General features: G+C 37.7%; 4 protein-coding genes and 1 long non-coding RNA gene across 15 annotated transcripts; 1 reads left to right on the top strand and 4 right to left on the bottom strand.

Moving 5' to 3' along the window:
- Positions 1-57206: 57206 nt before the first annotated feature.
- TMEM174 (transmembrane protein 174) lies at positions 57207-59453 on the bottom strand. Its single transcript, XM_053932029.1, has 2 exons — positions 58701-59453; positions 57207-57343 (listed from the first exon to the last, which is right to left on the bottom strand). Exons 1-2 carry the CDS (start codon positions 59330-59332, stop codon positions 57241-57243), a joined length of 735 nt encoding a protein of 244 aa, XP_053788004.1. The 5' UTR covers positions 59333-59453; the 3' UTR covers positions 57207-57240.
- A 6403-nt stretch (positions 59454-65856) lies between these two features.
- On the bottom strand, positions 65857-80759 carry TMEM171 (transmembrane protein 171). 6 transcript variants are annotated; one of them, XM_053931826.1, is made up of 6 exons: positions 80183-80314; positions 74734-74824; positions 74159-74261; positions 73568-73663; positions 72378-72519; positions 65857-66187 (listed from the first exon to the last, which is right to left on the bottom strand). In XM_053931826.1, the coding sequence occupies exons 3-6, from the start codon at positions 74196-74198 to the stop codon at positions 65959-65961; spliced, it is 507 nt and encodes a 168-aa protein (XP_053787801.1). In that variant the 5' UTR covers positions 74199-74261; positions 74734-74824; positions 80183-80314; the 3' UTR covers positions 65857-65958. The 6 variants fall into 6 exon arrangements, with proteins under 6 accessions (XP_053787801.1, XP_053787798.1, XP_053787795.1 ...); XM_053931823.1 differs by lacking the exon at positions 80183-80314 and adding an exon at positions 80559-80759 and having other exon boundaries at positions 73568-74261; XM_053931820.1 differs by having other exon boundaries at positions 73568-74261.
- Positions 80760-94993: 14234 nt separating this feature from the next.
- Positions 94994-178902, bottom strand: FCHO2 (FCH and mu domain containing endocytic adaptor 2). 3 transcript variants are annotated; one of them, XM_053968804.1, is made up of 26 exons: positions 178781-178902; positions 169828-169919; positions 163893-163967; positions 162488-162629; positions 162244-162396; positions 157603-157707; positions 155617-155715; positions 154440-154536; positions 138361-138405; positions 136134-136206; positions 133116-133140; positions 125594-125648; positions 122900-123078; positions 122302-122316; positions 121867-121891; positions 121133-121175; positions 120112-120206; positions 115634-115737; positions 112645-112774; positions 107372-107483; positions 106664-106819; positions 105640-105772; positions 102685-102884; positions 100557-100621; positions 98008-98172; positions 94994-97779 (listed from the first exon to the last, which is right to left on the bottom strand). In XM_053968804.1, the coding sequence occupies exons 1-26, from the start codon at positions 178805-178807 to the stop codon at positions 97757-97759; spliced, it is 2433 nt and encodes an 810-aa protein (XP_053824779.1). In that variant the 5' UTR covers positions 178808-178902; the 3' UTR covers positions 94994-97756. The 3 variants fall into 3 exon arrangements, with proteins under 3 accessions (XP_053824779.1, XP_053824780.1, XP_053824782.1); XM_053968805.1 differs by having other exon boundaries at positions 122302-122313; XM_053968807.1 differs by lacking the exon at positions 122302-122316.
- A 13976-nt stretch (positions 178903-192878) lies between these two features.
- Positions 192879-262421, bottom strand: TNPO1 (transportin 1). 4 transcript variants are annotated; one of them, XM_053969022.1, is made up of 27 exons: positions 262336-262421; positions 244660-244842; positions 244371-244484; positions 241828-241903; positions 233225-233323; positions 224910-225059; positions 221435-221541; positions 220196-220329; positions 217857-217938; positions 217053-217175; positions 216459-216577; positions 214658-214718; positions 213852-214020; positions 212150-212302; positions 210741-210966; positions 207978-208149; positions 206644-206730; positions 205745-205852; positions 205411-205569; positions 205232-205319; positions 204183-204281; positions 203879-203974; positions 201044-201119; positions 200151-200250; positions 198723-198797; positions 195938-196080; positions 192879-194470 (listed from the first exon to the last, which is right to left on the bottom strand). In XM_053969022.1, exons 3-26 carry the CDS (start codon positions 244473-244475, stop codon positions 195973-195975), a joined length of 2772 nt encoding a protein of 923 aa, XP_053824997.1. In that variant the 5' UTR covers positions 244476-244484; positions 244660-244842; positions 262336-262421; the 3' UTR covers positions 192879-194470; positions 195938-195972. The 4 variants fall into 4 exon arrangements, with proteins under 4 accessions (XP_053824997.1, XP_053824998.1, XP_053824999.1 ...); XM_053969023.1 differs by lacking the exon at positions 233225-233323; XM_053969024.1 differs by lacking the exons at positions 244660-244842; positions 262336-262421 and having other exon boundaries at positions 244371-244623.
- Positions 262422-269840: 7419 nt separating this feature from the next.
- On the top strand, positions 269841-278673 carry LOC128782057 (uncharacterized). The gene is made up of 3 exons (XR_008428635.1): positions 269841-270027; positions 270403-270462; positions 277385-278673. It is a non-coding gene; the product is annotated as an uncharacterized LOC128782057 (long non-coding RNA).
- The last annotated feature ends 9685 nt before the right edge of the window (positions 278674-288358 follow it).

Genomic DNA, 288358 nt, shown 5'->3' with positions numbered 1-288358 from the left:
GATAATCAACAAAAATAGTCATGCCGTGACTTATCAAACACACATGCAAGAACAAGCATGAAGTACTTCAGGCTTGACAGTGGAGTGGATGCTGTTTGAAATGTAGGCGCTTGGCTAAGGAAACACATGGGCACAAAGGGGCAATACCGACTGCTGACTAATTACACTGTAAGAACCACATGCAGGGGAAAAGGCAGAATAGCTGCTCAGTCTGAAGCAATGATTTGCTTTCTCTGTTTTGCAATTCACAAGCCATAAAGGCTGCAAGCATCATTCAAAATATGGTGATAACTATCACCACAGGAAAGCTGCAAACGTTCTTGCCACATGAGAAGCTGTTGGTGATGATGGCATGAGTCAAACCAAGGATGACATCAGAGTTACTGTAGGGCTCACCATCCTTCCTCCAATGCTCCCAACCAACAGTGAAGACACTGACTAAAATTCATGGAAAGGAGCAGGTGAGGAAATGGCATGCACTGTTGACAAACAAATAGCTTTTTTTTTATTTCTGCACCTGGCAGTGACATGATTTCTTAACAGAGGAGCATAATATTTTTGTTCCTTATTCAAACAACTGTGGAGCCATTCCCAGTGACTTGTAACAGCTGAATTTAGGCATGGTCAAATAATTTGCCTATCAGAGACATTAACTTTTCTACTTATTGAGTACAATCCTGTTATGGACTGCATTACAGCAGGCTTTTTTTGGATCCTAGCATCCAGGAACTTGAGAGTGCAAAAATTTTTTTTCTGTTTCTTTCAGACAAAGACTGTATCAGAATTTAGCATATTGTGCCTTTCATTTATTTCAGTTTTACTCTAAGGAATATTCCTGATGAGAGCAAACTTCAGATATCAGGAATTGTTCTACCAGGGGTTACTTTGTAAAGTGGGGGCAGCAGCACTGTTTCACCTTTCTAGCTATTAACAGCAACTGCACTGTCTAGTCCCGTGCTGAGCAGCATATCAGGGGGTGTCTCATGGGCAGCACAGGTTAGGACAAGCCTTTTCAACAAAAAGAAAAACCCACTCAAAAGAAACAAATCATGTAAAAGCCAATGTGTTCTCGCTTCCTTGCTCACTCCCCCTCCCTTCAGCTTTCATGTCGTTGGCTCAGTTAATTAAAATTGCAGTAATAGGGAGACTGGATGGTTTAGCAGATTGGTAATGGGATATACAGCCTTTCACCTCTAGGTCAGTGGTTCGATGGCGGCCCAAGTTGGTAGTGACCAAAAGTTATTAGCATCGAATGGCTGCTCGGTGACCTCTCTTAGATGCGTGGGTGATTTCACTGTTCTCCCTCCCAGGCAGGTGTCCATCTGGCAGGAGCTGCTTCCATGGCTGGCACTAATTGGCACCCTTGCAGGCAACCCCAGCAGTGCTGGAGATGGCCTGGGCACAGAAGTGGCATCTGCCCTTTCCATAGTGGTCCTGTTCCCTGGGCTGCTGTGGAGCTGCTTGCCTTGCTCATGCCTTGCTGTGTGGATAGAGACACAGTGTTGTTGCCCAGGCTGCCTAGGGATTACCTCTGTTCAGAAGAGTGAGTGTGAGTCTGACTAATATGATATTTGAAACAAGCTGATTGTGGGGAATGGTTGCCATTTGCTACTCAGTTCTTACTAAGGGCAAGCAATTTGGGGCAGTGCACCTTGTTTTCTACATAGTAGAAAAGGCGCATATGTAGGCACAAGGCAGAAGATAGGGTAGCATAGGTGACATGAATGTCAGGTGAAAATAAGACAGCTGCAAGCCAGCAGGACCTGCCAGCATCCAAAATGGCCATCATGATGCTTGAGTTGCTTTGAGGAGGGCACAAATCTCTACAAAGACACGGTTGGCCTGGGCAGCCCACACTGAAGAGCAGACACAAAGATTTACAAGCTATTGCCATTCAGGGTTCCACAATCCCTTGGGAGGAAGGGAGAACAGAGATGGGGTGGTCGCCCATGTCAAATTCAGATTTCTCAGTTTTCTGACCAAATTGTTATTATCTAATTAGTCTCTCATTTAAAATATTAGTATGGCCAAGGCTTCTGTGGGTGTGAGTCACCAGAGCTTCAGGATGATTACACCAGCTGGCACTTTTCCTCTCAATATTGGTGACTCTCACAGTAGTCAGGAAAAATGCAATCCATGTTTCTATTTTTCATAGCTGTGGCATGACACTCGAGAGAGGGAGGAGAGGAGCAATGCTTTTTCCAGCTTCCCTCAGCACAGTATTTGAGTTCCTTATTTTCTGGCCATTTCAATCCCCACAACTACACTTAAAAAAGACTTCTTTAACAGATATGACATGCAAAATTACACAGGAAATACAGTCTGGCATGAGTCTTCTGAGTCTTCTTGCCCCTCAGTTGTCTGGGAAAAGCCTTTTCCAGTGTCATCAGGAGTCTTGTGAAGCAGTTGTTTCAATACACAACCACAAATCTTTGGTAGTTTGATTGTAATTTAGTTGTAGCAGTGCCTGCAGTATCATTTCTGGTCGTGCTCAGAAGTGGCCTTACACAGCAGTATCTACTAAGCAGTTTACTGAGGAGGCAATACTTTTGGCCTTCTGTGTCCAGGAGGCCCTGCCAAAGCCCTGCCAAGGCAACAAATTTACTTAGGAATTTGGCTCTCTCCCCCAGCACACATGTTGTTGCTTGCAAAAAAGTGGAAATATTTCCTTTTAATGTTCTTGCTCAGCTCCTTGAGGTCAGTGCAGAGTCTGTGTCTGTCTCTTCCTTCCCCACAGTTTTTAGGGCCTCAGCTCAGACTGCTGGTTCTTTGATTCTACAAACAATGCCATCTGCTGTCACATTTTATAGTTCCTCCACTGGTCTGTTTTCTCTTCAAAAGATGATCCAACATAGTGGGTTGCCTGACAGACTCTGTCTTCTTCCACCACCTCACCAGAGAGTCTGTGTCCTAAAGCAATCCCGTTCTTGTGAGCTTGCTTGACAACTGGTAGCCACCAGGCCACCAGTGTAGCTGCTTTAACAGCAATGAGAGGTGGCATGTTCCTGCAAGCTCTCATTCCAACTGGTGATTGTTCCAGTTTGTGCTCCTGGAAGTGTGGGATTTGAGCCTTGCCAGGGACAAATAGTTTCACCTTGAACTCATTGCCACCTTTCCATTGTAGAAATGCAGTTCCTTCATTTGCATCCCTGAGTGTTTTTCAAAGTATTTTTTTAACCATTGGTATTTTTCTTTTGCAGTTTCATCCTTTACCATGTGGTTTCAAAACCAGTTTTTCTTCACCGCTTGGAAATCTGAACTCTGAGTGCAATCCACGCCTTTCCTTTGCTGGTACATCTCAGTGGAAGGTTTGCAAATAAATGGACGTTTCACATTCCTAAATCAGATGCCATATCAGTGACATTGTTCCTTGGTTTGCATCAGTTTTCTTTTCCGTGTTCAATTTCTGTAAAATGTTTTCTTCTGTGTTTAGCTGTGGAGTTTATGGTCATCTGTTGCAATTAGTCTGTTCCTACTCCTTGGCATGAAATCATTGCCTCTGAATCTTGGGTTGATGTCTCTGAAAAGTCTTTCAAGACCTATCTATTGCTGAACTCCAAAACTATTTGCTTCGTCACAACTGACTCATATTTCAGATTCACAAAAAGAGCTTTTTGATTTTAGGCCAAGGAAACACTGACTCCATTTCTTTTTGGTCTTGAGACCTTACTTGAAAAAAAATCCATTCCAGTTTTCAGTGTGATTTACAGCTGTATTGTAGTAATTTACAGGTCTGAAGAATCTTTAAACACTTCAAATACACAGGCTTAAATACACACACAGAAGGAGGATAGTATTTTCTGCTTAAAAAAGTTAAATTTGAGCTATTATTTATTATTTGACAATGCAGAGCTTCAGCTATCCACAAGGACTGCCTGGCAGTACACAGTTTTCTCTGTAGCAAGCATGTTAGTGCTTTACTGATGACACATCCAATATTACCATATCGAGATCCTTTTTTCTTCCCTTCAGAGATCAGTCATGCTACTAAGCTTCAATTTTGTTATTAATACTTCAGCCTATATATGACCTACATTGCTGAAGAACAACCTATAAATGGTATGCATTGCTAAAAAGAACCTACCTACATATGAGGTGTGTAAAACTAAGGAGTGTATTGCCAAAATTAGGCAGAATACACAAACTCGTAGGGTAAGAAATATTTCTTTTACCTTTCAAAAGTGGAAATCAAAATTTACAAAAGGTGGTGTATTGCTCTTCAGTGTTAATAGGCTAAAAAAACATTAAACAACTGAAAACCATAAAGGTTTCCAAACTTTTTAGCCCAACAGGTCATTATAACTCTTCAGTGATAAGGGACCACTCTGCCTGCTTGTCATCAAACTTTTACTTGAATATTTCTTGCTCCAAAACATTGTAGAGTATTGTATTTCCAAAGACTATATACCATGGACTGACTGTTCATTGGTGATCCATAAATGTCAATATGGGAATCACTGCTATGTGCATAAAGTTCAGCCATATAACTACAGGGAACTAGAAGAATCCTGTGTCCTTCCTAGATCTCTGTCCAATAGAGATACAACTCAGATGTAATTAGTCACTTTTCATTCATTCTGTTTAAATTCATCTTATTTAGTAGTCACTTTGTCTAGCCTTCAGGTTCTATTACAAGCCTTTCAGTCAAGAGCTTTTCTGGCACTGTACAACACTGAGCACAATGTGATGTTGATTGATGAGCACATCAGTAAGAGGGAATGCTGGCAAATTTATGCTGTCTGTGTTACAGCCCCATGAGTCTATTATATTTATGTCAAAAAAAAAAAAAAAAAAAAAGAAAAAAAGAATAAATAAAATACTTTGCTTCATGATATTTAAGAACATCATTCCACCAAGCCGCAATATAGGTATTTCAACCTGTACAATCATATTTAGGGAGTACAAATATTTTAAACATGGCACACTCCTTCAAAACCAGGCAAATTGCAGTACTCTATATTTTTGTAGTCTGCAAGAGAACTGGACAAAAAGCCCAGAAAATGCAAGTATGATTTTTAGCATCCCTTTTGAAGAAAATATATTTTGTTAAAGTATCATGATTCAGAGCAAACTCAGTGTAAATCACCAAAAACTTACATAATGAATGTAGGGATGATCAAACTTGATATTACTGATATTGCAAAGGTAATGAATATACAGAAATGATATTTCAAAGGGTTTCACCATAATGAAATAAAATAGGATTGGGCAATTTTTAAAACATATTTTTTTAAATTGCCTTCAACCCAAAACTTTAATAGCTTCTAAATTGCCCAGCTACTCCAAATTCATTTGAATCCTGAAGCATGTGATTCCCTGGTCCTGGTTCTGTCTCTGTGACATACTGGCAACTGGTTTGTTCTCCCTCTATGTTGCATAGTGAACTGAAAGACAGGCAGAAATTCCACTTTTGCAAAGACAGAGAAAAATAAATAAGAAATATTTTCTAAATCCAAATTTATTTAAATTAATTCATAGAAGTGGAATCCTGGTAACCACTAATAGTTGGAAGAGAAAGGGTCAGCTAATGTTAAGTATAAGCAGTATACAATTAATTGAGTTTTCTATAAAGAAAAACATTATTTTGAGTATGTTTTCTGCCAACTGGTGGTCACATACAACAGAAGTGGTCACTTAGCTGAGTCGTCTGTTCTGCCTGAGCTACTCCTCTGTGTCTCTGACCTACTTACTCTTTCATCCAGGGCTTGAAACAAAAATTAGCTGCAAACATTTTCTGTAGGCACATCCAGCAAAACATTTTGTCATTTCCTACAGGCTGTTCCTTGCGTTCCTGTGGGAAAACTGGAAAAATCCTCTTGCACCCAGAGTTGTGTTGACGTTAACCAAAGGTTAATTTGTGCCACAGTTGGAATCCATTGGATAGCTCAGTGCCTGCTCCCTCCTACAGCTCCCCTTCTCAGCAGCATCAATGCAGCTCTGCTAATCAGTAAAAACATACCATCCTCCTTTGATTGCACAGGGAGTCATGGTGCCAAAATACACTTTCATGTACCCCAGAATTCCAGTAACTCCATTGGCATAGTGAAATTGCACTGTGGAAAATGAGAGCAGAGCCTGGCCCCTGGCTGAGGTCTCATATTGGGGTGGACAACAGCTGTGGGGCTTGGAGCATCAGGTTACTCAGAGGCCGAGCTGAAAGCTGAGACAGACTAAGTACTGACTGCAATTTCTACATTTCAGTTTTTCATAATAAACATAGACACCTGCAAAACAACACACAGTCTACAATACGGCTAATAACCTCTCAGCAAGTTACATTACTAAGATTGTAGATATGTCTTTAGAGGAAAGATGGAATAATGATCATGATCTTATGCAGGAAACAGAGTATATAACAGGATGGATACCTTACTCCCCAAAAGGGGAGCCATTCATCTTTTTCACTCTTTTTTTCCCCTTTATTTTCAAAATTGGATGCAAACTGAGTAGTAAAAGCCCGAGATCAAACAATAGAATTTTTACACAAAAAAAAAAAAAACTAAAACCAAAACCAAACCAAACCAAAACAAACCTCTTTGTATGCATTGTTCCTTAATGTGGTGGATGGAATTTGTGACACTTGAGAGAAAGAAATAATGCTCAGTTCATGACACTTTTGAATCTGGCTACCTGATGAAAGGCAACATGTATGAACATTTGATATTTTACTTTTATTTCTTAAAGTATTTAGTTAGCTGTGCTAACTTCAAATACTAAGCCAGCATTTACAAAGAAATATTTGGGAGTGTAAAAAATCACTATTAATATAAAAATAAATGCTGTAATATAAACATTGTAACATTTGTACAATGGGATGAAAAACATTGCAAGATGTGGTTCTTGGGAATTCATTAACTTAGTCTGTTTTGTAGTTTGCATTACTTATGATTTGCTGTGAGTAAATAGATTTTTCGTTTTAAGAAAGTTGAGTTAAATTAATTGAGTCCAGATCACCTGGACTTTCAGCAAATTAAAATCCAGCACATATGCAGATATAATTCTTATAATCCAGTCCTGACTGAATTCAAGCACAGATTAGCATACTCCAGGCTTTAAAGCAACAGCTATTGTGGACCAGATATATATCTCCTATTTTAAAATACAGTAATCCCACACTTGTGTCATATTCTCAAATAATCTTCCTACATCAGTAATGTATATCTCATAAATTATTTTTTGAGTCTGAACAGTATCACATAATTGCAAAATCAGGATTGTTTATGCTGTTGCTTATTAAAAGTATAGTTAAGATCTCAGACAAATATACCTGTCTATTGGGTCTCCTTGTTTATTTCTTACAACTGTCCTTTTAGTATGTATCTGTTTTTATGCAAGCCACTTTACGGAAGGTTAGCTATCATAACAGGTTTTCTGTTTTAAAATGTGAGCAATCTGCTTCATCCTTGTGCTAATCTTCCATTGCAATGGGTTCTTCCAAGCCTGGTGGGAATGCTGCAGAAGGGAAAAAGGAGGATCCGAGTTACATGCCACTATTTTCCTGTCCAAGAAACTACTACACAAAAATCAAATATAGGAGTGGGAGACAAGTAGAAGCAAAGGACAAAGAAGCTCATATGAAGAACAGATGATGGGTGCTAATGCAGTTTCAAAGTGAAACTGAAGCCCAAAGCAGAAGATTTTTCAGCCTGTATAACAAAAATGACTGTTAAGACCTTGCAGAGCTTTGTTTCCAAATCTTTTAAATACCTGACACTTGAGATAAACCAGTTTATATCAAAGACAATGGTGTTTGGCGGGGGCGGGGGGGGGGTTGGAAAAAATTTCTTTTACAGAAGTAGTTTTATGTATCCCTATATAATTTCTGGCTGAGTTGGTTTAGCACAGTTATGAGAGAAGGCAAATGGCACTAGAAATCATCTGAATCTGAGGTTATTTTAATAGCAGGACAGTAATAAAAGACAACCATGAGACACTGAAGCACATGAATGTAGATTTAGTCTAATTTTTAACTCCTTTTTACGCTTCTTAAAATTGAGCAGTTATAGAAAATGTTGCCAGATAATGAGAGATCCACCTCCAACTGGATATCTGGTTTGATTTAAAGAGTTAAATAATGATCCTCTGCCATATGTTGATTATAACTTGAGGTTTTTAGCAAAATATGTCTTAGATTAAGCCTACAGTATATGCCACAGCACCCTTGAGTTGCTTCTCTGAAGAGAAACAGCATTGCTTCTGCTCACCAGTTGAGAAGACTTTCCCTTCAGGCTAAATGAGACAGCAAATTAGGGGTGGGCCCTTCAGTGTGGTCTATTGTAAATGGAAGGTACTGCACTGTCTAATCAGGGAGGTTTCTGACTAGGGAGGTGTAATAAGATTAGACAAAAACCAGTTGAAAGAACTGAAATCAGTCATACAGATGCAGCTGCAGACTATTCCAGTCCTGTGGGAAAGGGGAGTCTGGGCATATCCTGAAATGGGCATATCAAAGAAGAGGAACTGCTAACATCTAGGTACATATGTACATCACACATGGCAAAATACCTATGAAAATAATACTTCTGTAATAATTATGCTGAGTACTGCTTGGGATTTGAAATTTTTATGCAACAATTAACATTTAATAATTGTTAACATGTAACAATTGTTTCAAATAGTAGAAAACCCCAATAAATTACTTCAGTTTCTTAAGCAGGCATTATATAGACAATTTTGAAAAAGCACGTGAATTCCTCTTTCAGTTGTAATGTCTCCAAAGGAAAGATTACTTGCATGTTTTATGTTATTTTCTGTATTTTGAAAACCAGCTAACAATTTCTATTGCTCCAAATAGCATTATATATATTTACTATACATGTCTGGAACTCATCTTGCTGTTGCTTATTTCTAATGTCATGCCAAGGTACAATTACCTAAAAATGTTTGTTTTAATTAATTCAAACACGTCTTCTGAGAGTATCAGCTAGCTGGATCATGTATCTCTAGTGATTTCAGGTGGATTAATTGAAACCCACTGGCAAGAGTAGGGCAGATCCAGTGTGATCTTCATGCCTCTGTCATCCAAAAAAGGCTCCTCTCATGACTTTGGTTTGTTTTAATGAGAAATTTATGGATCATTCCTTTCCTCCTTTCTGCATACATACATGAGCATTGCTGCGGTCTGGAGCCATCTCATTATACCAGCAGAAAGTAACAGTGTTATCAAGGACACTTTGAGCAGAAGAGTGATGGGTCTAGAAAACTACAAGCTAGATGCATTAGTGTGTCTAAACATCAAGCAACACTGAAGGTCACTGGGAGGGTGCTGAAATGGATTCATGGCATCCTGAGCAGTACAGCCTCACTCTCAGAATAGCTGTGACAGCACAGATATTTGAAATGTGTCTGTGTCAATTAAAAAAGATAAGTATGTGTTATATGTGGCACTGGAGGTGGAGGTGGAGTGAAGATATTTTTTCATGCATATGCATTACTGTACAAAAAACTACCTCCAAAATGTCTATACACTCCTGTCGTGGTTTGACATGGAAGTGAATTTTTTTTTCCGGAAGTTGGGTCAAACCAATCAGTGGTCAGGTTTGGATATTGGCACTTGGAGTGACTACTGAAAGTATGGACACGCCTCTGAGAGCACAAGGGGTTAAAAGCAAGAACTTTCAGGAGAACTGTCTTTTTGGTTCTGGTCTTTAGAGAGTGCAGACTCTCCCCCGCCCAGCCATAGGCTGGGTGGGGGAGGGGAAGTCATGCAGCCTTGTTTAGGTAGGCTAAGGGGGCTGAGAGTCTGGAACTGAACTAGCTCTTGCGGACTGAAGGGTGGAGAGAAGTTGTCACCATGACAACTCCTCATTTAGCTTTGTAACATGCAAGGACAGCAGATTCTTGCAGCTGTAAATTTTGATGGCGAAGTCATGGGGGACACAAAAGATAAGCAAAAAAGCACTTTAAAACATCACACTTCCACTGAATTTGTCAGCTTAAAATCTACTCAGTAACCAGAAGAAAAAGGTTTCAAGTCTTTTTGTGATTATCAGAGGACTACTGGCACATTAGACATGAAATACCATCTGCAATTCTGTTTCTAAGAGCATCTTGGTGCTTCAGGTTATCCAAGGATAGCAAACAGCTCAGCATGTGATGCTACATAAAGTGACACAAGATGCCCTCATCACACTGCACAAAAAGCACAAAGAAACCAGGTTTTATTGCTTGACTGTTTGTTTTTAAAGTGAGTGAAAAAATGATAGGTTCTAAAGATGACTCAGAAAACTCATATCCTTGTATGAACCCTTCCTTTCCTTTTTCTTGCCCTCCTGCTCCTAACTATTTCTCTACAATGAACAGAAACAGATAGCCTGTTTTAGGTGGCATAAATATCTGATAGAGTGAAGATTAGAAAGGATTTTCACAACTTAAAGCTGAAATATGTTTTAAAAAAAAAGAAGGTAAAATACTATATTAGCTATTATTCATTAGCTATTATTCCCAATTCAGAGGAAGGCAATACTTTATTAAAATGGACACTAATTGCTTGAGATAGCATTAATAATCATCATCACACCAATGCCACTATTACTAAGACATCATAGGGCACCACATTTGCTGTGTATCACAACTGTGCATTCTGTTTTAGAGGTAAGTCAAAGACAACATCCATATCTTGAAGAACTTAAAATCCTTTGGACGATGGGAAAGATCCTGCTAACCATTGTTTCCAGATGAAGTCCTTACAGAGTCATGTATCAAGTACTCTGTATAGATCCTAGGAGATACTTGGATGTGAAATGATGTTAGATAGAAAAATCATTTGTTTTGTTAAGCCTTCACAGTGAGACCTTCCTTCCTTCTTTGCTTTTTTTTTTTTTTTTTTTAAGTTTCTTTATCCAAAGATGAGAATAGAGAATTATTTATCAGTTTGCTTGATGAATTGCATGTTTACAGGGAGGCTTAGAGGAAACTCTGGAGGAAGAGAGCAGATGGAAGATATGGACTGATGGGAAATGTGACTAGGAGAGAGATGAGGAGGGTGCAGTGGAATGTGCAGAGTCCAGAGACCAACTGGCATGGGACATGAAATGCAATAAGAAAAAAAGCAGGCAGAAGTGATTAAGCATGGAACATGCATAAGACATGAAATTAGAATTTGATGCAAAAAGCCAAAGAAGCACACTAACAGAAGATTGAGAGGGCTGGCCAGAGATGAAGCATGTGGTCCCAGGTGATACAGATGAAAAGACTGGAGAGTTATTAAGCAAGAGGCCTGGTAACTGTGGACTGTCAAAGAATGAAGCAATAAGGCTTTGAGGCTGAGGGAATAAAAATTATAATGAATATGGAAGAGGTCCCAGGGGATATGTGTAAAGTGAGGGCAACAGGGCCACCAGGATCATAACAACAGCAATAGGCAGCAGGATGAAGGCAAAATATGAAGCGAGAAAAGGGACAGGGGTGGGCCTCAGAATGAAAGGGAAAAGAGCTGAAAGACATGGGTGTGGCCCTCAAGTCTGTCAGTGTGGTTTGAAATGAAGGCTGCAGTCAGCAAGAAGATAGTGGCTTCCTGTCACCTGAAGTAAACCACAGACCCACACAGGCACACAGACTGTTTGAGGGATGAAGGTTAGACAAATGTAGACATGAGATTCACGAAAGAGAATAGACTTAATAACAGATCCTCTAACCATCTGTGGCAGAAGACCTGAACACATCTCACCACTCCTGCTTTGATTTCTTGGGGAGGACAATCACACCTTTAGGGGCAAACAGATGGAAGTGAAGAGCGAAGTGGTCTCTTTTTTTTGGCTGTATCCTCAGCCCAGCAGATGGAAACTTTCAGGAATAAAGGAGATAGAGAGGATTCCACATAATATCCTGTATCTCTGATATATGTTGAAATATCTGTGAAATGTGTTGATGAAAGACATCAGCAGTGAAAAAACATGTCGCTGTGTAAGAAGGTGAAAACATTTTCCTACTAGCATACAGAAGGACACATTTGAGAGTACTTGAGGTGATAGCCACACATACTGCAGGCCACAATTTGATTTTAGGTTATCTCCTGTTGCACAAAGACATATGATAAAAGTTCATAAAGACATTCTACTACAGTCCATCAAAACCAATACCACCTAAGAATATCAGTGCTGATAACAAGAATATAAATTCACCATCAGCTTGTTGTAATAATTTTGTCATAAAGAAACAATTGTGATGCTGATCAGCTCCTTCACTTTTTTATGCCTATTGCATTATGAAATCTCTTTCTTTATAAGTAGTACAAAGTGAGGGTTTTGTAGTAGTACTGTGAGATTTTATCCTACAAAGGAGAGCAGATATGTAAGTGCCATGTACTGTTATAATACTGTTCAAAAATGGACCACTGCCTTTCTTTCCTTGAGAGATAAATCATTCCGGAAGAGGATGGTCCTATCTTTTTTTTAAGGACATGTAAATGTTTAGTCATATTAGTTTTAACACTTTTCTGTAAGGAAGGTGAATGGGGGCACTTTACAAAACTTAAGACAGTCAGACATAAATAAATTTATGAACAGGATCCCTTTACAGTTCATAAACCTCTGGTTTGCTCCCCCTTTTATGTAAAGGGTCAAGCATAGTATAATTAATATTCCATGCCATAAATCTCACTAGACCACAAGAGGGAGCAGCTTTCAGCAGTGCAGGCAGACAGGCATAGAGGAAAAAACTCCAATTAACAAAAATAACCATAGAGGAGACGCTCTGTCTCAGAAAAGAAAAAACAAGTAGTGGCACTCTCCCAACCAGCTGGTTGGTATTTAAAATTTTGTAGCACATAAGCAGCAGACTCATCCTTCAGGCTGAAGTAGACAATAGGTAGATATTTGCTCTTCACAAATGACTCAGTTTAACAGATGTGTGCATTTTCAAACCTTTTCCTGGACTGATCTAAATACTTTCTCCCAGTGGAAGACAGAAGTTGCAGCCTTAACATCTCAAGCTGGGTAAGTGTAGGGTCACATCTCTGAAAAAGAAATACTCCTTTGGAGAATAATGCCAAGTTGAAACAATGCTATAAGAAATATCTGACATACAAAATTTCTGTCCATATTTCCAATTCATCTGCTTTATTTTAGCACTTTCTGTAGAACCTGTACTTCAGCATTGGTTTTCCTCTTTTTTTTTTTTTTTTTTTAAGGAAAAGCACCAGAAGCAAATAGAACACGCCTCACTGGCTTTCTCTAATCTTGGTGAATCAATCTATTCACTTAAGCAAATTGCTGTGAATTCAAGCCTATTGCAATGGATCTCATCTCTTGCAGGAGCCATTAACACAGAAAGCTGGATTTTCTGCATCAGGTGAATCTGTGTGCCCAGGCAGGCCACTGCCCCCTTCACTCTGCTGCACAGTCACATGATGAAGCAACATTTCTGGGTCAGAGAGGTAAAGGCATTATGTTGTGCAGTACCTTGAGAGCCACAGACTTAACAAATGGAAGCACATATTTGTCTCCCCTCAAATCTTTACTGGCTTAGACAGTTCTAATGGGATGGAGTTGTGACACTGTTTAGTCCTAATTTAGTTAATAATGTGGTTTCAGGTAGAATTTCTGAACTTTCTGAACTTCAGATTTCTTTATAAAACATGATAGTGTCAACATAAATGATTTTTTTCCCCTTGATTACCCATAAAGCACAGGAAAAATTCTGTAGGACATTGTTTTCTTAATAAATATCATATCATTGCATTTGTAAACAGTGTGATCACATGTGTCTTGGTTTGAAAAGACAGGTGTTTGCTAAGGAAAGCAGAAGCCTTTCTTGAAATGTAAATGTAAACCGCCTCCCTCTGAATTATTATGATTTTGAAATTAAGGGGCTCTCAGGCAAAGATATGGGAGCAGGAATAACAGTTCTTTATTAGGATTTTTTTTTTTTTAATTTCAGTAATACAAAATAGCACTGACAGAATCAGAATACTTCCAGGGTGTTGGTAGCAGTCCCATTAAATGGTGGCTGCAGTCCTCCTGGAGTGACAGATGTGGTTCTGCTGAAGCAGCAATCCTATAGAAGGGTGCTGTTTTCCTCTGACAGTCCAGTGGTGGTGTAGCTGGGCCAGGTCTTCCTCTGGGAATTCAGTGGAAAAAAAAGCTGCACCTCTGGAAATCCAGTGAGAAAAGGCTGCTGTGGTGTTCCAAGTCTCAGATTATATCCAGGTAGGAATGCTTGGCTCCTCCCCCTGGGTGGAGCATCTCACAATGGGATGATGTAGCTTTTATCAGTCATGCAGTGAGACTCAATGGCCCATTAACAGAAGATATTTCCCAGAGGGAGGATTGGTTGTGGAAGAGATAAAGAAAACTGCCCCACCTGGTTTTAACAGGTGGCCCAATTAACAGAAGATAACTGCCCCACCTCTAACAGATGGCAACAGAACACACACTCCCAGCCACATCCTGCATTTGCAGCCTAAGACAATAGGGTTGTCTTATTTATGCAAATAGACAATAGGGTTGTCTTATTTATGCAAATAGACATGTCAGACTGGTGTCCCTGTCTCCTGCATGGCTTAATGCCTGATTTCACACCAGACCACACCCTGCCAGTCTGCACAGGGGATCTCTGTTTGCCTGTGATCCCTGACTCCTAGGAAGAAAGGCACCAAGTGGCAGAAGTACCCAATGCACACTGGCATCCCACCCTTATTTGCAGTTTTTACTGCAACATCTGAAAGAAATGCAAGAGCCTGGGCAGTACAGATGCAGCCAAAGGACACTGATTCAGGAGAAGGATTCAAGCTCACATCAGACATTAAATGTAATGGTAACATCTAAAGACTCAGTTACAATTTTCCGGAACTCCTGTAGTCAATTTATAGAATAAGAACAAGGATAGACATGATAAAGGTATAACACTAAGGCTTGTGGTCCCTTGGGGACCCTTCTCACTTTCTATACACACCATAGGAAAGTTTTATTATATAAGAGAAACACTATCCTGGTGGGAAATGCTGGGGACAGCAATGTCTAAGGTATGAAATTGCATGACTCCCAGCTACATGCAGCCAGGATTCTCAACTACTGGCCCTTTTTTTGGAGAGGCTTCATTGCTACAGTGTTTCGTGGAGGAAGGTCTTTCCCTGTGCCCTGTTGCATGCACAACCTGACTTAACTCAATGGTCACAAGAGCAAAAGCTTACCGGAAGACAGAGACTGACTTTCAAATTCTCTATTGGCTTGATTCAGAGCAAGGAGTTTGACTCAGGTGTCCCATTCCCCAGGCTACCCCCAAATAAACCTTTCTTCTCTTTAAGCTTCATAAATCCCTTAATGTAAATATTTAAGTGTTCAGTGAGCTGCACAGGGGAATGGGAAATGTAAGGGAGTGATTCTCCAGCCTGCTAGTTGGCATGTTCATCTGGGAAGTGGGTAAATCAGGTTCAAACCACTGCTGCAATGACTAGGTAATTATTCATACAGAACAGCTTCAATGGGAGTGAGGCACCACAATTATCCAACAGATTGGCAGTGGATCTACTCCCCTGGGATGTGGGAGAGCTTAGTTCAATCCCCACTCGAAATCAAGGTGAGGGGATGGTTTCGGGAATGGCCTGCTACTTTGGAATTGTCCCTGGGAGTACTCAGTTGATTAGAGCATGATGTTAATAACACCAAGGTTGTGGGCTTAATCCCTGCATGGACCATTGACTTGAGAGTAGGATTGATTTTTGTAAGTTTTCTTACAAAATATTCCAAGTTTTCTAACTTGGAATATTCTGTGATCTGGAAATAAAGCTAGTGCTAACAGTTTGGCTGTTAGGTGAATCACATGCATGCAGGTAATTCTGGTAAACTCCAATTCTCCTCCCTTTAGTGCACATGCTGTCCTAACATGAAAACACAACTGTTGAGGGTAAGATTCATTTGTTGTATAAAAATGCTTTGTACATCAAATACAATAATATGTATTTCCTTTACATATGTGGTGAAAAAGAAGATCAAGGACATTTTCTGCATGGAATTAATATCACTACCTAAAAGCAGTGAAATAATGTCTTCTCCAGAAGCTTTTGGAGATGCTTTTTGTCCAGTTTGGATGCAGACCTCTGTCAGGGAGGCATTGAAAGTCAGCTGAGAGTAGACCCACTCAGGTTCCCGTGATGCACCTTGCATCACGATGCAGCCAGCCAGGCATCAGCACTAAAGCAGCGGCAGAACCTCCCCTGGGGCCATGAGAGCCCCAGGCCTTGCTAAGTGGCACATGCTCTCCTTGCAGAGCTCTCTCCATTAGTCATCTAAAATTGCCCCTTCCTCTTTGCGGCCTTATTTACTTTGGTTGAAATACACATGAAAAGACATGCCACTTTTCCTAGGGCTTAAACACAGAACTCTAAAACATTTGTTATCCTGCAAGGAGGCGGTATAACTTAGCAGCATGGTTTTAATCAGTTTACAAATTCTAAACACTGAGATACCCTAATTCATATGGGAATGTCAGTTAATGGAAGGGCATAGTTCCCCCTTGTTGCTGTACTAAAAATGCCAGTGGAATCAATGAGTGATAGTGTGCACATCCCACTGACACAGGCAGGGATCTGATCCATCCAGTATGCTTGTCAGAGCCCTCTCTGAGACTAGCTCAATGCCCTCCAGATGGGGAAGCCACAAGTGAGTGGAATGGAATATTTTTTTAGTTTTTTTTTTCATATTAAACAAGTAATAAAGTTACATGACTCTAGCCTGCATCATGCCTTTAAATGTGAAATTAGAATGTCATTGTCACCTCCCAGCAGATGGGGCAAGGGATTCTATTCACAGTAAAATTTCCTAAGGAAGCACGCTAGGGAGAACATTTTGGCAGGAAAGCCCATGTAGAATAGTGTAATCTAAATGTGGAGGGCGTTTCTGGTTGAGAAAGAGTGTGAGTCTCATAGGTGAGATTTTGGGCATAGTACCTAGATCAGAAAACATAATGGGTTTTGGGTTGTTGCTCTGGCTGACCTCCAAGAGACAGTCCACATGGGGCTGGAAGCACTGATGGGAAGGAATTAGAAAGGTTGCTTTGACATGTAAAAACACTCTTAGGAAGTACTCAAATTCAAGAAAATAATCCAGAAAAGGTCCACTCCATTAGCTACGAAGTTTTACTGCACTTTGAGTAATTATGTACCAACTTATACAGAAAAAACTTGTCCATATCCAGTAGCCAGTCTGCATAGAATCTCATGCACGTAGGCTATAGGAGGGCTGCACAGTGGCTATGCAGGCTGTATTCTTCTGCAGCAAAGGTTATGACACTTCTCTGCACCAAAGTCTAAGAGATGTGCTTCTCTCTTCACAGGCAGTATGTGAGTATCTCATTCTATATTTTGATTAACAGATTTGAAGGCTACCAAAGACAGCAGGCAGTAGCTTTGGTGGTTGTGTTTTAAAGAGAAGGACCCTGGCTCAGATTGGAAGCCAAAGATTAAATCCCAAATAATGAAAGTGCTGTGCTCCAGCAAGGAACAGCTTAGACACAGCTTTGCTCTACACTTGATGCTGGTGACCTCTCTATAAGGACCTCCTCAGCATGTGTATGTCATTGTGGCTCAGCTCCCTGTGATGCCTCACTCTTTACAGGCACTGGGCCTAGAATTTCACTGTGTGTCTCTGATTCACACTGCTGAGGAAACGGATGCCTTAGGATTTTAGCTTTTACATTTTTCATATATTTGTAATCCTGCAGTTCTTTAGCGTATAACTCTAAACTCCATATAGAGTGTTAGCTACTGATTTCCCATTTTGGTCAGACAAAACAACTCCTCTCCAGGCCAGGGAATCAAGGACAGCTCACTGTCTCAGGCCCTGAGAAATGTAAACAAAAGTGAGTTGTGGGGAGCAAATTTGGGGTAAATTACTTCATTACCTGAAACTGTAATTGGAGGATTAACCCCTAAAATGCAAGTGAACCAAACTTATAAAAGTGTGAAAACCTGTGACCTGTCGTCCATTTTTTGGGTGTAACCCCTGGAGAGGCTTTGTCTGCCCTAAATGTACCTGAGGGCCCTTCAGTAAAGATGACTGCTTTTTATTCCCTTTTTTTATTATCATTTTGTCTGGTCTCTGTTTTTAGGTAGCTAAAAAGAGCATCAAAAACAAGCTTCAGGAACCATGAAAAAAATGCCTTGCCTTGCCTTGCCTTCCCTTGCCTTGCCTTTGGTGATTTCTTTTCATCCATACCATACAAAAAATCATGGAGCACATCCATGTCTCTGATGCCCATTAGGATCCCACAGAGAAGTGCACACTCCTTCAACTAATATCATACAAATGGATGCTATGGCAACTTCACTTACTTTTTTTGTACATATTTCTCCTCTAAAAATGGTACACTATAGAAAGGCACAATACATACTTTTTTCTTTCTTTTTTTTTTTTTTCCCTTTGGAGCTGGATAACATAAGCTGTGCAGCAGATGTGCTCAGGAAAAAGTTTGCAACTTTGCTTATATGCAACTAAAATTTATGAACATGGCTGCACAATTTTAGTGATAATACATAGTTAACATGAAAATGAACTAACAAATGCAGGAATATGTGTACTTGAGTTACAAAACTAGTACACATCTCTTTTTCTCTTTCAAGCTGAACACATTCAATTATCAGTGTAATTACAGGGCAATTCTCTCTCTTCCGCATCATGCAATTTTATTTTAGATTTGAACAATACACATGTATAGTTTGTCTGGTCTTTAATAGCTACCATATTGCTCATCCATTCTGTTAGTTGTATAACTTAATTTAAAATTCCCCATCTCTGCATGGCTCTCAGGTTTGGGTTTTTTTAAAGTTTCCTCTTGAAGAGATTTGCTACTTATTGGTAGCAATTGTATTTGTTTAAACTCAGAGCTGTTTTCCAGCTGTTGCTCTTCAAGCAGGTAGGAATTACCTCCAAAAGCATCTTTATATAAATGAAGTATCTCTTCTTGTATTCAGTGCAAGAAGATGTGCCTGGTATCACCTTACCATTATGTTACATTGTTCACACTGTTTTATTCCATTCACACAATTTCTTGCCTTCAAAAAGCAGGGAAGGGGGTCTCTGTTCTTCCCAGCTGTGCTGTGAAGATATCATCTCTGATACCCACTTTTTGCTAGATATCATCCCAAAACACCCATCCCATTAAATAATGTTTGTCCAGAGCATCTTACCAGGTTGTCGTGCAAATTCTTCCTGCTTTTACTTTTAAATAAAGCTTGCTGCACAATGGTTCTGAGCAACTTCCCTTAGTCATGGTTAAAATTGTGTATAATATTCAATTTTCATAATGCTGTGAATCTCCTAGCAAGTGTTAGTGAATGCAAACCCACAAAAAAGATTGTCACTTTCACCATCCACTTAGATGAGAATGGTTCTAGTATTATCTGTATGTTTTTGCCCAGTGATTTCTTTTCTGGACACGAGATCTTGAAAGAAGAGACCATCAAACGCTCTCCCATAGCTTCTATATTGCTTATCCTTTTGTGCACAAAAGCTGCTCTGGTTTGTTTCAGTCTGTGTTTATGTCTTTACTTGATCTCATGTGAATCATCTGTTATTTCATCTAGTTCTGTCCTAGGTTTATTTGTCTATTTGCTGTTCAACAGCACTGATGCAACTGAGCCCAGTGCCAATGCCATGACAGTATCAGCTTGGTAGCTGTGTGGCTACTGATTCTTAGGACTTCACAGTATATAAGAAGAATAGAATAGTTAATAGAAAGGTAATACTTCTGTCTTATTTCAATTGTATTGCCAGTGGATGTAATAAGAATCATGGCATTTTTCTTAGGTACTTATTATTTTTCCAAACTATGTAAGATTTTTTGAAATCTTTCATTAATTTAGCTCTAAAGACAGATGTCAAAAAGTCTCCTTTGCCGTATGTTCTATGTTCAATGTGGCACCCTGATAACTGTCCTTCCTTCATCTATTTTGCACTGTTTTCCATGCTTCCCTGGAAAAAGTTAATTTTTCACAAATAAGCCATATATACATATTGCACCAGAGAATGAAGTATTGCTCACAGCCATGCTTGAAGTCATTCAGTCAGCCACAGCAAAGAAGTTGAGCAGTGAAATTTATTTCACTTCTGGCGCCTCACTAAGGGACATGCTTAAAGTAGATTTGCATGAAATAACATCAGCTTTAACAAAACTACTAAATTATGAGCAATTCTGCATATGCTAGTAGACATTGCCATTTACGACAATAAATAATAATGCACACACAGAGCTTATGCCAATGCATATATCTGGAACTCAGAAGACTACTGTTTCTTCCTTGGTTATGAGGAGAGGTTTTCAGTTGCTTGCTCAAATTATTTAAAAATATAGAGGTCAAAGAGAAAAACAGTGCAAAGTGGCAAGATAAATAACTGCGCCCCCTCAGAAGACAGTAAATTATTGCAAGATTTATGATTTGCTAAAAATAGTGCTATTTTAAAGCAAATATTAATCTTGAGATGATAATATCTACCTTACAATGCCAAGTGGCTTTGAAGCCAACTTCTCCATCTGTCCACTACTGCTTACCCACTGGTCTTTTTGAGCAGTTTGAGGCCATTCAACTAGTTTCTCTGGGAAAACCTCATGTGCACACCAAGTATTTAAACATTCTCCAGGATATGCTCTCCTACAGGATATGCTCTCCTTGGAAAGAGTCTGCCCAGCTGTATTACCTCCATGTGCCCATCTACCACTGAGATATTGTCATGACCTGGGACAGCAAAAAGTCACTTGTTGAGTGGGCCACAGGAAGAGGAGCCTGCACTTACACTGTGCTTATGCTGTCTTCCAGAACATTATGAGGACACAGCAGGATTTAGAAATGTTTCATGGTTTTTCCAGGCTCAGGCAAATTCAGGCACAGACAAAAAACAACTTGCTTTCAGGACTTGCCTCCTCCTCATATTCACCAAGAAAAATCCCCTACAGTTATGTTGGATTACAATTAATAAAATAATATTCCCTGCTCTGTGGAGGATTTTGGAACCAATGCATCATTGTTTCCTGTTTTAGAGAGTATTAGTAGCAAGCCAAGATGGAGGTTCCTGGCACATGCCTGGAGCTCTGTTTAATTGGTAATAATTTCATGAGTCCACTTGCACACACACACACTCCCCAGACACCATCTAAACTCAGTCTGGTGGTAAACAGTAACAAGGGATACATCTACTCCATAAATACAGTTGCATCTTTCAATGCAAAATACATTAGCAGTTATAAACTTCAAACACACAAGTCATGAGGTGACTTTTCCCAAGCGTAAATGTGACTGAGCCATAGGAAACAGCCCACAGTGCTATGACTGACAAAAGAGCACAATTAATCTTCAAAGTAATTGTATTATTCTCTTAGGGTTTAAGTTATATGAAAATAATTTCAGAAAAATAAAACATTTAAAAATTACCAAATTTAGGATTATTATGATTATTTCTTTCAATTCAGTATTGATTCCATGACTGACACTTTTTTTCCAGTCATTCTTGATCCTGAGGAATATTTTGATAAAGGGAAAGGAAGTTCTGACTGTGGTGTCCAAGGTCTACATCTAAGAAAGATAATGAAAAAATAAGAATATTATTCACTTTATGCTAGCTTACCAATCTATCATTGCAGTATTACTCACCTATTATTATCTTATTACTAAAAATGTTGAAGCTTCATGCCAAAGTTGCTCAGGAGGCAATTGAAAACAGAAATCACTTTGGTTAATATTTTATATCATCTCTGTTCAGCATGGGCAGGCCTGAATTTTTTTTCACTGAACCTTTTCTCTTCAGAAATTCCTTCAGGTATTACAATGACACACTGAAAGTTTGAGCAGAGAATTTAGCGATCCTTTTATGTACAAGGAAATAGAAAGTTTTATATATCCTGTGCAGCCAGTTGTTACAATTAACATTTGTGATTAACAGGAAGTAATCTTCTGCAGATATTAAAAATCAGAGCTCCGCTGTCAACACTGGTTGAACATATGGACAACTAGGATTGGAAGTTTGATTCAGCATCAGGCCAGAAAAATACCTAGAGTGCCAAGGAGATGAGAAGTGATCTGAAGCAGTCATGACGAGGCAGAACAAATTGTCTTAATTATAGATGTCTTTAAAACTAGAAGTCACAAAGAAAAATACAGAATCAAGAAGTGGGCCTTGCATGGGCAAAACTCTCACTTGTTTCAGCAACTGCTTCTTAATATAAACCATTTCCACACATGGACCTCTCTTCATCTGTGTTTTTAATACCTTGCCATTTGCACTCATGTTCCTTAAGGCAAAGCTCTGTTTTTGGTTACACAAGTAGAAATGCATTAGCTTTCCTCTGTATTAATATTAGCATAGTGAAGAGCAAAAATTTAACCTAAAATTCTGAAACAGTTTTTATATGTATTTTTACAGGTATGTCAGTAAAGTATAACAAATACCCTGCCAGCAGTTTCAAAATTCCCATGGAAAGAACAAGAATACAAAGCCTGTGATGAAAGGGATTGTTTCCAGCACTGTAACCAATTTCACAGCTGATAACACACACATCTACCAGCAGATAAGCAAAGAAAATATGTTTGTATGATTAACTACGTCTCTGATGTACTGCACAGAGCATAAGTTGTAATTTTCTTCTCTTAACTTTAAAGCTACTTAGATGCTTAACAATGTTGTTCCTGCATTATTCAACAAATTTCTACTGTCTCACTGTGAGCATGTCTTATATGCAACTAAGAATTTCAGATTGAGGAATGTCAGAAGTGATGTCTGAAAATCCAGGTGGAGACTATACAAGCCTTTTGTATTAAATGTATTTCTCCTATATTCCTAGCCTGGAGTCTTCCCTAAGTGAAGTGGTGCCATCATAAGGAAGGTTTTGGTCACCCAGCTCAAAATAAGCAACTTTCCAACACCATAAAGATCTGAATGGTTAATACTGACACAGTGCAGTAGTGGAAAGGCTAGAAGAATTGGGATTGTTCAGGCCTTGGAGTGACCTAACTGCAGCCATCCATCCACTGCTTGAAGCGACTCTGTAAGAAACACAGAGACTTTTTAAAAGGGTATGTAATGACAGGACAAGAGACAATGGATTCAAACTCAAACGAAGCAGGTTTAGATTAGATATTAGGAAAAATTTCTTTACTGTGAGGGTGGTGAGGTGCTGAACAAGTTGCTCAGACAAGCTGTGGATGCTCAGACAACCTGTGGATGTCCCATTGAGGATGTGTTCAAGGTCATGTTGGATGGGGCTTTGAACAAACTTGTCTAATGAAAAGTGTTTCTGCACACAGCAGGGAGGTTGGAACTAGATGATCCTTGAGGTTCCTTCTGCAAAACCATTCTATGATTCTATGACATTCCCAATAATAAAGTTTTCTTTTGAATTTCAGAAACATCACATATAACTCTTAATTTTAATTTAAACTTTTAATTTAACTTCAAGTAGCAAATTTTGTATGAAGGTATATAAGGTTTTCATAATAAAGAAAAGTAGCTAAAGAAAATCTCTATGTATTCCATTCTGTTAGTTTGCATATATCTCCATCAGATAATATAAAACAAAACTTTCAGTCAAAATAAGGAAAGGACAATAAAAAGAAGGTAAACATCTTTATGAATCTAATCTAAGAACGTCTTGCAGAGAAAGGGAGAACATGTAGCTGAACATACTGCTCTGATCTAAGACTAATTCTAATAACAATGACTTTGGAAATGTTCTGATTTTATATGATCTCCAAATGAGCATTTTCAATGAAGCTGAAATTATTCATACTGAAAAGAAGCCCAAAGAACAAAGGATCAGAAATTTTGTGCTACATACCATGGCTTATATTCTTTTGGCCAAGGATAGTGGTAAATGATATGAAAAGAGCTGTCAAATGTATTTCTCACAAATAATGTAATTCTCTGAATATACTATCTGGACTCTGTAGGACAGCTTCCAATAAGAAAAACTAACAATGTTAGCACTAATTTCTGCTGGATTAAACTATGTTTAGGGTTTGTTGTCTTTTCAACATTGCATTTTGGAAAATATTCAAACAATGTTTTGGTAACTAAGGCAAATTATTTCTAGTGTGGAGTAAGGTATGCCAGTCAACCAGAATCTTCCTGATAAAGCCTATTTTGGTCATGGAGGTTAATATGTACAATAACAGTTAAAGTGTCTGTTAGTGGTTTAAGTTGCATCCAATATCCCATTGTCAGTGATTCAGCTTCCCCACTACTTTTCTGTGCTCACTTGTGGCCACTCCAGGTTTTCAGCAATGCTTTCCCTAGCACAGACTGCTGTTCACCAGCAGTGTCCCTCTCCAGGAAAATCACTTGCACATTTCAGGAGCACTTTCCTCTTGCAATGCAGTGAGCTCCTTGTTGCTGTGGTCTGCTGTGGTCTGCTAAACAAGAAGAGAAAATATTAAATAGGCCTATATTGGTGTTCCAATAGAAGGTACTTTATTAATAATCTCATAACCAACATTCTTAACTGTATATCATGCAAGAAGTATGCTAGAAATCTGACTTTATGATTAAGCAGGACATGGGAGTGGTTAGCACAAAGTCCTGAGAAGGCCTAGATTTTCCTGAATTTAGGCCAAGTCAGATTTTCTGTCCATGACAGGCAATGCAATATATGCAAAAAATAACTTGTCTTTTTTTGAATCATCCCTATTCACTCTCCCTGTTCTAAACAATTTTACAAAGTTTAGGGAAAAAAAAAAAAAAAAAAGGTGGAAGGACCATTATCCCTGTCTTCAGGGTGAAGTAAAGTTCACTGTCCAGGACTCCTGCAAATGTTTCCAGTTAATGCAATCAATGATACAGAGACTGAGGTATAGTTGATTCTGGAAATGAAAGAGTGAAACATATAATTAGCTGCCTCAGATAACAGTTTCAGCAGATGGGTAGAAAAGCAATGCTTCTAATGAACCTTTTTTTGAACCAAGGGAGATTGTCAATTGCTTTTGCTAACTGCATGCAAAATTGAGGACATCTAGGAGATGAGTCCTTAACAAATGTGTTTATACATTTGGTCAAACAAGCACATTTGTGAGCAACATTACTTTTGTGATTATTCCCAGAATAGAATCAAAAAGTTCACTAATTGCTGTAAGTCACCACTCTTAATCTGCCAAAGACATACAGGTGTATGAAATCTTCCTTTAATTCTCAAATAAATGCTGTACACATCTTCTGCAACAACATACAGACCTTTAGATGTCACCTACTCCCTCCCTATTCTCTGTACTCTTTCCTCTCCTCTCTTTGTTCAGTAATGCTACTGTTACTCATAGGATCCCTTGTCATTTCGCAGATGCATTTTGAAAGTTCCTTAATTTTCTCTGTCTTGCATCTTATTTTTAATACTTGTCTTCAAGTTTTCCCAGGGTCCAAGCAACATTTTATGCCTGCCAGCACTCTGAATTCTCTTTCACCTTACAGATTGTAGTAAAACTTTGAATTTTGTTCCCATGGAATTAGGAAAAAAATGCATACTTTTAATTCCCTGAGAATCCAAAATGTAAAACTACTTAAATTAAAATTGTTTCTGAAAATGCGTTTTCTATTTAATTTCAAAATAATTTATTGATTCAAAATTATTTTGTGAGTGTCCTATCACTTACTTTATTTCACTTTAATTCATGCTTATCATATTTTTTTTTAATTTTGTTTTAAAATATACTAAGGGCAGCTGCTTCATAATATTGACTGAACCATCTTATCTCTAGATCAAAGTCTCTCCAGTTCATGCAGTAATAGTAAATTTTGACACTGATATTTTGATATATAGAGCAAGAAGATAAGCATTTGATGCATTAACAGGAAAACCAGCTGTTTTCAATATCTTTGAATACTTTTTTTCCAGGACACCAAAAACTAACACAGCAACATCTGTAGGCTGAGCGTGCCTGTAATACTCTGTTTTCTAGGTTATAATATCCAGCACATCATCACTGCAGCTGATCATAAACTACTTCAGGTTCATCAATTATTTCAGAATATGGCTCCAACTGCATTTAAGATGCTGACCTCTGCTAAAGTAAATCCAATAGGATTGAGATAAAAGAGCAAAATTTATCATATTTATTACTTTTTAAAAATATTAATGCAGTCAGCTATATATCACTGTACCTTTGTCATGCTTCTACAAAGTCATTTGTTGGAAACTAAAGTTGAAGACAGAAAGATTTTAATGAAAGTAAGACAATTGTGTGAATCACCTCTTATTGTCTACCAAGACAAATTTTGCTTTACTGCTCCTCTAGGTTAATCCACACTGATTTTGAAGTCTTAAAACCTCATTATACATGCACTTGAGCATTTCTTTTTTGAAACAAAAAAAGTGTTCTCTCACCTCAAGGTAAATGAAATGCAACTGTGGGGAGTTGATCCTGGCTGGGCACCAGTCCCCACCAAAGCCTCCCTATCACTTCTCTCCTCAGCTGGACAGAGTATAACAGAGCATACTGAGGAGGCAGAGGAGACAGAGTATAACACAAGGCTCATGAATTGAGATAAGGACACTCACCAGTTACTGTAATGGGCAAAAGAGACTTGACTAGGGGAAATAAATTTATTACCAATTAAACAGGAATAGGATAATGAGAAATAGAATCAAACCTTAAAATGCCTTCCCCCACCCCTCCCTACTTCCTGTGCTCAACTTGAGTCCCAAATTATCTCCTTCCTCCTCACCAGGAGTGAAGAGGAATGGGGGCTGGGGGTTGTGGTCAGTTCAACACACATTGTATCTGCCTCTCCTTCCTTTGTAGGAGGACCCTCACACTCTTCCACTGCTCCAGTATGGGTCCCTTCCATGGAGTGCAGACCTTCAGGATCTGAGTGCTCTAGCAAGGGTACTGCATGAGGTCACAAGTTCTGCCAACAAACTTACTATGTAGTCTGGTCTCTCTCCAGTGGGCACAGGTCCTTCTGTCCCACAGCACAGGCTTCCCATGGGGTCACAGCCTTCTTTGAGAGCATCCATCTCCTCTGGTGTGGGGTCCTGCACAGGCTGCAGGTGGATCTCTGCTCCACTGTGGTCCTCCAGGGGCTTCAGGGGCATGGCTGCCTCACCATGATCTGCACCATGGGCTACAGAAGACAGAATCTCAACTCTGGCACATGAAGCACCTCCTTCCTGTCCTTCTACGCTGACCATGGTTTTCCTTTACATAATTTCACTCCTTTCTTCTCTGGCTGAAATTTGATCCTGCACAGTAACTTCCCCCACTTTTTAAATACATTATCCCATAGGTTCTACCACCATCACTGATGGTCTCAGCCTTGGCAGCGGCAGGTTCATCTTGGAGCCAGCTGGCATGGGTTTGGTTGAGGCAATTACACAGGAGAAGCTTCTGATAGCTTCTCACAGAAGCTGCCCCTGTAACCATAACCCCCACACTACCATAAACTTGCCATACAAGCCCAAAGAAACGACACACAAAAAAGACAGATATGCATCGTAGTTAAAATTTAAGTATAGAAGTATTTCTTTTTAATTATGCCTTTATTATTGAGACGTGTATTCAGTGTTTCAACTGAAAGTATCTCATCTATACAATTTATTGAAAATATTTGACCAAACTCAACAGAAGAAAAGCTTCAGCTAGCAGTTTGCAAAGGGAATATAAGGTATTTTCCCTCTAGCACGTGCTGCAGCATATTTATTCTAATTAGGAGGGTTGTCTATTCTAAGACTAGTTACAAAGAGAGGCTGGAGAAAAGTCTGGACTGGCACTCTTAAAGCAGCACAGAGAATATCCTTTTCCTTTTTTTCTGCTCGGTGTTAGATTTTGACTATATGCCACCATTTCAGATTCAGAGGGAACCATTAGGGTAATTTTTCAGGGATATTACCTATCCCTTGCTTTTCTGCAGGGACCTCAGACTGCCATGTTTATGTCAAAGTCCCCCAAGCTCTGAACCTGAGGCCAGGCATGAGCACCACTTCATATAACACAAACTGTATGCCAGAATCTTTAGGGACTGAGAAATGAAAGACATGTATCACACAGTTCTGAAAAGAGGGAAACAGAGAGCACCTGAGATACGACAAAGGTCAGCTGAGGTCCCACTACTCCACTAGGAGACATGTCTGGGCAGCATTTGAAACTATGTCTCAAGATAAATCTGGTGTCTTTAGGATCTCCAGCATTTATTGTATTGTATTTCATAGGGAATTTGGCCACCACCAGCCACAAACCATCAGGCAGAAGAGCTGCACTTGCTGCTTAGACTATACCGTTTGTGACACACATACTGATCACTCTGCTATATCATCTCTTCCAAGGTCTCTTGGTGTTTTCTCAAGAACCATTATAATCAGAGAGAGTTTGATGTCAGTGATTTCCTCCTGTGTTTCTAAATTCTCATTTCTATGGGTATGGAAGCCCTCATACAGACATTGTCCTGATTTCAAAGTTGCACCAGGATATTTGCATGCATTTATTTGTCTAACTCAGCTACATTAGACTGTGAATTTCAACAACACTTGCTGTCACTCAGCCCTTGCTGCCACTCCTTTCTCAAGTCACTAATGCTTGGAGGCCCCTTACATCCCATTCTGCTCTCACTTGTGTCCAGGGAAATTTGCACAGGTGTGTTTTGAGGATGTGTTGTGAGAGGCGAGAAAGGTGTGCTATTAAAACAAAAGAACAGGAAAAAAAGGCAGAATTCAGACAAACACTACAACAGATATGACACCCATTCAAACAAATCTCAAACAAAAGCAACCAAACAAGCAAACAAAACCAAAACCAACCTAAGACCACAACAACCAGAAAAAAACAACCAAACAAAAACAGAGGAAAAAATGTCTCATATAATCCTGGTGTTTAATCTGAAAATGCTTGTTATCTACCCAAGCTTTAAAAAGGAAAAGGCTCTTTTTCCCTGTGAGTCACTGAATAGGTGAGAATGAACCTCTAAATAAGCTGAAGCCCTCAAGGTGACAAACTATTCAAAACTTTAAATAAATCTTTTAAATTGTGTCTCTGATCATATCTATATCCATTTGTGTATGGCCAGTAGAGACACTACCTTTGCAGCTGAAATGAAGGCAGTGAGTGGATATGAATTGTGCAGCTCAACACACAGGATTGTCTGGGGAATCTGTGCAGGCAAGCTAAGGTATTGCATTTGGGGTAAAAGGCAGGCTTTGGCCAAGATCTATAGATTTGTACTGGGAAATGACCCGTAGTGTTCTTTAGAATGTGCAAAAATTTTATTTTTATGAAATATGTATTTAGTTATAACATTACCCGTAATGTTCTTTAGAATGTGCAAAAATTTTATTTTTATGAAATATGTATTTAGTTACTTTTTTAAATGTACTATTTCAAACATAGCAACAGTGGAAAAATAAGTGAAACATTTGGTAAACATAATAATTTAAATAATATAATGGATTTACTAACCTATATGTAAGGGACATTGAGCAAAATATTCTGTACTAAGATTCCCTTCTGATATGATTGTAGAAAGCACAGTAGCAAAAGTGAGTTAATACAAGATTTTTCATCTATGAAGAATACCAGATTTTTTACGTATTACTCTGCATCTTAGATATGTATCTTGTGGACAGTGTGCCAGAATGAACATGCCAGAACAATATCGTGTCAGCAAAGCATCTCTTAACAACTGAGTAATGTCCGAGCCCATTGTTGTGTGTTTTATCTTACCTTTCTATTGTTTTTATTTCATGAAATTTTACTGGCTAGCATTTCTTTCCCTTGATATATTTGCATATAATTCTTCTTTGTAGATTCCTCTCTGTGGTTTGTGGCACCTGCTACAGCTAGAATATTTTTTTCTTTTGGATCTCATAACCCATAAAGACTGGTTCTTCTTTTAAGTGTTTGCAGATTCCCTTGAGCTATTTTTTTTTCAAAATCCTGCTACATTATATGAAGATATACAGAAATACAATTATCTTACCTAGGCAAATTTTTGCTTCATAAGGATAACATTTATCTTTTACTTTTAAAAAAAACCACCCTTATTATTATAAAACAAGTGGAAGTTGAAAATTAGGATTCACTTTGATCTAAAAATTATTTAATGCTTGGCAACTAGATTTCAGATACAAACATTGGTCTCTCTCTCTGTAATACCGTATATTACGTACTTGGCACAGGATGTGTGGTAGCTATTCCCACTGTTTTTTGTCCTTCAGTGATAATAAATGTTTAAAACAATTGCAGACACCAATAGAAATATTCACAAGAAAGTAGCATGTAGAAAGAATAAGGACAGTGATATTTGGCCTACACAGTACTTTCACATAAGATCTCCCCTTTGTTCCTGCTGAGCAACAACTGAAGTTTAATTCTAAATGGTCTAGCTATTGCTTTGAAGAATGGAGCGTTTATTGAGCTATGGCCAAGAGAAATGTGGTGGAGGGGACTGTACTGTGTAGCTATTTGTATGTGATTAGATGGCAAATCTCTATGAGTAGAGCAAATAGTTATAGGAACACTCTCTCTAGGTTGGTTAACCAGTCTTATGTGACCAGCAGTGGTCCTGCAACATGTGGAGTTTGTCCATGAAATATCTCAATAGAAGATACTAATAGGGCCTCCTTGCTCTAGGGAACAAGGACTCTTTTGCTAAGTCAAGAGACTGACAGCTGAGACACTGGAAGTCCTGGCATGGATGGGATGGAGAACTACAAATGGTAAAGTTACTTATTTTTATATCAAGAATTTGGTCAGAGGCTGTTAGAGCCAAAACTGTTTCAATATATCAAGTCCATGGAAACTACCAACCCAAAATACCTTCCAGATCCCAAGAACCTCAGAGGCTCTTACTGATTTATGTGGTGCCAGTCTTTCTCCTTTAAGAGAACTGCATCTGTCTGGGATATTGGTCTGTGAACTGGTGTGCTGTAGCTGCTAATAAGGGTGTTGTTGTTAAACCCATTACTAACATCTCCTTGTTGGATCCAAGTGCTGCTTCTCACTGAGTATAAAAATTTTAAAGTCTTTGGGGCTGAACCCAAATCTTTAACTTTACAAGATATTTTAAGTGGCAAACTTTTTAACTATTTGGGACTTGCAGGCATTTCTGAAGTAGTAGTGAAACAGTCTTAGCCTTAGATTTCTCTTCAGAATTGCCAAATATTTACACAGCTACTCTATCTATTTTACTAGAGGCTTGTCTTCTATTCTATTACAGGTTCCTTTCATCCTATGGTTGCTGTAAAATCCACATTGTATTTGCTTGCTTCTATGAGGAGTATAAACTCTGCAAGTACATTCTTCCCAATAAGCTTTGCAATGGTTTAGTGATGATCTAGGCACTTCACCAAAGAAGAAGAAACCCTTTGCAATGTATACCTTCCCTAAGATCCTGCACAGCCTATGAACTCTGTAGGATGCCTTGGCATAACACTCCAACAACCAAAACAAGTAAAGATATTTTATTATTCTTCACATAATCTCCACAAAAATCCACAAAAAGATATTTTATTATTCTTCACATAATCTCCACAAAAATCTCCACACAGTAAGAAGTGAATAAGCCAAAATTTTCATTCTGTAATTCCAGTTGTTGTTAAGATGTTGTTTGACAAAAGCAAATAAACAAGCAAATAAACCCTACAAATTTTCAACTTAAAAGCCTATTTTGCAATTGCTATCAAGACTCTCACTGAACTGCTGGCAAGAAATTTCCATGATAAAATACAAGCTGAAGAGAACCCAAACAACTTGGATTTTTGTGGCAATTTAATGCCAAGTCAACAGCAAAGGTTACTGGTCTGGCATTTGTACTGCCTATGCACAGGTAATTGCAGTTTAGTTATATTGTTTGACTATTATGGCTTAAGCTTCTAAATGAAGGAAAAAAAAAATATTGCATATTTGTGTTCTGGCAAACACCAAGCATTATAAAGGGCTGATCTCAAGGTCATTTCAGTAAATTTCTGTGGCTAGAACTTGGATCAGGATCTGGGAAGACAAGACCCAAATATGTTCCCTCACAAATAAATATTTTAAATATCGAGCTCTAAATATATGGGGAGTTATTAGAGAGAAAAAGCAAATGCCATAAACAGTAAATTTTAAAAACTGGTGGTCTGGGTCGTATGACTACCAGCCTGCAGCACACACTTTGAATAGCTTGGAACCTAGGCCTCCTCCTTTGGCTGGAGCATCAGCTGGGGCAGCTGGCTCTAATACCTCCATAGGTTGTTGTTTGGGTTTACAACACACTCCAGCTTCTGCCTGTGCTGATCTCCCCTCCCTGAGACAGTTTCCAGATATCTTATCCATCAAGCTATTTGTCTATCTCCATATTGCCACTGCTTCCACTGCCTCCTCATTACCACTACAGGACAACATAGTGGAGAAGGCAATATTTTACTGTCAGTACCACTCCTAAAATTCTTTTATTTATTTGGTTTTTTGTTTGTTTATATGTTTCTGGTCTTGGATATCAATGCTTTATTTTTCTCATCAACCAATCAGCACATCAATGCAATAACCCTGTCCCATGGCCCTGCATAATAAGTAAACAAGATTTGGTCCATCCAAACATCTCTCCTTGCCTGCCAGCAGGTTTTTTCCTCCAGCTCAAAACTTTTCTGCAGTCAGTGCCTTTTTGGTATTTATCTTGAAGTGGACTGTCTTTCTGAAGGAAAATAATTATCTCCTCCTCTATTTCCTGGAAGATTTTCTTCTGTTAGACCTTAGTCTTCCACTGTTAAAATAAGAATCACCATTACCCTGAAACTGCCTCTGAACAAACACACATTCATTTACAAAATCTAGGGTGCATCAAAGAAAGATTCCCTAAGTCATAAGAGTGGTGGAAGCAAACAACTTTCAGTTTTGCATGCAAGTTTTTTCAAAGTTCCCATTCAGTGGAAGGAAGAGTATTCAACAAAGTATGATCCAGATTTCGTAAATATGGTAATTTTTTACCAATATGTGTTATTCCAGAGTCCAGGACACTCACTTTGTACAGGTGAGGAAGAAGCAAACTTGAAGAATAAAAGGACTCATCATGATTTTTCCTTTTCTTAAGTATTACCTAGGTTTTCTTACACCCACAGATATGTGTGGCTGAAAGATCTTCATATCTTCTAGCTTTTTTGGGGCTTTCCTATTTCTTTTCTTTTCTCTACATACACGTTAAGAGGATGAATTATTGAGGAAATAACATGGAAGCATGATTCCTTGGAATGTGATTGCAACCTTATAAAATGATGGGGAAGAGCTATGAGAGGAGACTGCAGCAGAAAAGGATCAGTCTTGCACTGGCCTGTTTATAGAATTATCCTCCATGGAATTAAGAATTTTTCTTCTGTCTTCCTCATAGTTCTCTGCCTGATGTTGCTCATCACCTTTGTGCGCATGTGTGTGTACCTCCGAAGGGATTTTCTGTTTTCCTTCTCCCACCCCTGCTAGTAATTACCAACACACAGTACCGGGGAATGAAGAAGGAGGTAGAGCTCTAAGGGGCCTATCAACAATTCAATAGGGCTTTGATTTAACAGCTCCAAGTCCTTTGAAAACATTTTGCCAAGAAAAGCTTGCCATCAACACGTATAATCTCTTATCAGGGGCCATTGAAAGCCTGGGCTCCGAGGTTAATTCTTCCATCGCAATGAGTTTCAATCAGTTCAAAACTCACATCGAGATGAAAGCTACGAAGCCTTCTCGCCCGGTTTGTCCCGCAAAACCCACTGAGATCAACGGACTGGGGAGGATTAGGGCATGCTCATCTGCTGGCTCTCCAGCAGGATGGGCAGGCTCAAAAGAAAAACAATAATTAGGGATAATTGCTTGTGTCCAAACACAGGCATTAAAGTCCCTTTCCCCTTTGGTACTTTGTGAGCTGGAATGAAAAAGACACCCCCTGTTTTGACAGCTGGGCAGGCGAACAGAGCTGGTGACAGATGAAGCGAGACGTCCCCGGGCACCCGCGGCGCGGCGCGGCGGGGCCGGAGGGGCCGGGCGGCCCCGCCTCAGGCCCTGCCCCGGCGGGCGGGGTGGTGGCGGCCGCGCCCCGGGACGGCTCCGCCCGCGGGGGCTGCCGGGGCCCGGATGGCCGCGGGCGTCGGCCGCGGGCGGCCCGCAGGAGGCACGGCGGGAGACGGCGCGGCGAGCCCCGCTACGGGCGGCCCCAGCCCCGCCGGGGCAGGCCCCGAGCGGCGGCGGGGGCGGGCGGGTGCCCGGGTGCCGCGGGGAGCCCGTATCGGAACTCCTATCTACAAGTGTTACGTTCCTTGTACGCTTAATCGGCAAATGCGGATCGGATGGGAACAGTAACGCGCTTCAAAACAACTGACTAAAATTACACTCTTGAGCTGTAATGTATACAACGGCATGAGTGATTAATTAGGGAAACCCACATCCGACTAGAATGATTTCTGAAAGGAATCTTGGAAAACACTGCAGATACAGCTGGGACCCAGATTAGTACATTTATCTAATAAAGCTATTCCCAGTCGCCTTCTGTCTCTTGCCTGGTCCTGTCTACTTCTTCTGACTCATATCAGGACCGGCTCAGCCAGCACTCTGCTGGCCTAATCGTACCAGATGAACTTCTGAACAGATTATATTTGTGCGTTAATGGTCTATACAATAGATTAAGGCGTTGAACAATAAGAGAACAGGCGAATGCGTTGCTTTTCCATGCTTTTGGGGAAAAGCAAAGTTACGATCTCTCGTCTGTGAAACAGAAATGAAAATAGAGCTATATTCCTCCAGAAGAAAAATGAGGCACCGCAGTAGTGTTTTGTAAACTAGATCTTAGGCAGCAGCACCACTGCTGTGGCAGAGCCGCTTGCAAACATAAATCAAGATACATTTTTTAGAACTATCGTAGATTAGGTGGTGTGGTACTACTTCAAGCTGAATTGGAACACGGATTATCGTACAAAACTAGTCTAAAGAGTGACAGGAAAAAAAGGCGAGGATGGAAAACGGTAACATATTTCATTCCAGCAGAGCAGACTCCAATGCTAGAATGCTAGAGGTCACCTCCGTAAAAAAAAAAAAAAAAAAAAAAAAGAGAGAGAGAAAAGAAAGTATATATTTTGCTACTTCCTTGCAAAATCCCACCTGGGTGACTTCAGAATACACCGAGAAATGACGTGAATAAGAGGGATTTTAACTACTGATCTTATTTTACAGTGTTAAACTTACAAACAATAGCAGTTTTTCTTTCCATTTATCCCGGATTTTATGCATTCTTAGGAGCCAATCTAAATCTGTCTTCATAGAGAGACAATCTATACTTGACAAAAAAAAATCATATATAAAAGTGTTAATGATATATAAAATGACAGTCTGTTTCCAGAGCTCCAAAACAAGTAAGCATGTAAATTGCCCACATCCGTGCTCCCATTTCCCCCAAGCCGAGGCAGGCGCAGCACCACGCTGGGCAGGCTGCCTCTGCCGTGCCTTCGCCTACGCTGTCCACACCGGCAACACCGCACCCCCACGCAAGAGTCAGGATAGCAAACTCTGGAGGGAAATATGCTTTATCACATACGGGCAATGCTAGCGAGAGCATCCTCCGTTTTTTTTTTAATTGTTGCTCTCTTTCTTCAGCTGCGCTAAAATAATGAGCGGAAGTTCGAATGCAGAAACATTAAAATAAGTACATTTCAACACAAAATGCAAGCCCGGTCTCACGGGGAGAGATGCAGCACGTCTCCGTAGTTTTTGACATCGGCTGCAGTTATCTATGGATGGGAAAATGAAACAATTATTAAAACTAACAATATTAAATTTTAAAGTATCTCTAAATTGTTTCAAGTGTACGAGACACCTCTTCGAGAGCCCTGGATCACATAACAGATCGCTATTTATATGCGGTAGTGTGTGGGTGTGTGGCGTGTGGTTTCTTCTTTCCCCAGGGGTAAAATCTTGACAGCTGTTTCTCGCAAGAATATTTTGGTGATTTCAACGGAGAAAAATTAACAACTTACCGGTGTTACTTCCTGCAATCTCACAGGCGTGATTCGATCCCTAACCCGTCTCCCATCTCCAAAGTTACATAGCGAAATCCCAACTTTTTTCTTCCTCACTTTCACTTCCTTTGATTAGACAAGCTTTGACAAGCTGAACAGCCCTGATAGAGACCCTATTCTGACTCCCGGGAGTCAGAGAAGTCTACCCAAAAATTCTATTATGCTGGCGTAATACTGTGTTCTCTGCTGCTGGATCGATACATTTTATTGGTAGTGGGTGCAATATTCGTGGTTGTGATTATAATGGTAACAATAATCAGTGTCTTGCTAGATGCCATAGTTCGTTCTCAAAAACAACTGGAAATCATAACCATAGGTATGAAAACACTGACAGCAAATAATGCACTAAGCTACCCTTCTCCAGATATTCCTGAGCAACCTTCCTACCTAGTGCACGGTCAAACCCCTAACGAGAAACACTGAACTTCGATGTAGATGATACTCTGAATTTTAGGGGAGGAAAAAACAGTCATCTCAATCTACTGCAAATCAGTATCCGAGCACAAATGAGAGGACACCACGGGTTTGTTCCTTCAGCTTCTCTGTTCCTAAGAAGCTCTAGAATAAATCAGTAAGAATTAAAAGCAAGGAGGATATAAGACTGGCATGGCATTTGTCTTGTGCGGGCATACTTTCGATCTTGTTGTGCTTATTGCAAGGATAGAGAGGGAGGAAAGTGGCCTTAAAAAAAACGAAATTTGAATGGCTACTTTTACATTTTCTTTTAAAACGAGGTCACTTATTCTTTGACTACCACTGCGTGACAGTGTGTCACGGTCAGGTTCCTGCACACATCTGATTACAAATATGCAGATCAGAACCGTAGGCTGTATCAGTACCTAGGATTTTTATTCTAAACCTTACACTGCAAGGTTTACTTCTTAACTTCCTTTAACTTTTTCTCTGTTTGTCTAATGTAATTTATGCCAGGTAGTATTATTTCAAATTAAGCAAGACGCACAGATAACTGTAAGAATTAGCTTATGTCAAGTTTTAGGTGGAAAAGGGATTTTGACAATGTCACAGTCAAATATTTCAGCCATTCACCACCAAAAAGTTCAGCTTCCAGAGTTATATACCTTGTACTACAGTTCATAAACTTGATTTATGATGAAACAGAATTGCTGGATTTTACTGCTCTGGCCCTCCCAGCTGGTAAGAATTTGACTGCAACATGTGGGATTTACAGTGAGCGAAAGCAGCATTATATCGAAAGCTTCCCCTATGTGCACGATCCCAGTCAACAGGTAACGGAAAACTCAAAACCAAATTTTCGCCGTCAGATGTCACAGAGGAAGCTTGCCTGCCCCGCTGCTCTCCAGTCTGCCCGGTGCCGCACGTTCAGCAGAAGCGCCCCCGAGGTGCCTTTTAGGAAGCGGAGAAGGCTCACACCGAGGACGCGGCTCTCTGGCTCTGAGGCTGCCGGCGGGGAGCCGATGGAGTCGCAGCAGTGCCGGAGGGAGGCGGGGAGCCGAGGTGGCGGTGCCGCGTTCTCTGCTCTCGGTGCTCACAAGCGGCCGGCAGAGGTCGAGGGGGAAGTGAGGGCGATGAATTTTCAGGAATAAACATTTTCCCGAGCATCTGCCATTGTCCCAGTGCTATAGCATGGACGCAGGTCAGAGAAGGGGATGGACTTTGTGACAGCTTGACATCCCAATATTTGTGCCTGAAACGAGTTGTCGATGTAGCCATGAAACTTGGCGTGGTTTAATACATCAGACTGGACAATAAGAACTAGTCAGTGTAAATCCCCGTATCGCGGTTCAGTCCCTCATAAAATAAACCCGGCGCAAGATACCATGAAGGACGAGTGTGCTATAACCAAAGCATTAAAGCATTATTCTTAACAAAACGGCTGAGAAGACAGAACGCCTCCCCTCCGCAGCCCCCCACCCTCCCGAGGGGAGCACGGAACACTCTTTGCTGTCACTCCCCCCGCGGAGCCGCTCGCATCCTCAACGCATCGTTACCGGCGGCTTCGCCAGCCCCTCGGGAGAATACCGGTGCCGGTGGCTCCGGGAAAGAGACCATCAGACCCGCGCTCTCCGCCTCCACCGGGACTCTGCGGCGGCGGATGCTGGAGGGGACCTCGCCTCTGCGGGGCTTCACTATGTCCGCTCTGGGGTCAGCGGACTTGTGAGGGTATGCTCAGGGGTCCCAATGGGCACACCCCTGCTTTTTGTCCTTCTCCGACCCTCTCCTTTCTCCCCGCGGACCGCTCTGCGTCTCTGTCCTAAAATGTGCGGCGTCTTACCGAGGAGCCTGGCAGAGGACTGCCTATCAACAGGAAAAAAAAGGTGTTTCGAGCCTGTGTGGAGGACATGGGGTGGCCCAGAAAGAGCGGCTTTTGCTGTCTGTGCCACGGAGAAGCCGTGGCCGAGCGGCGGGAGCGGATATCTCTGGTACAGCCCCCTTCGCCCGCTGGCTCCGAGCACCGCGAAGCGACACCCGGGGACATTTTTGTGGGTGATTTGTACAAATCCATGGAAAGGTCGGAGAGGAAAGGAGGGAGAAAGGGAGGGAGGGAGGGAGGAAAGTAGGCAGGGAGCGAGAGAGGAAGGGACGGAAGTAGAGAACATTTGTGAGAGTGTAAAACCCGTGCTGTTGAGGGAGAACTTGGCTTTAGAAGCACAGAACAGCATCTTGCCAAGGTGATAATTAGAAAAATATCCCTGCAAGCCGGAGTTTCTATAGGTTTAGGATTTTTTGGTTTTGGTTTTTGTTTTTGGTTTTCACTTCCCTTTTCGCCCTGCTCTCCCCCTCAGCGTCCCCATACAGTACTAGTTCACGTAAGATTTCGATAGCTGAACTCGCCAGAGTTTCCATCCCTCATCCAGAAAACCCACTAATCCGAGCTGCTTTTGCAGAGGCTATTAACAAGCAATTATAGGATAGGCATATGTTACCAAAAAGCAGGAATGAACGTAGTCTTTAGTCTTCTTTCATGCTTTTAATTAAATGCTTCTCTCCGTGCACATTTAAACACTTTTTTTTCTTTTACTTGCCTCCAAAGCCCTTCACTTAAAAAATGCTGCCAAACCATAAATTTTAAATATCTTGCATTTCTTTTGCTGCAGTCCTCTCAGGGCTCAGTGAAAGGTGATGGTTTCACTTCAGACCATTCATATGCTGATAAAAAAGAGCCAAATAATGATTAATGACCATATTTCACTGCAGGGGTTCACAGAGAATGGGTGAATATTCTGTGTGGCCAGCCACAGGCTGTGCTCTAACTCCACGCCCTGGCTCCCTGGGTGAGTGTTTGTAGACCATGGGAGTGTCACAAGGGGCAGAAGGTGCTGTGAAAACAGAATGTGAATTCTTCTTCTTCTTCTTCTTCTTCTTCTTCTTCTTCTTCTTCTTCTTCTTCTTCTTCTTCTTCTTCTCTTCTTCTTCTTCTTCTTCTTCTTCTTCTTCTTCTTCTTCTTCTTCTTCTTCTTCTTCTTCTTCTTCTTCTTCTCTTCTTCTTCTTCTTCTTCTTCTTCTTCTTCTTCTTCTTCTTCTTCTTCTTCTTCTTCTTCTTCTTCTTCTTCTTCTTCTTCTTCTTCTTCTTCTTCTTCTTTCTTCTTCTTCTTCTTCTTCTTCTTCTTCTTCTTCTTCTTTCTTCTTCTTTCTTCTTCTTCTTCTTCTTCTTCTTCTTCTTCTTCTTCTTCTTCTTCTATATAAACAGGCATCTGGAGATTGAAGTGAGCAACTTCAGTGGTTTTGCAGGATTTATGGCTTCTCATGGACTCACTGTAGAGATGTGATTATAACTGAGTAAAGTCAAGAAGTCAGTGAGAGACAATCACAGGCAGGACTGTCTCTTTCAGTGGGAAATAATAAAGGAAAACATTGCAAAACTCTTGCTCACCTGTGTTTTTACCACACAGATACTATTTGTAAAAACTTCTCTTATTAAAATGGTTATTATTCATCTGAGGTTTCTATATATGGTATTTCATGATTTTCTGCTGTGTACATTCTTTGTTTGGGGTTCATAAAGTTTACAAAACTGGATTTAAAAATAGTCCCTTGCTGAGAATAAGTGTTATGTTCTCAGAATAAAATCTGCTATTAAATAACATCATCTCTCCTCCAGATGCACTGTTCAGAAACATAATATAAGGCAACTACTCTTTTGCAGCAACATGGGCAAGAGGAGAATACCCCCTCCTGATAACTCTACTGCAAGTGATTGGGACATTGAGAAATCTTAATTCTGCAAATGTATTCTAGTAGTTGGTTGGGGTGTTTTTGTTTTTTGTTTTGTTTTGTTTGTTTTGTTTTTGCTTTTGGTTTTTTTTTTTTTTTTGTTGTTTTTGTATGTTTTTTGTTTGGTTTTTTGTTTGTTTTTTTAATACAAATCTCAGTAATGGTGTCCTTCCATCCCATTTTGCCACACCTCAGTTTTTATTCTATTTCTCAGCTCAACCTAGATGAAAATGTTTCTTTTCTCTTAAGCTCTTCAAAGCACACCTTTCTTCTTTCTACACACCTTTAGGACCCTCTCTGTCATTCCTGAGACCCACTTGCTATTAGAAGACTTTCCTTTCCTTTCAGGGCTGTGCCTTCAGCCTTGGCCACAGCCTGTATGTCTCCAGTCTGACATACTGAGGATTCAAGGGGCACACTGTATGAAGGTCTAGACCAGGAGAAGTCAATCTAAATGACACTGAAGTTTGAATTCTATCATTTCCTTATTTCTAAAATATTTATTGAAGGCAACATTTCATTAACTGGAGTAAGATAAGGTAACTCAATTAATGCAAGTGGTATTCCACAATTTGCAGCAATTACAGACCAGTGTCATAGTCAAATGTCAACTTAACAGAGACAGACATTTCAGCAAATAAGAAAGTCTGTTATAGAGCTGGAGAGGAAGGGAAAAGAGCTAGAATTAGGGAGTTTTTAGAAATCTAAAATAAGAGGCAGATCTGATTGCATTTGAGATTTTGCCATTTCTTATTTTATCCTTGTGGTTTCCCAATTCCTTGCTAAACAACAATAGACATTCCTCCATAGTTTGATATTTAGCTCTTAAAACAATGCAACATGTTCTAGATATAAGTTAATTAAGGCCCCACCTTAAATCAAATGCTCATTTGTAACAAGCCCAAATCCAGTGTGGGACAATTTCTCTGCTGCTTTGAAACGCTGGTGTGGTGTGTTTGCCTGCATAACATGGGGCAATTCCTGGGCTCTTTGTAGACAGTCCCTGCAGATCTGGGCCTTTCCCTTTGTTAGGCACTTGCCATGTGATCCTTGTGGAGGACTGGAAAGGGCAGCCTTGTAACAACATTATTTCAGGAGGATAATAAGTAGCCATCATAAATTCCTTTTTTAATAGTTTATTGCCGGTTGTAGTCTATTGACAATGCCTGCTTTATAGCATGAAGGAAAACAGTTTCTTGTTGGCACTAGTCACTAAAACTGTTTGATAGCTCTGGCCCTTTTTAGTGCCTTTAGAGAAAACCTAGTGGCTCATGAAATGAATCATAAATAGCTGAGCTGAAGTTGAACAAAAGACAGAAAGAGGAGGAAAAAACAGTCTTGCACTTACTGAAATATGTTTATTTTGGACAATAATCTATTAACTAATCTAACAAAGATACTTTAAGGCTCAATCCTGCTGTCTTAGCTGGAAGAAAAAAAATAAGTTCTATGATGATTGTATCTTGGGTCTTTATAAGGAGACTGTTTAGCAAGGATTGCTTTTCTTTTAGCTCAGAAATAGTAGATACAAGACTCTTATGTCCTAGACTTCACCTTTTTGAAAGAAGAAGCAACACATACTAATGCTTAGAATTGTCTTACCATCACTGTCCTGTTGTGTAACATTGGACAATTTATGCAATCTTTTGGGGTAGTATACAATACTATTTAGAAAGGGCTGAGAAAGAACCATGCCCACTGGGTCTCCCAAAATTCTGACTGGACTGCTGTGTAACATCCGTAGAAATTTACATGCCTACTATAAATTGTTTTACTCTAAGCCCTAAGACCATCACTCTTACATAATTTTGTTGAAAATACGGAAACCCAAGAGTCCAGGTCAATACCAGACTTCATTGGATGTGTGGGAGGACTTGCCATCTTTAAGGGTGCCACTGTATAATTTTGATTAAGGTTACTATCCAGTCTTTCTCTTTCTTCTTTCCCTCCCAAAGGGCTGATGAATGCAATCCTGAGACTTCAGTTTCACACTGAAATATTAATATAAATTCTTGTTAGTTTTATCCCTAACTAGCACTTTCCTATGTGACCTATGAGGACAGGGGAATTCTAAGCTCATCTAGGAGACACCAGGAAAATCTGATTTTGGACCTATTTATTTTGGATTAAGTATGTTGCCAGATGCCAGCTTGAAATACAGGACTGAGTGATGGAGCTCATTATATATGTAACAGTGTGACAGAAGTGAGACGCCTGAGTTCAATGTCCTTAGTCTCAGAGGCTGAACATTTTAAAATTAAATCTATGTTTCCCATTTGTCATAAGAATATCTAAGCCATTGCGCTTCTTAATGATCTGCACTGCCAGTGCAAGGGGAGTACAGCTCTGGATCCTTTATTTTCAGGCATTCAGTTATGCTTCCGGTACCTGCTTCCGTTCTGTTCTGCTAGTATGTCTAATGTAATTATTTTAGTTTTGATATCTTAGAAGAGGACTCAAAGGCCCAGAACTCCTATGCCTTCCAAGTGATGCTATTCATGAGGGTTGAGCAGTGCTTACTCACTGTGTTAACCTACATTCTTCACTCCACATAGCTAGAATAAGGATGGTTGGTGCTTTTATGGATAAGGCAGACACAGGTTAGAGCCAACAGTCACTGTGCTAAGGAAATGAAGCCATCCTTCCTACTTCCAGAGAAAATGCTGTAATCCATTTCTTTAGATTTTTTTTTTTAAACTATATAGCTAATGATAATTTTCTTCACCTGAGGTAACTTCATACTCTGTGTATGTACAATATGATCCATAGGAGGTATTAGGCCATATTGTCTCTGCAGGTGAAGACAGTTTCCTACAAATATACCCATCAGGTGCTTAAACAGCAAAAGGCTGGACAGGTGCTCCCCTTAGCATTCTTTGTGAGCCCCTTCAGTGGTTTCATCTTGTAACTGCTTAGGCCCTCTTCTTATTCCTCGTATTAGGTGTACATACACTGTAAAGGAAACCTGGACAATTTAGGTTGAATTTTGGATTTCAGTCCAGACAGACTGGTGTTTCCCTTGTTTCTGTCAGCTTCCATTCTTTATTTTGATGCAGTCTCAAGATTTTATTGGGTGAGAATCTCTGATTTTTATTTACCCCAAGTAGGCTGCACATTGCTGTATATATCCCTGCACATTGTTCACTTCAGGATTAGATTGCTCTTGAATCCTCTTCCTGGACACTTGTCCTGAACATCATACATTTCGATCTACTTCTCCACCAAAAAACTTTGTGCCTATGATTTATGATTGACAGTGTTTGCAGTTTTGTCCTAGGGCCAACACGTAGCATTGACCTTATCTGATGACTTGAAGTCTTGTCCCAGATTCTTGTGTCACCTCTTGAATGTTGGCATTGGCTGAGGAAGAAGACCCAACATCTTTACATTTGGTGCAAGGAGAGAGAGGTACCGTTCTTTTAAAATTCTTAGTGAAGAATCATGATGGCAGAAATTGCCCTTGGGGTGTGTAGTAGGTGGACTTCTCTGAGAAGTGTATGGAGCCTGATCTATTATAGAATGTGTTGGAAACTTGAAGAGTGGCTAGGGAAATCCAAGCAGAAGTCGATAATGAATATCAGATCACTCCTTCATGTCTGGCACTCATTTTTTTTTTATTCCCTGTGTACTTTTAAGACCTAAGGGCATTAATAAATTCAGTAAATATTGCAATAATTCTGTTTGTTATTTGCCAGCAATCTGAAACTGCAGATGAAAGATATGATGGATGCCAAAATGAGCATGCAATGCATATTTGGCCTGGTTTTGCTATGCCAAGAACAAGGCTTATATGAATGAATGAATCACTGCAGCCACACACAGCACCAGCAAAACCAACAGGGCAGCTGCTTGCATGCAACAGACGAGAGGGTGATGGCCACAAGTCTTGATTTGCACACAGTAACACACAAGTAACTTTGCACTGGTGAATGGTTTCCTTTATTTTTATTACCTCTGCAGCTGACAGAATTGTCTTCCTTATTTCATATATGTTGTAAATGCAAAGTTGCTTGTTATCTTTCAGCACTGGCAGGATCCTGCCCCCCAGCAATAAATTAAACAAATAATTTATTGTATGTCACTGTTTCTTTTTAAGAATTCCAGTCACCTGTGAGCATCTGGTGTAACAGCCCATGTTTTATTAGTGTGTTCTACCTTTCTTTCACTTGTGTTTCAAAGTCCACTTGCTAGACAGAGTCAGCAAATCCCTTTTATTCCATGGCCATCAATTGTAGGATCCCTACAATTTTTATAGCTCCACAGAAATGCCTGTACATGGAGAATGAGTACAATTTTGTTTGTTTGTTGTTTTTGTTGTTTGATATAAAGTCTTATTCATTCTCTGTCCAGCTTTTCCTCCTTTCACTGGGACACAATAGGGCAAGGAAATGTTGTGCAATACTGACACCTGCCAATATCTCTCTGAAGAGCACTAATCAACTTACCAGTGCTTCCTCATGACCTAATCTTTCTGTAGGGACAAAACTCCTCTTAGTCAATAGTTTAAAAAGACAGGCAGAAATGTTAGGGTCTTCTACTCTTTTCTCCTTTTTTCTCCCCTTCAGCTGGGGTAAATAAGTTCAAGGAAGTCTTCCAAACCAAAGAGAAATTTAGAATCATAGAAGCTGAATACATATGCACCCAGTCATTTTAGTGATATATTACTTTGCCTAATCATTAACTTAAAATGCCGTATAAGAATTTGTAATCCACAGTAAATCATTTGGTAAGAATTATTTAAATGTACTTCTGGCTAATGTAAAACAGTCTAGTTTCCACACTCGGTTCTCTGCCAAACATTGTTTAAGAAAGAGGGGGGTGTGTGATTCAAGTTGACATAAGTTATAGCAGATATAATGCTCCAATATAGTGGTGGTTTGCACTTTATTGGGTTTAAGAGATAGGAAGTTGACATATTAAGTACTATAAAGATGGCCAGGCCTATTTTGTGCCTTAATTAGGATGCTTTGCAACTCTATGTTTAATTCTTCTCAAAGCTTGCTTGAAAATGCCTTTATGACTATCTTATATGCAATGGCATTGGAAAAGTGAAATGCTGGTTGATTTACTAGCATAGCAGAAAAATAAAGAGACTACTATTATGGTAGATACTCAAAGTTGCTCTCTTCTGTGTGATGGTAGAGGAGTTAATGTTTAAAAAACAGTTGAACCAAGCATGCTCTATGCTGGAGTTCAGAGGAAACAGGGAGCAGCAAAAGGTGATGTGTGAAGTGGATGTGTGGTTGAGTTGGGAGATGGGAAATGGCTAGTAGTATGTGACACACAGTAATTAGTAGTAAACAGAGAGGGGGAGGAAGACATCTTCTACATGCACAAGTCTTTTAGTTCAGATTGTTATTTGAAAATAAAGAAAAAAACAGGGACATGTAAGTACTAATTTTAATATAGAGAACAGTCCCTTCTGTGAAGTGCTGTTATTCACTATCTTGTGACAGATATATTATTTCTTCTGTTGCAATAATAATCTTCTGGAAAATGAGACACTTTGGATTGACCAGCATTTTCTATCTTGTATCTTTTTGTAGACTAAGATTGTATTTGCACCATATTGGTGCAAAAGGCCAGGGGAGATGTGTTTAATAACCACTGCAACATGATGCAGCACAGCCAAAAATTTCTGTGACACTCTTCATAGTTCAGCTGTAGCACCATGGGTGAACTGTTTGAATATTTACTTAGCTTTTTGAATAGTTTGTTCATCCCTCCATGCTGCCCCCTCTACATGATTTCAATACCTGAGGCAATTAGCTCTAGCCTTGCTGGAACTTCTCCCTCTTATAATGCAGTCACAGAGATGAGCAACCTGGACAGGATACTATGATCTCAGATCACTCTCATGCATTGGAAAATGCCTACCTCATGGTGCCTGTCTGCAAATCACCCTGTAGCCACTTTCCTTTTGTAAGGTTTGAGAGCACGTTCTCAGCAGGGGATTGATATGGAAACCTGCACAGTCACTATGCAGTTCCTGCAGACACTCCCCCTCCAATGCTCTTTTTAAAAGTATATCACAGTCAAATGAGTATAAACACTGGGCAGGGAATAGCCTTTGCAAACTCAAGTGTTAATACAACAGAATGGTGGGTTTACAGAAAAGTAGATTTTAACAACATTGAGAACACTGCATATGAGGGTATTGAAAAGCAAGATTATTCCTTAGGAAGTTAAAAATATCCATTTAATTAATATGTTATATAGCTCAAATGGTCACAAGTGACTAATGGCTTTTAAATTAATATTTTTGGAGTACCCAGCTGTAAGACCTTAAAACTATGTATTTTTAGAGTGTTATTGAACATTTTCTGACAGTTTTTCTGCTTGTAGCAAGGATACTAAAAAAGCAGATGCATCTAAAATTCGCGTCAGGAGGCAGACAGCAAAAAGGGGAGGAGACTTGTTAGTATGTGTTCGAGGGTGGGTGATGTTGCAGGAGGTAGGAAGGTTTTGTGTAGCAGGAAACAAGACAGCCAGGCAATTAAAATGAAACTAAGATAAACAGTTTTGAGAGAACTATTTGACGTGTTTGGACCTACTTTCTCCTGCCATTATCATTGACCAGCATCTGTACACCTAGTGGTAACTTACCTTCTGCATGGTGCAGCATCTATTTATGTGGAGCTTTATCCACCTGCTTATGGTTCATAAACCTCCAGCCAGCCTTACTTGATGCAAGGTTGTTTGTGGTCATGGCTGGAGTAGCAGAGCAGAACCCTGGGGAAGAAGACACAGACATGAGTCTAGCTGCAAACATCAAGAGTTCTACCTGGACACTGGTATAAACTATTAGTGCAGATCCAAAGGAGAGGACGGCAGAGGACAGACAACCCTGCCTTTGTGGCATTTATGTGTCAGGTCAGACACACTGGTGGATGTGGCCACTACTCTTATGGAGTGGGGAGACTCAGCAGTGACATTGCTGGGCAGTCAGTCATCTTTGGGGAGGAGTAAGTCACCTTCTCCTCTGCTCTGGGCACGGCATAGGCATCTGACCAGGTCACTTGCAAAACTCCTGGCTCACATACATCTTGGAGTGTGAAGTTGGTGAGTTCTCTTCTACCCTCCACATGTGATGATGCAGTAGAGCTCTCATCTTGGCTTAGCTAAAACTGAACAATGACATCTAATAGGACCTTGAAGGTCAGGAGCTGGGCATTGTTTCTGTGACTGTAGACAGATGGTGTCTGCAAGGCATGCCAGATTTACCTGCAGCAGAAGAGCAGAAATTGTTTTCTGCTCTGGTGCTTCATTTTCCCCTAGGAGGATTCAGGGATTCAGGAGCTCTCTGTTAGGAGTCAGGGTCTGAAGCCATCTTCCTCACCATTCCCTCAACATTTTTTTTCAACAGTTCCTGGCTCAAAAGAAAGCCATCTACACAAGGCATCTTCAAGATCCCTCTGCCTGAAATTCTTGCTGGTCCTTTTCTATCGTTTCTTTTCATCCTGTGTCTGATCTGTAAGATCTAGCAGCAGAGGATTGTCTTTCCATCCCAGTGCATCCAGAGCCTGTCATGCTCCTAACTGCTTGGCCTGTCCCTATGGTTTGCACACCCCCTGGCTGCAGGCAGGAAACCCTGCAAAAAGGCATTCTGGGCCATAGCTTTCCTTTGGCTGCCTCCGAATATCTTTCCTGCTCAGCTGCTAACCTTGTTAGCTGTGAAGAAATTAACGTGTAAAAGGAGTCATATCTGTATGTATGTACACAACACTATTTCGTCTAAACAGCGACACCTCCTGATACCCGGGCTGCAGCTGTGTTAGTGGGTTACTGCTCCAATAAGTTGTTGTTGTTGTTACACACAGTAAATGACCTCCCGAGGGCCACCCTTAACAAGAACCATGTCTGCTCCTGCGTTTCATTCAGTGCCAAGCATGCTGTCAGCACTTAACAGATATTAATAATAACAGAAGGAATTACAAAGCTTCATGGGATAGAATGAAGCCTGCTTAAAGGCAATTCTTTGAGGGCTGTCCTACATTGCTTGTATTCATACATCCAAACTGGATCTATTTAAGATGACAAAGTTAAAATTACCAGTGTAATGTAATTCTAAGTTTGAAGCCTTGCCAACTATTAACTGCTAAGACTATTTCTATAAACAAAGAACACTTTCTAAAGGAACATTCACTTCAGATTTTAACTGTTATTTCCTGGGGGAAACAGTTGTATTGGTGAAAATTCAAATATGCAGTTTATGCATATGTTAATTTAAAAGTGTTTATAAAAGCAGTGAAGATTTCTGTTTTGGGCATTTTCTGGCAGCTATTTGATGAAAACTGTCTTGAAGCATTCATCCTATTCTTCAGGTCGTATAGCTGGCTGGCAAATGACAACAAATACCTGATATGAAGGTAATTATTTTTCAGATTGCATCAGCCTGGTGTAATGTCACTGTGGGAAAATTACATTATTTCAATTGGTTGCACTTATGGAACCATGGCTGAATTTATTCCCATTTTGCTGATCATGTGCATCTTAGAAGTTTCTACAGAGGGCTGAAAAAACATATTCATGTATGAAGCATGAAAAGCAGTGTGTAATTTGTTGCTTTTGAAAAAGGTAGATTTTTCTCAGTTTTCAGTGACAGGTCAGGCAAAGTTTACTCTCACGATAGTGAGAGGAAAGAGAGCTGGGTAACGTAATATTCTGTCATTGAAACGTGTTCAATTAGGATTAGGTGGTTCTTTAGTAAGTGAAAGATGGGAAATTCAGCTGCAAGGTACAAGTTATTAAATATTTTTACACATATTATTATAAAATGTATTGTGACACCAATTAAATGAACAATGAAAATAATTTATCCTCTGATAACAAAAAATGAACAATAACATCACCTTCTGAAAAACACCAATGGATACTTTTCCCTAATATTTCCGCTCTTGCTTTTCAGTCTTCAGTGACTTAATACAGGCCTGTGTCAATAGGTTAAATCAAGAGGTGAGCATTTTAGGCACGTCTGCATGTGATTATCAATTACATACAATCATACAACCCAATATGTTCTAAATGGGCTCATGACAGGACTCTGCAATCATACACTTTCTTCTGACCTCATTGTTTGTGTATTTAACTTGACTAAAATATGTGTCCAGTGCAGCAGACAAAAATACAAGCAGAGATCCTGTGCTATGTTCAGGAACCTGCTATCACTTCTATGCCTCTAACAGTGAGTTCTTCAGGCTAGCCTACTTATATTTTCACATAGATTTTCATACACTATTGAAAAAAGAGCAAAATAGTAGCCAGAGAGAAAGGTTTTAATCAGTTCTGTTTGCTGGATGTATAAAAGCACACGGTGAATCTGGCAACCATAACATTTTTGTTAGTTGTTTTATGGGGTCTAAGGAAAATCTCTGATTTATATTGTTCTGTGACAGTTTAATGGTGTTGCTCATTATGAAAAATTGGGGGACCTAATGCTCCCAACACCAATATAAGCAACTAAGTGGCAGATAAAATGAGCCTGAATTCATTAAGTTACACCTGCACCAACAATACTTATGCTGATGTTCATTCTGAGCTGATGATATTACAAGTGAATTATTATCCAGTTAGATCACAAACATGGCTTTGATTATGATGGCATGTTTGTTCACATTAAAGTTTCACTACTTGTTGGGAAGCAGGGACATAGTTTTGCAGCTCATTTGGATTTTTTTTTTCCTAAACAGATGGAGGAGAGGCTGTTTTTTGTGAAAATAACAGGAAGGTAACATAAAATACTTGAACATGTAATGTAAAAAAACTATCTCAGTAATGCTACCCAAGGTGGTGGGTCACAACCTTGGTCTCTATGGCTGAGTAAACATAAAAGATTAACACATTTGTTGCTTGATTTTGATTAACTGTCAAGAGCAACATACAGAGCATGGACTGAGAAGGCAAAGGCATTAAAACAGGTATCATAATATGTAAAAGGAGTTTGTTTTTTTTTTCCTAACCATTACCTGCCTTTCTCTTCTCTGTCATGTTGAGTCTTTCTTTCTCTTTTTGACTTTCTCACACCTTCCATTAAAAGCAGGGCCAAATATGAACTAACTCTAAAATGGAGCTTGAACAATTTATGAAAGGGCTTGTGCAGTTGCCTACCACAGCAGGAGTCGTACAAATCTTTTCCACTTTGATGCTCCCAGTGCTGCACTCTCTCATCAACTGGCACATTAGTCCAGTTCCCACTGACACAGCCCTACAAAAGTTGATTTTAAACAAGTCATTCTAGTCTTTGCATGTGTGTGCTGGGTTCATGTATATCTCTGTTTGCTCTTTTGACAATATAGTGCCAGTTGTCTGCAGGTGTCCTGATCAGTCCCTGTCCAGTCAGTGTGGAGGACAAAAGGACAAAGCACCTGTCAGTCAGCAAAAGACCAAAACAACACAGAAAGATATACAATAGTGCAGTGTTGGCACATTGCAAAACACTCAAGTACCTCTAGTTTGAGAGCAAAATCTGGGAAAGGGGAATAGAATAAGAATAATGCCTTATTTGAACTGATACAGGAAAAATAATATTTGTCTTCTCTTAATATTATATCAAAATAAGTAAGATCACATATTGATGGATTATACATGTATATTTCCAATAATTTTTCTCTTTCCTTACATTTTCATGAAAGATTTTGCAGGGAACTGCTGTTTTGTGGCAAAAAAAAGAATTCTACAGCACCTCTAGAGTTCAGAAGAGATTAATGTTTGCTGAAGTCTTAGTTTATTTTCTTCTCTCCCTTGATAGGGTTTAAGCAGAGTGAGGCCAAATGGTTATCTAATGCATGTGGTTTTTGAAAAAGATAATGAAACAGTTTTCATGATGTGTGTACTGTGGCAACTGTGGTCCTGCTCTACATAAATCCAGAAGGTGGCATGTTAAATGGTGAAAAACAAATGGTGACAAACAAAAATAGCAAAGAGGTGCAAATCACAGCCTTTTCTAACTGCCAGCTTTTGCCAGGCCTCTGTGTGAGGCAAAGCTCTATCAGCTGACCACAGAGATATGTGGCAGGTACCTAGGGACAAAAGGCAATGTGACAAGTCAATGCTGCCTTGAACACCAGTGTTGACTGTTTCTGGCTAGGTTTGCGTTGCAGAGCAGCAGAGAAATAAAAAGGGTACCCCAAGCAGTGCCCATTAACATGGAAGCTACAGCCAGTTTCATGGCGAGAAATTTAAAATGCACACCTCTTTGTTTTGGGTTTGATTGTTTGTCAGTTTGTTTTGAAAGTCGTGACCTTGGACTGCATTATTGTTCTGTATTTCTTTAGGTATGTCTTCATTTGACAGAGCATGAAGCTTTACCTTAGAGCTAAGCTCTTGAGCAAACTCACTGAACTGTAAGTAAAGAGGACGCTGCAGCTATGCAAAACATGAGATTATTGGGTCATCTACCCAGGGCTGTTAAATAGCATGCCCTGTTCCCTAAGAAGCAAGCACAGCATCTTACATATACAGTGATGATTCATCTGCAAAAATAAACAAATTTAAAAAAATCTGACATGATATAACCCAAACAGGAGAGCATTAATCTCATTCTAGAATTTTATAAGAGAAGTACAGCAGCTACTCTGCTAGAACATATCCCATGGTGTTTGCTAAATAGCGTGTGTAGATATAATCAATTGCTCATTAAAGATGCCACACACGACACAGATACAATCATGTCACTACTGATTTACCCTTGACCCTGTGCTGTTATCACATAAGGAATGAGGTACAAGACTACAAGAGCTAGGGAGTAGTTTTTCCTGTTCCCCATGGGAAAATTTCTTCATAATTTTGCAATTATTGTTCAGGAAGGCACAAGCCTGATACATCTCAAAATTAGACTATATGTACCTTTGGAGGTGTCAGGAGTACACTGTAAGATCTCTCAAAGTAACCTCTGTCAGTACTGGGAAAGGTTCTTCCACGAGCTCTCTGCTTTCAGGAAGCTGAGAGAAGCCTCTCTGCTCTACAACATGCAACTCCTGCAGTTGCTGCAAGTCATCCCAGTCTGCAGGGCAACAAGTGCCTCTAAATCAGATGCTATTTAAGAGACTTCCTACACTCCTCATCTGCTCTGTGAAGCTTTTCATCATATATCACATCACATCACATCACATCACATGACAGGTGTGAGATGAATAATTTCTGTTGGATGAATCAGTACCAGAAAAATACACCATAGGAGAACAATGTGTATTTCAACTGCTAATCAGCATCAAGTCCACAGGAGTAAGTCTGATATAAACCTCTTCAACATGCAGTGCATGTGGTTACCGGGTTCTCTGCACCTGCTGTTTCCCTTTCAGACCCTCTCCCGCTGAGCAGTGCTGCTCAGCTAATGCAGGCACAGCCCATGGGATCCCACCTGGCTCTGTTGTCTGTTTGTGACAGACACACGGATTCACACTGGGGATGGGGCAGCAACAGCGACGTTCAGTATGTCCTGTTGACGTCTATTCACCCTGACAGCTAAAGTGGAGCCAGTAATGATACTAGAAGCAGGCAGAGGTTATCGTATGTGCTGTATACAAACAGCATGCCCTAGTTCTTTGCAAATGACCTTTGGACTCCCCCCCGCTCCTTCATGAAGACAGAAGCCTGTCCCATTAGGTCACAGCAGAGAGGAGAAGGAGACGGGGGTGCATGTGAGTGCACTGTGCAGCGTCTAGCCCCAAGCCGCAGTCCTTCCAGATGTCTCCATCCCTGCGTCTCACACAGGGGTGTGAGAGCGGGGATGGGTACCCTGTTCTTCGGCGATTTCACTGGGTCTTTCACCACGAGTATTTTGTTCTTGAATAAGCCAACTCTCGTTTGTGAGATAGCACAGGATACTTTTCAACGGCATCTTGAGTATTCTAAGCTTCGGCTCCCCGAGTTGAAATGCCGTCTGTCTCACAACGAGGGACCGCTTACAAACTGCCAGCTCTGCCCCTCTGACACCCGTCGGGTCAGTGTGGGAACAAATCTCCTTAAATCCGCACAGTTTTAACTTGGGCGGGTGAGCAGAGGAGGGGACCGCGGCGCCTGCGGAGCCGCCGAGCCGGCACAGCATCTCCGCGGCCGCGGCCGCGCCCGGGCGGCCCCGGCGCCCTCTGGCGCTGCTGGCGCGGCGGGACAGCCGGGCAAACACCGCTCCGGCCTGGGGGGAGCCCCTCGGCCGCGGTCCAGCTGGGACACGGCCCCGAGGGAGCGGGGGCTCGGGCTCCATGTGGGATGGAGGCTGCAGCACCCTACCCGCGGGGAAGGGCCGCCATGCTGAGGGCCTGCCGTGTGCGTCACTAGGGCTCTCTGGAGAGGAACGAGCCCTACTTACAGGTTTATTTTTTTTCCCAAGACCCAGATTTCCTAAATCCCGATTCAGTTAAAAATAGCTCTTTGAAGGATTTCAGCGCCCTCGCCCGTGCGTGGTCTGCGCTGGGCAGCATCCCTCGCGCGGAGCACCGGCGTCAGGAATGGCAGCAGCTGGTGAAATTCGGATGCTGGGGTAAAGTGCTGCTAAAGCACAGCGCACCAAACCCTTCCTGGTGGACTCCCGTACTGACCGCAGATACGGCAGCACCGGTGTGAAAAAGCAGACTTTGGATTTAATCTGAGAAGAAATTGGCACACTGCACCATGTGGCATCAATGTCTGGAAACAGCTCCTTGATCTTAGAGAAGCTCTGTGCAGAGTTTTTATTGAAATTAATAGATCATGTTCAGTTTCATATCAATAGACATGTCTCTACTGATTTCATATGTTAATTAGTTTATGATCAAAATCTTCTAAATATAGTTATATTAGGAAAAATCCCAAGAACCCACGGAGGGTTACATAGCTGAAAATACATACAACATTCTGTCTAGACTGCAAGGCACCTTAAACTATTAAATCCCCAATATTCTGCAGGTCTGCAATGTGGGAGAATGCAATTTTGCTTGAAGAGCACCATCTTAAATTAAAAATTGAGAAAAATCTCAAATACAGTCTTCCAGGTGCTTTGTGAAGTTACATCAGTATAATCTAGAAGGGCTGTGACAGTTCACCTTGGTTGAATGCCAAAAGGGTTTGTTCTTTCACTCATCACAGGGCAGAAAGAATTCTTAATGCTAAGAAGTGAGTTCATCTGATGGTTATATATCACAATAAAAACAAACATACAACCAAAATCTCCAAAATCCAAACAAAGAAAACACACAAACACAGAGCAACCCCCCCCAAACCCTGAAGTTAAAAGACTTAAAACAGAAAAAAAGGATGAAAGTAGAAGGTGGAAGGAAGGAAGAAAAAGCCTTTACAGAACACATCTCTGTTCTTAAAACCGATGATCAGCACTCAGTACAGTAAGGAACTGTCACCACCCTGGGGTTTCTCAAAAGACTCCCACAGAATTCAGCCAGAATTCATCTGATGGGTCAAGGTAATTTCAATATAGCTATTTAAACTTAATATTCAATCTTCTTTTTAAAGAGAAACCCAGGAATCTTCCAATTCTTTACAATGAATATAGTGCAGCTAGAAGTAAACTTTAAAATCAATGTGGAGTCCACAGTACACCCTTCTGAGTTTTCTTCCATTTACTCTGTCAGTATTGTTTTTATGCTGGTGGTGGTGGGAGGCAGGATGGAGGAGGGAAGAGGAGCAGGAAAAAAAATCTGTGGTGTCTGACTGAAGGAATTTATTTTTTTGTGGTGGGGGAGGGTGACTGGGCAGAAATTGGATCCATCAAGCCTGGCCTCTGTGCTACTGCAGCGCTTGCTGGATTCAGCACAACTATGTGCTAAGTTCAGGGCTCTGTACATGTGGAACTAACTGGGGATTTGGGAGCATCCAGTTTCCTACTGTAGAGGGAGGATGAATTCACCTCTGTAAATTCCAGAAAAGGACCAAGACACTTCCATAAGAGAAATTTGCATTTATTTTTAGATCCTGTGTTCTCTCACTCAGTCTCACAGAGATCATGCTGAACACAGCATACCTGCCCTTCTCCAACTACACGTGCCTCCTCTTCTCCAAATACAAGTGCCTCCCCTTCTCCAACTACTTGCTAACACCAGGCCATTACTGCTGAAAAACAGTGTTCCATATTTCTCTAATGAGAAAAACCTCACACAAAGTTTGCAGTCACTGTTCAGTAGCTGCTGCTGCAGTTGCTAATCCAGCTTTGAGTCTGTTTAAATGCTGCATCCCAAATATGACCTCTGTCAATGTTTTGTCCATCACTGTGGAGCACAGTGGTTGTTTTGTGTCCCCCCCCCCCCCCCCAATGCTTTATTTCTTGGCAACCTCTAAGTGTACAGGACAGTGAGGTGTGCACCTGCAGGTCCATGCAGCTGGACAATGTTCTGAATGCACATCTCCATCCAGAGGCATGTCTCCTGATTGCTAGAGGAGTTGCACAGAAACTCTGAGCTGTCAGGTACATCAGGTTGGTGTGCAACTGTCTGTGCTCAAATGCCAAGCTTCTTCAGCTCCCAGGAATGCGATCAATCACAGGTGAATGAAATCTGGCAAGAGCTAAGACAGCTGCATCGACAAGTAAGAGAAAATTAATGCATTCCATAATGGATGCATGGTTTTAGCTGTGCTGTGCCAGGCCAGGAGACTGACCAACAGGCACACCAACAGCACCATTCGGACAGTGACCATTGCCCTCCAGGGTGTTTTGTGTGGTGCCCACTCCAGCAGGTGAGAACTGAGATCAGCTTTTGCCTTGAGGGAGATGAGCAAACCTAATGGGATCATCATAAGGAAATACTGGCTTGTTGCACTTCTAGGCACATTCAAAAGCAGACCTGAAATATATGTGGAAAAACAAAATAAAAATGTAGGGACTCGAAGCACTGTCATTACTCTGGGGTTTAAAAAGCACCTGAGCAAAGCCTCTTTGGAACTTCATTCTGGATTACAAAATTTCAGAGCTAATACACTTTATCTTTTGTTAAATACAGCTGTAAATATATTTCATAGAATCACAAAATATTGTTAATTGGAAGGGACCTATAAGGATCATCAAGTCCAAATCTTAAGTGAATGGCCCATATGGGGATCAAACCCACAGTCTTGCTATTCAGCAACACCATTCTCTAATCAAATGAGCTTATATCAAATTGCTATGGATTCCATGCATGGAACCAAGCTGAACTTGAGCAAGAAAGTTTACTACAGCCCACAGTTGCTTAGATACTGGGGGCAACCTGCAGCTTGGGCTGTGTGCTTAAGACCCACATTCAAGTAAGAAGGGATCTCAGAGGTGTTTCACCACAGCCCTCCCACAGCAGCAGCTGTGATTGTCGAAGTCCTTAATGGTGGCAGGATAGCACATCTCTGTCTTGAGGCTTCACAAAGATGCCATTTTCTTTAGTGACATTAACTTCATAGTTATTAGGACTCTTGGTGGGAGACCATGCTTTGCTTCCCATCAGGCAGAGAAGGGAACAGAATTTGATGCATGCAGGGTATTAGAGATCTATGTAAAAGTTGTCAGAAATTACTATTTGTTTTCTCTGTTCTGAGATGCTGTGATTCAAGCAGGATGCTCCAAAAAATGCCTACAGGAATAAGTTGTGCAACAGGACTGGTTGTGCAGGTAAAGCAAGCTGAGAAAGTCTAATCTGTAGACTGGACTTATTAATGGGTAAGCTCTTCTAAAGAATCTGACAAAATTAAGACATAAGATGCACTTTCATGGATCAGACACTTGAGCACTTCTAAAGTTTCCCAAGCAATCAAGAATGAAAACACCTCACAAAAAAAATCAAGTATTTTCTAAAGATGCTGAATGTCCAGGAGCAATCATGATCTTCCACAAACACCTTGTGTATTCACAGTTCACCCTGGTTTCAGCAAGTCTGATAATCAAGCTTCTTGTTGGGAATTCTAATATGGATTTAGATCCTTGAGTTTAACAGCTTTGGTATTAATAGTTTAACCACTGAATAATTAATAGCTCTGCTATTAAGCTGCATTGCAAAGGGCTAATGAATTTTAACAGAGAAAAAGGAAGGGGACAGCTAAATATCTTCAGAAATACTGTGTATGAATATCAAGATCTTGCTCACACTGTCTTATCACACAAGTGTTTAAAGAAAAGATCTTTTTGGGATTCTTGCCAGCATCTCTTAGGATTGTTATCTGTTGTCCAAGATGATTTTATGAAGAAAAAGGGTATATTTCCTCATAACGTGGAGGTGACAAGTTATTACTGGCATAGTCTTCCAGCAGTCCTTCTGGTTCATCAGAACTGTCTTCTGACCTGAAAAGAAGAAGAGGAGCCGATACAAAAAGAATTTACCAAACACAGAGCATTCACATAACTTCAGTGTTTCATTTTCCCAGCCTTAGCTGGGAAAATTACTCCCCGGCTTCTTGAGAAAATGCTATGAGATGAAGTTTTATTGAGATTCAGCTGTTTGCTGTGTTTTTTCATGAAGTTTAGAAGTCTCAGGAGGTGACTTTTGTCTTCACCCTGCCTATGCCTGTCACCCATATTGCTGAGGACAATGGGTCAGCAGTTTTTCAAAAAGACCTTAATAAATGAACTAATAGTGACTTGTGTTGTAGAAAGGATATAATTATGAGTAATTCCTATAATTAGAATATTTTTCCTTGGAGGAAAGAACTATATAAAATTATTTTGTGTACAATCTGAGCAGCTCCATACTGCTGTGCAACATGAGTGATACTGTTTATGCCTCAAAACTAGGAAAAGAGAAAGAGCTGGAAGGTTGTTACAGTAAGAGAGCAGCATGTTGTGACCAGGTATATTCAGGAGGGAGAGCATCTGGTACCAGACTGGTTCTTGCATTGTTGCAGAAATGCTGTTTGTGTGCTGACTCATGTGTTGTGATTGTGTTTGAGTGGAAGTCTCTGGCTGTACATGATGCCTTTTCTTAGTCTTAAAAACCTGAGAGCCAGACATAGTTAAGGGATAAAAAGGGTTTTACCTCAGCATTTAATAAGGATCCTTATGGTGGAATGCACCGCAATGCACCCCAATTTATAGACCTCACAGATTAGCTTATCTAACAGGGGTGCCCCAATGGGAGGCCTGGATGAATGGCATGATATTCCCCCATCCATAGAATTCCCCTCTGGATGGGCTGAATCTCTAGTCTATAGGATACGTTCTAGAGAGGACCTTGGTTTCCCAAGACAATGTAGGGTTTTCTGGCCTCCTACCACGAGGCCTTTAGGATGTTTGGTCTCCTGGCCTAACAGAATAGTAGGACTATGCTAAGTTATCAGACTTAAGGAATTACAAGCATGCATGCTAAGAATACTGAGACTATATAGAAGTTATATAAAAGGTATATTAAAAAATAAAGACAAAAAATCATCTTGGTAGCATACACATAAAGGGTGGCAAGATAAATGTAAGAAAACCTCCACAAACAGGAGCATGTATATTTTAAAAAGTAACAAGAGGTTTACTTGACTGAACACTTCCCAGGAAAAGTATGTTTCCTCACTCAAGAAAAATTCCTAACAAAGGCAAAAAAATGTCTGAGAAGGATATACGACTAGCCATAGTTTCTTATGAAACAACACATAGTACTTAAAATATTCAGAAGCCTGTGTCCAAACACACTAAGGCATTTCAGAAGACGTACCTCTGATTCCTGGAATTCTCTGCAGGATAAGCAGTGTAGTTTTCATCTCCTGTAAAAGCCAGGTTATCCAGGGTGTAGGCAGGGCAGAAGTGAGGAGAACCTGAGGTGAGCAGCGGCGAGGTGCTTGGAGGAGCAGCACCGCAGCAGCTGAGCACTGGGTGAAGGTAGCCGGGACTCACAGCAGCGCCTTCCTGGGATGGGTATGGTGGAGGGATGTACTGTACCACTGTGGCACCATGGAAAGTTATAGGCTGGTTAATGCCGGTGAAGACAAAAGACTGTCCGCTTGCAGCCTGGTCAAGTTCCGATGTATTTTCCTCTCTTTCTTTACAGGGCTTGCATGTAAGCATGTTAAATTTACAAACAGCAATCAGAACAAAAGTCACCCCAACAGACAGCAGAATAGGCCCTAGTAACTGAGTCCACTCCAGGTGAGTAATGCCATCATATTTTATCCATCCCATCACGGTGAAAGTGATCCCCACCAGTCCCAAAAACACACCTGAAAAGAGTAGAGTGGTGCCAGCTTTATCCCCATCTGACACCAGGGCATCCGACCTGTTTGGCTGACAAGGAGTGACAGAAAAGACATTCAAGGAGAAATCTTCTACATTGTTGTTGTTTTGCTCCATTACTGAGTATAATGTATCTTCTTCTTCAAGAGAAAGAGGGCTTGTAAATGACTTGGCAGAGCATTTAAAGTCGAAGGTTCAGGTTAGTTATACAAGAACTTTGTGTGTGTATGGTTAACAGAGTCCATCATGTGAAAGAATAAACTTTGCTTGAAAGAACAAAGGTCTGGGAAGTGAAGCCTGAAGCCATCACTAAAGATTTCTTGAATTACCACTATCACTTCCGAAATGGATTCACCCCAGCATGACTGCCTGTCTTCTTGTGTTTCTTCTTTAATTTAGCACCCATGATACTGTGCTCATTCTGGATAGCAGAAAAAGCAAGCTCGCTATTGCAGCTTTTCCTTGGCCCCAGCTAGCTGATGCATCCAACATATGGACAGCATATGTTTAGTCAACAGCAGTGAAGAGACCCTTGCTCTCCACTTCCTGCTCAATTTTCTGCAGGAAAATTCCACATGGCCACTGCTAGGAATGCTTTTCCGTGCTCTGATGCATTACATTTATAGTCATGCCTGGACCTCTGCTGCAGCTCATTTTGCAGTTCATGGCTTAAAAAAATATTAAAATCCACTTTCTGATATTTTTCTGGGGCAACAACTAGGTGAGGAGGAGGGTAAGTAGCAACAGGATGGTGAGCACTGAGAAGCCTGGGAGAACTGCTGGCTGTGGAAGAAACCTTATTTCAAGACAGCCAAAGCTTTCCAGCTGGTTGAAGTAGTAAAATTACCCTATACTTTCCCCTTAATTCTGGACATTTTTTGTTGTGGATTTTAAGGTTTATAGAGAATAATGCCCAAATACCCTGAATAGCACATCATTGCAGGAATGAGAAAGCATCTCCTGTAATGCTAAACTTGACAGAGTGAGGAATCTTATCCTGTACTCACAGGTACCTAGGATACTTCTTCATATCACAATGAATTGTTCTGCTGAACTCATATCTCATGTATTAAACAGACAGATTATCGAATTTTGAAATTTTCTGTTTCCTAACAGTTTCAGACTAAAGTAATTGCTGTTGGAGGGTTCTGGTAGAATGTCTTTGTGTAATTCCTTAAGGAGGAAAAATCTCCAACTACTCTGCCTGTTTTGATTAGCATGGCAGGGTACTACACACAGGACATTGATTACTGCTCAGGCAGTAGAACACATTATGCTATTTCCTGCTACCAGTAGCTCTCAGGAAGCAAGCTTATCCTGAGATTTGTAAGATTAAAAATAGCTCTAGAACTAGAAAATTTACCTTTTAGACTGCTTCTTCAAAGACAGTAAAAGTGCCTTTAGTCTACTGTGCATTCACATCACACTGTGTGACAACAGCTCTTTCTTGGAAAGGGCTATTCACCAAAGTTGGCACCTTTAGAACTGATGGTGAATGCAATTGCAGATGTCTTTCTCATTTTTTAAGCACACAGACTTTGAGGAATATTAATGCTGGTTTCCTTAAAAAAAACCAAAAGCTGTGAAGCTTCCAAAGGCAGCATTATTAAGTCACCCCTGTTAATCAGGGTGCCAACAAATTTTCTGACAAATACACTCAATAACAGCCTTTCCCACAACACTAAGTCTGGTCAGGATTCTCTGCACCTCTTGAGTAAAGAGATCAGTCTTGCAATGCAGTGGTTTTGTATGATGACAACTAAATTTTAAAGTGCTGAATTATGTCCTTGCACTGGTAATTATAGCCAAGGTCTAAGTCACCTTTAACCTTACATTTGTTAAACTTAATGGAATGAACTGTTACTGCTCTTTACAAGTCAGGTTTTTCCATACCATGAATCATCCTTGTCACTGCTGAATCTTTCAGGCTTTCCAACATCCTTTAAAAAGCAACGCTATATTATAAAAGCTGTCCAGCTAATAGTTTATACAGATGTAGTGTCACCTTGCTCCTTTCATTCATTCAAGAACTCTGCAACTGCTATTTGCAATGGGATCGTGCTGGAACACTTCCTCAATCCCACAGAATGGTTCTTAAATCTTGTCTGGAATCAGAATTTTCCAAGTTGGGTGTTGTGTGTCATCCCACAGCCATCTCTTTTCCTCTGGTCTAGGACATGACTTCATGATTGTTGAGCAAGTGCACAGTAGAGCTGGAGAACACAGGATTCTTTTTTTCTTTCCAAACTTACATGCCACTTGAACTTTTAAAATAGGATGGAAAACATTCTCCATTTGGTGTGCTAGGATCTACATTAAAATTACTCCTTTCCCTGTAAACTGTCCCTTCCCTGTAAGACAGTTTCCTCTATGCATCCCCATATTTCTCCAATTATTTGTCCAGAGAGTGGTAATGCTGCAGTCAGGCAGCTGTCAAGGTCTTAAGACATTATGGGATCACACTGATTTTTTTAAGACCAGTGCTTTTCTTTGCGAATAAGTGTGTGTTCTGGGGACTCATTTAAAAAAAAGTCAATTCACTAAATGCATCCCTTTTACCTGGTATAACTCCTAAGCAAAAGAGTTTTGTGAAACCAAGGAAAAATTGGTCAGAGTGAGGTTTTTCAGAATGAGTGCTGTTTTCAGATCTCAGTACAGTTTTGTTCTCATCTGCTTCAGACCTTACCCTTGAACATAAGCACTGCTTTGCTTTCTGTTCCTCCACCTAATTTTCTATTACCGGTGCAGACTTCCCCTGCAGCGCTTGCTGTTGGAAGCAGGTGCTCTGCACCCCCTAAATTCTCTAACCTGTTTGAAGAGTCATCCTAGTGAACACTGACGGGCTATCACTTAACCCTTTTTTCTTCTCCTTATGTCACCTATTCTTACACAGTTGTTCACATTATCAGCCCCTTGTAGGAAGGTTTTATTTTCTTACATGCCAATTATATAAGCAGGGACTTAGTCAAAGAACATGCAAAAAAAGCTGCACAACACACAGTATTGCACATTGATTAGCTTTAAAATGAGTAAGTACAAATTATCACTCTCATTTAGGGAGATTAAGGAGCCAGTGGTTTGAGCTAGTGGGACCTTTTCCAAGAGAAAGGTAACTGCACATCGTGTCTTTAGTGGAAAATATGAATTACATGTGTAAGAGCAGTACATGAAGAACCACTGTGAGTGGGCCTTTCACCCCTGAACTACTGCACTGCCAGCCTCAAAGCACAAATAAATTGTGAGGAGCAGGTTCAGATAGCTGCCCACAATTGCATTTACCAGCAAGGTGGCTTTATTTCCTCTGGGATAATGCTGTCTTGTGAGCAGGCACACCAAAATTAAAGTTTTTCCATGCCTAATTGTTGAGATGCATGCATAGGTGATAGAGGGAGGAGCACTGAAGTTTGGCATGTTCACTGCAGAAATGTGGAGATATTGGCACTACAAGTCATGATTCTGAAGAGACAGGATGGAAATGGGATAAATGAATACAGCAACACAAACCGCAAAGGGGAAAGATGGTGTGGGTGCAATCACCCCCTTGTGATAGCAAGCACTGCTATCACAAAAACATAGCAACATTGCAAAGACCTGTGCAATCTAAGTTTTTCAGATGAGTTAACTGTTTATTTTTTTTAGCTGCTGTTGATGTAGGAAGAAAGACTTTTCATAGAGAAAAGGCATTAATTTATATTTTTGTGAATCTCTCTCATATGCAAAGGATTGCAGTGTTGCAGTTAGAAGCAGAGCAATGTCAGTGCAGGCAGCAAGGAAGGAAGACCTTAACTTCACTTAGAGAGGGCAAGCAACCCTTACCTCCCATTTTGCCTGTTTAAGTAAGTGTGAATCAGTAACCAACTTGATTTGCTCACTAGCATTTGTATGTCAAACAGTTAAGCTAACCTTAGGGTAGAAAGAGGGTTATAGCACCATTAGTGGGACAGTAAAGTATCTCACTTCCTCAATAAAAATGCTATTTCGTATTATTTTAAGCTATTTTTATAGTTTTACAAGGTGTTGCTTCCTTTCTAATACAGACATTTCACTCCTACTCCCCACATCAAAAATTCCACCCTCTACTGCCATGCACCCAGTGGTAGCCTTCAGAGGTGGGGGCAGACTTGCTAGCCTCTTACTCACATTTTCTGACCTTGCTGCAACAGATTTCAACAACGCAGTTGGCAAATACTGTTGCACTGGCTATGTTAACTACTTCAGTGCTGAGCACTCTATGGAAAGGCACCAGCACATCCATTGAGTTTTCAAGAAATTATTTTCTAAGTCAAAAATAGAAGATGCTAATACAGCTGTAAACTGATCTATTTCCTAAGCATCTTCTCCAAATCATAGAGAGATAAATTCTGTTTTCAATCCTTGTTTTCAGTGGTAACACCCATCCTTCTCAGGAAACTCAGATGCTCAGTCTGAAGTCAGGTCAGCAGCTTTCTGAACCATAGTTTCTGTGAAGACTGCTTTTTTAAAAATAAAGTGATCCATACTGAAGACTCTGCAGTAGATGATCAAAATACAGTAACCTTGAAGGAAAACAAGATTATGTGTCTGTTACAGAGAACTCAGGTAAGTCAACATATTCTGCTTGATTTGTCTGGTCTTTTGGGTACATCTTAGGAACAACCGACTGAGCAAATTGAAGGCAGCAGAAAAGGTTGATACTTTTTTCAGTTTATCACCAGATGTAACTGATTTTTTTTTTTAAGATGGTGAAATATTTCCAGATTTGTTAAAATATGTTTTGATATTTAGCCTTTACAGAAAATGAGTATTCTGAACAACAAGATAAAGCTAATATGGGCCTTGTTGCATGGGATCTTTCCAGTAAAATATGCCAGCTTTTGCTCTTGTTATATGATAGAAGCATAAATTGAGAGAGAAAAAGGCTCCTTAGACATGTGCAAAGCTTTATACACACAAATCATGCACAGCAGTGGGTCCCCCTGTTTAAACAGAAGGAGAAAAAAGTTAAAAATATAATCACAAAGATGGCAAACTATAGCTTGTATTGTAGATTGTGTATAAGGAGAAACATCATTGAAAAACTCACTCTAAAAATGTTTGAGAAAATAGGACAAAATCCCTACTGGCTTTTGTGGATTCCCTTTCTTCATACAGACACTTCCAATGGTTGAGTCATGCCAGTTTAATCAGCTTCTACATACTAAATCCCCCTCTGTGCTGTGTTTGCTCATTACTCTGGATGCATAAGCCCCTCAGCTCTATTGCTGGCTAAATATACTTCCCTCACTGGCTGGTTTGTTTTTGTGTGGCTGCACAAAGAGCTGTCCTAGAATAACTGAGGGAATGATGCAGAATTGGAAATAAATGGCAAATGCAGGAGCGCCTGAACATCTCTCTAAAGCAGTCAGCAGGTGAGAGGCATGTTCATAGCAAGATGACACAAGGCAATCACCTTTCCCTAGGCGCAGGAGGGAATTTAAGGTCTTAATTCATAGACTGGCATCCTGTTAGTCAAGTTCTTTGAAATTCAGCATGGCAGATGACAAGTGGAAGTGTAACTGAGGTCCCAAAGCACGTAGTTCAGAGACTCAGCTGAACAATTCAGAGATCACTCTTCCAAAAAGTTTTAATGCTGGCAAATTCACCAAGCCCAAAGCATAGCCCTGCCACTTTTCTGGGCAGAGAATCCAATCTGTTTTTCTCAAACTACATTCAGAGCAAGTTGTAAGATGTCAAAGATAGCAGCAACTCAATTCCTCCTAATCATCTTTACCTAGTACAACCTAATCCTTCAGTTTGGGAACAGCTACAAACACAAAATAGAATTGGAACCTCTACCCTGAAGGTAGGCAACTACCACTACCCTGGGGTTGCAGCAGGATGGAAGAGCTAAAAGGGTTGTATTTCTGAAGGGTCTGTCAAGTGTTATGTCAGTTAAAAACATTTGCTGCATCTGTTTCCATGAAACTGCCTCTCCTGCATCTGCTGATATGTAATGCTTGCACCTCAAAAATACTACTGCTTTGTGGTGCTCACTCTCACACAATAAGCACTCCTTGTATAATCCATGAATAATGATATAAAACAGCAGAATAATGCCCCTGAAACCAGTCATTACCACAGTTAAACTGTTAGCTTATTATCTATCCTCAGGGCTGCCACTGGGCTCTTAACTGCAGCTGAAACTGATTTTCCTAGGGATTATACTTACATAAGGACCAGAGATAGCCTAAATATGGAGTGTTTGTTACCAGGCAGACCAAAAGGTAACCACTGAAGCTCTTCATAGCATCTTTGGCATCTTCATAGCAATCTTAACATCTCTATATGTGAATGCTCCTTGAGTATTTGTAAAGGCCATAACTTTGCAAACAAGTATTTTCCACAAAAGTCATGCAAAAATAGAAATAAAAACACTTCCTAATTATTTCTTTCTTTGAAGCTCCAAACAGATCTAATTGAAATAATCAAAAAAGTTGGTTTCTACTTAGTAGTAGCTTCATTATAAAAAGAACAGCTATAAATAGAAACTGAAGCTGTAGCAGAACAAGATGAGTGTTTAATGTTCTTGCAGTGAACTCCCTTCAGACTACTTTAGCAGAGGCCCAGCCTTCTCTAGTATTTCTTGAAATCCAAGTTCATTGTTTACTCTTCCTGATGAAAAATTAGACACAGCCAACATTACTTTTATTACAAAATGTAAATAAATTCAAAAATTGTAAATCTCTGTGTACATTTTATTAAAAATTAAGTGAACTGTCAGTCCTTTATGAGCTGGTGTCAGATGTGGCTAAGGAAATAGATAAAAAAGATAAGGAAGAAGATGGCAAATATTCATTATTTGTTATTGACACTTTTTCTTCATATTTTGGCGGTGATTCAGAAGAAAGGTATAGCATTGGTAAAATATCTGAAGGTGAGCTGCTTCCAGAAATTGTATGCATGGATTCACAGTCTCTAACAGCAACTGTTCTTTCATCATCAGCAAGCTGTGCTCTATAAAACACAAAACTATATATTAGCATAATTAATTTATCTACAGTGAGTGAAATTTGACTTGATTTATATAAACATACATGTATGCACACACTTCTTAAAAATCCCTGAAGCAAAGAACTTGCACAAGCATTAAGATTTCATTCTGTGGGCTACATTATGACTCTTTATATGAAAAGTCTTTAATTTCAGAGGGGAAGGGCAAAACAAGCTCCCTTCTAACCTTTTAGATCACCAGTCACAGCCTGGCTTATGGGTATTAGCTGCTTCTGGCTGTGCTGTTTCACAATCTTACTAAATCTTCTGATCCTTAGCTCCTAATGTATCATCCCTTTTGTAGTGTATCACATACACAGTCCCCTTCTTCTATAAAAGACAGTTACTAGACTTAGAACTGCATCCAAAAAAAAATCGTAATTCCTAGCCTTTTGAGATTTTTCATGAAAGGCAATCAAATGTCTACTAGGCACTCCAGCAATCCATGGCAGACATAAGGAGTCATATTCCCACTCATAGCTGGAGAAACAGAAGCGACTAGACATGACCAGATTGCAAAGTTCCCAGTGACATTCAAGGTGAGCAGCCAAGTATTTCCTGTCCTCCTCTAACCAGCATAACTGGATCAAAATTGGTTGAACCCACATTGTTCTGGTACTTTGCTCATCTCACCCTGAAGCTGGCCCTCAGCATATTGCTTCAGCTGTTTCCCAAAGAAAGGGAAGACCTGCTTGCTCCTCATGATTCACTCCCAGAGCTGACTCATACATCTATATCCACATAAATACTGAGTGAGGAGCACAAATACAGAGCACAGTCACCTCATCTTCAATGCTGTTACTGGTCTATGAGGGTTTTCAAAGGAGAGAGAAATACTACAAGACAAATGCTAAGGTGCTATGTAACAGATTGCAGGAAGAATGCAAGCAATTCTGGGATGAGACCATGACTCATCTTACTAACAGCTCTCTCATCCAGCACAGGCTGCAGCACAGTGTTTGCTGACAGAACACTGAGCAATGGATTGAAGAGGCAAATCACTTTTGTCCAGTAACTACCAACACATGTGTATCCTCTGCCATATTTGGGATCTTCAACCACAGCACTTATGAAGAATGAGGCTATTGCTTCTCTTCCATTAAAGTGCTCGAGAAGCAACTTGCACTAGTCAAGATGCCCTTACTGCCAACAAGTGCTGAGCCATGAGAGAGCATGTCAAGCCTCCTTTTCTTCAGACTGAAAAACTCCAGCTCCCTCAGCAACTCCTCACGTGACTTATGCTTCAGATCCTTCACCAGCTGTTCTGATCATCTTTTGTCATACTCCAGAACATCAGTGTCTTTCTCAAGAAGGACCCACAACTGAATCACAGAATAGCCTATAGGTTAGAAGGGATGTTGAAGATCATCTATTTCCAACCTCCCATGCCTTGGATCTTTCACTAGACCAGGTTGCTCAGAACCCCTTCTAACCTGGCATTAAACACTTCCTACAGATGGGACATCCAGAGTTTCTCTGAGCAACCTGTTCCAGTGTCTCACCACTCTTACAGTAATGAAATTCTTCCTAATATCCAATCTAAAATTTCTTTCAGTTTAAAACCAATCCCCCTTGTCCCGTCACTACATGGTCTCACAAAAAGTCCTTCTCATTCTTGTAGGCTCCCTTCAGGTATTGGAAGGCTGCAATTAATTCACTCTGAAGTCTTCTCTTTTATAGGCTGAACAAACCTAAATCTCCGAGCCTTTCCTCACAGGAGAGGTACTGCAGACCTCTGTCATCTTGGTGGCCTCTTCTGCACTCACCGCAACAGTTCCATGTCATTCCTGTGCTGGGACCCCAGAGCTGATGCAGCACTGCAGGTGGGGTCTCAGCAGAGCAGAGCAGAGGGGCAGAATCCCCTCCCTGGCCCTGCTGCCCACACTGCTCTGGATGCAGCCCAGGACACGTGTGGCTTTCTGGGCTGTGAGTGCCATGGCTGGGTCAGGTTCAGCCTCTCATCCCCCAGCACCCCCAAGTCCTTCTGGGCAGGGCTGCTGTGATCTGCCCATCCCCAGCCTGTGCTGGTACCAGGGTTGCTCTGACCCAGGTGCAGTACCTTGTACTTGGTCTTGTTAAAACACATGAGATTACCATAGACCCAGCCCTTCATCTTGTCCAGGTCCCTCTGGATGGCATCCCATACTTCAAATCTGACAACTACACCACTCAGCTTGGTGTCATCTGCAAATCCATCCATATAAGTCACTAATAAGATATTTAATAACACTGGTCTGAATATGGACCCGAGGGACACGACTTGTCAATGAAGTCTACTGGGACTCTGAGCCATTGACCACCACCCTCTGGATGTGACTGTCAAACCAATTCCTCATCCACTGAACAGTCCACCCACTGAGTCCATCTTCCTCCGGTCAAGAAAGAAGGATGTTGTGGGGGACTGTGCCAAAGCTTTACAGTAAAATGACAGATAATGACATCTGTAACCCTTCCCTTGTCCCCTGATGCCATCACCCCATTGTAGAAGGCCATTGGCTTGATCAGGCAGGATCTGCCCTTGGTGCATTGTGTTGTCTGTCCTGAATCACCTCCCTGTCCCACATGTGCACAGCTCTAGGGGCATCTGTTCCATGATCTTTCCAGGCAGAGGTGAGGCTGATGAGTCAGTAGTTCTCAGTATCCTCCCTTCTACCCTTCTTAAAGGTGGGTACAATGTTCTTCCATTTTTCCAGTCACCTGGGACTTGCTCTGACTGCAGTGACTTTTCAAATATCAGAAAGAGTAGCTTGGCAACTACAGATGACTGACATCTACTGACAATTACATCAGGACTCTGGGATGCAGATCATGGGTCCCACAGACTTATGTACATTCCAGTTCCTCAGATAGCCATAGCTTCTCTTATAGTGGGAGGGATTTTGCTCCCTCAGTTCCCCATCCTGCTATCCATCCACCCCTGAATGGGAGGAAAGGTTGCCATTCAAGACAGAGGTAAAAAAGCTGTTGAGAACCTCAGCCTTCTCATCCACTGTCACCACTTTTCCAGTATTGTTTATCAGGGGTATCCTTTCTTTGACCTTCCATTTCTGGTTAATGTACTGTACCTGTAGAAGCCCTTCCTGTTATTCTTTGTGTCCCTTGCCAGGTTCAGTTCCAGTTTTACTTTGGTCTGCCTCACAACCTCCCTACAGAACTGTACTTCATCGCTAAATTCTTCCTAGGTCACCTGTCCTGGTTTCTTTCCCTTAATTTTGACCAGCAAGTTCCTACTCAGTCATGCCAGCCTCTTGCCCTCCTTGTCTGATTTCTTGCTCCTGGGGATTGCCAGCTCTCATGTTCTGTGGAAGAGTTGCTTAAAGATCTACCAGCTCTCTGGCAGAGCCAAAGAAGCCAGATATTCTACTCGCTTGTCCCTAAGGGCAGTCTGTCAGGGGATCCCACTGACTAGGTTCCCAAAGGACTGGAAGTCTGCTTTCCTAAAGTTCAAGAGCTGAACTTTTACTCCTTACCCAAGCCCTATCCCTCATGCACACTCCACCAGTGCATGATTCCTGCAGCCCAGGCTGCCTCCAGTCCTGGTGTCCCAGTTAGCTCGCTTGCATTGGTGACCAACAGATCCTGTAACACATTCCCTCTGGCAGGGCTGTCTGTCACCTGGCTCAGGAAGTTATCTTCCACGCATTCCAGGAGTCTCCTGGATTGCCACAGCTCTCCCAACAGCTGCTGGGGAGGCTGAGATCCCCCTGCAGGACATGACCCTCGGGCACAATGCCTCCTTTGCTGGAGCAGGAAGGTTTGGTCAATGGGCTCCCCTTGGTCAGGCGGCTGTAGCAGACCCCAGCCAAAGGTTCCCTTTGCTGCCTCAGTCTCTGACTCCTACCCACAGGCTTTCCACCTGCTCATGGGTATTCTTCAGGGACAGCTCTTCACATTCAATCCACCTCTTGCTGTAAAGAGCAATCCCTCTGCCTCTACTTCTTTTCCTGTCTCTTCTGAACAGCCAACAGCTATTAAATATCACACTCCAGAAACAGGATTCATCCCACAAAATTTCAGGAATGGCAACAAAAGTCATAGCCTTCCAGCAGCACAGTGGCTTACACTTGCTTCGGTTTGTTGCCCATGCTGTGTGCATTGGTGTAAAGGCACCCTAGCTGAGATACTGGCTTCCTAGAGGAACATCCCTTAGTTCCTTTGAGATAGCTCTCCAGTGTTTTCCTCCTGGCTTCTGTTATCTTAGAAGCCCTTGGCTCAACTGCATAAGACTGCAAGTGTGTTCCAGTGTGGCCAGCACACTCCAGATTCAGAAGCAGAGGATCCTGCAAGCATCTTGTTCTTGTAATCTTTGCCTCCCACTCCATAGTTTGCCAGGAACAAGCCACTTATTGTCCCCACCCCTCCTGAACAGAGGATTTAGATGCCCTGGTCCCACCAGCCACACTACTGTTGATACAAGCCTGGATGCAACTGGCTGCCTTGGCCTCCTGGGCACACTGATGGCTCAAGTTTAGGTGGTGTTGACAACCATTCCCAAGTCCTTTCCTGCCAGACAACTTTCCACACACTCATCATCAACAGCAGTGATGGTGCTTCCAACTGTTACCAAACAGGTTATATTTCTGTAAGAGGTCTTATGCAGCAGTAGGGGAACATGTTGGAAAATTCTTTTAACTTTAGTGTAATAAGTGTACTATCCCTGTATTCATGGTTAATGCTTAGTTTTGTCCCATACAGTGCTTAGTACAAAGCCAAAGACTATTGTTAATTCCCTACATCTCTGACTAGTAAGTCTTGTTCTAGTTAATGCTTCCTTATATCAGTGATTAATATGTAGTAGCTGATAACTTAGTTTTGAGAAAAAGGATTGTATGTCAGAAAAAAGAATAGTAAGAGAAGTACATTATGACCTGATGACTGATTTGAGATACTCTCAAGGAAAAAAGATTCATCAGAAGATCTGGAACCATATCCAAACAAGCCCATGGAAATAAATAGCATATATATACGTATCCAGGAAATGTGATGAATATGTATTAGTTTCAAGACAATAACCAGGTCTATTAGGTTACTGAGCATACATGCTGTGTGGAAAATTACCCATTCCTCCAGCACTGCTAATAAACTGATGCTGGCTTTGTAACCTAACGAATTGGTTAGAGCGCTTACTTCCCAGTTTCCAGTGACACAATGTTGCACGCACAGTCTTGTGAATTAAAGACATTTAATGATAGTGCCACATAACTTTACTGACTCACAGCTGAAACCCAGGCTGATGTAGGACCATTCTAAAGATATTATATCAAGTAATTTCTGAATCATTAAGGGCCTGAAAATAAGTTAAGGACTCCAGACGTGTGACACCTAGCTCTGACTTCTAGTATGTGGCCCTTGCAGTGACCTCCTTTACCATCAAGTTAGCAGCCTACTGGTGGTAACTCACAGGGGATAAATAACCCTGCAAATTCTTGTGGCACAGGCAAGTCTTTGGTAAGTTGGCAGCTCCTGCTCCCTGAGTCTGGTGGTGTCAATATCGGGCAATTCTGTTATAATCCATGTATGTAAGGAATGGCTGCCAGGGTAAGGTACAACATCTTGAAAGGAAACTGGCTTTGCAGTCTCCCTTATCAGCATGCTGGAGCCTTCTGGGTTATCATGGAATCCTTTCATCTCAACACATGGCCACAGCAGGAACAAGGTAGATCAGCACAGCAGGTCTCACTTCCCCAAGGCAGAGATAAGGGACACAGGAGAACTGAACACACTGGCAGATAAAGTAACATCCTCAGTGTCTGTGGGTAGATGTCACAAAATACTTGCAGCTCTGTTTCTACAGAGGCTCCTAAAATCTGGCAATATGGATATCGCGTCACTACCACGCTGCTGTCAGTGGCACCTTCTCTTGGACAATCTGTGGGAGAAATCTACTATGGGGCATTGATTTAAGAACTTCAGAAGTTCTTTCCAGTCATAATAAAAATTCAATCCTCATAAGGACACTCTGCAGTTTGTAGTTCTCCTAGTATACAACAGTATTTTAATGCCAATTCAAGTAAATTATCTGAAATAAGTTGAGTTATGCACTAGAAAACTTTGTCATGCTTAGTAGTTAATTCACAGCAATTATATAAGAACAGGGTCTTGGATACCTAAAGAAACACCTCAGATTTCTAAAATCAGAAATGAACAATCTTACCCATCACTGAAGACAGAGTGGTATGGTGGTGGATTTTCACTTGTAGGCAGAACATTTGACATAAGACAATGAGTCACAGTTGGTGACATAGGGTCAGCAAAATAAGGAGGTGGTGGGGGTGGGAATACCATCACAGCATCACCTAGGGGAAAGAACACCAATTACTACCTCTGAAGAACTGAGCACCTCTGGTTATACTAACAGCATCCTATAACTTCTACTTGCCTAGCTTTTAAGATAAATGATCCTACATACAGAATTGATACATTCCAGGCTGTTGGAGTAGGTTGGAGGTAGACTCAAAACCTCAATAATCCCAAAATAAAGATGCAGCATATTTATAAATTAAGGATTTAATTTAGACAATACAGCTGACAAGGGGGAGTGTTTATCTAGCTAAGAGACACAAATATGGTTGGCTGTCTACAAGAAGCCGAAGTGCAAAGCACACTGTTACTGCTGGAACACTTCAAGGATAGGAAAGTATTTAGCTTCCCTCCCAAAAATAAAGTAAGTCATTCTAAGGTTTCTCCATAAGTACTGCAGTGCTATAACAGAAGTCATTAATGGCTCTGAGAATTGATTTTGTGCACTGTGACAGTTTCCCTACTAAGTTACCTGTAGTTCAAGGCACACTAACCACAACTATTGATACACAGTTCACTACTTGAATATATTGTACAGCAAAAAATCTACCAATTTCCACTCTGTAATTGAAGAGTTTAAAACTCGTAATTATATCTCTTACAATTGAGAATGTGGCCACAATTTAAAAAATTTTAAAAATACAGTACATTGGTTACAAATCAGAATCTTCTGTTTAAAGATAAAATAGATCTTAAATATAGTCATAGAAGTCTCTGATCTGTGGTGTCAATTACACAGTTTGAGAACAGAATTGGGGTTAGACTCATTTGTGCCAGGTTATGATGCTTTACACAGTCAGACCTTACTTTTTATGCCAAAGAGAGATTCTGCCTTTTTGAGAAAAGTAACTGAACTGACCATACAGAAAGCATATGAGACAAAGTAACATTATTCTATTTCAGCTGTCCTGACATGGCAGAACTGACATGCTTAGAGCTCATACTAAGTAATAATAATAATTAAGTAATACCCAGACATAAATTATTAGTGGAAAAAAAAACCCCACTAATTCCCAGTGTAAAGTTCCAATGTTTTTTACTCACCTACTGTAAACTGAAAAGATTCAGGGCTCTGAGGATGTTCTTCACTTTCACAGGATTCTAGGTTGGTATTTATGTTTTGCTTCTTTTTAACATGAGCTATCACGAAGAAACACAACCCAGTGAGCACAATCAAAGGTCCCAAGATTTGAAGTGACAGGAATCCACAGCCCTGGAGGTCTATGTCAGAAGTGCCAGTGTGGTTGAGCTGTACTGTATGCCAGCCAGGGCTGCAACCAGGAACCCAAATGCCCAGGATGCTAATTAACATTCCACTAGTTAAAAACAGGAATCCAAATATGAGAAACTGGGCAAACTGACAGTTCCCACGACAAAAAACAAGGCTGTACACCTGCTCATTTTGCAATTGTCTTTGTCTTATATACACCCTGGCCCTTGATCGTGCCAGTAAAACACAAACCAGTCCGGTTACAGCCAGCACTGGCCCAGCAGCCTTAAGGACCTCATTACAGTCACTGAAGCTTCCAGATGGACATGACTGGAGAATAAAGACTGAAAGAAGGAATCCAGCACAGAGCAACACAGCTCCAAAAACAAAAAGGAAAAAAATAAGTTTCCCATGTTGTCCATTACCTCCTTCACCTCCTGGTGCAGGAACAACCACTGGATACATTACAACAGATTCTCCTCAAGCAGATGAGTTGTTAGAATTAAATGGCAGCAAACTACAGTAGATCTGTGAAAATGAAAATACAAAAACTAAAAGAACAACCCAGCAAGATTAGCTACATTATATTCCTTACTTTCAAATTTGTTACTCAGCCTTTATTGTGTATGCTCCTGTATTTTCTGTTTTGCAGTACCTCCACTATGGATTACAAGGCCTACTCAAGTTTGCTGATGTTAAATGCCAATGGAAAGACAGAACTTGTTTTACAGTTTGACTTAAACATACTGTAACTGCTGTTGCACAGCTAAATTAATTGTTTCTTTAGAGAAACAGTCTTATGATTAATGGAATCTTATTTTGAAAGGATGTATTTGGAACAAGGACAGGTTAGCTTTCCCCATGAAAAGAGAAAGCTACAGGAAATTTCTGTGTTGAACTGCAGGAAATGACAGCTTGTGAGAGAATGAGAGAGAGCATGTTAATGCAAATGAGCAATGACTATTGGACTTCTTAACCAAGTAAATCTTCTATTACATACCTTCTCAAAGCATATAAATCTTGCTTCTCTTTCCAAATGTAGTAAAGACCTCTCTGCTTCTCTCTTTCAATGAGCTTCCTGTCCTGTGCTGCTGCAAAAGCAAATATTGAGATTATTTCTGGTTCCATTCTGAAATAACAAAACAAAAAAAGAAAATTAAAAAAAAAAAACATTCCAAAGACCAGTTCAAGTCTGATTTCATAGTGAGAGTTGGTAAGCATAGTGCTCCTACATTTCCTTTCAACTCCCCCTACTTCTGAGAACTTTGTCTTTGTTTGAAAGATCTTTAAAAATAAATTAATGAAGGTGACTCCCAGAAGGCTTCTGAGCCCACAGGACTCTAGATTCAGAAGTAAAATAGAAGAAAACAAAACAGTTTTGAGGTCAATAACAGCCCCTCTGGTAATACAGATAACAAATCAGCCAGATGTGGATTTACTGGGGCAAGGGAAGCCTGACTGAAAGTTAGGACAGAGTTCCAGTCAGTGAGCTCTAGTACAAAAGAAATAAACTCTGCTCTGTTACCTACAAGGAAGTTTCTGCTACTTTGACACTCTGGCTTACAGAGCCAGATGGACACCAGCCACCAGATGGTGACTAGCAACCATGGAAATCTTGGCTAATATCCATCAAAAGCCAACCTGAAATGCAGGGAAAGTTCAGACTATGGAAAATAAGTCTCATGGATAGACCAAGAGAAAGCTGTTCCCTACCAAGTGTAGGAAGTACATAGGCATGCTTGTGCTGCATGCCTATGCATGCATGTTCTGACACCGCCCTCTTCCCCTAATCAGAAGTCTCTCATGACAGACAATTTCACCTATGTCTTGGCCACATGAAAACCAGTATGTAGGGACTGGTGGAGTTTGTCATGGATGGAAGCATGGAATCTGCTTAGTTATTGCTGTTTGTTACTTAACCTTCAGCATTTTCTCTACCAGCTTCTATTGTCCTGCTTCTAATTCAGATGAAGATAAAACATCAAATTAGATTGGATCCTCCTTACATATGCCTCCAGTACACTTACTCCACAAGAAAAACGAGGTATTTTGTGATTTCTGTAAGCAAGTTGTTGAACACGTGTCAGCCACAACGAGGTTTGTGTCACTCCCCAATAACTGCAGTGCCCACCAGGATGAAAACAAAACACAATCATAGAACCCACTAGTGACTCAAACACATAATTACTTACCTGCAATGCAAGACAATCTATTGAGTCACTACTCAGCCACTTTTAAGAGTAGAACCCAATTAAAGAACTGGCTGAGCAGATACATGAATGATGAAACTATTACACATTCTACTGCTGAACATCAAACCAGGACCCCCAAGAGCACAGGAGAAAGCAGACTACATCATGCAGGTGAAAGGCTCAATAAGCACAAGATCTGAGAGGCAAGGAAACACAGCAAGGTGGCCACTGTAAGAGGCAACCAAGTCTTGTAGCTGGTCATCTTCAACAGCAAAACTGAGGGACCATCCCTTAATGCATCCCATTACTGTGTGCAGTTAACTTGTAAACTATGACTGCTAAGTGCTCCTTCAGTGTTTTGAATTCAGTCTACTGAGAACCCTCTACTAAGATCCATTTGAAAAACTGCTAACTGAGGGTCCCTTAGTAGAAGTGTCAGATTCACTCTTGAGGGAAAAAAAAGTTATAAAGAGCACGAAAGATAGGACAGCAAGTCACAGAAAAAAAAACCAAAAACAACAACAAACAAGAAAAAACCCTAAAAAAATAACCTCTCCTGATTTATTTCAAACGAAGGACCTTTAGCCCAGCACACTTTCAATACTACATGAGCTGAAGTCCATCTGAAGGCTCTACTGCTGGGCAGAAAAGCACAGACAGGGATGATCACCTCTTTGATTTCAGTTGTCTTTGCTAAGTTAATAAAATTCATTCTGATAACTGCACATGCCCCATTCTCATAAATTATCTGAACTTCTCAGGTTTCCTGACTTACTAAACGCACATAGCTGAGTAAAACACCTCTGTAACACACACACATATAAATAAATCCCAGCAAAGCCTGGTTTCAGACACAACCATCTTGAGATACTTTTCTGCTGAGGCACATTAAACATTAGAACACCAACACTGTACAGAGAACTCTGAATCCTTTCTCTGCAGTTCCTCTAGGGAAGAAAACACAGTCTTAAATACAAGCAAATTAAAACAAAATAAGATAATGGAAAGGCAAAAAAAAGTAAACTCAAATATATATCCATTACAAAGAAAGGTCTAGAGACTTGTACTCCTTATTCCAATACAATGCCTGTTTCTCTTCCACCAATCTTGTTGTTATGAGATTAAGCTAAAACACACATCAGAAATTAAGCATGTACACATTTTCTTCATTCTTTCAGGCCACAAAGAAGAAATATTCAGAACAGTCTGTCATGGCTTTGAAGATGAAAGCTATAGATTTTATGCTGGAAAATCCAAGGCAGGACTAATTTCCATTTACACTACCATGATTTTTTATCAGAAAACTCAATGAAAGATTAAATATATTTCCTGTGTTTCAAGAAGAAGTATTTTAACAAAGAGGCAAGTATTTTATTGTCTATGTGCTTGAAATACTGCCACTAGATCTCATATCTCCACAGGCATATTGATGCAAAGGAATTTTCCCTTCATATTAAACTCAAGTCTGAAAGCAGACATGGAAATATCATCTCAGAATCCATTAGAACATAATCCAGTAGTGTAGAGGCCCTTAAGTATGACAGGAAGAGGGAATTGGAAACATAGCTTATAAAGAAGTCTGGTTATAAACTTAAATAACATAGTGATTTACCTTTCTATCTAAGTCAGGCCTATGCCAGGTATATAAAACAGAAAATAACTTCACAATTTCTTGTCATTTTTCTGTGTAACACTTGTATTACAACTTTCGTATTATGGACAACTCCTGGAATTTAAAAATACTTCCACTACAATTCTTGAGCCTTCAGAGTTCATATTTTCGAAGATTTCCACTGCGAACACCAGGGCTATGAATTTATTTGCTCTTATTATTATGAAATTTGATAGCTTAATGCAAACATTATGAATTTAGGAACAGAATTAGAAGAAAAGCACTGGAAGAATTAAAACACTGCTGCCACTCTGTTTTATCCTTCCCAGAATAGGTCCCATTCCCCCTCTTGTTGCTTACAAAAGCACACAATTTAATGCAGAAGTTTCAGGTCTAGTCTGTGTTATTTCAAAAACTAAAATTCTCTGCCAGTTGTAGTCCACATTGGAAATCCCATTAGAATTTATAAGCCATCCTTTTCAAGGACTTGAATTTTTCTATTTTTTCACCTATGCTTCCAAGTTTTGAGCCACTAGGGGGAAGTTGCCACTGTGATTATTTTTGTGATATTTTATTTTTTTCCCCAGGTTTCAAATTAAACCATGACTCCTTATTGGTCAAGCTACTTGTATGGAAAAATGCTCTCAACTGCAGTCAGTTTAACTTCCATATCAAAATATGAATGGCTCCCTGTGTCTGAATTTCCTTCTTTGTTCATATCTGCTCCTATACCCACAGCATTTTCTTCATTAAATCCCAGTTTCCACCTGAACTCTTAACGTGGCATTCAGAGACACTCATCCATGAGTAGAGCTTGTGGTTAAACTAAATTGTAATGTGCAACCTTCATTCTAACACTCTTCCCTCTCCACAGTGTTTTTAACCACTTATTTGAAGAGCTAGTGGGAAATGCCCAACAGGATGAACTTTCAGTTTTCTACTTTTAAGAAACAAAAGTACAAGCACTAACAAGTTCTGAGATGCCAAATACATGCAATTTGGTCTCTTATGTATGTAGTCACTAATTAGTACCTGATAGTGCTCTTATCTCGCAGAATGTGAGACTCAGATATCATAAAAGATTTCAAGATTTAAACAGTGTGTATAAAGATTCCTAAGCTGGGAGTAGATGCCACAAGAACTCTGCCCATAAGGGTCAACAAAATTATTATTTCAGCTTACAGTATAGGAAGAGTAATGCTGTGCTGGTATTTATGATCATTGCAGGTGGGGCAGGGGCCACTTGGAGAAGTACTGAAAAGCAGCTGCAGTAGGAAATTCCAGAGAGTGGGATGAACCCTGCCACTCTCCAGAGATATGTGCACCAGGGATCTTTTTTACCACACATCAGCATAAATCAGGAATTCTGACTGTGCCAGACAGAACTGCATTCTGCAAAGCTGCCAATTCCTGTCCCTGCAGGCTACAAGTGAAAGATGGTCTACAAATGTCCCTTACTCACTTCACCAGGAAGAATACTGACACCACAGTTGGACAGGAGGACCCCAAAAGTCTCTCTAAACAGTGAGGAGCTTGCAAAGCAAAGCTTAGTAACCCATTGACTAGATGCCATGCAGGCAACTAGGACAGCACATAGATTCAAAAATGAGCTCTGAAGGGTCACAGGCTTGTTGGTGGGATGCTTTTTACATGACACTCTAGTGGCACACAAGAGCTGTGGCAAAGCAGGTCCTGTATTCTGGAGAACCTGCAGGGAGACTAGGGATAAAGTGAACAGTCACTGTTAACACCAGAGCTGATGTTTTTCAAACAGGTAACACATGACAGAGCAGTTTCTGGAATTTCACAGGAAGGTCTGGGGCTGATATATCTCAAAGCAGCAAAAGGCACAAGACAAAAAGACTTACAGATCTTTGATCATAGGACAGGCCATGGTGACCATCAGGGAGATGCAGGGTTCCAAAAGCTACCTAAAGCCATCCTGTTCCAGTTTCCTGAGGCTAGCCTGGGGCCAGACAATTAAGCCAGACAATTTAACGGACAAGCAATTAAGCTCTACGCCATTTAGGAAAAGCAGCATTCCATGGCATACCCCTCCTCATGCACCAGCCCATCAGGCAGAGTCTATTCTAAGTCACTTAGTTTTCTTAGTCACAGTAACATCTTCAGGAAGATGAACCATGCCCCAAAAGCTGACACGCATCATGTTGGAGCAAGAAGCGATGCAGGGCAACCTCTCCACCACCTCTCTCATGACGGAGCAGCAGCTGAACCTCCTCACCGGTGCCGTCCCAGCTGTACGCCAGCATCAGCCACGAGAGTATTGCACGCCAGAATAACTGCAGAAGCCCCTTCAGAGATATTCCATGCTCACTCAGGGATGGCCTAGAGGTAGCAGTGGGGAAGCAGTGCGGGGAGCGGTGGGCTCCCTAGGGAGAAGACAGAACACTTACACCCCGGATAATTCTCACACACACTGGACAAGAGTGAAAACACGGGAATGGCGGCGGCAGCGGGGAGACGCGACGCGACGCCGCCCGCCCGCGGCGGCCCCTCGCGGAGGCAGCCGGAGGACGACCCGCCTGCCCCGGCCGCTCCCGACCCCCGCGGGACCGGCCGGCGGCCCCGCGGCCGACCGAGCGAGAAAGCGCGGTCGGCGAAAAGCTCCGGGCGCCCCCTCTTACCTAGCGGCGGCACGAAGGACGCAGCAGCGTGGCAGGGGCCGCTATTTAAGCACCTGCGGCCAGCGGCGCGGGACAGGGCCGGGCCAGGCCCAGCCGAGCCGCCCCGGGGAAGAGCGAGCGCGGCGGCACCGCCCCCCGCGTGCCCAGCGCCCCGCCCGGCCGAGGCTCCGGCCCGGCCTGCCCGCCGCTCCCGGCGCCCGGCCGGTGTCGGTGCAGCTCGCACGCAGCTCTGGAGTCGGATTTACGTGGCCAAAGTCAAGGGTTCCCCTGAAATACTCGCGGTTTCGAGATGAGGCAGGCGAGCAGCCCCCCTCAGGATGCTGGTGCCACATTTCCCATTTCACAGAATCACGGAATATTCTGAGTTGAAAGGAACCTTTAAGAATCATCAGGTGCACCTCTCCAGTGAATGGCCCATACACGGATTAAATCCACAGCCTTGGCATTACTAAAACCAGGCTCTGTTGCAGGAGCCTGGAGTAGTCCCTTAACAACACTTGCCATACTCCACACACTTCGGAACTTTTTGTAATGAACAGCTTCCACGTGTTCCCTAGAGATGCGGGCAGGGGCTTCTTAGTTCCCATGGCAACACACACACACACAAAAAACCACCAAAACAAACAAACAAACAAAAACAAACAAACAAACAAAAACAAAAACAAAAAAATACTAACTCTAGCTAAGTACTGATATTGAAATGTTAATTAGCTAATTGGTGTTTGTTTTTTCCTGAACTACCGGGAGATAACTGGTCTCCCACCCATCCGCGCTGCCATTCTGGGACTAACATGCAAATAAAAACCCCTTAGGATCATGGGAGTATTTTTAGGAGATAAAAAGGACTATAAATCAAAAACTAAACACAATAAAGGAGTCTAGACAAATGCCCTAGCTGAGGAAGAGAGAAACACATCCCCTGCTTGACTTTTCCCCATCGCCATCACCTAAGAAAGAATAGACTAGGTTAGGCTGTGAGAAACCGGGAGAAGGAGTGGGGACAGCTGTTGTTCTGGACTTCAGCAACAGACTCCGTCACGCCACGCCTCCTGAAGGGATGACTGCTGGTGCTCTGACTTCAGTGACAGACTCTGCACGCCTCCTTCCTTTTGGCCACCTGGGAAAGCTACAACAGTGGGGGTGAGCTCTGCATCGAGCCCCCTGTCCAGCTGATCTTTTTAATAAAGAGCTGAACATTAATAAAGGCATTAGCCCTGTTCATTTCACTTTCTAGGCAAGCTAAAGACAGGCTGAGCCTAGATGTGACAGATATGCTTCAGTGGTGAGCCACTTTAGCTGGTGGAAATGGAAGAAGATGCTTTCTTGCCAGGTACAGGCAGTGGAAGAAGGAAGAAGCTGGCTTTGATAGCTGAGATGAGAGAGTTGTGATGTGCAAGAAGCAGCTGCATGAGTAGGCAAGGAGCCAGGGAAGGAAGATCAAGATGCGCCATTTGTAAATGCTGTAGCAGTGGTAGGACCAAGACAATGTGACTGAAGTTTGCCCAGGTGGTTAGCAGCAACCTGGTAGCCAGTGAGATGTAGGTGAATCCTTTTGGGTTTATGTGAGTCAAAACAAGATGAGCCAGAATAGGGGTGGAGTGATGCTGGGAAAATAGATGGCAGGAGGAAAAGAGTGTCATTAAAGTCTTGCTTGACAGAGAGATACTTTGATTAGACAGTATGATTGGGTGAAAAGCCTATATAGCTCTTCATAGGCAATCTGCATTTGGGTAGAGAGCAAGGAAAATTTGGAACTGAATTGATAACCAAAGAGTGTATGAAAATATATGTTGGGTGTAGGAAGGAGCTTGTCATGGGGCTTTGAGGTTTCCAGACTTGTAAGCTCCAGAGTATTAGTGACCCTTTGCTGTCTCAACTGTTTTACGTCCCAACTCCGTTGACTGGAAGGGCTTCAGTTGTATAACACTCACAGTACTACTGTGAAGGGTTTCATTGTAAGGAGATTGTGAAGTAACAATTCCTATGTTCTATGATGAGGGAAATATTCCAGTAAAGAATTTTCTAGAAGTCTGAAGACAACCAAAGAAAATGAGCTGTGCTTGTTTAAAAACAGAAGCTGAAGATTAATTCTTGCCAAGAGTGAGAGAGCATCAAAGGTAGAATCAGACTATTTTATGAAGTCTGACAACAGTGACATAAGGAGATTTAGTTATGTTTATATGTCAGTTTTCTAATACCTGATTCTGGTTCCATTGTTTTGTCAAAATAGAGCTTAAATAATTTATAAAAACACTTATGTGGAGCACATTTCTGAATAAAGTATTTTGTTAGGCTAAGCTTTCTTCAGTTCTCTGATACTAGTAAATTATTGGGCCACTGCTGTGATATATGTTCTCTTTTCCTGTTACATAAATAGTTTTTTTATTTTATGTAAACACTCCTTGTACCAAACCTAACATGTTGAGAATTTCACTAAAAAAAAAAAAAAAAAAAAAAAAGAAGGCAATCATAACAGTTAACAAGCTTGTTTGCTAGGATCCACCTAAAAAAGATTTCTATCTACAAAGCCTGTCATCAGCTTTTCCCCTCCATCCACCACTTGGGTTTCTCGTAGTTTTGAGCTTAAGGACTTGACCTCCATAATGAAAGAAGGGATTGAAAGAATAACATTCTTCAGTTCTTAAGATTCTGACTCAACCTGGTACGAGTTTTCAGTGCATTAAGTGTCTGTTGATTCCTGCCGTGGGACTGCAGTCATAAAGCTGTAATCTTGAGCCATATACTGTGATTTAAGATAAGAATTTTTTTTTTAACTTATTTTTTTAACTTATAAAGTAGTAACTGTTGAACTACAAGTAATGCGTATTTTAAGTCCACACCATAAGTGCTAGTATTTGGCAAAAACAGAGCCATATTGGTTTTCACCATACGAAAAGGTACTGAGAGAGTTTTTTATGCTAAGACTGGGTGTATTGTACTGTATATGTATGACAGTAGTTTTTGGATGTTAGTGCTAGAAGAGGAAGTATTTTTGACTGGCATGGAAAGCATTGCTAGAGCTATGAAAAAATGCAGTACATTAACAGCTGGAGTATGACAGGGAACCCAGAGCTACCAGAAAGTTACTACTTTTGACATTATTTCTGGGGTTACAGTCAGTAACACTCATGAAGACACTGACAAGAAGATTACCATTTGGTATGGTGAGAAAAGAAATATAACTGCTCATGATTTATTGATTGGGAATTAGATGAGGCTATTTTGATGAAAGTCACAACTTACAGCAATAATCTGATGAAATATAAATGAAATTACTAACTTTGCATTCCTCTTTTATTTTTTAATTTAGCAAACATGTTTATAAATGTCAAAGACAGCTGTTTTGAATTGTTTGCCTGAAGATGATGGTCTCTAGAAACAAGGGCACAAATGCAGCAAGACTAAATGCTGGTCACTTCTAGATTAAAACTCCACTGCACGGAAGAGATGTTAATATGTTGCGTGCAATATAAGATGGGTCAATAAAACGACAGCTGTTGCAATTACACGTGAAATACTGGATGTGCTGAGACTGTGCTTCAGCTCGAGACAATAACTGTGATCTGCAGAATGTTTTCAGATGTTTGAACACCCAAAGAGAGAGAATCCAGACTGTCCTAAACTTGTGAAAATGTAACCCTCTTAGAAATATCTAGTGTTTATAATTCACAGCACACTTTGAAGCTTTGTAGAAGATACTTGAATCAGCAAGGCTGATGCTACTCACTTTGTTTCAATGACAGCTGACCTTTTGTTGGTATACTTTGAAGCAGGAGCTACTGAAGAGTGCATGGAGGAAATGCATAGTAAATTTCACTTTATAATTGCTATTTGCTTGCTGTGATGGTATAGTACAGTCTGGTAGACTCAAAAGATCTACACTTAGAAATACAAGTCTATAGAACATTTATTTTATTAAAATTGACCATGTATAGGCTTAGAAATGACAAAAGCATTGCTGCCAACATTCAGTAATCTTTGGAACCAAACTTAATAAATCCTGAAATAGTTATTATGTGTTCTTCAGCATATAGCTACAAAAGAACCACAGGAAAGAGTATGTTGCTGCCTATACTATAAGGGAGGATAAATGGGGGACTGACACCCTCCTCACAAATCAGCAGCAGCCTGGGTCTGTGGCATTTGTAGACTCAGGCAGTGCATCCTTGTGACCTGTGATGATCCTTTCTCAGGAGCAACAGAGAAAGACCCAATTGGCTCCTCTTTTCAGAGACTGGGCATGCCAGGAGTGTCCATGACTTGGCTGATGGTCACCATCTTCTCTTAATAAATCATCTTTCCAAACCTCTCTGCTCCATCCATCTAAAAGGTGTGTGAATGCAACAGACTTGTTCAGTATTTCTGTTAGTAAATCACAGAATCAGAATGGTTTGGGTTGGAAGGGACCTTTAAAGGTCAGCTATTCTAGCCTCCCTACAATGAGCAGGGGCATCTCCAACTAGATCAGGTTGCTCAGAGCCTTGTCACATCTGACTGTGAATGGTTCCAGGTATCGGGCAGCTACCACTGCTCTGGGTGACCCGTTTCAGTGCTGCATCACCATCATAATAAAATATCTCTTCCTAATACCTACTCTACATCTACCCTTAGTTCAATTTAAAACCATTACCCTTCATCCTATTGCAACAGGCCCTGCTGAAAGGTCTATACCCATTTTTCTTATAAGCCCCCTGTAAGTGTTGAAAGGAAGTGAGAGAGAAGTGATTAAAAATTAATGAAATTCAGAGAGGTTATGCCTTAACCCTCATAAAAATCAAATAGCTTTGTTTTGGCCAGGAAAGGTAGATCCATATTTCAAATCTGTATCTTAAGTTGTTGGGTTTGCTTGTTCTGCTTACATTTGATTTTTAAGAGAAAGGCATGACAGCTATTTCAGTTGGTGGCACCGGAAATCCATCTTGCACTGTGCTATGATGACGCTAGAATGAGGAAGTGAGCCTAAGACAATGTGCTGCACCCTTCAGAACAGGGGTCTGGGGAAGACAGCATTCCCTGGCTGTAGGCTATAGGCTATGCTGCTTCTCGCAGTCAGGAATTGAATCCTGCAGAAGGGCAGCTTGGTCATGCGGAGGAAGGAAGGAAAGAAGAATGCAGAAGTCTTCTATTACTTCTCATCCAGTGTAGGTAGAGACCTAGTCTGGACTTGAGAAAATCTTTCCACGTGTTAGAAAAGCATTTTTGAAATCTTAAAATACATGTAATTTTCTGTTTGAGATTTTATCATAGGTGCCCTTATTTAAAAGGAATACAAGACTGGTAGGTTGGATATACACTTCACCAGGAAAAAAATGCACATTGATTGTGTGACATTGACTGAGTTTCCTTACCTTTTAAATATAAATGAGTAAGTGGCACCAGGTTAGGAGAAAGTACAAGAAAGACATTGAGGTATTGGAGCACATACAAAGAAAGACACCAAAGATGATGAAGGGTCTGGACCACAACTCCTATGAGGAGCAGCTGAGGGTGCTGGGTTTTTTTAGCCTGGAGAGAAGGAGTCTCAGAAGAGACTTTATCACTCTCTACAGCTGCCAGAAGGGAGCAAGGACGTGGGGGTTGGTCTCCTCTCCCAAGTGATAAGCAACAGGACAAGAGGAAAAGGACTTAAATTGTTACAGGGGAAATTTAGATTAGATATCAAGAAATATTTTTTCACCAAAACGGTTGCCAAGCATTGGAATGATCTGCTCAGAGAAATGGTGGAAAAACTATTCCTGCAGGAAATTTAAAGATATGCAGACATGGCACTTGGAACATGGTTTAATGGTGGACTTGCCAGTGCTGGGTTAGTGGTTGGACTCAATGACTTTAAGTCTTTTCCAGTCTAAACAATTCTGTGATTCTGTGACTCCAGGGAGTTATTGCTCATTTCTAGGCTACAAGGTCACACTGCTTACCTTGTGTCACCCGGGACATTTGTATTTTGGTTCGCTACATATCTGCATGCAGATGTTTTAATGCTCCCACCCAAATCTGTTTTACAGAGCTGTAGATGCTGGTTTTATTCTTGACCAAATTACAGCATAGTTTAAATAAAAGCAAGATCTTGAATTCTTAGACTAAGAACAGGTCCCAGCTGTGAGGGAGATGAGGATTTGTTTGGAAGTATACAATGAGATCTATCATTTTGACATTTGCACTGCCAAAAATGATTAAGTGGTCAAAATGTGCTGGTTTACATCTATCTTAGTGAAAGGATCAATGTTTATACAAGAGACATAGTCACCCTCTACCATCAGTGCGCTATAACAGAGCTAAGGATTCTGTACTTGGCCCTCTTGGATTGACACATTGAATAGAAAATAATATCTCTATTAAAGTATAGGGCAGAACTTTACAAGGTTGTGTGACAAACATTATTGGCTTGACAAATATTTTGTTTGCTTCCGGGCTGGAAGCCATGCACCCACCAAAGCTGCTCTGTAATTCTCCTCCTCAGCTGGACAGGGAAGACAGGATATAACATGTCTCATGGATTGAGATAAAGACAGGGAGAGATCATTAATTTATTAATGTTATGGGCAAAACACATTTGACTTGGGGAAATTAACTGAATTTGTTATCACTCAAAGTCAGAGCAGAGTAATGAGAAGTAAATCTTAAAACCACTTCCCCCTTGGGCTCTACCTCCTCCTCACAGCAGTGCAGAGACATGGGGGATGGAGGTTGCAGTCATACTTTGTTCCTGTGCTTCAGGCAAAGGAGTCCTTCTCCCATTCCAACATGGGGTGCCTTCCACAGGAGACAGTTCTCCATGAACTTATCCACTATGAGTCCATCCCACAGGCAGCAGCTCTCCAGGACTGGTGCAATATGGATCCCTCTTCCACAGGGTGCAGTTCTTCAAGGACAGGTTGCTCCAGTGTGATTTCTCCGCAGGGTCACAAGTCCTTCTAGGACTATGGATCTCAAGAGCCTCCATTCTTCCGTGACTGCAACTGTATCTGTGCAATAACTTTTTTTTTGCTTCTTAAATATGTTACCCTAGAGGTTCTGCCGCAGTCACTGATGGCCTTGGCCTTGTCCAGTAGCAGGTCCATCTTGGAGCTGGCTGGCATTGGCTCTATATGACATGGGGAAAGCTTCTGACAACTTTTTTTCTGACAACAGTACTTTTGCCATACATGGAATACTATTTTGCTACCTAGGTTCATATCAGCTGAAATTAAGTAACTCCTTAGGCTTTGATAGTATAAAATACTCAAATCACTGGTGTTCTATTTTACTGGTTTTGCAAGTCCCACAGTTTTTTTTTCAGTAGATTCCAAATTGATTTTAAAGGAAGGTAAATGAATGATATTAAGATTAATGTGTCTAGCTCTGCATTTAACATGTTAGTGCATTTTGTTTAAAAATTGAAAAAAAGAAAAAAAAGAAACAAGGATTTTTATCTTATTCATGACCAGTACATGCAGTAGAAGTTATTTTGGTTGGGGTTGTTTTCTTAGTGGTGTTTTTTTTTTTTTTTTTTTTTTTAGGGTGGCCTTGTCTAAGATGATTTTTTTTTTGCTGATATTTTGCTTAATTTATCTATTTATTTTGCTGTTATAGATGATGATAATTAATTTCCATGCAATCTCAAAGTTTGTTTTCCCATACTGAGTAATTCATCATCACAGAAGTAAGACAGATTATTGTTTCTTTGGAGTGTTGCAGGTGCACATCTGTGCATGGATGTATCCAGGCACTGGAGTTCAAAGCCTTTTTTTAACTAATGGTAGCTATGGAATGCTACTGCAACACACCTAAGCTACTTGCTTCCCAATGTTAAAAGATATTAAACGTCTGTGTGGCACTACAGGTTGCTGAATTTTCTCAAACTCGGATTTTTCTTACTTATTCAGGAAACTTGTAGCCAGAAGTAATTTCTGAAAGCTTTGAGACAAAGGGAGGGGGTTGGTCTATGTGCCATGAAGAATTTCTGAATATTGATCATATATTTTTTTCTGACAAATGGCCCATTTCCCTTTTTATACTATACTCCAAACAAGGAATCACTGATACATCTTGCATTATCTGAGGAAAGATTTCAGAAACATAAGAAAAAGGTGCCTAGGAGACTGCTCCACCAAGTTTCATGTCTTCTTTGCACAGTGCAGAACTATATTATAGTGTAGAGAATTCAGCTTTATGGTAGAGCTCTTATTGGAGGGATAAGAACATTTGACTTCATCCATAATATGTTGATATGCCTGAATCATATCAGACATCTTATTTCTCTTTAAGGTCCCATATGATCTGTCATGGATGTAGGAAAACATGGGTGGAGATTGCAGGAAGTTTGGTAAAACTTTCGGTCTTTGTCCCTGCTTTGAGCTTGGGAAGTGACTAGGTGATGTTCAGAGTTTCCTCTAGTCTCAGATCTTCTGGGATCCCATGAAGATCTGCAGACTTTTCACAAGATCTAGCGCTGGATGACTTTTTAAGAATAGTTCAGGAAAGTCCTTAGTTATCCCAAAGGGAAGTTATTTTGTCCCTGCTTATAATATACTATATAATATTCTTGTACTATATAATCCTTATTTATATAAATCCTATATTTATATACTTATAAAGATACTTATACTATATAATCCTCCTGCCATTTTGGATGATAGTGAAATGGTTAAAAACTGCACTTGAACCTAGCTTACTTTTTTTGTCCTCCAGCCTTTTGTCATCTGCAAAGCTACAGGTTTTTTAACATCAGTAATTGGAAAAATATTAGATATTATGAAGTCTGCAGGAGTCCACCAGTTTAAAGTTGATTCCCTCTTCAGTTACCTCTTAAGACTAATTTTTAAATTATGTTCTTGCATTGCTCTAGTTATAAACCCAATGTTGTGTACTTCTAAATCAGGCATCTTACATAAACCCTTATTTCCTTTGACCCTATTATTCTTATGATCCAGATTTTCAACCTAATCATAAATTAGTTTAAGACCTTTATTTGGCACATCCATGATTGACACTAATTATCTTAAATGCTTTTTTAATTTTCTCACCAAGTTCTATATTACAGTTATTTGGATTGACAGCTTTTCATTTTTTTTTCTTTTATTTTTTTTCCTTTTTTTTTTTTCTGTAATGGCGTTATCTTTCATTTAATCTTCTAATCCTTTCCAGTGTTTGAGAATCACTGAAATAAAAATTAATGATCCATAGTATGGCTTACTCAACCTCCTAAATTCTTGGATGTTGTTTATCAGATATGCTGGTTTAAAAATATTTAGTTTTAGTAGATGATGTATTAATATCTCTCTTTAGATACTCTTGGATTGCAAAGTTTTTTCACTATGTGACTGACCACATGATCTAGATAGCTTTTAAGAGATATGGCAAAATATTACTGAATCCTTTTCTTTCTCACTCTTTTTGTTTTTACCAATTCTGGTATTTCCAGCTAGTATGGATCCCATAACACAATGGAAGTTAAACATTTTTGTTGTTTTCTGGAGCAAACGCCTATTTTTCACCCTCAGTCAAACTATCACCATGGACTTTCCTATCCCTGTGTTTAATTTGCTTTTCTTATCAATCTGGTATAGTTTTTAATTTCAGCAGTTAAAGCCACTATTAAGAGAGGTCTTCCCTTATGTCATTGGAGCCAGTTGCTTTTAGTTCCTGTCTCTGACTATGATTTAGTAGGCCTGGGCTGGTGATGTGTTGTTGTCCTTACTGGGAGATCTCAATCCCTATTCCATCTCTACTCCTAGGTCAGGAATCCCTATTTGCCAGATCCTCCTGCAAGATGGTTGAGTTGGCTTAACTTAGAACAGAATTTTCTTGTTTTCTGGCTTTGTCTTATGTTTGGTTGGTAAGTTGAATCACAAGCAGATATGTACAGAGGTGGTACAGAGCTGATACAAGGGGTGTTGAGTGAAGATAGACAGCTTGGCTCATGCCTTTTGACAATATTGAACTATTAAGGAAACTGGCTCATCATGAAGCTGTAGTGGAAACCAGTTGTGTTGTGTTCAATTACGGTACGCATCTCAATCAAAGGATTATTGCGTTATGAGCATATCCAAAAATATAAAAGTAGTAGCACCTGGCCATACTACTTGAACCTGATTATTAACAACAAATGCAATCAAGTAATTCTGACTTGGTTGTCACTAATGTTTGGTTGTGCAGTTCATGTAGGCAACTTAAGATGAGGTGTTATTTATGATTCTTGGTCAACTGTATCAGAGAGAGTTTCATTTATGTTTATTTCTTTCCACAAATGCTATGCTCCCACCCCCACTTTTGAGCTCATTCTGGCACTACAAATGAATTGCCCATAATCCGCTGACAGCCAGCAAGTTTGGCAGCTTCTGCAGAGTTTAGGACCTTCCTAGAAGAAAACAGCTTGCTGTACAAGAGCACTGAATTTCTTAACTCGGGCAACTGCTCCAGAGGAGTTCTCCAAGATCAGACATGGATGAAAGAAGACCACTTTAAAGCTAACAGTATCTCTGTAAATCAAGGTGTAAGCAGACTGTAAGTAGTTCCAACATGATCCTTACCAGCAGCTGTGTGTTTTTCTGATTAAAAAGTAAATACTGACTATAGCAAGGAGGTCTGATGCAGGCTTACATCAGTTTCTTCACCATAGAAATAATCCCACACTATTTTTAACATGTTCCTTACCTTGATACGATTGCTACTACTACCATAGTTGGGTTATAGAGATGACAGTGGAGTATATGCTAACACTATTCTCTGTAGAGCCAGTTACACCTATGGAGAACAATAAAAGACATACCTGATGTGATCTAATACTCATTTGAATCATTACTTACAAACATCTGGTTAGATCTGATTGTCTATCTATTGTAAGCATACAATTCACATATCTTTACATATAGATAATGGCAGCAATAACCATTAAAAAACCTACCTTGCTGGGAGAGAGGCAAAGAAGAGGTTCCTAAACTTTAATGGAGATACAGAGCAAGTATAGAATACTTTTAAATGTTGAAGAGAATAAAGATCCTTTAACTAAAGGCAAGTGTCCAAAAGAGACTTAACAAGAATTTTAAAACAATTGTATAACCAATCTTTGTCTGAACAGATGAGTAAGATATTGCTCCTTACAAACACCAGCCAAGGTCTTAACAATATTCTATTGCTTGTACAATTCCAGAAAAAACCAACTGAAAAGTTCACTGAATGGAGTAGCAGGAGATAGCAAGTTACCACTTAGCTTTCACAGGGTTGATGCAGAAATCTGTCTTGTGTTCAGACTCTGTTGTGTATGGCACCATATGCTGTGAATACTTTACAGGTTCTGTGAAGAGGACATAGCAGGACACTGGTGCTGCTTGTCATACAAACAAGGCCTTTTTGCTCAACACACTAAAATAATGGCAACAGTAGACTGTTGCCAGTAATTGAAATAGTGAATATATCTTCTGGATACTACTGCCTCTGCCGTACAAACACCTTTACTGATGACCTAGACAGAAGGTATAGCTGAATCTATGTTCCTGGGCTCAGAAGGACTCTGACCTGATAAAACTCAGAACATTTTTTTGCTTATAAACTTATGCTGAGGTAACAGTTACCACTTCAAGAACAGTGTAACACTTTTTTGAAAGCTTCTTTTACAACTTATGACAACAGCTGTTTTTTCCTAACCGTCAATAGCATGAAAAGCCATAGACTGCACTATTGCTGCAGGGATGAACTCCTTCCTGAAACATAGATTATTTGAAAGTTTCACACTTCTTTATCAAAACCATGCTACTGTAGGACTGTTTTGAGCTGGAGAATCACTTGGAGGAATGACTAGAAAATGCTATTTGCCAAAAACCTCTTGAATTCTAATGAGTGTTTTTGTAGCATCCTTTTAGGAGCAGCTGGCAAAAGCACTGTCACCTTAAGCACTCTGGAAAGGTCATAGCTGAGGAAAATGGGGGTACAGGTTCCATATTTCTCTTATTGGGAAACTTATTGTTTCCTGTAAGCAAGGGCGGGTACTTAGGTGAGTGCAGTAGTGACAAGTTCTAGCTCATAGCTAGGTGGACAGAGAACACATCCTCCATGTTCTCCCATCATATTAAAGACACTGCTTCTATTTTGAGAAGTTTGATAGTCTTCCCAAATATCTTGCAAAATGCCAATAAAGTAGCTCTAATGGCCCACCAGCCTGAATTTTTTTTTTTAATTTTCAACACCTCTATGGGAAAGTTGTGGCAAATACATATTCTTCCCTTAATCTAGGGAACACTTGTGCCCACATTAATTTTTCTCTGTAATTTCCTTATTCTCTCTCCTGTGAGTGTAGTGTTTGCTCTATACTACTCTATTCTATCTAAAGAAATTATGCCAGACTAACAGCGGTCATCTGAGGGCTGAGTTTCTTGTGCTAGATGTACAAGATGCAGTTTTTACATTGAGAAATATTCTGCATTTTAATTCTGAAATAAAACTAAATTTATTCTGTAATCTCACTAGAAGCAGACATCCAGTCTACTGTTTTCAATCAAGTGACTCAGAGATGGAACTGTGATTTCAGCAGGGAAAAGGTGTGGCTGCACTTGGCCCATCCATGGGAACAGACTGGTGAGACTTCAGAGGGATGTCAGCTGTAGAGATGGCAGATCGCAGACTACAACAGTCCTCCTGTATTCACGTACCCGAGCACTTATAGAGTGTGCTGTCAATCTAGGAACTCAGAAGTGAGAAGGGACTCATGCACACAGGCCAAGGGATTCTCAACTGTGACGGAGAAACTTGCATTGAAGAATGAGGTCAGGTGCTATGGGGCTTAAAGTCCTGTCTGTTCTCTGTCTTTGATTCTCTAAATGCATGGTCCTGCAAGGTACCAGAGAAAGAGAGTTTAACAGAGATGGAAGGTGAACAATAGTTTTTGAGCTTACGCTGTTGGGTTTTGGTTTTCTTACATCCCAAGCTGCATTGGTGTGTCTTACCTGGCAGCAATTCATCAGTACGAACACTGAGGCAGCCTTAACATTTCTATATCAGTGACGACTGTTCATATCTACCAATGACAAGAGTGGGAAACAGAAGGGAAGGTAGATATTATAAGGAGCTTATCAAATAGCAAAGCAGGAGAGGACATCTGGAGGGAAGATTCAACAATTATTATAAAAATGGGCTGCTTCCTTAAACCAGGATGGAGAAAGATTTGAGCCATTGTTGAACACATTACCACTGCTAACTTTCTGGAGTAGAAAATATGACTTAAGAACTGAAAACTTCAAGAAAACATGCTGGGACATGATAAAAGGAAAAGTTGAATAATCAGAGTAGTGAAATGCGCAGAAGTGAAATGGGCTTATGATTATTAACTTTTTTTAAAAACCTCATGATTAATAATAACTAAGTTACAGAACAAGATCTTTAGAAATAAATTCAGCTGGGACAATGACAAACAAAAATATTTTAGGTTACAGTCCTTAAAATAGTCATCCCAGATTTAAAAACAAAAAGAACTGATTCCAAAGGAAGTGAAAAAAAGCAGCTTCAGAAAATGCAGAATTAAGAGTGTTAAATGTGCAAGAAGTAATCCAGAAGTCATCAAGAAGAGTTACAGAAAATGCAGAATTAGAGTATTAAATGCTCAAGAAGCAATCCAGAAGAGGTCTCTTCTTTTAAGACTGCATACCTTATATTGGTTATTGAATGAACTAATGGAGAATCCAAAAATTAACAGGTCAGTAAACATGGAGGTCAAAGTGAGCTGAGCAGGAATACTTTCTGGTGTAATAATATGTAGAATTAAAGATAAAAATTACATTTTCAGTTGAGAGGCTTTTTAATCAGTCCAATTGATGGTACCTCAACAGTAGATGTGTTATCTGATGCTTTAGTATTTTGAACTGTTTTTAGCTTATGCTATGCTTGGAGGAATTCCTGACTTTTTTTCTTGCATGCTCTTAAGTATAATTTCCCTTTCATAACAACTGAAATGGAAACCAATTATCTAGCAATTGCAAAACTGAAGATAGGCATCTTAACATCTGTGCATCTTAAGCTTTGCAAACATACAAGACTTGAAATGTAATACTTTTTGCCATGATGCAAGACCTTGTTTTTATGTTAGATAGCAAAACTCACCACAGTTCTAACTCACATGCTGTTCCCAGTTCATAATCAAATACCTGAGCTCCTTCAAATACCCGACATAAATGTTATTTGGCAGTGCTAGAGATACGTTTCCCTGAAAAACTACCTGATTTTGTACTTAGATAATCACAAACCTGCTTGGACAGTAGTGATCCACTTTGCAGCAGTTGTGAGCAGTATGTGGGTACAAGTCAAGTGTTAACTGACATGCCAGAGCAGCCTCAGTCAGATCTGTTACACTTTAAGTTCAATAAATACTAGAAGAACTGAACAGCACCATTTTACATTTCTAACCAATAAATGAGGTGCTGGGGGATCAGAAAGCAAATGATACATTAACTCTCCAAGGCTGTAGCCTGTTATTTGGCCAATGTTGAATGGCCAGACTACTGCGTTAGATGGACCACTTAGTCTGACCACTAAGCACTTGTGTTCTACATTCCTGCCTGCCAGCAGAAGATAAGAATCAAGCCCTTGGACTAGTGCTTTCCTGCATGACAGGAATGGTACCTCTATTGCAGTGATATCCAACCAGCTGAGAAAGTGAATTTAGTAAGTCATTACTTACTAAGCCTCTGCAGGCTTTGGGATTAGTAGGAAACAAACAGATTCAAAAACATTTGTTCAGTTTCAGCTTCTGTTCTGTGCTCAAAGATTAGAAGGACTAAACCATACAGACCACTGAAGAAGTACTAAATTGTCTACTCTTTTTGACTGATGGAACATTAGAAATCAGAAGGAATTACTTTAATTATGTCACTAATTCTTCTTCTGCACACACAACACGATATAGGCTCATAAACAAAGACATAATGTACAGCATTTGATAGCACTATTTACAGACAGCAGCTCATGTCCATGAATCAAGACTTTTCTCATAAACATATCCACAACTTTGCCTAATCTAATTTATTTGTGAAGCAAATCAATTTAGTAAAGGTATAGGGCACTACAGACATCTCAGACATTACAGTTTAGTAAAGATGAAATGTTCTGAAGAAGTCATCTTTCCATCCACCTTCTCTGTGATGATTTTAAATATACGAAAGAATTCATTATGATCTCTACCCTTTATCACTTAAAAATCAATCTTTTCAAATGTTCAGTACAGGCATGTTTTTCTCTATAACCTTATTCCTTAAAAGGTCTGTGGAACTTAACTGCAAAAGTACAGGCAATATAAATCAGTATTTAAATTATATATTACATGTTTATTATGGGTGCAAATTTTAAAAATTTACATTTTATGAAAATTCAGAGTATTTACAATTTTTGAAAGATAAACTTGTATGCTCTAATTTACAGTCTAACGCAGTAACAATTCATAAAAATTCAGATCCTTTAGAGTTGTGTTTACAAATTAATTTTCTTAGGAGGCAGCTACAAGGGACATTGCTGTATACACAAGCAAGAACCAGCTTGCTACGTAAGTTTTTTTTTATTTTAAATCAGATAGCCACACATACTTTTTACATTGTTTTTGAGTTTCTTTACAAAATGTCTATATAAACTTGTATGGCTTCAAAATTGTAACCTGCACCCAAAGCAAATGTATGAAAAACACCTGAATGAAGGCTAGTTTAAAAGTGCTGAAACATTAACTACTTCATTTAACTTAGAAATTAATGTAATACTTGATTAAAAATAGCAATAATAGGTTTGGGTTTTCATTAATAAAATATTGTTGTGTGTTAATCAGTTTGATTGTAAAGCAGGTTACAATTAAAATTCCAATAAAAAGACCACCCTTTTATGAGTTGTAAATTTATCATCAATAAGATTAGCAAAATATAGGAGCCAAATATACTCTTCCAATCAAATCTACAGTACACTATATTCTTAGTACTAAAAATGAAATTCTCACCGGCAAAAGTGTCTAGTGTACACAACAATTTATGCAGCTTCTACAAAGGCATAATTTCTTGTAAAGCTTCAGCAGTCCAATTCATTACTGGCTTTTCATTAATTAAATCAAGCATGTTTTACTGTTTTAATAGAGAATTTGAAACAGATGCTGGTATGCTAAATGTTCATTTGAAATCGCCACATGCAGGTTATTGAATTATTTTGCCCCAATGCTTATGATTTCAACATTACAAAAAAAGCTTTGTAATACAAATACATAGAAAATTTTCTAAATTAGTGACTTGCTTGAAAAAATTACTGATATGACTGTTACTGATATGTCAATTCCCTGTGCTTAGGCTGTAGCAAGCAGATTAGATTACAATACAAATATTAAAATTGGTATCTATAAAAAAAATGAACATATGACAGGATTTGTCATCCTGCAGCCATAAAATATCCTTTATAATGCCTCCTGAAGTACTATGTGTACATTCACATCACACATCCCCAAAACCACTCGAAATCTGAAGACTTATAGACAAACTAAAGAATAATGCTGTTTGCTTTTAGAAGTTTGTTTTTCCTATCCTCACTGATTTTTCAGATTCTCCTCTTTGGTGACATTAAAATTACTTAATGAAAAAGTTTCTGAGTACTGCATGATGCAGCTCCCTTTACTAAAACCACATTTAATTGCAATTATTCATCGAGGAAATAATTCAGTGTTTTAAATTTCTTTTAAAACAAACTGCAGTTTTTACAAACCTGCTTCTAAATAAATTGCAGTAAGAAGAATTTTTATAAAGTTCTGTGCATAATACAAACGCCATGCTTTCCTGATGAAGAGCCAAACTTTGAAAAAGGAAGTGAGGCACATGAGTATCAGACTGGATAGGCACAGGCATTTTTAAAAGGCACAAATGTTATGCAATTAATATAAAAATAAATTAAATCTACTGCATTAACTCAAACAATAACAAGGACCAAAATTTTTACTAATTGCAGAAGTAAATCTCTGCTGTGTTTTGCAATTTGTAACACATTGCACTTAGTTTTAAAAAAAACCTACATGAAACAACTTACATTTTAATAATATATGATACATGGGCATCAAGTTACTTTTATATATCTTTAACTCAGCTGGTCTTGTGGTATGAATGGAAAGAAGGACTACACGAGACACAGCCTCTGCTATCTTTATAAACTGTCAATTAAAATTTGGCAATTAAAGAATCTGAAAAATGAGTATTACTTATGAAAAGCTCAAATATTTCTTACTAGATCTTCTACATTTTAGGTTTAATGTTTACAGTACAACATAAAATTTCATACTTCCATTACAATTGTGGATTACTATTTTGACTTCATCTATATAAAGTTACTAATTTTCCAACAAATTTTCCCAAATATTGCAGTTGATCATCTACAGACAGTGTTGAAGTTAACTTCAGTGCTATTGTAAAGTAATAAAAAGTTTTCAAAATGACTCTTAAAAGTGCATTTACTTTCTGTAGTTTAGCCTCAAAGTAAGTCAATATTTTTAAAAATTAATGCATGTTAAAATAGTGTTTGAAAAATAGAGAGGGCAGAGTTCCTATCGTCGCAAGTGTTTCTTGCACTCCTGATCCAATGACTTTCACAGGTACATCAACAGTCTGCCATATACCGTCCTGAAAAACAAAGGTAAATTTTTTGCAGTCAATAGATAAACCAGATTTTGTCAATATTTTACTTGGAGCAGTCTGAATAACTATGGAAAAACAAACTGACTTGTTAGAAGTGTTTGAATAAAGAGTAACTATTTATACATCACTCATTTGAGAGTTTCATATTTTAGAATTTAACACTAGTGAATATATAACATTAATTTGAATATATAAGCATATCAATGTCTTTACCAGTGGCAAATCTCTTCTTAAGAAGGGAAAGCCGATAGCCAGTGCCTACGAGTTCCACATCTGCTCCTGAAAGGGTGCTTCCTTCACTGATGAATTGCACTGCAAGTGTTGCTGGTTTACTGGGTCCTCCTGAAAGCTCAAATTTTGCTCTGAGGGATCCAGAACCTATAACAACAACAAAACTGAGAAGCTGATTATTTTTCTAAAACAAAAGGATCTCCCAAAACTTTTAGTAGTAAGAAGTGAAACTAATATGGTGACCTTTGAGATCTATTCCCAGTGGCAGTCCTACATAGGCTTTCAAAAGAGGTACAAGTCTGTTTTTTTCAATAGTCTGTTTAAGACAATGATTTAAAGAGAAACAATATAAATTTCTGCACATGTGGGTATCAGCCTGGTAATCACTTACTACTTATCTGATTGGTTCCTATAATCATTTATGTTTGCTGGTCTTACTTACTACCATCCATCTTGTGGTAGATGGTATCTGATTGACAGATAGGAGATATTATCTCCTTTCACTAGCAGAACATTTAAGAGATGTCATGATCTATATGGATGAAAGTACATGAACAAAAACATTGGAAGAAATGCGGTTCTACAGTAATGTACCCAGAGGAAAGAAATCACTATGTTTCCATTAAAGATAAGGTCTGATTAATACTTCTCACAAATTTCAGTTGATTTTTTCAGAGACAGTGGTGAAGTGGCATCACTTTGATAGTATTATAAAGCAGTAATAGTTTAAAATTACTTTAAGTCTATTTCTGTAGGCAATGAAAGGCATTTTCAAAATCCCCACATTGCTACTACTTTTTAGTTTTAAAACAGGTCTTTTCTTGCTCTTGAAAAGTATGCTGGGAAAATGAGATTTAAATAAAATTAATGGAATAATTTTACTTAAAACAACTTGCTATTCCTATCAATAATAATTGCTAAATGACAAGGAAAGTTAGTAACTGAAATGGTACTGAGCTAAAAGCAGGAAGTAAAAGGAATTGTTTCACACAGTGGCTTGTTCTTGATAAATTCAGCTTAAGATCAATTTGATTTCTTCAGTAGGTCTGCCTTATTTCAGTAAACTGGAAATTCTTTCTACTCTAACTATGAAACTCATATATTAAAGTGTTTTGAAAGTTAGTTCTATGTTTTATCTCTCTCCAACTGATAGATCATGTAATGTGTTGGACCATAAAAAGCCCCTAAAATTTTATCATGATGACCACCAGGAGAAAAGACTTGAAGACATTTGTCCTGACATTGACAGTGTTTGTGCAACTTCTCCTTTTGCTTCTGTAAGTGCAAGATCAGCACAGTATTGCTTCCTCCTGAATTGAGAGTACTATATATGCTTATACTCAAAGAAAAGGGGAGGAAAAGATGGTGAGAAGAGAAGGAATTCAGCAGAAGCAGTGGGATATGTGCAAGTCTGCTGTCAACACACTAGATGCAAACTAGTGTGTTCTGCAGATGTACAGTTCCTCTTCATCTGGCTGCATTTGTGTTTCAGTATGATTTTTCCTTTTAAAAGAAGGCACAAAGTTTGGAAAAAGGAAGGGGAAAAAAAAGGAAGAGGGCTAATCCAATGTAGTGAAGACAAATAACAAATAACTGTGAGGTTAGTGAAAGACAAATTAGACCAGACTAGAGTAATCACCTGTGTTCAATAAAATTCTCTCTGATTTTGTTTGAATGATAACCACAACTTTGCAGCCTTTACAGGAATAGAAGTTGTCTTCTCTTTCCATGCTTGTGGTTTATATATGAAACTAGTCACATTTACAGGAAAATCTGTGATTTCACAATCCTCTTCACTAAATTCTTAGCAGGACTAAAGGCCTTTCCTTTACATTAGGAGTTCATTTCTCCACAGAGGCTTTGAGGATGAGATTCTTTGGCTGCTGTACTACTTCAGAAAAATACTGCACTTGCAGAGACTGCAGGGGTTGTGACATCAACTACAGCTCAGAGAAAGGCACTGGGCAAAGGACAACTACTGGTGCCTTATGAAATATTGTATAAATTACCACTCTGAGCAGATGTGCATAGATTAATTTTTTTTCCTGGAGTCATTATGGTCAAAACCAAGACTCAAAATGTTGGTCAAGAATAATATATCTAAACTCAGGACTTTTGGATTTTTTTTTTATTCCCAGTTCTTCCACTTACCTCCTTCTAATGTATTTAAATTATCTGTGTGTAGAAAGACATAGATATTAAACCTATTTTCATTTGAGTAACTGCTCACTTCCAAATTGCATGAATGCAAAAATTTCCTATCTTATCTAAACTCTATTTTAGAACTACTAACTGTTTTCAGGGTACTTCATTATTTTCTCTTATATAGCTAATAATTAAATTTATATTTTGACATCTCACTCATATTGGAATCTCTCAGGAGGCAATTAATTGAAAAGAAGCTGGACTAGTAAACAGGTTACAGCATAAGAAAATGTGTAAAAAGGAATTAGAGGGCATAGAGGCTAAAATGATCACCTATTTACTGATAAAAATTGTACAAGAAAGCAAAACAAAAGAGTTCAACTTGCCTCCATTCTCAGACTTCTCTGAAATGCTAGATATTTTCCAATATGCTTTCATCTGGTCTGCATTCCTGTAAGAGAATGGTAGGTTAGTTACAAGTACTGGTTTTAGAACTTTATTTCCCTTGATTTACACTGGTATATTACAGACATCTCTAAAAGGAAGTCTATAAAAATATTTGCATATTTTAAGGTAAGTCTGTGGAAAACTACAGGAGGAAAAGAGGAAAAGAGAAGGGTGTGTCTCCATCACTCCAGAGCACGGAACTCAGAAGAACATACTCCCTTACACATTTTATACAGTAATTTTTTATACATTTAACACTGTCGTGTGTCCCTACGTATGGCTCCAAAATTCAAAACCCTCTGCAGGCTTAAAGGGTAAGTTACTCTGGAAGCAGTCTGGAAGCTATGCTTTGATGCTTTGTGATGATGGTAGAATGGGGAGCAACGTTGATTGTTCTCCCCTAAGTGAGAGTCCTGAGAGCAAGAATTTTATTCCATTTCCATTCTAGTAAAACCAATTGCCATCAGTAACACTCTGTTCAAGCTAACTTCAGACACTGTAAAGAGGCAGAAAAGGGTACCAAGAGTGTCTAAGCTGATAGGGCATTTTAACTCCTGGAGAACTTCCTAGCAGTTGCATCAAAGGAAAGTCAACAACTTAAAGCTGTGAGCAGCGTGAAGTGCTGATAGGTTTGAAATTGCTCCTGCCATTGATGGAGCAGGACTGATATGGTAACATTTACTCACAGGAAGTCAAGCTATAGAGACCTTTTTTCCTAAAAAAAGACCAAAACCCCACCACCCAATCCACTAAATTTAACAGGAAGTACATCACAAATACTATACCTGCATGGGACATAACTGATTTTTTTTTTCCTTTGGTCAGCTTGACAGGCTCAGAATTCTGGGTCTTGAAAGTTGCCTATGTGAATTCACTAATGCAACTGTCCCTAAGCCTTCCCAGCTAACACTGAGTGTTCTGGGTGGGTGTTCCTGCTATCACTCTGGCTTCGTTACAGAGGGCTTGTGGAAGAGACCTGGGTAGGGAGACTAGCTTCACCACAGTGTAGTTGTGTTGTTCAGATAGGATACTAAACATGTTCTTGTTCAGAATAAGCTTGCAATGTGGTTAAAAGTACTGTTTCCTTGAAACACCAAGTCAAGAAGGATTCAATCCTGTAAGGATTTTTTTTCCACTTAAAATTATACTCTATTACTACATTGTCCAATAAACACCTACAACTGTATTGCCTCCAGAAACATCAGAATCTACCCAATAAATGCATCATGTTTATTTTTCTTTTAAATTTTGCTTTGTAAGGCAGACTGATCTATAAGAAACAAAGTTAACAAAGCCTAACTTCCTTCAACTTGATGTTCTTTGCCCTCTTCACGTTAAAAAGACCATTTGGGGAATAAACAGTCCAGGATTTATGTTATAGCTGGGCAAGTATGTACATGCTGTACTGGCACAGTGATTGAATTCTGCTCACATTTGCTCCAGGGCTGTACTACTCTGTCTAATCTCACTACCCTCTGCTTGTTTCCAAAACTTGTAACATAATTTCTTATGACCTATGTCACACTTTGAAGTGCTACTGTAAATGCAGGCTCAGAAGGTGGTGGCAGATAGCTGTTAGTCTAATAATCTGCATGACACTAGAATTGAGAGACAGTGCTACCTGGTTTATGGAGAGCTCCTCAGTTACTCAGGTTTCCATTAGAAGTTAATTTTTATCTTAGAACAATCAGGATTTTTTTTAAATACTGCCTTTCTGCTACTTTTTCTATATAATCCCCTTATAAGAATACATTGTTACACACACAGAGAAAATGGTTTTTAACCATTTCAAATTACTGTATTACAATTGTCTATTCTATTGGACAAAAGAAAGTAAACACTGGATAATTCATAAAGGCTTGTATTATTACACAATTGGGATGGGTATTCACTGACTGTTTCAGTTTATGTGAATTGGCTGCACATGATCTCTGTTTTAGACCACAAAACATCTAGACATCTGACACTACACATTTTGCTATTTCTTCCTATGAAATTTTTCAGGCTATGACACTAAAGAATACACTGAAATGTATCTGCAAAAATACTGAAAATAATTAATATTACCATTTTGCAGGTGGAAGTGACTGCATGTTTATCACTCCTCCATCTACTGGTACCACAACCTGGACATTAGACAGCATACTAGGCACATTCATAGACTCAGGATTGTATTTATAATCCACTCTCACATCAGTAGTGTTAGCATCACATTTCCAATAAGTTGCAAGATTCAAGGGAGTGGACTGTATGCCATTTGAAGATACCTGTAAAAGAATAAACCATTGAAAACAACTTAATTAAAATATCCATCTTTTGGGCAGAATTAGGGGATGATGGTAATTAAGATAAATCTCAGTGCTGATAAAATATCAAGAGAACAATTGACCTCTGAGTCCTTAATCACAGAATTTTGAAGACTGCTGCCTAAATGAATTCCTGTTATTTTAATTTTAAATTAAAATACTTGAAGGAAAGGTATAAACTCCCTCTGGCCTATGAGGCTCCTTCCTGCTCTTTTATAACTTTTTGAAAGCTTTGTTTTTGTATTCTGCCTTATGCAAGATGCATGCTTGCAGCAAAATTACTTCATCCTTAGCAGTTGTGTGCTGTGCCAATTCAGCTGCCCAACCAGCACCAGAGAACACCACCTGTCATTGTGGGACAGGCAGCCAGCAGAGTAGTTCTTACTTCTTCAAAGCATTATTTTCCTGCTGCAGGAGGGCTGAATGCTGCTTCTGTAGCTGAGCTCATTCTACTGTGCTGATGCATCTCAACCACCTTCTCAATCTATCTGAGGAACCTCCTGTGTCCTGGTGCACACTCTTGCCTTTTTTTGACAGCCCAAAACCTTTTTTATCTGTCTCGGCTTCCATGTGCCAATGCCTCATTTTTACAAGAATACACAGTACTCATTTCAGCAAACCAAATGTTTTTTTCTCCCATCTTTCCCAATAAATTTGTGTGCCTTACATGCTTTTTGCAGGGTCAGTACACCAGGATTTTAAACCACACTACGCAGATGTGGAAACTACAGGTATGAACAGCTGGACTGACAGGTAATTTTCAGGGTTTTTTTGTTGTGCAGACAGTTGTCTCAGATGTTCAGACATTTCAAGGCAGGCCTAGAAAATCTCTATTCTCCCTTTGAGGTGAATATGTCTTGAATATTCATGAAGGCTTTTTATTAACAGCCAGAACATCATCTCACTGATGCACCGAATGGCTGAAGTTGACAGAGACCTCCTGGAGGCTGTCTGGTCCAACCCTCCAGCTGGCTGCCTAAGTTCCAGACAACTTCTGAACATTTCCATGAATGGAGACTCCACTACCTATCTAGGCAACCTGTGTTCAGTGCTCAGCCATTGTCACAAGTAAAATAGTGGTTCTGGCTGTTCAGAGTGATCTCCTGTGATTCAGCAAGTGTCCATTCTGATTCTGATTCTCTGCCTCTGTTTATATCAATGGGCACCAGTGAAAACAACTTGCTTCTGTCTTCTCTGTGCCCTCTCTCAGGTATTTATACATATTGAGGAGATTTCCCTGAAATTTCCTTTTTCCAGGCTTAGGAGTCCCAACACTCTTAGGCTTTCTTCATGGGACAAATACTCCAGTCCTACCATCATCTTCATGGCCCTTTGCTGAATGCTATCCACTCTCACTAGCAATGAACAACCTAGAACTGGATACAGCACCCCAGGTGAGGTGTTACCAGTGTTGAGGGGAAGGATCCCCTAGCAATACCTTGCCTAATGCAGCTCAGGAGACTATCCAGGAGACCATCTGTTGCCTTTGCAGCACGAGCAGTGAGTTGTTTGGCTCATGTTCAACATGGTAACCCACAGGACCCTCAGGTCCTTTACTGCCAAGATCATTTCCACTTGGTTTCCCCAAGTGTGCTTCTTGATGAACTTCATGAGGCTCCTCTCAGCCCATTTCTGCAGCCTGTTGAGCCCCCTTAGGAGGGCAAAATAAAAATCCTCTGGTTTATCCTGAAGGCCATCCCCATTTTGTATCATCAGCAAACTTGCCAAACACTGTCCCATCATTCAGATCATCAATGAAGCTACTAAACTGTAAAATCAGTATGTCCCCTGGGGGTCAGTTCACCTCAGTGTCTGCTCATCCAGCCTGTTTTTCACCAGCTTCTCTATATGGATTCTGTGGTAGATGGCATGGAAAGGCATCCTGAAGTCTGAGCAGACAATATCTACTGCTTTGCCCTCATCCATAGGGGCAGTCATGTCACCATAGAAGTGTGTCAGCTTGGTCAAGCCCGACTTACACTCAGTAAATCCATTCTGACTACTGTTCTATTTCTCATTGTGAGAAATCAGAATGTCATATATTCTCAGATAGAATCACAGAATGGTTTGGGTTGGGAGGGACATTAAAGATCATATAGTTCCAACCCACCCTTATCATAGGCACAGGCATCTTTCACTTTCAAGGTTGCTCATAGCCCTACCCAGTCTGGCCTTGAACACTGCCAGGGATAGATGGGGCATACAAAACTTCTCTAGGCAACTTGTGCCAGTGACTCATCACCATCTGAGTAAATAATTTTTTTTAATATCTAATCTAAACCTATTCTCTTTCAACTGCAAGTCAGAGCCATGCATTAAAATTCGTCAGTGACAGCATCCAAAACTTAGGCAATTGCAAAATCAAAGACAGTACAAGCACAAATGACAAGAAGTTCCCATCTCTTAAAAGGAGAATTTGACTTTGCTGACAAATATAAAAAAAGCAATGTTTGAAGCTTGCTTGTAGGATTGACCTGAAGCATTAGCAAATTGAAACAAGCTCTGTATCTTAGGGAATGACATGAAGGATAGCAGGAATGTGATAAGCCTGGGCAGAGTCTACGCATTTTAAGTAGAGACATACCCAGAATTGGTCTAGATGAGGGATGACAGTTCACCTCTCTGCTGGCAGACAAAGAATAATTCTTCTAATTTCTGAGTATATATAATATCTGCTGGAATTCCTTAAAAATTACAAAAGGATAAAAGTGTTTACCTGATACTTTAAAACATCCACGTTGTAATAGGATGCAGATGGATTCTGCTCTGATAATTTCTTGAGGTAGACAGTTATAGCTTGCATGTTCATCCAAAAGTCTTTAGTATTGGAGTCACTTTGTGACTGATCACTACAATGAAAGATTATTAATTAGGGGTGAAATATTACACCAGTCATTCAAGAATATCAGATATTTTAACCTTTGTTTTGCAAAATATGCTTTTTGAGTATAATTCACTTTGTCAGAAACACCTCTGCTAACATTTCAGTTATAAACCGTCATGTCAAACAGTGATTAAACTTAATTTTGTATGAATTATTCATTACATTAAGTATGAACTAACAAAATGAAATTAAATACAAAAGAATATATACATATGATTTATTCTTTCAGTAATTTAAAAAATACAGCATTCAAAAACATTTAGCTTAGTGTTCAAATAATTTCTCCAATAAATGAAATAAACTACTCAACTTAAATGGATTTCTGCTAAAAAAATTCCAGCTTTTCTATTTTTTTAAGAAACAATATCTCCAAATGCAATTATGCTACTCAATCAGCAACCTTTTTTTTGTACAAATTCTTCTGAGCATGCTGCTACACATCTGAGAGATAGTTATGTAAAGAACTTGATCAGTGTAATGATTCGGCTTTAAAATATACTAGCAGATGGCAAATGAGAGTACATGAATCTCCTACTACTTGTTTTCCATTTAAGCTTACTATTTCATCATTTAGGTTTCCCATTATTACTACTGTGTAAAGAAATTATAAAATGTATATGAAAACACAGACACATTTACAAATTATTTTTTATGGCTCCTGTTATACTCAGCACAAGTTTTAAGTCCAGTAATCATTGAGATTTTTAATAGTGGCATTGGAGAGAACTAAGCTGAACAAGATTAATTCAGAAAATTATATTATATGTAATTCAATCAACCAGACTGCAAAGAATTCTGATACACAACATTGTATCAGAATTATGTAGCTTACAATTATGTTAAAAAAATACAAAACCTGTATACAAGCTGTGTATTTGGAAGAATCTGTTCTAGTTTGCTTGTGTTTTTCACCCTGAAGCAGAGCACAGCAGGAGATGGGTTGCTGGTGAAGACTTTAATAATCCCACTTGGGAATGATATTGTCATATCACCAGTAATCTTCACGATGCATCTAGAAGAGAATAAAAAATCAGCTTCATTGCAACTCATTAACTGCTTAATTCTAATACTAATTTTAAAGCAACCACTGTAATTTCAGAATCTTATGAACTGAATTTAAAACAGAAAATCAGTCTCAAATGAGGGCAATGTGACTATGTACTGCCACTTTCAGCTTGGACCTAAGATGAAATATGAAATAAAAAAAATTAACTGCTTAAGCATACAGTAGTCTTGGATATTTTTCAAGCTTTGAAAACATGGCAACGGCTCTGCCTAGGCAAGGCCTAAGTCGCATAGCAATGGATTGAATGTCACAGGGAATGAAGTGCTTTCAGCTGCACAAAATTACATGTAACACCTACCTGACAATGATAAAAATCCTTGTCATTCTCAGTGCTGTCACTGAACACATTTGTGTAAAGCAAAAAAACCCCTTTGAAAAAACCCCTTTGAATTCCCCTTCTAATGTATACTCATTGCCCTCCCCCAGTATGAAAAGTAGACCCATTGTCTTTTCTTATTGTAACTCAATACATTCAACACAATTCACTATTTAACTAACTTTGTGGGATCTGCTCCTTTAAAGTAGGCGTTAACAGATTCAGTAAGAGCTACTGCAACAGGCAAGGTGTCCTGGTTTCCAAGGCTGACGGGGCTGGGACCACGTGAAACACCTAGAATACATACAGTGTATAAATTTAATTTTCAAAAAGCTTAGTAGATTTCAGAATGGTTAACTGTATCTGTAATTTTCACAAGACTTTACACCAACATCACAGTCTCATCTTAGGTATTACTTTTAAAGTGTGTAGAAATACATAAACATAGTACAGCACCAAAATGCTGCTCAGCAGCATAGGAATATAGGTATGACTATTGGTATGACATTATGTAAACAGACGCAAGGAAATATATGACATAGAGGAACACTGCATTAAAATGGCCACTGGCGGGGGGGGGGGAAGTTAACAGACACAAAGCAAATTGACTAGAATGCTTTAAAAAAATCCCTACTGTATGCTTTTTTGTATGGAAAAATGCATGATAAAATGGTCACAGAAATACAAAGAACTCACTAAAAGTAAAAATGAACTTAAATGCAAATTCATCAATATTACCCCACATAAGTGAACTGTTTAACACTTCTTTTAACCTTTTCAGCCAACAAACACTGCAATTCCCAAGCAGAAATTGTTGGAGAAGTCTTCACTTGTTGCTCATGCCAACACAACACAATTCCAATATAGAGCTGTATCAACCAAGACCTCATGCTAAGGCTTTTTGAAATACGCATATACTCTTGATGAAACAGTTTGTCATGGGATTTCATTTTTCACAAATTTTCTACATGTGTATGGAATACAAAAGACAATACTAGAAGTTTCTTCTTTTTTATTTAGTGCAGCAGTGTAGTAGATAGCATCTTATGTTTTTTGCACCATGAAGAAATGGTCTGTATCACATAGTATTACCTATCACAAAGTCTTTATATTTTCATATGCAAATTGAAAAACTTCTGTTTCATACCACAAAGCAGAGACAAAATACTTCTGTATAATATTATTGCCAATAGCAAATTAAACCTGTTTACTCTAAGTGGCTGTCCTTTCTGAGCTCTTTCAGAAGTAAAAAGGAAGTTGGGACCTTGCTCTTCACAGAGCACCTAATATCTCATATTAGACCTTAAATTAAGAGATAAGTGAATGAAGTAGTGACAGAAAGACAGCAAAAGACAGGCTGGTCTAATTCTGCTACCTCATACCTCTCTCTTCATTACAATTTCTCACATAAGGTAGTAAAATGTTCAGAGTACTTCTCAGTGCCATGAAAACATTTGTGCAACACTGAGGCCTCTAGATCCAAAAGATCTAGTCGAAAGTGTTGAAAACCAAAAATTCTTAAATCAACTAATTCTTATGATTCTGGCTAAAACCCATTGATTTTTTTTTTTTCAGTATGAACAGTAGGTTGTTTTTCTTTTTTCTTTCAGACAATACATGGATCATGATTCCAAAGTTTTTTCTCTCCCTGAAAACTACCAATAAAAGCTGTGATTCTCAATAGTCTCAGGAATTCAGAAATAATTGTATCAAGAGGCAAATGTACAATAAAATAATAAGTTGTCAATTGAAATTCCATTTGCTGAAATACTGAACTCCAGAATTATTCTTCACTAAAACCAAAGTGTACACTCAGTGAATGTGTCACTACAGTTGCTGAGCTGTTTTAATGTCTTTTTCTGCCAATTTACTAAGGAACAACAAACAACTGTACAGCAAACAGGATTACCTTGTATACAGGTGTATCAATTATTTTAAAATATTTTACTTAATAGCCTTATTTAATTTTTAAAGCAATATTTAAAAAATTATGCAGAGTAATGCAAACATATTAATTATATTCCTATCGGTAAAAGACAAATACTGTTTGCTTGACTGAAAAGTGATATTTATTAGAAAAAATAATATGCTTTTAACTTCTTTTCAAGGAACACCAAAGCAAATACATATGTATATATATTTCTCAGAGACCTATTTGGGGAACTACAAATGAGATCACTTCTCTCTTCTTTGCTCTGCTCCTACTGTTCATCACTCTTTGAGTTAAGAATCTATGCATTCTCCTAGAAACCAATAAACTGAAAAATAAATAAACTATTATACATTCAACAAGACCCAGTACTGGGTCTTGCCCTTGTGTCACAACAACCCCAGGCAGTGCCACAGGCTGGGGCAGAGTGGCTGCAGAGCTGCCCACAGGAAAAGGCCCTGGGGGTGCTGGTGACAGCAGCTGAACATGAGCCAGCAGTGCCCAGGTGGCCAAGAAGGCCAATGGCATCCTGGCCTGTACCAGCAATAGTGTGGCCAGCAGGACCGGGAAGGGATTGTTCCTCTGTACTCAACACTGGTGAGGTCACACCTTGAGTGCTGTGTCCAGTTTTGGGTCCCTCAATTCAAGGAAGACATTCTGGTGCTGGAGCACATCCAGAGAAGGGCAATAGAGCAAGAGAAGAGTCTGGAGAGTAAGTCATATGAGAAATAGCTGAAGGAGCTCAGGACATGTTGCCTGGAGAAAAGGAGTGATAAGGGGGGGCTTATCACTCTCCACAACTGCCTGAAAGGAGTGTAGCAAGGTAGGGGAAAGTCTCTCCTCCCAGGCAATCAGCAATAGGAAAAGATGAAATGGCCTCAAGCTGTGCCAGTGGAGATCCAGCCTGGACAACAGCAAGAATTTATTCACTTAGCATGGGCTACCCAGGGAGATGGTGGAGTCACCATCCCTGGAGGTGTTCAAGAAATGACTGGAGTGCTTAGTGCTACTTTAGTTGACAAGGTGTGATTGTTCAATGGCTGGACTTGATGATCTTGGCAGTCTTTTCCCAACCTTCATGATTCTATCATTCTATCATATGAAAAAAACATAACTGCTTGTCCTGATGCTGAAATTCACAGTTTTGTTGCCTTGCTGCTGAGAGTACAATTCAATGCAGCAACATTCAGCTTCAGGGTTTTCTATACCTGCTGTGAAGTCTCAGACAGAAGGGAAGTGACAGAGATGCATGAAGGCATCCTAACTTCATCTCAGGCTGCAGCCCAGATCAAGGCTCCAGGTCTATCACCTTTGGCAGTGATGGCAAACCTGGCTTAAATGCCCTGTCAGCTGCCTCAGCCTGATCACCACTAGTAGACCCTGAGCTGTGCTGACACAAGAATAGTAACAGAACCATGCAAATGGTTGCAATGACACCTTCAAAGTGCAGACCAAAACTGCAGAACAAAAGACTGCATCATTGGTCATAAAAAGGACAGATGAATAAAGCTCATCAAGTGGGAACAAAAGAACACAGGAATAAAGACCCAGAAAGTTTTAATACTGGCTAAACACCTATCATGAAATAAATAAAATAAAATTTATTTTAAAAAGTACTATATTTATTATGTCTGTTTTCCAAGATCTGTATTATATGTAAATATAGAAACATTATTACCTACTTGTTAGGAGAATTAGGATTGCCAAAGTAAAAATATATTCACTTTACTTGAAATAAAGTAGTAATGCCAAACTGAAGAACCAAGGCCAAGTTTCAGCTTGTTTATTGAGCAGGGAAGTGGATAAGACAGAAGATAACATTATATAAAAATGGTTACATCAAGTCTTGGTGATTTCAGCAACGTACAACTTGTTATGTACTTGAGATGTCAAGCAACTTGTATGTGCCAGATACCAGAAATATCTGGAGAAACTTGTTTCAAAAGAAATACAATTTTATTAGATGTAGTATATTAGGATGATTAATTAAGACATAAATGTGCTTTGAGTACAATACCTGGCAGTGTCTCACAAAGCTTTTCAATTGTAGAAAGATTTTGAATCAAAAGATCATTGTCTATTACATTTAAATGAAACAAAACATTGCAAGAAAACAAAACATTTCAAGCAAAAATAGATGCTAAAATTAATATTAAAAATATTTTGCAAATTAAATTAAGGCAAAAGCATAAGAGAAGCACTCTATTATGCATGCCTTATAGTTCACTTGGAAGAAGATAATCAGAGTCAATTCTCCATTATTCAGAACAAATAGAGTAAGGGGAACACTAGATTGTGCAAAAGTCAAAAGAATACAGAATATATTGCAAACTATATCCTCATGCCCCAAAGTATTTCAGTTTTTTGTACTGCCTTTCCCATTTTCCCACGACTATTTAATTCATACAGTCAATGCAGATGGAACTGGCCTTTTTTATTTTTCCTAGGCCAGAATAATAACCACATAAAACCTTACTGTCAGCACACACCTCCTTACCTCTGCCTCATCTCATGATTACACTCTGCTACTGTTTCCAAAACCACACATACATATCTCCCCAGAGCAGGGGATATTGATGCTCTTGCCACCAAGAGTCTGGTTCCTCGACACCAGAGCTGAGACCAGAGAATGTGAGCCTGGATAGACTCTGGCAACCAAAATATTAGTTGTGTTTCTGTGATGCTTCTCAGTATTTGTGAAACTGGTGGACACTGAACTGTAAGAACTAAGGTTGGGCAGAACTCAGTAGCTTTGCTTCTGCACAGGGTGGAAACGACTCCACTGCAGAATGCTCACTAGGTGCTGTACAGATGCTCTTCAGAGCTGCTGGGCCTAATTGAAGAATCCTTGGCATCAATAACATTTGCAGATAACTGAATGATAACTTGACAGCTTGATTTAATTTGTGACTAAAGGTGTAATGTGTTCAGGAATGAAATTGTTCAATACTGCTAAATAAACAAGTTAAAATGTCTTAAGCCCTGCCCTTCCCAAACTAACAAAAAACCCCACTGAAATTAGTGGCAATACATGAAGACTAATTTGCTTTTCATCTTAATCTTTCTTGTTTAAATGTTTGTTTTGCTTTTACTGCTTAACTTATATTATTAACTAACTTGAAGAAAAAGAAGCATTAGAACATAAAAGAACCCAGTTCTGTGAACATTTGTACTCATTGAAATTTTTCAGTATCCCTAAGTATTTCTGCACCTATACAATAACATCTTCTGAACAAATATATGATAACATGTTGTACTTGATACCAAATAAGAATTCATGGAATGTTAATTGTGAATAATATTTCACTAAAGAACATGCCATAACTGGATCTATGGTCTAATCTAATTTAATCTCCTTTCCTGTGTCTCAGTGTCACTTAAAAGCAGACATTGCAAAGAATGCTAGAAGTACCTGGACTCGAATATGAAACAACTAACTCCAACAAATAGTTCTCACAACATGTGCAGCCTAGTGGCTGAGTTGTCCTATTTCTCCAGTAAGATAAAATGGTTAATTAAACTTACCAACTGTAGGTGTGTTTGCTGCACTGAGGGAGGCAGAAGAGGATATAGAAGAAATGCTCTCTGCACGTGCCAAAGGAGCTGCTGGAGGTGGACTTGAGTTAGAGGTCAGTGGAGGGCTGAATGGCCTAGGCTGAACAAAAAAGATCACAAGAATATAACACAAAGTGGTTTTAAAGAGATTTAAAAAATATTGTAAATAGAAAAGTTCTTATTTCATGCCCCAATCAATTTAATAATATTTCTCAACATAGTTTCTTTCATGTTTTATCTACCCTAGTTTTTAGTGTAAAACAGAGAACCTGCATTTTCCAATGTAGTAAATCCCATTATTTCATAGATTATAGATTTTTTTTGACAGAGCAGTCAAGTCTATTATGTTTGATTATGCAACAGCCTGTCAATAATACTAATATAACACAGTATCAGAAACTAAGACTACAGACCTGTGTGTGTGGCAAACAGATTTAGAGAGCTAAAGCAGAGCTACTAATGAATTGGAAGTGAGAGCAGCAGAGGGCAACTAAAATAGCTGTGACTGGAGTACAGGAGCAAGAGATGAACAGGCTGTAGAACCAGGGTTTTTTCAGCCCAGAGAAGAGAAGCCTAAGAAGAGATTTATTAGCAGGTTCCTACTAGGTAAAAAAGGGCACACAAAGAAGTCAGAGTCAGGCTCTTCTAAGAGATGCCAGAGCTACAGCGAAGAAATGGCAGCCAGACTTTGGGAAAAAGTCCTTCTTGCAACCTTTTGGTAAAATCCTGAGACAGGCTGCCAGATTGGCAGATTGAAAAATCTCCCACTCTGGAAATTTTCAAAACTCAGCATGTTCTTGAGCAACCTGATACAGTTTTGAAGTCAGCCCTTTTTTGAGCAAGTTGGCCTAGAGAACTTAAAAGTCTCCTCCACTCTAAATTTCTAGATGGTTTTAGGAATACACTTTACTGTTAAGGTATTTAACTAGTGATCATGCTATCTGAAAGGTACTGAAGGTACTGAAACCCCCGAAGCATCATTTTGCAGGATAACTGTAGAATCCCAGAAGATAAGGGGATAATGTGTATGTCTGAAACACTGATAGCTGCATGAGTGTGGAACCAGCTGAGGATTGTTTGTAATAACAGGCAAATGATACTGTTGTTAATGACCCAGGGCTGTTGATACTGATCAAGGACTGTTAGTAATAACCAAGGATTGTTGCTACTAATAGACAAGGCCTGCTGGTAATAACCACAGATGATTGTTAATAACCAAGGACTGTTGGAACTAACAGACGAGGTCTGCTGATAATAACCAAGGACTGTTGGTAATAACAAAGTGAAAAAGAACAAGATGTGTCCGGAGAAGGCGCTATGCAGTGGTTGGCAGCACTTTTCCATGACATCAAGGAGCTCAGGCTCCTGCAGATAAGCACAAGAACAGGTACAGCTCAAGTGCAGGAATGAGGCAGAGAAGTGAGCATAGACTGTAGGGGGGTAACAAGACCACACAGGACCCCCAAAGCCCTCTGACTGAATTCCAGAAAGGTCTGAAAGAATGAACTGTGCATGATAACTAATTTGCATAGAAAACAAGAAACTTAATTCCAGGGTGGGGAAAACTGGTACTCCCAACAAGCCTACGTGATACATCCAGGACATTCCATCAGCTGAACTGACACTGGAACTGGTAATCTCTCTTTCTCGCTTTTTATTTCATATGTTCCTTTGTCTCTTCCTTTTTTATTCTACCTCTTTATCCGGAACCTATTGTCATATGCATATATAGTAGGTCAGGGACTAACATACCAATTTCCATGTGAAGTGCATCATTTAATAATAAAGCTTTGTGAGTTTTGTGGACCCTCTGCATTTAGTCATTCCTTTCGACCATTAGCATTTGTGCATCTTGGGTGTTTCCTTCCCCGTACGAGCAGGACGTCACAGTAACTTTTTTCCCCCATTCTATTGCACTTGTTGGCTTTGATAGAGACAATGAGAATTGTAAAAGGAGATAACATATAATGAAGACAACTGGCAACCTTCTGCTTGTATCCAGATAATGTAAATTTCAAAAGCAACAGTGTAAAATGAATGTAGCTTTGCTCAGGGTCATACTTTATAGCAGGACAGATAAATTCTTCTATTTAGTTATGATGACATGAAGAACAGATTGCTTGGGCTAAGAACAATTACTAAAATTCTGCATTGGAAAAAGAAAAGAATTTCAAAATACACTCTGTTCTGATCCTACAGAAAAGCAAAACAGTTTGAAAATATTCTGTCAGTTTTGTCAAAGCATAAAATAAGAATTTTGTTTGTACGAAGAATATGGTGAAAATATCTTGCTGCTTTGAATGACAATTATAGGATTTTACCACAGGAACATTTTTCCAAAACAGGAAGTTAAATGAAACCTGCAGAATACTAATATTTACAGAGGAAATTAGGCATGGCCGAGTCTGATAGGTTGTTTGGTTATTTGCATTCTTTAGCATATTCCTTATCAGCAGGAGAACCTGCATGGCAGGTACATGCGGAGTGTGTGCAACTTTTCACTATCCTCATGGGCAGCAGCTGTGATCTACCACCTCCCTTCTCCACAGACCAGCACCAAGTGCAGGGAGAAGTCACAACAGGGCTACTTCTGTCAACATGCAACTGAAAAAACCCCCACTCATTTCCCAGAGCTTTGGTGATATCCCTAAATCAAGGGAGGTTTGTTAATAACTTCAATTGTATTTTGTCTTTCATTATCCAATTACCAATTTGCTCAACTGAAAACACTTAGCTGATGCAAAAATTATGGTTTGGACCTTTGTACTTGTGTTAATAATTATTTGTTGTAATGAGATAGTTATCGTAAACTATTACCATGCCTATTTGGCAACGTTGAAAACATGCTTATGTGATTCCTTGAACATTTTCTAGAAAGTAACTTCACTGTAACAGAGTAAATGAATGGTTTATCTGAAATCAAGTCAAAATGGCAAATAAAAAAAAAATCCATACGTACTATTTCATTAATCCCACTAAGTTTCCCAGTAGACAGCTTTGGTCTTGAAGCAGGCCTTGGAGGGGGTACAATGGTGCCCACAGAAAGAGGAGTGGTGGGCCTTGCTGAAAGAAAGCAAAGTTAAGAAAATATTAGAAAGATCACACTGAACATAAATAGTTATTTACTTGAGTTAGAGTATCTAGAAGTGATGTTTCTACTAGAGGAGTTACCACAAATCTAAGTGCTTTTAAAATAGTGCCATGTGATACCCTGAAAAGTGCACCTAAAAACAGCATCATGGGCTTTCTCATTGCTCTCAAGTAATTTTATACCAACCAGTCTTGGAAGTTTGTATGTGAAAATAATTGTTTTCGCAAGCGCAATTACTTAATCTTTGAGATTTCATTGCTGTCTGACATCCCACAAAAATACATTCCCACTTCTAGAAAAGCAACACTGCATAGTTAAGAAAAAGCAATGCCTTTAAATGAATAATTTGAATTTTCTTCTATTTCAAGCTTAATATTTACTTCACTGTCCCAACCGGTATTAACAAGCAGTTTAGTACATTCTAAGTAAGAAGATGAGTTAATTTTAACATCAGTTGAGCAATAGTAACAAAAAGAAAAAATGAATCCAAAGCTTGCTTTTTGGAGTCAGTTATTAGCAAAGAGTAGTACAGAATGCATGCTTGGCATACCCTTATTTGTATGAGCACAAGAAGACACTAAACTATAGTCCAGTAGTGCTGAAGATGATGCAGAAGATATTTCAGCAGCAGTGCCAGTTTCTTCAATGAATAATTGTTCATGGCATAGAGAGTTATTGAAAAGGTCACTTTGTTCCTCAGAAGCACAGCTGTTGGAAGAATTCCCAAGCAAAGCAGAAGAGGCAAGGCAGGCATTTTCAATTTTAAAATGTAATCTTTGGGGTTCCTTCTTGTCTGTGCTTGTGTGTCTAATTGTAAGAAGTTCATCAGCAAAGGAAATCCACTGAATCTGAGATCGTGAAAAACAGGATAAAGTACTGGTACTCCCTGATGGCGCTGCTGTAACACCAGATTTGCACAAAGTGCTAATGGTAAAGCCTGGTGAGGATGGGCTTATAGACCCAGAATCTGTCTGGTGTCCAAGCAAAGACTGAGATATTCTACACCCAGACAAATCAGAGGTAGATGATGAGGAGCTCCTATTGTGCTCTGTTAGGGTAGCTGAAGGAAAAGGGAAGAATTGAAACTAGGACCAACAATGAAAAGATAAAATTTTCAATATTCAAAAAAGTATTCAATATTCACTGCACAAGGACTACTAGCCAGCATGAAAAATAACTGTTCTACTAAAGTAATGCCCCCAACTCACAAATAGAAGAAAGAAAAAGCCAGTCACATATCATATGTACTTCATTCATACTGCCAACCATGCCCCTTTCCATTTTTTAGTACATTAAAAAATATTATTGTTTATCTCTCCACTTAAGGCTCTATTTCTCACAACTTTCCCTATTCCTTTGATTTCCTACCTGTTATGATTTAATTTTTTCTCATTTTTTTCTCATCTTTGTCCTTTCTTTCTTGCATTTTTGGTTCCTCTCCACAGCTTTCTGCTTTTAATTTGCATCAAAGTTATATAGTCAAACCTATCACGTTCCTTCCAAAGACTTTTATCCTCTTAGTTCTAATATTTGTAATAGGAAGGTCCAACAGATCTGGCTTTCAGGTGAACGAATGAAGACAATGGAGCCACAAGATTCAGTCTGATAGTTATTCTGTCTGCATCAATCTGTATCTAGTAAGTAACAATATGGATGAGGCATCATCCACCTCAGTTTTTTTTTTTCCTTTCTCATCCTATAACCTTCTGACTGCTGAAAAAAGGAGTTTTCCACAAGTGTTCCCTGCACTTGCTATTGTCTGTTGCTCTAGATGACAACAGAAGCAGAAAATGCAAGGTTAGTCCATTCTCAATATCTTGCAGATTGGCAGAGCTAGGAGCAAAAGCAGTGACAACCAAAATCAAAAAAATAAACACATTTAAAATTTCAGATCAAAAGTATAGTTGTTCTCTCTACAGTGGTCCTTTTGTCGTAAACAAATACATTCTCGAAGTCCACCCAAATGTTAAGAATTTGAACAGAGCTTCCCCTTTCAGGCAGATATTTTAACTATCGTTCAAAGGCTTTAAAATGCTACTATAAATCCTATTTAAAAACAGTGTGGAGATGTTAAGAACTATTTAAAAAATACATATGGATGAAAATAAGGAAGAAAACTAATAGAAGCATTTTTAAAATATCAAGAGCTAGCTAAAAAATGTCTGTTGTATTTGTTCAAGATAACAAAGTTAGCTTAAACTTCTAATAAAATGGGATTATTCATGGATGACCAAAAATTACTTCTGTTCTGCATAAACCACTCTTTGCTCAAATACCAAGGTAGTTTAAGTGTTCAATGATTAACATGGTTATAAAACAATAGATAAACAAATGTTTAAACCATAAGGGACATTAGTTGTGTTGTATTCCACACAACTAATGTATGTAATTTAAGTTTTGGATTGAGATTTTCAAAAACTTTAAGCACCAGCTTACTACTAAACTTCAAGCTGAAGATAAAATATTGATTTCGAGCAAAATACAATCTGATAAGTATTTTTAAAAAACTTTTAAAACTTACTTGCAAGTTAGCAAGCATTAGAACTCAGTTTAAACAACATGACCTACATTGATCCAGTTTTTTTTTACCCCAAATGTATTAGAAATTTGTTAATACTTTGGAACACTTAGTTTCTATTTAATTTTACAGATTATTTCAAAAATGTAAATATCTTAGTTAACTTCTTGAACAACAGTCCTTGAAAGAATTATTTAATGGATAAGTTTGCCAAGGCACAGATGTATCTAAATTTGATTTATGCCCACAAAACCTTCTTTTGCCCCAGTTTCAATAAACTGCAGGGCTCTGTGTATAAGCCTCATGGGTATGACTAGGGTAGATGACTTCCTGTAAGATACAGCTACAGAGGATGTTATGGATCTCTGTCATTACTCATCAGACAGAGACTACTTTCACCACAGTTCTGCTGCCAGGAGGAACTGTATGAAGACTTCCTAACCTGCTTTCACTACTCATCCAGGCACATCAATAAACACCTGAATACAGCTACAACCACCAGCAACAAGTTCAATATCCTCTGCCTTTCTCTGCAGACTCTAACACAAGACCAAAGCTATCAAAACAGAATACTTTAAGAAAGCACCATTTTTTTTCAGAATATTCCAGTAATATATATATATCTAGAATTTATTACTAAATGTATTACCACACACGTGGTGGATTCACTTGCCAATACTACTAACTGATTATGTAAGTCGGGATGAGAGAATTATAATGAATTCTGTAAGCCAGATTTATTAAAATTGTAACCTTTAAGGAATACGAATTTGTAGTGAAAGACTAAGTTCTTAAAATCTGAAGTGTTACAAAGCAATGTTGATTGTTGCTAAAAGAACATTACTTAAGCCAAGAAATAACACCAGTTTTTCAGCATTCTCCTATTGATACATGTATTCTTCCTTATTGTTCTTCAATCTGCATGATCATGCACAGAAGAAAACTACTAGAAAGCCATAATGAACTAAGAAGTGAGAACTATTTTCGGAATACAAGTACTTAGTTAAAAAAAATTCAGTGAACACACTTCCTTTCTCAGGTGTGTGGGAGGAGGAAAGTGTCTGCATTAAGAGAAAATTAAGATGTTGGAATAAAGATACACAGTAGGTAGACTGAAAAGAAGTATGGAACTATTTTTTTGCAAAGACCAGGTTTCAGGAAAGCCTGCCAGTGTCCCACTAATATCCTGCAACCCAAAATTCCCAAGCAACATGTGCTCTCTCCCTCTACCTCCCATATGCCACACACCATAATTTTTCTTGCAATATCCCTGCTTTCAGGATCTCATCTTAATTCATGTCTCAGTCCTGTCATTTTTATCCATCTCTACTTGGCTTATGCCTTCACATCTCTTAACAGAATCTCCTACAGGAAACAAGTTCTTCACAGCAAAGCTCTGCAATGCCTTTGTACTACATAGCCCAGTTGACTTTCCTGGAAAGAAGAAATCATCCCTATTCATTGTGCAAGCTCAGCTTGTCTCACACTTGCTGCAACAACCTCCATTTAATCTCCCAGCCTTACCAGATAAAAAAAATGGATTACATTCTAGATGGAGAACAATTATTCAGTAAGTATGAGAAGGCAATAAAAAAGGAAGGAGCAAAACAGAATTTCCCTAAAGTGTCTAGGACTCCCTCTTCCTTCTTGCTCTCTAGCTTGAAAGCCTTATATGCTGCCTTCTCAGTCATTAATACTAAGACAGTATATTGCTTTATAAAATTCTACAGTTTATGCATCAAAGCACGTCCCCTTGCAATAACTGAAAAAACAACACCAGAACATCTAGAAATATTGCGAACACCATCTCTACCATCAAGTATTTTACCTGAGGAAGATGAGGATGCCAAAGAAGCTGAAGAGGAAGATTCAAGAGAAGTGCTGAAGAGTGGATCCCATGCCAGGAAGTCACTGTTCCCCTTTCTATATTAAGAGTTAAAATTGGAATAGAAATGAAAGATTTATGCATTCATAAAAATCAAGAACTTCAGTAGTAGTTTGATGATATAATAATTATAATAATCACAAAACAGTTTGACTTCAAAGGAACATTTAAAAATTCTGTTCCAACCATGCTGACATCCACTAGACCAGGTTGTTGAAAATCTCTTCTGGACTGCCCTTGAACAGAGACAGGGCACCCAGAACTTCTTTGGGCAACCTGTTTCCACATCTCACCAGACCTCACAGTAAAGAATTTCCTCCACATGTTTAATCTAAAACTACTCTCAGTTTAAAGCCACTCCTCCTAGTCCTGTCACTACATAACTCTTGTAAAAAGTCAATAATACGATAAAAACTTTTGACAAATTAGAATATATTAGTCTTTGCATCTAAAAAGAAAAGAATTATTCAAAAGTTGCAGGTCAAATAACTGATTTACATAAGGAGACTGTCTTAGCCAACACTTTGGTGAAAATTTGTGTGCGGACATACTCCATAATGTCAGTTAAATAGCTGTAATTCTGAGACCTACATCTTCAAATTAATTTATTTCAGCATATATACACATAAGCAATGTACGCAGATCAGCATAAATTTGGGGTTTGCAATCTTAAACACTTTACCACGGAACACCCTTGGATGGAAACTACGTCTGCCTTATGTAAAAACATTGTGTAGCCATGTAATTATAATTACCAACTGAGATTGATCACAATAAATCACATGTATTAGAAGGGGTAAACAAATGAATGGAAATATCCATTGATACACTTAGGCTTATAATGCAATAGATGTACAACTTCAGATAGGACTCAGCTGTCATTTCCAATGAGTTTCCGAGGTTAGAAAAATAAGAACAAATTCCTGCAAAACAGCATTTGATAGAATTTTAAATTTGAACTTACTCAGTAATTGGAGCAGAAAGTTTTGATTTTGTTAACTCTTCACCTAAGAAAAAGATACTGTATTATCACTAAAAGTGTGAAATATAAAATAAAAATTTCATTTTCATTATAAAATGATAGTTAATATTAATGTTGGCAGTTTAAAACAAATTACTATTAAAATGGAAAAAAGAAAATGTATAATTTCTGATAACTTTAGATATTCCTGAACTATGAGAAGACTACACAGACCAATGTGCTTCAAAAGGAAGTGTTGTTTGGTTGAAACTTCCTCCTTGAATTACAGAGTTTACATCAACACTGTTCTTCAGCAAATCTGGCCTGGTTTTCCATTGGCCAAAAAGAAACCAACCCAACCTTGAATAATAGAAGCTAATGCTCTATCCTCTACATCAGTATTTTACATCACACACATGGTGTGCTTAGCTGGTTTGTGGATCATTCTAAACTTGAGCAGGTGGAAGGGTTTCAGGAACTTGCACAGGAGTTTTTCCCATGGGGCAACCTCTTTGGCATCTGGATGTGTTCCTCATTACTGTCAGATACAGGTTAGTCTGGTCCCCACAACAGAAAACAGCCAAGTACATAGATAAGGAATAGTTATATAAAATTAAGAAGAGAAAGTTTTTGTTCAGTTTAAAGTACATATATTTAAGAAGTTTATGTCTCCAACAATTAAAAAATTTGTTTTCATTCTATGTTAAAAACTAACAGACTAAAAGATTCACACTTACTGGATGAATTTTGATTCATTTGTGCCTGAAACAGGAAAAAAAATAGGAATAAATTCTTCTACTGTGAAATAAACCACTTAATAGTCCCAGAGTTCTTATTTCCTCTCAACTTCCTATGAGATATTTTGTTTTCAGTACCAGGCAAAAACATCATGAGCTTGCAGAAGACTACGGAACATGAGCCTGGACAGAACAACCAGTGCACATCTGCCGTATCAGTTTGAAAATGCAGGAATAAATACTGTAGAGCGGACAAAGGGAGCAGCATTTTTAAATTTCTTTACTGTCTGGGACAGAAAATTAAACAGCCTATGTATCTATCACATGGTATAGATGAAAGAAAACATTCCTCATGTTTTCCCAGTAAGTCCCCTCACATACTACACTTACTTAGTTTTAAGTACAAATGCAAATAAAAAGCCATTCTCTACTTACAGGACTGTGCCTCTGCTTTCAAAATGTGGTGAGGGAAAAAAGAGAAAAATTATTATTTTAATATATTTTGCACACTATTTTCCTTAAAATCAGAACCAGTCTTGCTCTGATCTGAATACTGTACTACCATACCCTAATATTATTTATCATCTAGTGATATAAAGGATTATTCCATGAACTGGCAGGATACATCAATAAAGCTGCACCACAAATGTTACGTGTATCCTCATTATACAATCTGTTTTAAAAGACTTGTATGTTATTGAAAAATAATACACAAATTATGTTAAAAGCCATGCTCAGCTAAATCTAAAATGTAACTGAATGTCTTATGGGGGCAAGAGCACAAACACAAGAACTGAGCACTCAAAAGTCTCAAAGGAAAGTTTAAATATGAGAAAAGTACTTAATGTTATATTGCAATATAAAAGTGCAATCTATATGTATTAGAATATGAAGTGTACCAAAAATGACCTAGTGCACAAGAAAAAAGAGTTACTGAACCTAGAATAAATTCTGAACATTATAACATATGTTTACACTACAGTTTCTTTACCACTTTTCTACACATCAAAAAGACAAGGAACAAAAGACTTACAGATATTGCTGGAGAAAGAGTGATGTTCCCTATGGATACTTTTAATTCATCCAAAGAAGGCATAGTGTATTGAGAACTGTTATTTGGCTGGACAGGTTTTATTTCCACATGGAACCTCCTGGGTTCATCATCTTCAGAGTCAGACTCACTGGATGAATAGAAATGGTTCTCTTTGGTATGTTTGTCTCAGTTAAGGTGGAAATACCTCAAAGTCATCTGCTTAATCTACTTTATAATTTTGATCCACAAAATGCTCATATTAAGTGACCTCTCTGTGCACTTACATACATCCACTATTTCAAAATGCACAATTCAGAGTTAAAATTTAGGGGTTTATTCCATTTATCTTCAGAATGATGATTCTGTTCAGAAAAACATGATGTCATATAACTGAAGAGTAGCAATATCTGTTATGTATCTGAAAAACTGCATATTTGAAGGCATGAGGTTAAATTTAAGATTCAAAAGCAGCAACACTTCTGCATGTAAAATTATAATTTGCAAGTCTCCAACAGGGATTCTAACAGATGTATGAAAAATGTATAAGTCTTTTAAATCAAATGAAGAAAAGCCTAGGTTTTTTGATGAGCAGTGAAATGTACCTGTACCTGATGTACAGGTGCATGAGCCCATGGTACCTGTACTTAACATAAACAGTGAAGGAAAGAGTAGGAGCCACCATTACTTGCTCCTTCTACAGTGTGGCACTGAAAATTTTTTAAGAAAGGATGCCAGTTAAACAGAAGCCTGTGCAGTTAACTGAACAATGTCAGCTGCTTAAAGTACTGTCATCTTTGGATAGAAAGGAATCACAATGACATCTCAGACCTCAAAATAAGGAAATAACCAGTGCTTTATATGCACAAGAGCTACTCTGAAGAAAAGCTCTGAAAGGCCCAAGCTAAGTCTTAAAAACTGCATTTGTTTTGACAAGAAAAATTTGAAAATTTCCCTCTACAGAAACACAAAACTTTTGTACCATCTGGAAGAAGTGTACATATCCTCTACGTCATTTCTGTTATTTTCACCTGAAAATATAACAGACATTTGCATTAAATTCCTTCAAACTATTCCCTAACAAAGTTTTAAACCTGACATTCAAAATCCCTTTCAGCTGAAAGGATCTGAAAGTTGTCATGAGGAAAAAGCCAAGTATCGTTATCTTACACCTATCTCTTACTTCAAAATAAAGCATTTATGGAAAAGGTCTCAAAGAAAAGCAATTCTAATTTCATCAAAAGGCTTCTTGTCTTGAAAGTTACCAATGACCTTCAAAATTCATTTCCTACAAATAAGACAGTTCTTGTAAAGTGTTTGGCCAATACAGATTTAAGTCAGATGTATAGAGATTGACTGTCATTATAATAACACAATGTCCTCCAACAAATTATCTCATGAGTTCCCATTGACAGAATAAATTTCTAGAGGGTAAGGGAGGAAAAGAGAAACGGAGATGACAAGTTCCTGAAGTTGGTCAAGATTTTCAGCAGCTGAAGTACTATCTCATGACAGATTGCAAATCATGGATATTTTTCACTGAATGTATGCCTTCTTGTTTCACAACAAACAAGAGATTACAAAAAATAAGATGTCTAAATGAATCATTCATCCTAAGCAAGAATGTTGTTCACTTTTCTCTCAGTTCAGAAATGCATGCAAAGCATGAAACTTTATATATTCTCCTTCTTTATATATTCTTTATATAATACTCCTCTTAGAACTGTCTGTCATTTTTATATCTATTTTGTAAATAGGAGATTACACCAACTGCTTTTGTTGTTACAGGACTCTTCCATGTGGGCATTAGAGGAATATTCTGCAAAGCTGATGAAAACAAAGAAGTTATGATGATGACCTGGCCACTGTAATGAGCCATTAACTGTTTAAAAGTTTTTGCAATTTAAGGTAATGGTACAGCCTAAATTCACCTTTTATATGAAGTACCCAGAAAATTCAGTGAATACATTTCCAAAAATTAGCTATCTTGCCAACATACTAAGCTTGCTTAGATCTATGGTAACTATTCCCAGCTCTTAAGTAGAACTTTCCTCTGCAATGGTAGGAAAGTAGACAAGAATTTTCCTCCAAAGCGACAGGAGAATGGCAGAGAAAAATCTTGAGCCTCAATAAAGGCAACTCAGAACAAAATCTATTCTGTACATGAAAGCTACTAAAGCTTTCCATATGAAGGAATTAAAAAGACAGCAAAACCTAAAAACACCAGTTGGAAACAGCATGTAGTGTAATGACTTCATTAAGTAACAGAAAATCTATTTCTACTCTGCTCTAGCGCTACAAAAAAAAGTGAGGGCGCAGGTATAGAACAGATAACCGTTCAATATGCTTTAAAAAGTTTGCAAACTTTATAAACTCTCTGAGAGCTTTTCATGGAGAAAGATCTGTATGGAATTTTGGATCTGCATTGGATCTGGCTATTTTTTTGCTTTTTATTTTTACTGTACTTTTAAAGTTCCCAAGACAGCTGATCTAATCTAATCTAGTATTTAACATTTGCACACACATATCCAAGAAAAAATTTGTTTCATTTTACAAAAGCTATGAATATAAGAATACAAGGTTGCAACATAGGCATAGATGTCATTCATCTTCCTTAACTCTTTAGTCAGTACCTCCTCTCTCCAAAGAATTGCAGTAATATCAAATAACTTGGCGCAATAATAGTAAAAAGGATATCCTGTGTGGCTTCTGGTTTAATGCTGTATCCTTCATCATCTACATCAGGAAAGTTCTAAAAACAACAACAAAAATTATGCTATTGATAAATAACTAAAAAAACCATGTCATTCTTACATCAGACTGAATTTTAAATCATTGCCAAATTAAAATTGCAACAACTCATGAAAGTGATTTTTATTCAACATTACTACAGTTATATGAATTTATGATCTGTCATTCCGAAGTTGTGTGACAAGATATCTCAGCACAGAATGTAACAAAACAAGCTCTAAATTTCCTTTGAAAACTGGCAAGTTTGAAATGCATCTGCTTTTACTAATCAATCACTACTTAATTACTAATTGATTAATTATTAATCAAAAAGACAGAAATCAACATTATTTTAGCTTTAGTATTGAGTTAAATTAGGCTACAATTGTCTTGGCCCAGACAAATTTCCCGATTTTTACTGCTTTCAGCTAAGACACAAGATGTTCTGATGGTGCAGAGGCAAAACCTTTCCTAAGTACTAGTCAATATTTAAGTATGCTAGCCAAAGCACTGCTTGCAAATTCCACTCCCCAGAGCAAAGGCAGCATGCCTGCACTATTACTTCAGAAAAGAATATCCACATCACAGGTACTCAAAATTTTATTCCCAAGTTCCCCTTTACACGTCTCCAACATTATCCTGAATCTTCAAAGCCAGTAAGCATCTAGGAACTTAAGTTCTGTTTGAACAGAAATTGAAAAGAATTACGTTAAAATAACTTAGAATGTTCAGCTAAGCATATACTTTCATTAAAATAACTTTGGGGCAGAGAGAAATAAGTCTCCAAGATAATCTAAATTTTAAAAATGCACAAAACCTCCAAATCATGTGTTACATATACAGGATAAACATGAATATGTTCCCCACTCAGAATCAAAGAATTCCACTCACAACTTTGTATGCATAGGTAGTATATGTGAACTGCTTAACATCTCAGTAAGTTTACCACAAAAAAACACAACCAAGGTGTCTTCAAAATGCAGTGATTTCAGTAGTTACTAATATGTTCTAAAAATTAGAATATGTATACATATAAAAGTGATTTATTCTAGTGTAGCATCAGTATATTCTATCAAAAAGCAGGTACTGGGAACAATTTGACCAACAGATATGTATACATAGTATGGCCAAAACGTAATTTGTTAGAAGTCAAGAGATATAACAAAATTACTTATGCTGGTGATTTCAATTGGACAAGACACGAACCTTATGGCTTCAGATAAAATTTGAAGTCAAGTTTAAAGAGAATATCTCTGAATAGCTTTGGAAGTACAGAACATAAACATTAAAACGATTCAAATGTTTTAATGTTTTAATGTTTTCTGTATCTTTTACAGATATCAAAAATGGGATGTCTGATAATTCACTAAGAAAGAGTCTCCTCTGTACAGCTCCCTAAATTTAGCACTTCTGAAATAAATGGAAATTTACACATAGCTCAAACTTTCTGCAAACTATAAGAAATGCAGTCCAGTACAGATGTAAGACATACCAAATACCAAATTAAATACATCAAACTAAGGCAAAAAAAATCAACATTTAAGCTCTCTAACCTTAAAATACAGGCCATATAGATACAATTAGAAATATTTGCAAGATCTAGACTTCACTGCTATTTAATAAACAAACAAACAAACAAACAAATAAATACAAAACCAAAAAAGTAAAAAGAGTACAATCACATGGTCCAATACTTTAGCTCTACTTTCTCAAATCAGGGTTAAGCTACGCTTGACCTCAAGTTGACCTTGTTTATATACCAAAAACCACTAATGAAACTTGACATCAAAGTAAACAGAACAAAAACATATAGCTACAGGGTAAGTTTATTTTCCTGTAATACTACAGATTCTGAATCCTGAAATTAATTTAGTTGTCAAACCAGGTAATTTTCCATAGATCAGAGACATTTATGGTTAAGATGAATTGAAAATCAATAAAAATCTTTAAATAGACAACATTTAATTTTTCTTACAACTAGGCCATATATGTACAGGATACTATTACTGGGTTGACACAGCATGCACAATGTAGCTGGCAAAACGGACAATTTTGATATAAAATTATGAAAGAACTTAAGTTTGTAGAAGTTATTTTCATTGTATTATTTTTAATTTACTAAATAATCCCTTGGATGAAGAAAGCACCGAAATCTTAACATCTTAAAATATTTAACTTCCTTTCTTAATACTTTCATGATAATTATTTCTGATCTTGATTATATACTTGACTCATCTGTTCCTCAGAAATAGCCCTTCAGCATGCAGTCTGTTTTCACAACTTCATGTACATAACAGAGATGGATACTATACAGTTTAGGTTCTGAACACAGGAGAAGAAAATTCCTTCCCTCTCTTTCAGCTAGTCTATGTTACCACTTCTTTTCAAACCCTGTATAGAAAACTTAATTTGTATTTTTTCCTGTATCTGAAATGTAAATACACAGATATTTGAAATTAAATAATTTCAAACATCTGACATGAAACAGCATATACACAAATAAATAATTTGCTTTGTATTTCCAGCTTTGTCAGTAATCCAGATTGATCTTGTGCCAATTTATGATCATTGTTAACAGTTGCTTTAATTAGCTAGATACTGCATTTATATTTTTGTGTAAACCAACATAAAAAATGGTGGAATAGATACTTGATATACCTTTGTATAGACAAAGGCAGATTGTGTCACATACAAGTAAAATGATACCTCACAATCTTACAAGTTGGGTAGTAATTTCAAAATACTGTTCTCAATATTTTGAATGGTTGAACTGATTAATGTGCTTTCTGAAATACCAACATTTCATTTGCAAATCTCATTTAATAACAGTGGTAGATAACAAAGCAACCTGAGTGAGACATCTACTCATGAATCTGATGTTAATGAAGGCATTTACATTTATGTGACTAATTTTTACTCCCTTTTCCACATTCCTACAATTACAGAACTATGTATTATGCCATGGATAACAGTGTATTTTAAATATCAGGCACACAATACAGATAAGATCTGATTTGCCTGCCAGGCTGATCAGAGGTTAAGTTTACAACCTACACGTATACATGTATAATTCTTGAACTTCAAAACACAAGAAGATGATCTTTGCAAACTTTGGCCTTTGAGAAAAGTTATTATTAATACAATGGGGATGGAGGTCTACTTTAGTCCCCTACACAAACATGTGTAGTGTTTTTTGTAGTCAAAAAACTCCCAGCAACTCATTATGCATGTGAACTGAACTCTGCAAAGCAACTGGAAAGAAAGCAACTGCAAAAGCAACTGGAACTGGTGGACTTCCAGGAAGCCTTTCTGAGGTTCTGTTAAACAATTAAACATGTAGCTATAAAAGCCATTTTTCCCTGTGTTTGCAGATGTAATGCATTAATTGAGATCTTATATAGCTTTAAACATACACCAGAAACTTAGGTCATATACCTTTGTCTTTGCCTTGGCATATTCTACAAGCTTTCTGGGGTTAATACATTTTCAAATAAATAAAAACATAAAGCCTTGATAAATAAAATAAAATTTCCTGCTTGAGGACCAAGCATTCTATTGACAAAACACATCTTTTAGGTTTGGTGAATAATTTATTTCAGTTTCCTTGCTCTGTCTCATCTGTCATCTAAAAGCAATTGAAGAAGCCACGCCATTACCATGTCATTAGTGTCTCTGGGCTACTTACAAAGGACAAGGGAGGAACATATGGAGCACTGTAGTCTAGGTACTTCATTTGGCCCTTCCTCTGCAACACTAGTGCTGCTGACAGGCTGGTCATCAGTCAAGAAGCAAAGAACCTTCACTATGCCCCAGTTTGATTTCTTTATATTTTCCCTTCTCTTAGGATAACTACAGTGGTTATGAGAGCTCTTTATCAAGTTTTCCTGAGGGTATGCTTCAAGATGCAGTGCAGCTGAACAGCTCAATCTATTTTTTTCTGCTAGAACTCAAATGGCTTCTTGTACTCCAGATGAGGACTCAAAGTAAGCAGCTGAAGGTCATAGGCTGGAATAAGAGAACAAAAAGGCTCTCCACTTCTGACATATTTGAGATGAAAATTTTACTCTGGCATATAGTCAGGTTAAGACAGAGGCATAATATTGGCCTCCTCTTGTTAGGGTGCCTATTAACCCAAAAGGCACAGAAGAAGAGAGCAGACAGTCACTTTCTCCTGTTGTTAGAAATGCAGAAAGAAAGAAAAATGGGTATTCGAAGTGCCCCTGTCTTGTGCTGTGATGGAAAGCCTTGTCCTTAATAGCAGCTATTTGAAATATGCCAGAATAAAATTCTGTAAAATGCAAATAAGGAAAAATATTTGAATTTCACTAAATATTAGACTACACTTGTGTTCCACTTCTCAGAAATTGATGGTTCCAAATTCAACCAGTCCCGAACAATAAAAAAATAATCTATAATTCTATATAACCATAATTAGGCTACACTCACATGTGAAGAAGTTAATGAAAAGTTTTGGATGCCTTGATATGTGTTTGCATTTCAGTTTCCCACAAAAACCAAAAACTTTCAGCATTATGTTCTGTACATCAGTGACTCCCTTCTTAATTACTTTTGAACTTACTGGACAATTTCAAATGGATTTGACAGAAAGAACAGAGAACTCAAAGATAATTACATTACTACAGTCTTCATGAAAATAGGCAGTGAAGTAGAAGAAGGAGATTGGTGAACATCCTAACCAAGGGAAGGGTTGCAATCCCAATTCAGATCTTATTGGACACAAGTGGAACCTTGTAAATGTTTCCCTGAAATGAAAGTTTCTTTTAGACCTCATATCTTCCTAGAGAACATCTCTAGAGACATGGTAAACTCACAGGAAACAAGATCCTTTAGAAAAATGTTCTAAGGCAAAACCCCCATAGAGAGTCAGTCTTCAATTGCTCTCTATTTCCAGTGCATACACTTCTACTACAGAGTTTCCACTTTTCTTAATTATCAAGGTTTAGCTTAATGGAAGTTACACTATAGACTGACATATTAAAAACTCAGGATTTAAAATGAGATACTGTCACCTATATTTAAAGAGAGACTGCTTACTGAAGTGGTCAACTTTTTAAACAAATACCAGTTCTCAGTCCACAGCTACCTACTAATGAGCACACGAAAACCTCTTACAGCCGTTACAAAAAAATACTTACCAGAATTAATGTTTTATTAATTTGTTTTCCAGTATATAAAATCTAGCAGCTACAAAGGATGAGCATAAGCATATCTATCTTACCACATATAAATTTGAGAGGATTTTGGGACAACAGACATTTTTGACCATTCTCACCATTTTGTTTTTGGAAATAGAATACAAGTTTGATAGACTGAATTAGACATTTTGCACCAGTGAGAAGGCCTTCATGGTATTGACTACATAGTATGTTCAAAGATCCACAGTAGCACACAGAACTGGTAGATAATATATAGAAATCAGTTCTTGCTACAACTTTAACTTGAAAATTTGCAATATTTTTACTTGGTGCTTGTATTTATATATAATTGAAGACTGGTTATCTCTTACATTCCTCTCACACAATTAAAATTCTTGACAAATAAACAAAAGCCACCTTTTAAAAAATGATCACGTTCATCATATATATGCCAGACAGGTTTTCTGTGAGTGACCAAAACTGACAAAATAATAAGTGGGACATTTTAAGTTGAATTTTCTGAGGTCTTTTCCTCAGTATTTCCTAGCAATCAGACACAAATTAATATTGCTTTAATATTTTTTGTTTAATAATAGTTCTCCAAGTTCAATTTTTTGAAATGCATAATTTATTGCAAATAACCATATAAAATAAATCCTCCTAGAGATGATAGAGACTGTTTAAAGTATTTAGATTAGGTTTGAAAAAGAAAATAGAAAGGAAACCCATAAGTAAAAGCCAAGAAAAATTAAAAGCATTTGAAATGAGACCTTTCAGAAGAGGACTCCAACCTTAAAACATAAAAGCACTTTGGATTGCCTGTTTGTTAGGGGTGAAATGAATCTCATATCATTTTTTCACTACAATTACAGTAATGACTTCTGCTTTTAAAGCATTCAATCACTATACAGAATACTGCTGTGGCTTGAAAAAAGCAAGCAGAAATCACAGACCAAATTATAAATTCCATATGCAGTCATAAAACATTGAACAGGCAAAAAAACCCCAAACCAAACCAAACCAGCAATTTCAACAATTAACCTAGATGACCATATGGTGTGCCTCATCTAGCCAGAAAGAATGCCAAATCAATTTATATTTTAATTTTTTGAACTAATTGTTTTCAAAAAACATGGAGACCAAAATAAGCAAAGAAAATAAATATTGCAAGTCAAATCAAGTTGTAGTTCACTCCAATGACTCAACCTGAAGTGTCAAATTATTTTATTTCCATGAGAAGTCTGATAATTATAACAATACTTCTATTGTTACTTTTAAATGCACCCAAGGAAAGAACCTTGCTGTAAGTCAAGATGACTCCACAATATAAAATAACTGTCTTGGCAAGAATTACATATCTGTTCTTACACATATAGTTCTGTTATGTGGTAAAACTTAGTTTTCCCCATTTAGGATAGATGTTTCAAATCAAGTTTCTCAAAAAAAAATTAATATTAGGTACTAAAACCTCCTAGTTACCAAATAAAACTAAGAAAATCCACAAAATAAGTGAACTTGAAAATTTAAATTGTGTAATATAATTGGCACCTAAATGAATGAATGAAAAATAAATAAGCCTACAGAAAATCACTTAGATTACTCTGTAAATTCTCCCTAAACATAGTTTCAGGGAGTTACAACCTTTGTTATATGTTATTTCAATAGAACATACATGTTTGCATAAAAAGAAAAGACTAAATTAAGGAAATAAAAATCATTAACATATTTAATTTAATTTGAAATGGTCACTTACCTGAATTGACTAAAAAAAAAATTTAAGACATATCACAGGTCTAACTAACAGTAATGAAAACTAGACCATTAATAAAGTGCATCTAGAAATGCTGCATTTAAAGCCATATTTTAGACAGTATATTCCTACACTCTATTGCCAGTGGTAAAGCAGAATCCAGTCAATATTAGAAGCATTTCTCAAAAGAAACAGTAGCAAACACAGGAGTATGACGACACAAAGTTGAGTCCACAATAAACTAAATTTTTTTCTTTCTTAGAATCTATTAGCCAAGGAATTCAAACTATTAGCCAAGGAATTCAAACGATTCAAAATAAAGTACTATATATTTGCAGTGAAAACACCTTGCTAAAAACCTAAAATTGTTAGGAAACGAAAATGTATTACTGACTCTTGCTCGTACATACTGCTGAAGATCATGTACTGCACAAAATTAACACTTGGAGTATGCTATGAAAATACTAAATCCTCTATCAGATAAATTATGTGTTGCAGGGACTGTATGTAAGTTAAGTTGCATCAGATTGTAGAGCTTGATAGTATTAGCATATGCATTTATTTTGTAAATAAGTCTACTTACAACTGAGTCTGCATCTGGACACTCCCTATTAAAAAGAATAAAGAAAATTTACAATTACAGAATGCACAACTTATTTTATTCACACAAATTTTCCTTCAATGTTTTCAATTAATTTAAAATAGTGCATTTGACCCTTTTGCTTCTCAATCTCTTGAAATTTTTACTTTAAATAATCCACATTCAACTGAATGAGATTTAAATAACAGCTGACAGTTTATGCTCAAAACACTGCAGAAGAAAAACTCAGAAGAAATGATGAAAAATCAAACTCACATATTACTGAGAAGAATTCAAAATAATAACAAAAAAATCAAGGAAAGTGAGGACTACCACACTGTGTTCTGGATGAATATACTTTAAGTTTCAGGTCTTCATGTTGATAGGTGCAATAAGTAGAAGTCACCAATCCTAATGAAATAGTCTACCTGTAAGTGCAAAATGTTTTGGACAAAATCCAGTTCATAAAGAAATTAAGATTTTCTTCAGAGGAATTCAGAGTTTCGTCTTTTAGAGTTTCATTCATTGTTCTTGTTTGTCAAGCACAGTTGCAGTCAAGTACTAGAAGATGCTGAACAAAATAACTGAGTACCCTCCTAAAAAGCACTTAAAAAAAAAAAAAAAAGTTGCCTACAGGAAGGCAGTGGTTGCAAGCACATAATTCACAAGTGTTACACTTTTCCTGCAACTTCAATTTGAGCAGTAGTACTTAAAATAATGAATGACACTGATTCTTTCTGATGTCTTCAAAAAGCACAGGCAATTACATTTACAGAACGTGGGAATACTTGAGTAGCATACAAGTCCTCTCTAATTTCCACCCTGACAAATCGTGATGGTTTAACTGAACAAGAATGTTTTTATATCATTAGTCTGAATATCCTACACATACATGTATAGAAAAAAGAATGTGGAAAAAAATAAAATGTACTGTAATCTAAAACATCTTCTCTGAAAAAATAAATCGGTAAAAGGCAAAAAAAGTAGCTTTTACTACAGTGTCTTAAAAACAGGTGCAAAAAACTTGCTAACATGGAAGGATTAATACAAAATTCAGCCCAGCATGTTAAGGAAATGACAGTGAGAAATGAAGGACTCCATCTTCTCTGAAAGGCCTCACAAAAGAAGACATATGTGATCAAATTTCTACTTGGTTTACATCTTTCATAGCAACAGAGCTGTTCTGAAAGATATTTTACTGCTTGAAAAGACAAAGTATATTCTTTCCTTGAAAGATGTGGTTTCAAAAAGTGTCTGTATGCAAACAAGATAGCCTGAGGTACATAAAAGTTGAGAAATGTGAAATATGAGGCAAATGAATTAATATATTTCAGCCCACAATGAAGGTTTCCAAAATTAGTGAGCTAAGAGATCTCAAACAGAAATGGTAGATCTAGTATCACTCAGAGGAGTACTATCAGCATCTCTCAGGATCTGTTCTATAGATGCAATGTAAACACAGCAGTTTACAAACGTTGGTGAGGAGAATGAGGATATCAAGCTGTAGATAAAAGTATTTTTAAATCTCTAGATTTACTAGATCATTCTTTTTAAATTAAAGAACTGGGTCATGCTTCTGCTATAAGATAGTATTTCAGAAAATGGAGATTTTATAAGGGAATTTAAGGATTGTAGATAAAAACTGAAACAACCAAATCATGCAAAGCAATGGTTAGAAGTGAAATCCCTGGCTAAACTACAGCAATATGTAACAGAATGCACCCTGTGTGGTATTTCCCTGCATTAAAACCATTACTAGACACACCGGTTCAGGCATCAACAGTTTAAAAACTATCTTGACAAACTGAAAAGCCTACTAACCACGACAGTTTTTCTAGAAGTAAGAAAGCTTGCCCTACACAAACTAAACAAGCTTACAGTCTATTAAAACACAAGGCCAAGGGAGGACTTGACTTCTCTGCAGAGAAGTTTCTGATGACAGCTTCATCATTTCCAGTCCATAACAGGATCATCAGCTGAAGATTAAATCAGACAAAATACAGACTAGCAATCTATATTTCTAAAGAGATCATAAAAGAAGTATTAGAATATAAACACATAATGAATCCTGTTATTTATTAGTCATGTTCTAGTTAATTTAGTAGTTATGGTTTAATGCAAGAATCTCTGTAAATGCCTATGGCACATTTTACATTGGAGATTGATATAATTCCATTATACATTTTTCTTTTTGATTTCAGAATCAAGTCACTGTTGTAGAGTGTGAATATTAACACCTGCCGTTCTTAGGTCATTAATTTTTCATCAGTATGTTAAAAAAAACTAACACTGGTAAAACACTTTAAAAACTAATTTTAAAAAGTATGTATGCAGATGTTGCCTCTGAGAATATTTCTATATTGTCAAATTTGTCAAATTGTAAGCTATCTTCTTGAGAAAATACATGTAGAAATTATGAAAAAAATACACTGACCATAAATACTAATATAGACACTGTGACTAATTCACCTCAGAACTGTTATTCAAACTCACTTTTTGCACAGATTAACTCCTGGGAGATTGAGTACACACGAAGAATATGGCATAGGGTACACTGGGACATAAGTCCTGAGCTAGAATGATGGTGTTTGAGAAGGGAGCTGCTTATGATATACTTCATTTTTCTGTCCTTTGACAGTGTATGTAGAAGTTCCTCTAACAGAATACCTGAAGCTTCAATTCTGCAAACACAGCCATCCAGTACTTTTACCACATACAGACATATTTTATTAGGATTAATGTGAATTACATTATCTACAATGCTGAAATGTAGAAAAATAGAAAACTACTTACCTATGCACAGGAATGAAACATGAGTTGACTACTTTGAATACACTTGTTATTTCTTGTTATTTATGTTAAAATTCTTGGTCACAAAAATCATAAATAACTGTGATGTTTTTGTATTCATTGCATTAAACCACTATTATAAGCCTACTTTTTTGTTTAAATATGGACTAACTTTTATCCCCATTACTAGTTTTCATACAAAACAAGGCTTCAGGGTGGAAATATACTTACACAGATTCAGTATCTTTTTCTTTTTTCATAATTCCTGATAAACCAAAAGGCTTCCTTTTCCGTGGTTTTATTCCTATGGAACAAACTCTTTTCATTCATAGATCAAAGAGATGAATGCATATTTAGCAATGTCAAATACAGATGCATATGAATTAAATGTTTTAAATGCTGCCACAGGTATGCAGTGGAGATAGATATGGAGCCAAACTAAGGGAACATTATTCCAACTTGCTTTAAGTGAAATACCAATCTAAAAAAAAAATCAAAATAGTGTTCACCATATTAGTAACAAAATTCTTAAAAAACTGACTTGGATCTCCTAGTTGGGTATACAGACTCTGGTTTTTTAAATAGACAGTTTTGAGGAAGAGTTTTTGTTCTGCTCACAAAAATTCAACAGGAGTTGTTGCTCCAGGCAATCCTGAATAGTCATGGATGAGAAACTGCACATTGCCTTCCCCAGCTACTGCAGTTCAACACTCTGCTGTTGCTTCTTTTGCCCTGTGTGCTCCCACGAACTGTAAGCTCCTGTCTTTCCTCAAAAGTAAGATCTTGGTCCTGTTAAAAATAAAACTGTTTCTTGGCTTTCCAGCTGATGTGAATTTATGATTTCCCAGTACTGTATCCAGCTCCAAGACTGGTTCTCGCTGAGTTTGGAATTGCACTTCTCCCCTTCTGTTTCTTCCCTGCTTTTAGCACTGGATACATATAGCTACAGTACTGAAAGAAGTATGTTCATTGCTTTCGTATTGCTTTCATTCCCACTTAATGTACTAAAACTAAAATACACTTAAATATTCCCTCAGACTTACTGCCACATCTGCTTCTTCACAAGTTTGCTGAGGCAAAGCAGGCTGCCAAACAAAATGACTAAGTGCAAGCACCTGATCCAACTAGTCTACAATTTGGTTTTGATGCATGATACTACTGACAGCATGCTTTAGAGCAGAATGGTAGAAATAATTTGGTTTCCAAAATTAAACCACTGTCAATTCAAGCACCTTATTATATTTACCTTTACAAAAATACATTACACAGCACATAAGGAACCTCTCCACCCCTAGAAATTTTCAATAACTCCAAACTTCTCAAATCAGGTAGCTGTAGAGTCAGTAATATATACTGAGGCACATAATTTTCTTCAAGATTATTTTTAAATTTCTGGGCTTTGTTTTTTCTCTGTGTCTAATGCTGCCCAAAAAATGGCAAATGGAATATGAGAGTAATTTCTGAACATGGATCTTCTCAGCTTCAGTTAGAAGAGATGTTAAGTCTCAGCTAAAATCTTGGCAATTTAAAAAAGTTTTTGGATGCTTTAAGTAATACTGCTGAATCCTCTGTCCCAGTAAAGACATAGCTTACGGACAGAAAGCAGCTCTTAACCACTTAAAACAACCCCCTAAGCAAAAAATGCAGCACCAACAGACTTTGCAACCATAACACTACATTAGGCTCAGTTTAACTGACACAGTAACAATAGGAAGAGCCCATTGTTTTGACAGTTGTAAATTAAGCTACAGCACATTCATAGCTGAATTAAATCCAAACCTCCACAAAGACAAACTCTTAGCCAACGTACACTTGTAAGAAACACTCAAATTGTCTGACCTTTATGCATTTGTCTTATAAAAGTTTTATACGCCTTGATGCCTAGAAAGGCTGATCTGGAACAGAGACTAGACAGAGCTAAATGGACAAAATAGGTATATATTGAAGGCCCTTAAAAGGAATACACCTTGGGCAGTACAAGAACCTGGCCAGGGCTACACCCAGGATGAATCCAAGATGGATGTCAGTCACAAGTTTTTACACTTTTATAGGTTTTTGTTCATCTACATATTGAGTTCAATTGTCCAATTACAGCTCCAGGTCATGAAGTCAACCCCCTGAGTTGCCCCCTTCTCTTCACCATTGTTTATGCTTTTTGGGTAATGGCTGCCCTTGATTCTCTAGATGGGAAGGGATTGTTTTGTCTAACTACCCTGTGAAGAGAACCTATGAACATCTAATATGAAGTTTCAGAGTTACATACTAGGCAGCAGAGAACCTGAAAAATATAAAAGCTATCAGTCTTATTGTCACTGAAGTTTGTTTTTCAAAAGAAAAATTGCATTTTAGTGTACTGGAGCACTTGAAAATTATACAGACTCACACACTGAGTATCCTTCACTGTTCAGGTCCTTATCCACAGCATTCTCATGTAAATAACTATGATATGGCAACTCACCTTCAGCTACACTGGATGTGTTACATTCTTCAAACTCGATAGGGCCTTAAAGAAATGACAGTGAAGATAAACATTAGGTCAAATTTCATCTATTTTAATGACAACTAATATTTCCTGAAAATATGAGACAATCAAATTACAAATGTTGGTCATAACTGAAAGGCACAATTACTCTGCCAATTGCCAAAGATACTGCAAAATCACATATGTAAAGCAGTGTTCACTCCGTCATACTGAAAAATTAAAATACTAGTCATCATCTAACTACAATTCAATTGCCTATATCTAATTGGTGTCCTCATTCAAAATTGCATTTATAATATAGCATCAGTGTAAGGTTTTCAATTTATCTCCTTTTAATGAACAAGAACTGTATAAGTAAAAATGAAAAAGGAAAAGCTATAGCCCTAATTTTGAAAGTCACACTATTTCTAACCCCGCATTGCTAGTTCTAGTGTTTCCTCTCCACAGCCAATTGCCTACACAATTAGAAGTGGCATGTAAAACCTTAAACACAGCAATAAATCTTTTTTTTTCAAAAAAATCATTAGGACCCAACAGCACCAAAAAAAAAAAAATAAGCACACTACCGAAGTTCTGGATCTAAAGAAATTCGTCACATTGTATTTGCCACAAATTAAGAGTCCTAAAACTCATTTATTCCTAGATATTCCTAAGCGTAGACTTTATTTAATCCCACTATGAGACATTTCAGGAAGCACATGTACAGAAAACAGCGTGAGTTTCTGTAGGATCTTGTCCAGGGAATGACAGAATCATACCAACACTTGTGGAAGTGCAATGAAAACAGAGAGCACATGCAGGCAGGCACCTTTTCTTCCAGCTCATGTTGGATTACCTTGTATCTGTATCCACAGAAGAAAAAGTTTAGCACACTATCACTGTGCCACGGGGGTTATTACTTACCTTTCTACAAACATTTTGATAGCATGCACACAAGTTTATGTACAGATATATTACAGATAAGACAGAGGAGGAAAAAATACTTCTAATGACTTCTTTTTTTTTTTTAATTATGGCATGCTCAAAGTATTAATTTATATTTAGTCTAGTTAAGACTGAGTTTGCAAAATTTTCCCAATCAGTAAAAACAAATATAAATGTTTGTAAAACAGCAGGATCAGAATTTTGGACTAGAACCCATCAATATCTCACTTATCATAACGTAATTGTTTGGCCACCAAATTATGCTCTTGAAAGCAGAATATTAAAAGACAAATTTCAAACAGCAGTCTTAACAGACCTTTAAATTTCAATTAGTAAATTACTTCAAACGCAAGTCTAATTATTCAATACAGAAAGACAAGATGCAAATTCCTTACAGCTCTCTCAATCTTTTACCCATCATAAATATACGTGCATTTTACACTGGTCTTCCAATACTTTCACTAAATACACAGTAAAACAAAGTCAGCATGCTTTGAAAGGAAGCAAACCTGGATATCTTGTAAAACAAAAGAACAGAAAAAAAATCCAGGAAAACTAATTTTTAGAACAGTACATGTCTACATCTCCATATAGATTTAACCAACATTTTATTTTACAAATAAAAAATTAAAGTCTATTAAGGATACTAAGCAATACATTCATAAAATTGCCATAAAATGTAAATTCTGAAGAACACAACCATTACTTCTTCAGAACTACACTTCAGACCACACATTTTTCATCACTTTGCTAATGATTTAACTACTTGTATTTCTTGCTTCTAAACATATTCTCATTTTGCTAGGAAAAATTTTTAAAAAGCCAAAACAACCACATTCATCCCTAAAGCAAAAGAAAGAAACCTGTAAACACTGAGACTTATATTTTCCGAGGGATAAAATACTTAGGCTTTTTCAGAATTCCACCATTTCTTTACCCTTTCCACTAAGAGTGATCCCTTTAATTTTAAAACTTTTACAATAATGATTAAAAGAAATAATGAAGGCTCAAATATAGCTCATCCATATTTCAGATCAGTATCTTAACTTCCACTTCTAAAATAAGCAGAAAGGAAATATTTTCTTTAACAAGACATCCAAGTTCATCTACTTTTTTCCATTATGCTTGCCTAGAACACTTGCCTTTAAAGGTGAGTTTTTTGTGCCTTGTAAGAATTTTTCCTTGAAGACACATTCTTTCTTTCTACAGAAACGCACAGATATCATGTGAATCAGTTACAATTAAAAAACCTATCTTGGTAGTAACTTACCTTTCCTACTCAAATTTGTATAGGGCCCTTCTTCCTTTGGAATTTCAGAAATTCATATCAGTGGCTGTCTCTAATTAGCTCAGTTGGTTAGGGCATGGTGCTATTAACACTGAGGTTGTGGGTTCAATCCCTGTATGGGCTATTCACTTAGGAGCTTGACTTGATGATCCTTGTGGATGCCTTCCAACTAAGAATATAATGGGGCAGAGTGAAATTTTTAACAGTTTTAAATTTTCTGATGAGTTTTGTTCTGTAACTTCAGACCTCCCAACAGTTTTGCTTCCTATATGTCTGCCATAAAGAGTACCATATTTTGCCTTGGGCATAGTATTTTTAATCAAAGTAACATTTCAGAAATAGACATTTCCTGTCTATTGTGGCACTCTATAGTGTACTAACTTACAAAACAGGATAGCTGTGAGAAGCTTCCAACAGCCTGCGTAACAGCTGGAGTTTCCTGCGGTCAGATGTCTTTGAGTCCGAAGAGGTGATAATACTGCTGTCCAGCCAGGACTGCATGTTGTCACCACACTGTCCTCTGCTAGAACCAGCTGCAGTCTCCTAGTCAGCCAGAAGGCTTTAGGCACACATACTGTTATGGGAGCATAGCATCAATAAGGAATTCAGACAGTTTCTTAAGTTTTCTAGCATTGCCCACTGTCTGTGTATAACATGGAAACAAAAGCAGCTGCACTAGCACTGAAAAAAAAATCCCCCAAACATCTAAAAAAAATCCCAACTCAGAAAATCCCCTCTGAGACACCAGAATGCATATCTTTCTGATTCCTTAATCAGAAGTCGAGAAGTCAGAAATTGCTATAATCAAGAACTACCTGTGGATTGGCATTAATGGAGATTGCCAGACAGATGTAGTATACAAATGGAAGTCAAAGCATGCAATTAATCTCCTGGTATCTCAATAACTTCTGTAACAACTACATGAAGTTTTTAAAATTGATGCATTACCTCTGTGAGGTAAAAAGTTTTCAGAACAGACTTGTGCCCAATGATTGTACTGTAGACAAAGGCTTAACACCAACAAAGACTTCAACTCCTTGTAATCTGGATGATTACAATTGCTAAAATTTTTGGTGCAAGTAAACAGATTCATTGTCCATTGCAACATTAAAAGAAAGAAAAGCAGTTGCTTCACATTTAAGAAGCAGTGCTGATGTTGGGGACTCAAGTCATTCCCTGAAGCAGTCTCTAGAGTCCATGCCACATGATAGCCTAAGGCACTGAAATGGTGCCATACTGCAGTGCAGGTAATAATGCTGATAACACTGCTATTTGGCAGTACTGCAATCAAAGCACTAAAATTTCCTTTGCTCTTTTTCTCATAACAAGACAATAATGTGAACTGAGATGGAAGCCCATTCTCAAGCATTCATATGAACACAAAACCAAATTCTAAAACTACAGCATTACTGTAAAAAACAAAATGACATTTCAAAACTTTTTTCAGAGTAAATAAAAAGTTAGAGCTGAGATCTAGTTCAATCCTTGCAAAGGTCTCTGATTTAATGTTCTGTTGCAAGGAGAGTCCAACTTTCAAAAGTCAACTCTCCCTGCTGCTATATTAATCCATACATTGGTAACACTGGCTTTAACACCTCAAATACCTCTACATAGACTTGCATGTATTTGATACTGTAGACACACAGAATAGAAAAAAATTAATAAATACAGTGCATAAATGAAGGTTAGCCATTGTAACGGAAAGAGACATGAGTATCTAGTGGGATTTCCATCACTTAAGTATATATACCTAGCTATCCTGATGCTAATGAGAAATAGTAGTATTCTACAAAGGAAGCAGACATCAAAAATCAGTAAGCTCCTCTAACTGTACATACAAATTCATAGCAAGTATCACTACAAGCTGCACTGAGTTTTTGAATGCTCACGGTATTCTACCAGCTGGGACAGAATAAGGACAATAAGAGAAAGCAAATGGAGTATAGCTTCACAATAAAATGGAGGCAGACAGCTGCAAATTGACAACAGAGTACTAAAGCAAATACACCAGGATTGGTTCAGTTCTTAGGCTCTTAAAATAAGGCAGCTTTTGTTTGCTGGAACAAAAAAAAAGTAATTTGTATAAACATAATTTATACAATAATATAATAGAGTGTAATTTTTATTTTAGTTAATTTCATAATTTACAAGACGTGACACTTGCATAAATTAAGCACCAGTGAGTAAGGGATGCATCTCCTAGACTGTTCAGTAACTACATGAAATGTTTCTCTTGTTACAAGTGACACGTGAATATGTGAGCTTTCATGCCACTAAAGGTAGAATATATAGCTAGAAATAAGGAGATAATGTTCTTATTGACAGACAAATTAAGAAGATTTCATTGCACTGTACATTATCTTACAGAATCTCCTACATATTTAGCTCACATCTATGGGAACAGTACTTTCAGAGTATATTCAAGGCAACTACAGAAACTATCTTTATAACAACTATCTTATACCTGCTACTTAAAAAAACCAGTAAAAACCTCTCTCCACAAAATCCTATATACAGGTTTTCTAACCTGTCTATGTAACTTTTATATAAAACCTCTGTGAGGGAGACTTTGGTAGAATGTTTTGCTAATATCAAAACAATAAAAAAATTCCCACTTTCCTCAACTGAGAAGAAAAAAATATTTTACTGTTTGGATTCTTAAATAAACAAGTCAAATGCAAAAGCCAAGCAATATTACTAGTAAGGAAAACATAGTATTATGTCATACACTGAAAAAGCGCCCCCAGTAAGTATATCAATGAACTGGAAAATCCCACAGAACTAAAAAGTTAAACAAATCAAGAAGTCAACAAATAAGTAAGAACTACTTTACATTTGCATCTGCTTTTGAAAACTATGTCTTTTCTATCTTAAGGGGGGCATGCATGACAGAAAGAAATATTATACTGGTATTAACCTCGAATAATTCTCAGTAACTAGAAACACTCAGACCCTCAAAACGCCCCCCAAAATTGCCTTTCCCTGCAGCCTGAGGAATCAGTTTACACACATGCATGCACACATATAAACATTAACATATCTGTTTCAGGCAAAATATTTTAAAAATACTCCATAAATCTGTACCTGTAGTTACAAATGCAGTAACAAACCATATTCTTGTTTTCAACAAAAAGAAAAATTTGTCTCTGAGTGTAAATCATGCATGAAAGGAGGACAATTTTTTTAAACTGCATATGCTTCACATGCTGCTTCAAATGGCAAAGCTTTGCGTGCCTGGCTCAGTGCCAGTTGACAGCTCAGCTGGATATCAATGCACATTCTGACCCCCCTTGCAGTGTGTCACTTCTGAATTGTTTCCGCAGTAGAAAGTTTATTCAACCTCTCTCTCATATTCAGTGGACCGACCATCATTCTGCTATTTAATCATAGGAAAACAGGTTATTTTTCTGACAGCACTAAAGCCAGACAGCAGTTCCTAATGAACAGCTTGATACAAGTGGAATTTCAACTGTTTTAGCCTCAATTAATTCTGCTGTCAAAACAAATGACTGCTTTTAGTGTTTAGATGTCAAGCTGCATCACAAAGGTCAATTTTGTATGTACACAAACATATAAGCAATCTTGATATAATCTGATCCTGTGACATGTTTAGCAAAAAATTTCAAGCTTTCAAATTCATAAACCAGGAAACCCAAATATATTTCATCAACATCAGTGTTTCTAACACTAATTTCCCATTTTTATTGTCCATACATGAGAAATAATTAAAAAAAAATAAGGAGAAAACCAAATAAAAGCATATTATTTGGAGGAATGCAAAGTAAAGATGAGCAGCTGTTTTCTTTGAGCTAAATTTCATACCTGTGATACAGTTATCATGCTAGTACCAAACTGCTACAAGCAAATCTTAATTTGTGGATTTGGTCAGCTCTTTGCCAAAAAGAGGATAAGGGACAAAAAATAAAACTGGCCTGCTAACAGGTCAGTCTGAGGGAAAATACTGAAATAGTACCGGCAAAACATTATTCTTTAATCTAATTCAATAAATACAGTTCCACTACACCAATCACTGAATTTCTGACTACTCGTTGCTATATCCTCAGAGTGATATATCAGTCTAGCTGATACATAGACTCTAGAGATGTTGAGCACCTCACCAAATCTTCCTTTATTAAAAAAAAAAAAAAAAGTTAAGAGAACTATAGCACAGTAATAGTATTCAATTAAAGAAAAAAAAAGGGAAAGGTAGAGGTGATACTGGCACCAAAAATAATGACAATTTTCAGTAGCAACATGTAGCACTTCCTTGGAAAGAATTTTTTCAGATGAAGAATTTTAACCCTGATTTCTGTTATTAGGCTTCCAGCCCTGCACTCAGTTCACCAGACCAAAGTCAACATTATCCATCTCCGGCTTTTCTGGTACTCTGGCTACAGACTATGTGAATACAGCAAATACGTTATACTCAAGGGACACTATTTCTATGTGGTTTACAGAGCAAAAACAAAGCAGAAAAGGATCATAGTCTGAGTAGCCTTAAAATAATTATTATCAATTAAGATGTTTATCATCAGAAGGAAAGACCAGATTTTTTTTCTCTAAAATAAAAAGGTGGCAAACATCAGTTAAAAAGTATTTTTCATTGCTCTGACAATACAAGAGTTTTCAAAAGAGACAGGAAACATGTACCAAAGACAATGATTCAAGGTAGATATCTGTCTAGGCTGCAACACCTGAGTATGACAACAAACACTGCTATGATCTATTAAAGTGTGAGGTCTGTGAGCAGCAAAATAATGTCAGCTAATACACCAATCTGCAGAGCATTATGATCTCTTTTCTTGTCCTTTTCTACTCCTGCTTTTGCTTCAGCTTCACTCCATATTTTCTCTCTGACTGCATAAACAACAGGATGTGAAGTATGGCTGGTTTCAAGTATTCACGAAGTAAGTGGCAGGCAAACATACACAATACGTACAAATACAAACTCAGCTGTCTGCTGACTCTCTAAATGAGTAGTAGTTTGGAAGCTTCTTCTTCCTCTAGCAACTGCCTCATCTCTACACTCTCCTTTTCTAACAAATTGTGTAGAAAATAGCAGTCCTGTGAAAATTGTAAGAGAGGTGTGGAAAAAATACTAAACAACAGCATAAGTCTAGTCTATATATGTATCTGTAACAAAAGGTTCTGCCTGTCTACATGGTGCATGATACACCTGCTGAAGACAGACCATGCAAGTATGCAGTGATGAAAGGAATGTACAGACACTTTCACTTTTAAGAAGATTCAGCTAAGATTCTGAACACTAGACACTGTAAATATGTCATGTTATAGCTCATATATTCAAAGACAGCTTCAAAGAATAACATCTTTTTTAGCAGTCACACATTCTCCCTTTAAATGAAGAGAGGTATGGTTCCTTACTGAAGTTCTGAACTTAAGCCATTAAAAATTAAGATGTTTAATGTGACCCTAAGGAGCAAAAATAGGGTAGTATATTTTATAGCATCCAGAACTTTCAGACAAAAAGATCTTTTTTCCATTAGAAAACAAAGAATATTTCCTACCTTAAAAGAAAAATATACCCCAAATAAATAAGTTCAAAATATCAAACCTTTCCTAAATATTAATTATATACAAGGGTATGTTTTTATATAAGTAATGTACAAGTCTTATTTACTTTATCAGCATAAAACACATCTCATTATGTTTTTTCTATTTTCAGTTGTTTTAAAGCTATTCAATTTTTCTGGTCATAGTAGGATTCATAATACATCCTACTGTATTTTGTGATGACTATCACCTACTTAATATATTAATATAATACATTATTATTGTTGTTATTATTATTATTGCTTAATATAATTCTCCTATTTAAGTTACTGAAATGGACATTGCTTTGCTCCTGACATCACAAGAAACTCTTAAATGTCAGGCTGCAACTGAATTGCTTGCCTGTAGGAAAAAAATTTGAGTGTGCTGAACAGTACTTAATCTTACTGCGTGTTCCAGATCATTCACAACTAGCTCTCACCCTGTTATATCTACTGATGTTGTCTAAGATATTTTTATCAATGCTGTGATTCTTCCACTTGCATTCAAATATTTTTTCAATAAAATTTGCTCCTTTATAACTCTCCAGACCATTAAAAATCAATAAATTGCATTCTTAAATACGTTTACAACTTAGATATATGTAATTATTAAAAATCTATGCTGGCAGATCAGACTAGAAGCCCAACGAAGCTTTGGCAGTTTGTTGAAAGGACCAAATTTTTGCAGGCAAAATAAAACAGACATCTAGGACAGAAATTAAGATACATTTGTTGGTACAGCTTTTCAGCTTGTATCTCCTCAAATTCAGTTCTACAGCATAAGACCCTTAAAAGACTTTCCTGTCTGCCTCAAGCCCAGTTTCTCATAAAAATCCTCAGAAATATTCATACTTAATTTCTTCAATTAACTTCTGAAATACAGCAGTAGTCTGCCCTCCTTCACAAAGAATACTTTGCTGAATCCCTTGGACATTGTCAGTGTTGATAAACGAAGCTCATTCCTCAGTCACTCTTCTGTGTAGAACTATATGTGGGCATAGTCTTTGAGAAATTGTGACACTCCAAGCTATTTGTGTATTTAACCACAAGCATCAGCAGCACTAAAGTATTCACAGTATTTAAAGAAAATACAAAGAAAATAATTTATAAGAACATAAAATAAATACTTGCTTTGTTACCCTTCCCTGTGGAAAAGAAGCTCAAAGATGTCCCGCAGAGCTGTTCAAAAGTCAGTATTAACCATTTTCAGTGCTTATTTACATCTACTTTGTAACTTGTTTAGTGTCCTAGAACAGTATTTTTGTATGTGCTGTGAACTACTATGTTATCAAACAAACCCACGGAGAAAAATAAATGCCACACCCAGCACTGTTTAAAGTCTTTCTTTCAAAACAGAATTAATTATTTAGCCACGTAAAATGCTAGTAAGCTCTAATCAAAGCAAGCTTCAATATTTGGTGGCCCTTGTTTTGCCTCTCAAAGTCTGGGAAAGGATTAACTTGTTTCTAAAAATTTTTAGGAGTAATACATTTATTCTTAGCCCTCTTTTTTCCCCACTGCTTAATCTTGTTCATTTGGTTCATTAGATACAAAACATGCCGTCTAACACAACATACTAACTTAATAGGAGTATTAACGTGGAGCAAGCACAACTGTGCATTAACACTATCAGCACTACCATTCAGCTGTGGCGCAGCTCACTCTGACACTCTTGTGTTTGTTTTGGATAAAACACATAAGCAGTACTTTCCATTGACATTTAGGACTAAAATGCTCACAATAGGCAGTTGCAAAAGGCCTAAAAGCATGTGATAAACTCATACCAAACTTTGCACTAATGCCACTGCCAACAGACAGCCACATGAAACATTATTCTAATCAAATAATCAATAATTCAGTGGAGTTCACAGAATCAGAAATCAGTTGAATTAAAGATAAAATTTGGGGTTTAGATGTTTACTAAACTTGAAGCTTTAATGCTTCATGATCTCTGCTAACAGGCAGAACTCCCAAATGCGTTCTCACAGAACAGAAAAGGATCACCAGCACACTAAGAAAGATGCCAGGATATTGTTTTGGGGTATGTGCTACCTTGTGAAAAAGTAGTGATCTTGATGTTATAGCAGTCCTAACTCACTGACAATTGTATCAACTTCATCTACTTTATAGCATTTCCAGAAAGTAATTCAGGATTTTTTTTTGTCATTTTGAAATTATGTCTCCATTGGCATGCATGACCTTACTCTGATCCATGACTGGAGTTACCAGGAGCCTTGAGACTATTTCTTGTGCATGGGCAAATAAAGTGAAATAGGTCTTCAACAGCTCCAAAAATCAAGAAACCAAATAATTTTTTACATCAACATTACTGATCAAATTGTCAATTTTTGCATTTGGTGGAGGGAAGAAACAGAATGGGAATACCACATCTGTCCTTTCTGAATCTTGTTGTCTGTGGAAGCACCATTTTATTAAAAATATTCATACTATATTTCTAGTATCTGAAATGACAAAAGAAACAAAAGTGAAACACTTTACTGTAAGTGCAAGAGTCAGTGATGGCTGATCAACAGCAACTGTTGGTAATAAACACTATAAACTACTGTTATAATTTAATCCAAAGAGTAGATGAATTGCAGGCACCATTTTTCAATATTATTAAAAATGCAAACCTCCTTTAGGCCCTGTAAAAAGCTCAAATTTATTGAATGGATAATGAAAAGAGCCAAGAAGTATTTCTATGGGCTCACAGATTGTGAAATGTGGATTAAGCTAGAACAAAACCAATACTTTTAAAAGTATTTAAAATTAAAAAAAATTACTACAGATGAAAATGGCCCAATGCCTCTCTCACTCACACTAAATAATGGCACAGCACAAGTAGTAATTGTCATCTGCAAATGGATGAACAAGGGAGAACAAGGGAGAACAAGATTATGGCTTTCCATTTTTTAATCTGCATTACAGTAAAATTCTTGATTTCAGCTTCAATATTTTTTAAGAAAAAAGGGCAAAAATAGAGGAACAAACTACCAACAACCACCAACAACAATACCAAAATAAATTAATGAAGACAAAGGCCTTCTACAATGGGATTGCATCACTGGTGGATAAGGGAAGAGCAACTGATGTCATCTACCTGGACTTCTGCAAAGCATTTGACACTGTTTTGCATGGTATCTTGGTCTGTAAATGGGAGAGACACATAACTGCCAGACAGACCACTTGGTGGATAAGGAATTGGCTGGATGGTTGCACTATAAGAGTTGCTATCAAAAACTCCATGTCCAAGTGGAAAGCAGTGACAAGGGGACTGTTCCCCAGGGGACAATATTGGGACTGGTGCTGTTCAACATCTCTGTCAGTGATATGGACAGCTGGGAGCATCCTCAGCAAGTTTGACAATGATATCAAGCTGTGTGGTGTGGCGGACCCACTAGAGAGAAGGAATGCCATTCAGAGGGACCTAGAACAGGCCCAAGAAATGGGCCTGTGCAAACATCTGGAAAATCAAATTCTGGGTCAGGGCAATCCCAAGCAACAGTACAGGCTGGGCAGAGAATGGGTTGAGAGTAGCCTTCTGAAAGGAAGATGTGGTGGTGTTCGTGGACAAGCAGCTTACTGTGACCCAGCCATGGGCACTCACAACCCAGAAAGCCAATTGTATCCTGAGCTGCATCCAAAGAAGTGTGAGCAGCAGAACAAGAGGGGATTCTGTCCCACTGCTCCTCTCAGGTGATACCCCACCTCTAGTACTGCATCCAGCTCTGGGGTCCCCAGCACAAGACTGAACTGACTTCAGAGTAGGGCCACTATATTCATCATAGGGTCTGGAGCACCTGTGCTATAAGGAAAAGTTGAGAAGAGTTGGGGCTGTTCAGCCTGAAGAACAGAAGGTTCCAGGGAGAACTTAGAGCACCTTCCAGTACTTACAGTAGGCCCACACGAAAAGTTGGAAAGGGCCTTTTCACAAGGGCATGTAGTGATAGAAAGGAGGAAATAATCTCAACATGCAGAAGGACAGGTTTAGATTAAATACTAGAATGAAATTCTTTACTGTGAGGGTGCAGGAATGGGCTGCCCAGAGTGGCTGTGGATGCCTAATCTCTGAAAGTGTTCAAGGCTGGGCTGGATGGAACCTTCTAGGTAAACCATGTAGTGGGCAAAAACTAATACAGGAACAAACGCACACGTTTAATTCCCCGTATACAAAAAGTGGGCATGGTAATTAAATAACTAAAATTAAAAATTAATCATTATCAACTACAGATATATAGGCATTCACTAACCTCTTAAAAGACATTTGATATTAACTTGACAATTTCAGATATAAAATCTAAGAAGAACATGAGCTTAAACTTCTTTGCAGCTTCTATGTCTTGTGCACCAACATTGCACACTAGAAAAAATCTATTTTTTAGCAGATTAATAGATTAAGTATCTAGAGCTAGAGCCCATTGGTATTTCATTACTCTGGAAGAAGATTGCTCTGGTATCACTTCCATTATTTATTTGAATATACTTTGGAAGAAAAGCAAGTATTTTCTGCCATACAATAAATAATTTTCCAAGGAATATGAAGCAACAGACTACAACAAACAGGAAACCAATCAATCAGAAGTGGTTAAGTTTTGATAAACATTGCAGGACCATATGAGTGACTAAAGCATCTTCTAACTGATGGTATCAAATCTGCTATTAAATCCAACGCCAGGAACATATCATTAAGTCCTAGAATGTTATGAGTTGGAAGGGATCTTTACAGCTCATCTAATTCAATTCCCCTGCAATAGTCAGAGACATCTTTGACAATATCAGGTTGCCCAGAGTCCTGTCAAATACAACAACAAATGGTTCCATGGATGGAAAAATTACCACTTCTTTGAGCAACCTGTTCCAGTGTTTCACTACCCTCATCATAAAAAAACACCTTATGTATATCTAGCCTGAATTTACTCTCTTTTAATTTAAAAATATTACTCCTTGCCATATCACTACAGGCACTATTTTCTTGTCCCCATCTTTCCTATAAGGCCATTTTAAGCACTGGAAGGTCACAATCAGCTATTCCTGGAGCATACTGCTCTCCGGGCTGTACAGCCTCAACTCCCTTAGCCTATCCTCAGGAGAGGTGTTTTAATAAACTTAGTGTCTCTCCTCTGGACCACTCCAACAATTCCATGTCCTTCCTGTGCTGGGACCCCAGAGCTGATGCAGCACTGCAGGTGGGGTCTCAGCAGAGCAGAGCAGAGGGGCAGAATCCCCTCCCTGGCCCTGCTGCCCACACTGCTCTGGATGCAGCCCAGGACACGTGTGGCTTTCTGGGCTGTGAGTGCCATGGCAGGGTCAGGTCCAGCCTCTCATCCCCCAGCACCCCCAAGTCCTTCTGGGCAGGGCTGCTGTGATCTGCCCATCCCGTGCTGGTACCAGGTTTGCCCTGACCCAGGTGCAGCACCTTGCACTTGGTCTTGTTAAACCTCATGAGGATCACATGGGCCCATTCCTTGACCTCATCCTGGTTCCTCTGGGTGTTAAAGGCAGTTCAGGAAACACATTAAATTCTGATCTGAAGCCTTACTGGTCCTGCTGGCTTTGTTTTCCGGTGTTTTACACTAACTTTCTTTTCAGTTAAAATTAAAGATTTGCAACTGGATGTAAGTGGTTTGGTCTTTTGTTTTGTTTTTTTTTTTTTTTCATTGAATGGAAGTCAGAAAACAAAAATTATTCCTTCTCCAAATGTTGTGTTATTAAGAACTCTAAATTCTAAACTGACTTAATAAAGAAAAAAAATTAAAACAAATTCAGTGAGAAGCAGGTTAAAAAAGTTATTTAGGTAGCAGTGCAAAAAGAGCCATTGTAAAGAAGTTCCTGAGTGAATTAAAAAACTCTCACAAAGCATTACTGTTTGAAAGAAAACCTGTTATTTGTACAAGAAAGACCTGAATTCTAGATACCCCTGTACATTATGACTCCAGGTGACAGAAATTAGCCACCAGAGGGAGCCCATATAATCTGGTAAAACAGACATCACTGTACAGATACATTTCAGATACACAAGCAACTTTACTGTAAATGGTTTGTAGTTCTCCATAATAAAACAGCCCTCATCAGTTCATCATTTCTGATTAATTCTTATTTTTACAAATAAAAGCAAGTGAACTCTGCTGTGAATAACTACAAATAGCTACAATGTACCAAAACAAACTAAAATACTTTGTTATGCATTGCCTTTTTAGTTTATTTTATCTGACAGTAGCCACCATCTCACTTATCCTAGTAACCCACAAATAATATGAAAATTATGAAAAAAAGCTTACATAGTCCTGGGAAAATTTAAAGTATTGCCTTTAAACAGATTTAAGTTACTACCAACAGTGACATCAAGAAGACAGTTTTACTGCATTTGTTTTGTAAGCCAGGTCAGTATCATTTTTTATACTGAATATTTAGATTTTTCTGAGGAGCCATCTCCTTCTTCAATCTAGTTAATAAATACATCCCACAGACTTTCAACATTTATTCCATGAATTATCTTTTCATTGTGAATAGTTCTCAGATGGAAAAAAGTGGGGGTTTAATCATGAAAAAGCAGTCCTTAACAGTGGATGTTTCCTTTTCATTCTCAGAAGACTGATACCTTACTTTGCCTTCCAAATATTTTGAATTATCAAAGTTTTATGATTCTAAGTTAATAAAAACATATATTAGAAGCAGTGAACATAATTAACATCATTAGAAGTCTGTGTTGCTAGTCTTCAACACTTCTAAAGTTCTTGTGAATTTATGTTCTTTTGCTGCTGAATTTGACTATGCTTTCTCCCTGCACCATGACTGCTTGACAAAGCTGATATCAATAAATAATTTAATACTGTAAAAGAAAATTCAAGGTGCATATATTTACACACTAAATGTGCTATTGTTCCTTAAAATACTTTGCTTAACTTTCTTAGAGTACATTTAGAGATGTTTTATTTGTTCCCAGAGAGCACAGGTGGGATTTGAAGAACTGTAAAGCAGCAAGTAAGTATTAATGTGTGTAGTTTCTCCATTAAATTAAAAAGTGAAGTATTACTTGTATAAAAATTACAATGTTGTATGGCAAAACCCATGCTTGATAGCATGACTTAAAGTGTGCAATGTTCTAGGATAAATTAGCAAGTGTCTTTGTAACCCGGGCAGCCAGGACCTTAAATGCAAGATGGAGATCTCTCACCATGACATCTTGGCAACAGCCAGTCCAAGAGGTCTGAACACCAAATTGTCACATGTCTTTGTCCTGTTTCAGACCAACTGAACTTGATACTCTGAAGTTCACACATTTTCTTTTTTGACCTTTACTGAGAAATTGATGAATACACAGTAAACTTTCAAAAATCGTTCCATATGTAATCTTACCTCAGCCCACTTGGATATCAGCATTACAGGATCACAGAAAGAATATGAAACAATGTTATGTTAAAAACACCTCGCACACATATTGCAAGATACCTAATAATATTTAACAATTCATTATAAAATTTTATTATCTACTCTGGTATGTACATTCTTGCTCTAGGAAAAGAAATCTTCGTGTGCCTCTACCAGAAGACAGAGATGCTAGTGAGGACTCCTAGCACTGAAGGAAACAGTATTACTAATTCCTGTACACACCTAGCGACTGTATATTTGTGCCAATATTGAAGTGCTACTATATAGGCAGTACTAGAGAATGCCTTTTTATGCCAGTCCAGGAAAGTCTTACCACACCCCATCAACAGTATCTTCAGAAAGTACTATTCAATTTGCTTCTGACTAAAGAAGCAATACACATTATTGCATATTAAAATACATTTTATAAGAAAATAGATATTGTGTATCTATTAAAATGATAATTTGGTAAGCTGAACAAACTGATGCAACTGTTCCAATATTCAATAAGCAGCTTTATAGACATCTGCTCTTAATATGTTTATATTGAACAAAGTTCTGAAGTACAATTTATGCAGAATCACATTTTGTACAAGAAACACATAGCAGACAACACATAGTTTGTACAAGGAACTACAGCTTCTTGACCAATTTCCCTGATGCTCAAGGAAACTGCATAGTTTAGTAGTACAGGCCAATAAACTACCAAGCATCATGAACACAAATACTACATGGACATAATGAATTCTGCATTACCAATTTCTACAAACCAGTTAATATCAAAGTTAATGAATACTAAGAATTTGAACATATGTTAAAAATACAGCACATTAACAAATATGGGTTTGACATTTCATCAAGAATGGAAATTTCCAGTTTTAAAGCTATTATTTCCTATTCAGTTAGTTTTAATTTCTTACCAGGTCTTTCCTTGCCAGTTCCTTTTGACTCAGCAAATTTCTGTATTAAACTCTCAACTGTAGTATTTGTCATGTTATTCATAAACTCTTCATGCACCTTTAAAAAAAAAAGTGATTAACTTTAAGAAGTAGCTTTTGCTGTAGTTAAAATTCAAAAACCTTCCCTCTAAAATACGTTACAGGGCTTAGAGAAATCAACAGATTTTTATCTAGGAAAACCTCTTTTCTTTCTGTAGTATTAGCAAGTGTGGGTACACTACAGACAAAAAATGAAATTACAGATCTAGATTTTACTTCTATTTCTTCCATGTTAAACAACTTGTGTAGATATTTTTTTTTAATTTGTCAGCAACATATCCCACTATAATGTCAGGAAGACAGGCAGTTTTTTCAGCCAGCACCAGTTTAGGGTGTGAACTGTTACTACTGTATTATCACAACTCCCACCTGCTTGAGTAAAAAGTATGACTGTTGTAATAATTTTGGTCTAACAACATGTTGTTTTGGTCTAACAACATGTTGATAATATATTTTTCCAACAAGGCAGGATGTGTATGTACTTTAGAAATAAATAGCAAGAACCTTGTGATGATCATTTATTAGCAGAAAACCTCAATACTAGAGTGTAAGCAAATAAAGTGACAATTCAAAAAAAAAACCCTAAGGACTGCTTATAAAATTATTATATAATTTTAATAATTATACAATTATAAAATTATTGTATAATTTTATAAGTATATAATTTTTGAATTAAATCAACTTGCATCTAAACAAAAGATACTATAAAAACTTCTGTTAGTAAATATCTTTTGCTCATAAAATCCAAGAGTATAAAATATTTGGAAACTTCTCAGAGTGATATAATTTCTAGTTCTAATTTAAAAAGCAATATCCTCATTCTGTGTGAAATGAGTGCTAAATTAATATCCAGGAAGAAGAATTTAGATATACACTAAAAATTCTTCAACGTTGAATTCTTCAAATTGTCCTAATATTTTGTTTTCTTGAAGACAAAATTTATCCAGTCTTATTCTGTAAACTTTGTGACACTGAACTTAAAAATGGAACAGGAAGCCATGGAAATTTGACCTTATGTTTAATTCCACAAAGTAAGAAATACTCCATTTAATAGTTAAGAAAAAACATAAAGCATGAACCAAATATAGTATAAAAATACCTCTCCTATTTGTAAATGAATTTCTTTTATGGTATTCGACAATGACTGTATAATCTCTTTCATTCGAAGAAGGTGCATTTCTTCGATGTCTTGAAATTTCTGCAAACAAATATAAGCAATTAATCATAATGAAAATATTTCCTGAAATATTAAATCTTAAATTTCAATAATTAAATACACTAACATGAAAAAATAAGAAATAAGCCTCTTTTTTTTCTCCACATCTTAAACATAATAGTTACATTCAAGAAAGTAAGGTGCAGAATTCAGTTATGAAATAATGTACTTTAGAAAGCAAGCTATAATTTCAAAATCATTACTGAACTTTTTTTACTTACTTTTTGAACTTCCATCTAACCCTTCAAAAAAATCTGATCTATTTCTACCAAAATATGTTTAGAAGGTGTTCAAGTTTCCTCTTTTCTCCAGAACTGAAGAGTCTTTTTTTTTTTCATCTAAACCAAGAAATTTTATGTCTGGATCTGTTTTGCACTTCCGTTCTAGAACATTCGTAAACTCTTTCTCTAGTTAAATCTATGTTCTCCACTTCTTTAAATACAATTTGTTTGATCTTTAAACTCATCATACATAATTTTTACAGTTTGTTCCTTTTCACCCAGGCTGTGAGCCATTTTAAAATCACTTCCAAAGTTTTTCAATGGCTCCTTCCTGGCCGAAAATCAGAACTAAAAATATTTTCATCCTGCCCAACAGTCAATCATAACAGTCTTGAAATCTTTGTTTACTTCTGCTCTTTCCTAGTTCTCTGCTTATTTCTGTAACTACCCTTTCAAGTGTGTCCAAACTTCGGTGCACCACTTAAGCCTCTCTCCAATTTGCACAGGATTCTATGAAGATCCCAATCTCGAACCTCCTGCTACTCTGATTCATAAACATAACTCCATGCATACAAGACATGTATCTCTAGCTTCTTAGGCTATCAATCTTCTGCCATACTTATGTACCTTAGTCATCACTCAGGGAGATTAAAATTATTTTCTTTTTCTTCAGCACCCTTCATCTTAATTACAGAAGATACAGTCATCCTCTGTAACCTACTCTATGATTTTACTTCTTTTACTGGACATTGTAAGACAGATTTCAGCTAAACCAACTGATTTTGCACTGAAAGAAATAAAAATACTCGCACTCCTTACTGAGTGAAAGGTATACTGAATTAAGATAATACAGAATTGTGCTTCACATAGAAGTGGGCTTCCGTATAATCACAGATGTCATTTTTCCTATCACATCATTTTTAAAGTAGCCATTGAGCAACCAAACTGCGGATGCAGCTACACCATTATACTTAAAATGAATTCCACACATACATCTTTAATTGGCAGAATGATAAATTTCATTTCCAATATGGACAGATGTGGAAAGTTTACAACTGTCCATAATAACATTAAGTGAAAATTTCAATTTTAAGTAAAAGGATAGGTACAGTTAAGGAGCTAAGGACATTTAGCCAAATGTTTAAAATGTAGCAAGACATGGCATATGCATTGATACAGAGAACCTGAAATGTTCCATAATATAGTCTTTTAAAAAAACCTAGAAACTTGAACAGCTATAATGGCTTTTCATAACCTCAGGTAAATCCTGGGTAGGCATTTTAACAAACTGTAACTTTAGTGTTTCGACAGAATAATAATGAAAAGCCACAATGGACCCCAATATTACAATTCCTGTAAATGACTCCAGGGTGCCCAGCAATTCAGAGGATTTTCCACATAAACACAATGCATATAAAATACTTCCAGAAGTTCATATTGCTCTTACAAAAATTTCTTCAAAACACCTTCTAGAGTGCCAGCACACTACTGTGTCATTGAAAGACAGTGCTGTCACAACGTACATAGTAAGTGTTTGCCTTTCAAACAAATTTTAGGTTTTTTTAAATCTTTAATTTCAGATGGCTTCAGAAATTAAACAGAATACATTAACCATCTTCAAAGGTAACTCATTTAATGCAACACTTACCTGTGCTGTTTCTGTCATTTTCAGTTCAAAATCAGACTTATATGCAGCATACTTCTCCACATACAGTTTATAGGTATCTGTTGCTTTTTTAGATTTAACTGCTGCCTATAGATCAATATAAAAATGCGGCAAATGTCACATACAGGTTTTTAAAGTTACTATTAAAAGAAAGCCTGGAATGATCTCTAAAAATTATCAGGGGCATACCAAAACAGAGAGGTGTCATAACAAAATTTCAACACCAAATATCTCAGGTAAGAGCAATTACAGATTTTCCTATACATAAATCACATACAAGTGTAACAAATCAACTCAATTAAATCCCTTCCCCTTATAAGCAATAAAATTTTTATAAAAATATTTATAACAAAATTTGTTTTGAAATCAAATTTTATTGAATATAACTCATTAGCACTTGTCAAATAGGAACAACAAATTTATATTTGCAACAGCAAAATAGGAAAAAAGAAGGGTTAGAATACAGAGCAAACAGTTACAAGTGCAATTCTGAAAGAATCAATGGCAAAAAACCCATGATGGTGGCGTTCTCTTAGAAATGAAGAAAGAAACTCAGAAGTATGGGAGTTACATCAATGCATTAACAGATATTTGAAAGTGAAGCTAGTGCAGAATATAGTGAAGGTCAGATTTAGGCAGGTCAGTGTTAATATTAATAGTCCTTTGGAGATTTATACTTTTCATTATTTGTTGCTAGTAAACCAAAATCTTCTTTCTGGGAGTTAAGTAAAACATAAAACAAAATACAGGAAAATCTCAGTATTACACGGAGAACAAAACTAAATGAAGTGACTGATTGCAGTAGACAAAAGTCGTTTTCAAAGTTTACAGCATGACGCACGAGATGAAGTCTTTCAAACCTCTGATAATCTATTTCCAAATTAAATGCCAATGAAAATCATCTTGAACACCATTTTCTTTCTTAGCTTCTTTACTCAACATGCTTACTATTGCTCCAAAATTTCCCATCATTTGTAACACAGAAGTATTCCTGAATTATTAATGACATCAGTAAAGAGAATTGTATATTTTCTATTTGTTCTAGTTCTGAGTAGCCCTCGTCCCCCTTGCAAATCAATTTCATCTGTCTAATAGAAACTATTTTTGACTTAAAGTGATCTGTAAAGCTGACTGCTATCTATAATTCCAAATAAGTTAACAGAAAGATGCCCTCTGATAAGAGTGAGAGAGAGAGATACTGCAATTTCCAAGAGAAAAATAACATATAATCATGAGTAACAGTATACCATTAGCAATTCAAAGGAATAGGAATCAAAACTAGTTATTTGTCCAGTTACAAAGAAAGTCTAAGCAGATCTTAGTCACTAAGTCTTCTAAACTCAGCATAATAGAATGTGAAAATACGCAATGTAACAAAAATATGGAATATTCAGAAAAGTTGCATCAAACCTATCAGTTTATTATCCTGAAGTTTACTTCATGATTCTTACTCATACACATTTACACAAGAGAATCACTAAGAAGCACACAGTGCTACCATGTTTCCCAACTGCCATTTACTATGCTGAAAATACAGCATGCTCCCTGAAATCTTGTTTTTAAAATTAAGACTGCTTTGAAGTTGATTCCAAATTTAATCACTGAAAAGGAAGGAAATGTCAAGCTAAAAGATGTAAAAATGTGGGTTTTTTTCGGTAAAGCATTTTTAACTGAACCCTTTGTGCAAGGGAGTTTGACAAAAACAAGAACATTCTCCATTTCCCATCAGGTTTAATGATGAGCAGAATGGCAGTATTACATGTTGAAGAGCAATTAAAAAACTAAGTACACAGCAGAACAGAAAAATTATAAAATACATGGACACGGTATGATTAACTAGTAATCTTTCTGAAAATAGGATGTGACTATTCTCAGGTACAGCAATTGCTAGAACTGTATTTACAGTATGTGACCAGATTTATAGTATGTGAAAGAATAAGGATCAGTCAACTGATTTTTTGTTAAGTCACTATAAATAGAGAAGTTTACATGTCAGAGAACAACAGGAAATCATTATGCAAGTTAGTATTAACTTAGTTAATACTAAGTATTAGTATTAACTTCCAGCTGCAACGAGACTTGCAAGGTCTCAGATACTTTGCTGAAGAATCTAAGGAGGTAGCTCTCCAAACATTTGTGATAAACTCTTAGTATACTGGTGCACATCCCTTGTTTTCTGAGAAAGCAGTAACTCTGTTTTCAAGTTGCACTGAAAGTGCATCTATTTTCTACCAAAGGAAAAATAAATTAATACAATTTTTGGTCACTCTGTTTACAAAATTCCAAGTGTAAATTTGAATAGAGGCATAACTGAAGAGATGTGACACTGTCAGTTACCTACTCCCACTGGAAACATATTTTAAGTACTTGCATTCAAGTAGTATTCAATGACATAACCGTATCTAAGGAAGATGTAAAAAACAGTAAAAAAAATTACCCTCCTCCTATAGTGCTTCCTCTTTCCTCCTTCTCATGCAGACATCTGTTGTGCTGAACATTTTTTTGTTTCCAAATAAACACGGATAATGCTACATCTTAAAAAGCCTTCCCTCAAGTCAACCTTTCATACTGAAACTCTATTTACAAGAATTTACAAAAATTATACTTTGAATGCACTGTCACGAAAACATCTGCCAACACCCATCTGATTCACATCTAGAATCCAGCATGAACTGTCATTTGAGAAAGAAACTGGGGGGAAAAAAGCTAGATTTATATCAAGATAAAACAATGGAAACACAGTCAACAAGACTTTTGTCATCAGTGAAAAAACAATAATCAACGCTATCTTCTCCATCAAGATAGCAGGACTAAAAGCAAAAACATCATTCTAACAAGAACAAAGTCCTACACAGACCAGTTAATTGAAATGCAAATAGCCAGAGGAATAATGATTTAATAAGAGAAGTTATAATGAGAGACTAGAAAGGTGACTTATTTTCTCTACTAGTTAGATTCCTGAAAACAGGAAAAAGTTACTTTTTTCCCAGCAGGTCAAGGAAGGGGATCCTCCCCCTCTACTCAGTACTGGTGAGGCCCCACCTGGAGTAGTGTCTAGTTCTGGAATTTTCATTGCAAATGAGACATGGACATATTGGAGACAGTCCAGTAAAGAGGCATGAAGATGATGAAGGGACTGAAGTATCTCACCAATAAGAAAAAACTAAGACTGCTGGACTGTTCAGCCTGGGGCAGGGAAGCCTGAGGGAGAATCTTACCAATAGATATAAATACCTGAAGGAAGGATACACAGAAGACAAAGTCAGGCTTTTTTCAGTGGTGCTCAATGACAGAACCAGAGACAATGGGCACTAACAGAAAAAAACAGAAAAGGTTCCCTCCCTCTGAACAGCAGGAAAGACCTTCTTCCTGTGAAGGTGATTGAGCCCTGGCACAGGTTGCCCAGAGAGACCATGGGATCTCTGTCCTTGAAGATACTAGAAAGCTGTCTAGACAAGGACTTGAGTAACTGGCTTGAGATGGCCCTGCCTGAGCATGAGGAATAGAGGTCCCTGTCATCCTCAGATATTGAGTGATTCTGTGAATGTATCAATCCCCCATCACAACCCAAGGACAGCACTAAATACACCTCAAGATACTCATCCCTTGAGTCCCTGGTCCATGAGATTGGAACCTTTTAAAACAGCAGTGAAAGCATTGATAACATTTTCTTTATTGAACAGACTTCAAACAGACACTCATGTGCTCAGCTACTTAATCTCTTTGTAGGGATAACACAATTACTCCTGAGTTCAGTTACAAGGACATTGAACATTCACATAAGGAAATGTATTAAGAATGCAAGAGATGCTACAACAATTAGGCACAAATTGTAGTGTTAAAGCCACTACACAAAATTCCTTTGATGCGGGTATTTACAAAGTGAAGAATTAGAACTACAGTAGAATAAGAACAAACAAGGAACTAAGGGTAAATTAAACATATCTAAATATTCATGGTATCATGCATATTGCAATATAGTCACAACTTTCAACTAAGTTTAAGCCTTTCTGAACATTCCACTTTCTAATACAAGGTGAATGTGTAAGATGATTAGTAGTACTGGGGGAAATGGAGTGATAGAAACTTCCATAGGTACAGAGGGCTTTGGCCTGCAGCCTTGTAAGGACCTTGGATTGATGTAAAAATAAACTTCACAGACATTAAGTAGAAAAATCATAAACTTATGTCTATAGTTGTAAGTAAGAATATACCCTAAGTAAGTAAGAAATTGTATTGGGTAAGATGGTGAAGGGTCTGTAGTATAGTAATGTAACTGTATAGAGTAAGGTAAGAGTTTTAAAGTTGTAATGGAAGTATATGTGCATACGTGTGATAAGAGCCCATTGGGTAAAAGTATCTGCAGTGCAGCAGAAGTGAGTAAAGGTTAGAAAAGCAAAATAAACCTTGTCTATTGGTTTAGAAAGTTATATATTGTCTTGTAACAAAGAACTTGTGACTACTTTGAGCTATGGCTGACAGCTTGCTCCTTTAAAATTGCATGGCCTCTGAGACTGATGTTTATCTGAGCAATAAATTTTTCTTAGCCTGACGGTGGTCCCATTCCTTCATTAAAAGTGACAATAATAATATAGCACAATTAAAGTAAGATGTGACGGCTACCTTTTCAATTTCTTTCTGTGTTGCTCCTTCCTTTTTCAAGCGTTCTTGTTCCACACACTTTGCATTATAGTTTTCTTTTGATTTCTGCAAGGCCTGAGTGATGCTTTGAATATTTTGCACTGCTTCCAAAGTTCCTGAAACATCTTCTTTAGTCTGCCAAATATCACATGGTTGTCAAAACCAAAACATTTTAATTTTAGTGTTAACAAGTCATTGGACATACATAAAATAAAGAATTAGTAACCTTCTTATAAGCTTTGATCTGTTCATCTCCATACTTGTGAACTTCTTTTATTAGCTCTTGTAATCTCCGCACAAGATCCAAGTGACAACTTGCTAGTTTTTCTGTTGAGGTTTTGAAAACATCCCAAACTGGTGCAAATGTCCTAGATTGAGGAAAATAATGTTAATCTGGCTTTTTTTCCTTTCAATTGGCAATTTTTTTCACTAGTGCTACAGAATAATCAGTAAGTTTACAGTTCACTTCTCCTCCTAAAATTGAAATAACAAAACACCCAACAACTGCCATAAATTCTTATTAAATATGCTCCCAATGTACTTGGCATCCTATATACTAATTTTCCATGTTTTATGTTCTACTTCTATTTGCTCTAGTAAGTAAAACACTGCAAATTTCATTTAATACTATGATGAGCACACAATGCCAATTATCAAGACGGTGCAAGAACAGCTTAAAATAATTTAACATGTAGTAAATACTACTATGTATATACTTTAACAGTGTGAACAAATCAGCAATTTCTTGGTTAGATACATCTCTAGTTGTCTTACATCATTGCAGCCACAAGATAGAGGAAAAATATTGGCAAAGATGGTCTGCCACTAAAAAGGATTTATTGATTAACAAAGATGAATAAAGAGGTGGGATCATTTCTCAGATTCAGATTTCTGTGCTGAATGGACTTCTCCAGCTGTTCTAAAGATTTATTTCTGCCTTGCTATTCTGGCTAATGCATAGGATTTAAAGCTCTTATGTTCAAAGGTTCTGTATCTGCCTGTTAGTTTAAAGACCATCAACTATTACCAAGTTTTCACTGATGAAAGCTCCCTACATTTCTAGATTACATTACTATAAATAAAAAAAAATCTAGTTTTTCTCAGAAGTCTGAGTTCTCATTGGTCTGATCTTTCTAATGGAAAAGTATCCATTAATCATTCTAGTTTTTAAAAACATACCCTGTGTATAAAACTTCCATTAGCTAGTGAATAAATCTATGGAAAAGTCTCATTCTGAACATCTCTGAGAACAGGTAACACTCCAAAAACCAGAAATAATAGAAATAAATAAACTCACTGCCAAATTTACAGGTCATATGTTCTCTCTTCAAAATAATTTCCATAGGTTTGAGAAGACATAATAGAAATAACTATGTCTGAAAAGAACTCTGCTCTAAACACAGAGGAAAAAAAAAATTTACCTGTGTTTGGGCTTTGCTCTTTTTATTCAGTTCAAAGAACTGCATTGTCTTTGTCTGCATGAATTTTTGCATGGTTACTAAAGACCTAACAATCATTTTTAAAGGTAAATTTATACTAACCTTCAACATCATCAATAAAATATCCAGAATCAAACTAGATTCTTAGCATGTATACAGTCACTTACTTCTCTCTTATGTACAGTTACTTACCCAAGTTGTGTGTAATTGCTTGCTGATTTGGCTAGTTTTGTCATCGACCTTGAATATGTCTCCTCTATTGTAGCCCTACCAAAGAAAGCCATCAAAAGTACAATCAAAATTTTGAAGATAAGAAGACTGAATATGCGCTGTAAAGGTACAAAACAGAAGACTTTTTACATGAGTTAAAAATTACTCCATTTAAATGATCTCTCAAAAGCTGTTCAAAAAAATCTCATTAGTATATTTTAAAAAATAATCTAAGAACCCTGTGACAAAATATTGCAGGGAGCAGAACAAGTAAAACCTAGGAACTCACAGCTTGAAAAAGACCCTTCCTTCCTTTCTATTTGCTGTTCTCAACTGCCATTAACATTCCTTAGTAAGAGACAGAACAAAGCATCACAACAATCATCTATCCAGCACTGTCTAAGCAGGAGAGTGTTACACAGCAACAAAAATAAAATGTATTTGCAATGAAAACTTTACAATAAACAAAAAATATTTACTGCGCAATCACATAAAACAAAACTAGGTGTTGTTTAGTCTTCTTGTTGGGGGTAGTCTGCTATTTCCTTTAAGTTCTTCACATAGTAATATTTGAATTTAGAAATACACAAAGTGTTCTTATATTTTCCTTCACTCAAATGCACAATTTTACTTGTCTTTGAGAGATGCAAAATCCTGCATCTCTCAAATCTCAAAATCAAGCGCTGGCACAGATTTCCTCCTTAGAGCCTTTGCAGGGGCAATTGCCATGGAATCATCTATTACAGCAGTGACTCCCTGCAAGTCCTTCCCTATTAATCTTCCTCACCCTCCTATTATTAAAGATACACAGTATTTTAATTTTTCACCCTAAACCAATATTCATTACAAAGTGTCAACTTAGATTTAGAAGCATCCTAGATATGAGTAAATACTATAATTGTCTTTTCTTGAAAAGCTTGGAGCAATTTCTTTCCTGCTGTGCAATACCTTTACAGAGGACACGAAAGAAGAAAAAAAGACAGATGAAGAATTTATCCCTCTCTCAAGTTATACTATGACTATAACCTGGGACAGAAGTTTTCATTTCTCCTGAACAGCAAGAGTTTACAAGCAAAAAAAATTGTCTTGTGAAAATATGAAAACAAAGTAGGGGTATTCACCTGAAACAGAGAAACATGTGCTAAAACCTACTGAACTTCCAAAATAACTATCCAGTTAGTTAACTGGAAATCTATTTGGAGGAGGTGATTAAACTGCAACATGCAACAAATAAATTTCATTTTGAATATTACCTACTGCAAAGTTATTCACCATAAAAGAAAGTCAATTCACTTTATCGTTGTTCCACATATGATGATATCTTAGATGATGAGAAAATGTTCAACTTTCCACGGCTTGGAAATCTTGCATACTGCACAACGGCAAGCACACATGCACCAAGCATAGACAATTATTTTTTTGTTTTTAATTACCACGATGAACAGTATATTTTGACTAATCATCTGTATCTTCTATCAAAGTTTTCCAGATTTTGTAATTTGGTGTCTTAGTTTTCCTGTTTAAACACAAGAATTTTGACCAAAATCCACATCCCTTTTCTTTGAACCAATTTAAAGCATACTTCCCTGAATTATCTCCACAAAACTGGAGTTCTGAAATTCACCATAGAGTATTAACATATATCAGTTAAAAACAGTAAGAACTGAAAGATAACCAGTTAGTACATTTGTCCTATCAACTGACTTCACAGAGCACTCTGTTGTACAGGTAACAGACTACAATTTTCTTAGTAAATTAATTTTCAGCCAGTGTCTGACCCAGTGTCTTTGCCTGGGATCTGCCAAACATTCAAAAGTTAGATGGAATCATATGCATTGCTAGTTTCATCTGATCTAGAAGATTCTTTCTATGATGCTTACAGGCAATTGGTGTAGAAAAAAACATTAGAAAGATTCCTGGAGAAAAAAACCAACACATTTCTGTACATTTCTCTCCTAGAAAAGCAGTGTGATTTCATAGATATAGAAAGTTTAGATTTTAAATGCATGCAAACACATGACAGCTCACCTACAAAATCTTTCCCATATATAAAGGAAAAAAAAAAAAACAACTATGCAGGCAGCTCAACCTTCTTATTTTGACTTCTTTAACAAACAAAAATTTCTACATGCTTTATAAGTGAAGCATGGCCTTTATTCAAGGCCAAGTTGCAAGGGGCATTGAGCAATCCTATTGAAAGATGTCCCTGACATCTTTCACTACAGCAGGGGAGGTTGGAACTTGATCATCTTGAAGATCCCTTCTAACCCAAACCATTCTATAATCTGATGATTTTAAGAACTGTTGTCTAACCTTTGAGCAGATGGATAACCTGTCCCACTCATGATTTACCAACATTAAGCAGACTGCCTGCCAGAAAACTCACTCCTTCAGATGATAAACTTCTGAACCACAGCTCCAACTGGCACTTGGTTCTTTCAGAATGTGACCAGTAACAATACTGTGTCACTGAACACAGACAGGAGGAAAACTTCTACTCCTTCTAGGATATCAAGCAGGAATGGCAGATACAGCATAGAAATATTATTACAAATTAATATGTTTCAAATGTTTTTTTTTTCTCAGTGAAAAAACTTTTCAGAATGTTCTTACAGAAATTTTGAAATATTTTTTTTTAAATGCTTAAGATAACAATAATTTAAAAAGTTATTCCATATCTTACACATTTTTTCATTTTACCATTTCTAAGGCTGGAGAAAATGAAACAATACTCTTCCCCAATTAGGCTACACACAACTAAAACACTATTCTGTACAGCACAAGTAACAGAGATGGGCTTCACACAGACATGGGTCTTTTGTGCCCTAAGCAGTCTGTACATCTAAACACATTGACCGACCCATCTCTCCTTTCCATGCAAAATCACTTCATAAAAAGTGTATTTTCTGGCTAGTCTGGAGACTCCACCAAGCCCAGCTGACCAGATGACTGCACTACTACAGATGACTAGTACTAAGCGTTAAGTACTCCAACTTGCTAAAAGTGTTACCACCAACTCAGATCTGTCTCTACCTATTCAATAGTTTTCATTTTTTTCTCTCTTATGTATCCACTTCTCAAAAAAAAGAAACAGAAAACAGCCAATGTGTAAAAAGGAATGGAAAAACAGATTGAAAATTCAAATACACGTAAATTTAGTTTTCATAGGGAAGAGTTCAGAAAATCAGGTACACAAAAGCCAAAGCATAAAAACACTAGAGCTAGATGGCTCTAATACATGTTGCTCATCCACTTCATGTATTTCCAGCAGAAGACAGTACCGTAAAACAATATTCAGACTATAATCTACAGACGAAAGAGAACAGATAACTGTGTGCATCATCTCTTAACTTCTTTGCAATTAACAAATGTGCAAAATAGATCACAGACAAGACAACTGAACCACTGCCATTATTTTACTGCCATTAGGCAGTAAAATACTGCCTAATCCAATTTCTTTTTGAGACCAACAATTTGGCCCATGTGAAAAAATGTGTTCTACTGAACCATTTTTATTTCCCAGGAAGTTGAATGACATCCCACAGGAATTTCACAAAAGCAGCAAAGGAGTTCACTGAATGTATTTGGATTCTCAAATATTTTTATCAAAACAAGGACACCAAATATTTGAAGTCTCTCTATTTCTTTGAATCTAAACTATATGTCACAAACTACTACCAGCTTAGGCCGTGATTGAGCATTCATCCCTTATTGAGAAGTATCAATTTGTTCCTCAACTGCTTTTTGTTAATTGTAACCTGGCTTATCAAGAGGTAGCAGAAAAACATGGCTGAAGAATACACACAGCAGGTTTAACAGCCTCATGGAAGTAAGTCACTAGAAAGGACTGAATTTACTGCAGCTTTCTGCATCATTGACATGGGCAACTTACCCTTAAGGAACAATACTCTAGCTTTGTTAAGTAAATTGCAATATAACACTCAGATTCTATCTTAATGAGTTAATGAGAAATGAATTTTTTTCATAGATCTTACAAAAGTTGCTGTAAGACGGCTGCATATCTCCTTGGCACATCCTGATCCATGCACAGAAAAAAGCGTTTCTTGAACTCTCATTGAGGATAAAGTACCCATGGGGAGCCTCATGTATTTGTACACAGTCATTAATCTTTAAATGTTATTTAACACACTAGAAATAATTGGCAGAAGCCTAAGCTGAAACATTTTAACATGCGGAAAAAGATTCAAAGATTTTATTGACTGCAAAGGTACATAACTTTAAAGTTATTTAAAAATAATTATTTAATTTTAAAAATATTAAAATTAAAAATTTAATTTGCAGAAGCTTATACATAGGAAAAAAAAAAAAAAAACCCAGAATGCCATATTCTTTTTACTAGGGGTTTTGTGCAGAAAGAACTGTTAAGGTTTACTTATGTCAGTATAATAAAACCAAGAAACCATGTCAGATACAGCAGCAAGTTATTTTTTACCCATTTACATAAGACCTTTCACCTTAGCACCAAAATGAATAAAATGGAGCATGTCCAAAGAATACTACATACAAGAGACAAGAAGCAGAGAGAGTGGGATGGTTTCTCATCTAAGTATGGAGGTAAACCTAAACACAAAGGATGTAAAACCAATAAACTTAAAAGTGTCCAGGTAAGGTACAGCTTAGGTCCCTGATGTGCTGCTATAAAAACTGAATGATTCCATAAATTAAAGAAGCTTTCCAAGGAAAGATTCAGGAACTCAGATAACAAAAGGCAAATATTAAAAGCGCAAGTTTGTGAAGCATTAAGCATTTATACTACATGTGAACAGTGAATCCCTCTGCTCAATACAACTCAGGACTTCACTAGAACCCTTTGTGGCTTCATAATTCATTCTCTGAAAGTGGGGACTTGAAAAACAGAAGATTCCTTGGTTGTACAGTCTTTCCAAAAAAAGACATCGCATTTGGACTTTGGAACTCACCCATTTCTACTTAGTGAAATGTTTCTTTGTAATTTTCTCCAATTCACTTTGAAATTATGCTAATGTTAGTGCAATGGAATATCTGTCAGATTCGTGGTGGTTATATTTTGTGGAAATTTGGAAGTTCTTTTTAAACTGAGATCTATTTGAGGCCAAAACTTAAATTTTGAAGAAGAATTCCAGTTTGACAGCTTCTAATGCAAGAAGCCAGGAATGAAACAGGTCCTCAATCAATACCTTGCAACTATTTTCCATGTGTTATCTAGTGTCAGTAACTAAGGAAAGGCAGAATGCCAAAGTAGGCATATAAGTAATTTTGTTCAGAAGGGAAATACATATGTTCAATGTAGCAGCAGCAGTCATCTTTCACAAAGAACTAAATGCAGCACTAGGTCTCCTGTTTTGGAAGTTGTCATATTTTCAGATTTCAGTCCTGTTCCTTCCATTCAATATAGTAGAACCTGTGTTATTTTCTGCATATTATTTTCTTGTCCCTATGTATTACTCTCTTTCTTTAACAAACCTAGTGTCTCAGCTTCTGAAAATATAATTTTTTTAAAGTTTATACTAGAAGTTGCTAGTAGCCTAATTCCAAATCTATAGTAAAAACTTTGTAATTCTGATAATTTCTGCCACTTTAACTTACCATTCTTCTTCCTTTTTCTTCCAAATGAAAAATTTGAATTAATTTAAATAAACTGCTGGACACCTAATACAACAATTCTAGATTTTTATTCTTTTAAATGAAACCTGAAAAATTAGAAGCTTGCTATTAACTGATGCTTAAGAGCTCCTATTCAGTTCTAAGCTAATGGAATAAGTATAGATATTCCTGTAGAATGCAAGAGGTATATTAAAACGATAATTGAGTTTTGATAATTGAATTTTGTTAACATATTTTGCACGCTACTGTTAAATGCAATGACAAACAATAAAACCAACAAATACTATATTAAAAATATAGGATGAATACTTACCTTTCTCTAATAAAATCTGCTAAGTCCTTTGTTGACAAATGTCCATGTTTCATATTATGATAGAGGACATCAAAGCCATTGTTCCTTTCTCCCTAAAGATAAACAAAAAGTAGAACTATGAAACAACATGCTGAAACTACGTATTTTCATAACTGCTTTTCATCTTAATCACTTCATCAGTAAGTTAATTATTTCTAATGCTTCTGCTTTTTAGCAATTGCTGTTAGTTCCCATGAATCCCATATGTGTAAACTAAACAAAGACCACCTCAGTTGCTACCACTACCTTTCTAGCTATATATTTCTAGGCTATTGTCAAAGACATTTCTGTTGTAGATTTCTAGGGGTCTTGTATTCTTTCACTTCCCATCATATTAAACACTAAATACTGTACTAAATACAGTACTAAATACTGTACTCCATTTATCATCTCATCCCTTTCATTATTTTATGCGCACTAAATTCAGTTAGGATTACTTGATATCATACTTCTCCAGCCCTTCACTCTTCATTTCTCTTCCCCTGCTTCTTGTAAAACTGGTTAAAAAACGAATCACTAATCTTTTCCTTCTCACTCACAGCTTCTCTGTCTATTCCTAAGTTTAATTTTAAGACATTTTCCAGTGAGTACGGCTTACCTCACTATTAAAACTGAGACACTACTCTAAGCACTGACTAATAAACTCAGCCAGCTTATGACCTCTGGCACTATAATGAACTTCCTCCTTATAGCAAAAAGCAACAGAAATGAAAGGAAGGCAAGGCACAGCATAATAGCATTGCTACTATTAAAGTTTTCCTGTCAGACTATCCATTCCCCTTCTCCCTCACAAAAGCTTCAGATCCATAATCCTGCTTTTATAAAAGGTGCAAAGTGTGCCCTCAGGAAAACTGCATGCATGTTCAGAGTGGAAGGGAAAGAAGAACAGGATGGTACAGCATAGAATGGAATAGACTATTTCAGCTGGAAAGGATCTACAGCAATCATTTAATACAACTGACTGAGCACTTCGGGGATGACCAAAAGTTTAATCATGATGTTGATGGCATTGCCCAAATGTCCCTTAAATACTGACAAGCTCAGGGCACTGATCACCATCTCGAGGTAGCCCATTCCACTGTTTGACCACCATCCCAGAGCAAAGAAATGCCTCCTACTGTCCTATCTGAACCTTCCCTGTCACAGTTTTCAACCATTCCTACATATCCTATCCTTAGCTCTCAGGGAGAGGAGATGGGCATCACCCTTCCCAATCTCCCCTGCTCAGGAAGCTGTAGAGAGCAATGATGTCACCCCTCAGTGTCCTTTTCTCCAAACTAGACAAGCCCAAAGTCCTTAGTGGCTCCTCACAGGACAGGTCTTCCAGCACTCTCACCAACCTTGTTGTCCTCTTCTGGATGCATTCAAATAGTTTCACATCCTTCTTAAAATCCTGAACTTTTAACAAAGGCAGGTCTATACTGCCAGTGAGAAAAGCCCAAGAATTTGGTCTTGTATGCTTCAAAACATTTCTGCCTGTTTAGTTCTGCAAAAATTTGTTTGTGCAGCCATAAAGCAAACCTTATCTGGGAAATTATACAGCTGAAAAATAAAGCTAGCAAATAAAACCAAGAATCACTGATCCAGATCACTGTAAGGAAACAAGCTGTATTGCTCAGCAGAAGAGGCGGGGCGAGAAGGCATGCAGGGATCTGCTGTCTTAAATAAGGAGAGCAGTCATGGGTGGATAGAAAAACTTCACAGCAGCCGTGTTATTAAGCCCAATTCCACTAAGTTTCAAGTTGTCTTAAAGGACACCATAGAGAGACACATAAATTTACAAATAATAGATAACTGAAGGCAATTTGATACAGATTACTAGTTAGTATTATTTGTTTTACTTCTTCCAAGCACTGGGAAAAACAAAATCAAAGGAAAAAAAGCACCTTAAAATCATAGTTTCCATGGCTGAAGTAAGCTGTAACCTGAAAAGGTGCACCAAATTTCAGATTAGTTTGGTATAAGTGCAATTACAGTCTGTAAAAAGTACAAACAAAACTAAACAGAACACATGAAAATACAGCAAACTCTAAAAGGACTCTCCACAGAGCAAGGCTTCTACAAACTTGAAAAATAAAAGAAAGATAAGAACACCAATTACTAGAAAATGCAACTTTATTTAAATGTTGTCCTACTCAAATACCAGTCTGAAGAGTTTGTTTCCCCTTTCACCCCTATTTAAACATTTTTCTTTGTAGTTTAAAGCCTGCAGTTACTCTGAATACTGGTGCACTAACTTATTAACTTTATGTAGTTACTTAATATAAACCCTGAATGCCACTGCATTATAATTAAGACTTCATTGGTATTTTCAATTAGAATACAGAATATAATTCTTATTTAACCTCTCCAAAGTTGTCACTGTACCCAAATTTATAGATAAACATTTACAAATAAATGTTAGGCACTTCTTCCTGAAAAACGAATAAAATTCTCCTTTATGAAATGTTCTTTGCTTTAAGGTGTTTCTTCCAGCTAAACCAACATGTTACCAAAATGTGTTGAACATAGGCCGCTTCTAAACTTTTCATAATGGAAGCTTTTAAAGGGACCTTCTCTTCTCTACACTGGAGTTCTGTAAATTTCCTGCCAATTTAGTAATGCAGGAAGGGTAGCACAGCCAGGAGCCAGCCTCTTGCTGCAGCCTTCCTGATAAACCATCAGAAATGTAACCATGCAAATCTTTAGAGAATGAAATGAGCCTGAACAACCAACTGCCATCATTATCTTGTTCTCTAACTGTAACTGAAGGTTACGGCAAAGGAAATAATTTTCCCACTTAAATTAGGTTTTCTAATCAGTCCTATTCTTTTTCCTCACTACACAATCAATAGTAGAAAGCATGACAGAGAAACAGAACAGATACTTCCCTCAACTGAGTCCCCCAAAAGACTCATCTCTTATACACTATCAATGGTTATCAGAGGTTAAGAACCTATGTGCAAAAGACATTGAAGTTTAAACAAAGCAGCAAGTCAAAAGCAGGCTCACAGATTTGAAGGCCTACTTAAGTCTGGTACACCTAAAAGACATGTCTTCACTTGTAAATATAATGTGAAGTATAACGTATATTACCTGTATCAGACTCTATCTAAAAGCACAAATATCAAAACTCTTCACATGACCAACAGTTCTGATGACTAACCTAATGATCATTCTGCTCATGTTTGGAGACATACACCTACCCAAACCAAATTAAGTACAGTGTCTCAATGCAGAGAGCAGATGTTTTTCTGCTTTAGAAAAAGCTATACAGCCTTTCCACAACTTTTCCATTCCATAGTTATATTCACGAAGAGCAGCAATCAGAGTTAAGGCTCTGTATTTAGCATAACAAGACAGATGTATGTGGTGGGAAAAAGAGAAGTTGTTCAATTTACAAAAGCCAATTAAGTATTTATCCTCTTACATGCACATATGCCATCAACATTGTTTGTGTTTTGCTTGTCTTTTCTCAACATTTCTCCTTCCCACACATATTGTATAGAATTCTGTACATGGAAATTTTGTGTCTTAGTCACTTTTTCTTCATTGGGTGTTTTTACTTGCTCCTCCCTAGTGGCAACAGTAATAGTTGTGATCACTGGAACACTAGTACTGGCCTACTTAAAAATAAATTAATGCAGCATATAGCAGAGGGAATTGATGAAACCTTCCACTCCCATTCATAAGCAATTACCATTCACTGGTATAACAGACAGTTAAGTCAGATACAGATTCTTCCACAAGTTGCATAGTGGAGAAAGACAATCTTCTGCTGTTATATATAACATCAGGCTCTACGTAACAGACTTCAAGATCAGTTTAACAGACATTCTGAATGTCATTTTGTAGGTAAACTACCATCTCTTGAGGGTGATCCTGTGATTACTCAATAAAAAACAAATGTAAAACTGTGTATGAGAGTGCAATCTCTCCATATAGGCACCATTTAATTACTCTGAAGTCCATTAGCAGTTTTCACCTTCTTACTCAGAGCTAACAAAACTCTCTTCAGAAGATGGTGTTTGTTCTGAGATTTCCTATTCTATACTACTGTAAGAAAGCTCTTCGGTATCTAGAGCATAGATGTCCCCTGACAGCAAGCCATTAGAGAAAGCAAGACTTCTAATATAAGTAAACACTTAAATAAACGTACAACAAAGTATTATTGACCAACTTTTTACACAAAACAAATTAAGTCATGGAAAGCAAAAGCAACAAGTCCTTCCATTTCCCTTTATCAAGAACTAGTTGCAAAGATTTCCTAATGGAAATGAAAGTAGCCCCGTCAGCAAATGCATAGTCAGAAATCAGCTTTTCCATGACTTGTGCATAACAGGAAACACATTACAGGAACTCTGTGGGACTGAATTACTTAAAATACTTCACATTTTTAAGAATAAGTTTGTTTGTTGCAATAAAAATAATTCTGAATTTAAAATGTGCATTTAGTAAAATAGCCAGAAATTTCTAGGCAATCTGTAGCAGCATTTATTTTCTATATTTCCAATCAAATTGAGTGCAAGCTCTGTCTCCTTTGGATTAAAACTGTTCAACATTAACATCTATTAGCATAAAAACATTATACTCTGTTACACAATTTTCTATTTACCCAGTACAAATAAATGGTTACATTATGGTGACTCTGACTGGTCTGATATTAAATTCAGGACTATGTAAACTCATTTTAGATGCTCTGACACACACTGTTGTCATGTTATTTAAACTGTTAATCCTTGTTGCAGTTTCAAATAAATAGCATGTCTTCCATGCTTTCTACCTAGAAAATAATTTAATTTAATGGGCCCTGAATACATAAAAATACTCCTGTTATTAATATTATGGTCTTACATTTTTGAAAGTTACCTATCCATAAGTTTCAATTTCTGAGTGTCTGAAAGAGCTGTAGAAAATTCACTGAAATGTGAAAGAAAAGCAGTCACCTGATGCTTACACAGGTAATGTATCTTCTTCAGTTCTGAAAGTTTTGAGAAGATTGAACACAAAAACAACCTGTCAACTTCAATTTTCACTTTCCTGTTTCAACATATCAAATAAAGATCAGCTCCAGAGAAGCTCTGTGCATATGTGGAAGGACAGAGACTTCCCACCTTATATAGGTAACTAAAAATATTTTTTAACTAACAAATGGAAGGCTGCCAACTCATGCTACATGTACACACACACAGAGGATACTAAGTAAATATTGCACAATAGCTCTCCTGAAACAGACCATCCAGCTGTATGCCCAGCAGAAGAGTAGTGCTGCACAGACATACGAATGTAACACCAGATGTCAGCAGGACAAGTCTTTGTGCCACTCATATACTTAAAAGTTCATATGACAATACATCTTACCCTTGATAGAGCAAGCTTCTTCACAAAGCTAAAATTATTAAACCAGGATACAGTCAACCTTTATACTCCACAAAAAGTATTTGGAAAAAAAAAAGGAATCTTCAACACAGCCATTCTCAAAAGCTACAAGTAAAGCAATCAATTAAAATATTTTTTTTTAAATTGTCAAAACCAATTTATACGTATGTTTTTATATGCCAGAACTTCCAAAGTTATCGCGCATAGAGTTACACAGAAACCAGCTTCAGCTATTCAAAGAACTTCCAATAGCTTAATTAATTTGGTTAATTTTAAACAATTCATAACCAACAACCAACTGGTTTGGAAGGTGCTTATTTTTCTTGACTTGTCAGAAGTTATTCCTTTAAACTATGTCATAAGAATCACCTGCACTGGTCAGTTTAAATACAAAATCAAAGTCTAAGTAATATTTTCTGTTAAGTCAGTGATAAACACCACTTTCTATACTCCTATACCAGTAACAGTGTACTCAAAGTGACAAAATGTAGCTATGCTTAACAGAAATAGTTTATGATAGGGTTACCTTTAAATTACGACATTGTTTTGATGTAGCATATACACAGCAGCAAGCATACAGTGTTTTATGACAATCCTAATTACGAGTTGGAAATATTTGGACATGTGACTTGAATGCATAACACTCAGACACAAAAATCAAAGCCACTTATAGCATGTACTACTAGTTCATAACTTTTGATACCCAAAAAATATCCTCCTGGCTTGGAAAATTGCTCTAAAATGTCATGCTGCATTAGCAGACCCTTACATTTTCCAAGTGATAGTAAATTTTTTAAATGACAGTAGAGGTCTCTCTACTTCAGCTTTGCACATCCTGAAAACAGTATTATTTATCTCTCACTGATCTCTTACAGAACACTGAAGACATAGCAGGCTCATCCAATTTTCTTACATTCTCTAACAACAACAAAACCAAAGTATGCAATTATTTAAACACTTTCAAAAGCAGTGCAAGAGGAAAGCATCAGGATAATTTTCAAGACTTGCAACAAAGAAGGTAAGATTTGTTTTGTTTACATGATCACATTTAGTAAGACAGCCGCTTAAATAGTGTATAAGAAACTGATACTCTCATACATGTCACTCCCCTTTTCTGGTGAAATCATTAAAGTCCCTTAAGTTTCTGATCTCTTTTCTTATTACTTACAGCAAATTACTAAATCAAGGGAGAGCATCATACAGCTTAAGATCCAGACTTTTATTTCCAATGCACAATTTCAGTTGCAAGTTAATAACAGCATCTATGTCAAATAATTGAATATTAATTATGTTTTGGATACATTTTTAAATCAGTGCTTTAAAAAGCATAACTATGCTATTCCATATTTCCAAAAATATTTTGTCTGGGGTTACCTAGAAGGGCAAGGAAGATATGACAAAACAATCCTTCTGAAGTTCACATACTACCACCTTCCTTTCTCTTTACAAATTTCTCTTCATTATTTTAGTCATTATGCAATCATTGCATTTTCATGTATCTTCTAGTTCCCAGCTTAACTTTCTCACCATAATTCAGAGCCTACATGGATTGCTTCCCAAGTCTTCCAAAGCAGTAGCAGTTCTGACCAATAACCTGTTCTGAAATGTTAGCACAAATGAAGATGACTAATGATTGAAAATGCACAAACCTATAATTTATGCCTAGTTCTGAGGATATACAGAAACTCAATAGTTTCAGATTTTACAAATCCATCATTACAGTTAATCTTGAAAAATATTCACCCACAGCAGGAAAGAAGGAGCATTCCCTATTCCTTTTAATTTTACTTCTATACAAAATAAAATCCTGTTTATGGTATCGCAAAAATTTCTTGGTCAAATTTTGCAAGTTAAGACCCCATCTAATGTCTTTGTCATCATCACAAGACAAACACAAACAAACCTCTCGGCCTACCTTGTGTCATTTCTGACATATGAGAAAAACCTGTACTAACAGAAGGAATCATCCATGTCTTGGCACTCATTGGTAACCCACACTAGGGGTTTTGCCAACAAAGCTATAGGTAGAGACTCTTTAAAGCAGAAAGAGAGAAATGGGAATTTGAGGTAGATATCTTCTACCTCATACTTGCTGAAAGCATTTGTGAAGACACAGACGTGGAAACAGAACATATGGGAATGGCCCAATTTAATCAACTTACTAACAAAACTCAACTGATGAGACAGTTAAATGAATGTACCACAGTACACAACAAAGCTTATAGAAAGCTCAAATTCAGTTATGATAGCTGAATAAACAACTTCTGTTTTGCTTTAACCTTAGAAGCTTTTCCAATCAAAATGCATCTTTTTATATTAATTCTAATCTTATTTTTATGAAAGACAAAATTCTTCCACATGTTAGTTTAATACGATCTCTCACACTGAGTCTTCAAATTAAGCAGATTTGTATGCCAAGAGAGCAAATCTAGTATCTTGGGTCATTAAATTTTAATAGTATGTTGAAAGCAAAGAAGTCAAAACTAAGCACAAGACTGCAAACAAAACATAAACTTGAGCTATGCCTTATATTCAAGAACAGTGTAATAGTGAAATTAGTTTTTCCTGAACTTTAAGCATAACTGTTGCGTGCAACTAAAAAGTCATGCATGTAAAAGATATTTTGTCTCTTTTTCACTTCAGTGTCAAACAAAAACAATTTTTATGTTTCTGCTACTTCTTGGCCGACAGGCACATAAAAAATTTAAAAAGTAGCAACTTTGTAAACAGTACGGTGACTAGGAGAACACTTATTTTAATGTTTCAAACTAGCAGAGGTCATAATGAAAACTAGTTGCCTTTCACACGAAACTCAATCCATTTAACTTTCATCCATATATATCTACCTATTTCAGATATCTGCGCAAAGGCGACGCATGTCCAAAGCAAGTTGGAAAGCCTGTTGTTCCCCTAAGCCGGCTGCTGCTCGGCTGTACCTCCTCACGGGCACACGGAGACGAGCTACCGGTACAAAAGCGCGGAGCGCCGAGGCGCAGCTCTGCCTTTGCGTGAAACAAATGTGAAGCTGCGACAGCCCGTGCTGTTCTCCCGTAGAGCACCAGGACTCACTGCAGCCCAAGTCACCCCCAGGCACCGTGCTGACTGCGAGCGCCGGACCCCTGTGCACAGAGTGGCTTCCGCGCATTCCTCGGCCCAGCGCCTCATGGCAACCACCCACCCTATCCTATCCTATCCTATCCTATCCTATCCTATCCTATCCTATCCTATCCTATCCTATCCTATCCTATCCTATCCTATCCTATCCTATCCCCATACCACCCCATCCCTCTTCCCGCCGTCTCTCCGCAGCGGAGCCCGAGCACGGTGGCGTCGTCCCCCTTGCCCTGCCGTACGCCGCAGGTACCCGGCTCACCGCGGCCCAGCCCCGCCGTGGCGGGCGCAGCGGGCAAGAACGCCTGGACGCAAGGCCCCGGCCCAGTCCCGGGGGTGGCGTAAGAGCCGAGGCTGCTCTCGCAGTGGGGACCGTGGCTGTCCCGCGCGCGCCCTGCCCGTTCCGCCCGCGGCGCGGCGTCACCGGCCCGCGGCGCTGCCCTACCCAGAAGCTCTCCACGAAGTACGCCATCCTTTCTCCGCCGCCCGGCCACCGGCGAGCCCGGCCGCGGCCGCCGCAGCCGTCGAGACGCGACGGAGGAAACGGGCGCCGCCGCCGCGTTCCGCCCTTCCCGTGACGGAGCAGCCGCCGCCGCCGCTCCCACCCCGGCCCGGCCCCGCGCCTGCGCTCGGCCGCCGCCGCTGCTGCGCAGGCCCGGCAGCGCCGGGGGCGGCGGGCGCCCTCTGGCGGGGGCGGCGGGAGCCGCGGGTCCGCAGCAGCGCGGGCGCGGCGGCAGAAGGCGCGCTCGGAAAGCTCGGGTGAAACCCCTGTGAGCCTCTGTGAGCGCCGGGGAACGGCCACGCTCAGCGCCACCGCGCACGGGGGAGACGAGGGTCCTGCTGTTGGAAGATTCTTCACCCAGGGGGTGGCTGGGCACTGGTAGAGGCTGCCCAGGGAAGTCGTCACTGCACCAGCCTGACAGAGTTCAAGAAGCGTTTGGACATCACGTGTCACGGGGACACGATGCGATTCTTGAGGATGTCCTCTACGGGGCTACGAGTTGGACTCGATGATTCTTGTGTCCCTTCCAAGTCAGAATATTCTGTGATTCTGTGAAGTGGCTTCACAACCAAGTCTAATTCCAGCCAAGTAGGGTAAGGTCCTTGAAAGCAAGGTCCTTGATGGTGACTAGTGCCACAGGGAATTTTGCTGATAAAGCATAATCTGCCCTCCTAACAGCATTGTCCCACAGCATTTTACAGTTCCAGTGGCATGCTCCTAATAAAGATGCATCTCATTTAAAGCCAAAGTGTCTGGAGAAACTGATTAATTCAGGTTTTCACCTTCTTCAGTGACAGCTCGGTCTGTAGACCCTTCATTGACTCAATATAGGGTATTAGCCAGTGAGATGATGCCAATTTTTGGTCCAGAACACAGGGCCACTCAAGTGCCACCTGTGGCCAATCCAAATATATATATATATACATATATATATATATATATATGTGTGTGGGTGTGGGTGTGTGGGTGTGTATAGACAGATAGTCTTTGTTGCAGAGTCAGCACCACTGGACTCTTTGTGGGACTCCAGAGTTCCTTTTCTACCTTCATAGGGTGATTCCTTGCCCAAGACAGCTAAAAATAGAGGACCAGATCTAAGCAGCAGTGTGGGGGGCTGTAGTTCATTGCCCAATGCAAACATGTGGTGCTTTATCCCAACTTGACCTGTGGTTTTGTCAGCACAAAGTTTTATCCAAACCAGAAAAAGTAAGATGGTGATATTGTCAGATGAGTGTTCAAAGAGCTCCCCTCCCTTATGGAAACCCTATTAGTTATGGTGTGAAAAACCTCACCTTCTTTTACAGTGTCAATAACCATTTTTGTACTTTGTTCTGTATGTTATTAGGTAAGGCATAGAGGAGAACATTCAAATCATCCCTCAGAACCTGATGAACCCACCAACTCATATCAAATTTACACTGAGTAAAGACTTCCATGAAAGAAAATGGTTAAGAAAAATGTAGTTCAGAAGTTTACAAAGCTACAGAAATTCATCTACCTTTACTAGAGGTATTTTCATGGAACATTAGCAGAATCATTCTGAAATGGTATTACAGTTATTGGCAAATGGCTGTCTTTAGTCTATCACTTCTGTAGCTCCATGATAAGTTTAGTTCCTTTCTTTCTGGCAATGTTGTCCCAAAGTTCCAGTGTATGCCAAGCTGATTACTTGTCAATACACAGAATACTTCTGTATCTCTTTCAAAGTACAAATTTCTTTAGAAGTCCCAAGACCTTTAGATCTGGATCTCTCTCTTCTGATAAGAGAAGCATGTGTACTGTCATTTTAAACACTAATAACATGCTGTAGTGTTGCAGATAGGTAGAACTTTACAAAAGGATGGCCTTGTAAAATCATGGCTCACTCCTGTTACTTTGGCTAAGTAGAAAAGGCTGCTGTGAGTGACTCAGCTGAATTAGAGATAGAAAAACAAGTTATATAATCACTGTGTGTTAACATCATTGTGTATGGTGGTTGTTTGGATGATGTTTTTATATTTTAGAAGTATGTAACTGATCAAAAAACTAACTGCTTAAAAAGGCCTGGTTTTTGCAATAAAGGAGTTCTCTTTTGCATTTGCCTGGGGACTCTGCATTGCTCTGCTTTGTAACATTATAGGACTACATTTGAAGAACTCTTATTTAGTCCTCTTTTTACTTAATATAAGTAAGTAGTCTGCATTATGATCTATTATGAAAAAAATTACATGATTATAGTACATTCTGCAGTGTGCGTTGCAATCTGTAAGGATGTACACCAGGACAAGCAACAGATAAATGCTGCATGAGCAGAGCTGAAGCTTTCTATTCCATAGCAGATAGAAATACACCATTCACAGGGACAGATACTGTGCTATGATGGAAGGAGTGTCAGGTTCACTTCTATGTTTCACAGAAAAATTCCTATCTTCCATATTTTCAAAGCCATATAGTTCTGCCTTATGTGCTGCTATACTAGATGTGAAGCAACTGTTGCAGTTCTTCAGCAATTTACCATGACAGAAATATAAAACCCATCCTCAGGTTTTCAACAGCTTTCCACACAAATTTGAATGAAATGCACAATCTTAATGTTAAAGCACATTCCAACATAGGTACAGTTATACAGAAAAACACTTTGATCTGTATCATGATCAGGATCGAGATTACATTTCAATATTTTTCTACATAGAGAAATCCATAATGAATTATTAAGTGTGGAGACAATGTCCCTTTTTCTGGAAGTCCCTGATCTGCATGTTAGTGAAGTCTTTCAGAATACTTTGCAATACTGTCATTTACAATTCTTTAATCTTATCTTCTTCCCTAGTTATTGGCTGCCAAGGACCAGATACTAGGTTAGGTAGACTCTTTGTCTCAGTACAGTCGTTCTGTTGTTCTCCTCCTGTAATGGAGGTAGAGAGAAAGGGACACTATTTTGAAAGCCATAAATACACAGTGAGTCCTCTATAATAAAAGAAGAATTCCTTGCATGTTTTCAGCACTTTTCACAGGAGATCTAAATAGTTTTCTGGACTGCTGATTTTTTAATAGTTTAAAAAAGCAGTTCCTCTCATCATCTACATGAGTGTCAGGTTAAAGAACCACCATAATAAACCTCACTGGAAGGGTATGAAGAACTAAAGAGACAACTTAGCTATACTAGTTCACTAGTTATATTTTATGTCTTGGTTTTAAAGAATTTAAGAAGAAACACTCTGAAATGAGTTGCTTCCCATTATAGGCTTAACCAAAACTTTTCCACCAATAAGGAATGAATACGACTAGAAGTAAGTGAAAAAACAAGAATTTACTAACAATCGGAACAGCACCAGGCAAAGAATAACAGTAAACAATTGCTAGATACTATATTGCTACATCTCACAGGGTACCACCCCACCAAAATGGCTCTCCCCAGACGAGTATGTCTCATGGACAAGGGAAAAAAGAGTGCCATTCCTCCCTCTGCTCACTGCTCCGCTTATCTCCCTGATGGCTGGAGCTCCAACTGGTATTCTCCGGATCACGGGGCTAGAACTTGTGGAGGAACTTGGCTTTTCTCTTGCAGGAGATGGTAGGGCAGGCCAGGCAGGACAGTGGGGCTGGGGTGGCTTGTGGTCTTCTCTCCTTGGCCAGGCGCTGCTGGTGGAATTTGCCCTGAGGCAGACCAAGACCACTAACTGCAGCTTCTCTGAGATGAGAAAAAACAAACCCAAAAGAGAACCCAAACCTGAAAAGCCTCTGTCCACACTGCCTCGGCTCTATAGCAAGAAGAAAAGAGCCAAAGAAAGCAGCCAGAGTGAGAGTCCTGCCTCAGCAAAAATGAAGAGCCCAGCAAGGCAAAAATTAGGCAGTCAAAGAGGCCGAGCTGCCTGCAAAAAACGACTTTAAAAAAAGCTCACAGTACCACCCTTCCCAGTGGCATTTTCCGGCTGCAGGGTCTTAAAGAGACAGTAACAAATTTTGGGCATGGATAGATCTGGAATACAGTAACATTCTGGGTTACCCATGGCAGAAAATAATACTAGGCTTTTAAAAATGTAAGGTATTTGACATTACTATGGATTGAATACATGTTAAAGGAGGCATTTAGCTCAGCTCCTCTAACAAATTTTGGGCATGGATAGATCTGGAATACAGTAACATTCTGGGTTACCCATGGCAGAAAATAATACTAGGCTTTTAAAAATGTAAGGTATTTGACATTACTATGGATTGAATACATGTTAAAGGAGGCATTTAGCTCAGCTCCTCTTACAAAAAGAGCATCCCTGATTGTGCAGTTTGCTATCTGCATCTCCACATACTCATTCTCCCATATTTCCAGCTTCTAGCTTTATAAGTGTTAATATTAACTTATTTTCAACAGAAATAAAGATTGTATTTTGGTTTTACTTATAGCAACTAAGTTAATTTTTTATGTCCAAGCCATCTGAAAATGAATTAGAAACTCTAGGTAAAATAACCATATTCAATTACCAGTAAAATCCTTAATACATGAATTGCATGTATTAATTTTAAGATTAAAAAAAAAAGAATAATCAAAACAATTACCAAAAATAACACTGATTATTATACAACTTATTGTTGTAAGGAGTTGCCAATAAGCTAGTTGATATTTAAAGTTCCTTATAAATTAAGAGAGTTAAGAAACAGACTCAGATAAAATGTATACTCTAACACTATACTTTCTCTTTAAAGAGGATCTGAAGAAGCAGATGGAGGTATTTTATATACCATATACGTATTTCATATAGTCCTTTGAGAATATGCTCTGAAAAATGTGTTTTATTTCTTTATTGTCTTTGCTAAAAGAATTACTCAAAAATCTATAGTTGTATTTGGAAGACTGCAAGCAGCAGAAGGGGATATAAAAATCCAGAGTTGTTTACCACTGTGGTGGAGAACAAAAGATGAAATGAAGACAGAGTGAATTGTTAGCAAAGTCCTTTTCAAGAGTTGTTTCAGTTTGGTCAGTACTGTCAGGCTACCTTGTAGGATTTAAAAGCCACCAGGATTATACTCTAACCAAGCAATGGTACCTGCATACCTGCAGACACTACCGAGAAGTTTAATAATTCACTTGCTTATGACCTACACATTACCTTCATTGCTAGACATTTACTGTAGCCTTTTTGTACAGAAAGTGTAACAAAATAGGCAAAATGTTAGCACTGGTAAAGCTTAGGGAAAAAAAAAATTGTAAAAAGAGATTAAAATATTAGCAGCAAATACAGCTAACTTGAAATAATTTATTCAAAGGGAATTCTCCCAGATAATCTTAATACGGGCTAAGCCCTTTTCTGAAATACATGCATAAACTGAAATTGTAGTCTGATGAGAGAACACTGCTGGGATTATGGCCTACATCACACTTTTGGTAGGATGGGCGTTTCTAATGTTATTTCTATGTATAAGATGAACAAAAATATTTGTCAACAGAGTCATAGCCATGTTATTACAGTAAGATACCAACTGAATTTCTTTAAACCTGGTGCAATATTTAATCAAAGTTATTTCAAAGTAAGGAATAATATACATGTTCTGTTGAAGATTTGCAGCAACTTTTAATGGCACGGTTTCCTACATCCCTGGAATTATGGATTCCATTAGGCTGCATCATCTGACTCACTGGATAGTTAACTGCATGCTTCTATTGATCTGGGCACCAAGCTTGACTGTATCCCATTCATTAACTCAATAACTTAAGTTATTAAGCCAACAGCATTGTTTCACAATGAGTCACTTGGTTTTAATGGTCCACCTTTATAACTCTTCTGTCAAAAGCATGTCTCATTAAATCAACCATCAATCAAATGGAAGGCTCAGAAAGTGTTAGTAAACGTAAGTAACAACAAACCAGAATAGCTGAGTGGTTGAAGATTCCATTTTGACTTCTTGTCCCATTTCAGTCCTGCATGAAAACTTCTGGGAGATTTCTAACATATTCAGGAGGTGCATTATTACAGTAACACCACACTGAAGTTTTTAATCTATATTCTGTGTAAGATGGGGAATTAACAGGATAAATTATTACGCAGCTGTACCCTAAGGAGTACATTCAAGGGTTAGTTGAACTCATACCCTTGACACCTTAATATTTTTAATATTACATACATGCTTACTTACCGGCAAATACGTCAAAAAATGAACTTGGAGCAGCAGTATATTTGCAATCATCTAGTAAATATAACCTAAATGAAAAAGAGAAGACTGATGTATTTAAAACACTGAAATTCAATGAAAGGTGAAGAAACATGAAGTATTTAGAAGAGCAAGCTATGACTATACAACTACTTAGCACCAAAGTGCTCCATAGTACAGCACCTCCTGTGGTGGTGTTCTGATCACAAAGATCTTCTCCACTCTTGTTATAATATACAACAGAAAAGATAATTGGTGGAAGGGTGTGAAGCCAAGCTAATAAGATTATGTGGTATCTCAAGAAAGTTATCTTAGGACAGCATATATAAGAATAGATGGCACTTATGTCTTTAATAAACCAAAGACAGCTTTTAAGTATTACCATACTTACAGAAGAGCAACTGTTTGGGATTGAGTTCATGCAAGACAGTAAATGAAATAATGAAAGCTATTGGTCTGGATGGGTGTTTTAGCTGCCTAAGTAGGAAATAGCCAATGAAATATTGTGAAAAAAAAAGTGAAATGATTTGGCTATACAAATCCTTAATTAAGACTGAACATTAACATGGTCAGTGAATGGGCTTGCATTTGAGCAAAAGTAATACTATGTGAAAATGATTCTTACCTTTGATTCTTAACATCCATAGACTGACACACTGATGCCTACTAATGCCAGCCATCAGCTTTAGCAAACAGAAAAAAATCTGTAAACCTCAGTGTCCTTGTCACTACAATAAAACTCTTAAAGCCTAATTCCTTCTGAAGACATGTAGTAACAATTTGGAAGGCCTCCTGTTTGCTCACACAGAAGACATTGGAGGTTTAATTTTTGTTGTGTTGTTTTTATGTGGTTTTTTTTTTTTTCTGTGGGTTTTTTGTGTTTGTTTGTTTTAAAGGTACAAAAGTAGCCTATGGGTCTTAATCATCTTAAATCATCTTAAAAGATGCCTATGGGTCTTAACCACAATAACTAAACCCTGAGTTATTACATCAGGCAATTGTCTGTGTTAAATATTGCCTTTTTTTCATGGAATGAGAAACAGTTACCTGACTGAGTGAATGCTAGCAACACAATTGAGAGCTATGGTCTAAGGTTCCAGCTGGCTTCCATCTGGTTTCGGCCCAATGATGAAAACAGGTTTGGTGTGCAAGGATAAGGAGGATGGAGATAAACAAAATTAAAATTGGCTACATATTCCTATGGCAGAGCACTACTAGAGAAAAGTGATGCAACTGTTTTATTGCCTTTTGCTAAGATATGTAAAGAATTTTAAAAAATGAATACTTTAATATTTAATTTATCCTATGGTTAATGTAATCTTCCAAAGCTAGAAGGAAAAGGTGCATATATTTACAGACATGATTCCAAAATGTTCACTTGAGCATGTACATTTAAGAATGAAAAACATATACGCAAGACAATGACCATCAATACATTAAGGAGACAAAAACCCCAACGCGTAAAATGACTCAAAAGCTCCATTTGAGATATTAATTTTATTAAGACACTGAAAGATGTGTTTCTAGGAAGAAAAATACATTAAAATTTAGTTGTAAAACATTTTCCCACTATTTTTTGTGGTTTAGTTCATAAGCAAAATCCTTTTTTAAATGGTATCCTTCACTATGTTTTGAGTTTTCAAACTACAGAATCCTTTAGTTTCTATATCTGTAAGTCACAGAAACTTCTCAGTAAGTCAACATAAATGTAGGGCTGAAAGATAGCTTTACCCTGTTAAGACAACAGTTAATAATAATTCCAGGGTAAAAGGACAGGTAAATAAATCTCACTTCCATTTGTGTAATTTATCACAGAAATAAAATTCTATTTAGTATTTCTATTAAACACAGAGGGTGCAGAGAGAAATAAGGAAAATTAAAAAAAATTGGCGTAAGTTACAGTAACACTGCAGTAGTAATGCACCCAAATTAACCTGTATGCCTTAAACACAGGAAGACTGAGTTCACCTCTATATTTAATACAGGAAATTTTATGACCATTCATTTTGACAAGGAGCACGAAGAGAAGGAAAAAATAGGTAAAACATCAGTATAACATCATCTTATTCCCATTTTTTAATATATTTTGAAGTATGGAAATACATATTTCCATATGTTTAAAAAATAGAAATTAAGATGTGGAAAGTAATATTTATACCTGAAGACCTATATCTATAGAAAAAGATAAATATATCTATAAATACCTCAATTTTAATTTTTCACAATTCAAATTGAAGTCTGGTAGGCAAAGAGTTGATGTCACCAAAAAAAATCTTGAAAAACTGTGACTCAGAAATAATTCCTTATATGCCTTCACTTATACATCTGTGTAGTAGTACATGTGCAGCATAATTAGATCTCCTTTGCTTAAATTGGATGGATTATAGGAAACTACTTAATTTTAAGTCTGTCATTATTCAGATTAACATTTGGATGTCTTTGGAGAGGTTTCAACAGTCTATACTGCTCATTTTATGCAGAACAAGGGTAAATGCCTGTGAAAGATCAGTCCCTTACAATGCAGTATGCTTCATTGTGAATCATTCTGGGATAACAAAAGCTACCAAAAACTAGTCTGTGAGCACTTAACATACATAAATTATTTTCTACACACTCTTATGCCTATTGAAATACCTCTTCACTCAAATACAACTTTAAATGTCTTTTTTTAAAAAAGAAATACCATGATATACAATTATGTGCAATCTTTTGCACCATTCCACAAGCTTTGCCACATTCATTTCCCGTACTCAAAATGTACTTCATCCTTTTCACATTTTTAAATACAGGTAGTAATTAACCTCAGACTCAAAATTAGAGGCCATGGCTTAAAATCAGGTGTTGAGCTGACAGTAGAAGACTTGAACAAATTACTACAAACTATGTCAGAACATGAGGTGAGTGGGAATGTCTATCTGAAAGTAAGCTAAACTTCTCCAATTGCCTCCCACACAGCCACTGATATGTTCAGCCACCAGGAACTGATACTTCTGCTAAGCAGCTTAGTCTCTACACTGCTGTTCCATGGCTTTCTCTTGTTTCTTGAAATGGAAGCCCTTCATTTAAGCAGAGTTTCAGCCAAGTGTACAAGTAATTAGTTTCTACTATAAATTTCATTTTAGTATTTATATCTATGCATTTTATTGCCCATACTAGTCAGTTGCTTATATAGTGTAATGACTAAGTTCAATAAAATGATCAATAGATAAGCAATCTGTGCTAGACATATGTAATGGTCTAAGTTGCCTACATGCTATTGACCAACTGTTAAATATCAGAAGTGAACATAAAATGTTCAACTCCACATGAATGGATTGAAAGAAACTGTTGTTTCATATTTTAGAGACTTCTAAACTGTAGAACTTCCTAAAGTTCTGTAAGAACAACTCTTTAAATAATTTGTATTACCATGATCCCATGAAAGCTAGATAAAATTAGACTAAGACCACTGCAAATTTTGGTTCAAGGTCTTGAATAATTTTAATTTATTTCTGGTTTACTCATTGTTTAATTATTCACGTTATTTATAGCCCAGGAAATAAGTACAACATTTTTCTCCCCTTTCCCATTTGGTCAGACTTAGCAAGTATTAACTGTTTCAAGAAACATAGTTAATGTAACATTTCTCAGTAGTAAAGTAGTTACCACTTATCACCCAACAGGTTATAATTTCAATCCATCTAAACCTCCTTTTCATACATTGATCTACCCTCAAGCAGCGTGAAGTATCTAAACTAAGCTAACATTAAATTATCCAAAAACCATTCTCTTTCAGATAAAATGAAAATCCTTATTCAGAGCTTCTAGTATCTACACTTGTAAATTAAAAGGGTGTACTACAGGATAAAGCAAAACATAAATAGAACAATAAATTTTAATCATTCATCAAAAATTGGAATGCAACATCTATATTTCAACAACTTTATTAACATAGTCAAGCAGTGATTAACATTCACATCTATTATGTCACATCATACAAATGTAAATACAAAATTACTACAGTACAATATATATTCTCTGCATGATCCAAAATATTTGGTGGCCCCAAAAACTCTTTTAAAATTCAGCAGCTTATCAAAAATTAAAACCATATTCTATTTAAAATGAAGTTCTGTTAGCACATAGGCAGACTTCAAGAAATATCACTCAATTTAGTACAGTTTGAGAGGTTGCAGGAGGATATGTTTGAAGGAAACATTCCAACATTGTGGCAGATACAGAAACATAAGATTTAAAGCTTTCAAGCAAAACTTATACAACCTAAGTTGTCAGCAGAAAGATCTGGTCACCTCTAATTTAAAACTATTTTGTGTACTTCATCCAATTTAAAATTTTAGAAGTCTCTAGTATCAGTAAATCGGACATATATACAACATAACTATCTATCTCTTTCCACAAACAGATACCACACTGCAGATTTCAACAGCCAAATAAACCTCCTTATACCAATCTTTTTATTCTCATTGCTGTCCTCACAAAAACCACCCAAACCTTGTTAATTTTGTTGCGCACTCAAAATAAGGAAATAGATACCTAAAGCAAAAAGTAGCACAACAGAACAAGTTTGTAGAAAAATGGTACTATACTCTAAGTGCTGAATTCTTTGAGATGTGGATTTGGCTTACTTAAAGCATACTGTAACACCACACAGGGATTCATCCTATAAAGCCATTTCAAACTTCCCTCATTTACATACATTCAAGTGAGTGAATATCACTATTCTAGAAGAATATACAAAGCAAGTAAAGAAGAGTACTTGCCTCAGTTCCCCATTTAAAACTGGCTTGCTTCAACCGTTAAGTGCAAAGAGCAAGCATCAGTGGCAGACAAAATGCAGTTTCTACTGGAGAATACATAGGCGACTGAAGGATACAAATCATCCTGGAGAATGCATAGGTGAGAGAAATACATAGCTACTGAACAATCTTTATTTATTTAGGGTGAGATTATGTAATATTATAACAAATATGTGTGCAAACTACATCAGCATCTATCTGAGATTAACTGCAGGATGTTTTGCCATTTCACTGTAGAGCTTAACCTTCATTTAAGACAAAAAGTCACACTTTAGACCCTATATAAAAGCCTTCTATCATCCTCATGAAAGAGATAGTATGAAAGCAGTTAGTGTTAAGTTACAACTTCTTTCCTTGAAAATACCTGAAACAAAAGATTTCCAATTTAATGTTGCATTTAAAGCATTTTTAAAGAAATATTTCAGTTGTTTGAATATGGATGCATTCTCCTTAAGGGAAGAACGTTTTTGCACCTTATCTGTTAATACATTCAATATGAATATTATAGGTGAAGCAAAAGTCATTAATATCCCACAGCAGAAGTTAATTTAGAGTAAGTTTAAGACAAGAGGAGCTGCCTAAATGAAATACATAAACTGGTAAAATTACAACACATTTCTATTAGCATGTGTTCTGAACGAAAAGGGTACAAGAGTATTCACCTGAGATAAAGCTAGTATTTGAATATTTCTAAGTAGCAATGAGTTTTGCTTGAGGAAAGCCACTTGACATTTTAAAATATACATTTTACTATTATACAATATATGCAGTTTAAGTAATTAGAACTGATACTAACATGAAAGTCCTAAAAAAAAATCACAGTGTGTATCAATATTATTAGTCACAAAATTTATGCTACTTCATAACTTTTAAAAATTATAACGATTACAAATTTTAATCTACTCTTTTAAAAGTGATCTTCTGAGTACAAGCTTCAAGAAGCAATGAACTAAAGTATAAGAATTAGTTTCTTACAATTTAAATATATACATACTCACTGATTAAGAAAATAATCAAGCTTTGGAAAAAAAAAAAACAAAAAAAAAACAAAAAAAACACAAAAAAACCTGATTACTTTTGCTTGCCACTGGTTAAAATAATGAACTAGTCTAATCTGTTTTCCAAAATGAAATGAGTGGTTTCCTGATTGTGTTATGAAAAAAAATTAATATTGAACTTCACTTAAGACTAATTTAACAGCAATTCTGAACTGCCAAAAAGATGCATTTATAAGGATTTTAAACATACTTTCTGTTACCAACTTAGGTTGATCAGCAGCTTTTTTTCACTCTCAGAATCCTTCAAAAAGGGAAACTCAAAACAGGAAAAAGGCATATATAAAAACAGTAAACACTGACCTCCTGAGGTTCCTACAACAAAATTATTCAAGTAGAAAATCTACACCATTACATAGCAGCGGCTATTTCTGTAGTTTAGCACACTAACAGCACTTTTTCAGTGTGTAAGGAGCAAATGAAGTAAGCCGTGCTTTTAGCATGCCAAGAGGCAGAAACACTGGAATGTAACAAAGACAAACTCACAATTCTACCAGAACATTCAGTCAACATTCAAGAACTATCAAGACTACACCACAAGAATTAAGATGCTTTTTATATATCCCATGATGCAATAATTCAGTTTTAAATATTAATGCTGTTTCAGAACTTCTCTTACCTCACCCTAAAAGGATTCTGCAAATCTCTGCACTATATTATGCATTAAGAATATGGTTTATTTGCTTTAAAATATACCATGAGAGAACTTACTGATACAAAACACTATTTTGTTTATTCCTGTACTAGTTATTCCTACCCTTTAAAATTATTTTCCTTGCTGTCATAACAGATCAGTTCACATCTGTTTAATACAAATATGTATTAAAACAAATATGTACAAAAGTGGCATCCTAAGCTAATCCAAGGTGAGGTGGAGTAGTTTTATTTGGTTAAAAGGGGCTTTCTGAAATTTAAGAAGTTTTAGTTAAACCCAGATTTTGGTTGTTATGCTACTGTATTATTTGGGTAGGTTTTCTATTCTAAAAACTTTTTAATGTAATTTCTCTGAAACTCTTCCTTAATGTTCAAACACACTTAAAATTAAAGCAAGTTTGGGTCTAAAATAATATACCACTTTGCCAAATGTTGGGCAGGGATGTTCCCTTTCAAAATTAAAGGTTTTTTAAATTGAATTTTACTAATTTATATCAGAGTTATTAGTTGAGAAGGTATTTTTGGTTTGCTATCAAGGTAATGTGACTTGAAAGCAAGTTGTCACATGCAATTTTGAACAAATTGAATGAATACTATGTACTGGTATTATCAAATATATTTCATACAGTACATGTCCAAACTATGCTTCAGGTATAAGCCACTAAAATTTGCAAAGCCAAAAAAAAAGGTGGGGGGACGGTGACAGGACATAAAACATGCATGTGATCATGCACTGGAAAAAAAAAAAAGTCTAAACTCTTTAAACAGCATTTATAAATTCATACTCACACAGCTCAAACTTCAGTGCAATGGCTAAATCATTCAACAGTCAAAGAACAGAACCATGCAAAGAAGAGCAAGTTCTTAAAAAAGCCCCAACCAAAAAAAACCTCAAAGCAAACAAAACCAAAACCAAAGCAAACAAAAAACAAAACCCCAAAGTCCCAAAGAAAAACAAACAAAAAACCCAAACAAAAAACCCCACAACCCCCTCCAAGACCCCGCAAAACACACACAAAAAATCCCAAAAACCAACCAATGAAAGAAAGAAAAAATAAAAGAAAACAAAACAAAAAAACAAACCAGAAAACACCAACTAAACAAAAAAACTGTTATCCATTATCCAGTATTCATTCTGCAATGCAAAGGTGAGAAACTAAATCTACAAAAAGGCTGTTATGGCTTAATTTTGTTTTGCAGATTAATAATGCAGCACTTGAAAAATGGAAAGGTGTGGCTTCACCTCTGACCAGCAGAGCTAAAAATCTCTCCATTTTCCTTTATCATCATGGGATACTCTTTAGGCAATCTAAATTAATAAAGACTTGCCACTTTCAGATGGACACAAGATCAAGTGTACCAGTTAGGATTTCACATTCACAGTACATAAGAAAATACACATGGAAGGAAAAGTAAAGCGTTAACTTAACAAGGATTTATTCACAGGAATACATGTAAGTAGAGAAAAAAAAAACACAACAGAAAAGCTAAACAAATGAAATGAAGAGGATCCAAACCAACTTTCACTCTGTAGCTTTAAACTTGCACCCCTGTGCATTTAACTACATCACAAAGGGCCACCAACATGCGCCGATACAGTGTAGATACCCTGCATTACATCCATTAACTTAAACATCTTTTAAGATCATGCTTTGAACAAAAAGAAAGCGTAGAAGATAATACGTTGAGTGGGAATAAACACAAATATAGCAATCTTGTAATCAACTTCTACAATTGTCTTTACGTGCCAACTAACATTTATGCAGCCTTTAACGGGTCTTACCATGTAATTCATTTTAGAGATTCTGATAAAATCACTAGTATATAACCATGCAGAAAGCACATCACACTGACAGCACAGAGGCAAATATTTTGCACAGCTATATCAGCTTTCCACATTGTGCAGGTTACACACAATACAATATCAATCTTATTCTTAACAGATCCTAAAAAGGTATTTCAAGGCCTAATTGTTAACTACAGTACTTTATATCTATATTCTTAATAAAAATAAATTCCACTGAATCTTAAAAAGGAATTTTAAATGCAGGGCTATATTGAATTGGTAAACTGCAACACAAAACTGGTGCAACATAGGTAAATGTATACCAATTTCACTCTATGTGATGCAAGCATGCTACTTTCCCACTAATTAAAATTACTTCTGATCACTATGAGCCAGAATGCATGCCTGAACCTTAAACTGCAAGTTAAGAATAATGCCTTACTCTAGAAATCAAAACTAACAAAGTACAATAATAAAATCGTATCCACTACCTTGGTTGTTTTTCTTAATGTAAAAATTAAGATGTCAATCTTTCCTTTGCAGTGTCCCTCTCCTTACCCCAAAAATGAAAGGAGTGACTTATTTGGCAGCTTGCAGGTTGCTTCATTTTGTCCAAGTTAACCTTTATTATTTTACGATGGGGTTTCTATACTGTACACTGCAAGTGCCTGTTCCTAATACAGACACAAGCTGCATTTTAACTGTACTAACTTCGTTTGTGTAGTTCTTCATTAACATGCAAATATCTAGGAATCCCATCAAGCAGGATGAAATAATGTAGAAAACCCTTACTTAAAAAAACAGAAAACAAAAAAGAAAGCCTTTTACTGTTTGTGACCCCCATTCTTAGGTTTCCTTTATTGTGCGCAAAATATTTTTCCTCTTTACGTATCCCTATGGTTCAATTATATGGTTTCTTATTTTGATACAAATCCCCACAATATTCCAGAATGTGCTGTTTTGTGACTAGATTCTTTTTTTTTTTCTTCACATCCAGTGCAGAGGTGTAATAGGAGACAGATTTCCACCCACAAAGGCTCCAGATGTTAAAACATTTCCCAACATCGACTTAATACAGTGACGGCAACACCTCCCTCCCGCCCCTCCCAGTAGGGTTGGGATTGTACTGTATTCCCTACTGGTTTACCCTTCCCCCTAGTAAAGGGTAACATTTTCCCTGGGTGCAGAGGCTCCCTCATAGTCTCCCAGACTGAAGGACCTGTAAAAAGAAAAGATAACAGTAAAATTAAATCTTACCTGGAACCTCTGGCAGATAGGTACACAAAGAGTCTTTTTCAAGCACTAAATGCCAACCTCTAACTTAAAAATGGATTTGTGCCTTATGTTCCCTTTTAGATCTGTTAAGAAACCAGCCCATTTGTATTGGATAAATTATTATTCATGAAACAACAATATATGCTTTGAAGCTACATTGACAGTTCCACTATTGTGTTAAACTTAGATTTAAGATAAAAGCATTCTAACCAGTATTACCATTTTTAGCACAAAATTATGAGGTAGCTATGACACTGACAAAAAGTATTAAACATATCTGCAATTGACCTAGCAGCTTCCCTTTTGAGTGGATTAAACAAGATGGCCATAGCTTCTCTGCAGTTAAAACTAAAACAATGGCAGATTTTATCACTTTGGTTTCCTTTTTTCATCAAGAACAGAAAACATTCTTATGTCAGAACTAAAATGCCCTCATTGATAAGTATGTAGCTGTTTTATTTTTAATCCATTGTTCCGATCAAACTTGTAATGCAAAAATTGTATGACACTGACTTTGAAAAAATCTTAGGCTGAATTTTAAATAGTTGTCCATTCCAACACTAAACAGAACTGCATGATTCACTCTGATAATTTCAGTACAAAAATTCTACTAGAAGTATCAAATTTGTATAATGACAAAAAGAATAAATTTAATTCACTTTCTTTCTTGGGTAATATAATAGTTATCACGTATGGGAAATTTGCTTTATACAGCATACACAGGTAGCATACAAAGCAAGGTGGTATAATAATAGAGGTACTCTGGAATGCACTTTCATTGTTCTTTGTCGAAGCTGAATCATTCTCCACACAGAAGTGTCTAACAATTCTGAGCTGACACACACAAATGGAACATGGCAATAAAAAACATACATCAGCCTCCCCCAATATCAAGCTTTACAGTTACTGTAGTTATTAGCATAGCATTCTTTATTCAGTAGAAAGATCATTTAGCATGTAGTTAGGAGGCCATTAGACTTCTTATAGTGTGCTAACAAACCTGCTTTCTTATCCTAGGAGAGCACTCCCACTTAGACCACATCTGCCATCTATTAATTTATAACATATAAGGTAGCCTGTGTCTTTAGCACGATGACTTGATGATCATATTCATCACTTTGCTTATTAAACTTGAACCAGCACTTTGTTATACCTACACTTTCAACTTTCTTGATAAACTAATGTGTGTATCATAGACTCAGTTTTTCTTTCTTTCTGTAACAATAAAAAAAAAATCAGACAAATGCTTTTGCTACAGTCACCATCATTTAGGTATATTATCATCCATTCTTTCCTTCATATAGGAAGCAGTAGCTCAGCAATTCTAGACTGATGAATTAATTATATTTCATACGATGCAAACAGGGAGGAAGTCCCAGTTCTCTTTGGCAAGCAAGACTCATGTGCTTACCTCTAATTATGGGACTGCAGCTACAGTGCATGAGGTTAAACTCCATAGTAAGCTGCAAGGCGCTCTTTTAAGGGAAGAGGAAACTGGTCAGAGAAACGCCTCCAATTCTCATCCCCAACTTGATTTTTAAATCCATGAAGAATCTACAAATGAGAAAGGGAAAAAAAAAGCAAGAAATAGAGGTTACATTATTTACTAGCTTCATATGTAGTAAGCCACAAACTGCCGAGTTGTACATCTGGCAATTTGAATTCTCCAATATCACACTGAAATGCTACAAAGAAGCAAAGGAAGTAGAGCAAGATCTTTCTAATGTGTTTTTTTAAAGGTGACACAAAGAATATAGCTACCCAAAGAAACTAGTGTATGTATACGTGTTTATATATATTTTTAATAGGTAACTTAAAGCCCAGGGTTAAGCCATTTCAGAATGTTGATTTGTAATTTTTAAAATTCATTTTTCATCCATCCATCCATCCATCCATCCATCCATCCATCCATCCATCCATCCATCCATCCATCCATCCATCCATCCATCCATCCATCCATCCATCGACATATATTTTAAGACTACTGTGTTCACATTTATTTTTTAATAGATGTGAAGTATGTTGTGGGAAGTTGAATTAAATGGCAGCCAGGTTTTGACAGAATGAATACCTGTCAATTTCTAGCATAAATATAAAATCTTTGAGAACTCTGTTTTCTGCATAGAACCTCTAAGACAACTTCACTAAAAATTAAGCTCTTAAAACCTTCTTTGTTTTGAAATAACAGGGATCCACAGTCAATGGCAATCAAAAGCCAGTGAAAGAGGAAAACAAATAATCTACAGGTTTCCGTCTGGACCATTTGATGTAATAAACTAATTGAAAATAAAATTACACTATCAAAAAAAAAATCTTAGTGTGTTATCTCTTTAAACAGCAAGTAAAAGCAAAACATTAGAAAGGACAAAACCAGACAGAATTACTGTTCAACATAGAAAATTATACTAAGAAAATCTAAAGTTTTTTTTTCCTTTTTACACTCAGTGTAACTGAACTGTGGAACAGTCAGTCTGTCATGAACACATCCTCAAATAAAAGGCAATGTCAAAATTCAAGCTCATGGTAACAAGTTCAACACAAGACTGTCAAGCAGAGTTGTTTTTAAACAGATGTAGTGGTAATGGCATTATATGCAACCAGTTAGCTTACTGCTTTTCTCCCTCCCAAAAGCGGGCTCTTTCCTAAACCCAAGGAGTCACATTAATCAGTTGCTAAGAAACTCCTGAAAATCTAAGAATGCTCAGTGACAGACAAAAGGTTATGAGTCAGATTTTAACAATGGCAGCTCATCTATCCATGCTCTTGAAAGTATCTTCTCTTCCCATTCTAGTACTAAAGAATAAAAAGATTTAAAAAAAAACCCAAAACCTGGACAAATCCAGTTTCTTTCCCTTGTTCCTGAAAAGTCGTAATTACTGTTGGAAAAACATCTACTTGGATTACAGCAATCACATATTCCTGAAGAAGTTGTCTAAAAACCCTGTGTGTTATCACTGAAGAAAGCTTTGTCTCCTTTCCTGCAAGGCAAAACCCACAAAACTACTTTAAAATTGCTTGCTTAAGAAAGCAAGAATGTCCTTATGCCAAGTGACCAAGAACCACTCTATTTAGTTTGTACACATTGTTTCCCAAACGGATAACTTGGAAAGAATCTGAAAAAGAGGAGCTTAACCTGCTGAAGGACTGGTGCAAAAACATGCAGTCAGATTCCTTTGGGCAATCACAGACTCTATCCAGGATCCCCTTTTAAGTTGTGATTGGTGTTTCATTCTGCTGATGTTAGAATATTCATAGCCTTTTCTAAATCTAATGTTCCTTGGAAGGAGGCTGGTTATCTGCGAGACTAACTAGGACATCAAGATTTCTGCCTTTGCTCTTAAAGATGGAATAGAAAAGTTCTAGCTTCTGATTTGATGCTCACACATGTCACTAATTGAAGAAAAAGTGCCAATACCAACCCACAATCCTAAAAAGTACTTAAGAATATGCTCAGGTTTTGCTCTAAGAATATCATGAACCTCACTCTTGACATAGAACTTCCTAAATATGGGGATTTCACTTTAGAACTTGTGAGGTAAACCACTTTTCTCTCTCTCTCTCTTGCTCACTCTCTCTCTCTTTTTTAAATTTAAGATTTTGGATATAGGACAAACAGTCCTATAGTTTAAATTCTACTGATGCTTTGCCTAGGGATGTATTCTTAGGTATAACTGTATTTTAGTTTCTTGAAACTTACTCAACCAAGAGGGATTCTGAGGAGGATTAAGCAATCTCGTATTTCAGCAGGAGTTACAAGAAACAAATAAGATACCACTGGGATATTTTTAATTTGAAACTTATGTATGTCTCCAAAATAAAGTAGCCATCTATGTGGCAAAAAATAGTCTTGAACCATACAAATCTCATTTTCTGACAAAAAAATCTTACATGTAATATAAACTCCCCTGTTCTTCCAAATGCAGGAAAAGCATAGCAGGCTGGATATTATGAAAAGCTGTTTGAGGATCATTATCTCTTCAAAAAACACCTCAAGTGAACTTTGCAACTCTTTTAAAAAGTTTGGAATAATCCAAATGCATATAAGAAGATACAGGTTAAAAGAAGAAATCAGGATTTTCATGTTTCTTTGTCTCCATGATCACACACACACAGTAAGTACTAGCAGTGAAACAGAATGATACCAGAAGATATAAAACAACCACCAATAGGATATACTATTATCTTAGCAACCTTACCTTACAGAACATGTCTCGAAGATCATCTTTTGGGCTAATCCATGATGCAACAGCATCACAAAAAAAAATAAAGTCCTACAAGATTAAGCAATCATATAGGTTAGAAACCTCAATTTATACATCTGAAAACAATGCTTGATGTTCATTCTGTGAAGTGGATGATCTTTGATCCTAATTTACAACTGCTTTTGCTTTTATGTATTTATTTTCCACTTAATTCAGACAATGGTAAGTTATTGTGTGCCTGAATGTTCAGCTACAGAAATTGCTGAGTGCCTTAAATTAAACCACAGTGAAACCAACCACAACTCTCCCCTCTACATCACACTAGTATAACTTTAATTCTTTCAGTATACCTACAAATGCAATATCTACTTCCTTTACTCACAAGCAACAAATGTATCTCTCACACATTTCCAGTTAGGGAAAAAAACCTGCTTTATTTATTTAAGTAATTTTTTTTCTGGGACACAGTGAACATTTATCATACAGGTTCAAAACTAAAGCCACCTCAAAACCCCTGTACTCCATTCATCTGCTATCATGCATTACCTCCTTTACATCAGTCTTTAAAAATAATGTTGCTAATGCAAGAAATAGGAACTGAGGATGATTAGAGAGAAAAGATGAGTTAATGAAATGGGTCCTTATTTAACCCCTCTCTGCAAGCTACACAAATGAACAGACAGCAGAAGACTGAAACGTAAAGTACGGAATAAGGCCTAAATGAAATGAGCTGAACATTTCAAAATGAGGCAAACGCTCAATTCTTGTGTTTCAGGAAGAAGAATTCCAAGCAAAGAAAAGGGAAAGATCAGTTTTGTTTTCCTCTTAAAAAATATTACATTGATACAGCTTTACTTTAGAGGTGTGGAGACTAAAGATTAAGTAATATTCTATTCTTCAATTGTACCATTTATTTTAAAGAGATGCATGTTCATTGTCACATTGACTACTTGAAAAATTTATCCAAAGTTGAAACAGAATCTTCCCTACCCAAGTGTTAAGAACAAAAGGGTGGTTACTGGTTTTGTCCTGTTTCCTGTTTTAAAAAGCTAGGTTACATGTGGAAAATGGGTTTAAGAATGCCAACTTTTACCTTATATTTGCATACAGATCCTGCCACAACCTGACAGAAGTATCAAAATACAGTTAATCGAAGTTCATTATTTACATATTCATTGCCAGTAAAAGACAAAAACTCATTTTAACAATACTTCTCCTCTTTCCTTTTTAGATGACCATTACTGAAGAATCATGACACACATTATTAACAATATTAACATTTTGTGCTTCTTGACTTCAAAATAAAGCTACATCATGTACTGCAGGGAATCTCTTCAAGGTAAACTGTTTCATACTCCACATACAGCTTTCACTAAATTTCACATGACTAAAGGAAAGTAAGCATCTACTAATGTATCTTACTTGGACTACTCCACTGGGGTTGACAGTAATCATGGTACATATCCCACGGAACGCTGAATCCTTTTCCTCATTGTCTCTTATGTTTCGCAGAGAGGTGCACCTAACAAATTGGAAAGCAAAACTTAGATAACTATTACTTTTCTTCAACCAAGTCAAAACTAAATGACAGTATCTGATGGAATAAGTCACACTGATAAGATGATCTGAAACACAATTTTGAACACTTAGAAAAATACTTGTGGTACACAGTTTTTACTAGCATAATATCATTAGGCATCACCTCCAGAATCTGGCTTTTTGTTATACTGTAGTCAGAAAGTGTGACCTCTATTCCATTAAATACAAAATAAACATGTATCTGAAATACTTATAGAAACTATCATTATTAGAAGCGGAACATAAAATACTGTCACAGTATGAATTATGTCAGATACCACTTACAGAACAGTTACTGAACTTTTAACAGCAGCAAGCAAGCTATTTTATACATAACAAATCTATAAACATATATTCCTTACAGCATTTCAAGCCTCAGACTGAATTTTAGGTAATGCACAGTTTAAATTTTACAATATTTGCATGCATTATATTATCATTCTGGTGGATTTTAAAATGCTCTTTCATAGTCAAGCTTTAACACAGCAAGCATGTGACAATCTTATCCCATGCATAAAGTAGTCGTTAGCCACAACATAAAGAATACATGACGGTGCTACTAAAAACTCACAAACCTGATAGGACAAGATTAGTCACATGGTTGGCAATGATTAAGGATTGAGATTTTGTAACCAACTGAAAATATATCTAAAAGTGAGATAGAGAGAAGAAAGAAAGAAAGAAAGAAAGAGAGTGAAGAAAAATGAATTAAAAAAAAAAGATTGAATAATACACACCAGGGTCTTATAAACTGCTGTAGCATGGGGGCCACCTCTTGAGGACAAACGTAACCAAGACGACCAATTGTTATTGCTAAGGTAACGCAATCACGGTTATACACCACCAAACGCCAACCAAGACATGAGCAAATGAGGGGGGAGGAGAAAAAATAAAGAAAAAACAACAAATAACTCAGAAACAGAAACCAACAGAATCTGTGTATGATAATAAACATAAGATTTCACCAGTGCTGTTTATTACCACCCCCTAAATAAGAGGCAGCAACATATATGGTATACTCTCGAAGATAAAAGAAAAAATTAAAGAAGTATGAGAGAACACCAAAAACACAATTTTAATTTCAAAGGCTTTCTGATGCAAGCAGCCATTCTGTCTCTCTTTTGAGTAATAATTTACAGTAAATTAACCTCTATACATTTGAAGTTTTTATTGAAATGTACTACAATGGATATTTTTTAAAAAAGGAAATTAATTATTTTCAGTATTAGTATCAAGTACTATAAACATTTTATTTTATCCAATGTTTAGAATTCAAGGTTTCTGTAGACCTAATCTATCAGTAAAAATACATTTCCAAATACTTCTACATAGAATATATTATGGTCTGTCTGAAAATCCTAAATAGAACACTTCTCAAATGTTTATCTTCTTCATAATCTCACAGAGAAAATAATTCAAAATGGTTGCTATCTCAAAGCAACTGACTGTAGAACATTAATTCTTTAATCCTAGTATTTCTCCTTCTCACAAAAGTTTTCCTCATAAAATGTACAAGAATCTGACTTCTGATACCAAAGCATGAGGACACATGAAAAGCAAAATTGCTACACTGCATGATTAGGTAGTTTGGCTCTTTGTTCCGAGGGACAGACCAAAGAAAGTATCATTATGCAAATGTGTTTTAATGGTGTTTGCTCAACTCACAAAAGATTAATCTTTAGAAAAAGGAGAGGGTGGGGAATAATGTATCAGAATTACTTGAAGCAAAATACATGAATAATACTAAAATCCAGCAGATTTGTATGAAGCAGAAAAAGGAAACCTATGTTCAAGGGACATACTATGCAACACTGTAATTTAAACAGGCATTTGTGAACAGTATCATGAAACATGCAATAAAGCAGATGATGCTTTCTCAAATAAAAGTTTGGTGTAGGATATCCTAGCAGTCTCTAACATATTAACTTCATGTGATGCAGCTCACATTGGTATTACTCAATTTCCATATACAGTGTCTAAAGTTTTTTAGTATCTTACGAAACTTCACTGAAGTTCAAATGAAAATACAATTTTAAGTTTAATCTGTAAATTCTTACAGCTACAGCCTGAACAAGAAACAGAAATCTCTGTCAAAGTGTGTTTTCACAATTGTTTTCATAATTAATTACACAGCAAGCTATAGCAAAACCAGTAATATTCTTGCACATATTAGTGGTACACAACAAAATATCCCACAACAAACTTATTATAAGTACACCACACTCAACATTTATTTGCAGTTACCCATCCACATTTAAAATAACTATTAAGAGAATTGGAAAAAAAAAAAATCAGTGTTTGGATGCTTCCAAAAATTCTCTTAATGATGGAAGCATACATACATTTAACTATTGGATGCCTCTCAGTTACAGGTATTACACATCCATCAGTGCAGAGGAGGGGAATCAGGGCAGGGGTAAGAAAAACTTATATTGTTAGACTATTACACTATTATACTGTTACACTATTCCACGGTATATTTCACATCTAGGTCTTTGATTCAAAATCTTCTTTTCAAAAAGTAGTCCCTATAATATGCCATAAAATTAGGTAAATTTTCCTTCAAGTTCACCTTCCATACTAAATGAGATAGAGGGGCAGAGAAAGTGGTTCAGCTTTTAAGTTTAGAGAATACAGAAGGAAAAAAATGCTTTGAAAAATCTCTCTCCAAATTATCTCTTACTTTGCTCAAAAAGTATAACCGTATCTTTGTACTTGCATCATATTCAATCATGTCAGATATAGCAACTAAACTGTCATTTTCTTACAAGACAGTTTTCAAACAGAAGGAAAAAAAAATCAATTAGTAAAATAGTAAACAATAAACCCATCGTATTATCTATAAATTTTTGCTCAAGTATGGAAGGTGCTTTTCATACCAGAACAAGGCCTCTATAAATGCAAAAGAAACAAGCCCCAGAAATTCCAATTCAGTAAGGCATTTGGGAATTACTCCCATTTTGGAATGCAAAGTCAGAACATAAAATATGCATGCCATAATTAGAATTCTTTTCAGGAATTTGTTTTTAAGTGACCAGGTAACAGAAATTAATCATAATTTCTGTTATGTCATGGTAAAACTGCCATCACAGATCTAGATTTTTGTGTATGATATTTTAAGTTTATCCTAGAAAAAAGGGCACTTTTTTCTAAATTCAGAGAATTCATTGTTTTATATAGGCCAATTACCTTTTTTCCAACACTAGACATATATATACAGTACACATGTAAAGACATGCATACATCAAAATCAGTGAGAAATTAAGTCTTAAGTGTTACTGCATATATTTGTCATATTTCATACATAAATAAAACTAGAAGAATGACTAAATAGATGATAAATAGATATAATAAATGTTATAAAAGGAGAAAGCAATTAGAATCTAGATATATGATTTGCTGCAAGACTGAGACTTGTAAGAGCTTGTGCGAAAGAGTTGCTTTTGCTTATAAAAGCCAAGTACATAACAAAATCAGTTCTGGTGTGGTTCCCCTATGCAATTTCAAAAATAATTATTAAAAAAAAAATCTTTTTAATTCCCTTCACCATGTACAGGTTATTTTTTGGGTACCTGTGTTCTCTAACAACGTCTTTGGTGTGTTGGGTCTGTTAATTATTTCTACAAGCTGGTGCAAGACCATTGGAATATAAGGCTGCATTTCTATACCTGAAACAACAATTAAAAAATCAGAAGAAAATGACCATTAATATGCACAATGTAAACAGAACATGTACATGTAACTTACTCACAAGGACAAGGATCACAAATGTAATTTAAATATTAACATAAAGGTATCACTTAAAGAAATTCACCCAAAATACCCAGACAAATAATTCTAAATGAACAGAGATTTAAAAAAAAAAATAAATCTTACCCATCTGGATAGAGATTTCTCCAATTGCCCAGGTGGCATTGTTACACACAGAAATGAATTCCGGGTTTAGGTTGGTTCCCAAAATTGGCATGAAATCAGCTAGAAAGAACAACATTTTAAAAACTCATCACACAATACAACCATCTTGTCCCTTTCTTTAGGATTGTGGGGGGGAAAAAAAGGGATGTTTAAGAAAAATATAATGGAAGCCTATTTAAATACTTAAAAAGTGTTACATTTAGATTAACAAGAGCTATATTCCAGCTATTTATCAGATTAACCTGGAATTTAGAACCTAAGCAGATAAATGCAAATATTTTCATATTATGCTTTTAGAATCTTCCTAAAAGGGTTTATCTTTATGTAACTTTTATGTAGAAATCTTCTCTCCTTCCCTTTCCCAGGTGAGAGGAGAGAGAGGAAGAGAAAAAAAAAACACAGCTACAAGCACTAGTTTTATCATATGGCTGAACATCCCCCAAATCACCTAGATAACCATGTATTCAGCTACCCCTGAAAAAACAACCAAGACTAGAAGGCAACTACATCTTTGATTAAACTTTAGAGAAAAGTGAGTCAAAAAGGTCATTATAACATCTGCCAAATAATTTTAAATTCCAAGCCTATCCACACATTAATTTGGCAAGTGCATCTCAACAGTATCTGTAGGAAGAGAAACCAAACATTGTAGAAGTATATCACTGATGCTACTTTCCACAGAAATAAAAAACAAAGCAGAAAAACAAAGTAAAACCTTATCCTCTACCTCATTTTTGGATTTATATATTAGACATATTTTTACTTATCAATAAATTCTAGTAGAACAAAAAGAGTGATAAAAATAAAGAAAAAAATCAACTTTTGCACTGTCCACCAAAATATGAACAACATATTTTCTTTAAAGGAACAAAAGACTAGAGACTTTTGCAGAAAATTACCATGTATCACACCTTAAAAAGGCAACCCACAGAACAAGGAGCATAACAATGGCTAATACAACCTCTTAGATATTTGGAAAACAAGTTATTAAACATGTAAAAGAAACATACCGATGCAAGGTTTAACATGCTGAAAACATGCCTTTGTCAGGTCACCTAACAATGCAAAAGAACTCTGCCGTACCTCAGGCATTTTGTCCTAAAGAGAGGAAGAAAAAAATTACAATTCTAGATGAGTTTCTGATTCTCTGAATAAAGGATGTGTAGATCAAACACCTTGCTCATCTCACCTGCATGCATTGATACATTAGTGTCAGGATATTGCTGCGAGCCACTAGCTGTTCAATGTTGCCTCCAAGTCCTTCAGCTAAACCACTGAGTAAATCAAGAGCTACGATCATGAAATCTTTATCTGGAGCCTCATATTGGTCTGGCTGAGCATTATGCAACTGCAACAAATAAATACACATTTTCAAAATTATACTAGATTTTCTCAGGAGTATGATAAAAAAGCTGCAGAACTGCACGCTCATGTAGATATTCAATTTCCTTGCACAACTCTAATTTCACATAGTTAACACTTTGGTTTAGTGAAGTAACATTGGAATAGTTATAGCAAAATACCATGGCTTGTGCAAGTGTCTTCTGCACCAGATTTACACAGCGCTGGTACACAGGTTCACAGTATGGAAGAAAGCCAGATTGCAAGGCAGTAGCAACTGATGACAGGCACTGGAATTAAAAAAAAAGGAAAGAGATAAAACAGTCACTACTTTTCTTCACATGCCTGAAGTGTCTTTTACTTGGGAGAGGCAATTTGGAACTTAGGATTTTAAGTACACCAACATGTAACTGATTAAGTAAATACAACCTAGAAAGGCGGTACCGATTTAGCTGAGCCAAGGCAACTATCAGCAAGTTGTTACTTGCTCCTGCATACGCCAGTTGAGAAAATTTCTCAGCAGCAGCATCTTCTTAAGAGTTAGCCAAGAAAATGCATACAAAACCAGTTACAATAATTCAGACAGCACTTACACTAAGCTGCAGTATCTTGACCATGAACAAGCCCTAATATAACCTAAGAGTTACAAAACTAATTTTTCTGGAGGTGTTTTCCTCTAGAGGTGCTTCACACTCAGCAAGTAAAGAGCATTAGACTACATGGCCTGGTTCATAGCTTCAGCTTGTCTGACAATAGTTTTAATGGAGGGATGAAGGGAGAGCAAAGAGAAAGAAGACAAGAATAAAAGAAGGGTAGAACCCTTTTTTTTGTAAAAGAATCCTATCCAAGAAAACACTCAAAGATGGCAGAAAAAATAGAAAAAATTCTAAATTATTTCTGCTAAACCTAAGGACATTTATTCAGTAATAAAATTTTCTTACCACGGTCAGAATATTTTTTCCCTAATAGAAAATAGCTAAAAATGTCAGCTTTTATAGTCATATTTCCTAGGAGGAATGCCTTTAGTAAAAAAAAAAAATCTAAATAAAGTTGATAAAAATATTCACATTTTAATATTTACCTCTAATAAAGGGAAGAGATCTTTATCTTCATCCTTCAGCATGTTCCACTTCTGGATCAATGGAGGCATTAGCATCTGAATATATTCCTGTTTAGGATGAAAATGTTGCTAAAACACTTTACTGCTTACCACTCTATTTCAAAGTTAAAAAATAACTGAGATATATTATACTTTTTCAAATAAAGGAACAAACAGGTATACTATAATTCAATCACTGTTGCAATTCATAGAAATATTTTAATACTAGATTTTACAATTTGTGTTTGATATTTTTTCCTAAAGCACCTAAGTATCTTTACAAAGGGAATCTCTTCCTCTAAGTTTGGTTTTAGCATAGCTGCCCAGCTTATCTATCTGACTGCCACAAGGCGTACAGAAAACATTTTTATATTTACATTATGGCTCTACATGTGCCACCTGCTTTTCTCAACCATTTTCTACTGTCCTGATGTTACAACCCTATATCCATGACCACAAGTTCTGAAACTTCTTCCTCAAACTAACCATCCACAAAGAAAGTAATTTCCTATCCCTCCAGAAGGAGGCACTTAGTCCTTCTATATAAAGTTGAATTTCTTGCCACTGCACAGCCACAGTCACAAGGACATTAAGCAAGGCACCTCTAAAGTACTATTGCCTGCAGAAGGTATCCAAAGAGCCAACTGGTTTTGCTATGTACAAAATTAGGTACAAAATTCTAACTGACTAAAGAAAGTCCCACCCTCATCAGGAGCTGCCATTTAGCTTCCTCCTGGTACTTTAAAATGTCAAGGTGGCCAGGCTCAGAGAGAGACTGAAAAACAGGTCCTTTGATGGTGTGGGGTTCCAGATGGCAAGTAAAATGGAAACAATTAAAAAAAATTTTTTTTTCTAGGGCGTATATGTAATTTGAAGCACTATAGAGAAATAAAACGAGTTTCAATAACCGTCATAAGATGCCAACATATGACATGTACATCTTCTATTTATTAATACATGTACACTAAAAATAACCCTACCACATTTGCCTGTGTGTTATCTGTGCTTTGTCCAAATGGGGTATCTATAGTGATATCTTCTTTGAGCTAAAAAAACTTGAAGCATAAAGAAAACCATGATGAACAGCACATTTCACAACAAATCACATACTTTTGCTTTTTACTCAAAATGGCAAATATTTGTGTAGTTGGGAAAATTATGTGCAGTCTATTTTATCTGTAAGCATGCCACACTAATAAAAGGTACACGGAACTACCAGCATTTCTAGTTTATAACACGTAAAGCACACTACAAAAAACACTGAACAAGTTTTTCAAATATAGTAAGTCCTTCTACAGAACATAAGGTATACTCACTGGTTTATTTAGATGATGTCCTACAGAATCTGCTAGAGTTCCTATAGCATCATAAAGAATGAGCAGGTTTTTATGCTGGTATTTACTAAATGCGAAGACCAAAGTGTCAAGTATATATGCAAGATAAGGAACAAGTTCTGTACAAGCCTCCTCTTCTAGAGTAGCAAAGGCACTGAAGGACAAAAAAACAGGTTAGTACCTTGGAAACAAGGAAACAAGACAACCCCAAAATGCCCTACTTAACCTATTTCTGTTTAAACATAAAGCTGTATTTAAGTCCTCAAACTAATGTATTATATACTTCCAAAAAATTAATACTTAAATAACTTTGATCTTTTTAAACTGAACACAAAATTACCCATAAGGATCCAGGTTTTACATTATGAAGGACAAAATTTTAAAGTATTGCCATAAAACTCCTTAGGGAGTCCCCCACTAAAAATAAAAGCATTAACCAAAAAGTTACAATATACTAACTAAAACAGAAGGAACCACAACAAAAGCTGATTATTTAAGTTAAAAATGGACCACTGTCTTTAATGTACACAGTAGCTGCACCTAGACATTTTGATGCTGCTGTGCTGGTACAATGTAAACATCACCTGGTACTGTCAGCTGTTTGCTACATAGAAAAATATATAGAAAGAAATGGAAAACTAAAAGCAAATACAGAGGATGAACAGTTTTAGCTGCACCTAGTCAAAGCACACATCATGACATCATGGAAACTTTTCACCTTGTCTATCCAGTGTTTCAACAGCAGCGTTAAGGAAACCCATCCAAAATGGAATAAAATCAAAAAAATCCCCCCACACCAGAGACATTGCTTCAGAGAAACATTAAGGAAAGGAAAAAATTATGGAGCTATTGAAGATATACTGGCCTAGCTTTCTCAACAAGATTATTATTAGCTTATCTCTGCACTAAAATGCATGCATCACTGCATGAGGTGAACACTCCACTGTGTGCTACCAAATACAGAAATGCAGTTTTTTAAAGAGAGAGAACTGTGAACAAGAGTTCTGTGAGAACAAGAGAACTGTGAACTCTATATAGCTATCATTCTTACTTTATTTATTTAATTTTTTTTTTATTATTAGGAAGCATTCTTTCAGAAAGGCATACAACTTGAGCAGGAAAATGTATTTCAGTAAAATATCATTCTGTGTGTCACCAACTAAAGGAGCAGTTTCTTGAAAGTACAGAAGTGAATGTTAGACATCTGCTACCATACAGAATTTAGGAACAAAAACATACAGTATCCTGTGACCAATCTTCAATTTGGTAGACATAAACAATGTATGCAACTACTCAGTGTCAGGATGAAGCTCTTTGTCGTTGCCCAAGAAGGTTAATTGTATTTCCTTACAATTAAAGAAGCTAGTAAATATGTTTTGACTTGGAACAACTCTACATTTTCTTTACAGTGAAGTTTCCCAGCTTATTTTTAGTTGCAACAATAATTTTAGTGAATCTCTGGCTCTAAAGAAAGTATCTCAAAACTTGCTCCAAGTCTGACAATGGACTTATAATAATAATAAAGAAATCAGGTGTACTGTAACTTTTAATATTTCCATTCTGGATTTCCTCGTTTCCATGACCTATTGCATATCTGTCATAAGTACCAGGTGCGGTTATTTAACTACACCACAACACAGCTGTGTTCAGCTAAATGCAGATTTTCAGCCATGTGTTGGACAAGGAAAGCTTGAAGAGAAGTGGAAGATTTTCCTTTGGGGATTTTTTTTTTTGGTTGCTTGTTTGTTTTGTTTGGTTTTTTGGGTTTTGCATTTGGGGCTTTTTTAATAGAATAAATAGAAAAGACGTTAAAGCTACCCAAACTTGCTATCCAAATTTTTGCAGACATTTGGAGACAAAAAGGAAACAGTGTTTAATTCCTAAATCTTACTAAGTACATTTCATAAAGTCATTTTATCTGTTCTCACGCAAGAATATATATTCCTTTTGAGGAAAGCTTAGCCCAGGAACCCTGAACTCATCACTCTCCTTAGGCACTATTGACATTTGGGGGTGGCTATTATTATTATTATTATTATTACTACTACTATTATTATGTTTCAGGTGTTCAGAGGCAGATATAACTGCTTCTTGAAGAACCATTGAAAGCTAGCTGTGTACACTCCAGTCTGACAAAAACTGACATGTAAAATTTTTTTTGATGCAATAGGGAGTGCACACATCCCCACTCCATTAATGTTGTGTCCACTAATTAAACAATTAATTTTTTTTGTTTAAAGAAGTAGAGGGGGAGAAGGGAAGGGGGGGAGAAGGGATTCTTACCTCCCAGCATGTCACTTCAAAAGAAAGATAATACCCCTTGAAATAACCATAAGCAAAGGCAATGCTAAGTACAAACATTTTCAGTAATTCAATGATAGGACAGCTTTCCACTGTATTCAGTTCTGACTGTGTTCACAGACATTTTAAAAAAGGCCAAATTTCTGGTCAATGAAACAGCATATATTGAAAGTAAGTGTTGCCAGCAACTAATTTAGTGCAATAAATTATTTAAGCTGGTGTTTTACATACTCTGAAAACAAACTGCACAAGAGAAATTGATGTTAACTTTTTTCATGTTATTACAATTTGGGAGAAAGTTGCATCTACTCTAATTTAAGAGGAAGAATAAGTTAAGAGCTAGAAATGGAGTCACTTGTTGACTGATAAGGGCATGAAAATAGCTTCTCATGGTAAAAAAATGCAGTGTAATGGATAGTGATGTTTGCTTAAGCTTTGGCTTACCTGCAGGCAGCTTCTTGTACTCTCTTGTTGCTGTCCAAGATACGCTTTAGCAACTCAGTCATTAATGGCTTCAAGTATGTGTCTGGGGGTTGACTAACTACCCAGTGTGCATAGCGACTAAGAGTCCAGCATGTAATGGAGCGCACAAGAGCCTTTTTGTCAGAGAGGCACTGAATAAGGTGAGGGATTAGCTCTGGAAGATATGGAATCATACCCTGCATGCAGCCTGGAAAGAAAAATATAGCTATTGCAGTACCAGAATTAATGAAAAATTCCACTGTTTTCTGTTTCCTAGGAGAGACATATTTTCATTCTCTATCACATAGGAACACAACATGCAGTTAAAAATACAAATATTTTAACAAAGCAAGTCTAATTAATTTGTATAAAGTTCTAAAAAAACCTCTTACATAATTAATAAGGATAATTATTATAATATCACATAATAATTAAATTATTAAATTATCATATAATAATTAAATCATTAATGAAAGTTACATTATTTTCAATTATGTTTCTACTTCAGTGCTCCCCCAATTTCCAGAAATGCTTTATTGAATGCAGTAGAGCAAGTACATCCAAATAAAGTTTCTAGAGCCTTAAGCTCCTACTTCAGTCTACTCAGAGTAAGCAAGAAAATACCAAGAAGAATACTTGACAACAAATCATCACATGAGAAAGGATTCCTTAAGAAATTGAGATTTCTTTGTTTTCCTAAAATTATACCAATATCGACCAGGAATAAAATCTGCATCCTTCAAGTCAGCAAGGGCAATAAGACACTGAGATTTGCCAGAAGTACTAACTTCCACCTTGCCAGGCTTCAAATCAAAACCAGCTAAAACTTTTCTAATAACAGTAAAAAGAAGTATGTTCATTAGACGGTGAGGGAAAAAATTATAATCTGGGCATGAACCCAAATCTACTTCTTCATCTTGCAAAAGGGACAGAGATGCTGGAACTTCAGGCAAAAGCCAAGCAGGACTGTGAGTAAGTAAAAAAGAATGGAAGTGAGCCTATTTTAATTGGAGGACCATGTACAAAAGGCATCTTAGTGTACTGAAGTCACAGAAGTGGTCTTCTCCTTTTCTGGAAACACGTTAAGGCTACAATTTATTAAATATTTATCTTCTATGAAATCAAGCTAATATTTTGAGAGACATCAACACCTCTATACTGCAAAGCTTAGAAAAGGAGAAATAAAAGAAATTGTGTAATCTGTTTAGCCTCCCAAACGTGCACAGATTTGAAAATTAAAAATAAAATAACTGCAGTCACCTATCAGTAGATGAAGATATTAATCACCAAAACCAAACCAGCTAAGGACATATACTTGCTTGCATTAGTAAGTTCACCCAAGCTACTTTAGAACCAATTTAAAAATCAGCAACCTGATACTGTTGCCTTACCTTCAGCAATTGCACCAAGAACAAGGATACCAGATTCTTTAACTACCCACTCGGGGTGGAAGAGCAATTCCTTCAACAGTGGCAAGATGTGTGGTAGAAGTTCATCACGAAATACATTAGCTAGGACATCTAGAGCAGCAGCAGAACATTTCCCTGAAAGGAATTAACAGTGTTAATCTCTGTTTATTATACAAACAGTTATAGTTAGGCAACAGAATCCTGTTTTTAACTCTGAGCTGCCAGTGGATTCTCAGTGCACCAGGAGGGAACATACTTCCACTCCATGACACTACAGAGTGTACACTGTGCTCCTGGGCGAGGCCACAGCTCTTAGAAAACCATTTTAATATAAATTCCTTCTTAATCTGCCATAAAGAATTGCACTGGTCTCATTAGTAAGCAACACTGCTAACTGTCAAGCTATGCTGGTGCTTTGTCTCTGTTCAAATTGGAAGTCAAATATGGAACATTAGATATGAAATAGGGCACACAATTCTGACTTTTAGATAATACAAATTTTCTCAAATCCAAATAACATATGTCATTACAGATTTCTGAAGTGTTCTACTCTTTCTCTTTTAGGCCACCATTCCTGAACAACTTCGTCTTTCTCACTGTTTTATTCACAACTGTGCATCACAGGGCACCTTATGTCATTTGAGCTCTTTCTCAGAAAACGCATATTTAATGCTACAATCTCTACGCACAGCACTGACAAAAAGAATATTAAGAATATAAAACTACACTTTTTTTCCAAGATGCAGCTTTACAGAAACAAGCATATTTGCACACATATTTTCAACAGTAATAATTCTTTAGGTACATCTCAAAATTGTTCAGTGATAAGCTTGAAGTTAAATTCAACTGTTGTGAAAACTTGTGGCCTTGGGCAAAAAAACCTTATGTGGCTATGCCCACATCTCAAAGCATTATTCCACAATGAGTTTGTTTGCAAAGCAAATTCAAATCAGATTTGTCAGAATTTCACTAGCTATTTTCTGTCACTGAACTTAAAAAACAGTTTGTGGTATTTTCTTTCCTTATAACATAACCTATTAACCTAAAGGTCCTATGAACCCCCTAGTAGGACATCCGAACTCTGGTTTCCTCAGAGCCATCTCCTACCTTCACAACTAAAGTACTCTATTGAGAAGCAAATTCCTCACTGAGAAAAAAAAATGCCTGTAAGGGCCACAGGTAGTAGAATGTTCACATGGGAATAAAAAGCAATCCAAACCAAACACAACCTGATTTTAGAGGTAAGACTTTCTTTCATTCTTTAATAATGAAAGAAAGCATTATTAAGCTTGCTCCAGTTATCAATGTGCAAAGCTTTTTTTTCTCTTTTTAAACTGAATTTAAACAAGTGATACAGGATTTTTATTATTTCATAGAATTAAAACATTAAGTCTGAAAGCTCCATTGAATTGTATCAAATAAATATTTGTAACTCAATCTGCCATATTCAAAATAAGCTTACAGATGGACAACTTTTGCCAATACAAAGTCAAAGTGTCATCTCAAAGGCTCCCCCCTCCAACAAACCCATCAATTATGTCAGTAGATAGTTATTTTTCTAGTCAAAAAAAAAAAAAAAAAAAAGCCTTGGTATTCCTTATACACAAACTTGTCTTTTTACTGTGTTTCTTGCATTATGCAAGTAGCTCTTGTTCAAAGCATTTCACACGTTTCTTTGACCTACTTAAGTTCCAGTCAGAAATAGTATCATCATCATCAAGTTCATCATCATCATCGTCATCATCTTCAATACCATCTTCTTCATGTTGCTGAGCCACCGTCTTCGAACGATGGAAACGAGGCCTTATATCCTGCTCACTATCTGGAATAGCTTCATCTTCTTCAACATCCCCCTGTCACCAAATTGTTTTATTAGATAAACTAGTCCAACTGTATTGCTTAAGAAAGTTAACAATGTAGTTTTAGTTCAAGATTTTTTAAGTGTATAAAGTTCAAGATTTTGTCAGTGTACCTGAGCTGCTCAACCAAAAAAATGCCACTGTTTCTGTGTTCTACTGCTGTCTTTACCAGAAAAGCAATAGAAAGATACAAGGAAGAGAGGTATGCTCACCCCCAAAGTAACCTTTTTGTTAAGAAATTACTCAATGGGAATGAAATAGAGATGATTGAGAAATTTTGATACACAGACATAGTGATGGAAAAAGCTATGTATTCAACCTAGAAGGCATTAGAATTAGTTCTGAACATTCTTTTAATGCTGAATTCTTGCAGTTCATGGTAATAGTATGCCAGCTTTGCCTAAATTGTGTAGGAGGGGACTGGGACAAAGCAGGAGAGCCACAGATTATTTTCCAACAAACACAGCATCAGTTGCATTTAGTATTTGGAACAGCATACTTTGCCCCAGAAAGTTCATTCTCCACTGAAGAGATGGTAGGCTACGTCTGCCCACTCTGACCTGAATCATTCTGATTTATAGGTCAAAACCTAACCAACTATTCCAACAGAGTAAAAGAAACTGATGCTCACCTTCAACAGAATAATATCAATCTCTGAATATTTCATACCATTTACAAGCACAGGTATCAGCCTACAAAGAAATATTTATGCATATTACTAAGGAAAAAAGTCAAATAGTTCCCATTATAAAACATGTTCACCACAACAAAATAAAAAATGCATAAGTATATATAAGCCAAATGAAACTAATAACCATGGATGACGCAGCAACAGTGACAGACTCAATCTTGCTATATTCTGCACGTGAGTATTGTTTTTGAAAGTATCAGGCTTGCTCTAATAATCACACCCTGCAGCATCACATTGTGTTCTAAACTTTAAATGAAGGAATAGTAAGTATAAACATTATCACCAATTCAGTGGCATTTCCGCAGCATACTTTGTGAAGTATACATTTTATAAAAAAACCCACAGGCATAAAATGGAACAGATATTAGAAACCACATGAAAAGTTTTAAGATATTATCTCACTTTTAATTTAACATACGAAATTTTAAGATTATCAAGTACTGACAAGCTTATATAGCTCCCTAGTCAAACAGGACTCACCAACAAATAAGTTGCCTTAAACACATATGACACTGAAAGATCATGGGAAAAACATGATGTGACTATTAATAATTAATTTTTCTAGAAATTTAAAAGCTTTTTTCAATTAGTATGATGCTGTTGCAATGTCAAGGTTCACGTAGGCCGAAAGAGACTGAATACTAGTAGTTGTTAACTATGTGGTGTGTGTTGGGAACTTCTATTATGTAGTATCATTCTTTTGCCTTTTGAACTACAAAAATAGTAATTAAATCAGACCATTTTGAAATTTAAAAATAATTTCTTGTAACACATTCTCTTGGTTTTAACTCCTAGTCTTTCTCTGCAACAGTACATGTTTTAATCTTAATTTTCTACTTTTTAATTGGTTAGGGAAACCAAAAATTTGCTTTCTATTTTAATTACTTCACACCTATAATGCTATTTTTTGCTAAGAAGGATGTGTCTCCTTGTCATTCAGTTCTTCCACTCAAAATCTTGAGAGAACTCTGTCCATATTTAAAAAATCTTCAAAGCATAAATGAAAAGAGAGTATTCATTTGATGGCAAAACTGAAGAACTAATTTCCTGATGTAAAAGATTTCAAATTAGTCTGGAGGAAGTTGCAAGCACTGTTGCAGAAAAAGATATTTACATCACACACATGGATATTTATCCCATTCAATCAAAGATCTATCTCTTGAGGCATAGGAATACTTTTTGAAACTTTGAAGAAGTAGGTTTTGAAACTTAAAACTACTATCAGGCTGCAGAAGTATGAAGGAACAAATTGTACAGGCTTTCTTCAACTTAACTTGTAAGAGTAATTGATACAAAATTAATTCCTACATCCAAGATGTGTCATTTTGTTTTATACTCTTTTTAAAATGAAGAACGCTTTGCATGACAATGCACATGGAAGCCCTGCACAGAGATGCCTACATAGCAGTAGTCAAGACGACCAGATATTATGGGTAATGTCACGTGGAGTTGTTCACTTAAGTGCATTTTACCTAATCTTTGCATTCATGTGAAGTGTAAAAGCTTGTTAAATTCGAGGTAAGCACTACAGTGACACAGTTAAAATTGTTTCTGCAGTTCACTGGGTCTAAAACCCTCAGAAGTCTTTTCAATTTTACTATGCACAAGAACTAGCTATGGAATTCTTCTAAGCATACTGCAAGCCATATACGCTGTCTCTGAGAGTATCCATGAACAAGTCAATTGAAATTTTAAGACGACCATCTGAAAATAAGTATGAGTTGCAATTCTTGATACTTACTTAGTAAGATGCCGACACAATACCTCTTTACAAATCGGCTGTTCAGCCAAAGTCAGCCAAAATTCACATGCCTCCAAAGCCACATTTTCATCTTGGTCCTGGGTCCTTTGAAGCATGTACTACACAATATAAAAATAAATTAGTTATATAAAATAGAACATTTATGTTAGAACTTCTTCATTAGCAGCTCAAAGAGCATCTCAGGAATGTAAAATAATATGCTTTATCCTGATTATGGTCAACACACCGGAAGAAGTGACAGCTTCAATGTGTAAACTGGAGCAGTTTCAGCACTGGTGCTAGATTTTTAACATTATCTTCGCACTTAGGGTCAAGCAATGCCTGGCTGTGATCCCAGCCATTTCGGGATAATTGATTTAATGAAGAATAAACAACTGCCATATGCACTGCCTGTCAAACACAATGTCAATTTGCAATTAGATGAGAATAATGTTTTGCAATCTCAGTCTTAAAGGGAAACAAAGAGCTAGCAAGTGCAAGAGCAACACACCTGTTCTGATGAATGCTTTATATTTATTATGTCTGCAGTGTCAAACAGGGGAATCTGTGCAACATCTAGGAAATGAGACTCACCTCTACTATACTAATCATGTGAGGAAGCAAGCGATCCATTCGAACTTCCAGCAACATTACAAGAGCACGGCAAACATTTTTGCGTACTTCAGGCTCCTCATCACCAGCCAGTGCAAAAAGATTCTGTTGGAAAGTAGTAACAGTTGAAAGACCTCAATTCATCAAGTTCAACTTGTATTAGAATTGATATTACTGGCTCACTAAAGGAGATAGATGTAGCTCTGTACTTGCCCAATGCACACGTCAGAATACTATTCTATTTTTTAAAGACATATGGGTTAGCAAATTGACTCTTCAGTCTCTCAGTGTGTATTTTATACATAAATATGACACTGTATATTAACACTGGTACAAGAACAGTACTTCTGGATTATATTTGCTCCTAATATAAATTGTGTCAGTACATAAGAGGAGCAAATAAAATACTCTAGACAAACCAGAACCTTCTCATCCAAGTTCAGTAACAGTATTCAGACAGGCAGATAGGCCCAGTGACATGCACTTCTCAGGACAGGCAAGGGACAGACTACTGCCATTACTTTTGCACCTTTGTACAACAAGAGTTCTCCCTACTTAGGAAAAGGAAACATCTTTTGAAATACACCTACTTATTTTGCTTACAGTATGGTTAGCTCTGAGCACAAGCATACAGAGTGAACTTCAATCTATGGTGGCTGAAGCTAAGAATGGGCAATGAGAAATGGAGAGTTTAGGGGTAGAGGTGGTTGTAAAACATAGTTCAAACCTCTTGATAAATCAGATAGGTAATTTGACTTAAACCTCCCACCAAGAATACACACCCACCTCAATAAAAGAATCTATGTGCAACATAAGAGCTTGAGTTCTGCTGATGATAAACTGATTGACACATGCTACTGCATGAGACCTACAACAGAAACAGTTAAAATATATACGTTTCATGAGTTAAAAACATTTTTAAAGTGTACTGAGGCATCAAAAGCATAAACCAAGTATCTTCAAAGGCAAGAGAGAACAAATCTATGCATCTGTAGCATTACCAACAAAAAATTATTAAACTATATTTTAAGTACTGCCTTATACTCTGATATACCTAATAAATATTTTAAAATATTCAGTAAATAGGCTAAAATGACTACAGCTAGCATATTTTTCTGAACATTTATGTTCCTTTTTGAGCATTTTATGACTGTGATCTTCTCAGATAATAATAATTCCATACAAGTCAAATACAAATATGGCAGTATTTTAGCTTGACCTTAGTTGTTTAAGTATGCAACCATCTTTGCAATATGTTTACAATTTACAGAGACCAGAATGTGTTCACAATATAGATGTAGCTTAGAACAAAAACACACTTGTAGTTGGATACATACTAAAACACTTGTGGAAGAAACATTCTAAGAAATGAAGTACTGTTCTTCTATTCCATTTCATGCAAAGCCATTACTTACAGGTCTTTTTCATTCTCAGACACAAAAGTCAAATTCTCAAGGCAGAGGCACAAGGCAAAACTATCTGTAGAACCCTTTGAAGATTCATTACAGTATTTTTGCTACTGTAACTTCAAATTTCCATTCTGACATTTCTTGGAAGACTCTGTCATAAAACATTGCTCAAAAATTGTCTTTTGATAGATATAAAGTATTGCACTGACATGACTAGTCCTTTTCACACCTCAGCACTATGTATTGAAATTAGGCTGTGGGTAGGCAGATAGCCTTTAAACTTGAAACTGATTTAAGTGTCAAAGCCATGGACATAGCAACACAGGAAAAAAGTGAAAGACTGACAGTGTGGTAAGGAAAAAAGCATGTTTTTCTGCCTCATTCCCAACTCCAGAGAATTATTATCTTTCCACAAAACCAAGTTCACACTTAATTTCATAATTTTCTTAGCAAGCATCCTTTATAGATGATTTTCTAAACTGTATTAGAATCCCATCATTCATCTTGGGGTCTTCACTATCTACTACTCTTGGCAATAAAGAATTAAAGACACTTTAAAGCTATCAAATATAATTTTCAAAGAGAAGATAAAACACATTTCACAGAGTCACAAAGAATCATAGAATGACTGAGGTTGGAAAGCACCTCTGAAAGTCATCTGGTCGATGCCTGTGCTCAAGCAGGGCCACCTACAGCCAGTTGCCCATGACCATGTCCAGCTGCCTACTGAGTATCTCCAAGGATGGAGACTCCATCACCTCTCTGGGTAACCTGTGCCAGTGACTGGTCATCCTCCCAGTAAAAAAGCTGTTTTCTGATATTCAGAAGAAACATTCTGAGTTTCTGTTTGTGGCTACTGCCTCTGGTTCTGTCACTAGGCACCACTGGAAAGAGCCTATGCCTTTTTTTTAATCCTTCTCTTAATTTACATATGTTGGTAAGTCCCAACTCTCTTGGCCTTTCCTAATATGGCTCTTTGCTGGAGTCTTTCCAGTATATCCATGCCACTCTTACACTAAACAGTCCAGAACTGGACACAGTACTTCAGGTGTGATCTCACCTGGAAGATGAAGGGAAGGATCAACTCCCTTAAACCAGCCGGCAATACTCAAGCCCAGGATACCATTAGCCTTCTTTGTGGCAGGAGCACTCTGTTGGCCAATTCAGGGTAAAAGCTACTGATCTTTGTAATGAATACTAGCAGTAAAAATTTAATTCCGGAATTTTTCTTTTATATTGTTAATTGGGGATATTAATACAATTTTACAGTGAAGAGATGATGAATCCGTTTAATTTGATTCTGCTGGAAGTTCAGTTAAAGGCAGAATTTTTTCTTCTGTCAGAACTCAAACTTTTGTCAGCAAAAGAATTTTCACTCTTCCATTGCTGCAGCCATTACAAAAGTAATGTAAAATTGTTATTTCTAATCAGAATAATAAGTTCTAAGCACAGAACTGAATTTTTTGTAATAATATGCAAAAACTTAGAAGAAGCTATTTGATTTTCAGTCATTGACTGATTGCATGAAGAGGTGAGATTCTTGTATTAACTATGAAGATAAACATGAAAATTACTGATGCATGGAATACCTGTGGGTCTCTGCAGGATCATTTGAAAAACCTAAGCAGGTTTTAAACAGATCTACAAAATAGCAGCCTTGCTGCTAATGTAAATAGAATTTTAGCAGGTAACTGTAAGTACAACTCATAAACCTACCGTATTTTTGGACTGCTGTGCTTGAAGAACTGCAAGAACTTAGGTATCATGATATTGAGTGGCCGGTCCAACACATCACTATCTAAAATTTCAGCAGAATCTTCACATATCTTCTGAAGAGCACCAAAAGCACCCTGTTTAAAAATGAATAAACAAGCAAGTATCTTCTTTCACATTCTGAAGAAAACAAAATTTAAGACTTCATATAGAATGGGTAATTCCAGCACAACACAGTAAATGTAGCTAGTTAATAGTGTAAATGCAGCTAACTAATTAATGATTATATTGAAATAGTCTAAAAGGCATTTTAGTTAAACCAGAATCTGAGCATCTGTCAGCTCTCAAGCTGGGAGAGTCAGCAATGACTAAGTGATAATTTTAGTTTGATTTGATGTTCATCTATCTAAATATATTTCAAAGAACAATCAAAAGCTAATTTTTATTTGAGAAGTAGAATGAGCAGAAGTATCCAAATTAATTGCATATATAATTGTATTTCTTTTAATAATTCACTATGGGACAAAACAGGGATGATTGTCAATTTGAGTTTCATTTTCAAATATGGGTTTTTTTTCCCTGAGAGAAAGAAGCACAAAACCCTATACAACAAGGTGCCATCTTGGATCATTAGTCGTCTCTGAGGTTCACTTTATACAACATGTTTCACACTTCCATGGAGACGTTAGGAAGTACTTCAAATGGTGTGATCACAATCTTTATTTTTTTACCTCAGACATAGCTTTATATTTTTTCTGTTATATTTTTTTTGTTAGTTTAAAACTGTTATTTACTTATTTCCCTTCATACAGACTAAACAAAACAGTTAATTTCACTTTGATACAGGAATTGATCACTCTTCCAGGTTAAGTTACAAGAATGAACACTACTTTTATGTAAGACAAAATTCAACATCAGCTTAATGATGCCACTGGTGCCTAAAAGATTAGGCATCACACAGCAGTAATTTCAGGAGACTTCTGAGCTGAGATACGATGATTATCCATCTGCAATCTTATTCCACTTTTATGCAAAGAAAATCAGTTTGCTTGAATGAACAGTAAGAACATGGACCACAAGTAGAAGAAAAAGTATCAAATTTGAGCCACTGTTCTGCAAGGAGAACACATGGGCATGTATAAATACAGACATACACACAATACATATACCTAGTGTCTCTGAAGAGAGAAAAAAATAATGAAATTCAGATGATCCTCTTCTATTTTCTGTCTATCTCCTTACCTCACAGGTATTGTAATCTTCAGAATCCAACAGGCTGCAAAGCTTTGGCAAGAGTTCAGGCCAATTCTGTAACTCCCCTTTTGAGGCAATGGTTGTTATCAGAATGCCTAAAAGAAACAGAAGAATGGAGAAAATGAGATCTCACATGCTTTCACTTCTTTCATATAAATTTTTCGTATTTTTCTCTTCTCAAATATCTAAAGAGCTAAGAAAGTTTAAGAAAGAAATGGTTTTGTTAAGGACTGCCATGCATAAAAAGAGGAAGTACATTGAATTGCAAATGTTATTTGAAGGGCTTTGAACGGCAAAGGTGGGTTGCTCCTTCCTGCTGCCATGAAGGGCTCAAGTATTAGAAATCAAGCACCAAGTAACTTCACTTAAGGAAATTATAAATTATAACATTTATATAACTGTATAATTTATAATTAATAACACAGCAGGGCAGCTTTGGCTCTAAATTTACTAAACACTGTACAAATCTAGACTTCTAATAAATACAGAGTATCCACCCCAAGTCACATCTTTTTTTACTATGATACAAAAGCATGAATGTGGGAATCTGTCCTTCATTAAACTTACAACCTAGTGGTAAGTTACATGATCACAACTTTACTGTGTTTACACAAAACATTAAGGACCTATTGTAAGACCAAGATACCTCTAAGAGCTTAAACACTATGGTAGGTCATCCAGTTAGGAGCTGTGAGAGTCAACAAACAGACAGGTCAGAATCACTAATTCTGTTTCCAGCACATACAGAAGTCCTGGGAAAAACTAATTAAGTGACAAGGACAGAGAAAGCTACTTATAAACTAGGACTGAATTTGTATGAGTCCATTTTGCCTCAATGCAAAATGTAACAGCTAGCATAATCCTTTATGCAATTGGCAGTTACTTCTAATAAGTATAAACACAGAAGAACTCAACACTACTACAACTAGTAATCTCCCAAGCAAAAAGTGATGGAAATATTTTCCCAAGCTTTTTCCTTGAGCTATTCACAATATATAATTTTTCTTTGGAATAAAATGCTAAAATTCTTGTTAAATACAAAAGAATAAAGGACAACATTACAGAGCAAAGGACATCCTGGACAGGACACACAGAAACTAATAAATATTTTGCATTATTCCTTTGATGCAATATGCTGGATCTTTTCAAGGTCCTAGAACTGGTTTCAGAGGATGAAATGGTCTCGCATGCAATTCAGACCATACATGTCATTTTGTACAGATGGTGCTTTGCCTCTGTAACTTCTGAAGCTGATTTCTGAACTCTTTGACTTTTAAAAGCTAAAGTTCATAACAAAATTCCCCCTTAAAGGGCAATCGTTAGCTTTCAATCTCCTCCTGCGGTGAATCTCTCCAGTTCCTCCACTAATTTCAAATAGTTAAACTATTTTCCCCTCCTTGCTTTCAATCAAGGAGCTATACTAAGGTCCTACTCAGACTAGAGTCCCTAGAGAGTTTTAACAGCTGCAGACACTTTCTTAAGAGATGTATTTTTATCCTGGTAGATTTGTGGGTCCTTGACAAAGGCAGCTTGAATCTACATTTCCAAATTAGCACATGAGATTTTAAAACCTATACCACTGGTTAACAGCACAGAGAAGATACACTGTGTTACTCATTTGGAGATTAGAATAAAGATAAGCTAAGTAAGGATAAAACAATGTACAGTTATCATTGGGCCTTAAGTCATGTGCTCATTCTCCTCAACAAGGTGACTGCTGAAGATGGGATTAACCAGCTTGCCTCCATCTGGGCCAAAAGGTACCTTCTGTCTGATTAGCACTAGATGTTAGAGACCACAAAGGAGAGTGAATACTGCATTAAATCTTCTCTGATGCCATTTTTGATGTTCTTGCCCTCAGAATTCCTGAGATATTATTTGCAATTGACTCATTAAATTGATAGTGCTTGAACTGCAAAAACATGTACTCATCAGAAAGAGCAGCTCCAATCTCCACCTGCCAACTCATGCTAAGAAGGCAGTCCAGGTAGATAGTAACCTCTTTACACCTCACTAGTACCAAGAATCCAGTGGGTACCGGACCAAGGTCAGACAGCTACAAGGATCCAGCAATTCAAACAGAAAGGTGCCAAACACATGCGAAACAGCAACACTTATGCAAGCATGTAGTTCATCAGCTGCTACTCATCTTCAGAGTTCACATATGCCTAATAATCCCTGCAAAGATCACTTAAAGCTGAACAATAATTAAGCTACTATCTACAAGCATCTTCTATCAGGAAAATTTAAATAACTGCTTGAAAACAAACAACTCCCTCAAAAAAATACTCCACAGACCATCACCAAACAACCCTAAGATAGCAAACCAAATGGAGCTGGAATATGTTCCTTAGCTAATTCCATTATACTCCACTGAGAACTCCTATGAACAAAGAAGTAGGCATGACTTCTACAACCTGAAATTCAAAGAGTATGGGCCACTCAAAGACTTATTTCTACTCTCATTAGGAACATTGGTCATTAATAGAATTCATAATAAAACAGCTTCACAACTGGCAAGACAGCAGGAAACTACTCAAAGAAATGAGTAATATTCTGTAGTCTTTAATCTGTAACCTGAATGCCTGGAGAAGGAATCCTATAGAAAAAGCAAATTATTCTAAATAGTAACTGGTAGATTATTTTATAAGAGGAGTCGTTTGAAAGAAGCTGAACTCCTTTCTGAACTGACACCCATACCCATTTTCAGTATTCAAATACATATTACATTTTCCTCATTTTTAAGCAGACCAGGAAAATTACTACAACAGTGGAGGAAATTGTATTATCAAAGAACTCACAGAAAAGCAACTTTACCTTGAACTAAGTAAAAAAACATACAAGTATACATATTTTATGAAAGATATATATCAAGACAAGGTATTTACGAAATCAAAAATTCATGTAACAAATAAAACTTCTCACTGGAACCACATCATCTTTAAGGTATCTTCTGAGACCATTTCAAGATTTTATGATACTATGAAGTTCTGTACACCACACTTACCTACTGTTTTCTAACAGAAGCTTTTTACGTGAATGCCTTATGCATGGGTATGATGATGTGCATATGTGTGCATGTAGGGGGTGGGGTATAGAAAATCAGCTAACAGAAGCATTTCATTGATGCAATCAGAGCACTGCAATAGTTCTTAAATCAGGCCTTTATCGTGTTCCTGTTTTTAGGTATATAAGCTGGCAGCGAGCTCAATTTATGAAGATTCAAATCTTACATTTCAAGAAATATGAACTGAATTGCTATACCACTTCTAAGATAACAGGAATCTAAAGTATGACATCTTTATATTCACAATAAAGAAAAAATTCATTGAAGCATGGTGAGGTTGTGACAGTTATGAGAAACAAAAACTTTTACTAATTTAGTAACTCTTTATCTCCCTAGTACAGCTTTCACCCAGAAACATCTTCAGTATGCAGAGGACATTATTAAGAACAAACTTACCTACAGTAGCTCTAATTAAGGGGGAGGAATCACCAATGTTGTTCAGACATTCACTTTTAATGAAGTCAGTTACCCCATTTGGAAAGTTGTGAAAATGTGCTTTTACATTATTCTTCAAGATAAGACCACTCAAGGAACGTGTTGGCTCATCTGCAACAGAAAGTAATTACAGTTAATCTTCAATCAGCTCACAGAAAAAAGACAGATTTCCAGAATAATGCCATAAGATCAACGCTTATATGCAGATATTAATCTTAATTTCCTTATCTCTCCTTCCAGCTACACCCATCAATTCATCTAGGAAATCTTTTCAGGTTCAGAGTACACAAATTAATCACCAAGCATATAAAGTTCAACAAGGGTAGTGCCAGATTCTCCTGTTGAGGATGGGGCAAACATGGATGTGCAGATAGACTGGGAAATGACATGCTGGAAAGCAGTGCCACAGAAAGGGACCTGGGGGTCCTGGTCAATGGCAAGTTGAACATGGTCAGCAGTGCCCTGGCAGCCAGGAGGGCCACCCCTGACCTGGGGACATCAGGCACAGCCCAGCCATCCAGGCAAGGGAGGGGATTGTCCTGCTGTGCTCTGCTCTGGGGCAGCCTCACCTCAAGTGCTGGGGCAGTTCTGGGTGCCACAATAGCCTAATGTAAGGCTAGAGAGTGTCCAAAGGAGGGCCATGAGGATGGTGAAAGGCTGTGAGGGGAAGCTGTATGAGGAGCAGCTGAGGTCACCTGGTCTGTTCAGCCTGGAGGACACTGAGGAGAGACCTCATTGCAGTCTACATCTTCTTCTTGTGAGGGGAAGAGGAAGGACAGGCACTGATCTCTGTGTGATTCTTGGGGTGTCCTGTGCAGGGCCAGGACTTGGTGATCCTTGTTGGTCCCTTCCAACTCAACATATTGTGTGATTCTGTGATACATTATTTCTGTTTATTCAAAGTTAGAATATTGGATTACAAACTTTACATTTTAAGAGAAAGTTTTGGATAGACATATAATCAAGGAATAGATCTGAAGTCACGCAATACAAGAAACTCTATTAAAGATGTTTGTCAGGCAAAGACATTCAGACATTCTGATTATACTGACAGGCTTGCTGCAATACTGTTACTGTAAGGAACTGGTGACAAACCCGGTTTCACCACAGTAGGATATGGAAATTATGTAGGGAATGTGCAGTAAAACCTCTACCCCTATTTCCCATGAATATTCAATTTTTCTATGAAGTAAGGGACTTCAATCCCTTGAGAAATGCAAAATGCTGATCTATTAAATTAATAATTAGAGGAAGCAGCAAAAAAAATCTTGAGCAATGTTACATAGTATGAGCTAAAAAATAAATGCAAACAGAACTGACCTCAAGTTCAAGTAACAGTGTGAGTTCTGTTCACTGAGCTTTCTCTAAGTTACTGGACCAAGTAGAGGAATGGAAAAAGAACAGTCTAGATTTTTCATTTATAGTGGAGTAGATTCATGTTTCGTTCTTAACCAGGGCATGAGTAACTTGGTATTACATCTGACATATTCTGAAAGATCTGAATGTTCTATATAGAAAGCCTTAGTTTACAGTATAAACAAATTTAAATTTAGTTTACAGCAACCCTAATAGCAGTAGAAGCTAATTTTAATCAGCATTTTAGCCACTTGTTGAATTTTTTCTATGAAGTCCTAATTTGGGCAAAATAAGTAATTTATTTGTGCCATGAAGTAGTCTACACATGGATCTATTCCCACCCTTTAAAACTATTATTAACCTAACAGAAATAAGTAAAATAAGAGATACAACTTTCAAATATAAAGTAATTTCAAACTAAAGCTACTGCATCACAAAACCAAGACTCTCACAACACCGCAATGTCTGACTGACAGCTGACTGACAGACACTGGACACTTTATATCAGAAGAGAAACAGAGCTTTTCAGAAGATAGGGGATTGTTTTGCTGATCAGAAATTAAAATTCATTTTAATCAACTGATTTTGAGAACCAAGACCACAGTGCCTTCCTAGACTTTTTAATCTTGTCTTTTATGTACATATCTCAGTTCTAAAGACTTAGAATGCCACAGAACTACAAAGGTATTGATACAGAAACAAACACGTCCTTTAGAATTCAGTAATTTTATAAATCAGGAAGCCATCCAATGATTATATATTTGAGACAATTCCACAACTTTACCTACACTATATGATTTAAATACCAACTTCTAAACAACATAAAAAACAAAACTCATTTCACTTGCAGAGTACTATATTTGCCAGCACCTTTTCTGGGAGAAGGAGGGGAAAAGAGGGTTTGTTATTTTAAATAAAAAACTAAAGATTGTGTGTGTGGAGAAACTTCTCTCAACCTCATAACTTACTTGTGAGCCATCACAAGTATTACTACAGTTACTTGGCAAGTCAAATCAAGTAATTTTGAGATAGTCTCTAAATTAAAAGTAAAATTTTCACATCAATTCTTGCACCAGTAAAGTATGCTGAACTCTGATTGCTTTACATAAGTGTTATCCATTGGTAGGTACACACACCTTTAAGAAATTCAGTCATTCATATATTATTATAATGATTTAAAATTGTGCCTGGGGAGAAAAGAAGCCAAAGGAATCCTCCTTTAATTTCCATGTTTTAAAACTTCTGCAAACCACAAAAAAACATTACTTTTAACAGCCACAGACACCAAATACAATAGTTACTGTAACTCCTTATCATCTAGCACTATCTTCTTGGCGTGAAAGAAATCAGTGACAACCAAAGTCTGATTAGAATATAGTAGGCTAGTCACTACTAGGATAAACTCTAGAATGAAAATACTAAACATTGCATTATGGAAAAACATTAATCCATTAGAATGCTTGGCTACAGCCACAAATGGGACAAAGCAACAGCCTCAATTTAACCACGCAGAGATACACACATTATTAAGTTTGTCAAAACCAGATGGATTAGTCAACCAGTTTAGGTAAAAACAAAGATCACATGCAGGTGAAACTTCAAGACCATTTTTTTTCTTCACAAACTATTCTGTGGTATGCAGCAGTATGACATATCTTTAATCCATTCTTTTAGGCAAGAGAACAGAAAAACTATTCTTCATAGAAAGTGATTATCCCACATATCTGCAATAAAGATTCCATGGGATTCATAATGGAAGTGGTATCTCTGATAAATGAAGAAGAAATAACAAAATGAGGAAAAGAATAATTTTTTTTAAAAAAGCAAAATCAATTATCAACGGTTTGAGAAGTGACAAGCAGAAATCACAAAGGACTTTGTGCTAAACAAACACCAACCACTTGAGACAGAGAAGCAGCCCAGAATCTGATCTCCAAGCATTAAAACACATAAACATATAACACTGCATCTTAAAGTCTTTGTTTAAGAAAAAAATTTCAGATATGACTGGACAAGGTTATGTATGGAATCCAGGTTGTTCAACAACTTAACAGCTATACTGTCAGAAGATAGTAATATAGGTCTGGATGAAATTCTTGCTGTAACACCAAAATTACAGGCAGATGGCTTAAGAGCTCAGTAAGACACCCCTCCGTCTTCATAGATTTTGCGATTAGTTCTGTCAGCCATATGCTTCTCCCATCACAAAAGCTCACAGTCTTGTCTCCTTTTGTCTCGGTTAACTTGGAAGTACAGAGTTGACAAGAACACATAGTACAAGAAAAAGAAGAAGCAGACCTCTGGTATTTGGTATCATCTTTGGTGCCAAATCAGTTCATCAGCTGAAGATTTCTCTCTCACACTGCCTCGCTTTAAAATAAAACCTCAGAACAATTATAATTTGTTTCTCAGTAAATTTTCAATTCTATTTTAAGATTCTGATACTAGTTCCAAATTTTAGTAATAGAGCAAATGGATGCATAGCCACATTACACAAATTATTTTAGGGTTACTGCAGTGCTTTTAAGAACCAAAGTGTGTCTTCAAACAGTCACATTTCCTCTACTGAGGGTTTGTATGACAAAGGTTGCATATGTGGAAGTAAAAAGCTTTTTGTAGCTTACCTGCAAGCCCAGGTAAGCATATGCTTCACCACGCCTTTTACAATCATAGAATGATTTGAGTTGGAAGGTACCCGAAAAAGGTTATCTCATCCAACGTCCTCACCATGGGCAAGAACATCTTCAATCAAATCAGGCTGCTCAGAGCCCCAACCAATCTTACTTGGAATGTTTAAAGGGATGAGGTACTCACTACTTTCTAGGCAACCTGTTCCAGTGTTCTACCACCTGCACTGTAAAAAACTTCTGTACATCTAATCTAAACCAACCTTCTTTCTTAAAATCATTACATCTTGTCCTATCACAATAAGCCTGGCTAAGAAGTTTTCCCCTGTCCTATAGGCCCTCTTTCATGTATTGAAAAGCTGCAATAAGATCTCCTGAAAGCCTTATTCTTTCCATGCTGGATCACACCAGCTCTCTCAGCCTTTCCTTCCTGTAGAGGTCCCAACTCCCTGATGGTCTTCGTGGTCCTCCTCTACACCTGTTCCATGTCTTTCCCATGCTGTGCCCCTACTTCCACCGTCTCTGCATTTCCTTCCTGCCCTTAAGTTTGATGAGCAGGTCAAACATAACTTGCTAGGATTGCTAAAAGAACTGAGTGACTGGGATGAGAACATTTGTCCATTCACAAGCTGTGATATAATGATTTATGAGCATGGCGATTTTTTTGCTGTGATATCTTGCGATATTGGCAACATTAGATGTGAGGGTGAGACTTTTTCTAAGGCAGAACTGCCTTTCTGTCAATCTTTATCTTAAAGCTGTAAAGTCTTTTTCAGAAATAAGCTGTCATTCTGTGTTTTAACTATCAATATAGATTTACTATGTACATATACAAAATGTGTACTGACAATGACTAGTGTCACTGTTGCACATGAAAATTCCTGATTTATTAATAAAACTGACTGTTAAAACAGATAAAACAAACAAACAAAAAAAAAGAATCCCACCGTAACTGTGTAATATGGGAAGCAGAAAATGAACAATTTCTTTTGTCCTAATATATAAGAATACAGCACAAAAACAGCTTCACAAACTTCCTAGCAGAAAAAAAAAAAATCCTGCTTTTTTGTTTTGATACTGGACTATGCCTTAAGTGTAACACTTTTGTCTTAAATTAATATGGTTTCCATCACATCAGGAGTGGAGTGACGGTATTTCAAAACATTCAGTGTATGTCAACACATAAATGACCTTGAAATGTAGTGACTAAACTGAAGTTAATCAGTGCTCTCCATTGACTTATGTGAGTCATGGAAAATAATTTAACTCAATTGCCTAAGCTTAGGAACGTCTGTAAGAGACCAAAACTAAGCTGGAAATTTTCTACTGATACTGAGTTTTGCATATTTATTGAATAATAAGTTATGCTTCTTAAGATGATGGTGTAAATAAAATTGAGCTGTGGACAATATGGGAGAACTATTGAACTGCTTACCAAAAATAAACTTGTTGGTTAGTACATTTGAGTCTATGTGGCAAGGTTTTGGTAGCAGAGTGGGACCTGCAGAGGTGACTTCCCTGAGAAGCTTCAAGAAGTGTCCCCCACATTCAACAGAACAAGTGTCAAATAGCTCCAAGATAGATCTGGCTGCTGGCCAAGGCTGAGCACATCAGTGATGGTGGGAAAACAGCAGAGGAGGAGGTGCCTACCTCTTCATTCTCAAGACAGGACTTGAGGAAATGGCATGAATCTGAGACAGGCAAGGTTTAGGTTGGATATCAGGACAAGGATTTTCACCCATAGGGTGGCTGAGCACTGGAAGAGGCTTTCCAGGGAAGTCTAAGAGAGTTCAAGAAGCATTTAGATAACAGTTTCAGGCACACGGTGTGATTCTTGGGGTGTCCTGTGCAGGGCTAGCTAGACACAATGATCCTGATAGGTCCACACCAATTCAGCACATTCTATGATTCTCTGATTTAAGAAAGGAAAAAAATTACTATGCAAGATTGCAGTCAGAGTAGAGAGAAGTATGAGAATATGTATGAAAAACAGCCCTGCAGACATTAAGGTAACTGAAGGAGATGCAGCCCATGGAGGTTCATGGTGGAGGAGATAGCCATCTGCAGCCAATGCAAGATCCCACACTAGAGCAGATGGATGCCCAAAGGAGGCTGTGACCTTATGGGAAACCTACAATGGAGCAGTCTGCTCCTGAAGGACTGCATTCCATGAAAGGGATCCACACTGGAGCAGTATGGCAGGAACTGCAAACTGTTGAAAGGACTCATGATGTAAAAGCTTGTGGCAAATTTTCTTCTGTGGGAGGGAACCTGTCACTGGAACAAGGGGAAAGTATGAGGAGTGCTCCCCCTGAGGAGGAACAACTGGCAAGAGAGAACATGTGTTGAACTAACACCAGACCCCATTTCCTGTCCCCCTGCACCACTGGGGGAGAGGAGGTAGAGAAAAATAGGAGTAAAGTTAGGCCCTGGTGGAAGGGAGGTGTTTTAAGATTTGGCTTTATTTGTAATAACCCTAATCTGATTTGATTGGTCATAGAAAAAACTATTTCCCCAAGCCTGTGACAGTAATCAGCAAGTGATCTCTCCCTGCCCTTATCTCAAGCTAGGGACTTGTGTTATATCCTCTCTCCCATGTCCAGATGAGATGGGGAGAAACACAGAGGAGCTTTGGCAGGGATCTGGCATCCAGCCAGGTCAACCCACTACAATTAGTTTTGGAAGGTTTTGTATTCTAATTAATAATTACCACATGTCAATCAAAATGCCAAATTCTGTATACCTCTACAGACTTGCAAAACCAAGACAAGGCTAAAGAATTAATCTTCTGGTTTCACTTCTACTTTCAGCTTCTCTATCAAATCTTCAAAACCTGGTTGCCCCAGCACTTTTCCTCTCTCGTGTAGTCTCGTGTTGTCTCCTGATTCAGCAGCTAAACCAGCCCCAGAATTCTGTCAAGAGCAGAATAATCATCAGAATAAGAAATTGGGATTTAGCATGATGAGAACATGATTCATTGCAAGGTCCCAAACTGTACAACAAATTCAGGACACTGCTGTAGTTTGAGAACATGTTAAAAGTAATGTCATGTCTCTGGCATTTACTTTTTGAGGGTGAGGAGGAAGATGAGAACATGGACTTTTGTGCTTAGGCAAGTGCACAGGAAAAGGAAATTATGATCTTCCCAATGGAACTTGCTTAGACAGCACCTGGCAGTGAATGAATACAGATTTAGAGTCACTATCCGAAGAAATTGCCTTGTCAGATGACTAGAGGTTTTGGCACTCTCTGAATATATCAAAAGTGAATCTTTAAAATATGTGATAATCTGTCATTTGAATAGCTGTTGGTACACAAGGATTACTTGAATGACTAAACTAAGACTATGTTATCAAAAAGGGTAATTCAGAATCCTATTCAAACTGCTGAGTATTGGGAAACACAAAATACATAAAACATTGGTGTTGTACAGGGTGCACAGTGACAGCTTGCCAGTCATAACTTTCTCTGATCAGAAGTATATCTACTGATTCACAGAAAAGCATCCATCACTTAAAGTTATGTGCACCATGCACCAAAATGCGCAGTGTCAGAACCAGCAGGCCCACGAGGGCGCTCAGGCAGCGGCTCTGCCAGCGGCACTACCCCCACCAGCTATGAGGCTTTCTCCTCGAATCCCGGCGCCAGATTACTTCGAGAGGCCCCTGCTCGCCCCCTCTCTGCCGCGGGGAGAGCGGGCACACCTCGCGGGACCCTCCCGGCCCCCTCGTCGGGACCCACCGGGCCGAGGGCCCCGTTCCCGCCTGGCCGCCCTGGGGGCTGGGCGGGGGAACCTGAAAGAGCGGCGGATATCGGCGGAGACGCGCTCGAGTGCAAGCTTTGAAAATAAATAAATTAATTAAAAAATAAAAAAGGCCCCCTACGGTCAAACCCAAAGCGGCCCTTGTCTCTGGGCTAGCAACAGGTGCCCAGTGCCAGCCGGGTGAAGGCGGCCCCAAGTGGGGCCCACAGGCCACCTCGGTGGTTCAAACGCTGCGCCACGGCTGCCCACTCTCATCATTTTGCAATGTTCAAAGCTCCTGAGACTGACAGCTTGCCAGTCAGAATTTTCTCTGATCAGAAGTATATCTACTGATTCAGAGAAAAACATCCATCACTTAAAGTTACGTGAATGCTTTTTCCTTGGAGATACCAAACTAAAAATTTGTCCTGTTGAATCTACACTTGCTTGAACTGCCAGTGTGACACTTTAGATGAAGCAGACAACTGCTGTAATGCAAAGTGGTTATCAACTCCCTACACAGTCTGAGTACAGACTGCAGTCATTGTTACCTGGGATTGAGTGCTCCCTTAGCAGATCTGCACATGACAAAGTTGAGCAGCACAGTTGAACAGCACACAACAGAAGGAAGGGATGCCATCCAGAGGGACCTGGACAAATTTGAGAAATGAGTCCATGAGAATCTCATGAGGCTCAACAAGTCCAAGTGGAGGTGCTGCCCCTAGGCCAGGGCAATCCCGGATAGGAGTACAGACTGGGAGAAGAAAGCAGTGAGAGCAGCTCTGTGTAGAACTAGAGGATGAAAAGCTGGACATGAGTCAACAATGTGTGCTTACAGCCCATAAAGCCAACTGCATCCTGGGCTGCATCTAAAGCAGTGTGGCCACCAGGGTGAGGGAGGGGCGTGCCCCTCTACTCTATGCTGGTGAGACCCTACCTTCAGTGCTGCATCCAGCTCTGTTGTCTCCAGCACAGGAAGGACAATAACCTGTTGGAGCAAGTCCAGAGGAGGGCCACAAAGATCATCAGAGGGCTGGAACACCTCTCGTGTGAAGACGGCCTGAGACCTGAGGTTGTAAAGTCTGGAGAAGAGAACACTTTGGGGAGACCACAATTGCTGCCTCTCAGTACTTAAAAGAGGGAAAGCAACTTTTTTTCATTGACAGATAGTGGTAGGACAAGGGAGAAGATTTTTAAACTAAAAGAGGAGAGATTTAGATTAGATGTTAGGAAGAAATTCTTTACTCAGCAGGTGGTGAGGCACAAGAACAGGTTGCCCAGAGAAGTAGTGGATGCCTCATCCCTGAAATTTTTCAAGGGTTAGACAGGGTCTTGAGTAATCTAATATAGTGGGTGGCATCCCTGCCCATGGCAGAGGAGTTGGAATTAATCTTCATTGCCCCTTTCAACTGAAACCATTCTGTCATTCTTTGATGATTATGTAGCTCTGTCATGGCACAGTTGCTCCTGAATGCCTGTTGAAAGCAGAAGGCATGAGCTTCATGGGTGTTCTGAAGAGTGCGTATTACGTTATTATAGAAGGAGAAGAAAGGAGTTTAAAATATTTTGCAAAAGCAGTAGTAATGCTTATCCTATTACTGGTATTAGCATGAAACTGTGAAGTCAAGATGTGCCTTTTCTATGGACAGTAAAGATATTCAATTCTGGAACCCGTAAAACATACTGTGGATATTATTATTTGTAGTATTAACAGTATTTGGGTTTTTTCCTTCTAGGTGACATTAAAGGAAAGATGTTTAACTTGTACATGAACAGTGGTAATAGGCACTCCTTTACTAAAACAGATTTGGCTTAATAAAAATGGTTGGCTATCCAATTGCACCTGGCCCAGCACTGCAAGGTAACATACATGCTGAAAAGCTTTATCATCCCAGTGCCTCACAGTAAGTATGCTTTCTGAAAATCTTGAAAGAGGTGGTGATATTGCTTCCTAAGAGCCTAAATCAGACACCAGTACATAGCCTTCCAAATAGGAGGCACGTCTGAACTGCATTGAATAAAACACTGCTTGGTGAACAGAATCCCTTTAGAAATACCAGCAACACTTTTGCTTTCTGTAGGAGAAAGCGTTGCCAGTGTTTCTAATACCCCATAGGAATGCTTGATACTGACATTTTAAGTACACTTAGGTTGGATGTAAAAAAAAAACAACCAAACATCACTGAGTATGAGAGTTTGCTTTTTATAATAGCATACAAAGAAATACTCATTGGAGCTTTTAAAGAAACATTAAGGAAAAGCTTGAAACAGCTCATTAAGTACTTCCACCTTACACCTAAAGATTTATTTTAAGGCCAAAACATATCTTATCCAAGACTACTTGAACTTCAGACAACAACATAGCAATTCTTTCCTTGAATGGTCTCAGGAACAAGGAAAGAAATAACAATGGAGATTTCATATTCTTGATTCTGGATGTTCAAAATAATGAGCTCCAGGAAAGTGTTCCTGAAGTATTGAATCACATAACAAATCCACAATCAAATTCAGTGTCTTTCAAAACTCTAAATAAATAATCTGTTAGAAGACTTTACTTAAACCTGCACTACAAAATCTCTAAAGAAGCACAGAAAGGAATAATTAGCGAGCACACTGGGGAAAGCCATGGAATTCTTACTAACCTTACAAAAGTAATTATCTGATAATACATATACTAAGTAAGTCTGCCAATGATACTAAACTGGGAGGAGCTGCTGACTTCTTCAAAGGCAGAAAAGCTGTGCAGAGAGACCTCAATAAACTGAAGGGTTGGACAATCACCAACTGTATGAAGCTCTAACGAGTGCTGGATTCTGCACTGGGGAATGGGGCAACATTGGATGTGCAGATAGACTGGGGAATGACATGCTGGAAAGCAGTGCCACAGAAAGGGACCTGGGGGTCCTGGTCAATGGCAAGTTGAACATGGTCAGCAGTGCCCTGGCAGCCAGGAGGGCCACCCCTGACCTGGGGACATCAGGCACAGCCCGGCCATCCAGGCAAGGGAGGGGATTGTCCTGCTGTGCTCTGCTCTGGGGCAGCCTCACCTCAAGTGCTGGGGCAGTTCTGGGTGCCACAATAGCCTAATGTAAGGCTAGAGAGTGTCCAAAGGAGGGCCATGAGGATGGTGAAAGGCTGTGAGGGGAAGCTGTATGAGGAGCAGCTGAGGTCACCTGGTCTGTTCAGCCTGGAGGACAGAGGAGAGACCTCATTGCAGTCTACATCTTCTTCTTGTGAGGGGAAGAGGATAGCCAGACATTGATCTCTTCTCTGTGGTGACCAGTGACAGGTCCCGAGGGAATGGCCTAAATTTGTGTCAGGGGAGGTTTAGGTTGGATAGTAGGGAAAGGTTCTTCAACCAGAGGGTGGCTGAGCACTGGTAGAGGCTCCCCCAGGGAAGTGGTCACAGCACCAGCCTGACGGAGTTCCAGAAGCCTTTGGACAGCACTCTCAGGCACATGGTATGACTTTTGGGGGTATTTCGTGCAGAGCCAGGAGTTGGACTTGTGGCTTTGTGAATGAGTCCCTTCCCACTCAGGATATTCCATGATTCTACTCTTTCCCTTAAGATATTTAGGGAACTCAACTATTAGATTTATGTACTCAGTAGAAGTTAGTATTTTTGTAATTCTTCATGTATCTGAACTTCAGAGAAGAAAATGCTTTGCTGTTGTTAAGTAGGACACTATAGGGTGTCCTGCTTACAGGGCATGCATATACCTATACCCTATAGGGTATGCAATACGCATACCTTACATATGGGGTATGGAGCATTTTAAACTGTAAAGGCAGATTAATCTGACTTGGTTTCTGAATGGTAATGCAAACAGTTTCACTACTTGATAATTATTTCTGTATATTTAATAGTGATATGTAGGGTCACTGTACTGGGGGGAAGTGGTAGGGGAGGGCAGCTTCTGTTTTAATTTAACAATTAAAACTCCTGAATCACTTTTCTGGATTAATCCTTCTCATCAAAGATACCTTCTTGAAATGGGTAACTGGCAAATTGACACATAATCTCACATTACGGTCTTTTTCCTGCTCAGTTTCAATTATCTTTCAACAGCAACATGCCAAGAAAGATCCTAATGGAATGGATTCATGAAAACTGCTCTCTGGATCAAGTTTAAATTTCACGACTCATCAGGAAACATTCACATCAAACCCGCATGACCATTTTAGATTTCAGCAATATCTGATAAAAAGCTGTTTTGAATTATATGTGCAAAACTAGATTAATTATTACTGTCATGATTACCAGAACATAAATTACTATCTGTGAAAAGCTCTGTTGAAACAAAAACTTGGAGGGGGAGAGAGGGGAGAGAGTAGGGTGGGGACAGGACCTGTCTCCATGGTAATGTTCCAGATCAAAGTAAAGTACTCCTAATGACTAGGTCATCACATGATCAAGACCAAGAACTGCAGAGACCATGCTCTTCTATCTCCAACTGGTTTATAAAAATCCAAAGTATTTTGGAAATAAGCTCAAAAGACCACCCTTAAAGCTTGTGACAAAAACAGTAGTAGAGCAGTGTTCTCTGTTTCAGCTCATTCACCTTCAGAGTAAAAGATTATTTTAAGGACTCTGATCCTTGACTGCAATAGCCTTACACCACTGACTATGACCAATCAATCCACACAGATAACACTCTGTGGAGAATAAATAGTAGAGTTCTCATGTTTGGATGGGGTGAAAAGTCAGTCACTAAAGCACCTTCACAAGATCACAGTTGTGTAACTGCAACAGAATAGACAACTGCAGTTATACAAGCCAGCAGAAAGTATCAGGACCATTGTGCACTTCTCTCTATATTTTCCCATTAGCGTAAGTACCTGCTGAGAGCCCAGCAGACAAAGGGGGGGGTGAACAGAGAACTTTACAGAAATAATGCAAAACTAACCATGTCCCATTAAATAACAATGGACATCATCTTTTGATAGTTTAGTGCAAGCCACATCCATCTCCCATTCACAATGTTCAGGATGCTGTCTGATATAAATTATGGTGTAATTCTGGACTGAAACTAAGCAGAAAACACCAGGAAATTGGTGTAGTTGTCCTACAACAGGACAATGCAAATTAAGAAGGGTGCTATTCCTGTCTATCTATTTTAGAGTAGAAGGAGAAGGAAATATCTTACAAACCTTGATTTACAAAAGGCATAAACAAAGCAAGTTTTCATACAGGCAACTTTGGAAATTTCATCATTGCAGTCAACAAGGTCTGAAACAAACTCAGTACTTCTGCTTGCAGTATGAATGTCTGTATTATGACATCTAGAGGTTCTGACCTGCCTCAGACTTCATATATCCTGGAGAACTGCCTCAATACACCTTAGGCAGAGACCAGAATGGGCCTCAGCAAGACAGCAAAGAGGCTGAAATTAGGAAAATACATTCTCATACTTCTCTTCAAAGAAAGATACCTGGACTAGGGATGCAATGATGCAAACAAGGAAAGGGGGATATAGATGCATGACTTGGATCAAAGAAGGGAAGCTGCAATTAAATGAAAAAAGCAACAAGCAGAACTGATGCTTCCGTGTAGCACTGGACTGTTTCAGTCAAACAAAAACCAGAAAATTACCTGAGAAGCAGAAGCAACATGCACACAACACTCCAGAAAACAAATTATTAACAGAATACAGAAGACTGAAGGATTCTCAGTGACCTCAGGGGACACTGGAAAAATAAAACCACAAACCCAACACTACAGACAGGGCAGTGTCATTACATTATCTGAGAGTTTTTTTACCTTCCAGTCCAAGAAGGAACAACTACACGAACAGTGCCTACAAGTAATATTTTCATTTACAGATAAATTAGCAAAGTAACTCTTTTTCATTCAGACTACTTTTCAGTTAATCTGGACTCCATCTTACTTACCTAAGCACCATACTTTGTGGGAAGTACATTCTAGAGATCTATATCTTAAATTTGAATGGCTTGGGATCTTATTTCATTTAATCAGCCTGCCTACTGTCTAACTGAATGCTGTTTCCTTAACAAGTTTTATATTGTGATATTTTTAACACTGGGGTTCATTCAGATTCCCAACTCTATCTTTAGAAATGCACATTAATTTTAGAATAATCAAAACAAACAAACAAACCCTCAACAAAAACTAAAAAGCCCCAAACAAAAAAACCAAACAAAAACCCCACAAACAAACAAAACCAAAATAAACAAAGGAAAAAAAAACCCACAAAAAAAAAAACCCAAAAAAAAAAAAAAAAAAATCAAAAACCATCAACCAAACCCAAACCCAAAAAACCAAGAAGAAAGAAATTAAGTACTTAAACCTTGGGCTACATGCTGTAGCAGCAAAGTAGGCCATATATTTTCACTGATGAAATGGCAGCAGGGCATTCCTGCTTCCAGGATGACCCAAGCTTAACAAGCTTTGACAGGGCCCAGAAAAATTTAAAAACAAAACCAAGAAAACCCCTGCTTACGTGTAGGATTATCACAATAGGTCTTAAACCAGCAAGTCACGAGCATTCAGAAACAGAAGCCTGATGGAACTAAGACTAGAGGAAAAGAAGGTAGTAACAGTGTTTTCAACAGTAACGGTGCTAAAACAAAGCAAATTTCCTACACATAAGGTTTACCTTAGTATCTTAAAGGCAAGGCCCAGTGAAAGCCAGTTTTGTAAATGGCTGGTATGATAGGTTGTAGAAGAAGTTTTCTTGCAAAGTTAAAGAGTCCACAGAGGCGTAAGACTCCGGTCACAGACAAATTGGTGCAATCTTCACTGCAGTAGAATGATACTATTTAACACACATTTCAACTAACAAATAACAGAATTCCCACACTCAGGAGCTGTCACCCAAATGTATCCTTAAGCACCATTTTCTCTGCAGAAGTTTTAACAGTAGCAAAAACTGAATCAAAGCTCAGCTCCTATCTGCTACCAAGCCAAAGTCTTTTTCTCGTGGACTATGAAAACACCTTAATTTTTATTTAATAAGCTGTCAAATATTTTATAAGCCTATTTCCATTGCTTCTTCTGCTGGAATAGTATGGACTCAATAAAGACATGAACTTCTAACAGTATGAATATTCATGCTTTGGTCTGTGGCAGAGCGGTAGAGACAGACAGCTAACACAACCCGCTTCAGGAGGGAAGAAATCAGAATGCTTTCTCAGTCGTACTGAAGTCAAGTATCTACTGGGATGAGTCCATCCAAGTATTGTAGCTGCTGACCAGCAGTTCTAACAGTCTCATTACCCTACTTGAGCATGAGGGAAGGTGAAGGGCTGTTGGTTGGATTCAAAGCAAATCCAATCAACAGTCTCCTGCCATTCTTCAATAGTCCTACCTAAGCAAGATGACAGAATTTGAATATTTAGAACTTGGCAAACACTATGAGAAATACCAACACCAGACTTGGTTACGGTACCTTCAAATTTCGCAAATTTCTAGAAATAGAGATACAAAGATGAAAAAACAGTTGCTTTGGACAAAAGGTTATGACCCTAAAAATGTCATGATGCAGGACAAGAGCATCACCAAAGTAACAGTTGCTCTTCAACAGTCTCACAATAGACCTGATGTATTTGTGAGACATATCAGTGCAATCTGATCCAAAACACTGCTCCCTGGAAGTTAACTTGCTACTTCTTCACAGCTTGCTTGGCCCCTCAACCTGCTGTTTTTCTCTCAGATAAAACAGCTTTACACAACCATTTTGCAACAGCTAGCATCTCCTACTCTTTATCAAATTCTATAGAGGTTGATGTGATTAAACATAAGGAAGGGAAAAGATTACTACTGAATAACCAAAATAGTTCTGTTAGGAAGGTAGATCTTGACACACAACTAAACACCAAACATCTATGACAATCTAGAACCTCAGGCTCAAATGGTGACTGAAGAAAGCGAAACCAGGAAGTCGTGTAAGTGTCAGAAAACAAATTTGTGGACAAAAAAAAGAGTGAAACATCCTTCTTGTCACATCCTTTGTACAGATTCCATATCCCACTACTGGAACTGCTTTGCTTAAAATTTTTCTGGCAATGGTATAAAGGACATGGTATCTACACTGGCACCTTATTCAAAGATTCAATATCCTGGCTGACTCAAGTCTTGAAAATGCTCTCAGACTTAAGAGACTTTACAGATTATTAGGTGACTTCCTACACAGAACACACAAAAGCTTTTATATATACTCTAGCCTTCAAACAGGAAAATATACTTTCATACTCCTCTGTGTTTCCCTCCTCCTGAAGCAAGCTGATACAACCAAAACACTACCTAAAATGTAGACAAACATTCATGACAATTCTTTGTCAAGGGCCACACATAAGTAAATCTAATTCAAAGGAAAAAAGCAAGCATTCACAAACAAAGACGTGAAACATCAAATGGGAGAAAAAGCACTAGTAGCAAAACACTAAAGGAAAAAAACCTAGAAAACTACCCAAACAACCAAATACGATTACAAACATATGTAAAGAAACAAATGTGCTAAAGCAGATCTTCAAACAAATTTTCCTTTCTCTATCAAAGACATCTCAAAACAATAGCTGTAGTCCACTGAGAAGACAATCTTTCACACATCCTGATCACAAAGTAATTGGCTGAATTTACCAACTGGTAAAGGCTATACACTATGCCATATACAATCTGTACTGTAATGTCCATAACAATAAAACAGCATGATTGATTTCTAACTGTATTTTACTACAATTAAATCTTCAGAATGACGATTATGACAGACATCTTTGGACAACTCTAAATATGTAGTCTTCAAAGTATTTACCAGTCTCATTACTACAGAGATAATTATCATAATTGAACTTAGCAGTATGTTTTAGAATGTATATAGTCATGATTCATCACAGTTATTCCACAACTTTACTGCAGTCCAATAGAGGTATGAAGCTCTAACATTCTCAGAAGATTTCATAGGCCATTTAGAATGGATTCCACTCTAAGGCTGATACTGCAAGTACCAATAAGTAATCAGACTTTTTTTCCTCATAAAGACCACTGAGTGCGTAAGTGAATTCTACATGACTACAGACAGCTCAACCAACCAGCAAATTAACTAGAGCCAGCTTTCTATTTCTTTGAAGCAAAATAATACATTTCTTTCTAAAGGCTAAAAAAAGTAAAATAAAAGTCACTGTCTCAAGAACTTACCTTCAGACTTCAACTTTGTAAGAACAAAGATCAGGTAGTTGTTGAAATCTGGATACTGATTGAGTTGTTCTAGTTTCTGAAGAGAAAAACTGTTAAGGAAAGTTTTGAATCTTTACATACAACATTTATAACTTTCTGGATACAAAGATTGTTATGTTTGTTATGTATTGCTACATCACTTCAATCAGCTGTGACTATAAGCTCATGACATACAGAGCATGAACAGCCTAAAAACAGTTTCTGTAATTTTCTTACTGAAGCAATAGCTTTTAGTTATGGGGAAGTCTAAAAGATAATCCATGGACGGACATAAAAATTAACAGATCCTTAAAAATATCTGTAAAGCTGTGTCACCGGAACAGGCAGCTGAACACTACCAACAACTGTGTGGTCAAATGGATCAAAAAGTAACGGAAAGGAGAAGAAAGAACTGTATTTAACAGAAACTTAATGAGAAAACACTTAATTGGTCTGAGAAATGAAGACTAGTTCTTAGACCAATTTTCTTAACAACTTCTTCACCCACTTAACTTTTCCTTTTTCATTCCATGAAACATACAATAAATTGAATTGAAAAATATCTGAAACCATACTAGTTCTTATAACTTTACTTAACAAAGGGTTTTAGCTGACCTATTCTTCCCACTAAGAAGACACCTAAACACCCAAGTTTGCTAAAACAGTATCATAAAGAAACAGCATTGCAGAATAAATACACATATTTTTGATTTTTCTACAAAAAATTGTGGACTAAGTACTTTAAATTTGAAACCATTAATCACAACCCTGCTTAGACATGCTATTAAACAGCATCCTAGAACACAACAAACATCACAATTCCTTTTGTATGCGTGTGGAACCTTTATATATGCACAAAACCTTTTACCTCTAACCTTTACTAGCCAACATCAACACAGCAGGGAGTTTTCACTATCAATTAAAAAGAATTTCAAGCATTAGTTGAAAGGACTTTTGTTCAGTCAAGTTCTATACATCATCAAGACAGACAGCATCACTTATACAACCCATCCTGCATATATGATGCCATAGCTCAATAAACAAACAAGAAGTAATTAAATTATTTGAAGCAAAGCTTTAAAGTGTAATTTTACACTAAAGCTACATTATAAACACTGTTCCTATAAACACTTTGAAATGCTAAATACTAAAGAGCACCGGTTTAAGCTTGGGGCATTATCAGACAACTACTTCTTTAGACTCTTCTGTTTAGGATTTTTCAAAGAAAGCAATCATATTTTAAAAAATTAAAACACAGATAAAAGAACAAGATGATCAAGATGCAGTTGACCTTCACCTTTCAGACAGGAGCAGAAGCTTTCCTGATATTCACTGCATTTGCTACAAAAGTCTAGAAGTAGAGCAAATCTGGCTTAAAGCTAAACTCTTAATACAAATGTATACAGACACACATATGTTGTTACCTACTTAAATAAATTCTGTTGCCTTCTGTGGAGACCTTCAAGAAAATGCCTTAAATAAAAAGAGATCCAAATAACAAACTCCTCATACAATTTCAGCACATCAATAAATTTCATAGCACTTATGGCTAGCTCAATGAGCAGGAAACAATAGATGAGGAATTTTTTAAGGCTTATGCTTCTATCAGTCTTTATTTAAAGTTTTGCTTTCTCAATCCTTACTCCTTAAAACCTTGCTATTCCTTATTATTTCTACAATGAAGAGCGATTGGGGGGGGGGGGGGCGCAGGGGGAAGGAGAAGAGGAGGGACGGGGTGAAAAAACCATCAATCCACAACACCAACACCAAATCAAAGCAGTACAAGCAGTACAAGCTACATACTGTAGAGCTCCCTATTTTCGTGAATTTTAACGAGTCGAATTTCAGGATCAAGCTTCCAGACAAATAAAAACATCCTCACCACGCACCAAAATGCGCAGTGTCAGAACCAGCAGGCCCACGAGGGCGCGCAGGCAGCGGCTCTGCCAGCGGCACTACCCCCACCAGCTATGAGGCTTTCTCCTCGAATCCCGGCGCCAGATTACTTCGAGAGGCCCCTGCTCGCCCCCTCTCTGCCGCGGGGAGAGCGGGCACACCTCGCGGGACCCTCCCGGCCCCCTCGTCGGGACCCACCGGGCCGAGGGCCCCGTTCCCGCCTGGCCGCCCTGGGGGCTGGGCGGGGGAACCTGAAAGAGCTGCGGATATCGGCGGAGACGCGCTCGAATGCAAGCTTTGAAAATAAATAAATTAATTAAAAAATAAAAAAGGCCCCCTACGGTCAAACCCAAAGCGGCCCTTGTCTCTGGGCTAGCAACAGGTGCCCAGTGCCAGCCGGGTGAAGGCGGCCCCAAGTGGGGCCCACAGGCCACCTCGGTGGTTCAAACGCCGCGCCACGGCTGTCCGCTCCGGCCAGGGCTCGGCCCTCCGCGTTGCGGCGGCTCCCCGGCCGGCCCGAGCCGGGCAGGCCCGGCTGCCGCAGGACCGGCCCCGCTGCCCGCAGGCCACGCTCCCCCTGCCCGCCCCCGGCCCACTCTTGGGGCCCCGCCAGCCTCGGCCAAGGATACTTGTTGCACGGCTCTCTGCGTGGTGGTGTCCGGGGACTGGGACTCCTTGAGCAGCTGCAGGATCTGTTGGAGCCCCTGCTCGTCGGGCTTCCACTCGTACTCCATCTTGGCTGTCTGGAAAACAGCAGACAACAGGCGGCCGCGGTTGGCGGCGCGGCAGGGCCCGGGCGGGGGCGGGCGGAGATGAAGGAAGGCCGGGCCAGGGAAGCGGCGCGGCAGTGCCCGTTCCCCTTCGACTCTCGTGCCCCCACGCACCCCAGCAACCGCTGGATAGACGTAGGACACCGACCTGCTCCCGCTGCCTCCGCGCTGAGCAGAGACTGAGTCACGACGAATTTGTGATCCGGCCCGAGGAGCCGCCTCGCGTCCTGCTGGGTCCTAGCGCCGGGCACGGCTCCGCCCGCCCGGGCCGCCTCGGGGCCGCCGGCGCCGCCGTCCGCCTTTCCGCGGTGCGTCCCACACTGCCAGAAGCCTGCGGGCGACAGAACGCGAGCACCTCAATCCTGGACGAAGGGAAACGGGAAGCCCACGCCACCCACCCGAGAACAGACAGAAACCTACAGCGAACGCGACAGGCGAGGAGCGAAGGGGCGCCCCGGGCTCGGCCCAGCCCCCTGGGATAGCGCCCGGCATCGAGTGCGAGGCTCCCGCCTTCCCGCGGAACAGCAGTGCGGGCGCGAAATCAGACTCCGGGGTCAGGAACGTGGTACCTGCTGCACTTCTACGTCATTTGGCTGAGCGCTGAACGGATCTCATAAGTTCCCAATTCCAGTGTAAAGAGAAAACAAGACGAAGTACGCATGGAAATAGGGGGAGGCTGGGGCGTGCAAACTCCAAAGAAACTGCTTTGAATACTTACTGTATCTTAAACTGAACCCCAAAATATATCACGGGAGATTTCGGGTTAAAATTGATAATTTAGATACATATATGTAAAATATGCATTACACATGTATGTATATAGTTATTTTTATGTATTATACTAACAGAATTCTGTTTAAAACTGGTCTAAAATGTGAAAGTGAAAGCCAGTAATTATCTGGTTTTTATAATCTTACTTTTAGTCACTGTGTAAGCACCTCACTTGACATGAAAACATGACATGAGAACATTGACATGCTTCTGCTGCAGTACAGACGTCAGTTGAAATATTGCAATCTCAGCCTTAACAACTGTTCAGAGGCACTGAGGGCAGGAAACAATACTGATTCCTAAGGATGCATCCCAGATAATTCGCTATATGGGTCTTTGTCTCACTTCCCCAACACTGACTGTCCAGTCCAAGGTGCTAAGAAGTGTCCTCAGCTAACTTTTCTTCTATTACTATGTGATGCTTTTCTTGAAGAAGACAAAATCAGTATTGCAACTACTGCTGTAGTTATCATAGAACTTTTTGGGAGACTACAAAAGCTGAACACCTCTTGAGAGTTTGCAGCACCTAAACAAGATGAAGTCAGTAAATTAGGTACATAACAACATGCCACTAATTAGTAGGAAAGAATAGGCACAAGATTTACATGAGATTTTTCTGATGAGGGTGAATCTCCACTCATTTCCCTTGTGTATAGTAACATGTCAAAAGAAAAGGATTTTGATCCAGACCATTAAAATTGATGTTAATGGCTCCCACTGTATGGGCAGGAGAGATCTTTCTGGGATGCATGCATAGCTGGAACAGATAATAGCTGAAGGCAAACAAATCAAGGAAGAGCTAATTTGGGCCCCATTCACCTAACTGTGCCTTAGCAGTAAGGTTGTAGAAATTTGATTTTTCTTTGAGACTTCTGTCCCACATCTGTCAAGTTTGTTTGAACTTGATTAGAGCTTCAAAAATAACTATTCAGAAATTTTGACACAAGGATTATATCTGTCTAATATTATCTGGAAACCAAGCGTGCTAAAGAACAACATTAGATGGGAAACAAGGGAAAGAAAGGAAGATTGAGAGACAGAACAGGGAAGAGCAGCATGGCATGGATCCATAACTAAGAAGAATGTAAGTTTCCTTTCCAAGAATGTAACTAGAATTCACTCCTGGTAAGAATTTCCACTTCTGCAGTGGAAAGGACAGAAAAAAAGCCTACAAATGGAAGTATGAATGGAGCATCTACAGAAGACTTCTAGTGAAGATGTCTAAGTGCTTTACATGATCATCTTCCAAGACAGGTAAGAATAATTTGAGACATTGTCAAGATGAGAAGATATTCTGCAAGACGAGGTACCTCCTTCAGCTTCTATATATGAAACCTGTATTAAACCTGAGGAGGAACCTATCTCTAGTCCTCCAAATTATGAAAGGAAGCAGAAGTCAAAATAATTTGACTGAGACAAGGAAAAAACCTTCAGGTTAAAAGCATTACAGAAAAAAAAAAAAAAGGAGAAAATTGTTTATTTCTGTATTGCATTTATATATCTGTATGCTATGCCTTTTTTTTTTCTACTACCTGTTTTCTCCAAGCAAGAATCTTCTTGTATAGAAAGGAAATCAGAATCAGTGTTAAACAAAGTACCCAAGGCATGAATGCCTGGATCATCCCACTCGAACAGCAAAATGCAGCAGAACTAAATTTGGCACACTTCATCTATATAATTTAAGATTACAGAAGTTCTCCAAAGAGAGAAGCCTTATAAATGCTGAGGAATATTTGATTTCTCTGTTATCCAGACTTCAGGGTGTCATGCACTCGCCATAATCCACTGTTATCACAATGTGTAATATTGAAAACAAACAAAACAATTATATGCCCAAACACCTTTATCTTTAAGATATTTCTCTGTTCACAGATCTTGCAATTTTCTACTTAAGTGTCCACAAAAATTGTCCATAAAATTTTTTTCTTCTGTTTTCTTGACCTCTTCCATTTCCTCCTCAGAATTCTCCATTAAGGCTGAAATGACACATACCTGGTGTACAAGGAAACAAAAAAAATGACTACAATATGTACTGCTGCTAAATGATTCAAAATCCATTTTTTTAGAGTAGTAGCTGTGAATGTGTGAGACAGACTTTGTTTCTTTCTTCTTCCCAAGATGATTAACCCAACTTTTTTTCTGCAAAGTGTTCTTTGCAGAAAAAATGCACCATTACATTAGCGTGCATTTGGTGCTAGGTCTTTTTAATTTCTCCTGTTGCTTTTCATTATGTTATAAACAGATACTAACAGGAACTTGGATTAGAATCTGGTTTCTGATCAGAAACAAGTATTAATTGACACTCAAAGCACATACAGCCAGAACAAATATGAGATTTGTAATAGAATACCCACCCCATACCTCCATAGTCTCAGTGCACTTACAAATGAAACAGGAAACTGGTGCAAATCCCTCCCAACAACCAGAAAAGAGACTGAGATCTGCACTGCTAGGAAGATGTCCCATCCCTCAAATGCCATAGACTCCAAGCTGTACATTTGGAAACTACAACTTTTCACTCCCAGTAGTTTTGAAACTAGTTTCAAGTAATTATTCTCTAGTAGAATTTAATTCTCAAAATAGTTCTATTTTCAGAAGTGTTAAGACAGTTTCAGCCACTTAACCCTTCAGAAAAATTTTCCCATTCTTTAGTTTTACTCCATTGGTAATACTGGGATTTTTTTTTTTTAATTTTGAGAGAATTCTAATAGCATTCTTCTTGCCATAAAATTCAGGCATTGAACCCATAATATTGGTATTTAATAATGGTAATCAATCATTCAATCAATTGCTAAAATCCAGCCTTCTGAATTTCCACACAAACTGCTTACAGTATTTTTCTGCGAAGGATTGTATGCACAGAGGAAATGACACATATTTCATAATAGTTTTTCTGTGTAAAGCCTCTTATGTCAAGCTAAGAGTGATGTAGATTAAGAAAAGCAGACAAAAAGCTCTCATAACACAGAATAAATGTGTTTATGTGAAGGAGCTCATGCAGAATAGCTACTGCTATACTATTTTGCAATGCTTTGTGCCTGGAGAAATGCCCTAAACTTTCACTTCAAAAGAATACTGGTAGTCCTCATAACATCCAACATATCAAATGAGCATCCATTCTGAAACATTTGATGCAGTCTGAGTTCAGCCGTATTATTAACAAGAGTAACATTTATTACACAATTAATTTGAATAGTCTTAGGAAGAAGACAGTTTGACCCTGTGAAGCACCAGAGAGGTTACTAAGGAGATGCTATGAAGATAGTTTGAAAGGATTTTGTGTTCCTGACTGAAATGTCTATGAAATTAATTTTTTATTCTTCCAGGGCTGATTGGTTATGATAGAAGGATTGTTTTAAACAGAAACAAAGCAAACTTTAGAAAAATATTTTTAAGATGGAGTCTCAACATTACTTTAATGTGTGTTGAGCTGTATAGAAACCGGAGACAGAAGAAGCTGTAGGCTTACTGTTTTCTAATGCAACACTAACCAATTCCACTATTGCAAGTATAATTCTGTTGAGGGTAGAATTTTGTGGTTAAGACTGGCACAAAGGATATTAACTTGCCAAATGAAGTGGAATCTCTTCCTGGTAACTAAGGTTGCAAAAAACCCCTCATTTTTAAGAGCTCTTCAATGTAACACTGGGTGACAAAAGACCAAGAGGAAAACCACCTAGCAAAAGATAAACCAAATTCAACATGATGCATCATATAATCATAAGCCTTGGTCTAAAGAAAAAAGTTTTGTGAAATGTACCAAACTAAGAATGTGCTTCATTTGTAGGGTTAAGACTATCTTAAAAAATAACTTTTTTCTTATCTACAGACAGAATTTCTTCTACCTCTGAGGAGCAATTTGACAACAACATTCAAGGCAGCAAATGTATGGGCTTTGAGGTAATATAACTTCAGATTTGTGTACCTATTGTGTAATATAACTTCAAATTTGTTAACTGACCTTCGTTTCCTACTGTTATTCATTCTCTCTGGTCAGTAGGTCTAGGAGCAGAATAAGCTGAAGAAACGGAGAGAAATGTTAGCTTTCTACCCTCCTGAGATAATTCTAGATAGAGTTCATTTTGTCTTATGTTGTGTATGAAAATAGAAATTGTTTATGTGTACAAATGTTCCCATACAACAACACCTTGTAATGAAGCTAAACTCAAATTTCCTGGAGCACTGGCATTTCAATATTCGAGGCAAATAAATCTGTTATGTGATTTGCTGTCTGTAGAACACCATCAATTTGATGATATACTTTTTCTGAGGGTATCTACAGTTACAATAACATATCTGCTCGTGAAATCTGTTACACTGTTGTGGGTGTGAAAGGGAGAGCTGTTACGGCTCATTATTGTTGCAGTCACTGCCCATGATTTCACGGCTTCTGTTCTCAAAGGTGAGGAGCAGTATTTCTTTTTGCAGATTAGGTCTGTAAAAGCCTGCACTGTGGAATCCCATTGAACAGATGAAATTGTACTCAGGAAAACTTGACAGCCTGTAATTTCACTCTACTGACAGAAGTACATTCCCTCTTTATTTAATGAATACCTCTGCTTCTCATGCATCAAATGAGCATAGAGGAAAGAGCACAGCAATACACTTTCCATATATATGAAGGTACAAAACCATCACACCATTGCAGATAAAATGGATGACTGGCCCCAGCATGCACTAATATTTCTTGTTTTGTAGAACAATCAAGACTTTATTCAAATTAGGATAACAAGCACCAATATATAGCACAAACTTATTACAGGTCAGAACTGAAACCCAAATCTCTTGCTATTCAAGGGTTCAATTAGACACATAACATTCTCAGCTACAGGGACAAAAACCTGCCAAGCTTTCACCAATTGCAACATCATCACAAGCATTTTGATTTTGAATTCTGCTTTGAGAGGATGAAACACCATTCTTATCATTAATGAAATGTCCAGCTGAATAAAGTAGTAGACAGTGCAAAACTGCAAAGATCTCTAGACTTAAAATGCCTTTGATCAACTAATCTAGACAAGGACTCACCATCTCTTCAAATGTACCAGTAGGAGAAGACAAGAGGAAATGACAATCAGAGACAGGTGAGATTCTGATATTAGAAAAAAATTTTCACTGTTAGGGTGTCAAGCATTGTTACAGGTTGCCCAAGAAGGTGGTGGAGTCACTATCCCTGAAGGTGTTCAACAGGCATCTGGACTTGGCACTGAGTGATGTAGTTTAGTGGTTTAGAGGAGACACTGGTTGTGCTGGATGGATGGTTGGACTGATGCTCTTTTAGGTCCCTTTCAATCCTGATGATTCTGTGATTCTATGATCATTTCATTTCCACAGCTAGAGATACCAAGTGGAAAAATAGTGTGTGGCTAATGATTTGCCCCAGTGTAATCACACATGTTGGATACTAAAATGGCAATATGTAGAGGAATTTCTCATGGAACAAGGGCACGATATCCTTGATGGTATTTCTTTGCAGGAACTGGACAACCCTGGCCTGCAGATTACAGAGATACTTTAGTTACTTTAGAAGTATTTAGGACGTCCTTGAGAAGACAATAATCTTTGTACAAATACAATAGTCAATGCTGGATGCTGAAAACTGTCATATATACTGTATCTATATATATACTATAACCTGATCAGACGCTTGTAGTATAACAGCCAATCAATAAGTGACTTGTATATGTAATTATATTATATTAGTCAATGAATGTTAATTAGCTATTGTATTATGTAAGGCAATAAGATATAAAATATGGATAAATTAGACAATAAAGGAGGATGACATCTAGCCATATTGGTTTGAGTGTCATTACTCTGGCTGGCTCTCTGTGGGACCCTCTTCAGCAATACATACTTTTAATGCTGGCAGTCAAAAAACAATCTAAAACTCAATGGAGAGCTGTTTGAGAAAAACATCACCTCATGAATTTGTGACAAAAAATACCAGATCAATCAGCTGAAATTTTAAATGGTAAAGGGAGTAAGTGGGTGTACAAAGGATGAAAGGCATCATTCTTGAGAGTCCAGTCTTATTTAAACCTCTACTGTCAAATTTTATGTCTGAAATCCAGCATCCGCTTTTTGTCTGCTTAAAATTCTTTTAAGCATTATTAGTGTCAAGTGCATATGAAACCTATTCTACTCCCTACTTAAAGTATACAGGAAGATTTCTTTCTCTGAGCAGTAGGAGGCAAAGCAACTGTATCTGCTGGAGGATTTTTGCTGAACTTCAGTTTTTCTAATTAGTAATTCAGGCTTCCCCAAGATGCAGATAAAAATCAAAATGATACACAGCTTTTGAACCTGTTCCCTGTGATACATCAGAATGCAGTTGAAAACATCTGAGGAAAGTAGCAGATTTAAGTTAAAAATGAAGTTACAGCTGAAAAAAACCCATATACATGGATGGGTATAAGGCTGTGAAAAAAAGAGATGCAGTCCCTGAAATTCTAGCATTCATTTTCTTTCAATCATACATTCATTCTTATCAACTAACAGAAATTAATAAAAATAAAGACACTAACAGATGCATGATTCCTCTTGAGGAGGTGGACCCTGCACATCCTGGAAGGAAAGTCATACAGTAAGAGACTCCATGGTGCCTGTTCCTCTCACAATGGCTCAGCCAAGACAGACAGGGCCTGTGTGTGAGCCCTGGTGGCATAGGCACATGATAAACATCTGTTGCTCTTCTTTTATAATAACGTTTGCAGATAAAATCATTCCTGCTACTAAATACAGCAAATGTAAAGGAGTTAACACCTCATCATGGGACAGTGTCAAATTTGGGGAAGTTCTTGGCCCGGAAAATAATTAATTGTTTATTTAAAATTAAGTTATTCACCATAATTAAAAAAAAACCAAAAAACACCTTAATCTAAGTAATGGTGATCTGGTTTTAAGCTAATGTTGAAAAAAATCTGCACCATGATAAACCAAAACACATCATAGTTCTCCCAACTGTTGTCAATATATAAGTGCTTATAAACCAACCAAGTTTTGTGCAAAATATATATAAAGCACTGATATATCCCTCATGAAACAGTTCACTAATTTAAATTCCTTTTTGTACAACACTATCTTAACAATCATAAAAAATAATAATACATTAGAGGATAAAAATTAGAAATCTCACAAAATAAGAAAGAGAACTTGTAAAGGTGCTGAAGACCTTTTGCTAGTAGAAAGAAGTAACAATTACAAGTCAAATGGCATATGTATTTGTAAGGATGTTTTGATGCATAAATGAGGTAAAAACAATCTATTGTGGAAAAGAAAAGCTAAATGAAAACCGAATACAAAAAAATAAATTTTTTGGCCTTCCAATTTAAATTATTAAAATTAGTTCTTTTACACTGTTTAAATCATACCACTGTCTTTTCATAGTATGCACCCACTGTAAAGAAACCAACTATAAAGAAAACTCAAAATACTGAGAAGTCTCCTCTGGAAAGCCCATGATGCATAATTTGGAATTCAGTAGAGGGTTCAAGGCAAAAGTGATATTGGGAGCCTTAAGACCTGATTAATCAGGATTAGGTTTTATTTTTACTTCTTGGCAAAATACCTTGCATCCCAGGTATTCTTACAGAGAATTCAGAACCACACCCTCATCTACTTTCCTCCCAGTCTTTTTCTGAACACTCTATGTGTTTTAAAACCTTTACACACAGAACATGCACTATGATATGCACCTGTCAGTGACACTACCACTGTATGATCTGTCATTGGTGACAACATTGGTGCTTTGGTGATACTTGCAATACTGACAGCAATAGTGCTGGCTAAAACATCATCACTGGTCATTATAATAGAATGCTAGTGTATTTTTCCCTGCATAGCTGATGAATTTCCTTACTGCAGTAAGTGGCTTATCTAAGGTTCTTAAGATACTGTTGCCTCAAGGAAATGGCAGTATTTCAGTTTCTATTAGTCCTTATATGTCTCCAGTGAGCAGTTATCTGTCCTGCATAGGAATAAATGGGTGGAGTCATATATGAGCTAGCAGGTACACAAGTGGAAGATCTACAAACCTTCAGAAAGAAACTGGAATTCAATCTTATCCAGTAAGCCTGAGTACAGGGTGTTCTCTAATATTTAATGTCAGATAAATATTCCAAAATTACATCCTTGTGGAAAAGAGTGAGGAAATAATAACTGATCTGGAATGGAGCTCCTTCCCAAGGAGAATGTGTTCATCAGTGAGAGCAGTCAACTGCTCCAATCATACACATAACCAAAAGGATGATACACCACCTACCCTAATCAAAGAAGCAAAACTTTTAAGGTAAACAAGGAAATAGGACTTATTGATCTTAATGAGAATGCTAAAGAATGACTGCACATTCCTTTTCAAGCCTCAGATGAACAAGGGAGTAAAAAACAATGATAGATAAAGGCAGAAGTACCCCAAAATGTTCCTGCATCTATATACACAGTGGAATTTGTAGATACATCAAAAGCAATGCTTTTGCCTTCTCTGAATATCAGTATTTTCAGATGGTAAGAAATTATATGAATTGAATGTATTGAATGTTTAATACAACAAATAGTTACAATCCAAGTGCTTCAAGATTAACTTGGCAGGAATTTTGTGAGACAACTACAAAAGAACAGAGAAATGTCTGTCTTATCAAAGACAGATTATTGATGCAAATTAAAACAGTATTAAAAATTCCTAAAGAAAATTTCCAGTTTTCATCTGACCAAAGCAATAAAACTAACTAGATATTATGGCAAGGAAAGCAGCATAATCTTAGGAGTGAAGACTATTTCAATTAATAGATGCGCAGTGAATATCTAATAGAAATGGCCAGTGGAAAAATATTTCAACTTTTTCAGTTTAAGCATATTCAGTCATATTCTAAATGCTCTTGGATATGACATGTGAAGATAAGGCTTTAGAGAGGTCTCAGACTTCCAATTAAACAAGATATTCAAGTTGCTATAGTTTGAAGCCAACAGACATCACGGAAGAAAACCTTAGGAGTTCCTCTACACACATCTTCATGGCCCTTTTCAGCAATGAGTGTTAAGAGATCACTAATTACAGGTAGACTGTGGACTTATACTGTCTAGTTAAAAAAAGACACAAATACAGGAAGCAATTTAAAAACAAAAGTATAACAGTTTAGTTATTACTGTATTCTCTCATTTCTAGCCTTGTTTTTATTAAAAAGTATTCTCACAACTGTAGCTGTGAGATCAGTTTTGAAGCAATGTTGAACCAGTGTAAAGGAAATTGCAAGCAAGTCTGAAGACAAGCAATTCACCTTACCTAAAGCTTCTGTGCTGAAGTGGCTACATAGCTGTTTCTCCACAGAGAGAGATTGTTACTGTACAGATGAATGATCCCATAAAATTCCTTGGGCAGTTTAATGCAGCCTTAATCAACTTGCTACCAGTCTCCTTAGCAATTCTTTTACCTTTCTGGTTAAAATGCAGCATTTCATGAAAGAAGGAACATTAGAAACCAAAAATTAAATTAGAAGTACATTATGCATTCTGGTTAGAAAAGCAATATAGGCTTAAAGAATCTGAACATATAAAAATGTAAGTAGATGAGGAATTTAATTGTAATTCTTAAGTTATAAGTTTTTTATATTTTAGTAACTTAAATACTTTTATGTTGCTTTGTGGAGGATATTAAAATGTATTTGAATCAGAGACTAGTTGCTGTGATCAGTTCTTTAGTCTAAATGACACATGTAAATTAATTTCCTTGAAATACTATAAACAGTATTAAACAAGACAACCAATACAAAACAAAAAATTCAAGGTTTTTAAAGGTTTGGTTTCCTTTTTCCCTTGCCCAAAGATAAAAAAAAAATATTTAGCGGAGAAACTAAATTTAAAATAATTCAATCTGCCTTAATGCATAGGTCATATAACAAACTGAAGGCCACTTAAATACAGTTTTAATAAAAACCAGTTGCAAATCACAAACTCCACTAAATAAACTTGCTGGCATTCTACATATCATCTTTGTCTTTAAAAAGTAATGCATTCAGTACATGAAACATAAACCTATGAAGAGTTTAAACTACAGTCACAGGCCAAACTGTCTATAGCCAAGAGAATAAATTAACATCTCTCCCTGATATAACAGTTCTTATACTTTATCATAATGCTGGGCTTTTTTTCCTGCTAGTGATTTTATGATCTTCACCTTGAGGATCAATTTATTGACCTGCACCATGCTTTCTCATAAGATACCCTTGAAAATGTGTAATACAAAAGGCATTCCAAGATACCTTCTGCCCTTTCTCACATTTTATGTGGAAATTCTCCTTAGGTGAAATATTCACAGAGGTCTTAAGTCTCTCTTATACTGCTTATTCTCCCTGTATTTGCCTACTGGAAAACATTTATATTCTGTTTTGTAATTCAGTTGTAAACCATATGAAGAAAAAGCTGTTTTGTTACACACCTGACATGTTAGAGCCTCATATGTAGGGCTTCTGGGCACTACCATAAGTAAAAATTAAACATAAAATTATGTATTAAGTTGAAAAAACCCTATTTTCTGCATAATATGGCAGCCAAGATTTTTTACCTTCTTTCAAATTATCTTCAATAAAAACTGATTGTTTGACAATGTACTGAATGTCTTATATACATGGTGTCTTATATACAAATTAAAACACTTCTATAAAACTTGGTCTTGTCTGATGACTAACACAGAGAGTGTTAAAGCTGTTCAGCATGGGTAAGACCAATATTGATTTTAGCATTTTTTCAGAATTTCAAAATCAAACATAAAAGTCTAACTGAGGAAATCAGAGGTTTCAAACACATTTACAACTAAATTAGCATAATCTTAAAGGATGTTTGTATAATAAATAGTTTTCTCTATTTAAAACTTACTGAAAGTGTGAACAGGACAGCTGAACTTCACCAAGGTAAAAATTTGTTTGCTTTCTTTCAGACCTACCTATAACAGGGCTGAAGTAATTAATCTACATACTACTGTTGTAATGGAGTAAAGAATTTATATCTTACATTGATATCATCTTCTGAAGGACCCAAGGATTAAATTGCAATGAAAATATTACACTATATCTAACCACATTGAACTTGAGGTACCTCTTTGTAAGCTCCACAGAAGACACTAGAAGTGATGTTGCAGAGCTCAGAACCATGTACTACAGCACCTTTTCTAGAATACCTTCTGACATGTAATATTTTATCAGAGATATCAAATTCTCAAATTAATTTTAATGTCTCACCTTATTTATCACTTTATCACACTTAATTCTAAGACTTAGGATTTTTGATATTATCTCTGATAAAACAAGAGCAAGAAGAAAATGTGAAGAAAAATGTAAATATTATTTTCTATTATTGTTCTTCCTACCTGTAAAATTTTAGAACCAAATATATAGAAATATCACCTTTTATTTGCAAAAATAACAAGTCAGATTATGAATAATTCACAGGCCAACATTTAAAATTTCCACCACAGTTTAGGTCCAACTTATATGGCCTCATACAATTCAGGATAGTTATTTGTTTCCAGGGATATACTCTTTCTCCTAAGCTCCAAGAAATATCTGTAGTTAAGAAATTGTCCTTATGTTCAATTACATTGGCATTATTACCCAAAACAAGACCTACAAAGAGATCATCAAAAGGCAGCCTCTGCTATCTCATTTAACCTTAAAAAAAAAGAAGAAAAAAAAAAAAGAGAGAGAGAATCCCACCCCAATGCCCAATGTAGCTAAAATTATCAAAGCCTATGATCCATTAGCCATTTTATGCAGAACAAAAGAAACACGGTAAGGACAGTATCCTCAGTGTCTGGTGATTCTCAATATCATGTGCTGATACAAAAATTCATATTATTAACTATTTAAAATATTTAAAATATTTAAAAATGCAAGTTCATATATTCTATTAATTTTCTCATATCTAAAATAAATATTTCATCTTTAAAACATTATACAACAATTACTAAAAATAAAAACAACAAACAAAGCAATCCACCCAACAGCTGAACTCATTGGTGTTTATATGCAAGACTAACCTAGAACTCCCTTATCAGCATCATCTTTTCCACAACACATCTGAAAAGACTGCAAATGGAAGTAGCAACCAAAGCACCGCATACCTTGAAATGCACAATGCAAAGGAGGGATGCTTGAATATTGCCAATTGTGCTGTATTTTTGTTTACTATTTTGATTCTGTGTAATCATAAAGACATTAAGAGAACCACTGGAATGGACAATGCTTAAGATAGGATTCCTTGCTAAACTGGAAAGCATACTATCGTCACAGATTGTAAAATATATTAGAAGTACTCATTGGTTCAGAAAACCAACAGTTATCTCCTGGGAGAATAGGGATTCTCCAGAAGCAAAGAATAGTGAAGTTACAGTGTTTTTAATGGAGAAACAGAAGGAGACTATACAAAATCTTCTACAGATACATGGAAGATTTCAGAAGGAGGGTGTCTGAAGTCATTTGTCAATGTAATTATATGACCAAATAAATTCTTCCTTATGGAAGGTTAAAAAATATTAAGACAGGAAGATATCTGAAATATATTTGCACTTAGGGCATACATGCTGTCTATGTTACAGAGAATAATGGAACAACATTAAGTTTTTTTAAACCAACTGTTTCCCCTCATCAACTGACCTACTTCCATTCCTTTTCCAAGGGGCTCCAAAAGCCTCTCTGCTCCAGACACCAATGTGGAGTCTGTTTTCTCACATACAAGCAAAGAATGCAATTACATGAGTCTTGTGTTCTTGTTAATGTGATTCCCATTTGTTCAAAAGCTCCCATTCAAAGCTCATCTTGCTTGGTTTTTACTTTTCATGGGCCAGATTCAACAACTGAAGCTTCTGCCTCTTACACAAAATTAATCTATTTGCATTACATTAATGGACTGCAGTCACTTCTGATTTCGAAAGACATGGCTTGGGGCCTATCTGCACAAGAAAGAATAATTTATTTTAAGGTTGGCTTTTTTTCCTGATGAATTGACTCAAGCAAAACAGATGTAAAACGGACTGAAATATCTGTTTGGATTTTTGCACTGATTTAGCTTATCTAGTAGAAGCAGCAAATGTGTGCTTTTTAGTCTCTGACGAAAATTACTCTTGCCTTTCCATGCTTGTCTGCTACTGCTGATTTTTCTTCCTTGTCTATAAAAAAGGTGGCCAAAGTGTAGCACAAACGCCACTTATGTCTGTTTCCATGCTACATTCAAAACTGAACTGAGCCACAGATTCTGGGTCTCACTGCTCCTATACAGCTAGCACAGCAATGGCCCTCTGGCCTCCATAAAACCTGTGGGAACAGTTAGGAACTACTGCAGCCACCACGCACATTCAACATAATGAATAACTCTGCAGTCCCCATGCAGAGTGCGCTTCTGGTTCAGGACAGAAGAAGAGGACCAAGACATGGTAAAGTAGGAAGAACAAGATTAAGGAGGTACAAGAAGGCAGGAGAAGCTAAGGTTCCACTTTTTCTTCCTGGAAGTGAAGGTTGATGATATGGGTATGTGGAGGAGAAATTATGTGACTCAAGTCTGAAATAAAAATAAACTTTTATGGGTGCAAGAACAGATAAAAAAGCTTAAATGTGAGCATTGGACTGCAATCCTAGCTTGAATGCACTACAGAAGGTGGGAGAAGAGCCATAGATGAGGCTCTGGTTTGGCATGGTTGGAAAAGCATGACCCTGGATGCCAGAAGTGACTGATGATGATCATATACCTACCTCTTATCTTTTCTTCTTTCATATATAGCACTGACCTAATATTTAAAATGATGCAATTAGTGAAGGCTCACCATAAGCAGCACTTTTTCAGTGTTTAAGGGTATCTCACAATGACTTGTAGAAAATGCTCTACAAAATTAAATTACTTAATAGGAAAATAATTTAGAGTATGACTCTGAGTCAAGGTTTAAAAAACAAAAATTTTCTTTAAACACAAATTTTATTTAATTTTATGCCTTGAGATTTGACTCACATAGACAAGGACATACACACTAGATGCAGACATATACACAAACTCAAAATTTCAAATGCATTCAGTACACAGGAAATTAACAAACAATTGTTTTTAAATAGTTTAAATTTCTCTCTGGAGCCTGGTTTGGAAAAGAAAACCCCCTAAAGGCTAGAAGTGACATTTGGAGGTTTATTTCATATTGTTACTAGAAAAAGCCATATTCCAAGGCATCCATGTATACATGCATAAATATGTACAGTGTTTTATCATGCACATGACAGGTCACATACATAAACCAAACAGTGGATCTACACAACTATCTCTTTCAATGAGAAATGTAAAATAATTTCAGTATGATTTGTATAATATAGCTATATTAGTATATTTCTGTATATGAATATATTATTATTTATTATGTACAATACAATCAATAAAAACATTGTATAATATATATCTGAAATCTATCAATGTATGTAGAAAAGATACATCAATTATCTAAATCAATACTGTAAAACAGTGAGTGGAAAGCAGTGGATTCAGTGATTGAAACATACTACTGTTACATGTACTTAAATGCTTGTAGAATTTGGAACCAAATTAATGGGTAAAATTAATTTCTGTGAGCAAAACTGATTACAACATATTAAGGCAGGAAAGTAATGGAAAAGCAGTCCTAGCCTATCAAACACAAAACAAAAAAAATCCTCCCTGTTTCATGTTACTAGCACAACTTGATGATAATGCACTGATCAGTGCATATCAAGTTCATAAAACTGCTGTAATTTTTTTTATGACAAAAACCTTTTTTATGACACCAACAACATTGGGTCCATGACAGAAGATCTTTATTATTATGACATTTAAAAGATAAAATCATTTTATCTTTTTGGCCCCGATCTTTAACTAGAAAGATTCTGAACACAAGCTTTGATGGAGGAGGATTGTACTTGGCTGTCCCTCCCCTCTCCTTTGTAGTCATAGCATCTTGGTGTGCCTGAAGTATGAACAGGATATACTCCACCACAGTTCTGCCAGTCTGCTGAACAGTTCTGTGCATACCTATCACCTAACTATAAAAGGTTTCAGGCCCCATCCCTGAAGCTAAAAATTAAGCACACATGCCTGCTTTATTGAATATCCACATACAAGGACTCCTAAATTGGATTCTAAATAAATATAATAGAAAAGTGTGTCAGATAATCCAGTAAAAACCTACATTCATAAAGCCATTATTATGTTGTTTTAACCTCCCTGTCACAAGGCATAGCTCAATTTAGCAGCTGTGCTTGCACCTGTATTAGTCAATGAAACATGTCATTGCCTGTATCCAACAGTAATCATGGTCCTTAGTCAATATTCATTCTAACCTGAGCTTTCCTCCTTTAACACAGTCAATAAACTGCTTTTGTAATCTGTTTGTGCACCATCATAACTATTCTTTTGTCTTATCCTGCTTTGAGTGTAAGCTAGCTAAATCTTGAAAAATGCATTCTTAAGTAATTTTTATCATACAGAAACTATTCTTCCCAACTGTAGGCACCTTTCCTCCATCCTCCCACATACTACTCAAAAATAACTACAGTTCACACAGCAGATGTAGAATGAAGACTTATGGGCTCAGTTTCCAATTCTATCAAAGGCTCCTTTTAAGAGTTCGGGTATATGACTATTTTTTTCTGTTCAATTACTCATTTACAGAAGGAACAAAAGTCAACTTTTTGTTCAATGTGTGTTGTAAGGATTTAACCACACCTTTGATGCATTCGAATGCCACATTAAGGACAACTTAACTATGCAAGAGGACAAGCAAACAGGTTAAGAAGCTGAATTCATCGCAGAACAATCCTCACAGTAGTAGGAGGATTTCTCGGATCTTGAGCAGAAAGTCGAGAGGAATTATAAACCTTCACAGCAAGGAGACAAATATCTCGCAGACTAATCAACCCAGACAGCTTTGTACAGTCACCCCACAAAACGTTCATAAGTTCCACTGTTAATTTTCACCAAGTACCTAAATTAACAACCTTCCTATGCAAACGAAAGTATTAGACAATCATGAGATTTCTCGCCTTTCTAATATTTCGGAATAAAAATTTAAAACCCCACCTAGGCAAATCTGTACATGGACTCCACACACGCCAGAAACCGCGGTAGGAAAGAGGGCCACGTTCCTCTATCCTGCAGCAACTTTAACTTTCTGGCACAATGTTGCAGAGACGGCGCCAGCTGTGACACCGGGAGGAGCTGGCGGAAAGGGGGGTTGGAGGGGGTATCTCGGGGGTCTGCCCAGATCCTCAGGTTCCAGCCGCTGCCTGCACCGTATCTCCATCCATCCATCCATCCATCCATCCATCCATCCATCCATCCATCCATCCCTCCATCCCTCCATCCCTCCATCCCTCCCTCCCTCCCTCCCTCCCTCCATCCATCCATCCATCCATCCATCCATCCATCCATCCATCCATCCATCCATCCATCCATCCCTCCCTCCCTCCCTCCATCCATCCATCCATCCATCCATCCATCCATCCATCCATCCATCCATCCATCCCTCCCTCCATCCACCCATCCCTCCATCCCTCCATCCCTCCCTCCCTCCATCCCTCCATCCATCCATCCATCCATCCATCCATCCATCCATCCATCCATCCATCCATCCATCCATCCATCCATCCATCTATCCATCCATCCATCCATCCATCCATCCATCCATCCATCCATCCATCCATCCATCCATCCATCCATCCCTCCCTCCATCCACCCATCCCTCCATCCCTCCATCCCTCCCTCCCTCCCTCCCTCCCTCCATCCATCCATCCATCCATCCATCCATCCATCCATCCATCCATCCATCCATCCATCCATCCATCCATCCATCCATCCATCCATCCATCCATCCATCCATCCATCCATAATAAGAGCGGAAGAGGCAGCCCACGGCCGAGACCCCGCGGCCGACACCCCAAGGCTCCCCGCCCAACAGCAGCGCGGAGCCCTCTGACATCGGCCGGGGCACGCGGCGGTGCCGGCGACTACCGGGGATGGGACGTCCCACCCCGCCCCTCTCAACCCGGACACGTACCCACACCATCCCAGAGCCCGGCGGCAGGGGAGTGGCGAGGGAGCGGCCCGACCTCTCCCTCCACAGCTCCGCGCGGCGCCGCTCCGGCCCCCGAAATGGCTGAACAAAGGGAACCTCGCTCGGCCGCCGCCGCCCCTCGATCGGCCGCGGGGCGGGGCCGGGGGCGGGGGCGCCGCTGCCCCGGTCACCCCGGCAACGGCGGGCGGGATGGAGGCGGCGGTAAAATGGCCGCCCGGCCCCGACCGGCGTCTCAGGCTCTCGGCCGTGGCCCCCCCAGCACTAACGGGCTTCTCGCAGGAATCCTTAAGCCTGGGCCCCGCCAGGCTCCCCAGGCCAGCCTCCTCTCCCCGCACCCCCTCACGCCCGCAGCCGTCCGGCCGCAGCCGCTCTACAGGAGGTGTCTCACACATGTGCCAAGAAAATAAAAAATGAGGCTGAGGGCTAGACAGCTAAAGTACAGCATTCTGGCTTTCATCTTAGCGAGTTAGTGTAAGTGCACACGCAGGGTCCTCCCAATGGAGTGAGTGAATGGATTGAGAGCAGCCCTGTGAAAAAGGACTTGGTAGTACTGGTGTATGAAAAGCAGGACGTGATCTGGCAAGGTGCTTTTGCAGCCCAGAGAGACAATTGCATACTGGACTGCATCAAAAAACATGAGGCCAGCAGGTTGAGGAAGGTGATTCTTCCCCTCTGGCTTCTATATCTAGCTCTGGAGCCCTTATGCCAGAAAGGCATGGACCTTTTGGAACAGGTCCAGAGGAGAGTACTTCCAACTCAAACCATTGTATTCTATAATTCTTTGATGTGTGGCCAGCTGTTGTGGCAAGAAGACCACTGTGCATTCGTTCATGGCTGTGAGCACCCCAACAAGTTGCAGTAGCAATCTCTAATTGTGCTGCAGTCCTATCTCCTTGACTGTGAGCACTAGCTACTTTTTTATTAAACAGTGAAAGCTGATAATTTTCACCCAATTTCTAAAGCTTACAGACCATTTAGAAAAGCACATTCTTGAGACAAACTCAGTTGGTAACTCTGCTTATGGTCCCATTGTGTGTCTTCTGCTCCTAGAAACTCATGGTCTTCTCTCAATCCTCATTTAAACAATTCTCTCAGTCTGCCTCTTCGGCATATGCTTCTTTGACATAACCCTTCCACAACCCCACATACTACTATGATTTCACAACAACCAAAAGCTTTTGACAGTATCTTCCATAAATGGGGTTTCCCAGCCACTTGTCTAAGTCAGCACTCAAATGTTGCTGAGTAAGTTCAGCTCTAGTATTGCGCCACACTACATTTCCTAATTATTGCAGAGGAAAACTTGAGAACACAACTGGTCTGAACACCAGATTACTCCAACAGGTTTGTTTGTTTTCATAGGATCTGTCTGGTAATCTTGTAAATACTAACACTTCAGTACTCCTGAAGGAAGATCTCGTGCAGGAATGTACACATTCTACAGCCTTCTTCTCTCTATTGAAACTCCTGCCCACAGTCAAATTAAATACTTGTTATTTTCCTCGAGTAATATTTTACTGTGTATTGTTCTGAGCAGATTGTAATATGGTTATATACTGAACTGTGATTTATACCTTAATACTTACATCTGCAACAATCACTGTAAATTCATTATTTCATAATAAAATCTCTTTGCTAACAGGAAAATAGGTATGCAGGGCTATATCTCCCAGTTCAGCCTTCCTGAGTACAGAGCATATGTCCCATAGCTTACTTCCACTTTTGTCAGCAATCTGCTGGCAAAGTCCTGGCCTGTTTTCCTTCTGAAAAGATTCTGTATGATCATGGTCTGGATGCCCAATCCTCTGCTATTCTCAGAGGTTATTGCAAAATTAGCATTGTCTCCAAGTCACTGAAGTCTTTTGGGATAGTGAGGTACATGGCTATTAGATGCAGCCTAGTCATGATAGCACATAGCAAGCCAGCGCTAATTTATCTGTTTTCTGAATATAATAATTTTGACTAAGAAAGCCAAAGGTCTGTGCTAAACAATTCCTAAATTTATTTGGAACCAGCTTAATTCTACATTGTGCTGATGATGCATTATACAGATATACATTTATTTTTTTTTTAATTTTAGACTGCAAGTCTGTCCGTGTGACTGCAAATTGTTTTTAGGAGCATACTTAATTATTTCACTATAATTTCTCATCATTTGTTGGTTTTTTTTTTCTTGACAGGATCAAGCATGGAGAGATTCATCATCTAAAAGCATGGAGATACATAATTTCTTAGTAATAAAGGAAGCTGTGCAGTTGCCATGAAAATTTGCCCTCCAGCTTATAAAGAATGACTTAATTGGATTTTTGAGTTGTTGTACAGAGGAATTGGAAACAACCTGAGGTGCTTTACAGATGCTGATAATGTGTCCTGTAATTTTTCCAATTTTCTCTTCCATTTATAAGTAAGCATAAAGTTAGTATTGAATAACACCTAGAAATTAATGTAAAGGTGTTTTGGTATTTGCATGAGTTTGCAGTTTTGAAAGCAGCAGGTGGACGAGGTATTACTGCCGAATACATATCAGCGAGATACAATTTACATAGTCATGGGCCATGTTTCAATGCTAATATCACTGTTTTGTTGATCATCAAAGCCAAGAGGTTGTGTTTTCATCTTCTAACATGCATGAAGTTAGGAGAGCAGGATTGTTAGCCTTATTCAGGTCAGAGGTGGACAAAAATGTGGCTTTGGGCACTATGTTTGAATTTAGTGTCACAATGAAGATCTGCAACATGTGGAAATTGAAAAAGTATCCACCAAGTTTTTTGGTGGTTTTGCAAAATGGCCATTTGACAGCAGTTTTACCTGCAGTTATTGCATCTACTTAGATGGGAAAGTAAATCCAGCATTTGTTCCAGTCTTGGTTATCTTGCTCAGTTAAGTATGCTCACGGACTCTGATGTCTGATTAAGATACTGTAGTACTGAAATTACTTAATATGTTTACAGGTGAAGGCTGGGCATCTAATGTGGTAAAATGTGTGAATCTTCACAAAATATGAAGAAAAGGCATTTTTGCATATTCTTCCTTGTATTGTGATGTTTCTTACCTTGTTAGGTCTGATAATAGAACTATTTCTTCTGGAAACCTGATATTCTGTGTCAAGATTAATTTGAAAAGAGTATGATTTTTTTTTTCAATCGGTCTCCAGCTGCTGTACACTTTCTGCCCTTTAGTTTCTGACACTTTTTCCAAAGTATCCAGTGATTGTACTACAGCTGAAGCTCTGTGGACACTTTTCAAAGGCCCTTTCTGAGGGCAAAATGAAGAAGTGCTACCTAGTGTGGCACCTCTGGTTTATGGCTGCTAGACTGTAGAGACAAAGAACTGTAGGAAATGTGTACTCTATACCAGTGTGAATGGTGCTAAATTGTGTCTCCAAGGCTTTTTTATAGCCTGAGTGTGGGAAGGTGAGAGGCAGGCAGGTAGGCAGGCAGGAAGGAAGGAAAGAAGGCAGGCAGGCAGGCAGGAAGGAAGGGAAGAAGGCAGGCAGTTCGGAAGGAAGGCAGGAAGGCAGGCAGGCAGGCAGGCAGGCAGGCAGGCAGGAAGGCAGGAAGGAAGGAAGGAAGGAAGGAAGGAAGGAAGGAAGGAAGGAAGGAAGGAAGGAAGGAAGGAAGGAAGGAAGGAAGGAAGGAAGGAAGGAAGGAAGGAAGGAAGGAAGGAAGGAAGGAAGGAAGGAAGGAAGGAAGGAAGGAAGGAAGGAAGGAAGGAAGGAAGGAAGGAAGGAAGGAAGGAAGGAAGGAAGGAAGGAAGGAAGGAAGGAAGGAAGGAAGGAAGGAAGGAAGGAAGGAAGGAAGGAAGGAAGGAAGGAAGGAAGGAAGGAAGGAAGGAAGGAAGGAAGGAAGGAAGGAAGGAAGGAAGGAAGGAAGGAAGGAAGGAAGGAAGGAAGGAAGGAAGGAAGGAAGGAAGGAAGGAAGGAAGGAAGGAAGGAAGGAAGATTTTAGTAAATTAAAATATATATATTCATGTACAGTTAATTCCTGTCATAAAATAAAGCAGGATTTGTTCAACAATATGCAGTTTACATATTTTGGAAGCATTATATATGAAGACAAAGTAAGATGATAATCTTGGCCAAGACCTAGTCACTAAATGTGAGAAATACAGTATTAACCAGCTTTGCTGGTCAGACAGAAATAACATAAATTACTTAATTGATTTCATAGGCAGGATTAATTAATGTTCTAGACAAAAATTTGAATAGATTTTCAGTATGTGCAGTTACAAACTTAATTATTTCCTAATTTGCAAGAATCTGAAAATATCACTGCTGTTTTGCCTATTCAAAGAGAATTTCTTTTTAGTCAAGTTCTTGAACTATCTATTCATACAGGGACTCACTGTTAAGAGAATTTACATATCAATTTGTTGTGTTTATGTCATTGCTTATAGGAATTTGATCCACTTTTTAATCTAAAAATATTTTTTCAACTACATACTGGCAAGATAGTGTTTAGTGTTAGCTATTGAGACATTTTTCAACTTAGTTTCTATTTTGTATCACTACAAAGGAATAAGCTGCTTTCCTAAATGTTTTGTTTTACAATTGAAGATAAATTTAGCTGTAGCAACTAAAGCTGTTATTGCCTGAAGCAACCTACACTAGCCATTTCTCTGAGATTAATCATAGCATGCCAAGTACATGTTAAGTGGAATTTAAAATATAAGTGTTCTGGAATAAATGTCAAATTGTATTGATTATAATGTGTTTAAACCTTAAAACAAATTAAATATATGTTTTAAGCATATAGTTTCATTGGGCTGGCTGAAGGTCAGAAGGGTTGAAAGCTAGCATGTTAAGTAAATGAATGGGAAAAATTTGTGAAACAGGCCATCAACACATAAATCAAGGTCATTAGGAGTTGCAGACATAAAAGAACTGTTATCATCTGACTAAGTACCTTTTTTAACAGAAAATTCTTTATGAACATTTTCTGAAATTGTCATGTTGTTCTTGGTTGGCCACTGAAGTTTTTTCAATGGAACACTGAAACCTTTGATTCATGTTTCATAAAGTTTGTCCATCTGGAAATAGCAGGAATTCTGAGAAGAAATCTTTGGAGATATTTGAAGGAGCAGAATGAGCTGCATTAAGAATGTAATCTATTGTCAAAATGACTGCATTATTTTCCAACTCCTTTGCCATGAGCGTAGAGTAGTAGAACCAGCAGAAGATATATAAGTGCTTATCCGTCAAAGATTTGTTTTGTGGGGATGACAACATTTTCAGAGTGGTGTACAGACACAGGCATAGTCCTATTGCTTTTGTCTTTACAGGGAATGGAGGCAACAGCAGTAAGAGTGCTGAAAGCACCTTTTCCTCTTTTCAGGAGCAGTGCTGATGACTACATTAACCAATGGTGAAAGTCAGGATTTGAGTCATCTCCAAGATAGTTGTTCAGGAGATTGAAAGAAAATATTATGAGAGGTTAGAGATTGGCTAATTTGAGAAAAATGAAAAAAAAAAGATAGAAATTAACTAGAGTTAATTAGTGAAGATGTCAGGTAGGTGTCTAAGATCTGTGAGCAGTGAAGCTGGGAATAACAAGGACTCAGAGAAAGGGAAGAGAAGTATTGCCAAGTCTCTAAAATATATTACAGCATTCAAGTCACAGATGTGTCTAGATAGTCAGGACAGTTGTATAGTAAATATAAAATTATGACATAGTCCCTAAATAATTCTGACTCAATCAAAGGCATTGGCATCATTCCCATATTTTATGTGATACCAGGATTTCACTCAGTGCCCAGTGTAGATCAAGAGGCCAAAGAATTTAATTTCTCAAGGGCATCAAGTTTTTGAATGTGGGAATATGCACCTAGATATCATAATGAGGTCAAGTATTTAATAAAATTCTTATGTTTAAGTCAGAAAAACAATTCCAAAAGAACTCTGTGTTATCACAGTACTGCCGTGGCAATCACCTTTGATAAGTCTAATTGCATCTCTTTAGCAAGAGAGAATCACTGTAATTGAAAAGCATCACTCTCTTTTCATCCCAGTAAAAATGACTGTTGAAACATGGGATTAAAATCTGATTTTAAAAAAAAGAAGACAGAATTATGAACATGTTAGGCATGAGAGAAAAAAATCTTTCCTTCTCCCTAAGCCCCCAAAAGAACGAATGAGTAATTTGACTTAAGTTTACTTGAATATTGGAACTTTGTCAAAGGACAAGCATCCTTGGAAAGCATTCCAGTAAAAGCTATCAACATTCTTGCTAAGGAAACATATTTGGAAATAGATTTACTGACCTTTCCTTTGCAAAATATCCTTTTATAAAATATCATAGTTCTTAACAGATATTAACCGAGCTAAGTTAATTTGCAGTATAAGAGACATTAAGTTTGGTTGAATGGCAGCAAAGCTCTTGATTTGACATATATTTCATCATGATCTCCAGAGGCATTCTGACTGCTGTCCAGAACCATTCCAGAGATTACTGAGGACATTTTTTGCACAATCTCCCTTGAACTTACTGTGGAAGTTGGAAAGCAAAGATAATTTCACTGTTTGTGAGCAAATTGTGCCTGATTGTATTGTAGATATAAAAGGAAGCATGGAGGTTACACGATAGCCTTTCATTCCCTTTGCATATATTTGGACATTTAATATGGCTGGTTTTCGCTTCCATCCCAAAGGTAAAGGAGTGAAGAGGACATGGCAGCTGTGGTCCCACATGCCTTTTCAATGTCTCTGAGAACCTGGACTTCGGAAAGGATACTTCCAGGAAGACACACAAACGCCTTCAGGGTGGTATTTCATTCTGCACCAGGCACATTTCCCTTGAAGATGTGGGAGCTGAGGAAAGGAATGTGCCCTATCAGGGATGAAAATCAGTTGTCTGTATCTTTCAATTTTCATAGCACTGTTATTAGGCAATGTTTTCATTTACAAAAGAGAAAATCTATATGCTTAACCTATTCTTATGCAATGTCTGTGGCTCTCTTTCCCTGGCCTACAGTAAAAGGCTCCCATGACCTTCATCCAGTGCTATTTTCTAATTTTGGTTGTTGAAAGGAAGAGCAGCCACAGTGGGCAAAATTTTAGAATACTGGAATTTTTGTTTCTGTTAAAAATCAATATAAGCATAAAAATTTTAGCCACTAACATTTCTAGTTTGAAATCTTTCAATGCTGTGAAAACATATTTTTCTTCTCCAAGTTACCAACGTGGTAGATTTAAGTCCCAAGCAGTTCTCTGTTCTTTAAGAAGATTCTTTAGGTATCTTGAGATACTCTTTCATGTCTCATCCCTTGACATATTTAGATTGTGAATTTAGTTTATATGTAGATCCTCTTATAATAAGGGGAGCTTGTAATAATTTTGCAGACCTAAGACTCTATTATTTCCTGGCATTACTACAAACTCTTTCCTACAGACTTTGACTGACTTCTATCAGCTCTCTATTTTTCATGTGGCCTTTTCCCCCCTTTTTTGCACAATTTAACATTACATTTTTTAATGCCATATCTTTGTTTTTGCTGGCTTACATTGTTTCTTCCCTATATGTCTGTGATCAGTTATCATGACCACATGGATCACCAGTGGTTTCATGATGGAAATAATTTCCCTACACATCAGCTTGCTGCAGAGCTCAACAGACAGTGTGCTTACTCCATAGGAAATACTACCTTCTAGTGAACCTATTTGTTTCTCTGCACAGGGAGGTGAGCATCCTTTCTGCCTGTCATCTTTAAATTGAATTTATAGTCATCAAATATAAATATATTTACTTCCCTTGCAATTAAAAATGAAATAGTTACTGAAGTTTCTTCTCACAAGATTTGCATTTCTGTCCAGTTGGAGAAGGGCTTCTTTTTTTCTTCTTTAAAACCTATGCTTAGTATTTTCTTCATGGATGTAATTCTTCAAGACTGATTTCCCATGTTTGTAACTTTGTACTACATCCTTTCTGAAAAGTAATAAAAAACTCCCTCAACATACCAATTAGAAAAAAAAATGTTATAAACCAGAAAATGTGTTTAGGTACAATAAGTCAATTTAATATGTTTCATTCATTCCTTTGGTATGCTTGATTTTAGAACTGATGAAGTAAATAATTTGCTGTCAAGAGAAGAAGCATATGGCTATAGCAGTTCTAGGTGAGAAAATTTTCATTTCTAAACGCGTAACAGCATATGATTCCATATAAACTACAGAAATGGCTTTATTTTCTTTTTGAGATATTTTTTCAAATTCTAATGTATTTCATAGGTAGAATAGTTGATGTTAGAAGGCAGTTCTGGAAGTCATCTGGTACAACCTCTGTGCTCAAGCGGAGTCATATAGTGCTGGTTCCCTGGGACCATGTCCAGATGGCTTTTGACAATCTCCAAGGATGGAGATTCCACTACTTCTCTGGGCAACCTGGGCCACTGCTCAGTCATTCTCACAGTAAAGAGAGTTGTTCCTTACATTCATGAGGAATCTTCTCTGGCTCTGCCTCTGGTCCTGTCACTGGGCACCATTGGAAAGAGCCTGGACACCTCTTCCCTTCCTTCATATATTTATATATATTGATGACATTACCCTTGAGCATTCTCTTCTCCCCTCATCATTTTCACACCCTTTCTCTGGAAAGAATATGTGAAAATACTTCTAATATAGCCCAGGGTATCATTAGCCTTCCTTGCAGCAATGTCTTTACATAAAAATCACATTCTTGTACTGTTTTGGTTTTTTAATGAGAGGCTTGCTTGTAGAAAATGAGCTTTTTCCCCCACAGCATTTAAGATATTCTTTTTGTTATTCCTGTACTTTTCTCAGAGACAATGTAATGATAGTAATTTTTCAAAAAACAACCATAAACAGGATTTACTTCACTCTTTAAGCTGTAGTACATAATTAGAGAGCGTTTCCAAGTAATACCCCACCTCTAGTGTATCAGTTTTGTAGCTCAGAACAGCTAATGATTTCCTAGAACAAGATCCATAAATTAATTACTATTGACATGCAGAATTTAGTGTTGAAGTTCATACAGTGCTGTGGAAACTTGTACCATGGTAAAACTGACTTTAACCTATCAGATCTGAGACTTGCACTTTATAATTACAAAACTGAGAATGCTGCATTCATATCTGTCACCAGGTTTCAGCCACTGTCCTTTCTTGTTCCAGTGTTTTCCATTATTTAAAAATTACAATATGACACCTGGCAAATGCTATTTGTGTTTCTATTTTTGTTCTTTGCCTCTACCACTGTGAGCAGTAAGAGTTTTAGCGCTTGTATGCCATTTGTCCTTCAATGAAGGCAGCTGAGGTACATTCTTCCCCCACTTAGATAAAGAGCAGTTTAATGAGATTTACGTGCTGTTTCTGGTAAAAGGCCAGTGGATGATTAGTGAACTAGCAGTATACTGACCTCCTCCTTTAACCTGCTTTATATTCACTGCATGTTGACCTACCAGTGTAAAGCTTAGAGCCAAATATTTAATGATGTGTCAATTATTCCATGTCCAAATTTTCACTCACAAGTACTTTTATGCATGCAGCAGGCTTACTGAATGTTATTTGATATCCTCAGTTCATAATTGAAACAGAATACGTAAATAAAAATGCTAGTTGCATAGAGATTCTGTGCCTCACATTCTAGATTTTACATATCTTGAAGTACATTTAAAAATATTCTGATAATTAAGATTTCTTAAACTATTTTTCTTTAAGTACTTAAGCATGACTTGAAAAAAATATAGTGCATTTGGATTATCCTTCACATGATGAATCACACCAATGCTATTTTTTTCATATTTGTAAGATAAAATTTCAGAGGAATACCAGAATCTTTTTAAAGCCATTGAACGGATATTTTGACTTGACTTGCATTAGCTAATGGGTAGAAAAGGGTTACAGTGGAACACATCTAAAAAAATTCTGCTCTGAATCAAACTATGGTGGAATGTAACAGTTGCTGCCTCGTGTTACTGCTATTTGCTGATGCAGCTCAGTGCAGTTGAATCATCACAAGGGAGACATTTCAAGAGCTTGGTATTCAAATATCTCTTGGATGAAATCCATAAAAGAACGGACATGGGCTGAGTAATAAATCCTGTAGATATGTATGCTGGTGCCATGAAATGGTATCAGTAATCCTATCCAGAGTAGCAATCAAAATATCACAGCAGTAGTTTGCCAATACTTTTCCTTTTAATAAAAATTCTAATAATGAAAACAACAAGGTAAGAGATATAAATTTTTATATAGCAATGATGTTCTCTTTCCAGTTAATAATATATCACAATAGTGAAATATATGACTGCCTATGACTCCCTGTAAAATCTGAAATGTGAATATATGGCAGTGAAGTCCAGGCCACTAAGCCTTTTATGCATGGAAGCAGGCATGGAAGATTCTGCATATATATCCATTGATGTGCTGGCATTCTCAAATTCCGTAGTAGTATCTAATGGCTGGTAGTATACACTGCAGATTGAAGGCTCTTAACTTATCAAAGTCCACATAAGATTTTCTAGCTTAAACAGCTAGAAAACTGCAGCCTGATTTTAGCAAGGCCATGAGCCAAAAAACTTAAGTTTTCAGGCCCGGTCATTATGGACAAATAATTCAGAATTTCATGACCACTGTTAATAGGCTATTACAGGAGCAAATCCTGAATCACGTGTGACCCCTCAGTCTCTCCCAGGACTTCTGACGTTGCTCTGACAGCTGTTGACTTTGACAGAGTGCTTCCTAAAAATGATATCTGAGTATGTCAAAATTATTTTGCCAAAAACACAGGTAGCATGCAAATTAAAACAAATAATAGAAAAAATCTTCAGTGATAGATATATGAATAGTAATTAGATTGCATTAAAAATAGTGAAATAATGAATAAATCACACATAGGTAAGTTACAAATAGCGAGTAGTTTTTAAGCATGTCCAAAAGAGCTTTCAAGTTGACTCCATTATGGTCCATTCATGTGTTTCTCTATTAACCTTGCTAACTGACAGACTTTGGGCCCAATTATTTGGGCAAGAGAGATATAATTCCCTTCACATGGAGTATATGTAATGATTAAGAACAGAAAGATATTATTTTCATATATTTTCATGTCATTCAACTGTCTCTTCTGAATGGTTCCATTGATTTCACATTTGTTTCATTGTAAATCTGACTGAACTAAATTTGACCTTCATATCTAAGTCAGTATTTTCATGTAATTCCTTTTGTTGGCTGACGTCCCATACTGCACAGTCAGAGCAGTATTAAACATCTCTGTGCTTCCTTTTTCCAGTACATATCCTATTTAAATAAGTGAGGTTAGCAATACCATTGTAACATGGATTGTTTTCCTAGTGAAGAGTGCAAGGAAAACGTAATTTTGAAGGTGTTTAGATTTATTTTCCAGTCCCTCATTAAAAAAGTAATTCCAGTTACATGATAGGTGCAGAAAGAGTTTGTGTCTGTGTGTATAAATGTGCACAGTGAAGAATTCTGTCTTCACCACAATTTCATCAAGTAATTTCCTCCCAAGAAGAGGAATCAGTGAATTTTGCACTCAGCTGCTGCAGAATAGAGTTTTTTTATGAGCCAGACTTCTTGGAGAATCCCTTGAAATGGACTTGATGCATCTGGTCAGAGCATGAGATCTTTAGGAATGGGCATTTTCGTTCACAAGAACTCCAAAGGAGTTCTTTGCCTTAACAACATTTTTGCTCCATTACACTGAATTTCACATAGCTGGGGAAATGCTGGAGCCTTTTGCTGTCCAAGGAGAATCAAATCTCCAACTTGCCAAGAAAAAATGAAGTTGGCTTTGTTCAAAGTGTTGAAAGAGTGTTGTAGGAGGGAAAAATGGTCATGATAAAGACATATTTGAAATTCACTTGGGAATGGAAAGGGTAATAACAGCAAAACCCCTATACCAAGACTACTCAGTATAGTCAGTGCAAGACCTTTTAAAAATTTGAGCTTTCTTTTTGTACTTCTCTGTATTATTGATCAAATCCATCCTAAAATACATAATGGCTTAAATATATGTAGGCCAACATTTGTTATCTTGACTTAATAATAGTTTTTGTAAAAATCTGATTAATTTTTAATTTGTAACACACCTACATTTCACAGGGGTAATCACATAATCCTGATGATCTGGAGATAATCTGTTGATGACCCTAACCCAGACTGCACTGTGTTATACTCTGTGCTCCTGTCCATTCATAAAGCTATTTTTAACAATGCAATTAAGAGAACAGTATTTACTATAAATAAAAAGGCATAGCTCCACATCAGAATTAAAAAAAAAATTATACTGGTAATAAATTAATGCAATAAAGGCTAAAAGTAGCCTATCAGGAAAGCCAGATGACAGCAACATATGATGCCTTTTATTTATGACAGAGCACCTTGTCCCATTTTATCATGTAAAAAATGCCTATTTAAGTATCTTTTTCTTAATGATTCTTCTAATTTTTGAGTCAATAAAGAGAATGTTTGGCCATGGGATAAAAAATAGCATCACTTTCTAAAGATTGACTTGTTTTAGCACATATGAACATATTTACCTAATTTCTTGGATACCTTTTAGCCCCTAGTAATGGAATGGATGAGATTTAAATTCTAAAAGTAACTTTTTAGACTGTATTTAGGAACAGGGTAATGGACATAAACATTTAAAGAAAGAGAAGAACCACCATTTATTTAGTATAATTAATTTGCATTATTTTATGCATAAAGAAATTAAAATTAAATAACTAATTTATCCTGCTAAGTACTCTGCTGTTTGCCTGCAAGTAAATATCTGAGTTATTTCATCAAATCTGACAAATTTGTTCTGTGGTTTGTTTCTTAGGTCAATAGTTCAACTGTTTTTTCAACGAATCTGAGACACTAAAAATTATATTTGGATTTGCAAATTCCTAAATATATTTTGGAAATCAATATAATAAAAAACCATAAAAATTTAGGACGCAGTTTACCTGAACACTGGCATACTTTTATGGCATAAAATAGCATATAATTCCAGTTATTAATTTGAGAGTATAAAATTGCAGTGCTGATAATGTCATTGTTTGCTGAAATGGTAAATGCTTTTAAGAGCAATTTTTTCCTAATTTGTAGCTATCTGGTAATTAATGTGGCAACCAAAGGAAGCTTGTATGACAAAATGACCTAGTAATTATTAAAATTATAATTCAGTATCTCCTGCAGGAGTTTCTAGGGAATATAAAAAGGAAAAAGCCGTTTTAGACAAATTGGCAAATTGACTTTTTTCCCCCAGTTACTTTGCTTAAAAAGTTTACATTGGCTCTGTGCTAAAGGATTATTTCAGGCTTTGAAGCAATCAAGAATGAGCTGATGAGGTTTTGAATGAAACCAGAGTGAAAATTTTAAAGTTATGGACCATTCAACTGTGGGAAGTTCCATCTGAAAATAAATAGTTGAGAATAGTATTAGACAGACTGTGCCACAGGTATACAGAATTACATTGACTCAATAGAACAAAAAGATATGTATTTGAATTCCTGGGAGAATGACACACCAGGGTCTGACTAAGTCTACAAGTATAATTAGTTTCCCCTAGAATTATTTCCACTTCTTTTCCTTTTCCTCTTCCTCATACATACCTATGCCCATTCTACGTCCTCCATGTATCTCCTCTATTCTCTCTGTCCTTTGGAACTTCAAGAGGTCAATTCTGAGGCAGCATATGTACAGCATAATGCTGGGGAAACCATCCTACAAAAAAGTTCCCAAAATATCCCAAAAAATCATAATTAAGAGTGCTGAAGAACACAAAAAGTCTAGTCTGTGAATGAAAAGGAGGCACTATTTCAAATGGTGGGTATTTAGGAGGCTAGCTTCCAATAGTAAAGATCTCTATTTGCAATAACCAGAATAGCAAATCCAAATTTTATTTCCTTACAGCTGACACACCCAAGCTGGGAAAATTAATTCTCTAGGAATGTCAACAATGACACATCAATGGTGTATGAGATTGCCAGCAGTGTAAATTTTTACTTCCTCTTCATGTACAGGGTTGCATTACATAAGATGGCTAGAAGAGGAAGACTTGTACTTTTCAGCCTTCCCTCCATTCTCAGCACTAAACTGGCTTTACTAAACCCTATTAATAAATCATAGGACCTCTTTGGGTTTATTAGTCTTCTGTTTGATGGAGCAACTTGAGCATTTACAAGACACATGACTTTTATCTATTCAAATTAAAGAATAAAGAATTAGCCTAACCCTGGCTATAGCTGTTTAAGTCATTAGTCAGGCAAGTTTGTCTCATACTGGGTAAATGCGATTCTGATCCCAGAAATTGTTCGGACATAGATTTGCTCTGCTCCTTTGAAGAGAGGTTAGTGTACTCAGTGAAGAAAAAATTCATAAGACTCTGGTCTCTTACACCCACTATAACAAAATGCTTCAAGAATTATATTCACTGTATTTCACTGTATTCAGTACTTTAAGAATTCACAGCTTAATGGACAAGGATCAGTACAATTAAGTGAGGGAGAACAGAGAGCAGGTAAAAAGAAAGGATCTATCATTTGACATGCAAGGTCACCTTCCAAAAGTTCTTGGAACCTAATTTTGTTCTAGAGACCCTGCAAAAATTATGCTCACAGGCAAGTTAAAGTCTGCTTGCTCACTTGGTGCCAGAATTACCACCCTTATTGACCTTCTTTTCTCACTCTGTTAGTCTCCCACCAAAAATGTGTGAAAGGGTTGAAAAGGCAGTGAAGGGTAGTAGTTGGTGCAGCAACTAGGGATCTGTTTCTACTACCATTTTAGGATTTTGATCTTTGATGCTGATGAAAGGCATGTCAACTTCCACTCTGTCTTGATGACTATGGAGGTGTATTATAAAACATGTTTATTCAGACAATTCTATGGCCTGTCAAAAATCACATTTAGTTTCACATTGTGTCTGATGCTCCAGCTTGACTCCTTTGGCTACACTGAGCTAGAGGTTTATGTAAGAAAAAGGAATGAGTTAAAGCACTCACTACAGACAGCATTTTCTGCATTTTATTTTCAACATGGAAAATATAACACTATTACCTTCTTGCTGTTGCAGGAAAATATTTATTTTGATATGGGAAGACACGGCTAGTGACAAGTGACATGCTCAGTAAGACAAGGGATCTCCAGAAGCCAGTAGGTAAAGAAATGGAAAAATTTGTGCCTTTCCAAGAATTTTTGTGGGAGCTGCGGTCAGAGGTAAGGCTGAAGATCAGGCAAGTTATAAAGCTGTGCAAAACAATCACCATGATGAAAGAAAAGACATCAGTGAAGTCAGGAAGACATAAGGACATACCAAGGCTAATGAAATAGAAGGAGGAGGAAAAGATCAGCAATACCCAAATAACACAATTATGAGGGAGAAGAACATACAGTTCATGGCCAGCATTTTCTTCTTCTTCAGCCAGGTCTGGGTTTTCAGGTCTTATTAATCACATATAGTGGGGTGTTCCTACAGTGGGGGTAGCTACCCTGTCAGTTGCCCAGGCAGATGTATTAATACACAATTAAATTTTAAAAAACCTAATATGCAGACCTCAAGGGTACTCAAGATTGTTACAGACAAGTGAAGCTCTGTCTAAAACATGAAAAGTATGTGTGAATTTTTGGAATTGGGACTCTGAAGAAATCTCTTCCACAAAATTCCAAACCAAATCAAACCAAACCAAGTCAGAAACACATAGAAACAAACAAAAAACCACCAAACCCTAAACCACAAGGTAAAAAAAAAAAGCTTAAAAGTTTATTTTATAGTGGCTTTCCTGTGGTGTGCAGAGAGACTTCTCTCAAGTAAACATGCTCTCTTGTCCTCTGAAATTACCAGCTGTGAAGTGGGAAACTCCATGATGCCACAGAAACTAACCCTCCACAAGTGTTTCCTCTGCTGAAAAGCTTACCTGTACTTTACTGTAAGAATGATTTCTCACACATCCATGTTTGTCTTGGCTGTTTTTTCTTAGAAGGAATGGGCTATGTGTACCTTAGAGTTAATCCTACCACTACAGTTGCCATTGACCATGTGTGTTGGAATGTGCAGACTGTAAGATGGTTGTACTGTACTCTTCTATGTTGTTTTCTTAAAATAAGTTACTTTTTAGTAACTTATTTCCACTTGATGCCTTGAAAGTATGTGTGCTCTGGGAATAATAAAAAACACACTAATTTAAGCATCTCATAAAAAAGTATTAAATGTCAAATACCAACCTGTCTATACTTAGTTTTTAAGGTAAGTGTGTAACCCCTGAATGCACTTCAGTTTTGTTTGTTTAAGCCATTACTTACGTTGGTCATACTCTGCAGAATATCTTTGAATGTATTATGTATTTTGTTCTGTCTCTTAATAGATTTCCCAGATTTCCCAAAGAAATAAAGTGTAGTTATCTGTAATCCTCACAGTCCATGAGTTCAGCACTTTCTGAAGTACAAATACATAATATCACATGAATATTCACAGCTACAATCAAACCCATGATACATCACTGTGGCATTAGTGCCAAACAGAAGGGACTTCCCACTGGAAAGCTGTACAAGTAGGCTTAGGCAGAATGTTCAGCTATCCATTCATTTACTGTCATGTGTGTCATGCAAAACTGACACAACAACTTGTTAACTTGCAACATGTCACTACTGCCATAACTACAGAAACACATATGTGCAGCAGATTGTAGGAAATATAGCAGGTAGACATGTTAGGAACAAAATTCTTGGCCAACACAGTTTATCTTAAACTCACATGTTTAAATATCAAATAATATTTATAAAGTATCAAATCATAATTTTATTTACTTCATCTAGCTCTCTTATGTATTTAAATATCAAAAATTATCACAAATATTTTAATACTACTGAAGGGAAACTGACAGAGAGATAGATTTATGTTGCACTCTTCAAAGTAGCACAAAACAGAGAGGAGGTTTGTACTACCTGAACGTGTAAAAGTGAGGGAACAAAAGCCTTACCAGTCTCTCTGAACTCCCATCAAAGCCTCAGCTAAATAATGTTGGAGAAGAGATTCACTTTGTATTTTCAAATATTTCTTCCCACACTTTCAAGCTCTACCTATGAATTAATTAAGAAAAGCAGAATAGTAAAAAGCTGTTAAGATAGCATGACAAAAAGAAAAGCATTTAATTTCTATGCAGTTGGCTTCCTGTGACAGGGGAAGTGATACCAAATTTATGCTTCTGTAAAATGTGAAAAAAATACTTCACATGTTAAACCCGTCAGTGCCAAATCACAGTCCTGTGAGATACTGTGCTGTTTTTTCCAGGCCAGAGTTAATTTTTCCATATTAGCCGTGCAAGGATGTAGCCTGCAGCCATGTGGGCATGTCTAGGTTGTTATTCTATGCCATGAACACACCGGCTGGGGTGGAACTGAGAGACTCATTTCCAAGAAGGTGGGGTGTGTCAATTGCATTTGGAAAGAAAATCGTGGGCAGGGAGGATTGGGTCACTATTTTGAGCATTGTCTTGAGGATGCACTACAGTGGGTCAGGGTGAGCATATTTTGCATGTAAATCACCCTCTCTTTGTACACTTTTTTTTGATAATATTATGCTTTTTCAGTTCATTTTCTCATCTTGTTGTTGATTTCAGTAAATTGTTCTTATCTCAACCCTTAATCTCTGCCTTTTGTCTGTCTCGACTGTGGGGGAAAGGGCAGCTGTATTGCTGTTTCTAAACCATAATAGATCTATTGAACTTCTGGCTCCTACTGCCATCCAGCATGAAGGGATGTAACAATGAACACTTGAGAGCCTGTTCTGCAGCCCATTGCCTGGCTCTGATAATCTTTGATAGCCACAAGTCAATGGGACTCAATGGGATGTATCAGGGACCTTGGCAAACTGGCTGATATTTTTGCCAAGCCACTCTCCATTGTAGTTGAAAAGTCATGGTGGTCAGATGAAGTCCCTGATGACTGGAAAAAGGGAAACAGCTTTTCCATATTTAAAAAGGGAGGAAAAGAAGATCCAAGGAACTACAGCCTCTCTGTGTCTGGGAAGATCATGGAGCAGATCCTCCTAGAAGATATATTAAGGCACATAGAAGGGCATGATCTGAGGCAGCCAGTATGATTTCACTTGTCCAATCTGGTGGTCTTCTGTGAGGGAATGGCTGCAACTTTTGACAAGGGAAGACTGACCAATGTCATCTACCTATGCCTCTGAAGGCCTTTGATGCATTCCCACTGGACATGCTGTCTCCAAACTGGAGACAAATGGCCTTGATGGATGTACTACTCAGTGAATGAGGAATTGGCTGGATGGACACAGCCAGAGAGTTGTGGTCAATGGCTCTTGTGAGCCATCCAGGTGGAGGCCGGTGAAGAGTGGTGTTTCTCAGGGCAGACAGAGGTCTGGGGTCTGGTGCTCTTTATCAATGACATCAACAGTGACATCAAGTGCACCCTCAGCAGGTTTATAGATGACACAAAGCTGAGACACTCAAAAGGCAGGATCCTCTCCAGAGGGACCTGGACAAGTTTGAGAAGTGGGTCCATGGGAATCTCATGTGGTTCAACAAAAGCAAGTGTAAAGTGCTGCCCCTGGGCCAGGGCAGTCCTAGATATGAGTACAGACTGGGGGAAGAACTCATTGAGAGCAGCCCTGTGGAGAAGGGCCTGGGGGCTCTCCTGGGCAAAACGTGGATGTGACCCAGCAGTGTGTGCTCACAGCTCAGAAGACAATCCTGTCCTGGGCTGCACCATAAGGGAGTGGCCAGCAGGGAGAGGGAGGGGATTCTCCCCCTCTACTCTGCTCTCATGAGGCCATATCTGGAATGCTGCATCCAGCTGTGGGGTCCTTAGCAGAATGAAGACATGGACCTGTTGGGGTAGGTCCAGAAGATGGCAAGAAAGATGATCCAAAGGATGGAACATATCTCCTATGAAGACAGGCTGAGACTCTCTGGATTGTTCCACCTGGAGAAGGCTCTGGGGAGGCCTCGGTTGTAGCCTTTCAGTACCTTAAGGGGGCTTATAAAAACAAGGGACAGAGACTTTTTATATGAGCAGATAGCAACAGGACAAGAGGTAATGGTTTGAAACTCAAATATGTTTAGATTAGATGTTAGGAAGAAATTCTTTACTCAAAGGGTGATGAAAGACTGGAAGAGATTGCCCACAGAAGCCATGAATGCCCCTTCCCAGAATTGTTCAAGGCCAGGTTGGATGGGACTTTGGGCAACCTGATCTAGTGAATGGCATCTCTGCCCATGGCAGGGCTTGGAATTAGACAACCTTTAATGTCCCATCCAACTCAAACCATTTTATGATGCTGTTCTGGTTGATCCTGGCCTTCTCTTGCCTGGCTTTTATGCCCTGTTGTTTTCACAAAGAGTAGTTTCAAAAGTAGAATTTCGGTACTCTAAACTGTCAGAACACAGTTTCTTTTTTTTCCTCCCTTCCCTTTCTACAGGTAAAAATGTGCTGCAACAAACTTGTATTTCTGTAGAATTTACTGTATTCTTTTTTTTACCAAAATTAACCTTTGGTTATTCTCTTGGCTCTGGCTTTTAAACAAATAAAATGCATTGTTCTCTGTTTAGATGACTAAAATAATGTTTCAGTTATTTATTAGTAATAGGCACATCAACTCAGTCCAACAAACTTCCTTTCAACAAGAAAAGCTTTCTCCTTCTGAATGAATAATGCATATTGGAGAAATAACACCACTCCTGCATTTTCTGAGTAGGTTGATAATGTCCTATCTTTCAGCAAATGCATTAGGCAAATGAGAACTCTTTGGGGAAACAGTCATCTCCCAGAATAGAACACTGTGTTCTTGCTATAGCAGAAAGTTACAGTGTTAGCAACTCCATGGTTTAAAACTCTGGATGACTTGTCTTTGCAGTCATAACTGGAGTTGTGCAGCAGGAGTTACATATTAATGGTCCTCCTTATTGTCAGAAGAAGCAGCTGGCTCCAAAGGGCTCACGTCATCCCCAGCAGATGAGAAAGGGTGATGAAACAATGAAATAAAGTTGCAGAGAGGTGCAGAATGTGTCACAAATATACTCTCATGGCAGCATTTGGTTTATTTTCCCAGCTGGTAATCTTCCCAGCAGGTGCTTAGAAACTGTGATAACATTCTCTGGAAAAAGACAAATTATGCTGCCATTCACTGAAGAAGTTTTCTATGATTTGCAGGCTTTGAATACACAGAGGTCCTCAGACTCTTTAAGGGCTTAGATGAGGGAGTCCTCGCTGTCTCAACTAGTTCAACATATCTTATTTCCCAGAAAAACCTTCTTAGACTGGCATCAAAACAATGGATTTTATGTGTATTGATAAAGAACAGAAAAATACACATACATAAACCTCATACTATAAACTCTCTAAGGCAGGGACTTTCATGACAAAAATTTCTTTATATATTCACAGGCTATAAACATATATATTTTATGCAACATATATAAATGCAACATGACTGCTGTATAGAACACACAAATTTTTAGACTGTATTCTTCTGAATAATAATTCTATTATTATTATGTTTTTAAAATTACTTCTGTATTAAAAACCCCTACAAACAACACAAAAATAATAAAAAAAAACCAAACCAAATGAAACCCAAGTGTCTCTGTCTGAGCTATTTAGGAAATAAATGTAGACAAGTTAGAATGTTCTGACACTCCCTTAGAAAATGTCACCATTTTTCTTTTCACTTTTTTCATCTTAAATATGTGGGCGGTGAAGACAGCTGATTACTGTGTCTGTGAGATCATAAATAAACTGGGTCTCTGAAAAAGATCTAAATAGAAAGAAGGCAAGAAGGCAGTATGAACAGAGACAAAATCAGAAAACTGGAGAGGAAATAATCTGATGCTACACTGCCATATTTGACAACTCTGTACTGCGAGTGGGGAAGATTGAATGCAACACAAGATGGGGCTGAATAAAAGATTAAATGTTCAAATGTAGTTTGGGAAATGCATTAGGAAGTTAATCCAAAGCTATGTTTTATCTGTGGGATGGTATGTTATGTATGTGGCATTAACAAATTAGAAATAATTCGGTCATTGAGAACAATTTTTGCACAGGAATATAGTGAAAGGTATACCTATGCAGAAAACATGTGTTGTTAGCGACTACTAGAAATCTGCATCATGGGTTGTGGTTCAGTCGTGTCCTTTGAATTTTGCTTACATGCTTGCAAAGGTACAGTGTCCCTTCCTCCTCCGGGACAGAGACTCCTGTCTGCAGCCATTTGCTCAGTTTCTGTATCACCATAGTCTAATGATCTACTGGAGTTGTGCTGGGGTCTTGAACTGGATTGCAGCATTGCCTAGTGACATTTTCTTGGCTCACTGCCCAGACTGAAGATTTATTAAATATTTTATGAGTATTTAAAGGAGACTTTTTAAAAGAAAAATACCTCAGAATCTCTGACAATGATTTATGGCTTTTGAAAATTAGGAGTCAGAATAAGGAAGAGATTGAGAATGTACCAAGGATAATGCTTCCTTTGTGTTTCTCACTTCATCTAGCAGGCAAGTAAAACTGACCTTCTGTTGCCACAATTTGATTATTTTCTCTGTGTCGCTGATTAACATGATTTTCATCCTGACTCTGGATACAGTAAGGCATCTGACCAGCACATAAAAGCTTCCTGAATATCATGCTTATTCCTGAAATACAGACAGAAAAGACAGTGCATCCACTAGTCTTGTTGATTTGTATTGCTGCAATGCTTAGAGTCTGAGCCAAAGAGATTCTGCATATGCACAGTTAGCCAGGTACAAACTGGACATGAAAACCTCTGTTCACTCATCTTTGTGCCCCAGTCCCATAGTTTCACAGAATTTGCCCAGCTGAATTCACTTTGTTATGATTTATTTCATGGCAGTACCCATGAAGATCAAAACAGAAATGTAAAATTCTCCATATATAAGCTATTAATGTATACAAGAAGAACCACTGTAGGGCCCCAGTATTTTGAACGGATTAGAATTTTTTAGTATGGTACATGTCTTCAGCAAAAAGAAGAATTATACATGAATGTAAGAGTATGCTTTCATACCAATTGTCATCAGAAATTGTGTATTTTTGTACCTCAAGCCTCCCTTCTAAAACTAGAAATGTGACGGGGCTCACCCCCAGATTGGGGTGACCCCGGGAGGTGGTAAAGTCTCTCCTCCAACCCGGGCCTTCAAAGAAAGACTCAGTAGTCTTCAGTCGTCCGGTCTCAAGGTAGTTTATTGCATGTTATCTCAAGACACACACACTCCCTGACATTCTCTCTGACTCCTTTTCCCTCTGCATCTCTATCCATCTCTCTCCCCATCTCTGTCTCCATTCATCTCTCCCTGTCTCTCTCTCCGTCTCTGTCTCCCTTCGTCTCCCCCGCCCAAGGGGCTGGTGCCATCTTTTATATCACACATTACGTATTAAATGTTTATAGTTTTTCCCCAATGCCTATCACCTATATTGAACAGTGGCTTTCTACTCTAAACCAATCTGTGAGTGCCACCATCACCAAGTACATGGAGGATAGGAAGGAGAAAGAAGGAGGACAGGGCACGCCCAAATCCCTCCATCTTAAAACTTCTGACCCCCATGTACAAAACTCAGACCCCTCTGTACAAGGCCTAAACCCCCCTGTACAGCACTCAAAAATCCTACCTTTCACTTTGTGACTACTTCTACTATAATATCTAAACTTTTGTGATTTCTTTTTCTTCCTGCAAGGTTGGTAAATTGTTCCATGGATCAAATTCAAAACCACAGGGGTTTCTGGCTGCCTGCCAGGGTCTCAGATGCTTCTGACCTGGACCCGGAACATCCAAGAGTGTCTGAGGGACACCTTGGGTTCTGACAGAAATGAATTTGAGTCTCTCAGTGTAAGTGCTGAAGTTCTAACTGCTATTCTGCTTATTAACAGTTTTGTGAATGTCACTTTAAAAATCTGATTTCCTGCAGTTGAGTCAACAGCAGGTCAGTTTATAGCATTTTAATGTGGAATTATTTAATCTAAAAGCACATAACACAGGTTTATTTTACCCAAAGAAATAAAATATTGTGAAATAAATCCTCTGCTAAAGGGCTTTTTGGAAGGGCTTAGAAAGTTTTGTCACTCTATTTTAAGTTAAGCAACAAAACAACTGCCCTCCCTGTCACAGCTTATATATTTTCCTTTTGCGATTGCTCTTACAAACAATGACATTTACAGTGGTAGTACTTAATGTGGAGATACAGGGACCTGTTTAGGAGATTATTTTTGAGAGCAGAGAAACATATGAAACACCTTCTAATGGTAGAATACCTGTTTAATTTCTATTGAAGCAGACCAACAATATTACAAATTAAAAACTTGATTTGAAGCCTTCCATATGATAGATACACATGAAAGTTATGTACAGTACTATAACAGCAACCATTAAGAGAAAAATCTTTAAGGATTGAGAGAAAAGCCAGTCTGTGAAGTGGGATTTATTTTGCATTCTGGGCAGAAGGACAAATTTTGCCATATGTCTGTCAAAACTGGTACAAGAAGCAGCTGACTAAAGTAGCTCACAAAACATACATGGTAACACTCTCTAAAGATAAAATTTTTAACACCCTTGGGCAATATTCTTGTAGAAAATTCTTGTGTTGTGATGAACAGAGTTCTTAAATAGTCAGGGCATAAATGGATAATTTTCTATATCACTGCATTCATTTTTAATTATTTAATACTCACACAGTCATGTTGAAACTGGCTACAAAATGTCCACATGATTTTAAGAAGAGAAATCCCTAAAGCTGCAAAATACCACTAAGAGCAAAGCCCCAAACTGCACTGCTATTAGTCATCTTCAGTAGTAGTTACTCCTTGAGTAGACCCTTGAAAACATTAGAATCATTTTAGAAAAAACTGCTATTTAGCTGAGTAATATGTGAGTAAAAGAAATCAATGTCTAGTTGACCCCAAACCTTTTAACAAGTGCACAGCAGTGCAATAGCTGTAGAGACATGGCTTTTTTGTGGCATGGCAACAGTTCAACAGCTCCAGCACTGTAATCAGCTTGCAGCCTTGGCATTTACAGAGGCCTACGCTACACTGATCACCAAGCCTTGCCAACAGTAGCAAATCACGACAACATGCAACCTAGTAGAGCTTTGAGGTTGGAAATGTCCCACATTTCATTCAGAGGTGAAAGGTACAGCTGTGACCAATTCTTTATTTCAATCTTTACCTCAATAGGCAGTTTGTGCTCTGAAAGACTCATGTATCAGACAAAGTGCTGTAGAGGAGCAACCTTCTCTGAGTTGCATAATAAAAATGTAATGGAAGGTTATCTGTAATTGGGACTAACATGAAGCAGATTGTGCTCATCATATTTCAGCTAGAGGTTCCTAGGGTGGTATGCTGATCCAGGAGTCAGAGACTACAGCATGCCTGTCAAAGCAGCTGGCTGGCTTTCTACCCACTTGGAAGAGTGGCTTGAACAGCCAGTTGCTCCTACCGTAAATGATGAGTCATTTATCTGGTAATGCAATGGCAGTGAAGAATCATTGCAACTATCAGTAAATTACTTAAAACAGCAAATTGTCTCAGTTAATTCTATCACTATCATGGACAACAGCCATGTTCACTTTTTGTAAGTACAGGGAATTTTGGCCTGTCTGAATTTTCCTGAATACCTTGCTTACCCAGCCTACATTTAATTCCCTGTGCCAGGTGTTTCCTAATGGCTGTCAGAGACATTTATGGTCTCTGAACTTCTGAGGCCAATAGAATCTTCACTGTATGGCTCAGACCTGGAAATTTATCTATCCATCATATTAACTTTTGACCTTAGTTTATGGGGCAAGGGGTGACATCTGCTCAGGGCACTTGCAACTCCTGGAGTTCAATATATCATCTAAGTGAGCTTCTCAAAGAAAGCTTGTGGTGTTGTAGACCAGAAGAATAGAAATAGAAACCTTTTTTAATACTTGAACCCATGAACACACCCTTTGAACACAAATGGGTGTGCTCAAAGTCACCCACATAGGGCACAGCTTGAAGTACAATTTTCATGCAGGATAACTTCTGCAGAACGAAACCAACTGGAGCAGTATCTTGGTGGCAAGCAATGCTCTATAGCATCATACAGAAATGTAGAAAGATAGAAAAATGCCTTGCATTTGGGCAGTGACACATGACCAGTGTTCTGTCTGGAGGCCAGAATCCTGACTAGGTACCAGTTTACACAACTTCCCAGGGACTCTACAGACAGAAGCAGCTCTCAGCCTTGCTTGGTCTTAACAAGTGGACAGACTTGTGCTCTGCGTTACTTGAAACTGTGGATGAAACAAATGTACCTTTTTAGGTAGCAAAGAGACAGTATGAGCAATGGATCGTGTGTCTGCAGCCAGGTAAGGTATTACTGGCAAAGAAGAAGAAAGAATATTTGTCAAGCTGTTAGGTGCAGTGATGATAACTTTTGGTTTTGCCTAGTAATAGTAGAGAGGGATGTGAGAAAGGTCTCATGTTAGAGACAGCATGTGGAAAAATTTCCTCCATTATTCCTTCTTGCTTCTTCCTGAAAACCTAGTCATTGGTTTTGTCTGTGAAAATGCATTTCTTTTTGAGGAAGTCTGGCATTCTTAGCTTTCCAAGCACTCACCCAAATCACAAAACCGTAAACAGAAGCCGTCTTTAACATTTTGTGAAACATGTTTTTTTTCAGAGAGAGAACCCATGCAAAGAGATAATGTAAACACAAACTGCTTGAATCCTGATTTGCAGATAACATGTTAAACATGATTAATGAAATGACTGCACAGATGTAGATACCTTCACTTAAGCTAATTGTTCAAACTATCATGGCTGCTAACTCTTGTGAAAGGTTATGGTACTTTTTCAATGCATCTGAAAAACAAGACAAATAGTTTGTCAGGTCACCTAATTACACATCTGGATTTTGTTTTTAAACAGTCTGTTATTTAAACTGTTGGACAGCTCTTTTACAGTAATTTTCACCAACTTGAAGATGTTTCCTGAGGATGATTGAGGTTTACTACCAATATCTCAAATTAGACTCAGAGATCCAGGAAGATC

The sequence above is a fragment of the Vidua chalybeata genome, chromosome Z (genome assembly GCF_026979565.1).
Source record: "Vidua chalybeata isolate OUT-0048 chromosome Z, bVidCha1 merged haplotype, whole genome shotgun sequence".
NCBI lineage: Eukaryota > Metazoa > Chordata > Aves > Passeriformes > Viduidae > Vidua > Vidua chalybeata.
This window is presented reverse-complemented; position numbering and strand designations above follow the sequence as displayed.

Excerpts from the sequence above, each read along its gene's own strand:
- TMEM174 (XM_053932029.1), bottom strand. The coding sequence starts at position 59,332 with ATGGAGCAAAACAACAACAATGTAGAAGATTTCTCCTTGAATGTCTTT. Across the intron at positions 57,344-58,700 it reads GAGAATTCCAGGAATCAGAG|GTCAGAAGACAGTTCTGATG; the intron begins GTACGTCTTCTG and ends TCTTCTTTTCAG.
- TMEM171 (XM_053931823.1), bottom strand. The coding sequence starts at position 74,198 with ATGTATCCAGTGGTTGTTCCTGCACCAGGAGGTGAAGGAGGTAATGGA. Across the intron at positions 72,520-73,567 it reads ATCTTTTCAGTTTACAGTAG|GTGATGCTGTGATGGTATTC; the intron begins GTGAGTAAAAAA and ends TCTTTCCCCTAG. Across the intron at positions 66,188-72,377 it reads CACTCTGTCTTCAGTGATGG|AGCACAGCTTGCTGATGATG; the intron begins GTAAGATTGTTC and ends TGTGTTTTATAG.
- FCHO2 (XM_053968804.1), bottom strand. The coding sequence starts at position 178,807 with ATGGCGTACTTCGTGGAGAGCTTCTGG. Across the intron at positions 133,141-136,133 it reads GAAAAAGATACTGAATCTGT|GGAGTGTCCAGATGCAGACT; the intron begins GTAAGTATATTT and ends TCTTTTTAATAG. Across the intron at positions 125,649-133,115 it reads GTCCAGATGCAGACTCAGTT|AACTTTCCTGATGTAGATGA; the intron begins GTAAGTAGACTT and ends TGTTGTTTTTAG.
- TNPO1 (XM_053969022.1), bottom strand. The coding sequence starts at position 244,475 with ATGGAGTACGAGTGGAAGCCCGACGAGCAGGGGCTCCAACAGATCCTG. Across the intron at positions 220,330-221,434 it reads AAGATTACAATACCTGTGAG|GGTGCTTTTGGTGCTCTTCA; the intron begins GTAAGGAGATAG and ends ATTTTTAAACAG. Across the intron at positions 200,251-201,043 it reads CAGCAGTTTATAAGACCCTG|GTGCACCTCTCTGCGAAACA; the intron begins GTGTGTATTATT and ends CCAATTTGTTAG.